This window comes from Tinamus guttatus, unplaced genomic scaffold (assembly GCF_059628265.1).
Source record: "Tinamus guttatus ecotype Peru unplaced genomic scaffold, ASM5962826v1 Tinamus_guttatus_pri_ptg000489l, whole genome shotgun sequence".
In the NCBI taxonomy this organism is placed as follows: domain Eukaryota; kingdom Metazoa; phylum Chordata; class Aves; order Tinamiformes; family Tinamidae; genus Tinamus; species Tinamus guttatus.
In genome coordinates, this window is record NW_028289023.1 from 4,329,387 (window position 1) to 4,617,744 (window position 288,358).

Sequence of the window (288,358 nt, forward strand, 5' to 3'; positions counted from 1 at the left end):
TCCCTGTTCGGAATCTTGTCCCTGTTCGGGCGCCACTTGTTGCAGCTTGGAGCGGGTCAGGAATGCCAGACAGCAACTTCCTAGAAGCTGGAACTGACTTCGTTTATTAGCTTTTCATGCAGTACATTTATATGATTCTTAACAATTAGTGATGTAATTACACAGGCTCCTAATTGGTAGACAATGATCTAACTCAGACCCTTACAGCCCCCCTTACTTGTTTAGCTCATCCTTTTAGTTCAACAGCTCTTTTATTCCCTCTGACCTTGGTCTACTTCCTTATCTCCTAGTTAGCACTCCCTTTGTTCTTTCACTGAAACCTGAAGGCTGGAATTGAGCAGGCCTGCTGGGCAGCCATGTACGCGGCTCTCTAGCCATCCCTCTACATTTCTGTCCTTAATTAAAGAAGCTCAGTATCCAGGTAGTGAGAGCTCGGCAGCTCTCTCAGCCAGTTGTGCCTGGAATTGTACAATAATTATAATAATAATAAAAAAAACCTCTTGGAATCTTTTTTTTTCCCCCTTTATTTTTTAAAAATCTTTTATGAAACACATCTGGCTGCTTACCCTCCTGAGCACCGAGCTGTTCAGAGGGAAAAGCAAGCATTTTTTTGCCGTTAGAGGACCATGTTTTGGAGAAGCAGGTAGGGGTCTATGATTTCCTGACACAGGAAGGTGCACCTGAGATTTTCAGCTGTTTCTGAACTGCTTGTGAAAATCCCGCACAGTTCTTGCCTACCCTTTCAGGGTCCTGAACTACCTGCATAGTAGTTTCCCCAGTTTTCCCCGTGAGTGCAGAATACGTTGCCTGCAGCCACAGCTCTGCTAAAAGCTTTTGCCAGGAGCCTTTCCAAGCCATCGCCTGCCTGCACAACCCACAGGACACCCACTTAACACCCCATTCCTCCTGGGTACCACCACCAGCTTCATGTGCCACCTACCCAGCTGGGAAGGAATCATCTCTCTAGTGCCAATTGTTGGTTTTAGCAAAATGTTTGTTCCAAATATATTAAAATATATGGCTACCTTCGTATGTGTTTGTCCTAAACCCATCCAACAAAGCGACACAGACCAAGAAATAACATTTTCCCCTCTTGTTAAGAGCCAGTAGAATTGCACTACGTTTTAAATTGCATTTCTGCGGAATAGCAGCGTAGTTAGAGCAGCCGTCGTCTCCGCTCTCTGTTTGCACCGTGCCCAGCACGATGGGGCTCTGCTTTCAGGTAGCCCCCAAGCACTTCTGGACTAAACAGGATAATAAGCAACTGCAACCTTTGCTTAGAAATATTTGTGAATAGCTCTGTAAGTGTCATAAAGCTGCACAGAGAGCCTGCTGCTGGCATGGAGGTAGATGGAGCTCTGAGCAATTTTGACATTCAGATTTACAGCTGACTTTTGGCATCCTTTCTCATTTGGAAATGAATAAACCTCCCTCGCCCGTTTGAATCAGGCTGTTGTTTCATTATCAGCTACCTCTGTCTCCTTTTCATGTTGTGTTCCCTTCAGGTGTGAAAAGTGATTACACAAAGGAAAGAAAATCTGGGGAAATACTAAATGCTATCACTTCTCAAGCACCCGCTTTCTTTCTCTGTCTAAATAAACTCTACAGGAAAGCGTGGGCTTTGGAACAGATGAGGAAGAAAATTGTGGTGATTGTAAATGACTGTAAAATATCTATGCGCCTTATTTATTAATAATTCCAGTGGCCAACAGCTGGGAACACACAGACAGATGTTTGCTCCAACACCGATCTGGCCCAGATGCCTGATTACTGCTTGTAATTAGAATTGCTAAAATATTATTGTTACCTATAAAATCAAGCAAACCAGCTTTTTCAGCAAGTGAATTTCTCCTCAATCTTTTGCTTTTCTGTTTTTCTCCCACCAGGAGGGAGCAGGTGGCTTTCAGGTCCTCCCACTCCTGTCAGGCACCATCCCTGAAGACCTGGTCAAGCATTTCTCAGCTCGGCCCATGCCAGAACTAAGCGCTCAGTGAAAGAAAAGCCATTTAACACAGCTAATTTAGTGACTCACCAATGTGCAGCAGCAGCTCAACAGCGCCCTTGACTGCAGCCAGCAATTCTACAAGCAGCAATGAGATGTCTCAGGGACAGCTAGAGCACTTTTATCTGGCAGATCAACCAACATGATGATTTTTCTACCATCTCTCATGTGCTCTGTCCCTGGCTAGGAGGACAGCTATTTTTGGGGGGGCTGTTGTGCTTTGGTGTGATTTCACCCTCAGATACCCCAGGTTGCCTCTCTTTACCTGGCCCCAACATCTGCATTACTTTCCATGTGTGAATGATGAATATGTGCTTTATCATAAACTAAAGGCAGAGAGTCTTCTCTTTGGATAGTTCCAGAGTGAAAAGAGCCCCCAGCTCAGGTGTCAAGAATCTAAAGTCAGAAAGTTGAAACTGCAAAATGAAGAGCATCTCCCCAAAGCGACGGTTGGTGGCGAGAAGGAGGACGATGGCGAGGAGGCTGCGTGGGCTGATGGCTGAGCAGGGCCAGGGCTTTCTGCTGCGTACCACGGGAAGGACGTGTCTGCCGTGCCTGGTAATTAATATCTACTGGTGTTGGGCTGGCAAAAAGCACTTGTATTGAAGAGGAGGATTTACTAATTCTGCCACTCTGTCAGCTATTTCTCTCTTAAAAATAGGATAAACCATTTCCCAAGTATAAAATTAATGTGTCTGAATGCTCTGAATCACTGTAGTCATCATGACATCCAGAATGCTGCTCTGTGTCTAAATACAAGTATTTAACAGTCTTCGAAGTACCCTTGGTCGTCCAGTTTAGACCACCCGTCTGCCCCTAGGGAAAGGGACAAATCTGTAAGGAGAAGGAACCTCTGGTCATCTCTGTGGGCCAAAAAGTTATGGAAACTAATTATATATATATATATATATAAAGAAAAGCAATTAATTACAGATTAAACTAAGGATATAAAAATAGTAAGATAGGACTTCGACTTTTCCTTGAAGAAATCTGCAAGGACGCTGAATTAATGGGCAAGCTTGTATCATCGACATTACTTGAACTTAAGACCACTCATGATTCGCTAGATTACACAACACCATCCTTTATATCCTTTCACTAACAAAATAATCAACAAATTCTGCCCATGCTTCAAAAAATATATGTTTCATCTCACTCAAAAATTACGATTTAATTTTGAAAGAGTAAAGAAAGAGTAAGCTTTCACCCTTTTCTTCCCTGCCATTGGAGAGCAGTGCTGTCTGAAAATCAAGTGCTCAGACTGAATGTTCAGAACTGATTTCGCAAGTCTCAAATTACTTTGCAAAAGTTAAAATGTGTTAGCGTGCTCTAGGTGATCCTGACTTCCCCTGCCCAGGACCCTTTAAGAGCAAAAGGCCTAATGAAAGAGGAATGAGCTCTGTAATTTTTCTGTAGGTTAAGTCATGAGCAGCTATCATGGTCAGCCCCAGTAATGTGTCCTTCTGCATTAGAAATAGAGTTACAAGTAATGATGGATTTGAGAAATGGTAACAGTTATCTGCCTTGATTTATTTGTTCTGACCTCAGTCAGGGACCAAAGTAGTAATTGCTGTTATTCCTCACAGAATGATGGAAGTTGCTCTGCTCTAATTCCTACCAGCATCATAATAGGCCAGAGATAATAATGATAGAGAATTACAGGCTTTGCTCAAGTGTTACCAGCCTGGGCTGAGGCATCACATAATTGCACTGTATATATAATACATGACGGAAATAATGGGGGAAAAAAAAGCAAGCATTCTAAATAAAATCAATTATTAATTGGCTGCCTCCATTTGCCCTTAATGTCTGAACTGATCTGAGCCAGTTCTATTCAAGTAACATAGTAGTGCACTTAACTGAGATGTTTTAGCAAAATATATGCTGTCAATGTTTGTCTAACCCGGTTCAGCACTTTCCAGAGAAAGGATTTAAGTTGCTATTTTTATTTTCTGTCTATTTATTTTGATCATAATATATTTTTAAATTATTAAATGGCAGAAATGGTATGGGTAAAACAGGTCGCCTAGTAGTATCTATAAAGGCTAAGAAATGTATAAAGTTTCCTGATAGAGCAGGATTTTTAGCAGAACATTTATAGCATTATAAAGGATTCCTTTCTTCTTTTTGGGGCTGTGTAATTGACTTGAGTCCTTATGGTCTCTGGCAAACATGCTATTAATTAAATTTAAAGATCATACTAAATTGTAAGGTGTTGCAAAATCTGGGATAGATGGCAAAATAAAAAAAGACCTGCAGAATTTAGAGATATAAGTAGGTAATAAAATGAGATTCAGTCTCAAAAAAAAAAAAAAAAAAAAAGCAGACAGGGAACAGTGAATTCCAACTAGACAAACTGTATAGAAATAAGCTACGTGGAAAGCAGGAGCAAAATTAAAGACTGTAAAAAGCTCAGTATGCTGGGTACGAGCTTATAAACTGCAGTTATCATCTCGCTGTCAACGCCAGCTCCATAAGCAGGCGCTTTGAGAGGAGAGCTGCATCCACCTCGAGATGCATCAGGTCTAAAATGAGTACAAATATGTTCACACTTGGGTAATTGGATTCAACCAGAGACCCATTTCCTCTGCTGCCCTATTCTTAATTGCCGCATGTGTTGCTGCAGTGCCTTAAATGCGCTAAGTATAATCCCCTCTTTTTCTGAAGGAGCTGGCTAATAAAACAGATGTGAGAAATGATAGCAAGGAACAGTGGAGGCCACTGCAAATGAAGAGCAGGGAAAAGGCAAGAAACACACAGCATCAGCATCAGCGGAAAACTAATATAAGCTTTTGCACCAGTGGTTTGTTTTGTTGCAAAAGAGAACGTGCAAAGCCAGAGGGTCAAGCCCAGAGCCTGTGCAGGTAAACAAGGGAGCTGAACCTCTGCAGGGCAGGAGGATGGTGCAGTACAGGACTTTGATAAGATAGATAATATTTGGTTGTCCCACATCTGTGCTGTGGTTATAACTCTGATATTCAGTAGGGGGTAGGGGTGATCCCTCTGTTGATTGATTTTTAAGATATTCCAGTTAAAGCTTCAATTAAAAAGAAGATGGCTTTTTACATGTGTTTTGAATTTTAAATTTTAAATCAGGCAGAACAACGTGATCTTTCTTATCCAGGGTATGATGAACACAAATCAGCAAAGAATATTTCCTTTATTCATTCCAAACACAACACCCAAGCAATTTCTAAGGATTATTCAAGTAATCTCAGATACCGTCTCAATACATATAGGAAAGCAGGACTCATTCAGATCAGTATATTTTGCTACTATGCCATTTTTTTCATACACAGATAACTATCAACCCTGTAACTGCCTGAAAGTAATTTTCTTTAAACCTGTGCATATCCTGTCTCACCAAGCAGTTCAGTCCTCTGATAAACTTTATCCAGGCTGCATTCCATTTTTATTAAGATTGCCGCATATCCATCTTTGGTGAAAAAAAAAAAAAAGATTTGTATGGGTTGCACTGCAATACACAGCGGGGTAAGTAAATGTCTCCCACCTCCACCTAACACCCTGACCATGACTGCATCACTAGAGGGTTTTTGCTCTGCATCTGACGAACTCTGTGCTTCAAGTGCAGCCCCACTGTGTTCGAGGAGATGGGAGGCGTCCAACCTCAACACACATTCACGCTGTCCTTCCTCTTGGTGCTGACAGGGACGGCCGTTTCTTGCGCAGTTTTGCAGGGACAGCTCTGCTCTGCAGCTCCCCGGAGGTTTTTCATCTCATGGTCCAGCTCTCTGGCTGCCTGTGGCTCCACACGCTGCCCAGGTAGCTCCCGTGCAGGAACCTCTGATGCTTCCACCCCTGCGGAGCACCGGCACTTCGGTAATGCCATTTATATAGTGTGCCATTTACTTCTCACTTTTCTTACTGCCCGACATTTTAAAAAGCAGGAACGAGCAGAGCTATAGAGTTTTATGGCATTAAGTAAATTGAAAGGCAGTGATTTACTGCCTCTACAATACAATGTTTTACTCTTTCCAAACCAGCATAAATTCTCCTCTTAGAAACCATTTTAAGGTGACAAGTAAAGCAGCGTAGCAGAGCCCTTTTTTTAGAAAATGTAATTATTGAAATGTTTATTCTCCTCATACTGTCTGATGTATATCATTAAATTGTTTATGGACAGTAGATGCATATAAGGAGACCTTATACTCAAGGGTCTTTGGATTGCCTCACAAAATATAACTCCAGGATTTACCAGAAGCTAAAGAGAGTTTGAAAATGAAGAGTGCAGCTAGATGTAAAGCCCTCAAAAAATGCCAGACACCCTCAGTACAGAAAGAGCTAAACATGCACAGTCACCCCTGCATTGACACTTACGCGGGATATCTTTTCTCCAGAAAAATGAAATTCATTGAATTTCCATTTCATTTAGAACAGAGGGAGAGTCTTCATTTGATTAAAAAGAAAAAAAAAAGTAACAAAACAGCAAAAAAGCCAGATTTCTTTTAAAATTTTCTCACTCAGTCACATCCTGTGGTGAGCCCTTCATGGCCCAGAGTGACTCATGTGCTTGTGCAAGGATGTTGCCACAAGGATCAGTTGGGAGAGCAGTGAAGAGTCCTGGTGGGAGGAATCTCCACTGCAGACTCAGCACTGCTGCAGGGGTTGGCAATCATCTTCATAGAGCAATGAAGATGATTAAGGGACTAGAACATTTATTTTATGAGGAAAGACTAAGTAAGCTGGGCCTGTTTAGCCTGGAGAAGAGAAGATTGAGAGGGGTGCTTACCAATATGTATAAATATCTGAGGGGAGAATGTCAAGAGGATGGGACTAAACTCTTTTCAGTAGTAGTCAGTGACAGGACAAGGGGTAATGGGTAATTAAAACACAGAAGTTCCATCTCCATGTGAGGAAGAACTTCTTTCCTGTGAGGGTGACAGAGCCCTGGAACAGGCTGCCCAGAGAGGTTGTGGAATCTCCTTCTCTGGAGATCTTCAAAACCCACCTGGATGCCACCCTGTGTCACGTGCTCTGGGTGTCTCTGCTGGATCAGGGGGGTTGGACTGGATGATCTCTACAGGTGCCTTCTAACCTCAACCATCCTGTGATTCTGTGATTCTATGGCCCTGGGCAGTGCTTTTGTTTATTCTGGAAGATTTATAATGTATTCTCAAGGAAAATAATCTCTAATCTCCCTCTGAAAAGAGACAGAGAAGGGGAAGCATACAGCACTCAGGAAGCTTCACATCCTACGGCAAACAAGGCAATGGGATTTAGCTGGGGGAAATCATCTCCACAGCTAGAAGCAGTTGCTGAAGGACATCCTGCCTCTCCAGGCAGCACTTTGCTCAGATGGAGACATCAAGCCTGGTCACACAGACCTCTCTTTGCCTGACTTCAATCTTCAAATGACCCTTCTGGGTTTTGCTCGTTCCCTGTTTCAGCAAATGAGACTCCTGCTAATGCAATTGAACCCAGTTGGGTGTCAGATTGTGTGGTTCATCTCTGCAGCAGGAGCAGAAGTGCCAGAAGAAAAAAATCCTTAAGTTTTTGTGGAAATTATGCATCCACATCATCCATATACTGGGGGAGAAAACCCCTTATCTTCTTGCTTCCTGCAATCAGTTATACTAATGCTTCCTGAGGCTGATGCTCATTGTCAATTATTATTAAGGCATCGCCAACATGAGAACAATTGAAAAGTGGGCAAAACTCTTCATATAAAGACAAGTATGAGATATGGCAGCATATCATGCTACTAATTTTCAAAGAATGAAAAAAAAAAACTAATATTTTTTTTCTGCAACACCGAACAGTGCCACAACATAAATCACTTCTTTTGTGGAATAGTGTAGAGCAAAATAGCGCATTGGACAAAGTGTGGATCTATTCCATCTTTTGGTATATCACTGAACTGTAATCACTTTGCAAAGGTTGCTGAAGCCAGTCCTGCAGATTGTCAAACCTGCGAGCGGAGATTAGATCAGCATTATTAGCAGATAATTTTGTTTTTCAGAATTGGATTCTACATGGGTGAACAGAGACTAGCAGGAGGGGAAGGCAGTCATTTTTGTATATGTCATTTTTGGAATATACCTGCTGACACTTCAATGGAGTTTTGAGGCAATATAGGCTTAATTTAAAGAAACAGCAAGTTGAACACCCCTTTGAGGCTCGAAGCGGATTTGTTCACTTCATTAAGCAGCAGAGCTTGTTTGACAAGTAAGTGAAGTCTATCCACAGTATCAACTAATCAGAATTACAGTGTCCTAGGGAGAAGGCTCTGGTTGAGTTCCAAGCTATTTTTGTTGGTGCCTGTGTCCTTGTGAACTTAAAGACATATGTTATGTAATAGGCTGGACCTCTGAGACAACTCAGAGACAATTTATGACAATAATGAGAAGCACTTTATTGCTTTGCCACATGTCAGACCCAGTGCAGGAATTATGGTTTTCTAAATCACAGTAGTTACCCTACAGGGCAAAGTATAACCGGAGTCGTGGTGTGAGCCTGTTAAACATCCCTGTGGCACATGACAGCTCAGTGCGGAGCGACGCAAAAGGCGCGAGGACAAGAGCTCAGTGGCAGCAACACGCACACACTGTAGCAGAAACCAACCCCAGTTTCACCAGGCCTGGCTCCTGCAGCTCTTTCTCAGCAGGTCAGAAGGCAGTAAGGAAAGGCGTAAGCATGTGCAAGGAGGAAAGTGATTGACCCTTCTCTACGTGAACGGCAAACTTCCAAGCGCCTTCACAGAATCACCGAATCATTGAAGTTGAAAGGGACCTCAAGAGATCTTCTAGTCCAACCCCCCTGCTCCAGCAGGGACACCCAGAGCACGTGGCACAGGGTGGCATCCAGGTGGGTTTGGAGGATCTCCAGAGAAGGAGACTCCACAACCTCTCTGGGCAGCCTGTTCCAGGGCTGTCACCCTCACAGGAAAGAAGTTTTTCCTCAAATTCAGGTGCAACTTCCCACAGTTCAGTTGGTGCCTGGTGGCTCTTGTCCTGTCACTGATCACCATCAAAAAGATTCTGGCCCCATCCTCTGGACACCATCCCTTAAGGTATTTACACACATTGTCAAGATCCCCTCTCAGCCTTCTTTCAAGAGATAGATGACTTCCTCAGTCTTGGTTCATTTTGGCTGCCATGCAGCACTTGGCTGGTTTAACCACCACAAAGAATCAGTAGGTTGACTATGCAGGCTTCATTGCAAGCTCACTGACACTAAGGTGGAGGTGGTCCTTGGCACTCCGCTCTCCCTGCTCAGAGCAACCTGCTCGCTAGCAGTCACGGCAGTACAGGCCAAGTGCTTCTGATTGCTCCCTCAAGAACCGGTAAGCGAATAAATTTACATTGAAATACATAGCCCTACACCACCCGCGGATGTTTATTCCTTCCAGCAACTTTGCACGCTGCATGGATTTAGAGCAGATAATGTGTTTGATGAAGACTGCACTTGCTCCCCGTTAACAACACCAGCCTTTCACAGACTGCTATAGAAACTGCATCAGACCTGAGGATTAAGAGCAGCATGTGGGCCACGGGAAGCAGCATGCCCAGTCAGACACTAATGATGGTAACATTTCTCCTCACTTGTGTTTGAGGACGGCTGCTACCTGTAGGGCTCCCAGAGCTCGCCAAATCCTGCAAATGGGTCCCTGCCAGGAGACATGGAGAGCACGAGGCCCTCCTGCTCCTGGCCCTGCAATTCCTTGGCCTTGTGGCAGTGCTAAACACTGTGGCTTAATCACAGAATATTTCTGATGAATGTTAAACGTGACTTAGCCAAATTTAATACAAAATGTATCCTAATGTAACAAAGGAAACGTGGTTTGGAAATCTTTTTTTTTCTGGTTTTTTTTTTTTTTTTTGGTCTCCTTTCTGTAAAAACATGCAAGGCGGCCACCTCTCACAAGCAGAGGGAGAGAAGTCAAGCACTCAAATTAAAACGCACAGTTGCAGTAGCGGAGCTAATTAAGGAAGAGCTCCTGGCAATTCCTAGTTATATGAGGAGTCCCATATGTAAAACATCCACTTTACTAAACAGAACCTGAAGGTTTTGAAGGGAAATGAAAATGACTTTAATGCAAATGAGAAAAAAAAAGGGAGAGGGATTGAGAGCACAGAGCCCTGTTAACCAGCTATAGTTGAGAAGTTATCAGGAATTATAGGTTAATTTATTCCTTGAATTAATGGTTATTATTTTCTAAATGTCCAGCTCAGTGGATTATGAGACTTTTCTCTGATGCCTAATTTTTCTGTGGTAAAGCTTAGGATGTAAGCAGTACTGGAAAGAATTTAAATTGCCTTTTAGACAAAATCTGTAAATCAGAATAGTTTTATTTGAGTTCTCCCTTATTGATTCTCTACCACAGTTGTTCGGTATGACAGTATTTTCTTCTCTGTTTAGTAAAAAAAGTTTTAAAGCTGATAGAGGAAAGTTGTCCTATAAGTGGGATATTAAAATTTTGTTTCCCATTTTATTTGTTAGCCAATTCCCTATTGTATATACTACTACCTGCAGCTTTTCCTCAGGATTTCCTGATGCAATGGGGTCAAGCATGTGCTTGTCCACATTTGCAGCACAAAACCAGAGCTGCTGAGGAGTGAAGTTGCTGTGTGTAGTAAGAGTGGTGCCAGTGGAATTAGGATACAGGTTCCTTTAATTTCAACCCAAGTGCTAAATCTGAGGGTGAAACCCACACACTTCTTCAGACGAGAGCATTTCCTTCTAAGTATTTGAATATTTTAGATGTTTGTTTCAGACAGGTTTTATTTGCAACCCATGCACCACTGTGGATGAGTTCTCCATCAGTGACTGCGATGCTAGTTCTGGTCCATCCCACATAGAAGTCTGTTCGTGAAAACACTAGTGGGAGCTGGTAGATTCAGCAAAATTTGGCTTCCTTCTGGGATGCAGAACTGGAACCAGTGCTGAGGCACTGGCAGATGGTCTCCTGCTCCCAAAAGATAGGGAGCAGAGATGTGTTCCTGTCCCCAGTGCCTTCTCCAGCATTTGTCACTGTCAGCCACAACACACCCCGTCAACAGGCATGGATCTGTTTGTGCAAGCGGGTGTTTTACACCCTGCACAGCAAATTTATTTCTTTGGAGAAAGATGGTCAGAGCAAATGTGACAGGTAGTAATCAAATTCCTTCATGTGCTGTGGGAAGGCTTTTGGGTTTTACCCTGCTGAGTGAGATATAAGACCTTATAGATAAGAGCATAGGTGCTGAAATGCACTCTCTGTGAACATTCATGTCAGATTTAATAACTGGAAAGTTTACAGAAAGCCAGCTCAAAAAGGCTGGAATCTTGCCAACATAAAGTCACTCAAATATTCCAAAAAGGTGTTTCCATAGGAAAAAAAAAAAAAAAAACTTCAATATTCTTCATTCATTGACATTTTGACCCTATTCATATTAGTCAGCCCAGGTGTCAAGGAACACCAGATCCTGCCAGAGAATCAGTCTTGCTGTGTGTCATGTAGGAAAAACAGTTGTTTTATTGCTGTTACTTCCAACACTACTCCAGGAACTGTCTACAGTCTGCTAGAGATGATTGTTTCAAACTGAAGTTTCTTCTCTTCTGTGAATTTCTTTTGGTATTGAGAAATAGTCACATAAATACCTTTCAGAAGGGGCCTATATTGGATCATTCAAATATTTTTCTTCGCAGGTACAGGCTGTGTTTTTTGTAAGAAAGGGTGATGCATTCATGATAGCCATGAAAAGGTAGGAGTTCTAACCTGACTGTTTTATAACTTACCTTGAAGACTGGCCTCCATGAATCGCTTTTAGACTTATGAATTACGATCCCATTTCAATATTTTGCCTTCTCTCCAGGAAAGAAAATAATTCTTTTTTTCACCCTCCATTTAAAAGATGGGGAAAAAAATCCTCATTTTTTCCTCCAAACTCATCGTTATCTTACACTGTAATGATGCTTGGGATCTTTCTGTTCAGAAGACTTCCATATCAGTCAGGTACATGGCAATCTAAAAGAAAGTATTTAAATGGAGATGAAAGGCTCATCTGCTTTAATCAGACCATTTCCTGAAGCTGCCTTCTCTGTCTTTGCATAGAAGCAGTATAGATCACAGTGAGCTCTATAGCCAGATCTGATGGTGTAGCACATGGTTAATTTAAGGAACTGCTGAAGACAGTCACAGTTTTTGGACTGGCTGGTGTTCCTCTGTGACCTGCTTTGTTTGGATTAAAGAGAGTTTGAGAGAATGGAGGAAGGTTACTGCGTTAACCAGATGAGCAGTTCTAAGTGAGCTGGAATTTTCAGACACTGTTTTAGATTTTGGTCCATCAATCAACAGCAGACACTCAACGAGATGGAAACCAAACACCACGAAATTAATATTGAGGACACTAAGATTTGCTGAAAAGGTCAGAGGTTGAAATATTCTCAAGTAAACGTACAGTAGGAAGAGGTGATAAAGAGATATATTTTCAAAAGTCTGATTCTAGCGTGCTATTCATAAAAGATATCATCTGTGGTTTTCAAATATCTTTTCTTACATGCTTGTTCATATTTTTATCTCACTGTACTGAATGAGAGGAGAAGATGGATATGATACCAACTGTGTTTAGAGCACTTCACATACACTACTCACCAAAAGGGAAAAAAAACCCCAAACAACTATCTTTCTGCTAATAGTTTAGAGATCACCTTAGAATCCAGGTGGTCCCAGGATCAGCGTATGATGATGATTTTGTATTTCTAAAGCACAGTGGAGCACCAGTCCTAACTTGAGTTTCTAAATAACATTACTCTGATTACTAATATTATTATTACCATTATTATCATTGCAGTCATAATCACTATTATTAACAATTACACAGAATCATTGCAGGTTATTTTCATCCTAATCGCTCATAAAATATCTTGAAGTCCATTAGGTATTTGTGTGGTTCATTTTTAACACAATTAGGTTCACTTCCAAAATCTGGAACAACATTTCCTTTTTTTTTTAACATAATTTCTCACAGGAAACAGAGAAAAAAAATAGAATAAATTATTGTTACCAATTTATGCATATATATTCTTTCAGTTAAAAGATGTCACTTATGGATTTCCAGACAGAATATGATAACAAGTGGCAGCTATACTCTCTTTATGCACGTTGTTATGCAGAAAAAGCTCCTACTATGCAGCGACACCTAACATTAGGAATATCAACAGATAATATTTTGCATATGACATGTGACTGTCATGCTGTCATGAAGAATATCTGCATTTTACTTTGAATATGTTTGCGCATAGTTTATTTTAGGAGCAAGGATGACAATCCTATATTCCTATTTTACACTGTAAAATGAACAATTCTGCACTTTGACAAAACAAAGAGAGGAAAAAAAAATTAATATCTCATACATTGTTGCTTTTGTTTTATGAGGAGAATATGTTTATTTTTCTTTGCACTTCTGTGGACCCCAGAAAATTCTAACCTTGCAGTTCTTTATAGCACTACACATTAAAGCTGTCAGAAACCAAACTAATTAAACAGAAAAGACGCTCACTTATTTTTCTGTATGAGATATAAAGATAAAGATACAATTACTGGTAAATTAGGACATGGAGCAGAATATAAAATTTTGTGCAGTCTGTAAACATTATGAATATGAATCTTTGTTGTACACATTACAGCTTGTGCATGGTCCTGGGCACCCACCAGCCTAGAAAGATGACGACAAATTATAAGGAACTTTAAGGAGAACAAAAAAGCTAACATAAAGGCCTTAGGAAATGATTAATGGAGAAAATTTGTAAGAGGGTGAAGGTTTTAAGATGCCTCACATAGTTTTTGAAAATGCAACAGCTTTTTGCATGTACTTGAAGCATCTAATAAACAGTGAAGCATTAGGGAGATAGTGCTGAGCAGTTCTAAGGAGTATAATTACATATAAAGGTAGGAAGCTGAGCAAAGGGAGATCTGAGCTGACTACCCAGATAAAGTTGTAATGGGGAGGGCTAATAGACTGTGAAATAACTTCCCAAGAAAAGTGTTAGAAGTCACATCTCTAAAATGATTTAAAAGCAGACTGGACAGACCACATGATAATATTCTGAAGAGAGAACACAAAAATGACTCTCAGCATATTTCCTAGCTCTAGCTTATGCAATTACTCCATTTCTGATTGATTCACCTCCCTTCCCATCTGTCATAATATGCGGCTAGGAACCCACTATGGCAATGTGTAGCCCTTGTGCAACCAGCAGGCAAGAAGCAAGATGGGAAGTATGCACCAGGGCCCATGTTTTCTCTAGTTATCCAAGCCCACTGAGGTCTCCTGAAAAAAAAAAAAAAAAAAAAAACAAGCTGCTCACTTGCTGTCTACTGTCATTGGTATCCCACTTCTTGCTGTCTGCTGAGCTGGTGCTACCCCATGGCCAGTAGCTGTTTGGTTCTGGGGTCCAACTCCTTGAAATCCAAGAGGGAGTCTCAAAGTAGACTCTGCTGTTCAGCTCACATGTGCATTCAGATGATGAACCTGCATAGGGCAGGAAAGTGTATATATCAGATAAGACAGACTTCCCATTCTGACTCATCTAGATCATGAAAAGCCCTTGAAAATCCTTTCCACATCAGTGTACCTAATCATGAGGCCACTGAGGACTCCACAGCGGTCATTCTAGGGCTGGGTCTACTCCACTTTATATAAATAATTAATAATCAAACATTTGCTGGCCAAATAGGTTTATTTTACTGTTCAAGGTTTAGACAGTGAAATGGAATATGAGAAATAAAGCGATCATAGGAGAAGCCTGTGCACCGCAGGCAAGGACAGCAGAGCCTGAAGGCCTCTGAGGAGCTGGACCCAACTGGACCAGTTCCTCTGGCAGTTAGTGGACGCCACTTACAGAATCACAGAACCACAGAATGTTTAGGGTTGGAAGGGACCTCTAGAGATCATCTAGTCCAACTCCCCTGCTCCAGTAGGGACACCTAGAGCACGTGGCACAGGGTGGCATCCAGGTGGGTTTGGAAGATCTCCAGAGAAGGAGACTCCACAGCCTCTCTGGGCAGCCTGTTCCAGGGCTCTGTCACTCTCATAGGAAAGTTCTTCCTCATATGGAGGTGGAACTGCCTGTGTTTCAACTTACACCCGTTATCCCTCGTCTTGTCACCGGCGCCACAGAGAAGAGCCTGGCTCCATGCTCCCTACAATCATCCCTGAGGTACTTGAACATGTTAATCAAATCTCCTCTCAGCCTTCTTTTCTCCAGACTAAACAGGCCCAGTTCGCTTAGTCTTTCCTCATATGACGAATGCTCCAGGCCCTTAATCATCTTCGTGGCTCTCTGCTGGACACTCTCTAGAAGCTCAATGTCCTTCTTGTACTGGGGAGCCCAGAACTGCACCTGATACTCCAGGTGCAGCCTTACCAGAGCAGAGAAGGGCGGGAGGATCACCTCCCTTGACCTTCTGGTATTGCTCCTCCTGATGCAGGCCAGGATCCCATTGGCCTTCTTGGCCATGAGGGCACACTGTTGCCTCCAGGGGTTATTCCTCCCCAGGTGCAGGACCCTGCACTTGCCCCTGTTGAACCTCATGAGGTTCCTCTCTGCCCAACTCTCCATTCTGCCTAGGGCTCTCTGAATGGCAGTGCAGTCCTCGGGACTGTCGGCCACTCCTCCCAGTTTGGTGTCATCTGCAAACTTGCTGAGAGTGCACTCTGTGCCCTCGTCCTGGTCGTTGATGAGCAAGTTGAAGAGCACTGGGCCCAGTACTGACCCCTGGATTCAAAAATATCAATTTAAACTTCCCAGAAATTCTCTGTGTTCACACCTTTTTTATTCAATTTCTGCAAATATTCCGCTATATATAAAGTTTTTCAATGGAAATTTTTGGTGGCCTATCACATGGATTACATCTTGCAGAAATGAAATTTTATCCTTGCAAATGTCTCAAGGATTTGGTTATGCATATACTTAGATAGCAGGCTACTTTTTTTTTCTTTGCCCGAGTTTTTTCCATTGTAATATGCATGAGAGGAAAAGATTGGGGATAGAACACCTGCTGACATGCAGCCAAAAAGAAAAAAGCAACAACTTAAAACATGCTTAGTCTTAAAAACTTAAGATAATCTTTGTGACATGAAGGATTTCTCTCATTTCATACTGGCTGTGTGGATCTAAGCACAACGAAAGCACGATGCACCAAATTTGAAAATGAACAAACTAATCAATCAATGGCAGCAGTTGTAAAAAGCAGGCCAATATTCTTATTTTTTGCTGTGAGCCTGCAGCCAAAAGTTCTGATGAGCCTGGATGAAAAAGGAGAACACAAAACGCACCTTTACTCCACCAATAAACATGAAAGCCCCCTGTAAGCTAAACAGTCTGAAAGAATGCTTAGACTTTCTTTACAGGTAATCAATATTTGGAATCCATTTGATAAATATGCCCAAACATTAGAAATAATTGCCTAAACTATACAGTGTCGTTATGTATTTGAAAAACTAGCTATAGGAAATGTAAACCAGTGGGAGAACAAATGAGGGAGCACAATAGCATTAAACCTAGTTTACTTTTATAGAAAAAGTAAAGACAGTAAATGTTGGGCTAGATTTACACATACAGAAAAGTCAGGAGAACTGACACTCCAATATTGTTTATTTGTATTCTATATGCTTACTTATTTAATATCAAAACATCTTGATAATTTAATTACGTATAGCTAAAAATTTAGACAAATTATATATACTGCTTACCAAAAAAGGTGGCACAAAAATGAATTCTTCCATTCCATCTTATTATCAATAAACTGCAATAGCCAAAAACTAAGATATATCATATATATGTGTTATGTTCCTCATCCTCCTATGGAAAGTACATACTAGGAGGGTAAACAAATAACCAAATGCTCAAATGAAAGTTCAAAATGAGCTTTCTTGTGTGTAATTTCTTTGGGATAGGGACTACGTCATCCAGCATCAAGAACTCCATACTCAAAGCAACCCTTTAAGTGTTGCTGTAATATCACCCACTCACAGAATGGTTGAGATTGGAAGGCACCTCTAGAGATCAGCTAGTCCAATTCCCCTGCTCCAGCAGGGACACCCAGAGCACGTGGCACAGGGTGGCATCCAGGTGGGTTTGGAAGATCTCCAGAGAAGGAGACTCCACAACCTCTCTGGGCAGCCTGTTCCAGGGCTCTGTCACCCTCACAGGAAAGAAGTTCTTCCTCACATGGAGATGGAACTTCCTGTGTTTTAATTACCCATTATCCCTTGTCCTGTCACCAGCCACTACTGAAAAGAGTTTGGCCCGATCCTCTTTACATTCTCCTCTCAGGTATTTGTACATGCTGATCAGATCCCCTGCCAATCTTCTCTTCTTGTTGCTTAACAGGTCCCACTCTCGTATTCTTTCCTCATAAGATAGATGTTCCAGGCCCTTAATCATCTTTGTGGCTCTCTGCTGGACACTCTCTGGAAGCTCAATGTCCTTCTTGTACTGGGGAGCCCAAAACTGCACCCGATACTCCAGGTGCTGCCTCACCAGAGCTGAGCAAAGCGGGAGGATCACCTCCCTTGACTTTCTAGTAACACTCCTCTTGATGCAGGCCAGGATCCCATTGGGCTTCTTGGCCATGAGGGCACATTGCTGCCTCATGGTTAACCTGTTGTCAACCAGGACTCCCAAATCCCTCTCCACAGAGCTGCTTTCCAGCAGGTCAACCCCTAATCTGTACTGGTGCCTGGGGTTATTCCTCCCCAGGTGCAGGATCCTGCACTAGTCCTTGCTGAACCTCATGAGGTTCCTCTCTGCCCAACTCTCCATCCTGTCTAGGTCCCTCTGAATGGCAGTGCAGCCCTCGGGAGTCAACTTGGGCCACTCCTCCCAGTTCGGTATCATCTGAAAACTTGCTGAGAGTGCGCTCTGTGCCCTCGTGCTAGTCATTGATCAGCAAGCTGAAGAGCACCAGGCCCAGTACTGACTCCTGCAGGACACCACTGACCACAGGACTCCAACTAGACTTGGCCTTATTTATCATAGCTCTGCCATCCAGCCTGTTCCCAATCTATCTCGCTGTCCACTCATCTAACCCACACTTCCTGAGGTTACCCATGAGGATGTTAGGGGAGATTGTGTCGAAAACCTTGCTGAAGTCAAAGTAGACAACACCCACAGCTCTCCCCTCATCCATCCAGCCAGTCATCTCGCCATAGAAGGCTATTAGGTTCGTCACACATGACTTGCCCTTGGTGAATCCATGCTGACTACCCCTGATCACCTTCTTTACCTTGACACACCTAGAGTTGGCCTCTAAGATGAGCTGCTCCATCACCTTTCCAGGTATGGAGGTGAGGCTGGCCAGCCTGCAGTTCCCTGGCTCCTCCCTCTTGCTCTTTTGTAGACCTTCCTCACTCTTCATGACCTCTCGAAGATGATGGAGAGCAGCTGAGCAATAACCCCTGCCAGTTCCCTCAGCACTCTTGGGCGCATCCCATCTAGGCCCATAGATTTATATCTAACAGATAGTCCTTCCTCCTTGTGCTCTACCTGGCCACCAGAGCTGAGAGGAAAATTATCAAAAAGACAGTCTGGCTGAAAGACGGTCAGACTGGCTGAAAGACAGTAATTGCAAATGCCAGCATTTTTTTTTTCCTTTAGGCTTGTGGGGACTAGTGTGCGAAGGGAGAATTGAGTCCCAATGACCCTCTTTCTTTTCCTGGTATGTTAAACATCACAGAGAGCAAGATCCCAGAAAACTTGTCTGCTTCCTAAGAGAGGGATGTGGAGCAGTCTACCTGGTAGCATAAGACAGAAAAGCAAGGTTGAAAAACAAATAGGGAATGGAAACACTCTTTTGAGAGCTGGGAGTAGCCTTGTAAATTACCTGTGTCTCAAAAGAAAGTCAAGAGTGGCTGGAGGGCAAATAGGATGAGCAAGTCCCTACATGAAGTGATTCAAGGCACCACCCCAACAGGAACTGGCCTGGTTTGAGATTTGGCTACTAGACGAGGTTTAAGGTGCACCATGATCTTGATTCCCTAGCTGAGATCTACCTATTGGCAATTTTCCTCTGCTAACTTCTTCCTTAACCTTTCCCAAGGGGAAATACCTCTGCCTCTGGATTGGCTGTTTTTCAGGCTCTCTGTACAGCCATGTCACACCAATATGGGAATCTGTCCCATGGGAATTAGTTCTACCTATGACAGCCATAATTACAGCTTCTGTCCTTTGGTCAACTGTGTGCTGGCATCTCTTCCAGTTGTTCAAGAATAAATCAACAGGCCTCACAAACTAACATGTGATACACAGTGGCACATTTTGAGATGGGGTATCAAACTACAGCTGTATGTTAGGTTTGAATTTATCACACACCTTTGACCACTTTATCTGCCTCTCAAACCCTATCACCTAGGATTTATTTCAACAATTGCCAATTGGGAACAGATTCCTAGGACTAATATTTCCTCTTTTTCATTTTAGACATGGAATTTCTCCTAAAATGATGCCTGCGTGAGCTATTGGAAAGGTAAAAATCAGTGCTACTATAGTGACAAATTTTCTTTACCTAGAAATGTCATAGCTTTAATATCCCATATATACTGTATTGAGTACGACTAGAAAAGGGAAACCTTTATGCCAATGGAAAGAAAAAATCTAGAAGGCCTTGAGATATCTGAGTATTAAAACATGAATTATTTTTAAGCATGTAAAACCTATTTTTGAAAAGTTATGACTACTTCTGGGCTCAGAATATACAGACTAGTAATCGTGAAAGCTCTAGGCTCTTGGGATAGAAAGATATGAAAAATATATTTTGCTAAATATCAAATTCTCTCCCAAAGTTTCTAAGAGGTTTCACTTACTTAGTTGTTATTTGTTCTTTTCTTTGTAACAAGCTCACAGCCTGCCTTGGTTGCTATAACCATAGGAATAAAATAAGAAAGATTTTTACCTGCAGCATATAAACCAGAGATGATGTAACAGTGATTTTGCTTCCCCTAGACAGCAGGAAATCACTGATCTGCCCTCTAGACTTCCCAAATCCTCAGTCCATATAAAGTGGAAGAAATAGCAGACCATAACGCTCTAAAAGTTTTTATCCTTCTATTGTGAGTATGATGTGGTGCTGATTGGTTAGGAAGAAAAGGGACGTTTGCCTCCCCATCAGTGCCAGCACACAGGCTTCTGCTTTTATTAGATTGAGATGGACTCCAACTAGAATTGGTATTCCAATTCCATTATTTGTGATACGTTCCCATTGGAATATAACACAACAGTTCCCTGTTATTTTCTTGGGCAAACTTGGTCTGCAGATCTGCCTCAGTCTTTACTGGAATTCATTAGTGAGCATTACTAACAGAGAGCAGTTGGGGGAAGCGCAAAATTTTGCTTGCTGATGTGTATTAGTCAGAATTACAGATGCATCAATCAACTGGCAAGCTACTACTTGTTTTTTTTTTTTTTTGCAATAATGTGACATTTTAAGTTAGCATCTTGCTAGTAAACATACCGGCGTATGCCTGTTTCTTATGATGTTGCTCTTTGCATCGAGAAGATTCTTCCATAATCTTTGAAATACAGTGAGGGGATTTCCTGCCCAGGGCACCTTTATTGCCCTCCCTTCCTTGAGCCAGACAGCAAAAATTAGGTCAGTTCCTTCTATACATTGAAGGCAAACTAATGTGATGCTAAAATGAAAATTCCTACACCAAACAAACATGGAAAAAAATGCATCTGTGTGTGCTGACAGATTGTTATGTTGTGATTTATCTGGAATAGGAAACATGGAGTCAGTGTACCTTGAAGTATCATCACAGCAGTCATTAGATCATCCTGTCTGCCTTGGCTACTTAATCAAGCATGAGTCTATGAAACCACTTGGGTGGCTAAGACGCATAATGACTGTGTGGAGATTAAAGGAGCACATCAGCACTAAAGCAGTTGGACAGTGATGCACCCTGATACCTTTTTGGATGCGACCCCTGGGTGCCAGCGTAGCAGAACCCATCACGTCACCTCGGTGACAAGTGTCTACCTTGCGTAATTTCTCACTTTTGAAGGTAGTCTTCTGTGACAGAAAGAGGCTGTCTGCTTTGGCGCTTCTGCTGCATGCTGTTACACTTTACATGTCTTGCCACATATTTGTGATGTCCCAGATGACAGGTGCGTGTCTTAATAAGTTCTACCAGGGGCAAGAATTAGTAGATGCGAGAGCCTGCAGCAGTGGAAGCATCTGGTAGGAAGGAAAAACAATGTCTTGTATTCTGTCAAGTGTAATTAGAGTTGCCAGTTGTCATTGCTGCTAGCATTTAGTTAAGTAAGTTTCTCTGATGAGAAACTGTCTGACAAAAGTCAAAGCCATGTAAACATATGAGCAACGTAATTGCAAAATATCTTTTATAGTCTTATTATTTAACAGCTAACATCAAAACTCATGTATATGTAAAGATTTCAGTAAGCTGCAAAAGAAGTTACCTTGAAAGTGTTCTCGAAACAATTTGCTTCCATAGCAGGCATTTTGGGAGGTTGGTGATGTTCTGCAGTTGAACTAAGAAGGATAAATACTTTTTTTGTTTTTAATTGCACCTGGCAAAATATTCGATTTCCCTTCTCAAAGAATGCAGTACAGAGGTGTACTCATAGTCCATAGCCTCAGGATCACCTGAAGATCTGTTTTTGCCAAAATTTTCCTTCAAATGAGGAAGCTTTCTGTTTTGAAGGATGTTTCTTTTCTAGGCCCTCTGTTCAGGAGGGAAAGGAAGGGATCCTGATGTCAAAGCATTGTAATCTCCCAGAGTCAACAAACATCCTGCTAACTGCAGTGTACAAGGGCTGTTTGTGGTGATCACCGGCCGTGGTCAATCAACCTTTAAACTTGACTTCCGGGTACCTGTGACTAAGGCAAACAGAGCCTGCCCACATCTGCCCAGGCACAGCTGTATCCCATAACCAAGCTGCCCATGCTGGGAGAGGGAGAAGAGCACTGCATGTACCTGCTGGCAAGAGAATTTCAGCTCCTATTTCAGCAGTGCCCTGTAGGATAATCCTTACTTTGTTATTTTTAATTCTTTGTAAACAACTATTTGTTGCCTATTATATCAGTGAATTATTTTATAATTATTGGTTCGTTCTGTGATCTGATGTCCTAAACAGGAATGTGTCTTCAATATTGTTCAAAGCAGAGAGTCTGGTGAAAACTTAAGTTCAATGCTTGCTTGATGAAACAACTTCTAATGAAGTCAGCAGACTCAGCATGATTTTAATATGGCTGAATCTTTCTCCTCCATTAATTTGTGAACTGGGCTTTTTCCTGTCACTAAGTGTACATGCATACATATGTGTGTCTTTGTTAATTACCTGCTAATAGGCTCTCTGCTGCATCTGCACAATAGGTACTAGTACATACAACAGGTAGGCTTAAAGTTTCATCTGGGAAATATTACAGAAACAAATAAATATCTATTTGCACTGACCTTTTTTTTTCTCTCATGTGGAGCGTCTGACATATTCTATCTGCTATAAATGACATGAATCTCCAAGCTTACAAGATAAAAAAGAAATCAAGGATTTAGAATTTGTAGAAATGTAAATGTCAAGTCAAAGTTGTATTTTGTTAGATGTTACAGTACAGTGTTCAATAACCTTGCATTAGCAAAATATGTATAGATATTATAAGACATATAAGATACAGAGATTTTGCCTATGTATAGTCTGGTATGAAGAAATGAGAGAATTTATACTGGATAGGTTGCAAACAACTGCATAGTTCAAAAAGATACTGTATATAAAATACAAGCTGTGTGGGGCTACAGTCAGATATATTCATATAATCGAATCTGTGCTGTTTAAAAAGTTGCCATCCTCTGGGTAAATCTGTAGAAATTCTGACAAGTACATTTGGTTATATCATCTCTGAAGGTAATAACTTCCCACAGGTTCTTGAACTCAGCAAACCCAAGCTCAGGCAGGGCAGAGTGGCAGCAGCCGCAGTGTCCTAGTCATGGGGTGGAGGTCAGGCTCTTCCCAGCTGCCAACTTCCTTGTCCTACAGATATCACTCTCACTCCTCTTGTGTTCCTCAAATATGGAGATTCCAGAAAGGAGTCTTTGGAAGCCTGATCCTGACGGAAGTCTTAGCACCTTCAGCCAAGTACCGAGAAAAGCCAAGCATCACCACTGCAGAAGAGGAGAAAGGGAAGGAGGAGTGAAGCTGGGAGGCTGGTTGATTCCAGGAGGCTACATGCCCTAAAATGTTCTTGGTTACAAGCAAGTTAGACCAGTACAACTCAGGTAGGCAAAGGAGGGCCAGAAATCCTTAAAAGTGATTAGAAAAAATGCATAGAAAAGAAATGATACAATTTTCCTGTTATCTTTTCTAATTTACATGACTGCTTGCTTATATGCAATATGGCCCACAGCTGGCCACTTATACGTCCAGTAGAACCTATGTCTAAAAGGTACTTACCTTCGTTATGAGACCTGGCCTGAATATCAGGTGGGAGACAGTAAACATAAAGAGAAAACTTCGAACACAGTGTTTAGGGAAAGGGAACACTGTCAAATTAAAAAGATGCTTTCAAAGTAATGGCTGGGGAGAAGCCAGAGATGGCCGTGTTAGCCAGACATGAACTGTACTAAAGTAATAACTCCCATAATGATCACAGAAAGCAGCTCTTTTCCATTCCCAATGAAGCCGCCAGGAGTAATAGAGACCTCTGTTTTGTGAGGTCAAAACAGCCACATGAAACATTTTTTAAGAACAGGAACAAAGTAGTGAAAATAAATGGGGTGAAATGACACAATATTCCCCAAAACAAGGAGTAAAATCCTGACCCTCTTGCCTTCAAATGGCCAAGGCCCCTCAAGACATCATAGATTGTAATAGAAATTGAATTATTTGCCAGATTTTAAGAACTCGCAGAATCAATAAAAGCCTGTGATATCCGTAATATTTTCAAGAGAATATAATTCTGCTGTGTTTCTCCTAAGGGCAGACTTTGGCCCCGGGCTGGCTACGTGCTAGGCTGATCCAAGCACCTTCCTACAGCACAGGGGAGGAAAGCAGCACTGTCAGCTGCATCATTCAGGTTCATGTTGCTCCTTGAAGCTATGGAGTAGCTTTCATAACAGTTTCATCAAGCCTCAATGATCAGTGAAAAAATATCACAAGCAATCTATCTGTACATGCAGTACTCTTGTAAGTATGTAAGAAAATGAATCTAGGAGTGAAAAATGTCTATTTTGTAATAAAAGACGGAAAAAAGAATGACTTGAATGTATTGAGAGTATTACTCATTGTATATAGACTCAGTGATTAAGTTTCTTGTGCCCCAGTTTAGGCTTCCAAAGTAGGGTAAAATTCTCTCTCTAGGTGTCAGCGTCTACATGTAGGCGCAATGAAATTCCCGCAGACCACAGACTAATTTTAGTGGATTCCTAACACCTCCTCAGAAGTCTGGGCATTCATTCCTAGCAGTTACACCCCATTTAGTCTCATTTACACTCTCATGCCTGGAAAATGATCGCAAGACATGCAAGTTCATCACACTGTACTATGATGCTCTGCTTTGCCCCAGCTCTGCACACATTTCTTCCATTTCTTCCTCACAGCTGTTACTTCTTTTTGAAAAAAAAAAAAAAAAGGAAAAAAAAAAACAGGCTTAGAGACACACAATTTCTTGCTGGCAGAAAGTCTTCCCATTGCACAAGTGTCCAGAGGCAGTAAGGATGCACAGGTGCACATCATGGAAGAAAAAAAGGACTTGCCACAGAGCTGAAAGCAGAGTCACAGCTCTCCGTGGAAATCCTGAGCAAGGACAGTGTTCCTTGTCAAGCTTAATTTTCTTTCCCCACAACTTTTCTTCTAGCACCTAGTATCCAAAAAGACAGGTTGTCACCATTGCACATGTTCCAGTTTTGCTTAGCAAGTCCCTTGTTCTTAGCTCATGTTGTAATTTCCACATTGTCAGTCTACCAGTGGAAAAATAGAGAAATCTGCTCAAACCATGCTCAGCAACTCTCCTGGAGTACGATAGGGCCAGGGAAAGGAAATCTGAGCGAAAGTAAAGGGTTTTCCCTAGTCAACTATACTTTTTTTTTTTTTTTTTACCACTACTGAACACCAAGAGTTTGAAATAATTTGCCAAATATATGCAAATATGTCAAATATATTAAGTGCAGGTGGTCATTGGAGGTGGCCACTGCAGTCATGGTGTCAGGCAGTGGATATAAGCATTGTGGGGAAGGGTTGCAGTCAGCTGTCTTCCATCCTTCATTTTTGGTTTAGTGGGATGGACAGTGAAGGAATTCTAATTTTGGTCTAATCTGGGAGTCTTCTATTAGGAGCAGGCTAACAAATTAATTGCTTCATGTACTTGAAGAGTGTGTTCACAGATTTCCTTGGAGACCGTGGGCTAGCTGATACTGATTGTTACTCTGGTCACACAACTAAAAAGAGACAGTGATGAGAATGCTTAAGGTAAGTTCACATCTCAGACCTTTCAGGAAAGGTGATAATAATTCTGCTGAGAGGCTGTCTAAAGACTATGGCAAAAATACTGCATAATATACATGCCATGTTTGACCTGAACTATTTGATGCAGACCTTATCTGTGAGACCTGGAAGATGGATTGAGAATGAAAATCAAAGTGTTTAGCAAACAGGCAGTCTCCTGGTTGTGCACCAGGTCAACTGTGGCAGCTTGCATGCAAGTCCTGTTCTCTGCCTTTCACTGCTTGAATCCCCATGCACAATACCGTTTCTACATGCTTTTCTTTCCATTATATTTTCTATTCCTTTTGCTGCCTAACCCAGAAACTCTAAGCCCATATGGTCCATCCTTTCCTGTCCAGTTACATGTAGAGTATACCCCATGTCCTGCAGCCTTACTGCTGTCCCCAGACAGATGAATACTCTCAAAATATGCAGCCAGGCTGTTTATGCAAGTTCAATGGATTTTGAATTAATATCAATGAAGTTTGGTATCTCTGGGCCTGAGTAACTAGGCATGGGAAGCTTACACTGAAATGTTATACTACAAAAGAACAGGAAGACGCTGCAACAAATTACAGCAGAATACAAGCCCCTAATGTTGTCTCTTTAGATGAAGACCATGTGCTTTGTGTGAATTTTGAACCACTTAAGAACCTAAGAATGACCCTGATTGTTAGTATTATTATTTTTCCTTTGTACTTGTTTTTGATTTTTCTTTCTTTTTTTTTTTTAAGTATTGACATGGGAAGATGGCAATGGCATTTAATACCATTTCTTTTGCATCATATATTTCATACAAATTTTTTCCTTCTAGCACAAAGAATATATTAATTATTTGATATGCAAGAATAAGGTGTCAAAATACCTCTGGTATGTATGAGTTGTAGATTGACCTGGTTACACAGAACTTTTGTTCTTACGAGTCATGCTTTCAGACTTTTTCTCAACATATTGCTAGTCAGTATGTTCCTGATTCATGTCAGCAATAAGGTAATAGTGCAGGTACAAGCTTTCTCATTGACAGGGCATGTTCTCTGTCTTCCTGCTCCCTTCCTTTCAGCCGCAAGGATTATTCCTGTTCAGGAATGCAGGTAGTACCTGTAGTGCTGCTATGGTCACTTACAGAGTGACTGCTGCATTGCTCATCTCTTCACTTGGGTCAGTGCATCCCTAAACCTCATGCTTAGTGCATGAGCAGGCTACTAACAGGGGAAATGGTGCCATGACAGCTCTACCTGTAAGTTCAGAGGCACTTCATCTTGGGGTAAGGATGAGTACAGAGCCTGGAAATGCTCCTTCTTCTTGGTCATTTGCAGCAGGACACGGGTCAACTACAGAGGAATGGGTTTAAGACAGTGTTAGAGACCAGTAAGCAAGTGTGTGCCTGTGCTGCTGACTTGTGTGACCCCGAATATATGTCTACTTCGTTTATCTCTACTTGTGGGGCAGTAGGAAATACACTGTGTGGTCATTTCCATGTAGCCAACATACGGGATTTGCAAGAAGACTGAGCTTGGAAGGCCTTTGCGGCAGGATGGGCACCTACACCCAAACTGCAGGCATCCTTTGGGCTGCAGCGTGGATTCAATAGATTCACCAAGCTAGAGGAAGCTGCATGTGGGTTTCAAGGCACCACAAGGCCCAACCTTATGGAGTAAATAAATGTTCAGTCTTTCAGAACTGCTAGAGTCCTGCCAATGCAGCATGGCCTGGTGCTGCTGGCAGTCTTCAAAGTGCAGGCTAAGGTGGCCAGGAGAAGTCCAACAGAGTTGACTGCTGTTTCCCCTCAGAGAGGTAAGATGCCATCGCCTCTATGAAAGGAAAAAATTCCTCAGAAACTACTAAATGTGTGGTATTTTTGGCTGATCCTCAGGACTCCCTGACTCCCCTGCTCCCTCACTGCAGCAGCTTTGCTGTGTGCTGTATTGCCTTTACTGGAGTATACAGCTTGTGATTGCCTTAATGTGCCTATTCCAAAGATCACAAGATATTCAGAGTCCTGATTATGCCCTTGCATGTCTGCACAAGGGAAACCTGATCTAGATGGGCATAATACTTGCTGCAGCATTGAGAAAGATAGTCCTTTCTATTGCTTCCAAGTGGTTAATTTTCTGCTGCGAAAAAAAAGAGGTGACAGACCAAATCAATAGAACAGTGCTAATTACAAAGCTGTTCATGGATGAGTATCATATCAAAGAATGAGTTGTGAGTAAATGTTGTATTGGTCAAGTTAGAAATGGGAAAAGCTTAGTTCAACAGTTACCAACCAGGCCAATAAAGGACTAGATACCCAGTATCAATCATTGCTCTGTGCAAGAACAGCTGTTCCGGACAACGTTCTCCCTTCTAAATTATGGTGTTATAGCCATCTAAGTTCAACACTGCCTCAATTTTGATTATAATCATCTTCTAGTTTATATATAGTTCCTTTTCTCATAAATGGTGAATGACAATGGAGGATTGGCCAGATGATGGGTGATGTATTTAGCTACTTCTGAAACAGTGGGAGTGCTCAGAACCACCAAGAAGCCAAGCCAGGAGTCCCAAGGTGAAGGACACTTCTTGAATCTATGAAACCATACAGACTTTTAAACATCTGCTTGATACAGCTGAAGGTAATTGCTCCGGTGCTGAAAAAACATTATTCTCAGGGGATGTTAGCATTCTTTAGTTAAAATTCCAGGAAAATAACTTTTTTTTTTTCCTAAAGAAAAGAAGGAAGTCATTTAGAGCTGAACAATCATTCTTCAAAGATAACACTTGTCTAACACAGCTACAGAAACAGCATTCTTCTCAGGAAGGAGCTTGCAGTGTTATTATCATAATTCCTGCAGGTCCAGTTGCCTTGCCAGCAGAATGCAGAGTGGCTTTAATCACAGTTTAAAAAAATGTGGCAGATATTTATGGTAAGAACAACAGCAGTGTCAGCTATGTCAGATGCTATAAAAGTACTCCAGTCAGCCATCAGATCCACTGATAAAAAAAGAAGTATTTTCCTCTCAGAGCGTTGAGATAATTTAAAAAATATATATATAAAGAGAAGAATTAAGTTTGAATCAAACATTTTCAATGATAAATTGCAGCTAAGGGAGTCTCCTGGGACTTTAATGAACATGTTTGTATTGCCAAGTGCGTCCAAAGGAAGATTAGACAGAAAAGACGAGAAGGTAACTTTCCCTCTCTCCTCTGCCATTACAGCATCCCAGAAGTATGATTTCCAAATCGATATGTCCAAATTATGTCCCCTGCCTGCTTTCTGTCATCCTCAGAGTTGCACTGATGAGAATAGCTGACCCTGCAGCAAGGAATAATAGTCAGAAACAGCAAAAAGGCATCTGATATCTTACTTTTATGAATCTGCTCTGAAAATGACTTTTCTCTGTATAATTAAATAACATCAACCAGCACTGGCTGTCTTACTGCAGGGTTCACAAGACAGTGGCAACACGTATCTGCATCTTGCTGTTACCTACATGGATGTCGCTCCTTCTCTCACTGCTTCCTAGCGAGGGGCTGAGCTCATCTCAGCAGAATATCTTCCTGATCAGGGTCAGAGACAGCTGGCATTGGAGGGGCTGGTTTTGCAGAGGACATATTCTGCTGGATAGAGCTCTCACAGGGAAATATCTTCTGTCCCTGTGTGTTTTCTCTTCAGAAGGCTAAGGATAACGTGTATCCATCTTGTGAAGATGGGGCTAACCAGTTTCTTATATATGTGGTAATCATCCATTATAAAGAGTTCACACGTTAAAAAGGAGAGGTAGGGAAATGATCTGACAGCCCTCTAGAATAACTTTGATATTAAAAAAGTCTCCTTTGTAATTTCTGCCTTTTTAATCACAAAATTAATATGGGAAACAGAAAAATGAAATAATATAATCACTTATTACCATACATTGGATATTATCATTCTAGAAGAACTGTAAGCAGAGAGTAGCATATGTTTTAGACATTTCAGAAAAGATTCAGTGTAACTGGAATGACTAGAATGGAAGTTCTCCTTTACTCCTTATAGAAAGGCTATAAGAGTTTGATTCAGTTCATGTTTCAGTACTGTGTCCCTCTGCTCCCTAAGCCTGTACTTTTTCTGTTTCAAGACCTGTTAACACCTCAATTCAACCTTACAATTGGGAATTCAGATAAGGCAGCCCTTCACTTCTGATCTTAGCTGAATACCAGTGCCATAATTTTATGCTTCCTTGCTTTCTGTACACCCTGACCTTTCATGTTTCTTGAGGGACATCTCATTTCCTCTAGCTTTTAAACAGCCCGACGTTTATTTCTTTGTATTGGTGATACAATTAAGTACACATACTTAATTGAGTTACGAGCAAATACATAGAATAATAACAGTGTGTTTATCTTTGCCAACCTTAGACAGGTAATTAAATAGTCTCCTTCACTCTCTTCTTAGCAAACAGAACCCTTTAAACTGATATGCCTCCTTTACATAATGTCAATAGACTGTCTTTTCCTCTCCTCTGTTTAGATGAGCTTGTGTATTCACTAGAAAATGCAAATTTGCCTTACTCAGGACTCATTTGGAAATGAACCTAACACTTCTATTAGACTAGCACTTCTGATTCGGAGTCTATTAAAGCAGGATAACATGTGAGCTTGTTGCTAGAGCTGACAGAAAACAATTCTGGGGGTAATATCATGGATACAAAGACTATTCACAGTTTTGGTGAAATACAATCTGATACGTGCTTGGATTAAACATACATATTGACTAAACAGAGAGGCAGATCTTTACCTCTGGTAAACTGATATGACTCTATCAAAAATCAAAGCAGCTATGCTGATTTATATCAACTGAGGATTTAGATGATTTACTGCTTGTGTCTCGAGAGGGGAAGGAAATCCAGTTGCTCTCAGAATTGCCTCTGCTTTGCTTAGCTTTGAAGGCTCTCTTAAGGACTGGCTGATTTTCAGAACATTTTTATAAGACTGTTCAAGTGGAATGGTCACATGCCAAAGGCTTCAAAGTGTAGTCAGCTTGGATTTTGTAATCAATATGCCACTGGCTGAGGCTTGAATACAAACCGGGTTATGCTTGAGAGGCCTGGCTTTGATTTGTGCTTTCCTCTGTTACGCGTGTTCCGCCGCTGCTCCCCCAAGGGCAGAAGGATCCGAGCTTCTCCTTCTACCTTTTTGATAGCGCTGTGTCCTCTCTCATTGCTTTCCACTATGGGCCCCAGGGATTTTATTACTGCTGAATTTTAAAAATGTTCATGTTCAGCACAGCATACACAGCCCTTATGGCAGTAGAAACAGCCATTTTCCTTCTAGAGTATATGGTTTCTGAAGAAATCCAGTTACAAACATTAGGATGCACTTCAATCAAATGTTGTGTGGGTTTGGGATGCCATTGTAAACAAGGCAGCTCATAGCAGTACAAGTTAGGGACATTTACACTGAAATCACACTATCCTATTTTCTGCAAAGTTGCTTTTGTACATATATCATTGCTCTACTATATGGAGAAAATACCTAGAGCATGAATATTGACATTTATATTGTCCATACTTGCACATGCTAAAGAAAGCATTATTTTTTAAAGGCTTTCAATAAAGAATGGCTGTTGGACGGTTAAGAGTAGGAACAAATATCTCAGTGGCACCACAGTGTACTTCAGTTTCCTTGGAGATTCCTTTTAATGTAGCAATAAGAAAGGAAAACTCACCATTCAGTGTGATGTGCTTTTTTTAACTCACATTTTTAAACAGAAAAGAAATATGAATATGCCAATGTCTTTTCCCAATGGTGATGTTATGCAACCTCAGGTTAGTGATGATCAGTTTTAAATACTTCCTTTGAGAATATACACTTATTCTTACACTGAATCCCATATAATATTTCATATTGCTATTATCATTAATTTATTATATACTCAATATTTCCTTTCTATGAAAGTAGTTTTGAAGAATTCTCAAGCTTGCTGACAAAATACATTCACAAACCTATAAAAGCTGGTCAGTGTGGCCTGGATAAACTGTAACATAAACATTTTTGTGCTCAGGGATGTGTCCAGATGCCAAAAAATTTTCTCTCCTCTTGCCAGTGATATACAAGTAGGCTCCTTGTCTCAGATTTAGGTCTGCATCCCAAAATCCAGGAGAAAAGTTCCAGACAGAGAGAATGCCAAGAAGAAACGCTGTTTGCTGGAGCAGGAGGCAGCTAGACCAAAGGAGCATCAAAGATGGGTCAAAAGAGATTAAAGGATGAGAGAAATGTAATCAAATGGGTACTACAAGAATCATAGTTTTACATAAAAAGGGACCAATAAAAGAAGGCCGTGGAAACAGTAAAAGGTCAGGATAACAATGAGGAGGAGGTCTGTGAAAAAGTGGGAAGTTAAGAGCATGTGTGTCAGGGTAGGCTGGGTCAGCAATAGGCAAAGCTGGGGGAAAACAGTGGCACTCAGAAATGATGCTAAAGCTTGAAGAAGTAAATGGTGCTGAGCATAGACCCAGGAATTATTATAAAGAGCAACACCAAATCTAGTAACATTTGCTTCAGCTTTCCAGTGCCTCATGGCCCTGAGTGGAAATAATAAATGAAATAATGAGGGAATGATTTCCTAGATGTGATCTTGCAGAATATTGGCTTATTTTCTGTATTTATGCTGCATTATGATTTTTTTTCTCTGTCTTAGTGCAGAGCATAGTGAAACCTTCATTAACCATTAACTACATCTACATAAGACCTGATGGACATTGGAGATGCCTTTACCGATATGTCAAACACACAATGCAGGTAAATTCTCCAGGAGCTCAGATGTGTGGTACCTGAATAAGAGTTTAAGGATCCCAGACAGTAATATTTTCCCTGATTTGAGCTATGCTTCTACCATATTTTAATGATGATGATGATGTTCAAATCTTTTAGTTGTATGGGACAAAAAAACAACAGTGCAATTTTATCATTGTTTGGATGCAGTGAATTTTGTGAAGAAAATTAAAAATTGAAAATCTCAGTTTGAAATAGATATATAATTCGAACTGAAGCATATGACATCACATTTGATCAGGAGGGAACCTATAAGAGATGGATTTGCCAGACTACCTTAAAAACAAATGCTCTATTTTTGAAATGTGGAGTTATTTTCCAGAGAAATAATTTGCAGTAGAGGGAGCTGCAGGACTAACTCAGACTTAAATACAGAAGAAAACAGTCATTGCAGCAAGGCAGAAAAAATAAGTATTTACATTAGCATGTAAAAATTATTAAACCGTGTACTAGATTTTATTATCATAAAATGATTTAACTCTAGAACTCTCCAATTCTATTTAAGATATGGAGATAACAAAGGAGTTTCTGAAATGAAAAAAAGGCAAACTCTTTTGAAAGATGATAACAATATTTGCAATAGGTAACTTTTGACTGTAGGTTCAGGGATTCAAATAACGTGCATATCAGAGAACAATAAGTACAATTATCTATCCTATCTTCCATCCTGTTATATTTCTGCGCAAAATAATCTGCTTCTATGTAAAAGCTATTTTTTTTGTACGTGCAATTTTCCATAGATATGCCATTTCCAAACTTGATCTTTTAGACTCAGGATTCAGTAAACACTTTTTCTCTGTAGAGAGCTCTGCCAACATAGGCCAGTTAGCAGCACTTGAAACACCGTGCCATATAACAGCCCTCTGCGTTATTCTTCTCCATAAAGAACCGTAGGGACACCACAGGGAGTGAAAAACACGGCCTTGGCAGAAGAAGATAGGTTTAGCTGAAGCCCTGAAATTATTTACAGGTCTCAGAACTTATCCAAGAATGAATCTAGAGTTAGACAACATTCATTTCCTTAGCATCCAGCCTTGTCAAGCAGAGAATAAGGCTTTGATACCTCAGAGGCCTTTGCTAGGACCTTGGAGGAACACAGCACAAGGAACTGCAGTCTCCTCCTCCCCTCCCGTGGGTAAGGTGCACTGTGTCAGAGGCTTTCGTAAGGAATTGGGCTAGCCAGCAAACCCTTCTTCATCCTTTTTTCTCTGTGACTTCCCATGGGAAAAAAAAAAATGAGCACAGTCTACTTTTTGCTAACAAATCTCTGCTGTACTTTTCCCAAGCAGTGTTACAGAACAGATTTATCCCAGACCAGTGAGGTTTCTGCCAAAAAACAAGGCAGGGTAGACTGCAATGGCTTTCAGTCCCAAAATTCAAGTAATTTAGAGGTACAGTGCACATTTTGGACTGCTGAGTCGGCATAGCCACAGATCTTTTGATATTCCAGCCCATCTCATCCCTCTTCTGCACCAGTCTGTTCAGGAAGCATTAAAATGAGGCATCGCCTCTGCCTGCTGTCTCCACAGGAACAGCCTCAGGCTGGAATCCTCCGAGGACAGACAGCAGCAGTTCTGTGCTTCTCCCTGGGCTCACCTCTCCTCCAAAGAGTCTGTAAAAGCTTTTATCTAGGAAAACTTGCATTAACTGAGACTCAAATTTGGTTGTTAGCCTACAGCTTTGCCTCCAAACAGAGGAGAGCAAACAGTGAAACCTGCCCATTCTGGTGAGGGAATAAGCCTGTGTTTGTTGTTTCCTTATCCCGCTATCAGCATGTTTCTCAGAAACTACTACCTCAGGTTTCTCAGAAAATCCTGAAAAACTTTAGTAGGAACTTGTAACTAAAGCAACACCAGGGTGTTCAGGCTTTGCCCATTTTCCTCCAAGATTACAGCATTGTGAGAAATGGCATTCAGAAGATGACCCCTCCAACCATCTGAGAACTACTTGTTTTACTGGGTTGATGCTTCCTCAGATGGGGTATGACAGTCTCTACCAAAACTGTAACTTTTAGTAGTGGCTTGTTTGACAGGTATCGCTAACATGAGGCACCTGTGCTCAACAGACCATGAGAGTTTCTGTCACCAAAATGTGATACCTGATCTGATTGAAGACCTTATGCAGATATGCCTACCTTTTATCTGAAGCAACCTCGTCAATACCAGCTTTCTGTCTAGAGTCACTTCTTTGGTGGCAAATGGAAATCAGCTTTGAATAATCTTTCTTGATATCAATATCCTGTTTTTTTTTCCTTGCCTGTCTGAATACAAATGTTGGACAGGCTAACAAACAATGGAGAGGGAACACAGCAGCATGGGCAAGGGAATTGCTCTGAGGGAGCTCTTCTCAGTGCCCACTGTGAATAGAACAAGAAGCTTAAACACAAGATGGGAGATTCAGTTGATAGAGTAATGCAGTAACTCTACAGATCTTAAAACTATCTGTTCTAGTAGCTAAACTTCTCCACAGCATCCACATCTCTGAAAGTTCACCAACATTAACCAGGAATGGCATAGGTATGTATGTATGTATATATGTAAAGGGGAAGGATGGTCTACGTGACTTTAGATCCCTCATCCCGGGAGCTACAGGGGCAGATCCTTAGCTGGGGTGAGCTGCTGTCACGCAGCCTTAACTTCAGCATTGACTTACTAACCTTCCTTCTTCTTGCCGATCAGTCGCTCCTTCCTGAAATAAAGTTGCTAAATGCAAGCATGAAAAGTAAGTATTTGGCAGATAAACAGCCATTTCAGAATACTGCACATCACTACCAGAAGGTCTCAGAACTTAGGCTTCTACCATTCTCCTTTAATACCCATGCTAGTGATGCTGCCTCTTTTCTAAAGTCTGTGAGCAGAAGTATAAAGCATGACTATTATTACTTTTAGCAATAAAACTTCAAAACAGATGTAAAACTTTTATTCTGTCTACAAGTTGTAACAGCCAAACTTCTGGCTATCAACTCAAACCTTTAGTGCCAGCTTTCACGTGCTTTTAAAGTGCATGTGCCCATGTAATGTGCTCCAGCAAAAACTAAGAAACAAAAACCAAAACGTTTTGTATATTTTTTTTAATTGTGTATTTTTTTTAATTTCCTCTTTTGAAATTTTACTTTGCACTTCTTCACATTCTTCCCAGGGTTTGGTTATTGGTCTTTGGGTTTTTGTGTGCACATGCATGTGTGTATTTGAATGTGTGTGACTGGCTATTCTTCCACTATTTTCCATTATGATTTTCTTTTTCCCTTTTTCTTTCTACACTGAAAAATTCTTTCTGCAAAGTAGAGAATAAAAAGTATTAGCCATGTCATTTGAGAACATCTGAAAGGCATAACTGTAGAAAAAAAGGCCCATGCTCTCTAAATCAATTGGACCTGCCATACACTAATTAAGAACAGGTATAAGCCTTTGCAGGGTGCATGCCGCATGTGTTTCAGAGGATAAGGCAGAAGCTGGGGGTGACTGTCACTTCACTATGGACAGAATTCATTTACTGCAACTTAAATGTCAGTTAAAAACTGTTCAATGGATTTAACTATCCTGCTGCAAATATGGAATAATAGCTATCTGACTAATGAGGAAAGACTGAGCTAGCTGGGCCTGTTTAGCCTGGAGAAGATTGACAGGGGATCTGATCAATGTGTACAAGTACCTGAGGGGTAAAGAGCATGGGGCCAAACTCTTCCTGGTGGTGGCCAGTGACAGGAGAAAGGGTAATGGGTACAAGCTGAAACACAGGAACTTCCATCTCCATGTGAGGAAGAACTTTCCTGTGAGGGTGACAGAGCCCTGGAACAGGCTGCCCAGGGAGGTGGTGGAGTCTCCTTCTCTGGAGATCTTCCAAACCCACCTGGATGCCACCCTGTGCCACGTGCTCTGGGTGTCCCTGCTGGAGCAGGGGGGTTGGGCTAGATGATCTCTAGAGGTCCCTTCCAATCTCAGCCATTCTGTGAGTCTGTGGTTTTGTGCTTCCTATCACTTTTACTTCATATGGTTAAAGGCACAAGTTCTAAGAAAATAATACTTGATCTTGAAGTTCATATTTTAATTGCAAGACAGAAGAGCTCAGAGATTTCTGATTCTACATATATTTTCCAGTTGATGAATAAACTTGAGTTTCTTATAAAACTGTGTGACATTCCTGCAAATGTTGGCTTGTTACATAACTTCAGAAGGAGAATAAATATATTGAGTGTTGAAAAACATATACCCATCTTGTGCCCACTGCTCATCCAAAAGAACGTTTCACTTCTTTCACTTCTTGATAGTAAATGTGCTGTAATAATAATAATTATTAGAGTGACATTTTAAAAATACATAATTTTGACATACAGCAGGTCCCATTTATATTCTTCATGCTCCTTGGAAAGGTAGTGTTACTTTTTATAGAGTTTTACATAACCAATAAATCTAAATACTTGCATTATAACTGAATTTATTTTTCCCTTTCCATTTTTATCTTACATAACTAGTTACTTAACCTTTTGGCTAATTCTAGTAGAAGTCTATAACTTCACTAGTTGCTTTACTTCATGCTTGGTATTAATTCACATTCACATTCACTCTTGCTACAAAGTTCTAGCCCATACAAAAGGAAGCTTAAAAATTTCTTTTCTGCCCGGTTTTATCTGCCTGTTTTGCTGATACTGAGACTGGTATCTTTATCAGGAAGATATCTGGTGATCTGTATTTTTTCAAAACAATTTGTAAAAAGACGAAAACCACAGAATTACTGTACAACATAATTTTATTTTTTCAGTGAATTCATTTAGCCTCATAAAACATATTTTTCTAATCTTGAAGCCAGCAAGATTGGGGGGAAAAAAAAAATCAAACCTGGTGTTCCCATCCATAGTTTCCATACTGAGACTACACCCAGAGAACAAACCAAGACTTAAAACACAAGCAGACATTATTTATGCAACTCCCTTAAAAATAAACTGGATATGTCATACATCTTGCATATAGTGCTTTGAGATTATAATATGCTATAGATAGTATTATTCAAATGCAACTACGTAGCTTGTCTACTTTCTAAGACATTTTATTCTTATGTTGCAACATCCTTATTTACTTAACACTTCACTGCCATGCTACAGTTAGAATTATCCAAATGCAACTACGTACCTTGTCTACTAAGACATTTCTTACGTTGTATCACGCCTATTATTTTCTTTACACTTCACTGTCATACTACAGAAGCCCTTTTTTCTTCTCTCCTGGTGGCTTGTTTCTCAGGAGAGGACCTTCACTGTGGGTTTCTTTAGAAAGGCCACGCTCAGCTTCAGGTAGTAAAGGTCTGCAAAGCTCTCCAGCCTACCCTCCCAAATAGATGAATCTTCCCATTTTCCAAATAGGAGCCCCAGAATTTGGTAGTAAGCTAATGAGGACAGCTGTTAGTAGTTATTTCTGATCTCAGAAATGAGAAAATGCCCTGGACAGCTGCAGTACTTCATAAATGTCATCTGTTGGTGAGCTAAGCAAACACCTAATGTGTTGTATATATCCTATCCAAGAATTAAAATAACTTGAAATCTGGCTTCTTTCCCAAAACTCACTGATAGTCCAAGCTAACTGTAGAACTTTTTAAACAGATGACAGTTTTGCAAAATATTGCCTTTTCAGAACTGCATAATTTATTTTTCAGTAGGGTTCTTAGTTCAAATAACTGTTTAATTTACTAAACAAGGCTTTAAAAATACACCATAATTAACATCTTTATGTTGTCTGAAAAACACTGGATTCATCAACATTTCAACTCATAGCATTAAAGAAGAGAGTAAACAACACTACTTTTGGAAAAGTACTCAAGTATTTTCCTGAAATACTATATGTAATAAAAAACAGATCCTAAACTTTGTACTATTGTATTTTAAGCAAAAAACATTTCTATGTGTTTTATCATATACAGCAGTATGATATCTTGTAGCAATGATATAACACATCATGTTGATATTATACAAGACTGGAATGGAAATCTTTTCAGTGGAAAAAAAGTCTTTTATACCAACAGCTCTTTTAAGTGCTTTAGTAAAGAACTGGCCAATCATCATGGCTTACACAGAGAGAGATACAGGAGACATGAAACAAAGACAAACTGAATGACAGGAGTGTCAATAAATATACATGAATATACATGATTAGCTGTTCAGATGCAAAAAGTCAGATGTAGTGATTTTTAGAGAGATGTACATACTTAAAAAAAAAAAAAAAAAATGTTAGGAGAGAGCAGGGGCTGACTTTTGATCTTCACCGAGCAGGCATAAATGTGTGCAAGCAGAGCAAAATTTAGCCCTGAGCACATACACAGAACACACGTTACAATGCACAAACTAATATACAATTTAAATAATCACTTCATAGATGTGAAGTTTTGTTATTAAAAAAAATCAGCAAAGTAAACGTGATTTATCAGATTCCAGGTTCTTCCCTTGACTTTACAATGCATATTGTTTTCTTCATAATTAGTTAAAAAAAAATTACTTAAAAAGCTTTGAATCATCAAATCATTTTTTTAACTTAACAATCCAACATTATATTTTACAAAGACATTTTAAACTATGTCAAATAACTACCGAAGAGGGTGACTTTTCATATGCTAAATATAAGAGTTTTTTAAAATGTAAATCTTGTTGGTGTTTTAAAGTACATTTATTTTTTTTCCCTTGCCTATTCCTTCCAGTACTGTAGGTATTCCCATAAGCTTCTTGCAAGATATTTCAGTTGCAGTGTGTCATATTTGGTATCATCCAAACCCTTTAAACCCCCAAAGTAGCATGCAAGGAAGCATTTATAAATAGGGTATATAAGGTATGATGTATATTCTCATGTGCTTTTTTTTTCAAAATTTTTCTAACCTGTTATAGTTATTTCTTACTTAAAGCCAGGAATGCATCTCTGAATTGCATTGATAAGTTGCAAAGTGTAGACAGAATTACAAAATGAAAAACTTGACTCAAAGGAAAAAAGGAGAGAATAAAATGATTTAAATGACAATAGTAACTTCCAGCATTTAAGTCATATGCAACTATGGAATCCAGCAGAGAACACTCTCATGGGCACAGATAATATCTTGTATGATGTCAATGGGAAATCCTGTATTTTATAGCATCTAGGTATTATTGCAATGCAACTGCTAAATTAGCTTTCTAGAAAAGCATACAGCATTACTGTGAATATATACATATGCCAATCCTCTCTTCTCTAACATACGTAACCTAGATTACATTACTCCATGATGCATTTCAATGACTTATTTTTTTAAATAGTATACAGATGAAATAAAATGTCTAAAATTATACTGAATCCATCAAAACTCAAATTTTAAAATACTTGTCAATTTGACTAAAATGCATATTTACTCAATTTCCTTGAGCTTTTATTTTTTCTTCTCCCCATTCGAGGAACAGTATCTATAGTAATTGTTCAACTCTACTCAGGTTGCTAGTAGCTTCTTTACAGTTTTCCTCGATACCCCTTGCAAACAGCTTCATTAGCTGACAGTGAACTCTGAAAAACAAGGAAATCAAATAATCAGAGTATGTTTTAATTAAGAAGTAAATGTAATACTATATATGTACTATATACATAATTCAAGTAATCCATGCATTTCTAGCAGTTGGGCAAGCTCTTTGCTTTGTAATCCAAAAACATTTTCTTATCCTTGACACAATCCTCCCCTGTAAAGAAGGGGGCCATATTTTTATTTATATATATTTATTTTATTTATATACATGTTCATGCATATTTATGTATATAAGTGCGTATGCACCTGTATGCCTGTATATGTATAAATAGTATCTCAGGATGATCATTTTCAATATATGGCTGAAACATTCTTTCAGAAAGGTTAAAAAAGGTAGTTTTACAGTAGACTCAAATTTGCTATGCAGGGACATATTTACCCCTAAATCAAAAAAGGCTTAATATCTTTTCTGGTACACACGGATAAAAACAGGTGCTCACCTCACTTCAATTGCTGAACTATTCAGAGTTTCTCCATCACAATTCCAGGTGCTATTAGCAATACTGCAGCAACAGGCTGGATGATCTCTGCAGAACTGGCCAAAATGTTTCTTTCCTATGTCCGTGACAGCACTTTCATTGTCTTCCAAAAGCTTCGATGTAAATTGAAAACTCTTCACCCGATAAACATCTACAAATGAGAAGTCAAACTACAAGGAAAAAGCAAAGAATCAACACAAGCAGTTACAATTTAGCTGGATATATTTGATGTGTAGAAGAACTCAGTAAGCAGCATCTTGTATTCAAGAAAGTCTGTCCCCTCCAATTTTCTGGAGAAGTTCGGATACGTTGTGATTTTTGTTTTAAAAGACTACACAAGTCAAAGAAAAATCATGTCTAACTACAACTTGACTTTTCAATGATGCTTTCTAAGCAGCTACCGCACTACCACTTTATACGTATTCAGGTAACTGAAACTATGAATAAACAGGTACATTATTGTATGACAAAGATCAAAAGGCTTAGATTGGTCTTTTGGTATCTTCCTCCAGATCTGTTCAACTTCACTTCTTAAGGCACACTGGCTTTTCTGCAAGCCCTTAATGCCCTTGGAATAATTTTTGGAATTATGCCCTTAAAATGGGGAAACACTGCCCTTATCAAAGGCTTCTCTGGCAGTATAATCACATTAGAGAGCTGGGTTGTGTAGAAAAGCAAGAGTACTATTACACTCCAACAAAATAAAATCACTTTAACTAGCTAATTCAGGTAGAAATAAGTAGGGCAATTAAAAGATTGCCCTTATTAACAGAGGTTTGCAGGATTACATTACATATGCTTTAAAATGGGCTTTATAAATTAAAGGAACAATCAAATTGGCAGTGGCTCAAATAGTAAGGCTCACTAAGCATCCCCAGGCAAACAGCTTAGTTGCAATTTTGGTAAAAATGAAAAAGATAGGAAGGGTAGCTGCAGAAGGCTTCAAATAACAAAAAATATTGAGGATACAGGAAGATAAAGTGGGAAGGATTGAAAGGAAGAAGAGAAGATGAAGATTAAATCTGGGAGGAGATATGCCAGCACACACAAAGTCCTAGGGTATGGTATGAGGAAATACGGGAAGGAGAAGCTATAGCAACTCTTCTATAGAGCAGGTGTAATAACATGAACAACAGGTGAATTTAATTATCACTTTTGTAACTAGATATGCCATAATTTTACCGTTCAGACAATCACCAGAAGATTTTAATAATATCAAGCTGTGAGAAATGTTTAATAAGTGCATCCCCCTACATATCACTGATAACCATAGCTATGGCTTCAACAGATACTAAACTCAAACCCACCGGTGAATCTCTTCTTATTGCTTATCCTGACAGCTCTAGTAACATATGTGAGGAAGAATTTTGAAGCTGAATGTGTAAAGCTCATGTCACGGTCACCTATATGTATTAGATACTGCTGAAAGCCTTCAGTTCATGACAAAATTACAGTTCTTGTAACTATATTCTAATCCACATATTTTATACATTTTACAAAGACTGAAATATCATTCTCACGGCCTCAAGCACATCATTTTGCTGTGTTCTCACTGTCAAATACAAGTGCACATTATGTATTAAACTCATTTTAAGCAGCATCCAAACAACAACACTTGGAAAATGTTGTAAGATCGAATTCATTTAGCAAAGGTGGGATTTGGCTATGACACTGGGATTTTTTTTTTTAATGATACACATGGTAAGACTATCACACACAAAATATATGAGTATTTTTTAAAATCTGTATTGCAGTTATTTTTGCGTCATACAAAAAGTCAGTATTTACAACTCACATAGCCTGAAGAATTCATAGCCAAAGGGAAAACACACCTGATCATCCTGGTTTGTATGTCTGATAAGATACCGTAGAAAATCAAATCTGGAGCATTTACGAACTAGAATGAGGTCGGATGAACCATCTGCCAAATGAGCTGCTGGTGAAAGACCTTTTGGACTTCGTGGGCATGCACAGCTCATAGTTACTGCATTGATAGCTAGAAATTTTCCTTTAATAACCTTCCATTCTTCTTCATCTTCTAAAAAACATAAATGAAAGCATGCATATAGTTCAATCGATCTACTCACAAAAAAGTATGAAGCATTAATTCTTGGCAAGTTTTTACTGGACGTTTTCCTACATTGTCAATACATAGCTAAGGTAAAAAAAAAAATAAACCCCCCTATTTTTTATATGTTGGCAGAAGAAGATGCTTCCTCCTCTCAAAGACTATGCTTATCTGCTAAAACTTCTGACCATTTCTGCCAAATGCATGTCAAGTTCAGGATCAGTGCTGTTTGAATAAACCTACAGAGCTTCGGACAGGGACAAGACAGAGACAGGCCATGACTTTTGTAAATAAAAGTTGAGGAAATTTAAATTTTAATCTTCCCCTTCAACATGCTATTAAATAAATAATGATTTGGACATAGTGGCTTATTGATTGCTTTTTAAACCAGTATCCATACTTTTTCCTCAATGCCGCAAGCTACACTTAAAGAAAGAGTGACAGAATGGCAGGATAAGACTCAGGGTTCACCGAGGACCAGAATGTAGCAGACCAGGAGTCCATTTTTGCTTTTTGTTTTTTTTTTCTTTTTTCACCCTAATTTCTGCAGACTAAAAGTACTAAAGTGTTGAACCTGCATGTAAATCCTCAAGGATTCCTGGAAAACAATACAGAAGACTATTTTCACCACATTTACACTATGCAATTGGAGATTCCATCAAGCCTGAGCTTAAATGTGTGATGATATAAATACTACCAAGAAGCTGAGGTAATTTCTGGAACCTGACAGACCCTGCACAGATTTAACTACTAAAATTTCTTTTCTTGTATCAGGTAAAAACAGATGAAAAGAAGCCTTTGCATTTCTACATTACAAACATTTGCCTTTCTCATTACAATAAAAAAATCAAAAAGCAACTCTAACACTCTTTCTCTCTTCCATATGTAAGTGGACTCAGATATTTAAAATGAACAAGTCCATTGAACTAAATATTTCAGTATAGTCTATGGTGATGCACATAGTTCTAAGTAGCAGTAAGACCACTGCTACAGAGAGGGGTTCCTTTACAGATGATAAGAGTAAAATTAATAAACAAACAAACAAGACAATGTTCATTTACATACACTTAACAAGTCTGATCAAACTATGAAGAATATTTACTATCAGGGCCTTAAAAATTCAGTGTTACATTTTCAAAGAGATTCTTTGATGAGACTGTAGATGATATATAAACTATAAGTCATATACCTTGAAATTCTAATAATCTTTACTGTCTTAGTTCTGCAATTTCACTTTTACTTTAGAGAATCATTTTTAAAATCTCCTAGAAAACTTTAAGGTTGGATATAAACTCTGTGGATTCATTTTGAATGATCTTTTCCATGATACACATCGGGGGAAAAAAAGCCTGGAAAATATTCTGTAGCTCTTCTTCGCTCTTTGAACTTTTCTAGCATCCTTGATTTCTTTATTTATTGCTGCCTCTTACTACCCACTTACTCTTCAGCAAAAGAATTAAGAACAATGGAATTCAAGAAACCATAGCATAGTATTAAAACATGATAGAAAACTTAAAGGAGATTAGAATAAAGTTTTCTTTTTCCATCAAGAGATAATGCTTTTCTATCTTTTGGAAAAAAAAAAAAAAGAGAGATCAGTAATAAATCAAAGGAAATGCAGTTTTGCTAAATTCAGATTTTGGCATCATTTACCAAAGTGGTTTTAATATGAATTATATTTGCTTCAATGCTGATCTTTAATGTTGCTTTTGAACAGGACATTACAGAAAGAAAAAAATGCTCAAATTAGCAGATTAAAACATGTGTTATAAGAGACCAGAAAACAGATTTGTATGTCAGTCTAGAAAATGCTTTGCTCAGGCTGCAGGCAAATGCAGGGCCCTGCTCTGAGATTTAGTTAATCACACAGAACATGATAAACCACTGGATGTAACATGGGAATAACAGTTAGATAATAGTTAGAGGAGCTGGCAGAAACTACGTGAGCGTGGATTTCATGGGTGTGATTGGACAGCCAAACTGTGCAGAGAAACAAAGGAAAGCACTGAGGAAATCCTGGGGAGCTGAACCTTGCAAGACTAACAGCTCCCATGTAGCTCCCATCAGTAGTATCACATAAGGTTGGGATTACCTACATAATGGTATCAGAAATATCAAATTTGGGTATAGATGTAGCAAAACTGAAGCTAATGACGAAACTGTAGTTAGAGGCAGTTGTTTATGTTGGAAGGGACAAAGGTGGATCAAGGAAGGACAAGAACGTAAAATGCAGTGGTAAAAGGGGCTGTTGGAACGTAAGCTGCTGGCTAGTATGCATGTCCAGCCAAGCCTTGCGCCTCACCACTGCAGTTTATTATCAAACTTATTCCTTTGCTGTCTACTCAATGTGTGTGGTCTGCTAGTGCTGGAATAGCCAGCAGTTAGACCAGAATCTGCAAAGCTCAAAGGTTGGATGCTGGAGACTGGCTAACAGGGCCCAGGGTCTGCGCATTTACCTCTAGCCCAGGCCAGAGTAGGAAGGACCCAAACATGTGAGGAGAAAAAAAAGAATGTGTGTTCTGCCAGCAAAGTTCAAATTAGACAGCAAAAAACACACCCAAAAGGATCTAAGCTGGAAACTGGGCAAGGGGCCCATAGATATGGGCATGGATACTGGACAGATTTTAAATCCTTGCTAATATCTGGAAGTGAGACACCCTGAAAACGAGTGTTCTTCTGCAGCAAGATGAGCATGATGCATGTTCCACCAGCAAATTTCAATCCTGATGAGGATCGTAGGAAGAGCAAGATGGGGTTAGCTAGAGTGTGGATAGCTTTATGTGGATCCTCTTTGTGTTTATGGGGATGCTTGTAAAGGGATTGATCTGTCTGTACTGTGTCTATACTGTTTATCTGTGACTCCCTACTGCAAAACCATACTCAGCCTTGCCACTGTCAGGCGAGTAAAAAGTTTAGCAAAGGCAGTGATTTTAAATCTGTTTTGTTGCAAATAAACAGTACTGGATTACTATTGTTCTCCTTCTAGTGCTGCATGGAGATGAGGTTGGAAAGCGAGTTTATTACTGAAAGAAAAATGGACTTAAGTAAACGGTGTCCAACACAATCATCTTCTTGATGTCCTGTGATATGCTGAGCGGAGTAGTCCCAATTGCTCACTAACCCACATCTCTCTCTTCAGACTTTGCTCTTTTACTTGATTAAAAGCAACACAATGCAGATTTCCTAATAAAAATATAAATCAGGAAAACACACACGCAAAAAGGCTAGCTATTTCTAACTAGTTATTTCTCAAAAGACAGTACAATTTCTTTCTTACGAAAATCCTACTATTAGATCTAGCTTCCGAGGAAGTATTATTAAAAGTAATTTCTTTGGCTGTATCTGGGCATAAATTTAATACAAACCAAAAAACATTCTAATTAGCCATCTGTTAGTATATCAAAGAACTGAAAATACTAGCTGAATGAAATATAAAAAGCCTGTGTAACAGGAATTAAAGCTAATAAAGAAATCTATATACAGGCTTTATGCTACCAAAGAGTATCTATGGAATGATGGTACTTTTTTTTCTTCTCTAGAAATGGTTAGCGCAGACACAGATGCTGTATAAAAAAACTGCAATTACCAAGCAATCTAAATCATTAGGGCAATGCTTGAATCATGAAAATTAGGGTTTATGTATTGAGCTCTAAAAGAAAAAAAAAAAAAAAAACAAAAAAAAAAACCTGCTGCCTAAGAAGGTTTATCCAAGAAGCCAAACTGAAACAAGAAGCCAAACTCTGCCAACTGAGGCAGCACATTTAACCTGTGGGCCTCAAGTGTACCAAGACTTGTGCTTTAAATCAGGAAGCAGTAGTAAGACAGGTAGAGACACAGCTAAAAGAACGAAGGTGCAGAATCCACTGCATAAAACAGTGGTTTAGCATAAAAGCTAGATCCATACAAAAAAAAATCATAGAAGCATAAGGGTTGGAATGGGGGAAGAAGGATAGTGTAACTAGAAAAGGAGAGAAGGAAAAAAATCTAATTTGCTATTTATACTGAGTAATGGAAGGCTGTGGCACAGAAACATTGAAATCACTAAACAGAATATTACTTGTTCAAGTTTAATACCTCATTTATTTACAGTTTAACAACTTTACTGGGTGACTTTTGTGCTAACATATACAAATCTTAGTCCCCATCTGTTTCAAAAGCTACTACTTTTTAAGACTAAAAAGTCATTGCTCACAGAACATGTTTGTCTGCAAGGAAAGAACCACTGAACTTACACATACCTAGTAGAATATTACTAGAATTTTCTGGGATTTGGTGGAAACAATGATATTACTATTGTTTTTAGTTACATATTTTTCTTAAAAGAAATGTTAAATTACCTTTATAAAGTTTGGAAAAAAAAAACAACTCACACTTAAACCAATATGTATTAAAAAGCTGTAAAACAAATAATAATAAAAAAGTTGTACAACAAATAGGTCGTATAAAACTGGAGGTGTAAAACACCCTGTACACCTCTACATCCCCTACTTTTTGTCATAAATTACCTTCATGTTTTAATCCACATTTCTTGTGCTGTTCTGTCAGCTGTTGCTCACTTTGCCTGCAAATGTGACATCTGAAAACAAACATACTCAGTTTAAATCTGCCATGTCTTACTCAAATTATTGCAAGACAGTCCCACATCACAAGCAGGGCACTGGTGACCCTGACATGACACTAATCATGATACCCCTGGAAACAGTGCATGTGCTCAAGATCTCTGGAGGTGATGTGCTCAAGATCTCTGGAGGTGAGAAAAAACATTTCAGAGGCACAAAATTATACGATTTGGAGGTCCAAAACTGTTCAAAGCAGGTCCAAATAGATGAAGTTCTTCCATGCCTTGATAGGTCAAGTTTTGAGTACCTCCAAGGATGGAGATTGTCATCAACGCTCTGCAGAAATCTCCTAGATCGCTTGTGCCTAGTCCTATTGCACTTCTAGCAATTATCAGAGTGGATAAAATTCCTCTATAACTACTACAGCCTGCACTCATGAAACTTCCTCTAGCTGCCTGAAGGCATTTTCATTTAGTTTTCCTGTTGATGTGGTGTCAGTAGCAGAGGCAACCACTGACATCTGTGTTGGTTGCTCTCTAACCCTTCCCCATGAGCAGCTAGCAAGCTCTTCCCCATTCCAAGGCAAAGCTGTGGGCATTGGTGCTGTCTCTCTGGGCAAGGTGCAACCTTCTTTCTCCTCTGAAAAAGCTGTATCCATGCAGCACTGATGAGACCAATCCTGTCACACCATGCGATGTCAGTGGGACTACAGTTCTGCAACTGTATGTGGACTGTTAATCCTTCTTTTTCATTCCCTGTGTTGCATGTGTTCAGACATCTGAGATGGACCCTCAGTCATAATGCTTTCAGAAGGGGAGCCTTTTTGCTCCTAGATACCTTCTCAGGGCTCTCTACCATTTTCTTCTCATGGTATGGTAATCCTCCCTTAACATACCCAATCTGAAGCCTTCCTCATGAGGTTAGAAAGCCTGCTCGCAAAGGTTGTCCTACTTTGTCAGATGGATCCCATTGCTCCCCAGCAGTCCTTGTTCCCCTGACAGTATGCCATGGTCATAAAAGCAAAAGCCCTGCCTTTGACATCAGATGTTGAGAGCCACATGCTGATCAGCAGGATTAGGCTCTCACCTCTGCAGGGTCTCTGCAAAGACCCTTTCACTTTACTCTTCCTTCTCTCTCATGCTAGGCTGCCTGCTCACCTCCTTTCTTCACCTGACAACTCTGTTTCTTGACCAAAACACACCTTCCAGAGGTAAGGCTACCATTGCCCTCAGGCCTGGAGCCCAGGCAGGCACTCCCTCCTTCTGGGCTGTTAGCTTTGTTCATATAAAGGAGGAGAATAAATACTAGTGCACAACTCCAAGGAATTAACAGCAAAGAGAATCAAAAAAGGCGAGGAGATTTAAGGACACCTCATTGGAGAAACAAGTAAAGATCATTAGACATGATTTGCATAGGATATTGATAGTCCATAAGAATGATTAAATAGGAAGTGATTCCTGAAAGGATCTATCCTCAAGAAAACAATCTGTTGTCTTAACACTAAAACAATTACTGAAATTGCTGACCCAACTAAAATGTCAACATTTGGGTAGTTTTAAATAGTTATTTTATTTGCTGAGCTATGAGGCATCCAGACTTCTCATTCATTAGCAGTAACACAGTATCAGCCCCTCGCATCTTGCAATTGAGCGCTGTGCTGTTATACTCAGTGACAGGGCCTGGGGGAAGAGATTTTTTTTTATTTTATTGACCTGCTAAAATAAGGTATTCTCCCTAATCAGTCAAGAAACTCCATTTTTTTTAAAAAAAGCAAGCTTGTCTCTTCTACAGCAAGTGTTTTGATATTAGAAAAACAAAACTGCTCTAACCTCCTATTTATTGGCCTTTTCCAGGCATTTTTTGTCAAATATCCAAAAATAAACATTAGCTTACCCTGCTCTGCAGCTATCTTTATCTCGTGGAGATCCCGGTGTGTGTTTTGCTGGTTGAAAATAAATTGTTCCTTCATAGCAATGATGAGAAAGAAAAGTCTTGAAGCCTACAGAAAAAGGTATTAAGTAGCATCAGGTTATTATAAATCCAAATCTCTGCATACATCAATCTATTGTTCCTCCCTTTCCTTTTCCAAGGACTGAAGAACAAGAGTGGCTGTCCTCAAGGTTACAGTTTTCTGATGTTTAGATTGGAGAGGAAAAGTAAGTAAAACTTCCCAAATTCAAGACATTTTAAAACTCTTTGCTTTTTAGGCAGCTATTATTAGGCAAATTCTATCAACACATTTCTTTTAGCAATATAGAACAGTGCTAGCAATAATATTCATTAATAATAATCAAATTTGGATTAGGTTTGCTACCAACAACTTCAAGGATTAAAACAAAGGTTCTTTTCACAACAATATGAAAATTGCAGTAGCAGTTTATTACAGTTCAACTTAAACTTTTTCATGTAATGGCTCATGTAACCGTGAGAATATTAATTAATTAGTTAAATAATTAATATTCCTAAACAGTCAATTTCAACATAACTTTAATGAGAGCATCCCCAGGATAGAGAGTCTTATGTGATCCAATGTACTTGATACAAAGAGAAGTGTAAAACCATGTTCTGTCTGGCTTTTATGTTTAAAAGCTTCAGAGAAACATGATTTAGATAGAAAGTATTAACTGTTCAACTATCAACTAAGCATCAACTAGTATGCTTAAATACAGATAAAAGGTTATAATAAACACACAAGTTACCTGAATAATCATATCTCATCGGACCCATCCACCGCTTTTTTTCGCTGTCTTTCAAAACATCTCCGTAAAAACCATAACCCAACAATGACACTGTGTACTTCAAAAATGTGTTGTTATGATGTACAGAGGAGACATCCAGAGGCTGAGAGTCACCTATAAAGAATATAAGTTCAAGGTTCTATTACAATTAATTTTGTTTTAAACAGGACAAACAGGACATGATAACTCCAACATTATATGCTTCTTTTCCCCAACTGTTTCCTTATTACATACATATAGAAATGGGAAAAATATTTTTGAAGACTAGTAACACTTAATACTTAAAAATGATTAAATAATAAGTGAAAAAGATTGTTATTCTAAAAATATATATAACACTTGTTATAATGTTGATCATTATAATAAAAATATTTATTTTGTACTTGTTTACCGTGAAGTAGTGGTAGGGAATTTCATAGGAGAAGAGATCATAACCACATCAGCCCAACTTTTGAGTATTAATGAATCCTATATTTCATTGAATCAGAGAAAAACTCAAGATGGAAGGGGCATTAGTCTCTAGTCCAATGACATGCTCAGAGCATGGTCATCTCTCTGATGAGATCAGGTTACTCAGGGGTTTATTCAGCCAAATCTTGAAAACCTCCAAGGACAGAGACTGCCCAGCCTCCTGTGGACAGTCCCCTGCTTGGCACTACTGTCAAACCACTGCTTGACAGCCTCTGGTGAAAGGCTTTTCTTTATAGTTGAATCAGTTTGACTATCTCTTGATTCATCTCACTGTCTCTCATCCTCCCATGATGAAAAGGCTCCCCCTTGGAAGAGGTTGGCTCCATCCTCTTGAAAACCTCCTCATAGTTATTACAAACATTAAATATCTTTAGTCTTTTTTCATAAGTGGAGAGACCAGTTCCTTTCAGCTGAGCTATTCAGCTAACTCCAGTCAAGCAGAAGACACATTTCTAAATTGGTGTAGAAACATGAAAATGCACGGGACAACTGGATAATTAGTACAGAATACTCCTACTCAAAAGTAAACGCATGTATGATAACATGATAACATGATGCATTCTCTAAGAGGAGACACATTCCAGTAACTTACCCTGGTTACTTTGTTTTACTGTTACATTTTATGCACACCAGAGGCCATGAATATTTAAGCAGCAGATATCAAGTTTTATAAAGTTATGATCCCCTGAAAACAGTGAATTTCAGTAGAAAAAGCAATTTATTTTTAACCATCCTGTATGTCATATCATAAAGATTCCTAATCCCAAACAAAGAGATCTTATTTTAATGTATTCATTATTTTAACATGTAAAAAGAGAGAAGTGAATAAAATTATTATTTTAGGATATTTTAATTGTTTTCATAACAGAACAGTGAACTGTGGCTACTTACCTATAATAATATGCAGAGCTGATGTTACTGGATCAGAAATGCCAACTGTAGAATAGCATATGCAATCTGTTGACCCTGAAAAATGAACAACTAGAAATGAATTTATATCTTTCAAAACAAGTATTCTTAACACACTCCCTCCAAATAAAAGCATTATGTTCTCTCAGCCTGCTCCTTTATTTTACAGAACACTATGTGGATTATATAGATACAAATATTATGATCCAAATTCAAACAATAACTTTTTTCCAACGAGTAAAATTTACTTCATTCCATACAAAGTACAAAGACTTTCATTTTGTGCAATAAATGTATAGCAGTTGGTGAGGGGAAATAAGTTCCTGGTTCAAAGGAAAGATTTCAGGATTACATTACAGCTTTTGTATCAGTTATAAGGGGAAGAAATGCATGCACTCATTCTCATCTGCTTAAGATTTCTTACTTAATGAAATCTCATAAAAAGAGACATTACAACCTCTCTCACTTTCTGGGAAAGTGCTGTTAAGTTCCAGGCTGTCAACATACCCAGCTTCTCCATCTGAATTTTAAAACACAGACTGCTTAATTCTGTGATTTGAAAGTTAGTAGATACTTGCTTTCAGGAGCTAATTCCTAGGTATGGAAGCAAAGTGGATAGAGCCATCTCTTTACAGCCTTGAGCAAAACATGCCAAAGCTGACAGTGGGAAGACCTAGGTTTCACCTGTATTCTCAGGCATCACTAGTAACTGCCTTTAGGTGGCTCTACACTCAGCACGCTGCAGCTCTTAGATGCTGCTGGAGATAGTCACGCAACTGTCAGAACAACCACAAACGGAATTCTTCTTAGTCTGGTACCATTTAGTATTTTGAAATTCCACATTGCATCTTTTTTGGGAAGCAATTGTCAACTGAGGCATTCAAAAGTAAGGATACTAAATTATTTTTGGTGATATAATATATAGTTGTGCTTCTACTCAAAGTTTTACACACCTTCCTGTTAGAATCCAGAAACGTAGAAAGCAGTTCATCATGTGTAGAATGATGACTTGCTTGACAGTTCAGAAGGACTTTGGGCTGTTTATTTTACTTTCCTTTCTAAAAGTATAATTGACTTAAGTGCTGAAGGAGAAACAAAATATTGGATCTAGAAACCAAAATTGGGCATACATCGGACAATCTTGAAACTCTAATCACAATATAGAAATCATTAAATATTACAAGCTTTGTGACAAGAAAGGTTGTGGAAACACCATTTGGTCTTAAAAAACAGCTGTTTATAGTATGCTTTAACATATTTTCCAAAGGAAATTCTACAGCCTAGACAAAGCTAGAATAGGAGGTAAGGCATGCTTCATAATCCAATTTCTTTCAGGTTTTGAAACATGCTAACAAATCCCCAACCATTTTTCTATCTAGTCTTCACATATCAAGTGGATGGTGTCATCTTCACTATTCTCAGCTTCTACAAACATGTCAACATCTTGATTATAAATCATAATGCATGTTTCAATACTTCATATTACAGAGATCAGATCCACGACTGCAACAAAAGATTATGGTGTGAGAGGGTGCTGGAAACACTGGAAGTCTAAATTATTGTAGCAATTAACACTTCTTTTCTGCTTTTTCTTCAATCTTCCCTAGTGCTTGGAAGATTTTTCCCTTATTCTCCAGGGAAACTGGCAGAGTTGGGTTTTGGAAAGAGAATGACTGTTAATATTACTTCATAGCACAGAGCACTGTGGTATTTAGGGGGTTTCGTGGAGGGGCTAAGCTAGAGTGAGCTCAGCAAGGAAAAAAGACTAGAGGAAAGTGTCAGTGATATTAGGGTGGCAAGCGGGAAAAAAGGAAAAATAACACAAAAGACTGACCTCAGGTAGGCAGACATTTCAACTCAGCCAGCAAGATGCAGTTTAATCACAGCAATAAAAGTACAGCAATTTGCTGTTTTTAGCTAGCACAGCTTGAAGTTAGGGACTAAATAATAAAAAGGATGAAGCCCCTGAGACTGAGGTGTTACCTGACCCCAGGCTCATGTCCTCACCAAATTAACTGTCTGCATCTATCAGAAGACACGACTACACAGAGAGCTTTAGAACTAAACCTCTGAAGCCTGGGTAATGCTTACTTATAGTTCCCATCAGTGTGTTTTTAGGATTTTAATACAACTTTTTTTGCTGAACTAAAGAGTTATGCATGATTTATATTGCATTATTCTTTATTACTTGCTGTGTAACACTTGCTGTGTTTTTCAGATTGGCAGTAAAAAGCTCAGGAAAAATTCAATTCTTTTAAAGAATTTCATTTTTGGAATAAACCGCTTGTTCCAAAAGCCCCCTGTTCTGGCAACCGGAGTATCCCTTGGGGTTAATATATGCTCTGAACTCAATTAAATCACATAAAACACAGAATGACACAAAAGGCAATGATCATATGGCAGTCAGATAAGCACTAGCAGCTGGAGAAAAAGTCATGTTGCCTTCCCCACCACCCTCCAATATATGAGTTTGGTCATTTCATACATGACTCCAGGTCCAAGTGACAGACAGATATGAGATATATAAAAAAAAAAGCATAAGAATTATTCAGTGAGTAAATTCTCTTTTCTTATAAACACACGAAAATCATATTCCTAGGAGAGTCTTCCTATACTTTTAAAACAGGACCATTTTAAATATTGTGCAGCAAAGATGTGTACCATCCTCCAAAATTTTGTAACAGCTTAGTTAGAAGAGCTTCAAGGTCAGTTTCCTTAGATGCTGCTATAAAGATTTTTTAAAGGATTTGAATGACCTGAAGAAAAATATTTATATCATAGCACCAATTACTAGGTTGTACCTCACAGTAGCTCAGGCATACAACAAGCAGCACACATTCAAGCAGCAACTCAATACAATGAATGCAACACTAAAGAGCAAAACATTGTAAAGTACACAAGAGAGCAACTTGATACATGTTAAAAATATTAAAATATTGGTGAAGCTCATACTTTTTGGTTGCAATTGGAAAAAATGCATTAAGAAATTGTTAAAAAGATAAATCTTTTATGATGCTAATAATTTGTTTCTTGGGGCAAAGAAATAGCTCTTACTATTGAGATTATGGTATTTTAATTGTGTCTATGGTCATGAATATCACCTGCAGACAAGTATTTCTGAAAGCAAATTATGTAAACAAAAGCCCTTATTTGAAGAAATCTGCCCGAGAAAGGAAAAGGAAGGGCAGAACATTTCAGTTTTATTTTTGCAAGTTTAATACACAAATTGATTTTAGATAACGCTTTAACAAATAAACTCAGATAATATTTCAATATAGTAATTATATACTAGCTAACCACAAAAATGAAAGAGACAATTAGAAAATAGAAAAATGTATTCAGAACACAACTTTTACCTGTCTAACCTTCCATATAATGGAAAGAGTTAAGCTTATTTCAAGCAGCAAATCAGATGATTTAGGTGTGGATATATTCTTCTCAAAGATATAAGGAAATATAAAATCAATCATCTAAGGCATAAGGCTACCAATATTTTACATTAAATTTATTCTTGTAATCTATGTCAAATGCTCTCAAATCTGTCAAATGGTGTTTTAGTCAGCAAGTCACAATGGTTATTTCACATCACAGGTTGAGGTTATTCAAATGTCAACCATCCTCAAAAGGAAAAACACAAAACAGCATAAGAGACACTGACTAGTCCATTTGTCTTTTCATCTGGACATCAAAACAGTAGACATGATTAAAAAGCTGCATCTTTGAATTCAATTCTGAGACAGGAACTCATCTCATAAACACACTTTTAAAAGAATGGCAGGGATCAAGCCTTTTACTTGGGTGAGGTAGCACTTGGGCCATTCAACTTAACTGCAAGGCTGATCCAAAGACCGTGGGGCCTGACAAGCTGTGTGCACTGTGGTGTGCATTTTTAACACTGAATTCTGAGAGTCTCATCCATGCTTCTCTACAGCAGTAGTGAGGACTGCCTGAAAAAGTGGCCATCATTTTAAAGTGAGAAGGTGCAGCACCTCTGAAAGCAACAGTGTCAGCTCTGCAACCTGAGGACTCTTCCTCACTTGTAGTTGCTCTGTGCTTCTTGCAATGACAACTGGGGGTTAGGGGAAGGAATTGTAGCATTCATATGGGTTTAGAGGTTTTGGGGAGCCTCTCATTGCCATTCTAACTGAATTTGCAGAGAACTTTAAACTAGAAAAATGTTTATCAGCTAAGCATCCATACCATTAACATTTTCAGGTATGCTGAAGTTTTACTGTTAATATCTTACCATTCATTTATATAAAATAAGACATAAAAACAAGAAAGAACCAATCAACTACATTATTAAAAAATCTAAAATTGCATTCTAAATTGCTTCTTTCTAGCATCCTTTCCAAATAGGATTGCATGTGTTCAATAACTACACTGGGTTACCAATAGCTTTAATCAGGCAGCTTATGGACTAATAATGCTCACATTTTATATTTAGGCCTACTATCAAAAAGTTAAAGAAATTAATAAAGTAACTCAAAAGTCAACCCTTTCTTACCAGCAGGAATTATGCCAATCCTTATATTGCACTGGACTAACGGTGCTTTGGGATTATTTTGGTCTATGCCAGAGTCCTTCTGCATTCTTCCAATGAGACCATGCATCACTTCACTGAACATGCCGTCCCCACCAACACAGACAACACTGCCAGGAAACACAAATTAGATTGCACGCAAACAGTCAATAAACAGCACAGCAAAGTTCTGCATGGGGCAGGCACTGCACACTGAGGAAAGCTGTTCTAGCCTCCTCCAACTTCATAGATTATAACGACACACAGTCAACTCAGAACTAAACAAAACGGGGAAAAAACATATTCAAGCTACTCAACTACAAATGTACCTAGACACTTCTGTAATGTTAGAATGGAAACTGCTGGAATGGAAAAAAAAAAAAGTATCTGTATACTCTCTTGCTATGTGCAGATGACAAATATCAGTGGAAACTCACTATACAAGGAAAACACAGAACAGGACTGTACAGATGGCTTTGTAAATATATACTGTACATGAAAATGTAAATATGGTATGGAAAAGGAAAGCTAACCTAACACTTGTGGCTTCAGGCAGAAGCGTGATACTTGGCGCTAAGCATTTAATAGGGATGTAAGCCGTGGAAAAACCCAAACTGGACAAGCGCATGCCTTCATGCTCTTTTGAACTTCAGCAGCCCATAAAGCAGACGGAAGCCATGGGCCTTACACAGCCATTCAAAATGAAACACTCAGTTCTACATGTTACCAAAAGCAAAAACTTTGTTTAGCCAAATTAGAGTCAAAGCTGGTGCAGCAGCTACATAGATCCTCAATATGTTAAAGCTCAGCAGATAGTCCACCGCCAACCAAATACTAAGAAGTAAAAGACTATTTTACAGCACAATGTAAAGACTATTTTAACATGGAACATCTTTAACTGAAAAAACCTGTAGTTCAAATACAATCTGAAGGAATACATGACAAATCTGAAGTTAGGCCTACAGACCCAGCATACGTGATTAGGAAAATTTATTATTTGGCGATCTTTTCCAATACATTATCTAACACCTACTCTTTCACACAGTCAGCAGGATATATTGCTGAATGAGCACTTTTTCCATAGGACAAGTCAGTTGATTTAATCTTTTAAGTACTGCTAATTTAAATTTAGCTATCTTTTATATTCAGCATAGCTATCTTTTATATTCAGTATAAAGGAATCCTGAAAAAAGAACAGCTGTTTGTTTAATGAATGGAGAGGATAGTCTTACAATATACACTGCTCATCCCTCAGTCAAGGGCTAAGAGAATGGGAGAGAAGAGGGGGTTTGCTCTTCGTTTTTATGATGAAGTTCCTTTTTCAAAGCTCTGGCTACATTATTCCTCAACTTGAGCAGCCTATGTCATCTTTCTGAACAGACTCTAAGAAAGATGTTAAATGAGCATAAACTTCTGCCTCAATTTAAGAGCAATCTTGTATTAATCTGGTTTGAAATTCAAAAATCAATACTATTCTCTTCTTAACAAATAGTTAAGATTCACAGATGACAGATGAAATGGATATCTATGCCTACCAAGGGTAAGTGCTGACAGATATTCCCATATACAGTATTAGTATGTCCAAATCAATTGCAAATATCAGATGGTCAATGGGCAAGGCTTCAAGTGAAGTGAAGAAATACCATAAGAGAGGTTTTACTAAGGTGCTTTTTGCCTTTTTTTTTCAAGCAGACTAGCATCCCACTTTTTAGGCAGATAGTAACAGTAAATTGTACACGCTGAAAGACTTCCAGTATGTGAAATGAATGTTTGTTCTGTTTTTTCTTAAAGAGGCAAGGATTCTCTCTTTTCCTCCACCTGCTTTTATGCTATAACATTTCCTATATATTATAGCTCTTCCCTAAAATGATGTATCTTAAAAAGCCAAAAGTTTATTTAATGATTTGTTTTTCTGTACTTCCTAAAAAATATTCATTTTTAGCTCTGAGTAAACAGTATGTAGACTTAATGAGAAAACAGATATGCACAGGTTATGATGAAACATATAATTTACATCAATATAAAGTTTTAGAAACTACATGCTGAACTGCTAACTGAATGCTTCAGTTTTATAGTTTTAGCCCAGTAAGTGCTGAAATATTACAGTCGAGTTAAAATCCTCTCACCTATATTAAAGTGTTCAGCTACATATTCCTCCTGTATTTCACATGACAGCCCCTTGTTTTGATAGTCCCTGATGAACCTTGCAGGCCAGATTCATTACCAGACTATTCTGGACATTGACTTGCTTTCTTCCTTCTTCTGTATTAGGATTTCATCAAGTTTCAGTGTTATCCTAACATTTATAGCATTGAAACACATAAGTTGCGTTAGAAGAAAATACATAAATAATTAAGTCTTTCAGGACTCCAGTTTCCTTTCCTTGCATTTATGTAAAACTAAAATAATCCCAGTATAGCCAAAACTATTTACATAAGTCAACTCATTTTAAAGCAGGTGAAGTCTAGGGACTCAGTCTACGAGTGCAATTACTTCCTAGCACCATTTGCCAGCATCATGCCCCCACTTGATTAAGATCATACATATAGATATGCAAGTCTAGCATAAGCACTTGTAAAACATATGAAACATTTTATTTTTGCAGCTTTCTGATATTAAAAATGTCTGTCTGCAAGTAAAGCAATACACTTCCTTAACATATTGTAGTTATGAGAGATTTTTTGCAAATATGTTTCTGGCTGTTACATAATATTAGAATGCTCAGCTTCTGAAAGAGCAAAAAAAACCCTTGCATCAGATTTGTGTGAAGAAACAAAAAAACAATGTAAATTCATTATATTACACTTCAGTATATTGTACGTTAAGCTGGTTTACTAAAACAGTCAAGTTTTCCTGATTCTCCTAAACGAGCTGCTCTTCCTACAGAAAGGAACACATCCCAAAACGAATGGACTATTCAATAAAGGTGACAAGGAAGACAGAGTAGAATGGGCCACAATATATCAGCTAGAAGACAAAAAGGAAAAAAAAAAGCAAAATAAATTACTTACCCATCATATTTATTAATATTAACTTCTAATAAGTTGTCCTTTGCATGGTTAGCACGTTCAGTTACTATGAAGAAATACAAAGTAAATATGAAATATGAAGTAAAAGTTTTACGTAAATAGTTCACAGAGAACAGCATTCATTAATAACCATGGTTCTATTACAGTGTGTTCTTATCAGCTTACCTGTAAGATTGTTTCAAATTATTTTATGCCAAAGAGAGAACTGAATGAGGCAAATACCACCACATACATGGTAGAAAGATTTCATTTTAAAAAATGCAAGTGAAAAAAATGATTTTAATTTTTTAAGGTATATGCTATCTTTATATTTAAACAGCATATTTTACAATATGAGAAAATGAGTGTCTTGTAAATAAGTACCTCAAATAACTCAGAAATAACCACTTATAAAATTTAATATAGAAACAATTGATGCATAATTAATTCTCCTGATTCCCCATGTTTTAATTAAAAGTCATTCTCCCTCTCCCCCATCTTTCATCCACTTGGTAATACAGCTAAATAACAGCAACAACTTAAGCCATGTGGAGATATTTTGAAGAATTCATATAATATTTATTAAGAAACTAAAACACTCATTACTCACTAAAAACATCAGTGGAGATAGAAGCCAGACTGAATAGTGGAGCAACTTTCTGTTCATAAATCCTCTTCCCTTGTCGTTTCCCTCCATATGGATTAATGTATACAAGCAAGTGCTTTGGTCTAGCTGCTGCCAAAGGGAAAACAAACACAATAGATTGCTTCTCTACATAAGGAAAAAAGGTTAAAAAGCTATACAAAAAAGAAAGGTGAAAAAGACCAAAATGAACAGAGTGCACAAAATTGTCATATTCTTTAACTCTTTTGAAGCATCACTGCAGGCTTTCCCTGATCTTTTCTAAGCTGCCATTGGCCATCAGGCACAAGGTATATGCCAATATGCACCTTTGGTGTGACTTCATGTGGCTGTTCTCACACAGTGCTCTTCCCTAGACAAAAATGGTATCACTCATACAAGATAAAAGACAAAACAAGGCCAGCAAAGGCACTTGGGATTGAGGCACACTTGTCAATAAGTTTACTTAATCCTGCTTCTGCTACGCAAGTTAAACACAGTTCCCTCAAATGATAAAGCAGCAATAAAAATACCTCACAGAACTACAAGCTAACAGCAACAGCTTGCCCTGTGCCTCTCATCTCCTGCTCTCCCCCATTCTGAGAAAAGACCTTTGATATTATTATCAGCTTTGTTCAAACAGCTATGGATCTGCATCAGCAGTGTCAATCAAAACAGTTGTATTCCCATACTGACAAGCAGGTAATGCTTGCTAGAATTAAAGACTCTCCCTTTTTTGTGCAGTACATAAACATGTCTATAAGATTTGTATCTTGTCAGATAGCATTCTGTATCATTAAAAAAATAAAAAATAAACAGTTTAGATCAGCACACTTGTACAAGAAATTCACCCATGCCAGGCTGTCACATACCCAAACAACATCTTTTTCCAAAAGCAAATGATATACCTTTTCCAAAATAGTTTACTACCAAGAGAATGAACATTTGCACTCAAACTGAGTTTGCTGTTATTTTATTTTAAGCTTATGAAGACATGTAAAGTACATTAGGAATAATCAGCTTCCTGCCTCAAGCTGCTCCTGAGAGGCCTCCCTGGACTCAATTACTTTACCTTGTTTGGGCTTCCAGCTTGCCCTTTTGCTGCCCACATGACTGCTCTGCACCTTGAACGGCAGGAGCTGGTGCTGTCCTTACCCGCAGCCTGCCTTTTTCCCTGCAGCTGGCTTGTTCCCACTCTCCCCTAATACATCAGGGTGTTTCCTTCAGGAAAAACTCCTACAAAACTCCTTTTAGCCTTCTCAGATGCAGATGAAAGCCCAAACGTAGATAATTTATTACATAAGTTATACTATTATCTGAACTGGACAATGGATGCAGACACACAAAAAAGCCACGCACTTGTCTTACAAACTGTACAATCCTTTGATCTCTAGAGGACCTCAAATCTCTGAGCTTGCAGCTGCTCTTTACTTCCTCCAAAGCTAAAATCCATTAAAACCTCTGCTAAATTTCCAGTGTGTTCTTATTTTCCAAGAATAATTTACCTCTAAGAAAAAGGTACAGGAAACTTACAGCACTGATTGAAGCAAAACACTCACTTATAAAAGTGCAAAATAGTGGCAACAAGAATAAGATACTTCAATTCCCAGTTTCCTTACCTTTTGAGCATTAGCTGCTCTTAAGAGTTCAAAGAAGCATATATATTGAAACAATTTTAATTGATGTACATGCCTGGGAAATTATGCTGTAAATTTTAGTAACTTAGTCAAACTTACTCTGCAATTCAAGTAGTTCTTTCAGTGCCTGTATCCACTGGTTACACAACTGCTCATCAGCACAGCAGAACGTCACATTGCTACACCGCCAGCGGTGATTTCGGGCTTTTTTCACATAATACACTATTTAAAAAAAAAAAAAGAAAAGAGCAGGAGATTGAGAACGCTATGACTTCCTGTGAATACTAAGCATTCCTGAAAATGACAGAAAAATTTATACTGTCAACAGGACAACATCTGTAAATAACAGGAGTTAAAATAGAAATGAAAGCACTGGCTTCATCTTTCTTAACCTTATAGCAAGTGCATAAGCATTTCATTTTAAACAAAATAAGATTCATCATCCTTAAAATTACCATACACATAGAGATACGCAAAAGCTGAGCTTATGTATTCATTTAACTATACTAAATAAAATCTACAATGTCTACATAATATGGAAGACCGTGAGCTTAAAGAGGACAAACCAAGCCCTTCTGCATCGGCTCCCATGTAACATACAGACTTGAGGGGATTTAACTTCATGAGGCTGAAATTTGAGAATGCAAAAGAAAATACTAAATCTCTCTTAAGTAGGGTAATGAGACAAGAACAGCTCTTGCTTTCCCATCTGAGTATCACTAGTCATTGTAACTGCAAAGCCCAAATGTGAAGAAAGTACTCTACAGTATAAATCTTTGGCACGAGAGCATTTGTTTTCTCCCTGCTCTGCACAATAGAAGGCCACCACTTTTTCACAAAAGCAACCAGAACAATGTTTTTTGGCACTTTTTTTTTTTTTTTTTGGTAAGAATGCAGTCAACATATTCTGATGGATAGGGAACAAAGGGACTCATTTTTTCCAGTCTCTCTTTGCTGATTTTCCAGTTAAGTAGTAGGAAACAGTTATCCTACTCTACATTCATTTACCAGGACAAATGTAGATGGGCTAGCACTTACTAAATAATCAAACACAGTGTGTGTACTCAAAGCAAGCCTTTCTTTCCTTTTTTTTTTTTTTTTTTTTTTAACTAAAGAGCTTTAAATAGTAAAGTAATATTTTCCTTATCTGTTCTCTAAAAAAACCCCCAAATTTTCCTTTTGCATATAAGTCCCTAAAAGATATCTCCAACAAAGTAATTAACACAAGCTGAAACTGTCACTCCTTACCTGTGAAAGCGTGGGGCTTTGCCATTTTTTGCCATTTGCCACTATTACGCTGTTTCTTGTTAAGATCAGTTTCTTCAACTGCAATTATCTCAGATGTTGGTACAAAACAGTTTTCTGTATGAACACAAGATCCTACACATTAATATCTTAAAACAGCATCAAAATGCTACCTATCAAATAGATGTTAGAGCCATTGTTTATTACGCACAACCAAGATCACAAAGAAATCTGCTGAATAGTTCTGATTTTCTTTTGCCTTTCCTCAAAACACCTTATTCACAGCCACCTACAAACTACTTTGATTACTGTTTAAAATGTCTGAGAAAGCTACATATTATATGAGAACTTTTTCACATGAAGCCAGAATACATGAACCCTGATTCCAGACTAAGATTGCCCCTTCAGTCCCAAGCTTTTTCAAGTAAGGTGCGACTAAATCTAGTTGCAGTGACTACAGAAGCTAATTGTTATACTCAAGTATGCAGTCAGCTTATGAAAGAAAGGCATTCATATAAATTCCTAAGTCTTACTAAGCTTTTAAACCAAATTCTAGACAATTACGATAATGTACTGTTAGAAGTACTTCCCTCTGACAACTTAAGAACTACTGTTTTCCAGAATTAAAGGCCTCTTGCTCTTACATTATGAAAGAACTTCCTTCATCCTTCTTTCCTTCATGATCCCTCAATGCACTGTCCTCTCAACCCTTTTCAAATTGAGCTTTTTCTCTCTCTCCTCATTTTCACTGCTAATTTCAAAATTTCTCTCTTCTTTTCACCCTTTAAGTACCCTGGTCACCTTATCTCAAAAAAAGGAAGTGAAACACATTCACTTAAATGTCACATAAAAACACATGCTATGTATTTAAATACAGGTTAGCACGTGTGTACACACAGTATGTTTGAGATACATTAAAATCAAACAGTAATACTTTTGTTACTGAGTTCTGTCCTATATTTCATCTTTCTCATCATTACAGAACTATCATTGCAATGGTGAGAAATGTTAAATAAGCATGATTTTTTCATGAGCTTTTCACAGTGATGAATACAATTAAATTGCTGCTAGTTCAACTAGTTTTTCCCCTTTCAATTTATTAGTTTTAGTCATCAACCATGCTTAGTTGTTACATAACCGCATATTACAGGACAGTCAGCACACTAAACGAGCACGTCTTTTTCCTTTGCAGGTGTTTAATTATTTTACTCAACACATATTACATCAGGGATTTTATCCTCCAAGACTTAAGCTTCTTTCTGAAGAGATGCTTAGCAATCTCCTAGCTTTACACTGACCTCATATATGACTACCTTCTTTTATGAATCTGGCTGTATTCAAATGCTACAGACTACTCATGAAACAAATTTCAGCTTACAATAGTTGCATTTACAATATTTAAAGCATGATGAACAGTTGCAGCAGTTCCAGCATCTCTTGATAAAGATCCAAGAGAAGGGACTGGCTCACTGAGTTTTACGTACATGCGCATTTTACACATGCACCTGTGCATGACCACACCAAGTCTTCAATACTGGAGAGCAACAATTAAGTGGCCTTCCCAACATAGAGATCTGCTTATTTTATGGGATCTCAGCATGCTTATCCAAGGATCCAAGGAAAAAATGCAGAGAATTAATGTAAAACTAATAGAAGGGAGCAGTTTGTTTAACCTTTCTTTTTTAGAATTGCCTTTAGTTCTTAATTTTCTATCGACTATGCCACCTACCCAAATGCCCATATGTTGCATTTATACAGATTGCACTTTAATGATAAATCATTTTGATATTGCCCACAGATATGCTACAAAAGAAATCACATTTAGATTAAATTTAAGTGACAGTGTTGTAATGAACATTTGGGGAAGCAGTTTTATGTGTTGGATACTTACTAGCATACTTTCTAGGAGCAGCAATAGAACTCTCTGTTATATTATGCATTTTCTATATAATAAAGATTATTGTCCAAGCCCACAAATAAATTTAAAAAAATCTGTATCACTGAAAACATTTATTTGGTGTATATATATGGTGAAAACATTTATTTAGTGTTTATTTGGTGTATAGAACTTATACTAAAAACTCTACCCCTTGAAGCCAGCAACAGTTACTAAGTTCTCCTAGCTCTTCAGGTATGTTCTCTCTCTCAGAGACACATCATTACGAAATCCCTATTCTTCCAGCTAATCTCTTCACAGATACATGAAAAGAAAAAAAAAAGAAAAAAATAGTTAATACATGCATTTTGTTTTTTAATCTTAAACCATGAGAGTTACATGGAGGCTCTGAGGGGAAAGGGTACGACAACACATCACAGAAATACAAGTAAGCACACTATCAAAAGATCGTCCTTGGACACTGGAAGGTGCAAGTGTTTTTTTATGTGTAACAGATACTTTTTGGTGCATCATTTCTGCATGCAGTTCCCACAGAGCATTTCCCAAGTTTACAAGCAAACTTATTCAGTATCAAAGCCAAGAATTGTTCAGCCTTATCTATACTTCACTGCCAGCCACTAATCCCCTACTGCACTACTTTAATGTGCAGTAGCGTAAAAACACCTCTGATCATGGTAGGTGGAGAAGTTCAGTTCATTTTCAGCCCCACGGGCACACAAGTCAAATCTTGCGACTTAAAAATATGAATGATTTGAAAGCTTGGGTGCAGATGTAAATAAATAAATAAATAAATAAATAAAATTATTTTAAAAAACAAATACCAGTGCCAGGTGAAATCTTCAGGAATACTAAGTTATCTTAAGTTTAAGCTTTCCCTTCATCTAAGAGGGGGAAAAAAAAAAAAAAAAGTAGAAGTGTCCCACCACAAGGTACATTCCATTATACTGAGTACACCTTAGAGGGAGACATGTTTAAAAAAAAAAAAACAGAATGCAAAATGATGGTGTATAATAAAACAAAGTACAAATCCACAGACTTTTAGAAGTTACATCCCCCTCAAAAACAGAAGGGGAAGGGGAAAATTAAAAAAAAAGAAAAAGAGGCATTGCAGCGAAATGATATCACTCAAAACTGGAGAAAGAGGGAGGGAACACACAGAAACATGGCTGAAAGCCAGTTCATATCTCATTCTTTTCTGTATTTTGTGAGATCATGGCTTTTTCTTTGTTTTTTAAATGAAACTTCAAATACTTCCTGAGCCAGATCAGACACACACCTGCTAGTGCATTTCACATATTAGCCATTAAATATTTTCCTGCTTAAAAAAAAAACAAAAAAATTCAACTCAACTATGAATATTTCAGTAGTAGAGGAGTTACTTCACAAGATGCGTGTGCTCACCATAATGAAAGAGTATATGTAGAAAACCAAGTGTTTGCTAAAGTTGTATGCATCCCTGTATAAATAATATATTTTCCAGTGAAAAAAACAATGAACTCTAGAGCTATCATCTTCCACATCCTACCAGCTTAGTGTAATAATCAGAACTGCCTCAAGGAAAATTTAGTTCAGATTTCTGTACAAGCTTGTCTACTGCGAACAACCGATGCGAGATACTCTTGGACTAAGGAGAGGCCAACACACTCCGCCTGCTGCGTGGACCTTGTTCCCTACATATGCTGTTTCAAGCCAGGCATTGTTTAGAATCGATTGCCTCTGCCAAAACTTCTAAGTACACATAAATACATATCTACAATACACAATCTTCTAGCAAATTTGGCAACTTTCGAGGGGTTACACCAGAAAAACTGATTGTAGCATCAATGGGATGCTACATAGAACTGATATTAGCCCATATTAGCTAATAGAACTGATTAGCCCAGCTTTGCATAAGCTATTTATGATTAACAACTAAATCTTGTGATCTGTGTTTCAAGGCTGAAGAAAAATGTTCTTTAAGATATTCGAACATGAAGATATAAGGCAAAATTTTCCTGAAGGTTCAGAGAAGTCTAACAGAGAAGTCTCTCAAATAAGTGGGAGTCTCATTACACTGAAGAGAGCACATGAAAATACAATTGCTAAACACACTCCTGCAGGAGGAAGGGAAATAAAAAATGCTTAGGATTTAAGGTTTTATAAACATGCCATGACTTCAAACAAACTTGTCAAGAATTGGTTATTGCTGGCTTTCTCCCAATTATTGTTGGTTATTGTTTGCATTAAAAATAATTCTGATGAATTAATGCTTTTCTTCACAGAAAGTATTTTCACATATTTTCAAAAAACTATTCTAATATTTTTGTGCAAAAATGAGAAACCATAGAATTCTCCCCATATTCTACAAAACTACCGTTTTCCTGGACAGCAAAGTCCCTATTTTTTTCCTGTCCGTTCTTGAACCTGGATGCAACAGGGAAAGCCAGATATTTCAGCACTTACAACAATCCACTATATCTCCAGTTTCTTATCTGTGTATGTCTGAAAACCTTGACAATATACACACACCAAAACATCTTTAACGATGTGCTTAAATCCCAGGCAGTAATGAATATATAAATAAACAACTCTCAGCAAGTTTTTTTAGTTTAAAAAGACTGTTTCACTCTAATAACTACATATTAAGTAAAAAAATAGAATTTTTATGCTGCATAATTAAGTGTATTTAGGCATATTGCACAGCAGTCACACAGCCAAAGGCTAAATGGTAGAAAGATATAAATCTTGGTCAAGCTACACCTCTTAAATTATATGTTTCTAACTTACCATTTTCTATATTATAAGGTTTATTTATATCACGTATATAACATACCATCATGTATGTTGCTCATATTTCCAAAATATTTGTAGAGCACACAATGTAATGTTCCAGGTCTCAAAAAAAAAAAAAAAAAAGACAGACAATAGGGTAGTAACAATATAAAACTGAGAGGATATTAAATCACCAGTGTAGGAAACACATACATGAAACCAGAGAGTTAAGGAGAAAGACAGGTATCATCATATTTCTTCTCTAGATAAACTGTATTTTGCCACCAGAATACTCAACTATTTCTTTCTTCTCCCATCATCTCACTTCTCTACCAATTCTGCTTCCTGTTTTCTAAAGATTTGTAACCAGCCACATTACAGGAGAGTGGCCACACTCAGCAACCAGGCTTGTCACCTCCGGAAGCTCCAGCCTGGTGGGTTTTGCTCCAGAACGTGCCCTCTTCTACCATCATCACCAGGCACATCCACTTTGGAACAGCCACCAGGTCAGACTCCTATTCAGTCTGTCCCATCGGGAATAAATAAGAAATTCTATTTCTAAGCAGTTTCAGCACTAGCAATAGGGCAAGTAGGATTTTGTGGCAGCATTTCAGGGTCTGAAGAACTATTTTACATTAGAAAGGAGCTGCCACTGAGCTTGGTGTGGCCCGTGTGCCAGCTGATTAGTAACTCTGCAAAGCCATTTTTAGAAAGACTTTCCATAATTCAACAGTACTCTCTCCAAAGTAAGGATTATTTTACCTAATGACAGTAACTCTTGCAAAAAAGGCCTTGAAAATTTTGAAAAATTGTATTTTGAATTCAACATTCAGGTAGCTTTCCCTAGACTTATTCACTTACAGAAGTGTACAGGTTATTCTTCAGAACAGTATATTAAGCAAAGCAGAATTAAAAAGCCAGCTTTTTGCAGTCTTAAAATTGTTTAATTAAAGTTTGGAACTTTAAAATAATTTTCAATATTTACTGATGAAGAATATTGGAGTACAGAGCATACAGACACAATAGCAGGGGAAGCATGATAAAATGTGCTTTTTATGTTATCAAGAATTAGAAGAGAATTAGTTAAAAATTATTTTAAATGTGATTTTTTAGCTGGGAAACTGCAACATTAAATTCTTATATGTGTTCTGGGAATTTATTTTTCTCTTTCATTCTCTCTCCTTTTTTAAAATGCTTCAGTCATTAAGATTTTCTAATAACAAAAAGAAAATATTTAAAATAAGTGAGTGTTAAGAAAGAAAGGGCTATTTAACTGCCTGGGAACTTGCTTGGGACTGGAGATATCTACATTCAGTCTTTCTCAGACAAGCTTCTAGCCAACCTTTTTATCATTCACTTAGTTTTTCTTTGTCTGCCTCAGCTCCTCAACCTCTAAAAATGGAGATGAGAGCAGTTTTCAGTCTACAGCAGCTGCTGTGAAAAGAAGGACATAAGACATTTTCAGATGCTCATACATCATGCCGATAAGGCTATATAAATAGTGGAAAGAATGACTGTGTAAAAATCCACCCATTCAGGAATCGGGTAACACTCAAAAACCAGCAGAAAGCTTGTATGCTTTGTGTACACAAGTTCCTAGAAGCTACTTGAAAATTTGGTCAGGTACTTTCCTGTCAACAGCCCCCGCACATCTGCATTTTCTTTTTTTAAATGAGCACTTTTCAGATTGCTCACATGGGAAACTATAAACAATCTTGTTATCACATAATAAAGCATTAGCCACTGTTTAACATTCCTCGGATAAAATCTAACAAAGGTTAAACTTCCTTTGGAAAGTCATACAGGGTCTTTCAGTAAGCAAAGAGCTTCAAAAAAACAGATTATTTTAAAAGATAATAAATGTTTGAAACACTAGCTCGGTATGAAAGTTTTTGTAAGCGTAATTCAACCACGTAACTAAAAAAGGCGCTTCTAAAGTTCCAAAAGTGCATCATGTCCTGCTGAAGTTAAGCTAACCAAGCGAGAAAGGCTCAGCGCTTCCCCGTACCGACACGGCAGGAAACAAAGCGGGTTGAATTACACGAACGGCTGCTTTTGTGCTGCAGCTGCGCGGACAGCTTTCCTGCCTTTGTCAGGAGCACGTTCTGAGCCTGGATGCTTAAGCTGCGACCTCCGAAAAACGAGGCAGCTACAGGGGCAGTAAAACGGGCCCGCGGACACGCTCGAGGGGGGCGGCTGCCGTTTCGTTCGTAGTTTGGCCCCCGCTCCGCGCGGGCTCCGCGCTCTGCCGCTGCCCAGGGGCCTCGGCCGGCGCCGCGCGGAGCCTTTGCCCGTGCCGGAGCGAGCCCCGGCGCGGAGCTGCGCGTAGCGCCCGCGCACGGGGCCGCCGCCGGTGGGACAGGACAGGACAGGACAGGACAGGACAGGACCGGGCGCGCCCCTCCCCCGGCGCGGCAGGTGCCACAACAGCCTCGCGCCAACGGCCAACGCGCCAACGGCCGCCCGCCCGCCCGCCCCTCCCCCGGCGCCACTCACTGCCGCCGCGGCGCGGCGGGCGCGGGTCGCGCCAGGCCAGCAGCGCCCGCTCCTCGTCCAGGGTGACCTCGCAGCAGCGCTGCCCCAGCGCCAGCGAGGAGACGAGGCGGCGGCGCCGCCGGCCGCCCGGCGGCTGCTCCATGGGCGCCGCCGCCGCCTCCAGCCCGGCCCCGGTGCGGCCGCTACCGCATGGCCCGCGGGGAGCGGCCGCCCGCGTCGCGGCGAGCCCGGCCGCTCACGGCGCCCCGCGGCCGCCGCCCGCCGCCCTGCGCGGCGCCCGCGTCAGCGCGTACGCAGCCGGCCCGGCCTCCGCGAGCCGGCGGGCGGGGCCTGCGGGGCCCCAGGGCGGCGGGTGGAACGCGCCGCGGGGCGCCGCGGCCGCGCGCGGCTCTGCTGTCGGCGGCGGGGCCCTCTCGGGGGCGAGAGCGGCGTCCGGAGGGGACTCGCTGCCGAGGACATTAGTGTCACACGAACACTTCGGTTCCCAGATTCTTTTCGTGCGCGTGGCCCCAGCTATTGAGCCTGGCAAGGCAGTGAACATCATGTGACCATGTTTGTCTGTACCCGATAAACCCGAGGGTACCCACAGGCTGCTTGGTCTGATCTTGCCTTATTGCTCCTAAAGAAGCCCAAGTTTTGGGTTTGCCTTAAGTGTGCTGACATATGATTAAGCTCTTAATTTACTGCTTCTCCTCAAGTGCTCTTAGACCTCATCATCTTAAACATCACCACCATCCTGGCGAAAATACTGTCTGAGGGAGACAACTGCTCTCTGCCTTACTTACCCTAAATGTACTGCCTCCCAATATTTCCTACAGAGATGTTTTCTTTGAGGGGAAAAAAAAAAGTCAATGATCTTGCTGCTGAGACTGGCTGCTGCTTTCTGCGAGGACCAGGTTCAATCCTGCCCCAGGCCGTCGCTCTGTGGCGCGCTGCCGACACACGAGCTGCCTCCCCGAGAGCCTGCCCAGCTCTGAAAAGGCCCTCTGCACTTGAGCTCTGCTCTGAACCTTGTCCTCTCATTCCATTTTCTGAAGTGAGCGAGGCACTACCACCCAATTATCTGGTAAAGATGGTCTTTTCTGCTTCTTATGTGCTTGTCACCTCATACTTTGTTATCACAGCATCCTATCCTTTGGCCCTGAAAAACATGGTGTTATCTCCTTTATTTTTCAGATGCCTTTCACATTTTCAGGGCAGTCAGCTATGTTGCCCTTTACATTTTGGGATTCCTCTCTATCCTCAAACAGCTGCAAAGTTCTTAGTCCTAAAAGTTCTTTGTACAGAGGCTCAAGTTAGTCTTTTATTAATAAAACCCACTGCTAACCCCACTTGCTGGTGGGATTACGTTTGGATTGATAATCTTGAAGGTCTTTTCCAACCATTATGATTCTATGATCACTGCTTACCAGTCATTAATGATTTCTTGTTGGTTCTTTGTACTTTGCCATATTTTTTCATATTGTTATCATATCACATAACATTTGTATTGTAAAATCCTTGGTCCAGGAATAGTTTAGGTTGTACCACACCTAGCACGTTTAATTTCCCCTATTTGCAACCCGGCAAGACAGCTGCTTGAAAATCACAGTCTAATGTCAATGCCTCGAATGCAACAGCAAACCAGGTTATATATAGCAAATGTCTTTATTACTTGCTTGCAAGGCATTTTAGCATAGTAGGGTTTTGCTTTGGGCTCCTGGGCATTGCTGCAGGAATGTCTTGCAGGAATTCTTAGCAGCGTGTTGATCTGCTCTGGCACTCTCTTACAGTCCCCTGGCTATAAAAAAAAATGCCTCTGTCCGGAAAAAGCAAAGGTTGACTTTGAGCCAACACTTCTTTTTTTCTTTTTTTTTTTTTCCTCAGTTATGGCATTTGATGATTCTCTTTCCTGACTGTAAGAGAGAGAGAATTTCTACAGACTGACTGACTACCTGGTATACTGAGGCATGTGTGTGCCAATTACTGTTTTATTGCTTATTACATAAGCCTGCAGCTACCACTGCGGGGACAGAACTGCAGATGCAGAGATCCTAGTAATCTGCAGGATTTATAGGTTAAATGCTTGGGCTGAAGACAGCTCATCACAGGGTTCCACCCCAAGAAATGAGATGGTTTCAGGTGCACATCACCTTGTTCACAGGTCTAAAAGAGGCCACAAGAATGGTTATAATTGTAGTTAACTTGGCAACAATAATGTATTGTATAACAAGTATAATTTACAATGTCAAATGAAAACAAAAGTCCAGGAAAGTATCACAATTTACTAGGTTTATAACATTGTTATGACCCATTTATTTTATATATAGCAAACAACATAACTTTTAAAGCCACCTTTCTCTCCCCAGTGTCTGATTTTAGAATAGGTCATTCATCTCTATAAAAGTAGTTACTCTGAGAAAGTTTATGTTGTACTGAACAGGTTCATTACATGAAAATGTGTGCAGTCAATTAAGGAGTACCACTAAGCAGGTACATCTTTATAATCAAGAGAGGTGGACAGATGTTCTTCAGTATGACCTACATCAACAAAATACTGATTTAAATCATCATGAACTTGCACCAAAATGCAAAGTAGTCCTCTGTTTATCTTGAGAAAGATCAAATGAGGTCAAAACAATAATCTGGCTCTCTTCCAACTCTTCTGGAGGTTCACTTCTTCATTAGGACCTTGCAAGTATTTTTTCCACAGTGAAAATCAAATATGCCCTTGGCAGAAACAGAAATCATTGTGTACTCCAAATTATCTAGGAGAATGGAAAGTTTAAAGTGAAAATATATGAAATGTTTTTAAACAAAATGAAATCTGGATAATAACCACAAAATTGCATCAGGGATCAAAGAGGAATCACAATGCACTGTATTTTGTTTTCCCCAAGTTCTATTCAGGGTTGCAAATAAGAGAGAATCACAGACTTTTGTATCGAGAACTTTAGAAAACACATCTACTTGCAAGCGTGTTACGGAGCCCTTCAGCTCTAGGACTGAGACAGGACCCCACGTGCTCCCCGAAGAGCCAGGCCCTGAGGCACAGCGGGAGGGCTGCAAGCCCTGCAGCTCCTCGCAGTAGTGTAAAATATCTGCAGCAGCTCTCTGTCCCTCTGAGGGAAGAGAAGGACGTTCATGATCTGTAAAGGTGGTCCTTGTATTTCCCCCTGGACACTCATTTGAGAACTGACTCAGTGTTATCCAAATGGGAGCTAGAAAGATGGTTGGTGTGGAATTGAAATTCTGATCTAATCACTTGGGAATTTTAAACTAGAACCAACATCAAGATCAGCTTTTTGCTTTGTGTATTTTTCACTTTTCACTTACAACTGAGAAATACTTATTCTCTTTCACAGATAGAACAGCTTTAGAAAGTTTCTACATAACTGTTTGGGAATTTTCAAAGATTTCAATCTCTGTTCATCTCAGGAAGATTGAAGTGCTTACCCTTGAAGCAAATTTTGTTCTTAAGTACACACATTCATCTCCCACTAGGACTGCGTGAATAAGGCTCAAGGTCACATTTGTCCACTGAAATAATTCTGGAAAATGGAAACTAAGAGAAAAAGAAAATATTCTTTCTACATATCATCCAACAAATACAAAATAGTGAGTGGAATATTATTGCAGCTTTATGGAAAGTATGACAACATTTTCTTTAGCAAAACACCTAAGCTATTTTACAGCACTTTTGTGCTTATAATAGTATCGATTACAGTTATTTTTGGAAATGGTCTAGAGAAAACAGTTCTAAAAGCTTGTCAACAAGCTTTTAGGTGAATGCAGCCTTTTTCCTTTGACCTAAAAGGCAATTGAGGCAAAATTATTGATATTCTGGAGGGTGTGGGAATGGATCCTGAGGGTTATTTATTTTCTTGAGAAGGGAAACATTTCATACTATTCCTGATCTGCAGAAATTTAGAGAACCAAGAGAGACGAGGTTGGAGGCCTCGTCTCCAGGAAGAACTTTATCTTGTTCTCTTCAAGGGATGGGTTCTCTCCACATTCTCTGCATAAAATATTGTTATTGTGAAAAATTCTAAACATGATTTCTTTCAAGCTTGTTATAGCTTGAAACCTGCAGTCCATGGAAGCTGCAGAAGCACTGCTTTTTACTAGGCCCTTGGCTGGAGCATGTCCATGCAAAACCATATAGAGAGTCCAGTTCTTAGGAAGAGCTCTAGGAGGCAGTAACCCTGGGCAGCAGACTATTTTTGGTAGTTCAGGTATGAAACTATCATCAAATTAAGTATCAACTTCAACAGTAAACTCTAATGTATATACTGTTATCCTAACTCTTGTACTCTTGAGTTTAAGTAAGACTTTTTACAGCTTTGTAACTCTGCCTGGAGTCATAGGCAGTTTAGACAATTACAGGGCATGCTCTTGTCACCAGGGTGACATTATTAACAAATTTCAAGTGCAAGCACCAATCCATAAAAGTAAAAAAAAAATAAAATAAAAAAATAAATTAAAGTATTTTTAAAATACTTTTACATTTTTGTGATCCTCTTCTTTCCAGGTAGGGCAGGGCTCTGATCCATACTAGTCTTGCACTAAGTTAAGGAAGCAGTGGGCACATCCGCTTGCTGAAGAGAATGTAAACCAGGCAAGAAGCAACGGTCACTGAAACAGAAGAGGACAGAGCTTTGTCAGACTTATAGGAATCTACTAATGAAATGATGTAAAAAATAAAGCAATCTCAATATAAAAAGCATTGTGCTGCAAAATATAATTTACTTCCATCAATAAATTTACTTTCATCAGTTCTGGATATCCTTAATAACAACACAGGAACAAAATAATGATGCTCCAGAGGACCTGTTATTTAAGATATGCTTAGTTGGACTAATTAACTTAGCACATAAAACAGATATATTACTGACTCAGACAAACACGTGAGCATCTGTGTAGGCAGCAGCCGATGTCTTTATCATCTTCAGTATAAAAAAAACAGAAGTTACCTGACCAACATCATCATCCAAGGAACTCAAATCACCTAATTTTATAATGAATTAGTGAACATATCTGTGGTCTTCACTAATAACTCAGAAAACATAACCAGCACAAAAATATACAGAGTGTAAATGTAAAAATTATACATCCTTTAAAAAAACTTTGAGCTTTGCATAGCTGCGGGGATGAAGCTCTAGCTGATACACATAAACATAATTTATATTTTAAGTAATTTGCAGGTGTTTTCTTCTAGTCACTGGATTGACAGTAATGCTGTAAATGTGCTTCTCACTAAAAAACCATTCACACCTCGTATCACAGCTACACTGAGCTCATCCAGAAGTGACTGAAATGTTTAATCACCAATTACCAACAAATCTTCCTATTCTCTTCTGGATATTATGTTTTCAAGGGACTTTGATGCTACAGTCATTTTGTTGTTGTTGCTGTTGTTCTTGGCAGTCTATCATCTAAATGTGATTTATTACCTTTATGTGATATATCACCTATATGTGATATCTATGGTATCATATGTCCCACAAAATGTAATATTGCCACCAGTCTCGCAATACTTCAGAAGAGATTCTCTGCTTTTGACGTTATTTTTGCAAGCTCATGCTTAGTTCAGTACATCCCTGGGCTGTGACTTTTCAGCTGAGGATGGATCTTGAGGTCCATCCTTCTAAAAGTGCAAGGTATGTGTTAAGATGTATCCAATATTTAACAAATAGCGCAGTTATTATGTGAGGAGAAAGGATGTTCAGAAGGGTAAAGACATTTGTCTAAACTGAAAAAAAAACCCACATTAAACTCCATCTTCGTGAACACTGTCATTTTGAAGTAAAGTGGCATTAGATCATTCAGACTCTACTTTCCTGAAAGTTCCTCTGTTGAAAAATTCATGATTTATACTCAAGAAATTCATAGTTTCACATTTCCATTCAATCTATTTCACCTTCTCAGTTTCACTGTAAGAAGAAAGAATTTTATACAAAACAGTGATGTGAAAAAAATAATTCAGAAAAGATAATAGAATATATGAAATACAAAATATTTAGGCTTTCCAAGTGTCATCAGTCTTTGGACACAACTTCATCAGTCTCCTTACTGACTATTTAATTCAAAAGATTATAGGTGCATAAGCATATATTTCAAGAAAGCTTATCCTTTTTAAAAACAAACAAAGATCCTGGGCATAGATTCTTTTGAAGTTGTGCTTATGGATTTAAGGTAGAAGAAAGAAGGTTTTATTTTTTCTTTAAATGTTACTCAATTGTCTCCTTGAAACTGTTTTGAATGAATTCATGTGAATTAGTTAATAATATAATTTTCTCTGGTTAGTACTATACTTATTTCTTTTAAATATTTAGTTATTAATTAAATAAGTATTTTATTTTAGCTATTTAATTAAACTACTTAGTTATTAAACTAATAGTTTAATTATTTATTTAACTATCTACTAAATATTTAAATATTTTTTCTTTTAAAAGAAAGTGCTCAGAAATGCAAGAGAAATTCTCCCTCAAAGCCTAAGAACCTGAAAAATCAGATCAAAGATGAAGTAATTTGAACAGAGTAATTTTACTCTGATTGTTTTTCACCTAAATACTGTTATAAAGATGATGACAGATGTTATGAAGTTGCCTGAATTAGTGAGACTGGGATGCAAATATGTGTCAATATTTTGCATAAGACCTGCAAAGTAGAGCTGTTTCTGTCCCTTGCATTTTGACATCTCAGCGTCCATGTTGACTTGAATTGGCTTCTTCTCTTTGTAATTATCTGATGTCAGAATTAGAAGGAAAACTAAGAACAGACTGTAAATTCAGATAGACTTATCCAAAACAAGAGAGCAAGAGGAATGAAAATTGAAGAGGATCTTTTTGAATCAAAAGTAGCTATTTATTTGTAGCAAACATATATTTGAGAAACTTTGCTGTACCTGACTCATAACTGCTCAAAGGGAAGCCTGTCATCCTGGGACTAGTTCTTACTATGTTGAAAAGAAAACTAGAAGATTGAGGTGTACTGCATAAACATTTGTAATCTTTTTGTCTAGCAATGTGGCTGACAAATTATTTGGGAACGCACCATCCTACAGTCATTCTAAATGTTAGTTATAGAAATTGTAGATTTTGATGAAAGGGATTCATTTTGAAAAGATTGCCCAGGGTTTAGTTAACCAACTCATTCAATCAAAACTATGAACCAAACTCCAATGCAATGCTTTGAAAATCAGTCATGTCCAAACTATCTCTAGATTGCTTAATGTGAATAATTTTGCCAAAATCATGACTCTGAAAGACACAAATTGCTGTAGCTAAAAGATGACAATTAGGCATAATCAATGTTTTGAAAAAGAACCTGAGTGCAAGCCATTCAAACCAATCTTATGATTGAATCCAAAATAACAAGTCATCAGGAAAAAAAAGACATTGTTAATGGCAGATTTGTTTCCTCAACTAGAAAAGGAAATGCTTTAATGAGACTTGAGCTAGTAACACATTCATAACAGGATTAGCTAGGAGGAACCTCCTCTTCTGTCTCTGTAGAATGGCTATAAAATAAACCTATGAAGGGCAGAAACAGCAAATCCAATAAAAATCAGTGGAGAAGTACTGAGATGAACTAATTATTCAATCTAAAATGGACTTGTACAAAATTGTATTTACCTTGCTCTTTCAAGTAAATTTTGAGGCTATTATTGGAATTTTTAGGTCAGCAACTGATGCAGTGCTATGTCTCACAGCCAGAAACCCCTGGCTACTGAGAAAACATGTGTGCATTACCCATTATACCATATGCTTGATAATCTCAACATCACAAATCAATTTGGCTTTGGAAGGAAGCATTTTGAAACGCTGTGGGATAGAACATGAAGTGGGGAGAGAGAAACAGAGAAGTGCTCTGTGGACTTGCTCAGTAAACTGACAAACCCCAATCACAGGCTGAAGACAGAATAACACTGAACTACAAACAGAACATTACTGGAAAGGACAAAAACTTATCATTTTCCTCTTTCCTAAGCACAAAGAACACCCCGTACAATGCACTGTTTCAGAAGACAGGCAATGTGGGGTCTGGTTCTGCTAGCATCCAAGAAAAATATGAATTGCAGGGTCAACAACAATACAGAGTGAAGCTGGGTTAGAAAACACAAGCTGTTATTACATAACTCTGACAATGCCAAGATGACTCTCTTAATATTGCTGTATAAAAAATAACATGAATAATGCCAAATAAAACTGAACAAAAACATGAATTCCTTTATTTCTGTGAGGACATAATGACCACAAAGTCATACGTGCACACATGCATCTAAAGCCAGGAGAAGGACTGAATCTCCAAATTCACTGTGTGATAATGACGTTAACACCTCACGTTTTTGCACATTGGAGGGCAATGAAAGCATAACACAGTTAGACCTCCCTACTTTCGAAATCTCACTTATGAATATTAAAAAAATGCAAAAGTTTCTCCTTTCCAGAGATTGTTGTCTGTGGAATAGCCGTACAATGATCCTAAGATGCAATCTCACTTGTTACTCTTCCTTGATGGGAAATGGTTGGCTTGGAATTCCAGTGGCCTTTACTGAGTAGGGGGGAAGCCTCCTCACTTATATCCTTCCGTGATGATTCAATGATATTTCAGTCAACATTTTCAGTCAATATTTCAGAATGAGCTTATGGCTATGGCCAAAGCATTCATGAAAACAACGAAAGTTCAATGGATAATGTTTCTCTTGGATGCAAAAAGATGCAAATTTAAAAATAGTTCTACAGTTTGTCAGAACACGTTTGAACTACAGAAGCTTCCTACCTTTTATTCCAATGTTCTAAGACCTTTCCAGTGTGACAAGTCCTAAGAAAAAGCTGATTAAACCTTTGCCCAGGAACTGGTAAACCACTTTGATGATTCAGCACAAATGTTATGTAATGATTATACTTTGTTCCATCCTTCATTGACTTTGGCCTTTATATATGGCTGGACACTAGTTTGAACTGCAGCAGTTGCCATGAGAAGTGTGTGTAGAGGATGCTACCTTTGGCATCCATGTTAATTTTGAACATACGTTGTTAAAAGTATTGGGTCTGCCAATGCTTTACAACTTTGTAATCTACAGTCAATGTTTTACCCTTTACTGGCAATATCATGTGTTACAGCTTAACATGCCCTGAGCTTAGAATAAACATATACATATTTCTACAAATACTAAGTTTATGAAAAATGATCAAGAGGAAAAGCAGTTTTTACTCACATTTTACAAACACCTTTATATGTGTTACTTAATATGCAGCAAGTGTTTAAACAGTTAAAATTTTCCTTTTACATAATGACACATTTTTCAACCTATTTGTTTTCAGCCCACCTCAAAAATGAGAAGACATTATACTTTGAAAAATTCCAAAGAAAAAAAAAATCAGCACTTTAATATTAAAAAAGTACAACCCTCCCATCCCTCCTCCCCCCAAAAAACAACCAAAAAGAAGTGTTCCACATCGCTCTGCAGATTATTTTTCTATTGAAGTCATGGGAAGAAATTAATCAATGCTCTAAGTGGGCAGAACTCATCTGGGAAGGGCTGAATTGGGTTTACAACCAAGCAAAACTGAACAGCACTTTGTGAAGCAGCTCAGCTGGATTCCTGAGCATTGAGAGACTGCAAACCATAAGCTTTTAAAAACACCACAGAAGTAAAAGCCCACAAAATGGTTCCAAAAAAAAAAAAAAAAGTGCTTTGGTTTCAGGCCCAGTGGGAATTTCCTCACATTCCAAAGGCTGGAAGCCATCTGCCAATATCCTTGAGCACTGCATATCTCAAAAGTAAACAGCTGAATATATTTGGTACAGTTTTTACTACTGTTGCACAAGCAGCTGCTGTGTTGGTTTGTATGGGTACAACTTTCATAGTGCTGGGATTAGGATGAATCCTTTTTAAGTCGGTATTTCTTTTGTTGAGTTTCCAGGAAGCAAATATAGAAAAAGACATGAATTGATTAAAAATCTTTAAAAATAGGTTAAAAAGCATGCAGAAATTTCCATAATTGTCTCAAGCAGAAATCATTCCTCTCATCATCCACCTACACATAAGGGCTGCACTTCTGAGTATGGGGCAGAGTAGAATGGACTTTTCAAACTTCATGAACTTCTTCTCGTTTCCCAGATTATCACTTTTCAACTATAATCTTAACATTGTTCAATGCCGCAGTGACTTTAAAAACAGGCTGTGCTTCCTAATACACCAATGCTACTATCAAAGTGGGTAGCTTCCAAGAATCCGGCCTCACAGTAATTGCTCACTACTCACTGCTGACACACAAAAAGCCTAGTTCAAACATCATGCTGGATCTCTTTGCTCTTCAACTGGCTGATGCCTGGACATGCTGAAAAGGATAATCTTCAAGAATGAGATTATCAGAACATGACAGAGTTGAGCAGCAGCAACCCATCCACTCTAACAGCTGTCTTGCTGGCAGACTCCACGGAGACCTCTCGTTATAATCTCATAATGAGCTAATAACAGCAACCTCAGGGGAAACTGCTTGCTCTCTTTCTTCTTCTTCTTTTTTTTTTTTTTTCTTTTTTCTTGAGGAGGCTTTAACAGGATCTGCAATCCCTGTTTAGTGTTTTGGATAGGAGTACTGGTGATGAGGAAGGCCCTGTGTCCTCCTCTGCAAGGGGGCCTCTCCCGACCCGTGCCTTCATTCTGGTAAGGGGAAGTGAATAGTTGGGTTGCTCTTGCATTCCAGATGTGAACACCACCATTTACATATTAAAAGCAGGTGCATTGTTTAGATATGAAGAAAATTAGGTAAAGCAACATTTTTGCCAGTCATTCTAGACCTTTTACAATCCAAATGTTTTAACTGATCTGGCGAGAGTGGTACCGGATATGCAGTGTACAGCTGTAAAACTAAGCCAGTATGAACATGAATTCTTCTGGATTTTGATCAACCCAGAATTCAAGAGAAAACAGGGAACATTTTTGACAAATTTGATCTGAATAAATATGATAGAAGTGCTAACTGATTTGATATTACTAAGATTGCCTCCTGTCAAGGCAAATATCTGTTTCCTATGATATCACCATTGAACAACTTCTAGTTATTAAAACAGTTCAAAATTGCACTAATACCACCTGGAATATAAACAAACAATTAAAATCAAAAGAGGTAAGTACATTTGTAAATTGTGGGGGAAAAAAAAATGAGCTCTGCCTTTTTCTTATTATTTTTATAATTATTTTCCCCTTTCCTTAAAAATGAAAAAGCTTTCAAAAATAATTATTTTTGGACATCTAAATTCCCAATTTGGCTACTTTAGACTTTCACCAACAGCAAGTTAAATCAAGCTGCAATGTTTAGCAATGCAGATTTTTCCCACTGGATGACAGGCTGTTTATAAGGAGCCACATGACTTCTCTGTCTGCTAGCCCTGTCTGCTAAAACCATCCCCGACTGCATAGGGAGGATAGAAAGACTGAATGGTTTGGCCAGCTCTTGTTTTAACACGTTTTACTCACTGATGACCTAATCCTGGAGCATTGTAGGCCAGTTATGATATTATCTAGAACAACAGCTCTAATCTCTTCTTCGGCTTGTAGCTCCGTTCAACGGCGAGCGCTTCAGCTCTACTTCTCACGCCTTTCTCGAAACACTGATCCAGAGCCTGTCCTGGCTGGCCAGAGCTGCAGACACTGAGGCGAGCACAGCTGAGAGCTGCAGACACTGAGGCGAGCACAGCTGACAGCACTGGCACCGAGACCTGGCGTGGGAGCTGACTGGGATGAATGGATTAGAGCCCAGACAAAATACACAAGGGCAGTCAAGCCCTTGTGAGGCTGCAAGCCCTCGCACTCTGAGCAGTACAGGGTTTCCAGGGATGTGCCATCATATGGAACAGGTCTAAATGCTAGATTTGTCTTGTCACAGCAAGGAAAAGGCTAGAACCTTTCCTCCCTTCCCCTGTGAACTTAACTGTTGGTACCTGAAGTAATTCTTTCACAGACAGTGTATACTCTTAAAGTCATTGAAAGGCTGAAGTCTAACCTGGGCAGAGACTGCAGTGCTTCCTTTCAGCTGAGGTTGACAAACACATTTTCAGTGATGAGTCAACTCAGTTCCCTCCACAGAGAGAGAGAGATCAGATCCCTTAAGTATCACACCATGAAAAATGCTTTGCAAAATGTTCAAAGTAGTTATCAAGTATCATCTTGGCTTTGAGCCAGCAGCTACTCATCAACGTACAGATTTTTTTTCTTGGCATTACAACGCCCTGTTGGAATTACTATGTAATGTTTTTTAGTGGAGCCAAAGGCATTTCAGTCCTCTCCAAATGTGCTTGGCCTTCCTGAAAAGAAATAACAGGATGCACAATGCTGACTAACAATTCTTCATGTTTCATAAAGGAGAAACTGAATGCCAGCAATGATTTATCCATACAAATACTTGTTTTACATTTTGAAAGGAGTGAAGACAAAAGCACAGAAGTTTCAGTCTTTATCTCGAGTTATAAAACACAACAGATTTTCCTAAATAAACTTTGATACTAAAAGACTACTGAAACTACGAAAGACCAGGGTGGTATGAAAAATACTATGGCCTAAACTACAGCCTACTGCAGTCAGTTTTAACCTAGATCCATCATTTCTAAATACAAGATGGAAACTGACTGCTATTTCTCTACCCTAATTGTCTTCTCATTAATCTTACTGGTTTTGTGCATTCTACCAACTATTAGCATTCAAGTAAAGTAGACGTTTTCTAGCACTGCGCAGTCTGTAATGGACAGAAAATTAGGATACTATAAAGAACTTATATAGCAGCTGCTTGGTGATTTATTCCTTCACTGCTCACATATGTTCACACTTCAACTGCCTAATTATTTAAGAGCTATAAAGAAAGTGTCTGGGCACACAAATTACATTTTCCCTAGGAAGAAGCCCAGATTCATCCCACGTAACGTGAGGTGTGTTACAGGAGCCTGGCCTCCCCACTCCCCAGGGAAAGAGGCAAGAGCACATTTCTAGAGATCAACTGAGATCTTAGATGGCTAAAACACATGTAGCGGTAGACTTCTTTCTTCATGTGTGCAAACATGCTAAAGCTTATTTTTAGACACAGCAATTTAAATATTTTTTCCATTAAATTTCCATTAAATTTCCTCCTGCCACTGTTCTTGGTGATATGCCAACAAAACCATATTTCAGATTGATTTCTGTGTCTATGTCTAATATGTACATATATATATGTAATATATAAGACAATGTAATGTAACTATTTCTCTGCTGTAGAGACTTTGAGTAACAAAGGCAAAAGAAAAATGAATAATTTGGAGAAATTCAGAAAGAAATAGATTTTTTGGCAGCAGTTCAAAGGTTTTGTCATCTGAGAAACTCTTCTCCTCTGATTTTCTGCATAAAGAACATGCATTTTCACACCGTAAGACCCCGTACCAAGCCCAGCCAATTGTGTATAGGTGAACTACAGCTTATCTTTCGGCAAGACATTCTGCCTTGATTTAAAGAACTCAGCATATGGAGAAGTTGCTGCATCCCCTCCTGCATGCTGCAATTTCTTTTCTTTACCCTTTAGATGGCATTTCACTTTGACTTTTTATACTATCAATTTCCAACCATTAAATTTTGTTATGATTCTGCTATTTTCTTTTGTAGTGATTGGCATCATCATTACTTACTGCTCTAAACTTCTGCCACCTTCAAATGTACATCATCTGTGATTTTGAGTATTATCAAAAACGCTGCCCAGCATTATCTAGGAATTGATGCAGGCAGAAGCCTGCTACATACAAATTAATTGTAAAAGTTAATTTTATCATAGAGTTGGTATTGATATTAGTAACAGTAATAAATCTAGCACTATTATAATTGTGGGAACAAATATTTCATTGTTGTGACATACAGTGTTTGTCATATGATATTTATAATACTTTTTTTCCTGTTTAAAAAAAGTCTCAATTCTTATTCCTAAAGAGTGCGCAAAAAATAGACCCCCTCCCTCTAAACATCTTTTCTCTCTCAAAACAAAATCTAGAAGGAAGAAACACAGAAGTTTTCAAGATTGATTAGTGTGTCATATTGCTCCTACTCTGCAGCCGATGGCTGATTTTCAGTGTTAGAGGGATTTCAAAAAAATCATGTGTATTTATTTCACCATCTGCTTTTAAAGTCTTATTTTAATAACTATACATACCAGAATTACTGGTGTAATGCATACCAGTACTTCAGAATACATATGCTGTACTTCAGAACTTTACTGTAAGAGATTAATCCTTTATATGTTTTCTTTTTAGAATGATTTTGACTTCTGAGAAGCTGTCTGAGATTGCCCTATCACCCTCTCTCCAAAAGTCAGGGAATCTCTGGTGACCTTATATCAGTATTCTTAGCTTGTTTCTTGCACTAAGATTGCCAGACTGGAAACAACTGTCAAGATAACTCAAGTGAAATTGCAAATTTTCATTTCAAGGTTAGAAGCTAAGCTGATCTTTCTTTTATTACTTTATAACATGATGGGCATGTTGTGTTACACAAGAAACTCATATGAACAGTGAAACATTTCATTCTTGCTCTTACTTTCATCCTGAGCTGCTTGTTTTTTTCCCTTAGCAGAAAAAACAGTATTATTTTCCACTCCTTTCTAAAAAGTAGCAACATTGAACTTCGAGCAAAAAGTACAAAATTATACAGGTCTTGATTTTCTTCCACTTCCAGAAAAGTACCTAAAATTGGAAAAACATTTATCATCTTCAGCCAGTGAGTGCTTTGTAAAACCCATTCATTAACTGAGTGTTAATGGTATGCTAATCCTCCCACACAGCAGCAGCCAAACTTAAAAACAAATGTATAATAAATTACTTTGTTAGTTTATCCAATAAGTCTACATTAAATTTCAAAATGTTTTTCATCTAAATATTCTGACGTTACTGTTAGTTACTTTGCACTATAGTTTTCTTAAGTCTCTTTCACCAAGTTCTGTCTCTTTCACCAAGTTCTCAGCTGCTCTGTTAATAAATTATCATCCTTTCCAATACTTCTACTAATAAAATGAGTAACTCAGCCAACAATATAACTGAAGCAGCACTCAGTCTTTTCTGTTGAAGAGCCTGCTGGATCCTACTGCCTTATGTTCATTACACTCATCACTCTTATTTACATTTGTTTCTAAACAAAAACATACAACACAAACAGTAATGAAAAATTCAAGGAACAAGGAGCAATTAAGGAGAGCTAACATAAACTTACCTCTAAACTAACAAAATTCTGTTCCTTTTCAAGAACAACAGAAACAAAAAACATGATATAGACGTAATTCACTTGAATAATAACTATACTGAAGACATTTTTGGAAATGACGACTCTAACATACTGCAAGGCCAACTGCGAGCCTAGGTGCTACCTGTATTTATCTCTCACCTTAAACTATGTGAACACACTATATCCACTAATCATTTTCTCAATCAATTATTTTGACACAATTTCAGTTCTGAAAGTGTGTGGAAAAAAAGAAAGGCAATTATTTTCAGCTTAAGGTTTCATTTCAATTGTTATACAGAGAAACTCAGAAATGGATTAAAAAGCAAACAATAAGACTTAATAACCTTTTAATATACAATTGGTTCAACAAGAAATTAATTGAGAAGGAAATGTGGTTGAATAGCATAGTAAAGTCTTTGCTGTCCAGGGATCAGCAACAAGAACTAATCCTACACACAGACATGAAAGGCACGAAAAAGGCTGTGTTTGAGGGATAAAAAAGAAAAGTCTCTGCTAGATTTAAATTAGGCATAGATGTCCAAGGAGGAAATACTAAAGGAATTTCAAAAGTGTTTATGCATTCTAAAATATGAAAAGATCTGCTGAAGATCAAAACAAAAAAAATCCCTGTGGTCGCATGTCTCCATTCCCCTTCGATACGTGCGAAGACAAGGAGGAGCAAAACAAAGTACTTAAAAGTACTTTAAAGTACTTAAAATTATAGGTTTCCAACACTGAAGAAGGGTCAAAGGAGAAAGTCTATATGCAAATTCATCAGAGGTTTTCTACACCAGAGGCCTAGGTCTGTATCAGCAGTTACAATAACAGAATGATAGTCAAAAAGTAAATAATGATGATAAAACTCCTTTCATGCCTGGCACATTTCCTGAGAGCAAGAGCTTAAACCAAAGCATGTATATCAGCTGTTTGATTTTCAGAATAATTAGATCTTTGCTTTGTATCAGGTGCTTCCTCAGAAAAATGTCCTGCAACAAATTTTGAGAAGAAAAAAAATCTGAGGTAGATTTATGGGATCTGAGAGCCCTATTTCCTGTCATATTACATGCCCAAATCTGGTTTTGTATTCCTATTAATCACAGGTGGGATTTAAAAAAAAAAAAACCATTTATAGATGTAGCAAAAATAATGCTGCCATATTTATTTTATTTTATTTTATTTTATTTTATTTTATTTTATTTTATTTTATTTTATTTTATTTTATGATTTACATGTTAATAGACAGTTTTTCTATTCTTTTAGGCTGTGGAAGAAAGTGGTTCTGTCTGTTCAAGTATACAGCTTACTCTCATTGACCTCACAGAAAAGCTATTGACTCTTTCCTAATCAAGTCACAATATTAAGCAGGTCTTCTGGCACCTTTTGAGCTCTGTGAAGAACTTGATAATAACTTTTAGCTTAAAAAAATCAACTAATGGTACAACAATTGTTTTAGCTCTGTACCTTGTACTGATAGAAAAGTAAATTTGCAGTTTTGAAACTGATCTGAATTGTATAATAATAACAGTAATAATAAACCTAGCACTAATGAACAAAAGGTGACTATCACTTGTAACAGAGCAGGTCACCTGTAGAGCAAAGTTACAAAATACTCTGATGACTTTTGTCTCCAGTGATGGCTTCTGATGGCCATTAGCTCTTTCATGTCAGCTCTTCCCCGACCTTCTTCCTCTCTACTTTCTTCCACCTTGCAGCACTGTCCTTCTGATTGACCTTTTTTTGCTCATCTCCCAGATCAAGTTAAATATTATATTTCACCTGGAATGCTTACATACTAGAGATTTGAAGGGCTCATGCTGACCTTATCCAAGTACCAGGTCTTGTTTCATGTTCAATCTATCTTCCTCCTTTTATTCAGGCTACTACCTCTTACTATACATACATACCCTAGCACCCTCCTTCATAATAAGGAAAAAAAATCTTGTCAACTGTCTTTTTTCCTCATATATACCTAGCTTTTTTTTTCATTTCAGGATACCCAATTCTGCTCCTCAAAAGTATCTCATAGATGTCTTTAATGATCATTTTTATTGTTACATAAGAAGGCCTCTGCTTGAAATTCAGCCGCCTTAAAAAGACAAAAAGCAGCATTACTCAGACTTTATTTATAAAGTATGTTCTTTATGACTCTCTGCAGCTTTCCTTTATCATTGGCTATGCTTTCGGTATTCCTTTTGCCGTATTCTCCTTTTAACTTTTCTACTTTTCCTGCGTGCCAGCTTTCCTCACAGCCCCTCACCAAGAAGTGTATCTACAGGCCACAGTCTGCTGCAGTAATTAGATCCTCGGCATGGTCAGATCACAACCTCTTCTCTTGGGTGCCTACTCTGCATATTAGCATTCCTCAGAACAACTCCACCTTAGAAAGTTGTCCTGCGATGCCTTCCAGCTCTTTCACATCCTTTGCTTCCCTTTCTCACTCCAACCTCTTTACTCCTAGGAGCTGGGTCCCATTTGATCTGCACCCTGTCACCTGGCTCATTGCAGCGGGGCTCATGCTGCACAGACAAGTCAATACATCAATACATCAAAGCACTTCCCAGTACAGTGCCTTTAGTCTTATCTTTTAGGTAAGGCCACCTTTTGGCAATAGATAACCATATGTTTCCATCTCTCCTCAAATAATAGAAAACCTAATTTGGGCCAAACCTACATGTCAGCTGCTCTTACGAATCCCTTTCTACCTGTCCAGCTATCAGGTGAAGCAATTGGGAGTAATGTTGAAAAGACTCTTGCTTCCAAACCTCTTCACTTATTTTCTAGTCTGTCTTTTACTTCTTGAAATTTACATCTACCTGTCATTTTTGGACTACCTTTCTTATTCAGATTTGTTCAAAAATGACGTTTCTCCCTCTAGTACACCAGAGAAGTGACTTTTTCTCTCCCTCCCTTGCACCAATATGCTCCTCCCGCATGTTGCCTGCATGTCGTGCACACCTCCCTTCTTCACTGCACAGAAAGTGCTGGTGTGAGTATGTGATTTACTGGACTGTATCTAACCTCTTTCAATCTACCTAGTGACTATCCCTCTCTTAAAACATCCCTTTGTTCTTTCATTTATGGTTCTACATGACTACTTTTCCCATTTATCTTGCCTTGCCCTTGTGTCCTTTTGTAACAAGGTACTGTGCCCTCCGAGATTGTTGTCTTCTCTAGTATAACTGGCTCTGTTTCTACTTTCCTTTTTGCACAGAATGCTGTTCTTGGGCTTGTTTGCTCAGCAACCTCACTCCCTTTTTCAATTTCCTCTTAAAGAGCTAATTCTCCCCTGATAGTTACAATAAAGAAGGTATCTAATAATGGTCAAGTAGAAGGGCATTTACACTGATAAACGGTAATGCTTCAGTATGGAAGTGACTCATTTCAATTCTTTTTTTTTCTTTTCTTACTGGTCGAAGCAATCAAATACACACAGCGTGTTGTTATCTCTTGGAATAAGTCACTTGAAACCACACCTTACAGTTTGGTCTGCGTTATACAGAGTTGCTGACGTAGTGATATAAGCATGAGAAAACACACTCCCTCGCTTACACAGCTTTATCAGTAAATCTTTCTGGCATGAACATAGTTAAGTTATCATGGTAGTGCTTTGTCAGCTTAATTTTATTCAGAATCACTCTATGCTTTCCCATATGTCATCAGGAAAGCTTCTTTTTCAACATACACTGCACCTCCACAGAAAAGTCTCCTTGTATATGTAAATATATCAGCTATACCAGCTCCTAAACATTGACAGATCTCACCCTGAAATATAATAAAGAGCTTAACTGCACATTTTACTCCTGAGGTGGGGCCAAAAATTTAAAAAGGAACACTGCTTAAATACAAGTTCAGACTTCTGGGTAATGTATAGTTGTGAGCTTGCCTTCTTACAGTTCTTATATTCTTTTCAAGGACATATTCTTTGCGGTCATATCACCTTAAGTGATAGACAATAACGGTAAATACACTGCCTGATGGGGTCTTGAAAGGTTTCTCCTCCATATTTTCTCCATCTCCAGAGCTGTGACAACACATGTCAGAGATAAAAACACAGGATAAGAAAAAGAAATATAAAAGTGAATGAAAACCAAATAAAAACAGTGTCCTTTTCTTTTTGAAAGTCAGTGACAGAGAGGGCACAGTCCAACTCTGAAGTACTTCAGTCCCAGGAAGGGTCTAGACTGGCAGAAACTCTTCACAGCAACCCTGACAAAGAATTTGTCAAGATGTACTTCCCAATCTTCACTGTACCATTGTAGCTGCACTTAAAGGTTGGTATTACCTGGACTACTCACTAAAAAAAAAAAAAAAAATCCGTGCAACAGTTCCGAGTTTCCAGTGTAAAATTCTGTACCATACTGAAAATTTAGGTTCATCTAAAGATAGACTCGATATAATGAAAATTAAACAATAGTGTGAACATTGTGCTGACTTGACTATGTAATTCAATAAATCCTCTGCTTTTAAAACAGGAAGGTCCACGTGGCTGCACTGGATTTACGCAAAAGTTAAGTGGCTTTGTCTCAGAATTCACGTCAAGTTTTACAATGAGCACAGATGGCCAAGGCTTAAATCAAAGGACAAAAATATAGTCTCTACAATGATATTATAGTTAATGATAGAACGTGTCTTTTATGTATTCATCACTGTTTTTATTTGACTGACACAATCAAAAGTAGTTCTTTGTACATTGACAGCAATAGGTCTAATTTAAATTTAACAAGCCAAGACCAAACAACAATTCATTTGTGAGTGTACAGGTTTAATTTTTACCTTACCTAATGGGTGTACTTCAGACTTCATTACACTTGAGGCCCCAATGTGTTATGAAATGTTAATATTTTCATAATCTGTAAAAGTGATCCTAGTTAAAGGACACAAATAGAGAAGTGGATACTACCCATAAGATATCCATATACAGGGAGCATTGAAATTCCTGGGATGTAAAACCTTCACTCGTGGAACACGATATTAAAGATGTCCTCAAGAAACAGGCTTCAGTTTTGTCAGTTCTTAGACTCTAATTGCCAAGTCCCAAAAGAGCCTGAAAACTTCACTCACTATTTTTTATTCTTAGTAAGAGACTTGGTATTGAAAATACAGCAAAATGGGCAAGAATTGTGTTACAAAACTGGTGTCACCCCACACACCAACCTGGGGTTAACTGCGCCAGACTATCCACGGGCACTGCCACACAAACTGAGGCTAGCATTAGGGTGCAACAAAAAATCCCTCTGCAAAACAACATTTAGTCTCTTATAAACCCTACTCCAAAGCGTAACGTAGAGAGGGGTCTGCTCAGTTTGCAGAGACGTGGATGCCTACGGACCAGTATTGCCGAGATAATTAAAGAGCTCTTCCATCTTGCGCCACATCAAACAAGCAAAGAGCAGGGACACAACCCCAAGCCGATATATGGAGCACTTCACGGCCGCTAAGGTCGGCAGCGCCGCCGGATGCAACAAGGGGCGGAGCCGCCGCCGCCTTTACGGGAAAGGCGGTCCCCGCCCCGCCCCGCCTCCCTCCGCGGCGGCCGCTAACCGCCAGTGGGCGGGCACAACGCACCCGGCAGTACGAGCACTTCTGGTTGGCTGGCTTCGCGTGGCCGCGTCGCTGGGCGAATGAGGAGCGCGGTTGTTGCCTAGCCCCAAGATGGCGGCGCGCTGTGGCGTCGCGGTGTACGGCGGTGGCGGGGAGTGAGCGCGGGTGCCGCGGGCCGCGCTGCGCCGCCGGGCGCGGGGATGAGGTGACGGCCGCCATGGCGAGCGACACGGGCAGGAAGCAGTTCTGGAAGCGGAGCGGCGCGAAGGTGCCGGGCAGGTGAGCGGGGGTCGCGCGCCGGGGACGCGGCGCTCCTGCGCGTAGCCGGGAGGCGCGGGGGGCCTTGCCCTGCCAGCTCCGGCGTCTCGGAAACTGCGGGGACAGCAGCTTGCGCAGGTGGAAAAGTTGTCGGGGTCAATGGGCGCTGCTGAGTGAGGCCTTCAGGAGGCTCCGGAAAGTCCTGCGCGAGGGATGGCGGAGCGGCCGGGGAACGACGTGCCGCGCTGGAGCCCAGGCCGGAGCGAAAGAGTAACCAGAAACTGGTCTCCTAACGGAAGAGCAAAAACCGCAGCTGCTCTGCTGTGCTGTCCCCCGGCTTCTCCGTGTAGTCAGGGTTCCACATGTGCACTGTTTTGCAAGTGAGTTATGTGCCGGTGCTATTAGGCAAAGCTTGAGAAAACTGAGGAGTTTCCAAGTGACAGATGGAGAGTGATGGCCCTTGAGTGGCTCCACTGCCGCTTTTCCGTGCAGAGCGACCAAAGCCTCTTCCCTGGTTCGTACTTAGTCATGAGCAAAAACAGCTCCGTTACAGCAAACTGTGCACAAACTTGGAAAAATGTTTCAAGATGGTGGGGATAATTAGTAACTTAAAGAAATAAGAAGTGTTGTTTCTAAGAGGCTCTGAAAAATGCCCAAAGACACTTGACAGCGGAGGCCGTTCAGTCCCATGGGCAGACTGGCAGCGGATGGACTCCTTGGCTTGTATGGGATTGCGTGCTGGCAAAGGGACCACAAACCTCAGTCACCTCTGTGGTTAGTTTGGAACTGTCAGTAATGCCACTTTAATGTAAATCTCTTTTTAAGATTTATTGTGGCTGCAATTTTTGGGCTTGGTTCCATCTCAGTTTGCAAAGATTGGATTAGTTTATTTTAGGCTCTTGAGATTGGTTTTGCATTATCGCCAAGGTCATGCTTGTTTATTTATGTTTGGTTTTAGTACAGGTTTTAGTGGACCTTATAGAATTGCACGTGACTTGCTTCTGTTGCAATAAGAGAGACTTATGCCAATGAATTGTATTGTTGTTTTGTTTCCAACATAACATGTGTTTTTATAATGCTGAGATTGTAGTAAATTAATCTGTAATTACAAGCTTAGTTATTTCAAAGTGCTTTTTGAGATATTCCTGTGACTTATGTTCTCTAAAACACCATGTTTTGTATACTGTGTCTCTTTTTGTTATTATTATTATTATTATTTAATTTCCTAGCCTTATGCTTTAATAACTGATAGGAACTGAACTATTAGATTGAGCCAAAAGGTTAAATATTTACAGTTAGGTATTTGAGTTTTATTTCTCCAAGTGATAAGTGAAGAAGTGATAAATCAGAAACAGGAAAAGGTTCAAAAGCAGTGTGGATTCTTATTGTGGAGTTAACTATGTTCTTGTTGTAATTATTTTTGTGATAACTTGCTTTCTTTTCCCTTTAGTATCCAACATGTGTATGGAGCTCAACATCCACCTTTTGATCCATTGTTACATGGAAGGTAAGTTACCATAATATTCAAATAACCATGGTAATTTGTATATCCTCTCTCTATCCTTCTCTCCTCCTTTTCTTCCCTGTTGCCTAAAAAGCTATTGTTAATCTTCCCTTTCCAGTGGTTGTGAGGAGCTTGACTTCTCTGTTCCAACTTCTGGTTTGTGACTTCCTGATTCTTATTTATTGAGGGTAGCAAATCAGCTGTTCAGTGTTTTTGCTGACAGAGTTTTTTGAATGTTTGTTGTCTGCTTGCAGTGCCCTATACATTAAAATTAACATTTACCATACAAATTTAATTTAGCAGATAAAGTGTACGCTTTAGGCGTAAGATGTTTTTTTCAATGCATCTCCCTGCTGATGGGCTCCTTATTTCTTTTTCTATTCTTAAAAGAAAGCCATTAAGAATCAGTCCTGAAGTGATTCTGATTATGTATCATTTTGAGGCAAATATAAGCATTTTGTTGGCAAGCGAGAAGGTTATAGGTTATAAGAGAGATTTTGAAGTAAGTTAAGAGCGTATTGTCTCAAATTATGATTATTGGATATCAAAACATATGTGAAAATATCAAAATTACACTGAAAATCATTAATAGCGAAATTATTTTTCATGCTAAAAACATACAATTAATACAACTGAACAATTTTAATCTCCTTACTGCTGTGATATCTAGCAAAATGAAGTACAGCATTCTGACAGCTTCTCCTTTTTAAAGTTTTGCTTTTTTTTTTTTTTTTTCTCCTTTTGAAAAACGTTTGGTATAACTTTGTAAAGAATAAAGTTGTTTCTGACTTGCTGGTACATTTCATAGCTCACACTACTGTTAAAACGACGCTGAAAGAGAATTTGGGGAAAATTGTACAGCTGGCAAGTAAATAAAGACAGTGAGGAAAAGCAAAGTTAGAAGGAAAAGTATTAGCTTGGAGGTGGTAATTCCGGTAGAGTTTTTTAGGGCCTGATTTGCAAAGTTGCAGGAAACGTGAAATGTCCAATTAAACTGAGAGACCCAGTAACAAAAACTGGAGCCTCATTGCTTGAAATGATGGCAGGAGAAAAGCTTACTGTTTTTATGATAATGACAGCTTAGGGAAAGAGGTGGCTGTTGTAGGACCCCTTGAGAAAGCAAGTCTCAGGAACATGCAACAGTAACATTTCTAACTTTGTATCAGGACCTTGTAAAAACTTTGTTTCTGAGGTCTCTGCCAATGATGTTTCCTGCTCTCTTATTTTAACGGAAAAAGATAGTGGGAGAAAAGAAGGGCTAACCATAAAGGATGATTGAGTGAATGGCAGTTTGTTGTGTTTTATTTTTATTTATTTATAATGGAGGCTGATTCAGCTTGTTGCCTTATTTAGCTGAAGACTGAAAGGAGATGTGAGAGCTTTGTATTACTGTAAAAGAGGATGAGTGCCAAACTAAGGAGGATTGCTTGGTTCATCTATTCATACACTGCATCTTGTTAGAGGGACACAAAGTTCTGAGCTTGTCAGAGTACATTTAACCTAGTAACTGGGAGAAATATGCTGATTCTAAGAAGAATAAAGTTCTGAAGCAGATTCTTGATAGGATGTCTGAGTGGGGAGAAATGGTAGATTTAATGAGTTATGAAATGGAACTCAGAGTGTGACAGCAACTGTATTACGTAATTTCTTGTAGCGACTTGGGGCTAGGCTTGATGATTTACACACCAATTGCTCTGAAAGACCTGGAACGTTTATAGGAGTTCATGAAATAAAAAAACAAAAATGTGTGTTTTTTATCTTAAATTATTCAAATAATATTATTTTATTTGACTTTTTTCATTTTCTACTATATGCTATTTTTGTTGTGGTTGGAAGCAGGAGCAATATGCATGGAAAGAGCTGAGTAGTTGCTGCTTACCGAGTGTTAAACCCAGATTTCTGGTTATTTAGCGTATCCTCATATGTCTCTTGCTCCATTACCAGTTCTTTCTTTCTTTCTTTTTGAATAGCTTGATAAAAACAGGTTCAAAACCACCTACTACTCCAGTGAAACTAAAGAAAGTCAGCACCTTCCAAGAATTTGAAAGTAATACAAGTGATGCTTGGGATCTTGGGGATGATGATGATGAACTCTTAGCAATAGCTGCTGAAAACTTAAATACTGAAGTGGTCATGGAAACAGCTCACAAAGTAATTCAGAATCACAGCAAATTACAAGAACAGCATAAGTTGCAGGAGGAACAGCTACAGGAAGAAAAACAAGTAGAATCTTCAGAAGTGTCTTCAGTTGCCTATGTTGATAACAGGCTTGTTAAATCAGTCAGTGAAGGCCATACATCAAGTTCATCAGGTATGTTAAAAATGAAAGAGATGTTGAAAATCCAATTAGGATTATATTTTCCTTTAGGGGATTAACCCATTCCTAACATTTTCTTAATACCAGAAGAAAATATTGATCATAAAAATAATTTGAGGGAGATGCTGCATGTAATACTGAGTTTTGAATTATCTCAGTGAAAAATGCCTGGGGAAAAAAAAAACATTCTCAGTTTTAACATATCTTTGTTTTAGGAATTAAGTTGTACTATTGAACATATTTTAATCAAAATATATGCAGTTTAGAGTAGTTTTAAAATATTTGTACAGTTGTGGGAAACTTGCAATGCTTCTCAAACAAATATTGCAAATGTTAGTCAAATACACATGTTGCTCCTGCTATTCCTTTGTCATTTGAAGTTCAAAATGTGAGATTTTTTTTTCTCCAAAATGTAATTATATGTAACTTCACTGAATCAGAATAAACTCAAGTTATTAGTAGCCTCCTTACTGCCCGTGGCTAACCTGTGCTGCTTTTTCCCTTCAGATAATGCTAGTGAAAATTCTTCCATGCAGAGATCACAGTCCTTTCCACAAACTTCCACACCTCCCTTGGCAAGTGGAGTGGATCACAGCACCTCAGTTACTTCTGCATTAACTGAAAGAGAAGCATCCCGATTAGACAAATTTAAGCAGCTACTGGCTGGCCCTAACACAAATCTTGGTGAGTATCTATGAATCATCTAAGGCCTGAGTTGCACCCACATAAGTCTGTTGTCTCTTTCAAAACTTGTTTGAAATACTGTTTTGCCTGAAGATTTGGTTAAAATATAATTCCTTTGACATTTAGTTTACTTTGTAAAAGAAGGGCAAAATATACCTGATTGCTTTATTTATGCTTGCAGTATGCAATTTGCATATTATTAATGCAAATGCATCTTATTAATGAGTGCTTTGTTTGACCTAGCCATTGCATGTTCTGTCATTTCTCACATTAGTTCTTTCTATTGGTCTAACCGGTGGAGAAAAAACAAAGCAGAATTAGCTGAGTTCAGTGTTATTGTCTGGGAATGGAACAGTGTGCAGTGGAAGTTTTATGCTTATAAAAATGAATGCAAAAATGATTAGGCATTGGAGTATTACTGCCTGTCTGCACAGTGATTAGTCTTCATGTTCAGGAACTCTTACAGGAGTTAGGTGTAATCTGAATGCTGACAGTATGTTTGTGTGAAAGCAACTTTATTGTCAGAAAGCAGACTGTTCCTTTTGTAGATATGTTTTAACTGCTGAAAGCTAAATATAAGTATTGAGCTGATAATTTATGGATTAAAATGGCTCCCGGAGTATGAAAAATGAGCCCTGCACTGTTTGGCTGCTCTTAGGGCTCAGTGCTGAAGTTACAGCTGCTTCTTTTGAGAGGCTATCACAGCATCAAGTGGTTTTGCAGCCCAAGTGTGAATCTGGAGAGCCTAGGAATAGCAACTGAATTTGGATAAATCATTCGCTCACTTAAAAGTAGGAATTTATGTCAAGATAATTAATAAACAAGATGGCTTCGAGTTACACCGTTCTGAAAGATATCTACAGGAAACGCCTGTGGAAGGAAGTAGAAACCTGCGTGTGTGTAGTTCTTGAAGTGATTGACACTTCTTCCTGGTAGTTGTCATGGAACTTCTTCAATGCAATGACACTGGTGACTTTTTTTTTTTTTGTGTGTGTGTGTGTTTTCTTTGGAAACACTACTTCTATATAGCTACACCAGATTTAGTGTGAATTATAGGACATTCTGATAAAATGGAATTCTGAATAAAATGAGTTGTTAAAAACTCCGTGTTTCATATAGGCTTTATTATAAACAAAGATCACTTTTGCTTTCTTTGTGATCTGACAGATGTTATCAGCTGATGTTAAAATTCAAAATTAAAGCTAGTTTTTTTTAATTATTTTTTGAGCAAGGTGTTCTCATAGTAGAAGCTTTCTTACAAAAATTCAGAGCTAAAATAAGTTTAAACCTGTCCATTTGACTTTTAATACCTTATTAGATAGAAATACTTTACTACCCAGTAAATTTAAAGAAAAAGGTATAATGTTTTGTAATGGAGAAAAGGAAAAATAGCACTGTTCTTAGAACTCCAACTTCTTGTTGAAGTACTTGCCACAAAGTAATGCCTTTTCTATAACTACTCAGTGATTCTCTTGCTATCTAATCTTAAATTAGGGCAGGATTTGAGGCCTTCTGTGAATAATAATTTTAAGTCTATTTTTAAATTTTTGATGCATGTGCTTTGACTTTTGGCCTTAGCTAGGATATTTCTAAAAGCATTTCCTAGCAAGGATATAATGATATATCCTTGGCATATTTTATATGATCTTTCTTAGTTTAAAATGAACTATTTTTGGCCCACAAATGCTCTATGATCAGATCATCATAAAGCTATGCTTGATGGTTATGCATGGGCAAGATATTGATGTGTGTGAAGGTGAGATACAAGTGTGAATGTATGTTTATGGGCATATTTGCACACACAGACATTCATATGCACATAGTTACATACATATGTATATATGCATATGACCATATATACAGCTCCTTTGTGATCTTTTATAAAGGGCTTTTCATTTTAAATAATATTAACAGTCTGGGAAATAATAATTTTTTGTTCTGGAAAATGCTGAAAATGAGTTAAGGTGTAGCTAGATACCAGGCTCCAAGACAAGATATGTAGTGAGTAGGAAGGTAACAGGCAGCTGTTCCTTTTTGTGTGCGTATGTGTCTTGTGCTCTGGTGTGTGGGGGCGTCTCTGTTTTGTGGTGCCTCCATGGATGGTTGGGTTCTGTTTGTCACAATGGTCAGAATCAGCGGGCAGTCAGCTTGAAGCAAAAATTTCTGATCATTTCTGGATCTTATATAGTCATGTTGGCTGTGCTTGTCAAGTCATAGAAGTACCAGCATCAGAGCATTTCTGTTCACTTTGTTTTCTTGAGATACATTTCCATATTATAGAAAGAGACTATGCGACAGGTCCTTCCAGAGCAATATAAAAAATAATAAGCTGTGAAACTGAAAGAATGACATGCATATTTTTAACTCGAAGCTTTTCTCAAATCGGGAAAAATCATCGTAGACTAAGAACACAGAGTAGTACAACTGACCTTGAAATCCTTCCAGTCACACTTGAATAATTGCCAGACAATATGTTGTAAAATGCAGTTTCATTTTTTATGTCAGCTAGAAAGGCTGAAAGAGTATGTTCTCTTTCATCAGGAAGCTTAGGAGTTTTCAAAGAGATGGACTATGCACATAAACTGAGAGGTGCAGATCGTTAGCAGACTTCAATGGCAAAAACAGATTTTTGGGTCTGACTTTGGTCCGCAGGTTGGATATTGTGATGCTGTAGAAAAAAGTGGATTCCATTACGCCCACTAATTACACAGTGAATGAAATAATATACAAAAATAGATTGTGGTTAGGATTTGAACCCTCTGGTAGTTATTAGGTAAGTGTGCAGTAACAGCACCATTCAAGTTTCTGTGTATAGTTTTATCTAGTAGATGCTTATGCACACAAATGGTTATGAGCATGGGACACACTTTGAGGTGTGAAAAAAGAAAGAACATGAGCTAGAAAAGGAAGAAGAAAGCCTAGGACTGTCAGTGATTGATACATCCTTTTCTGTGCTCATCTGAATGTAACTGTTAGAAATAAAAGAAATTAATTTGTTTACTTATTTCTTGCCTGTTAATAAAGTGCCTATGTCTGTGGCTCAAAAGTGCCTGTGACTGATTTTTTTAATATATATTTTGTACAGTTGAACTAATAAACTCACTCTTGTAATTTCTAATTGCTTTTGTAGTTGTTTTGATTCCTCCCCTAAGTCTTCCTAATCCACTTTTCGACTCTGTCCTGCAGGCATCTTGTTGTTTGCATGCTAAGTAGATGCAAATAATATGTCTTATTTCCTGTTAGCACTTTGTATTTGTCTATTGCTATGCAGTTATTGCCTCTTGTGTAAATGGGAAAGGGCAATGTAGTGTGGGTATAAAGAGTAGGTAGCTCTATGGAAAAAACAAGCAAAGAAGGAAAACAAATTCCCAATTTCAATAGATATGATACTTCTGGATATGATTCATGCTGCAGGAGAGAAGTGTTCAAAAACCCTACCAATAAACCTCCAAGTATTAGTATAAAGCGAAGAATGGGAAGATAATCTCGTAAAATTATAAAAAGAAATTTGCTGTGCGAGTTGAATCTTGTTGTAGCAGGAAATGTGCCCTGGTAGAAAAGACCTGATACAAGAAGCAGCGTTAGTTAGAGAGAGATTTGCGGCCAGTCCACGTCGAGCAGGTCGTATTGAAGTGCATTGGATGCAGATTCAGGAAGAAGGATCTCTGTGGAGACTGCGAAACAGGGCTGGTTGGTGGAGAGCTCCCGAGGAGGTTGTAGGGCCTGCGTCGCGAGGCTGCCGAGCGTGGCCACGCGCTGGCGGCTTCGGGCTTGTTCTTGCCGTGCAGTGACTTCCGTGTAGCTGTGCAGCAGCGTTGCAGGCCGTGGCTCTCCTGGCGTTACTGACCAGAGAGGGGCTCTTGCTTGGTTGTTTTCCAGGATTTTTTGCAAGGTTGCTCTAAAGTGGGGAACAAGACTTCAACAAAAGAGCATTGGGAAGCTAAGTCTTTTTTTTTTAAGTTATGATTATTATTAACAGGTTTACATATAGAGGAGACTCTACGCCTGTCTTATTTCCAATTTTGGAAAGTTTGGTTCTATAAAATTTGTTGGATGTGTGTCTTTAAGTAGTCTTATACTAGGTTTTAGAGTGGTGTTTGCAACATGTCTTTTAATATATTCTGTTGTTTTAAATCTCAAAATGACTTTTCTTTCACAATGTATTCCTGTCTGAAAAAGGAAATAGTTTTTTTTTTTTAGAATACTACCTCGCTATAAGTAATAGTGCTATAAACACAGACATGAAAATGGTTAATTGTACTAATTTTAAGTTACTAATATTGATGTATCCTATATTCACTGTAAGGAGTTCTGTCTCTAGCTTTTTTCAAACTGTAATGCATTTTTACTAATTCAAACAAAACCGCTGAAATGAAAACTTCTCTTTATACAGAGCACCATGACCCTCTGACTGTGATCCTCTTCCAGCCAGTCATTTATTGTTGCAGTAGCTGACAGTGTGAAGATTTGCAGAACATATAAAGAATAGCTGAATCTTTGATTAATCTGATGAAGAATTAATGCCTTATTTCATGGGAATTTTGTCAAAGGGTGTAATCTCAGATTATGTTATAACAGTAGCTAGTTGCTTCCTTATACTGTAGTAAAAGAATTTGAATGGCTGTCTAGATGGGAGGAAAATTAGTAGATATATCTTCTTTACACCACAGTGGTCATCTCTTATTGAAGCCATTTCAAAAGCAGGTATTCCACTTGTTTACACGTTCTAAGATCTATATTAAACCTGAGTGAACACAGTAATTATTCCTTTATTTTATGGATCATAATCGATAAGAGCTCTCTGTTATGTCCTTTAAAACTTTTTGTCAAACTGAGGTTATTGAGAAGTTTCAGTAACTTTGCAAAATATATTAATTGAAATGAGTTTGATTAATTTTGTTCCTAGTCTTATTATCTTTAATTTCTCTGCGCTGAACTCGCAGCCATTTATCTCTCTCCGTTCGTGGTCCTTCCATGTCATTTAGCATTTTATTGCCCCCTGCAGTTTTGAATCATCTGTAATTGATCACCTTAGTGCTTTTTCTTCCTCCAGTTTTTTTGATATATAGTATATAGTGAACAAAATGTGTCCTAGCACTGCTGCTTGTGACAGGTCACTAATCATATCTATCTTTTCAAACTGTTATCAGCCAGAGTTGTATCCTCTGATTCCTGTTCTAGTCAGTTTATCTGCAAAACATGCTTGCATGTGCTATTAATGCTCAAGACTAATAAAAGTCAGTAGTTTATCAATAGACTTTAGACCATCTTTCTTCTTTTTCTAATTAAAAATCTTTCAAAAGAAATTTGTTAAATATCCTTAAACACTTTGTTATGTTGATTGCTTTTTGCAGGATTCGTGTTTCGTCTTCCTGTTTTCCACAGTTTGGTCTCCGAACTTGTAGATTTAAACAATATTCTGATTTATTCTGATTGTGGCTTTTCAGGGATATATCACTTTATAAATAATGTTTTTTCGTTGTTTTAATTGGATAATGTATTGAAATAATTATTGAAAGGTATTTTTACATAGTTAATCTCAAAATATTTCTCTTTTGTCAAGATATTTGTATAGTTATCATAATCATCATTGTATTACATGATACGTGTTGACATAGTAAGACGTTATGTTCCCATTCTGATGAGCTCGTCAGATTGTCATTGCTTTTTACTGACAATTTCATTTTGACCACTAGTGATCCCTTTTCCTTTACTATGGAAAGAGTCCTTAACTTTCTTACCTTTTCCTGTCCTATTGCACTCTATCGTCATTGTACCAAAACTGAACCAAAACCAGAACACAAAAACCAACCAAAAAAAATCCTAAACTTCTCCATTTTCCCCCCACTTCTTTTACCAAGTCTGCTGTCTTGCCCGTGTTTACGCTGAGTGGCAGCTGAGTGTCTTGGACTACCTGTTGCTACTTTCTGTGCGCCTTGATTTGATTGCGTCTGTGTGTGTTGGCAATGCTGCTTTACTGAACAGGTACCATTTTGGGGCTATAGTGATTTAGCTTGAAAAGCTAAAAGCTATTTTAACTCATAGTTCAGGACTCCCAACCATGATAACCTACTCAAAATATATTTGATTGTTGCAAGACTGCTTTCTTTGGTCTCATAGTCTTGCTTTAAGTAAATGGCCGAATTCATGGCCGAATATAGTGCCACTTATATAGACAGTTTCTGTATCTCTTTATTTTTAACTTCTTTTCTAAGTGGTAGATAGTTTATAGGAAAGCCATTAAAACAAAATGGAAAATAGACTGTGTTGTCTCAGCAAATTACAGTTGGTTGTTTTCCTCTTTGTCTCTATAATTAAAATATCCCTTTTCTTACATTTTCTTGCAATTTAAGATTTATTATTTATTTACTTTTTACTTTTTTTATTTATACTTTTTATTTATGGGGTTTATTTACTTATTTATTAATTTCACTTTCATAAGCCTAGCTTTGAATTCATAGGGAGGTGGTGATCCAAGAGGGTAATTTCAGCTTGTTAAGAAGATTCCATGGGAAATTCTCTGCCTAATTTTGATTTTCTGTATTCTTTACAGCTGTGGAGTTTACTAACAACTTTCCTCTTACATAGCAGAAGATATCGAGGGATGTCATAAAAAGGAAGGATCACTATGTTTGTTAAATGGAAAATAGTGCTGATTTGCATTTTTTTTTTTTTTTTTTTTTTAGTAGGGGAAGTTCTCTAGAGCTATGTCTTGTGAATTAAATAACTGCATGAATTTTGTAGCTTGGTTGTGCATCCAGACATCTATTTATAAATCTTGACTATTTCATTTATGTCTGTCTTTTACTATAATTTAGCTATGAAAAACAAAAAATAATTTAATAAGAAACAAATCCAACAGTAATGGTATGTTCCCTTCATCTAGTAGAATGATAAATCTTAGTTGTATAAAAGTCAAAGAAAAACATTAAAAAAACCCCAAACATGTTTCATGTTGCCATTCACAACACATGAATGTCAAAAGTGTTTTTGAATAGGATATTAGATAGCTCACTAGGCATGCTGAGTTACTTTAAGGAATATTTCAAGATTAAAAAGTTACCAAAACATAACTATGTTATGTTTTGAAAACTACTAGCAGTTAGATTGTATTTTTGAATGTAGATATTGCAACAATGTTTCTTAAATCTGTTTGTTTAATTTGTAAGATTATTTTCTTGGTAGTACAAAGCTTTAATAATACAATAAATAACTTTATGCCACAGTTACCTGTTCTGAATCCATATGTTACATTTTATAATTAAAAGGAGGTTAAAACAAAAGAGAATGACATATACAGGTCCAGATTTAGCTGTATTACCTATCTGTTCATTTAAAAAAAAAAAAAAAAGAAAACAAAAGCAAAACAAAACAAAAAAACCTGTCTTATTCATGATTCCATGATAGCACAGATCTCCATATTTTGTTCTCTAAACAGATCAAGAAGTTCTTAGGCTTGGGTAGAGAGATAGAGAAATGGACCTTTTTTTTAAAAAAAAAATTGTGTCTACCATAATAATTGTCCTATTCACTATTTTGATAACGAACATTACTGCCCTTACTTGTTGCAATTCTTTCCTAGTGGTTTTATTAATCTTACTTTGGATTTTATTTTCCTGATCTTCTATTCACATGCTATTTCTTACCTTCTAATATCACCCTCATCTGCTTCTGCTTAGCCTGTTGTTGTGTGACAGAGCAGACCAGGCCCACTTGCCTGTTCATTCCTAAAGAAGGTCCTGAAAAGGGTCTTACCCTTTCTTTACAACACGATAGTGGACTTTATTTTCTGCTTTCTGCATGCATTCAGAATAACTCTTTGTTCCATGGAAAAGATTAAGGGCAGTGTTTGCTTGGAAAAAAAATTAATGAAGCACCTAACAGTGCTATTATTCATTTTGGAAACCAGTTGCTGTGGTTGCCATAGTAATAACAAGCCCCTTATTAAAGCTATTTTCTATAAGTGCTGCCTGCAATATAACAAGCTGTTGGGGGAGCTGCAGTTCTGTGAATCTGTGCTCTTGGTAGAATTTTTCATCTATGTGTAGTTAAATTATCCGAGGATTTTATGTTATAGAAGTATAAAACGTAAATCTAGTTTATCTGATCTATTGTGTAGTTGTTCATGCAGACCATCACTTCACATGGTGATTTACAGTAATCTCAATGAAATAACAGCTGTAATGAAAATGAGTAATGCATATAGAGAAATTTTGAACTCCTTCAATGTTTCTAGCATAATGATTTTATACTTTATTTGTAACTGAAGAATGATGAGCTTGTAGTTCCGAGAAAAATACTTGTAGGCTTGATGGTTTCCTCTAGTTGGTTTAGGTATAATGGGTAACAGCTCTTGGGGTTAGGAAGCTGGTGAATTAATGGCGTGTTTCCTTGGCGGAATCCTTTGTGAAACATTTCTAGAATGTAATGAATCTTTACATCCATTGCAATTAAAGGATAGGGTTTTCAAATTTCTTTTAGAGTAATTGCTTTAAACATTTTCTTCTTCAGAGAAGAAAGATATAACTCAATGTATTGCAGTAAGCCAAATAAAATTATTTTTCTTCCCAAATTAAATGAATTATCTCAATATGAGGAAATTACATACAACTTTGTCCTTTCAGAGTTAGACATACGAACCTGTCAGTGCTTTCTGCAAAAATTAAATATTTTTTCCTAAGGAGAATTAGCAACTGGCTAGTGTTAGCAAATAGCGATTTTTTTTGACCTAAAATTCACAGGGGGAGATAAATATTTTGATACTTCCTGGTCACAGAATTATGTAAAAACAGAACAACTTAAAGAAAGAGTAATAACTGGGTTTTGTAGTGTTGCTTCTGAAAATATCCTGTCAAACAGAGGCAGAGTTTAGAGGCAGGGTTTTACAGCTACTGCTCTAAGATCTGGCTTATTCCATAACTGAGCTAGTAGGATGAACTTACTTCTGAACCTATTATTTTGGCAAATAAAAAGATCTGTTTATAATATTTTATAACTTCTTATTTTCAAATAATTTATAATAGGATACTTTTTTATTCTGCAATTTTGAGAAAGTATTAGTTATATTGAAGCAATGGCAAAATTTTAATTGAAAACCTGTGCCTGATTTCTAGGTGGCATTAAAACTGCTCTGTAGAAATCCATGCAGGGTGGCCTGTTCTCCAGCTCATAACTAGGACAGCTGATTCCTTGGGAAATCTACCAAGGAAGAGACTTAGTGTAATGACAGTAAATTGAAATTATTCTTCGACTAGGGAAAATGTAACATTTCAACTAATAACAAATAGGTTCAGTGCTTAATTAGGTATTAAATTGAGGACAAGCTACAAATGAAAGTGCAAGTACTTGGTTAAGGATGGGTTTCTTTTATTGCTTTGATTTAAAGGATTGACAATTATGAGGTACATGTCTATAGACAAAAAAAAAATTGGCATGACAGCAGTTTCCAAGTTTGAGAGCTCCATCTTCACATCAGTATTTCTATATTGCTGCATCCTAAGCAGTTAGAAAATAATAAACATACTGTGTGGTTGGAGGCTGTTTGTCTCCTGTACAGTGGAATTAGGGTAACTTCAGATTTGTTTAGTATTTGTTCCCACTTCCAGAGTTCCAGTCCAGTGAGTGCAACAAAAACCAAGAGTGAAGAGAGAATGATTACTTCAAGAGAAGTTCATGTTTGTTTGGAAGAACAAATAAAATTAAGTGTATTTGTAAAACATTAGCCATTCCCACAGCTGTAGTAAAAACTATAGAAATTATAGAGGAAGCCTTTAGTTAACTGAAGTTCTTGTCTTCCCTCTTTCCCTCCTACCATCCTGTTGCACTGCATCCCATTTTTCTGGACAAAATTGGTAGTATTACTAACTAGATTTTTTTTTTCCTTTTAAGAAACTGCTCAAGGGAAAAAGAATCTAGTTGTATTTGACCAGGAGTTACAGAACAGTTGTTCCTTTCAAACGGGTTTTACTGAATAAAACTGGACGTTTGTATTCATTCTTTGCTTAATCATTAGGGATGATGGAAGAGTAGAAAATCCAGAATTTGAACACACCCTGCACCCAGACTCTTTGCTTTGACTCCTGGGAGCTTTTCTGCATTTGATGCTATATAGACAATTTTTGTGGCTGTTTCCTTTTGTATTCTATTGGTTTTCTTGCTTAAGATGGCTTGGAATCAGTCTAGGTTGCTTGCTGAGACTAGGCTGTGGTTGGAGAAAGACTCCAACATTTTGTCTTGTTGGAAATTGTTTGATCAGAAGAAGTTTGTACACTGAACATTAATGTAAGTAATGTATGTTTTACATTAAGGACTATATAATAGTTCTCTTGTATGTTGTTGAAGCCTTTCTCTGTGTCAATATTCTTAATTCTTTTAAAATACCATAGAAAAGCTTACTCATTTGCACTGATGTAAACACAATTGCATTTTTAGTCATAGTATTACATAGGTCTGTTACATACTGCAAACCTTTAAGACTGGATTTTTTTTTTAAAGTACTTTAATAGTGATGCGTCATGTTCACCTAAACACTTTGAGCTTTTAGTTTGGTTACAGCAGTCTAACGTGAATGACCCACAGAAGGGAACACTGATGTAATGCTCTGTGAGACTAGATTCCCTCTTTGATGAGGGACATTAGGGCTTAAAATTGCTACCAATTATCAGTTTCATTTGCCAGTGCATACTTGTTTTTATCACTTTTTTTTTTTTAAAAAAAACTTTGTTAAAACTTTCAAAACAGTGGACAAAAATCTTGTATTTTAGCAACAACAAAATTCAGATCTGGGAACCTCAGTCTATTACAAATTTGATTTCTTGCATTCAATGTTAACTTCTACAATAAGGATTTTATAGTAGGGGCCATTTTTTGTTAGTGGGCCGTTGTCAACGTGCATTTTGCAGTTTGTACCTGGTAATTTTTTGCCTGAATTTCTGTTCACAGAATGCAAAATATACGGTACTGAGTGTCCTTTGAGGCTTTATGTATAGCTGTCTTATGTCTAAGGAACTTCCTTGTGGCCTCCCTCTCTGATCTTTGTCAGTACTTGTGTCCTGAAATGGCTGGATGGCAAGCTGGTTAAATAATAGAGTGTCAGAGTGTCTCCAAAGTAATTAAATTGAGGGGAAAAATAGAAAAAGTGAAAACATTTTAGGATGAAGAACTCTTGAATTCTATTTTCATCGCTTTTGGAAAGTGATCCAAAACTGGATTTATGGGATCGGATGGCAACTAATGTTGCTTGCGTGTAAATTCACAGAGAATTTCCTTTGAGAGCAGGAGAAACCCTTTTAACTTCCTCAACCTCCACAGTGACAAGTTGGACTGGTGGGTAACTTGGCTACTTAAGAGCTTTTTAGTTGCTGTATTTGAAAATTTTATCTTCTTTTATGAAAAGAATTAATTTCAGGTCTTTCACATGAAATCCAGGGGGAAGAAATGTAGATACTGGCATGCCATGTGATCTTTCAAGCTATTCATTTGTATGTTAGAGAAATTCTGCCTTTTCACCCCTTTTCTTAGTGATGTTAACAGTCATGTATTGCACCTTTCTTAAAAATCGAAGGAACGGCACCAAAAAAAGCTTCTCTCTTCATTTGTATGTATAAGTCTAAGCAATTCTTGTTATTAGTAGCAATGCTTTTGAGTTTAATACCACATTTTGTTTGAAGAGTTGTAGAAAGTATCTAATAGTTCCATTGAAGTTCAGTATGAAGTGGATATTTAAACCTCCACACGCACAAAGCCTAACAAGAATCAAAGTCAATCTAATCATCACTACAGGCACTTTCCTCAGGTTCTTTTGAATCTTCAGGTTTACCATTGTGTGAGAGGCTCCAGACTGCCTTATTTAAGATGAGTTGATAGAAAGTATGACTTACTGAGGAAAACTGTGCCAGTAAAAGGCTCTAAATACATTGCTGTTTAAGTGATGCCTATGGTATTAAAGGACTTAAAGCAAAGTAAGGCTGATCTTTTAGCTATAACTCCACTACTCTCCTGTGTTTTGTGCTAAAAGTTGTGTTTGTGTGAGTGTTCTGGTACAAGACAAGCTGCTATTTTAGAAATTTTAATAATGGAGTTTTGCCCTTTTCCTGTGAGGCATTTTTTCCTTTGCCATGTTTTTTTTTTTTTTTTTTTTTTTTATGGCATGTTTCTGCGATGCCTGGTCTATTCCAGCTGAGTAGACTCCAGCTCTATTCTGGCAATCTCTAGCTCTAGATAAATGTTTGAGGAGTAAAGGAGAAGTTGAATGGAAATAACTAATAAGATGATTCATTTTTTTCAACTAGGGAAGTTCAGATGTTGCATCAGAGTAGCGAGTCTTCACATCAGTGTCTTCATGTAGAAGTGCAGCGCACCTCAGGGAGCCGCGGGGTGCGGGAGCCTTGGAAGCTGTTGGCAGGGGTGGCGTAACTGGCTGCGCTATCGCAAGTCATGGAGCTGAGACCCAGGGCCACCAGGGAGCATTAACGGGGCTGCGGGAGCCTGGTTTTCCTCTCCGTCAGGATTCGGATTAACGGGCAGTTCCCATGGAACTGCCTGGCTGCTGGTATACGATGTACAGCCGACTTCAGGCACGCTTGGGCCGTTCAAAAGCTGTGTCACAAATTGAAGGCTGATTTTATTATTATAATTTTTTCTCCCTAGTATGGCTTTGTTATCATTTGGTATTACTAAGTGTTCTTAGCATCAACAATAAATCCCATCTGAAAAGCACTGTTGTGCTTGCATGTATCTTTGATAAGATACAGATGTAATGCATGTATTTTGTGAGTGTTATTAGAGCCTTGCTTCACTAGAAGATTTACATGCCCATTTAAAATGGTGCTGTACACACATGCTTCGTTTGTTCTTGCCTCTCGTGTCCCTGGAAGCACCTTGAGTGTGTGTGAGGGACAGCCTGGAGCTCTCCTGCTTTGCCATCCTTGCTGGCAGGGAAGGGCAGGTTCTTGGCAGCCGTTCTGGTGGAGTCGCAGCAGCAGAGCGTGCTGTGCAGGACAGCCACCCTGGGCAAAGCTCGAGCAGTCTCCTTTGGGGACAACAGTCACGGAGACTTGCTACTACACCTGATAGAAATTACTGGCCTCTTTCAGTTATCACTTGTGCTATTTGTCACTGGCAAATGCTTGTTGAACCCACTGTAGTGGAAAATTAAGACCAAATTATATATGATTTTCAGTGTAGTCCGAGTTTCTGGAATTATGGAGGATATAGGGCAGCAGTCAATGTCTGTGGAAAAAGTGTAATTATCAGGTACTCGGTGCTAATGGCTGTGTGTGACTTAACTCTCAAATGTGCAATCATCTGCCTGTCCAACTGTTTCCATACTGAAAGCACATACAATATGACTTATAAAAGCAAAGCAAAAGGAAAGCCTTGAGAAAATCCAAAGAATCTTACATGACCTAAAAATAAAGGAGGTATTAAATGCAAGAAGACATCCTCCAAAAAGTAAAGGTCTGTGTTTTTGTTCGTTTGTTTGTTTGTTTTTTAGAGAAAGCATTTGAGAGAGAGTTTACAAAAGATATGAAAACTAGAGTAATTATTTCTCTCAAATTATCAGGAGTGGGAGCATCGCCAAAGATTCTGTAGGGCCAACATACAATGCAGATATAAAAAGTGCATCAAAGAAGATAAGGCTGTGGGAGACAAACTTTTTAAATTTGTGTTCGGTAGTTCAGTATGGAAGAATGCGAGGAGCCCAGAATCCTCATGCGTTAGGATGGGGAACGTTATGGAGAACCGGTCAGAGGGTCTGTGTCAAACGAAAGTTTTTTATTGTGAAACTTGGGGACAAGGAATGCAATTACTAGGGCTACATTCAGCTGGATTTCAGCTAGAAATTATTAGAGGGGAAAAAGGCAGCACAAAACTGCTGTGCTGCTCCAAGTCATTGATCAACCTTCATCTTGAATATTGTGCACAATTCTCACCCCTGTTTCAGAAAGACTATAGAGAAAAAAAGTTAGAAAAAGATGAAGATGTGGAAAAATTTCTCTACAGGACTGGCTAAGTAGTCTAGGATTCTTAAGCACGGCAGAGAGAGAACAAACTCACAAATGGACTTACAAATAGTGAATGATTTGCAGAGAGTAGGGGGCAGTTTTTCAGTCTTTCTTTCAATTCAAGAAGCAGAAATATATAGGTAATATGACTGGCTTCAAAAGGTTTTCTTCATACAGTATCAAATATTTATTATGTAGTTCCTTTTTCACAGGATGAAGTGGCTGCTAAAAGTTTATATGGATTCAAAGGCTGAGGTATGTGAGGAAAATCCTATGAGGAGCTGTTAAATACGAAAATGCTTCTTCTGCCTGTTTGACAAATGGCTGGAGGCTGGGAGTTACCAGCATCTTCTCTATTTTTCTGCATTTTTTTCACCTATTTCTGAGAAAAGACAAAAATTACAAATTCCTGCTGTTTTAGATATCAGGGAAAACAAAAGATCTGTATAACACCGCATATCAACAACCTTTTCTTAATTAAATCTCATAAAATATTGGCTGTGATATCAATGATATTGAAAAAAATGGGGGTGTAATTATGCCTTTTTGATGCATTCTTTTAAAAATTGACTGCAAATCAGATGCCCTTCCTCAGAGAAAGGGAGCAATGTAAATGGAAGACACTTCATTAAATTTTGTTTACTTGCAGCAAATCAGTGAGCGTGAAGTCAAAGGTGAATGAATAGTCTGTTTCCTCTTCACGTAATGTTTTGTGTATTCTGTTTTTTCTGACTCGATCCTTACCCTTTTTCCACTTGAGATGGAAATAAGCAGTGTTTTAAACACCTTATTTTGAAGCTGTATGTAAACAGGTTTATTTTTGAAGTTCAGACTTATTTACTCTACAATGAAAATCAGTTGAGGATGATTCCTTGGAAATCATTTCAGTAATACTTTGTTCTTGATGTAGATTTTTTTACTCTCCTGTGCTTAAGTTTTCTTTTATAAAGAGCAAGCCTTTGAAACCCAGCTTTGTGGAATGTGCATCGTATTTGGAACTGCACAACAATTGAGACTATACCCAATTAAAGGAAATCTATCTTAAGTGCAGAATATTGTAAAAAAATGTAAACTTGCCTAAAGCCAATATTATTTATTTTTAATGTCAAGAAACCTTAGTTCATTGATGCCTGTAAATAGCTGTTTAGTTTTAGCCTAGAGGTGAAGGTTTCATTTGATCTACACTCTTTGATGTCAAAACTGTCCTTGCTGCCTCCTGCACGCAGGAGGAAAGTCCATCTGCATCAGAGTGTTGGAAAGTTTTGCTAGAACAAGCTATATTCACATTCGTTTGCCTGGTGACTATATTCAGTACTGAGTGAACTACTGAAGAATAGTCTCTGTTCTGGATAATTTGTCCCTGACTTCATAATCTATTCTGGTAGTAAACTTGCCTTTTTTTTTTCCCCCCCTTTACACATATGGATACTTTTGAGAGGTTTATACTGAAGATATGTTTGTGCATGGATTCCTATTTAGGTGGAAGTCACGGAGGGGGCAATGTCAGTAATGTGACTGAAAACAGTATTCAAGGGAATATAGAGCAAGAATGAAGCCACAAGCAAAAATGTTATTGCTTAAAGTAACAAAAGTACTTTGAGTTGCAGCTTATTTTCTCTTTGCTGTATATACTCTCCTTATTGCATAGTTTGTAAATGATGTGCTTTTGTCCTAGTAGTAAGGACTTTTAACTTTAGCAAAACATTTGTAGTTAAAAAGTCATAAATAAATGCATAAGATCTGTTTCCTCTCAGCTAGACAACCAGTGGCACAAACAGATTAAAAAGGTAATTCATAAGGTAGCATAAATACAGTGTCATGGCTAGTGGAATAGTAGGATGCACAGCTAGGATGTCTATTAGGGAACTAGCTGTTTCGCTTCTCAAAATGTAAAGAATTTGGTTTTAAGTTTCTTCTCTAGGCCAAATATCATGACTCTGGTGATGATAAAGCTAATGTTTTAATACCACTTTAAAATATCTTACTTCTGGTATTTTTCTGTACTTTATTCTGTTGACCACTACCTTCATAACCTGTACAAAGTCCTGGAATGCAAACCCCTTGCCAGTAAAGAGCAATTTCTCAAGGACAAGTAGTTCACTCTAAGCAATCATGCTTTTTTTTTTTCTTTATTTTTTTTAAGAAATCATTTTATTTTGTTTGAAGCTATCCTTGGTGCAGCCTGTTCCTGGCCAGCTGTGGTCAGCACCTCAGACTTGCCGTGTGCCCTCATGCCAGATTTGTTGCACACTTTCTTGGATCTTGCATATTCTTGGTTTTTTACAGAATCCACTGGTGTGTTTTTCACTGTTCCAGAAATTCCTTACTGCTTTAATTTTAGAAATGCTTTTCACTCCTCAGTATATCACAAACCAATCTCCCTGGCTTTACTGTCAATATATCTCTGTGCCCAAACCTAAATTTTGATCTTGAACAGGCAACTTTCAATGATGTTTCCTATTTAGTGATAGTGAAATTCAGATGCTGCTTCTTACAAAATTCCTTTGCCCTTTCCTGTTGAATCTCTCATGTTTTCAGTGATAGCGTGCTGATAGTGAAATTGTACAAATGTGTGATATGGAGTTCAATTTAAAGTTCATCTTGTCTCTTAGTGTTTATAGTCTCTACAAGTTCTGCTTTCGCTGTTTCTTTAATGTGTTGGTTCACACCAATTCCTAGAATATCCTCTACTGCTGTAATTGTTCGTTTACCCGTGCTGTGTTCTTCCAATGCACATAAAATACTTGAGGAAAGAAGATTTCTGCTTAGGCAAAAGTAGATTCCTTGGAGCTGTGTATATGAGCACGCTTCCTCCAGCAGGCATATTTACTGTTCAGAACTACCATAAACCTTGTAACTGTTTCTTGGAGGCTAATGAGGATTCTTTATTTTTTGTATACTTGTTATGGTAATAATGTGTAGTTTAAATAAAACAGGGAAGTAGAGAGATGTCTTTTTTGGACTGTCCTTGAATAGAGTCAGATTATACCCTAATAAGTGTAAACCTATTCATGTTTTGATTTCAGTGTTTTGAAATCATTATTTTGCATTAACTTTTGCTTTAAATTAAAGCTTCAGTACACTTACTGGCACTTGAATTTGAAATCATTCCTCATTGTCAGGTTAATAGAAATTAATCTGTTTGTTTTGGACACATTGCATGGAAGTGATTTAAAGTGGCTCCTTGGCCAGTTTCAACAGTTTTGTGAAAAGTAATGTAACACTTGTAGTAACTACTGAAATGCAAAAAACATACAGACTATCTGCTCTGCTAGTCATATTGCTGTCTTAATAAAGTCAATGTTTATCAAATACCGATCTGATAAGTATGATAACAATGCTGAAAATTAAACTTTTTATTCATCACCCAAAGATTTAATGAGCAGAGAAGTATATGTAACTATAAAGATATCTTCTGTTCAGAAATTCAGAGAAACCGCTCCCATGAATTTCCTCTTGTGAAATATATCGCAATTATTAAGTGCAAACTTTGAGGAAGTTGCATAGTCAATTTTTTCTGCCAAATTGTAATTGTACAATGTTATTTTTTTCTTTAAAATCTTGTATAGAGTGGTTTTTTTCCATACTAATTCAAGCTAAATCAGTTTTAAGTAGGCATCTCCACTATTTATGGAGTGTTTCAAAGTTTGATGCTGTAGATATGTGGGGAAAATGAGCTTTTTAGATTCATTTAAAAACTTGTGGATTTCCACAGAAATAAACTAATCATGAGCATTTCACTCTGAAGTGCAAGCAGTGGGTTGCACAGAGCAAAGGGAAGTTACAGCTGGGAGATGACGGAGCCATTTGCCACCAACATGTGATTTCCTCTTTCAGAAAACTTTGGAAATTAAACTTTTGACCTTTGTGAATGAACTAACGATTCAAAATAGTATATACAAGTGTATTTTGGATGGAAGTGTGTGTGATGGGATGAGTTTATTCTTTAGCAATTGCTATGCATCATTATTTAAATAAAAAAAAACTCTGAAAGGATTTTTTTTTTTTTTTTTTAATCTAAGACAAGACCTAAGGAAACTTTTTGCAGAATAGATGAGGGAAGAGCAGGGATGTTTGAATTAGCAGCTGATGATTCAGCTATCTGTGAATCCTGAATAGATTCTGTTGATTAGTAAGATTAAACGTCTGGATAAAGACTCAGTTTCCAGTGTGACACAGAGAAATCTGATGTACCTGTGTCCTCAAGTGAGAAAGTGACCTCTTTGATGAGGGGCCTGCACAGGACACCCAAGCGAGGTGAGCAGAGCGAGTCCCTTGGTGGCTGCCAGGTTTAGCCAAGAGTTGCTTGAGTATTTAATGTTTTATACAGGTGTAGGCTTAAAAATTGTAGGCTTTATTAAGCCTTTTTAATTGCTTTTTGTAATTTAAGGGTTAATCATCAGATCTTTATTGTGAGGTCAGGAGTCTGATGAAGTAAAGATAGTAAGGACACACTTCAATGACACACTCTTTCCAAATATTAATAGTATGTTCTTTAATTTGATTGTCCCGTATTGAAGCAAGAATGCTTTAAAATTTTTGTAATACTAGACTTCATTGGTAAATCTGCCTTCCGAAAGACTGAGCTTTGTTAGTTTAATTTTTAAGTTACATATGTAGTAAAAACCTAATCATTTGCTATTTTGTATGATTTGTTTCTAGATACTAGATATCTCAAGTATCAAGATAGTTGATTTGCAATATTTGTTAACTGGTATATATTATTTAAACATTAATTCATTTTATTACACTTAAGGAGTTGAATGGTTGTCTTTAATCTTTTTCTGGTGTTTATTTGATGTCAAATGTACATTGTACATTTGACCTAAGAATGACTGAGTTGAAAGCATAATTTTTATATTTTGACTATTTTGGTTTCATATAGGAAGTATGGATTTTTAAAGTCTAGAATTTGATTAGGAAACTTGTCTTTTTTTTTTTTTTGGTATAATCTTTCCAGAAGATCCAGTTAGATTTTTCATATGTAAAGTTCTAATAGACCTGTAGCTATGCCTAGTTTCTAACGTTTTTGGAGACCTTTAGGTGTAAATGTGTATTTTACAGTAGATCTAAGAGAGGTGCAAGAAGGGAGCTAAAAATCACCAGAAATACGCAGTGGTTGTAAAAAGATGTTAAGTAGGTGAGTGCTTTTTAGCTTGGAGATGAGATAACTGAGAAGAGAAATGAGAGATGTATAAAATGATGAATGATGTGAGAAGTGTGAAAAGGGATTTCTTGCAGTGAATAAATAGTAGGAAATAAGTCAGACTTCCCTGCCAGTCTGACATTAAAAGGAAGGATTTTTGCTTAACACATAATAAAGTTGTGGAGTTCTTTGCCATGAGATGTTGTGAATGTCACAAATGTGAATGGGTTCAAACACCATTAGACAAGTTCAGGAAAGATGAGTCTCTTAGTGACCATTAAATTCAGTAGTGCAGATACTATTCTGTGTCTAAGGAATCTTTAAATTTTAGGTTACCAGAAATCAAATAAGTCACTTCATACTTGACCTATTCTTCCCATTAGTATTTGGTATTCTAGTAAGAATTCTCTTTTTTTTTTTTTTTTTTGTTTCAATTTTTCCTTCATGTCAATGTGTTCTAACTTTCAAGGGTCTCAGATGAGGAGAAAAAAAGAAAGACTACCATTAATGAAAATCTTAAACTGTAAAGACTGTATCTTAAACTGTATAGAATGAAGACAGTTTCACTGGAATCAGAAGAAAGTAACCTTTCTTGTCAGACCTTACTCAGAACTCACGGTTGACATTTTCAGATTAAAAAAAAAAAATCCCTCAAAATGAATATATCACATCTGTTGTTAAATGCAGATGTAATTTAAGACCTTTATGTTTTTGAAAACTTTTGGAGCCTTGCATATCTGCCATGTTTATTGATGGAACACTTGACAGAGATACCAAAAATACTTTTATAGGAGGCTTTTAAAATTTTACTTCTTGATTTCTGATTTTTTTTTTCTGCTTTTCTCATTTTCTGCTGTGTTTTCAGTCTGTTGGTGGGCAGTGTCATGTCACTGTGTCACTTGGGTTTAGGTGATGTGGCCTGGCTGTTGGAAATGAGAACTCTCTAAGGTGCAGCTGCTCTTGACTTGGATGATCCTGCTGCTGAAAGTGAAAAGACACCATAATTGGTTGAAAAAAAAAAAAAAACTATATATGTATATAGAACTGTAATGCTTTTCTTACTTCAGTACTTGTTGCTAACTTCATGTCCGTTTGGGATAGTCCTGCGTTGATTGAAATCCTAAAATCAATCATCTACTTATGACCACAATAGTCTTTGTTTTCTGCCTCTTGCTCATGTTATACCCTGCTGAGTATAGAATAAGTAGCTCTGCAAGAAGGAGCCAGAGAGGAGGGCTCCCAGATTTTTTCAAACACTTTGTATTTGAAAGGAGAACGCTTTGAGGAAAGAGAAGAATATAAAGAATGAAAATGTAATATCAGTTAAATTCCAGCATTCAAACATGAAATATCATTGTTTATGTAACTACTTCCTGCATTTTTGATTAGTATCCATATAGGTTTACTATACAATAGGGCTGAGTATCACTTGCATATTAATAAGGCATGTATATTGAAAACAATGCTGGGAAACACTCCAGAAAGCCACCGTGTTGCACTCGGTACCTATTCTCACTGCTATCCCTATGGATCCTGTATCTTCCAATTCCTTAGAAATTCTGTATAATTGATTTCATTTGACTTCAGGCATGATAATCATTGTAAATAATAGTGAGCAATATTTTTCTTCTTTCTCATGATATATTTTTCTTTTAATAGAAGAATTACGGAAACTGAGTTGGTCTGGAATTCCTAAACAAGTTCGTCCGATTGCGTGGAAGCTTCTTTCGGTAAGTGGGCTGGTTTTTTTTTTTTTTTTTTTTTTTTTTGCATGTAGCAGTAATAGCTTTTTAGTCACTGCAGATGATTTTCCTTGACTTGTAACTCATCAGCTATACTTCAAAACATTTTGTTTTGTTCTTGAACTCTAATGAAAGTTTGATTCTTTGCTCAATTTCAAGCTTAATTTATCAAATCTTAAGTAGGGGAATGAGAGGTAAGTAAATCATGTCAGTTACGTATCTTTGTTTTTCATCCTGGCTTTCTGTGAAGGCAAGGCTTTTATGATAATGATGGCCTGTTTCAATAAGATTTGCCAGTGTGGTGGAGTGTTCAAAGATAGGTACATTCCTACAGGTTTCTTGAAAATAGACAGACAGCAGAGGAAGAAGAAAAATCTCAGTGTCCCAGCAAAGACTTCATTCTAACTACTCATTTAAGCAACTGCCAGGGACTCATCATAGAAAAGATAAATACTGTATTGAAGAAAAGCTATGATAGAAGCTTGTGTTTCTTTGGACTGTTTTTCTACAGCAGTTCAAGATGAACAAATCTGAACTGCCATGATTCTAACCTTTACCTTGTGACATTGGTTCAGCTGCTGTCATTTCAGGGAGATTCAAGCTGATAAAAAAAGTGATTAAGTTCTTAATAGAGTGAGTTTTTGTTTGCCTTAGCTCTCTGAACCTAAGCCAGAGGTAGGAGGAGGTTGGAACTGTAATAGCTCTGAAATAGATTGATTGAAGTATCATAGAACAGTGCACTAAGATATTTAAGTCAAGCAATCATGAAGCACAAATTTGTGGGAATTGAGGCTTTGCTGGGTTGGTGTCAGAGCTGCATTTTTTTCTCAATATTTGCCTTATATTTCAATAATTTATATTTAATATCTTTTGCAAAAATAGAGTGTATGCCTGATAGGAGTATTTTATATGTCACTTTTTGAACTTGTCATAGCAAATGGGTTGTGAGTTTTAGCTGTTGTTTGTCTCTACATGGTTGGGAGAAAAAGTTGTGAAGATGTTTTTATCAAAAAGAAGCAAATATCTTATGCAGCCTGCTCTCTAGAGATTGCAGAAGACACTTTATCAGCAAATCTTCACCCATTTAAGAACTACTTAAAATTCTGAGTTATACACACAACAGTTTAGTACTATTGAATTTTTCAGAGTGTAGGCTTAAATAGCTTTCCTTTTTTTAGAATAATTCAACAGGGAATGCAAAGTACTTCAGACTGAGTCTGATTTCCAGTGACTGAAAGAGTCTCTCTTGCTAATGAATTCCAGTAAATTTGCAGCTTAGTTCCTTCTAATACAAATGCAGGTGCAGCTTCTTAATGGTGAATATTAAAATATTCTGTTGCAGTGGAAATTAAAAAATGGAAATTAAATCTGTTTTCAGATTTGTGTGAGATTTCCTTTTTGTTTTGTTTTTGAGCAGCTTCCTTTTTGAAAGTTGCTGATCTCTTATCTACAAGCATTGTAGTCAGGATTTTCCTGTATATTTCCTACAGTGATTTCTCATCTACTAAGTGGTCCTCAGTGAATATGTTTTGGAAACCTGAAGACTAGTCACTTAGTAACCATCAGTTTTCTGTGCTGTAAGGCAGGAGCTTATTTGATATTCTTTCAATATTGGTGGAAGAACTGGTGCTCTTACCATTTGTGGATTAAAAAAATAAGTCTCTGATTATTAGGTTTTACCCTAGTAGTTTATGGTTACGTAAGGTGGTTAAGCATGTGCTTCCTGCTAATAATGTACCTGATAGTATGGGTGGTGTTGTAACTTACAGTGTTACAAGCTGCAGTGGGAGCTGTAGATGAAATAAATGAACAAAAGCAAAGTAGCTTTAGTTAAACATAATTGGGGAAAAAAAAAAAAACCCTATCATACTACCTAAAGCATAGTTTAGAGCTAAGTTGAGAGGAGCTATTTGTCTTGGAGTTGCTCAGAAGTCTCAAAAGTCCAAGCTGTGATTTATTTGGAGGATTGAGCATGATTGAGATATTGGAGACAAAATGTGATTGACTGATTTGTTACATCAGTATTGAAGATGAAATTTCTAAAATGTGGTTTTAAAAATGATCAATTAAAATATTTATTACATATTAAGAAGTTTAATAGCATTAACATATGTATTTGATCAAACAGCTTTTCCACAGTGGAAAATGTTTGAAAATCAATTGCTGCTATTATCCTGTCTACTTGTAACACTGAAACAATAATTTATAAAATTTATTTATAAAGCAAGTGATTTATTCTTAAAACACAACAAAGCTAGAAATTTTGTACCTAAAAAAAAAAAAAAGCAGAACTATTCAGGTTTACTTCTCTTTTCAATAGCAAAGCTACATACATTGTTGCCAAAACCTTTGAAAGGAAATTAATGAATAAACGAAATTTACTCTCCACAGATTCGTGCCCTGATGATATGTTGCAAGCCCTTTCAACTTTTCAAAATAAAATCTAATTTATAAAATGAACAGGAAACAAGACATGTCCAACTGAGAGATTACTTCAATCTCTCAAACTGAATCATAGCAAAAAGACTCTTGCTGAGGAAAAAGTCGGTATCCTTGGGACAATCACATCGGATCTCACAAATGAGTTCTTTTTCTAATGGAACTAACATACCCTACAGGAAAAAAATCTAATGATTGTGAATAATTAGGGGGCAGAATTAAATATTTAAGTTGATACTAAGTACTGGGACGGGATATTAAATGTCACACTGTCTTGAGAGAAAGGTTCTTAACAGTGAGGGTGACAGAGCCCTGGAACAGGCTGCCCAGAGAGGTGGTGGAGTCTCCTTCTCTGGAGATCTTCAAAACCCTCCTGGATGCCCCCCTGTGCCACGTGCTCTAGGTGACCCTGCTGGAGCAGGGGGGTTGGACTGGATGATCTCTAGAGGTCCCTTCCAACCTTAAGCGTTCTGTGATCCAATTTAAGACACCTGAAACCACGTGCAAATGAGTACATCTTCAAAGAGATGATCTTACCCAAACAAAGTATCTGATTTGTAATTTGGTTTGTACTCGTTTTGATGGTTTCTTAGAATATGGAGGAAATTAAAATGACAGTTTTTAATGATTTTACTACAGACATCCTTAGAAAAAGGCAGTTGATGTAAACAGAATAGATTACTATTGTAGTTCTCCAAATGTTGAGCGAAGTGGAAGTTTAAAAAAAAAAAAAAAAAAAAAAAAAAAAGTGGGAGATAATGTTGGATTGTCGTGGAAACAACAATCCCACGTGGAACTAGTGTATTCTTAGAATGTTTAATTTTATTGCACCAACTAACAGTTCTGGCATTAGACTAACTCCGTCTTCCCCTTCAAAAAGCCAGAGTACTGCTTCACTTCTCATAAAATGAAGCAGTTAACAGTTTTCGCCACTCTTTGTGCGTGCAGTGTGTTTAGGACTGAACAAACAAGTTGCTTTCATAGGAAAATGCAGAGCTTATTATTTGCTTGCATGGGCTATGGCTCTTTGTGTAAAGGAAAATATGTACTGTACTTCTAGTATCAAAATTGGTGATTTTATGAGGATTCTTCCATTTTTTTTTCCTTTTTTTAAGGATACTGACCCCCCCCCCCCCCAGTTACATTATTTCCCATTAGTGTGACACTAGCCAGTTTTGTGGAAGGAAAGCTGAATGGTGAATAATGTGAATCTTAAATTTTTAGATTGTTTTCTGGCCAGATTTGATTTTAAAGCCACCTATGTTTAGGCTATTTATTCTAAGTAATTTCTCAAGCCCTTCCTATATGTAAAATATGGATCTTTTTATTTTTGTGATGTTATGGAGTATTGATGTTGATTGAAATCAGTCTGCTAGTGAGAAAGCATTAGGTGTTTCTGGATATTTAGGGAACTACTGTAGCCAGAGTTTAATACTGTTTAAACGGTGATCATGGTTTTTAGTAGATTCCTCATATGTAATCCTTCATGTAATATCTGGACATCTAGTAGCATTCATGATGCTTACTTTCATAAAATGTTAAAATGAAACTCGAATTTGTTGGGGAGTAGAAGAGGGAGATCCCAGAGATAGGGTTCGTATTAGACATAGGAAGAAAATGGGAATGGATTTTTGCAGAACAGGATTTGGTGTTATGTGTGGATATGAATCCCGTAAAGAATAAGCAAGGTGCCTTTTGTACTTTTTGTACTTAGAGAACAATGCATAACCCTGTTTATCTGAAGTTTGATTTCCTTACGCCTTCTATACCTGGTGGAAAATATAATATAATTTGCACTTGAGAAGTAATTAAAAGGAATTATAGCTACTACTACATTTAAGCTCTGTCACTGATTCTTTTGAGACCTTTCTATGATGAACTCTGTAATAATTCATTGAGGTGAAATGAAAGCTTATTTTTTATTTTTTTTTCTCTCCTTTGACAGTGAAATGGAATAACTAGAATCTTTTGATTTTTTTTTTTGAGGAAATTCTTCATTCCATTATGTTTTTAACCATAACTTAAACATAAGTACGTATTCAAATGTATATCATTCCTACTTGAAGGCAACTAAATTTTTTGTTTAAAATAGACAGAAATGCCTTAAAGAAGAGCCATAGGGGACAGTAGAATTAATGAACTCTTTTATACTGTCATAGTTTCTTGTACTTATTTTGATTATTTTTTGGGAGGGGGGAAGCCAGGGGAAAGGCAAACATCATAGCATTTTTGATCATAAATTTCTTTTTTAAAGTGAAAAAGCAAGCAAATTAAAACATTTTCTTTAAAAACTGTTGATTTTTAGTAAGGTATTGCTATCTGAATTTTGTATTCAGATTGAATGATAGCTGATTTGTTAAGGGATTGCTGAGTTCCATGTAGGACTGTATGGTACTGAATCAGTTCATTAGCTTTCCTGTCCCATATACTGACTGATAACTGTGCTTCTTGTAAGGTAGAGTAATATCTGCTTTTATTTGGTTGTTTTTCAGGGTTATCTTCCTGCAAATGTAGACCGAAGAGAAAGCACTTTACAAAGGAAACGGAAAGAATATTTTGCATTTGTTGAACAGTACTATGATTCCAGAAATGATGAAAGTCACCAGGATACTTATAGACAGGTAAGACACCTAATAAAAAGCTACATTAAATGTGTTAAAGAACTTCAACCCTGCCCGTCTCTCTGCTCTCCTTTCCTCCTCCTCCCATCCCTCCCCCCCAACAAAAAAAGAGAGAAAAGGTTAGAAAAAGTGGAGGACTATCTTCTTAAAGCTTCATCTTTAGTGTTACAGGGTCAATGGAAAATTGTTTTACATGCAGCTAGTAATACATTTTTAGATGTTACCTTGAAGTAATGGAGGAACCTTGCCAGAAGGAGTATCATTTGTAAACCCTCAAAATGTGATACAAGCATCTTTCTGTGAAAGAAAATTGTATTTTTTTATTTTTATTTTGTTGTGGATTAATGGTTTTGAGATTTGGCCTTATGTTTCGAACTAATATAAATCAATATTATTCCTAAAGCAAGAATACAATAGGATTGTAACCATCAACCTAAAAGACAACAGTGCTTAAACTGTTTATTTAAAAGCTGTGTTGTGCTTCTTTTGACAGTATCTTCTTTCTGTTTGGTTAGATTCATATAGATATCCCACGCATGAGTCCTGAAGTTTTAAGACTTCAGCCCAAAGTAACAGAGGTAAGAATAATATGATTTCTTTAGATTGCTCACTTTAATAATGAGCTTGATATCACAATCTTGATTACTAATTAATTTGACAACAGTCACCAATTTCAATTGAGAACCAGTCTAAAAAAGACCAGAAAATGAGAAAATAGGGGTCCCATCACTTTGCTGTTCAAAGTAATTGCAAAATGTTTAGGAAATGGGGTTCAAATGTGAAGTGATTCACCTACTATGACAGGTTACTGGAGTCATTCAAAGTTAAGATTGACTGTGATTAGTCACAGGAAGAGTTCATGAAACTCAGGGACAGGGTGACAATTTTGGAAGAAATTCGGTGTGAATAGGGGTGGAGTGATATGAATAACAAAGGAAAGAAAACTTTGAACTGATACAGGAATAGGCACTGCTGCATTAGCTGGTATTGTCCAGAAGAGAGCTCTTGAGCAGATAATACTGTCCTGCTTGGTAGCAATTGGAAAACAAACAATATTAAAATGATTAACTTGCAATGGAGAGCAAATCAGAAAACACAGATATGCTACTTTACAAATCTGCATTTTGCATGCTGTGTACTATTGTGGATTCTCCATGTCCAAGGACAAAGTAGAATTATAAAGACAAGGAGAGGAGTGGCCTGGCTTGGATTCAAGGAACAATTAAAATTTTTGATATAAAAACAAAAAAAAATCAAAAAATTCTAAAGAAAGTTTTTGAAGAACGTGTTACTTAATAAAAGAATGAGATGTCCTCCACTTCTGTGACTTGAGTCCATCCTCCTTTGGGTAATGTAAGTATCCTGATGTCAGATAGAAATGGAAACTTGTAGGAGATGAGACTAGTTTTATTTTCGTTTGCCTGTGCATGCATGAAGATGTTTTTATATGACTGATTGCTCTTAGGAGATAATATTTTTATTAAACTTATGGAAAAAGTAGCAAGTGCTTTAGATGTAGATTTGAGCATAGATAGTAGGAATACAGCAGTTATGTTTAACAGGGATATTTAATAACACACTTAGTCTATCAGTTGTGTTAAAGAATCATTATAGTCCATTTTTGGTTGATTGATTGAAGGCTAAGGGAAATTATATGTGAATTTTGAAAATATTTTAATGCAAAAAAGAGTAATTCTGGCACTATTTTTATTAGCAGTCACAGTCAAGAGGGGATTTTTATGGCTGAGTTGTATCTGGAAATAGGCTGGTTTAATGAGACTGCTGACAGCTAACTTCATTAGGAGACACAGAATAAAACATTATTCGTACTATTGCCTAGGAGTAATTAAAATAAACAGGAAATACTATTTGTTGGTAGCTATGTAGGTAAATTACTGTGAAGTAAAGTTCTGTATGTCAATAGACATTCAATATGTAATATTAGTCAGTAAAGATTGAGTCTAGAATGCAATTGCAGTTCATTTTATAAGATCATTAAATGCATGGAATTATTCAGTTTTTTTTTTTTTTTTTCCTTTTATTGTCTTTGGCAGGTAACAACATTGCTTAGGTAGCATGTTTATTTAAATGTGGGTTATATAGGTCTTATTTGCATTTTTTTAATAAAACCAGAGTTGTTTTTATTTCAAGTCATTTGTTAAGGTTGCCCAGGCATTTCTAGCATCTAAATGCTTATGTGTATCTTAAAAGAAGTGTATATGTGCTTCACATATATGGCATCATGTATTTGAAATCCCACTTTCTAGAAACTGATAATTCTTGCAATATCGTTAAATTAGTAAAGTCTGAAGATGATTCAGTTTCATGTATAGAGCTTATTAAATTCATTTATTGGGAGTAACATACAGAGTGATATCCCTGCTTCACTGAGTTTGCTCATGTTTTCTTAGCTTGAAAGAAAAGCTTGAAAGCTCTTGTTTACTTGAGTACTCGGTAAAATGAGCCAAATATTAGCTTTGTCTTTTTACATGGCAGAATTTACAGAACAAGTAATGTAGGTGTTTCCAGGAGTTGTGATCTTTTTCTCAATTCCTAAAAAGAGATGGGGAAGGAGGAAAGTAGAGAATGAGTGGTTTGGGGTGGATAATCCTCAAGTTCCACAGCAAGTAGGTAGCTGTGGTATAAGTACATGGATCTCTTCAGGTGGAATCAAGGCACACTGCAACTAGAGTGTTTCTGCTGTGTCCTTTAAAATAGGAAAAATGAAACAAAAAACCCCCCAAAAACTCCACTCAATTAATCCCCTATCCATCTCCTATCCTATCAGTCTTGCCAACTACATCTACCTCTTTTCTTCTCTTGGTGAGTTGATAGAAAGTAAAAAGAGGAGAAAACCCGAAGGAGTAAGAGGTGACAGCAGGGGGCTGGACCTGCTATCTCCTTCCAAGCTCAACTATTCTGTGCTTCTGTGCTAAAAGAGGAAAGTAGAACTGTATTTTACTAACATCCTGTGAGTTGGGAATGGGCATACTCGAGGTGCAGGAGAATGTGAAAAGGATATATAGCAGTAGCCAGAGGAATAGTGTGAAATAAAGGAATTGCTTAAGTTAGGAAGATGTGATAGAGATATAATTTATTTCTTAATGATCCATGAGTGCCCTGCACTTTAAAGTATCATAGTACCCTCATATGTTATGATGATGTTATTAAAACCCCATTAATTACTTGATCAGAAGGTTGGAGTACAGTGTGATGCCTGTATCTGTTTCTCCCTTTCCTCTTTCTCTGAGCTTGCTGGGAAGCCAAGATATGATCTTGTCTCATAGCATCTTATGATGAAGATCTTATGCCAGAAGAATCATAACACCCACTTTTTCTGTGCCCCTTCATCTCCCCGCTGTGGGTTTTTGAGCCCCTGCCCTAGCACAGCCTAATCCCCCCAGGATCACCGTGCTCCTCATGGCTCCACAGGGACCTTGCTCTGTTTCACTCCGGGCTGTTGCCCTTCTAAGGACGTGGACATGCTTCCACATGAGGAAGGGTCGCGCTTCCTTTTCTAGGGACAGATGGAAATAGCTAAAGAAGATGAGAAGACTTTAGAGCAAGTCCAGGCTGGTTCAAAAGCTGGCATAGGTGGACATTGTGGCAAGTTTTGTACTTACTGTTTTTTTGGAAGTGTAGAGATTTGGAATAATAATACTGCTGCAGAATTAGTATTATGCAGGGCCACTAGAAAGCATATAGGAAGAAGTGAGGAGACAGGAGGTGATGGAACTGGAAATAAATGCTAGTTGAGAGAACAGAAAACATAGTAGGTTTTTAAATCTTAACAATATCATTTTGTTTTCAAATGTTACCTTTTCAGATGTTGCAGGACTTTTATGCCAGTTCTTAGTGGCGTCTGTCTTGGCTCCCAAAAGGCTTTCCATTAGTATTAATAAAAATATTTTCTTTTCTGGGAATTTAACTTATTATAACTTATAATAAAGTTGTAAGCATAGACTAAAAAAATTTAATCGGTCAAGTTGGAGTAGTCTGCCAAGCAGGCATTTAACATGTATCTTCGGCTTACATGAGAGAAGTTATTTCAAGAAAACAACACCTAATTGAAAAATAAGTTAATAAGCTTTGGGGATTTTGGATTTCTCTTGAGATGACAAAACCTACAGGTATTCAAAATCCATATTTAAACTCATTAATTCATCTTTTTATGCATATGAATATAGTTCTAACTCATGAAAGTGAGTTGAATTCAAAGGAGAATAATTGATTGGTAATGACATCTCATGAGATATAGCAGTTCATATCAGAAAAGTAATTCTAGTTTTTGTTGCTAGTTTAGAAATCAAGACAGAAGCCTCTTGGGAAAGTGACCCTTTTACTGATTACTATTTGAGCACAGTGTTGAGTGCTGTATAGAAACTTAACTCGGTCTGCCTTTCAGGTATTCAGTGTTTGGTTTCTGATACACATCAGTAAATTAAACTTTATGAGAATGGGTAGGAAATTGAAAATGCTATTTCAGTGAAAATTTGTTGAATTTCTGGTTTAGAAGCATTGAAGCATTTGGGTTTATTAAATCTGGTATGCCAATTACAGACTGATATGCCACTAAAAAAAAAAAGTGACTCTTTAGAAAGTTATTTTAAATGTAGCTGTAGTGGAGCAGACACAAGCTGTGCGACAGCCTCTGTTTCAGGGCTCATCAAAACTTTGCATCTCTTGGTGTTCACCTTCTTGTTGCTCCATGTGTTTTCAGCAGTCTGCCCTTGGACATGACAGAGAACCAGAAGATTAAGGAAAATTGATTTTCCTAATTATCTCTAGAGTTGGAGAAGAGATACTGATGTTTAAGACTTGTCTTTGAGGTTAAAAAGTGCAAATGTGTTCCAGCCTCAGCCAGTTCACATGCAATACCACATGTGGTGGGACTCACACACCTGGATTGATGAATCTCATCTGTCTAGAAATTTCCTTAAAATAAATAAATAAAAGTAAATAAAGGGTGTCACAAATTTGTGTTGGGGATAAGTTCAGTGACTTCCCTGCCCTGTGTTCTTCTCATGCTATGCAGATTGTGTGGGTTGTGGCCTCAGGAGGTCTGGCAAGTCGTGTTCAAAGGGTTCACGGAGTAAAGATTTCTGTGATTATCTGATACCTTATCGCTACATTTCCTGATTTTCTGATGTTTTATTAATCACACATGCTTCTGAAGTATAAAACCTCACACTGTAGCATTAGTAAAGCTTGCTTACTTATTTTTTTTTTCCTGACACTATTAAAAAAATCTGGGCTATCTTAAACCCTTTCTTCTTTTATCTAGGTAGAAACAGGTACCATGTTATAAAATATTTCTTTCAAAGAGGTAAACAGCCATGGAAAGATCATTTAAGCCTCCTCTGTCTTGAGAAAAGAGGAATTTTATCATATTGAAAAAACTCTGGTGAATAAACTGCTACTTCGTTGTAGCTAATGTAATTGAATTATATACATGGTTGCTTTTAATGGCTGCTAATACTCTGAAAATACTTTCTTTTAAATAACTGAGAAACGTAATTAACGTTGGCAGTTCATTATGAAAAACAGTGTTCATTTAGGCTTCTGTATCCATATTTTTATACTACTAACTGTATATTAAATTTGTCCTTGTATACTTTTCAAGTGCCTTTTGTAAAATGTGCTCACTGCTTGATAAATTGCCTGATAGTTTCTTTAACTCTTTTTCAGATCTTTGAACGCATTTTGTTTATCTGGGCTATACGTCATCCAGCCAGCGGATATGTTCAGGGCATAAATGATCTTGTTACTCCTTTTTTTGTAGTCTTCGTTTGTGAATATATGGGTAAGATTTGTTACAACACTGATTTTTGAATTGTTAATGGCTTTGGAACAGTACCTTCATTTTAATATAAGTAATAATTTGGATTAGCTAATCAAAGCATAATGCAATATATGAATTTTATAATACATTTTTGTAACTGCAAATCTGCGTAGCTCTCTTAAGTAGCTCTCAAAAACATACTGACAAGTAATCAGGCTTTGTGTGAACAGTGAGTAGAGTTCAGGAATATTTCAGATGTATGTTCAAAAAAACCAAAACTGTAGAAGCTGCAGACAGAATTTTATTCCTGTCAGATTTTAAAGCTGGGAAAGATGATCTAGCTTCTGCTTTCATTTTGGTTTTTAACTGCATGTCTAGTTTACATTCCTGATGCTTTCTTCTTCATAGGTGGTTTCATTCTCCCTTCCTTTCTGTCCTCCAATTTATCTGTTTGTATGATGAGGTAAAATTGCATATATGGAATGACCTCACGAATAAGAAAGGATTAAAAAATATACCACAACCCCAAAAACTACCACCTCTGGAACAAAGAAAGAAACAAAACAAATAAATGTTTAAAATAACATGGGGGGAAATTAAGGAAGAGAGAACCTGATTACAACCTGAAATCAAGGTTTGAACTTCAAAGCAACAGTAACTATAATGGTTAATTTTTATAACTTTTGAAGCTCACATTACTAATATGAAACAGTCATATTTCTGTTGAGCTGTGGACTTTTTTTAATTATCTACTTTTGCAGTCCTTTATTTGGGAAACTTTACTGCTTATGTGCTCCTCCCACATATCATATTTTATAATTTATAATTTAATGTCTCAGTCTTAATGGACATTAAGAGTAGGACTGATCTGAGGACTGAACTCTGCAAATGCAGTGTGTCCAAATATTTTCTTAGCACTTTGTTTTAATGTGCTGTAAGTGCATGTTACATTCCTTAAGGGCAGATACTAAAAATGCTAACTAATTCTAAACCAGTTTTTCACTACTGGTGTAAAACAAGGCTGTGAGGCAAAACACGTATGATGAAAATTGTCATATACACATATTTTTGTCACATACGATATAATGAAAATTAACAATGCTCATAGGTAAACTTAGGTGGTATGTTGTCTTGCTCCTTCTGTGGGGTAATGTATAGTAGGTTCTTATTTTCCCACCTTCTATATGCAAGACACCCATTGGTGACTTAATCCAGATTCATGAAAGGAGGATAGATTATCCTTCACTGACTGAAAGCCTATTCATTTACTAATATGCATGGCAACACCTCTGTTGCTCTATTCATTTCTTGTTTCATAGGAGGACATTTTATTGCTAAGCAACTAATGAGAACTACTGCTGCTTACTCCCTAATCATCTCCTAAGCAGGGTAGAGGCCCACTCCTGAGAGTACTTGCAGTTTCTGCCTTTTACTCCCTCCTTTGACAGATAATGAAAATGTTCTTAATGATCCTAGAACAGTAGGATCTCTAGTAGACTTTAGGGTTGTTAATTGAAATAAGAAGTTCAAATGAGATGTGATTAGAGAATTGATATTCCATGTTAAATAGACCATTTAATTAATATGGTAAATAAGTTTGTCTTTACCACCAACTTACATTTGGAGACTGTGGTGATTGCTGATGTATTTGTCAGCTTGTCAATATTTTCGTATTGGAGAACTTAGCTATTTCCTTAATGCCCAGGGAAGAAACCTAAACTTAAAAGGTAAGAGTAAGAAATGATATTTGCCAGTGAAAATATATGAATTTCAAGAAACTGTATTCTAAAAGCTCATGCAAGAGCCAAAATGTGTAATGTATATAATGAAAATACTGGACTGAAAATATTTTCTTGAATGTAGTAGTAATTCTGACTAAATGCTAATGGACCAGTCACTTCCCACAGTGACATATAAAAACATTCAAGGTTTTGTCTTTTGTCAAAAGACAAAATATCATTTTGATTTGAATCTTTCTAGCATATTGAAGTTACGTGAGTGATGCGTTCAAGTTGCTATGAATGACAGCATGTATTTTACTTATTTCAAATGATAACCTTTAAAATTCATGGAGTGCATTGAACACCCCAAGGACTGTAATAAGATTGTAAAAGTCTTGAAAACCGAGAGCAAAATTGTGCTTAAATAATGCCGCATTGCTTGTTTCCCAGCAAAATTATTTAAACTATAAAATATATTTAATATTCACCCAGTAATACCTAGTAAAGAGATGTTCCAAAGAATTAGTTGAGACTTTGTATGTTCATAATTAACAGATGTGTGCTGACTAGATTGTCTCATGGTGTACCCTGATAATGTTTGCAGGCAACTGCTGTTTTTGGTCAATTGACTAATAAGAGGTTTTTATTTATTTATTTTTGGCTTTATGTCAACAGTGACAGAGTTCACAATCCTTGATCTAGCCTAATAATTTTGTGACATTTATGGAGATCTTTCTGCTTTTCTAAAGACATCCATCTAGAACACTAAGAGTGTCACAGAAGAATTTTTGGACATGGAGATTCTGTGTTTGGAAGGGATAACTTTCATGAGCCTAATTTCTGAAATTGACAAGAATCTTTTTTTATAAAGATTCTTGATTAAATAGAGATTCAGTTCTCAAATTGTAGTTGTTTTTATGGTTAGTCTGGATTGAGGTGCCTAATTTTAGCGTGTAGGTTTGTACATTTTGAATAGTTTGAGTGACTGAATGTGGGAGTTGAACGTTTTTAGTTTTCAGTCTTCCAAGCCATGTAGGTATGATAGAAAATATAATTTGTTAGTGTATAATTAGTTCTCTATTCTTTAATAAATGCAAGAATACTGGAATATTTTGTTGTCAAAACCAAGCTGAGAAGCACAACTGAGATAAAGACTAGTTCAGAGAGGAACCTATTGGTCCTACTGGTCCCTCCTGGAATACAGTAGATTAAGCTGCTGTGTTTAAATTGGGAAAAGAAGGAAACTAAACCTATCATTTTAGTCTAAGACTTATATGTTTAAATGGTTTATAAGGTTTAAATGTTGCTGTGATATTTATTTATTTATCTCTCTCTTTTATGAGTAAAGAATAATGAAAACTTGTCTAAAACTCTCTTAAATTGAAATCTTTAAAATACTGGAAACTCAATCCCTTCTTGAAGGGGAGACTAGGAAGTGCTCCATGCTTGGGAATTTTGTGGATCTTTTACTATCAGCTCAGTGTTCTCAAACTCGTACCTTGTCTGCTAGCTCTCTGTAAAGCACCCTCCCCATGTGAAACCCAGTGTTTCACATGTTATGAAACACTTTAAATATGCATCTGTGCACGTGTATAACATGAGACAGAAATTGTTTGGTGTTGAGCTTGCTGTGAAATAACATCATTCTTCTTTTCAGTTTTTAAGTACATTTTCCCCTATTCTTATCTTGCTGATGCTCTAATATACAGACCAGTAGAAATGTTTGAGAGTGGTGTTGGAATAGCTGGGGAAAAGAAAAAGCCAAGGTCAAATTTGGATGTTGGTGGTGCCTCCTTCTGACTATGCTAACTACACTAAGTGCTTAGTGTAGACATGTGGCTGTGGCAGCACTGATTTTGACTGCAAGTGGAAGCAGCAATGATAGTGTCCTAACAGGGTGTTTCCTAGCCCATTGTTAAAATAGATTTGGTGGAGTTAAATCATCATTTGTTATTTTATCTTTTTTTTTTTTTCTTTCCTTATGGTTTGGCTTGTTTAGGAGCTTCCTGAGACTCTCTTATAGTTCTTGTTTCTTCCTATATCTTTTGTTATATGCCACCTATCTGAGTCCTCAGTTGGAACCAACCTTTCTTTTGAGCAGAAAGGACTAACTGCCCCATTTGAAAGTCACTGCCGATTCCAGACTGCTGGTTGTAGCTGTGTTGGAATTGGTGCTTGTAAGAAGCAGCGTATTCCGGGCAACTGTTATTTTTTCTAGGCTTTTTTTTGTGTAATGCAAGGAATGGCAACATTAAACATGTTCTGTCACTATCATAGAGTGCGTTATTTGTTACATAATCTATAAGCTTTATTTTATTTTGTTTTTCAAGTTCCTAACCAGGTTCGCAGAGCTTTGCAGTACAGATCCATTATGATTTTCCTTCACGTGCACCTTACATAGAAAACTTGGCAGCCACTGGCATCTGTTGCGCTAACTGGTGTACTTGGAGTTTGCTTTGTTATGCTCCTTCCCTTTTCGCCATGGATTATGAGGGAGCTGGGATGTGGGTATGGGGTAGCAGCAGTCACTAACATCATGTTCCGGCAGGAACAGAGAGGTGAGAATGGCAAATTTCTGAGAAGTGCTGTCAGTCTGCAGGATTGATTTCTCGTGGGCCTGTCTGAGGCTGTTTTGACATAGGTTCATGAAGGACTGAAGATTAGTTGAAAATTCCTTGATTTTGAATTTGTGCAATTACATAATGAATTACTCTCATAATTGTTCAAAATCATTTACTTATCTCATGAAAGGTCATGCTGTGATTGGACCTCTACCTGTAGTAAATTTTATCCTGGACTTCTCACATTATTCAGTAGATGCTTCACATAAAATTAATTCAGGCATGTTCATCTTATTCTATATTATGAAGTAAAAACATATTCTTTCCAGCTAAAATAAATTCCATCAAAGAGATGACCACTTTAGGTCTATATTTTTGAAAGAAAAAGTGTTTTGAAGTGATTGCCTAGATTATATTTTAAAATTGTTCATTTGTTTTTATGTATGTCTCACTTGAGAAAAATGATCTATGCATACAACTTCTGAGCAATTTTCTTTATTGGTATATAATGTAGTTTTCAGGGTTCATTGGGCAAAGAATCTTATACTTTTACAGTATTTTTACAGTATTACTTTTATTCGCTTTAGCCATCCAGGAGAATCCTTGTGAAAATAGCTAGCAGTGAACTTTTTGTCAGGTGGTAATAATGCTTGCTCTAATATGCTGTTTTGTTAAGGGTCAGGTAATAAAGCAGTATCTGTTGCAGACTTTACAAAGAGAAGGTAGGAGGGTAATTTGAGTAGTCCTGAGAGGACAGCTCTTGTTTAGCCTGTAAAAGGTTAGGGAGCAAGAGGCATGTGAAAAAGGGTAGATTTACCTGCAAGACTTGGGAGAGGACTGATTAATGGGTGCACTAATTGACAGTAAAAGTGTTTTTTATTTCTTTTTTATTATTATTTATTTATTCCTTTGAGTGTTGCACTAGGCTATTTTGTAATTATTTGCATGGAAAATTTCATCGTTGTAGCTTTTGGCAAGACTTGTTAGAATATTAATCTCTTTTCGTTGCGATTTGATCTTGTAGTTGAATCCTTGGTTCTAGCTTATAGTTGTATAACTCTATTAAGAACACACTAATTTTTTACTGCAGTTATATAGGTTCAGGCCCTAGTGTGAATGCAGTAGAGTTTTACCTGGGTTTGCACTTCTGCCCGTGGCTTTCTTGTGGCAGTTTATTCCCTACTGCCTTTTCTCAAGTTATTTAATCTACTGCAAGTCAGTGATGTTGGCCTGTGTCAAATATGAGTTGAATGTGTCTGCATAAACTCCCTATTAGTCTGCTTCAGTCAAAATGAGGTTATTTAATTTAATGCATGAAAGTGGTAGATTTTTTAGTTAATTCTACCAACTCAGTGCTGCTGGCAGTTCTTGGAGTATAGTACCTTGAAAGGGTGTTAGGTGTTACAGTGGGCAGCAGAGCACAAGTCTGCTCATATGTAGCAGTTTTGGTGTAGTAGGTAATCGTCTATTTATATGTGTATGTATATGTATTTTATCCAATAAGGTATCTGGGTTCCAGTAGAGGTTTGGTGCTCCCTACGCTGTGAATTCTGTGATATGGGCCATCCTCTCCAGATCTCATTTGTGGGTGAAAGAGGCCAACGTACCCACCTTCATTCCACTACTCCCTCAACTTAGCATTATTAATACTGTATAAAGTATACTTGAGTATTTCCAAGTCGAATTTTGGGTAGACTGAAATGAGAAGGCTAACTGCTGTCAAAATGGATAGTTTTGCTTCCTTTATTTATTTATTTTAGTCCAGCCCCATACATGCATTCCTCTACTCTCTCTTTGGACAGCCTTTCTGTGGAACGGTGTATTAGTTCATGGAGATAAACTGGTAGGAAACTTAGCTGCAGTTTGAGTTTCTGCTGTCACTTCAGAATCAGTTGTGCATCAATGCCCGTGTGGACATATGAACATTTCAGGGAAGAAGGGAGAAGCAGGATCTCTATTTAATACCAGGTAGCTCTTTGACTCTCTAAGCTGTGTTGTTAAGTCAGCCTTGTGATAAGTCTTTGGCAATTCAGCTTATTTTTCACTTAGTGAGTTAGCAGTTGTAAAAGCAGCTCAACAAGCAGATGTAGGCTAAGGGAAAAATATCCAACTTTCCAGCTTATTTACTCCCTGTTTACTGTCTTTTGGGTCATGATTGTTATCACAGTACTGTTCTTACACTGTTCTTATAAAATCAGTTCTTCCATTTTTTTTCTTTCAATTTTGTTCTTTCTGTCTTCGATATACTGTCAGACTTCCAAGCTAATTATAACAGTTCATCTGAAATGCTGGAATCACGGAGGAAGATTTGAAACTGAGAAAGTTTTAATAGATATTTTTGCTAATCAAAGAATGTAAATATAAGGGTTTTTTTCTTTTCTTTTCTTTTTCTAATTACTAGTTGCCGTTTCAAGAATATTTGGAAAAAAGATTGAAATACAAACTTCTTTTTTTTTGTAGTCGCTTTCAAGGTCTGTGTCTTCGTTTAGATATTCTACACACGTAGAGATTTCTGTTTGGAGTTATTTGCATAGTTTAGGTAAGTCTTGTAGGTGATTCTGCCGTTTAACAACTTGAGATGATATTCTGTATAACCTTAAGATCTTGAGAATTGTTCAGTTTTTGAGAATTCATCAGTTTTTGAGCTCAACTTCTGGACAAAATGAATAAAGATTGAAGCTTTCCAAGGCAAGGCATTCTTTGCTGTTCTTATGAGATAGAGAGTTGTTATAGCTTCTAGCTTGTTTCCTATACTTAGTTTTCTTGAAGTAGTTTGGTAGATCTTTATATCCAAATGTCCAAAATGTCTATTGTCTATTACGTTCATAGTGATGAGACGGAGAAAATAATTACAATTGCCTTAATAACCTCTCTTGAAACAAAATCAAGCCTGTGTGAATCTATTTGCTTAACTACACAAACTACAAAATCAGAATTTTTATTTTCATAAACCAGCAAGTCTTGCAAGTTGCCAGTGCCTGTAGTAAAATAAAATCCTTAGTGTGATTACAGAAGTATAGCAGTAATAGTGTGGACTATCTCTGCACTATTGTGAGGAGGGAGACTGAGGAAATCCGATGTTGCTGGCAGCTCTCTCTAATGTAGAATTTCTCATTGAAAAATTAGCTCATTTTAATCATAACTTTTGATACCTTTAGAAAAGGTTCCTACCTATCTGAAACAGAATAAGCCTATGTATAGTTAAAGTTATATTTCTCTGGTTACAGTTAATAGATGCTGTCAAAAATGGAATAAAAAAGACATCAAAGTTATTCTGAGAAGTTTGCCCAACTGTTGAATTGCTTGATATTTTTATTTTTTTGTCAGAGAAAATTAATTGTTTGAATAGTGTGAATAAGTGTTCACAGTGCCTTATGAGGCTCTCACTTTAGAAACTTCAAATCATTTTTTTTTTCTTAGGATGAATGGCTTAGTCTTTTGAACTTTCAAATAAACTTTTGAACTTTTGAACTTCAAATAAAAATCCACATAATTAAAGCACTGATTCTTAAAATTTAATATTCATACAAGAAAAATGCTGTGCAAAGTAAATAAAAGAACTTTTCAGAGGAAAAGTATGGCAAAATAATTATTAACAGAAAGTCTTTGTATGTCACTAGAGTTTCCAGGACAAGTCAAACTTCAGCTCATGAAGCTAAAACACTGTGTGTTCCAATTCATCCAACATACCCAAGGAAAATAAATTACATGTAACCTGTATAAAAAGAGTACTGCTGATTCATGGCTACTATTAAATTAATTTTATCCTTGCATTCTTTCTTTCACACTCCAGTTATCAATATGAATTCAAGTCTAGGTGACAATGAGGAAATAAAAACCACTACAGTTGTATTCACCTATTGGAGCTTTTGAAGCTCCTATAAGTATTTTTTTTAATCTAATTTGAACTTGATTTTTTAATATAATTTCTGAATTGTGCAGTAGACTTTATGCTAAACCTTTAAAATATGGTAATAGATGTGACAGCTATAGTAGCTGAAGTAAGCAAACACATATGTTACTTGAAAGATTTAAGTGCGCAAGTGAGGGTTTATCCAACTTACATTTTCTGTTGACTCCTAGAAGTTGTAGTTGTAGGTACCAGGATTTGAAATCGTAATTTTTGTCTTAAAGATGCTACTGTGCGTGACTGACCTCTTCTTAAAAAGAGTGTTAAGTGAAAATTAGTCATGGTTTAATATTTGTTTACATAAGATAGTAATTGAAAAATTAGTAATTGCATTTCAGTATTTATCTACATATTTCTGGCTGGAGGCAAAAGATTCCTTTCACCTCCCTGCTCTTTCTTACGTAATATCTTGTTCTCGAAAGAAAATTTCTCATGATTATTGGAGCAAACGTAACTGGCTTGTGCTTCCTTCTACTTACAGCTTCCTGCTACCTGTTCTCTGTGTTATTATGGGGGAAGGCATCAGAGTGGCCTTTGAGTTATTTTTGTTTTTCAGTTGTATTGGAAAACTTACTCTTTTATTTATTTATGCTTAATTATTGGGGTTCTTAAACTAATTCTGATTTTGTATGTTTAAACACAGTCTGCTTCACACATATACAAAATTATTCTACTAGTTAAAGGGGTTTTTTTTAGTAAGATTCATCTCCTTTTTACGTAGATACAATGTGCATTTAAATTTTCTTTAAAAAAAAAAAAAAACTTGCTTCACTTTTCTAAATTCAGATAGGATTTTCTGGGGAAAATGTGCTCAAAATATACTCCCAGTTTTTAAAACATGAAAAGAAATTGATAATATGCAAGTGCCGTATAAGGCAAGGAGAATCAAAATATCTTTCATAAATAATATCGTATCATTTCTGAAAGAAATTAAAAACTAATAGACTGTTGCACTCTGAGGAAGCCATGAGAGTTTACTGAGAGATATTTTAATTGAAACTGCAAATTGGAAATGTTGGATCATGAGAACAAACAACGACTTGAGTAATGGTGGAAGCAGTAAAATGAAATTGAAATGAAGCCAAAGGACTTCTGCAGGTGTGAAAATAAAAGAATTGTGGAGAAAGAAGCTAATTGCAATTAACGTGACTACAGGGAGAGAAATGTATTCCAGAGGGAGCTGCATATTTTAGTCCTGGCATGTGCGTTTGATTGACTCTCCCCCAGTCTCTGCATAGTTATAATTAATGATTATCTTTCTATAGTGAAGAAGCACTGAGGTGGTTATACTTTCAGATCTAAATCTTCTCAAGCATGTTTGCTGACAGATTAGGAAATGACTTTAATGGCTTTTGGCATCTAAATATCACAACTTTGTGCCTTTATTATAAAGGAACTTGTAGGGAAGAATAGTAAAGACAAAAGAATTATTTAAGCAATGATAATAGGCTATATACATTCTCAGAAATATGAAACTCAAATACCGTTGATAAACATTGGTAGTGTGTTTCAAGATCTAAAAGAAGGCTTTTAAATCCAGATTTATCAGTACTTTTAATTTTGTTTTAAATGCCCTTTTTGTCATATTGTTAATAATACTTCAGAACATTCAGACCATTTCAAATACAGTTTTCAAAAGTCTGTAAGATTAAGTTTTAATTTGAATAGGCTTTGCTTGTAGCTTAAATCCAACATTACAAATGAAGAGAGCATAAAAAGAAAAAGAAAATAAAGGCAGGGGAGAAATTTTGCAGATGACTTGCACACCTGAAATTTACTTTCTTTGCAATTTTGCCATTATCTCATGGGAATGGGTAGTATAAAATGTAAAGCTGTATTGCATAGCTATTGTGTACTGTGTTCTCCCTCTCTACAATCAGATGTAGTCTGTTGTATGATTTATAGGTAGTCTTTTTTTTAATCAGCTGAAACCTCCTTGACTCTATTTAGTCAGGTTTTTTACCGTGATAGTAAAGATGGACATGGAAGCTGCATATGGTCCTGTATACCTTGTTGGAAAGGAGTAGTGTGTTGAATACTGAATATGTGTATATAATTATGCCTGCATATATGTGCACCTTTGTATGTGGATGAGTCAGATAATTAGAGATTGCTGTAATAGGAACATTTAAAAAACTGAGAAATCAGGCCAGTTTCCAACTACAGAGCAACACTTTTATCTGCTGGACATGTTAATGAATGTCAATTCCTAATTATTATCAATACCTGCTCCAGTAGTCATTAACAAACTTATCCCAGATGAGTTGTGACTATTCAGTACCATAGACCAGCTGCTGTGCAGTTGCTTTTGATGGCTTTGGTCCTTGGTGGTCTCGGTCACTACAGTCAAGATAAATTGGGCTTGATTTGATAAGGGAAACTGCAGTGGAGTGGGGTGTCTTTTCCTTAATTTTTTCCCCCTTCATTGTTAGCATCTCTTGCCTCTCTCTCCCCCAAAGAAAGGGGATGATCTCGTCTGCTCCTAACGTCATTCATGGCATTTATGAGACCTCCTGTGTTCTGACTTTGCACTCTTGCAGTGCAAGCCTGGCCTGTCTGCTAGGTCTTGCACGTTCTGCAGGTTCCATCAGATATCTCTTCTGCTGGTTCTGCAGGATAGTTTTGGTTTTGCCACTCATCTTTCCTTCCTGCTCTGCATCCTTAGTTCTTGGTAGCTTGCAGATTTTGCTGTTTGTGCGTGTTGTCCTGTCCTGGTTGATGCAGCTGTACCACAAGTTTGTTTTGCCCTTTGAAGTTAGTTATTTTTATACATCTATGCTTAGCTGTGTTGCAAAATTCTTGTTGCTAGTTATGTTATTAGTGATGTTGCAACAACACAAAATACTTGGGTACTGTTGCCGGTTTGTGCTATTTTAGTGTATTTCAGGGGATTTAAGACAAGCTAATATTAAATGGTTTGGTGTATGTGTGCAGCAGGTCTCTCCTTTAGTTACATGGTAACAAATCTCATCTCTCACTAGATGCAGACCCTGTGTGTGAGATCGTGTTGCTTTTGAAAAGATTCCAATGCTCCAATTTGATTTGCATGTACTTAGAGTGACTTCAAATATTTATAATCAATGGGATGCCTAGACCCCAGAGTGGGATCCTGTTCCTTCAGTTAGCACAAGAGGGATGTTTGCCTTTGCCTATACCCCATTGAGAGAAAAGAAGAATGGGCAGTGATCCAGCTGCAGAGTGCAGATAAGACAGGTAAAAGCAAAAGGGTAAAATAGAGAGAAAATATATATATAACTGTATGCAAGAAGCTTGCAGAGCTGAGTTTTTCTTGGTCCTTAAAGCACAATGGCAAAGTGGAGACAGATGTTAGGTTATGTTTGATAACCAAATATGGTTCTTTAAACTGCTGGGGCTGGTGCAGAATAGGAATAGGAATCTAGGTATGACAACAACATTGAGTATATGTGTCAAATCTTACCTGAGGTAAGATAAAGTGTGCAAGTTGCAAGCTGCTGCAGTGGGACTGTTTCAGGCATTATGGTTGAAATATTTAAAGCAAGATCAGTTGCTCTGATCACTTCTGTATAAGTGCTGGAGAGCTATCTGCATGTTGCAATTTTGCAGTCAGGTGAACTGAGCATAAGATGGTGTTTCTGGTGAGTAAACAATCCTGGCTTCATTCTGCCTGCTCACCTGCTCTGATACCTGAACTCTGTTCTGCTTGGACTCACTCCCCCGTCGAGCTCATCGCGCAGCTCTCTGAAAGGTCCTGCCTGCCTGGGCTGCCAGAACTCGTAGCAGAAAGGCAGGGGCTGCTTTCCTGGAGTGAATTTGGTGTACAGGTATGGAGCAAAGCTATCATGGTGCAGGTCAGCTGCATTAAGCTGACACTTTGTATGTGAACTGTATGTCCACAGATGGCTGATAATATGGGAATGATTTAAATGCACTAAAGGCATGTTTGCTAGAGCCTGGACTGACTAGGTGTTTAAATTTCATTTATTTATTTAATTTTATCGTTGTGACTGCAGTGTACAATGGAAGGGCAGCTTTTACTTTAGCAATTAGTCCTTAGCAGCTCAAATGCTCTGTCACTCTGATAAATGTACAATTAAGTCCCTTTTAAGGGGAGATATTGACATAGTTATGTAAATTTGTAATTATCTAATTATTACTGTAAGAATTTACACTCAAATCTTCTATTATATCCTGATCTCTTTAGAGAGAAGATTGCAGTAATGCAACAATAACTGAATAGCTGTTTATTAAACCTTTGAAAACTGGACTTCAAAGTAGACCGTATAAGATTTTCTAGGTATGGGAATATTACTGTTCACTTCGACATTCACATGTTTTTGTAGTTTGTTTCCTTAGCTGGTAACTGTAAATCTGATGATATACTGATGATATACTATGGTAGTTGACAATACCAATAATACTTTAATTCTACAAACTTTATAGTGACAAGTGTCCATGTGTTTTATAGATTTTCCCACACCTCTGCAAGAGCTATGTAGGTTCTATAGAAGTTTCATTGCTCTTGAAGTCTATTGTATTTTTTCATACTTCAGACAAGAAATATATTTAAGCAATAAATGCTATAACAAAGAAAAAGATTTTAGAATGTTCAGATAATTAGTGTTTCTCATATTAAAGTATATATTAAATTATAAATTATATATAAAAATAGAAAACTAAGAATAACTTAATAGACACCTTATAGGGATGTTAGTGGCTTCTCTATTTGATTTGTTCTTATATAACCCAGCGTTTTGGCTCCCACTTCTTGCTCTAGTGAACTCCTCTGAGTTTTACATGAATTTTAGTGTTGGAAAAGCATTTCAAGATGCAGGGCTAAGATTATGACATTAACATGACAATGAAATGTCCGCTTGCATGGAAAATGTGTTATAGTAATTTCTTTTCCTCTTTATAAAGACCGAGCATTGGTGTATGTAGTAGGTGTGGATAGAATAAGAATTACAGCCCTCCGTTTGTTTGCTGCATTTGGACAGGGATTATTAGATGCAGCTGACTATGGGGATGCATTGGGATTGCTACTAGTTACTAAAGCAGTACTATTATTCATCCTCATGTCATGTGTTTTCAGTATTTAGTCTTCAAACTGAGACATCTTTTTTTCATAAATAAGATTCCCTCCAGAGTTAGAATTTCCTAACTCTTTAGCGTAAAAATTCCTATAGTATGTGATTTCCATCTGTCTCTAATGGCAGATGTATGCTCCTAATCTACTCCTGATATGTATAGAAAAGGGGTAATTCAGATATTTCAGGAACTTCATTTTTACATTTTGATCACCTTCTACCAAAAGTCTTGACTAGTTCTAATCTTGTGTTAAAAGCTGTTTTTTCTTTCTAATGGAGGCAGATGAGTATGTCTGTCTAACGTTATGCATTCATTTCTCCAACTACTGTAAAGAGAGGAAAAAAAAAGTTGTAAACAAGTAAATATTCGATTTTATTCTTATGCCGCTGCCTTTTGAGGGGATCCAGTTAGAGCTGCTCAGAACAAGTTAGTGATTCTTTTCACACCGTGGAAGGCTTCAGAAGGATATTCTGGTAATGAGTAAAAAGGAGCTAATGCCATGCTTACAGCAAAACGCGCATTCAGATCAACGTGGCATTGACTCCACGCAACAGCAATTTTCCTCTAGGCAGCTATTTACTGTCTTCAACATTTACATAGATAACACGATAAAAATCTCCACGGGAAACTCAAGAAAATGAGAAATGTTGCTGTGAGACTTTGTAATTGAGAATTTTTATGAAGTGATTCTTTTTCTTAGATATTGATACATATACACATTTGCCTGCTGCTTTTCCCCGTTCTCTTGTTATTTAATCTTTATATTACTGTCTGTTCGGATTTAAGTCATGGGAAAAAAAAATTGGTCATCTAAAACTGCAATTTGCAATTCTGTTTTCCAACACAATTCTTACATTAGATGAAGTATTATTTCAATTTACTTTTTAGATAGTTATTTCTGCTTCTTCTGTTGTTTGTCCCGAAACCCTTTCCAGTCTTTCTTTTTTAATATATCCAGTGTGTTTATTTCTTCCTACAAGTAAGCAAAAAGAAAATCCATGTAACAATCAGTTTGATTTTTTTTTCCTTAAAATTGCATGAAAAAAGCACTTTGCAGTATGTCTCTAAAGAAATAAAAGATAAATGTGAACCGTGGGATTTTGCATGTCATTATGCCAATCAGACATTCCTTATTTTGAAGAAATTTTCTTTAAAATGAATGTTCACTGTTCCTTTCAGTTACAGTGTGGAAAAAGGATGTCTGAAATAATTATAATCAATTTTGAAATTCCTCAAAAAATGCTGTGAATTAGGCTATATGGATGCAGCAGAAACTATTGCAGATCATGAGTGCTTATTTGCTTTGTAGCTTTAATGAGGCTTTGTCATCTTTAAGCTTAGTATATGGATGACATCCAAGGTGTAGCTCTGTGTGAATCCACAATATCTTAATCAAGAAGTACTGTTTAAATTGTATATATTCTAGCATATAGAAAAATTACGCTTCATAGCAGATGCAATGGAAAATAGATTTTGATATACCTTTCTGTAGCTGCATTTTACTCTGAAATGTTTCAAAGTATAGTTTCTAAGCTAAGTTTGAGGCAATTGTCTTTCACAAAGTAGATACTGTTAGTGTCTAACCAGAATATACTGTGTTACCTTGCACGTTAGGTGTCTCTTTTTGTATTTCAAAACTTCAAATTCTGATGTTAGAATAGACCCTCTTACTATAGATGTCTGTGAAGCACAATAGAAATGACGATTGGGCTACAAGTAATGTCTATATTTAAAGAAAATATCATTAATTTTTTTTGAACACTTTTTGGTTAAGATGCTTATGAAAAAAGCTAGAAATCAATCAATGTGTGTTACAGAAAAGCACAATGTTCTTGGACATCTTTGCCAAACAGGCTTGTGACAACAGAAAAAGTGAATAAGAACTTCCTAAAAGCGGTCTTTTTGTTTCCATATGGATACGTATGAAAGTCTGTGCCATTATAGTTAGGGACTTTCTTTTACTGTTTTGTATATATATGTATATATATTTGTATATATACATACATATATATCTATATATATAACAGTAAAAGTAAAAAGAATTAGGTGGTTTTCTTGAATGCTGTATGTTTTATGTTTTACAAGATCATCCAAAGTAGAGCAAAAACAACTCGATAATACAAATTCCACATTATTTCTCAAGCTGCCTTTCTTTTCTCTCATTCTGTCGTTTTTGTTTGCTGCAGGTAGTTTGACATTCACAGAGTGAGAGGTCTTTTCACAGGCACTCAGCCTTATGGCAGCTAATTTTGGCTTTCTGCAGTTTAGTGGTCTGCGTTCTGAAGTAGTGCCTGTAAGCTCGGGTGATACCAATATCCAGCAGCTCTCCTCGTTTACTGCCAGTGCGCCCAAAGAGTGGTGCTTTCAAGGGCAATAATGCTCAGTGTTTCTTGCATTCTACATAAATAAGAGGAATACTGATTCATATATTTTACTTCAGGCACTGCAAGACAGAAAGAGAACGTGCCATTTCTTTTTTGCTTTATCTTTTCCCTTAGTCTTTTTGATTTGATTTTCTCATCATCCTGTTATTGCCAAGTATATTTTAGAATGAAAATTAAATTAAAAATATTAAACTATTTTTTCCACTGTAGAACCGGTATATAAATGTGCAATAAATATGGTATAATTTATAAAAACTTAATGTGAGAAAAGATTGGAAACACCAAATATTTTTGTTCCTGCTGGATGGATGCATTTTGTTGTTGTTGTCTGTTTTTCTCTTCTAAATTAATGAGAATATTCATCCTTAGTTTTCATTTTTCAACTGTTATTTTCAACTATTATCATTCAGCTAAGGCTACATTGCTGTGTTTTTTACATGGCAGATCTAATTGGAGTTAGATGCTTAGTGACAGTTTTGCAACGGTTCACATGAAGCCTCTTCTCCTCTTAAATAGATTTAAAAAATAGTATTTTATGCTAAATCCAGTCATTTTCACTACTTTCGAGTAAGTCGCTGGAAAACTCCCGTATATCTTGTTATACTGGAGTCACTAAAGAAAGTTTTGATGTTGATGACAAATAACTGCCTCTCCTGGACGTGGAAGGAGCTTTCTCCGTGGCTCATGTTCTTCCCAGAGACCTGCAGAATTTTCCTGGGTGCGATGCAGACACAGTCATGTTGTGCAGATTGTTCATATGGAGCTCGAGACCTTTTACAGAGCTTCTTATAATCCTTTCAGGTGTGAAATGTCTAGAATGAAGTAATTTATTATATACTAATTCTGATTAACCAGACATGGCATGAGATTTTCACACTCTGCAACAAATTAAGCATTCATTAACACTTAATGTCTTTAAATGACACAGTTGAACAATAAATGATTCATTTAATTCCTCTTACAGGAAATGTGTGTTAAAGTTACTGACTAGAAGATGACTGATAATTGTTTTTATTCTCAGTTATTTTCCTCATCTTTTATTTATTCTGACTCTTCATTGACTTGTCTTTCTCTCACTTTTTCTGAAGCAGAAGACGATGAAGTGGAAAATTTTGATGTTTCCAGTCTGCCTGAAGAAGTGCTGCAGAACATAGAAGCTGACAGTTATTGGTGCATGAGCAAGTTGCTTGATGGCATTCAGGTAAATGCATTTTTTTTTTTCTTGCCTTTAATTACTGGAGATAACTAATTAATGTCAAAGCCTTGAATTACTTTAACAGTGCTGAAACACAGTACCCCTATGAAAAATAGAGGAGAAGTCGATTTTTTTTCTGCCTGATTATGGGCTCCTAAGCATCTGTGCATGTGTCCCATCATTCTGGTTTCAGACCAGAAAATTTACTGATTTGAAATCTCTATAAATCGTGGGGTTTTTTGTTTGTTTTTAATATAAATTTATATATCTGCTGTGTCAATTAACCTTGTATTCTGTAGTTATATATGATGTTTTATAGCAGTCAGTTCTGGATGATTATACACTATACTGGTTTTCTTCCTCAGTGCTTCAAGAGCATGTACAGCTAGAGGAAAAACTTTTGTTCCAGAAACATTAAACCTCACTTAAGCTTTTCTTCCTTATTTCAGAAAAACACAAAAAAAACCCTTCTAAAATCATAAGATCAAAGGATAATTCAAGTTGGAAGGGACCTCTGGAGGTCATCTACTCCAGCCTCCTCCTCAAAGCAGGCGCAGCTATGAATTCACTTCAGACTGTTCAGGGCTTTATTCAGTCAGGTTTTGGAAGTCTCCAAGACTGAAGAGTGCAAAATCTCTGTGGGCAACTTGTTCCAATGCCTGACTCTCCTAGCAACGAAAAAGCTGCTGCTTATACTAAGACAGAACCTCTTGTTTCAATGTGTTGTCCCTTATCCTCTCGCCATGCACCACTGCTAAAAGCCTGTCTCTGTCATCTTGGTGACGTGGGGGTGTTCTGTGGGGTCCCTTTGAAGACTTTACTTCTTCGGGCTGAATGTCCCCAGTTTCCTCAGCCTCTCTGCAGCCCTTGAGATCTTAATAACTCTTCGCCCTTGCTCCAATTTATTGATATATTTATTATAGCAGGAAGCCCAAACTATTCTAGATGTGGTTTTCAAATAGAAGCAACTCTGTTTAAACGTAAGAAACGTTTTTATTTATTTATTTGTTTTTTAAGTGCAAGGGTGTTCAAGCAGTGGAATAGGTTGTGCAGAGGGGCTGCGGAGTCTCTGTTCTGGGAGACTTGCCAAACCAGACTGGACACCAGCAACCTGCTGCAGCTGACCCTGCTTTGAGCAGGGGGGTGGCTCGGCGATCTCCAGAGGAGCTGCTAAACCTCAGTGATGCTGTGAATCTGTAACAAGTGTGGAGAGGGGGGTAACGTCTTCCCTTGGTCTGCTGCTGCAGGAGGCAGTTGGCTGCCTTTGCTGCCAGGGCACGCTGCTGGCTTGTGTTTGACTTGCCCTCTACCAAGGCCCCCAGGTCCTCTTCAGCCAAACTGCTCTCTAGTTCGGGTCCAGCCTCTACAGATGCAAAATGCTCTAATGGAGATTTGTAAAATCTGTTTCCAAAAGTGTGTGTAACCACATACCATAGTGTGTCTAAATATCACTTGTTTTTGGTGGTTTTCAACACATTACTTCACAGTTTCACATCTGTAATCTATGTAACAGTATTTTAATATATTCATATATCAAATAAGAATAAGGTGATTCTGGTTTTGTACTTGGTTTATTACCAAAATTGCATCATCTTGCCTTTTCAATTCAAACACTCAAAAGATAAACTCTTTCAGAGGTCAATCCATCATGCTTCTTCAGAACAGTTCAGAACTGCAGATGATGTATTTATACTATTGCATTTTTTTTACCCAGAAAAATACGGGCTGTGAGCAAGAGAAGAATAGAACTTATCCCACCAGTGTTGTTTTTTTCTCCAGTTAGTTAAGTAGACATTCCCGTACATCTATCTTAATTTTTTTATTACTAAATCATCCTTTATAACATTTTCCTCAACTGGGTTCCATTAACATTCAAATAAAAAGTTCACGCTGATCTGTGCCTCCTACAAACGTAACATTCAAACATAAAATTGCGTATAAGTTTTCATTTTAAGTTCACTTGTAATAAAATAACCAAAAGGGAAAACATATGCATTTTGTAATGGTCTAACCACATGTGTTAAAAATAGCAATATCATTATTATTTATATCATTAATATCATTATTTATCAGGACCTGGGAATTTTTAGAATAAAAGGGAGATAGTTCATTTTTGAGGATTGAACTGAGATGTATATTAGCTATTTCTATAGCTGAGGAAATAGCAGAATTTAGGGGTTGCAAAGACAATCCAGTAGAGTTCTCTCTCCCTGCTTAGTTATGAAAAGTTTTTGCTATCATGTGCCTCGAATGTGAATTGTAAGTGGAAGAATGGAATGACTACGTTCTGTTTGGAAAATCTTTCAAAGGTCCATAGTTTTCTTTTAGGAAAAACAGTGCTGCTTTCTTTGTAACTTTTTCTTGTTAGTCTCTTGCAAGTTTCTTGGTTATGTCTGCATTTCGTCTATGTAGATAGGCTAAGTTCTGCTAGCCTGGGTTATGATAAATGACAGATTTGTTTTGTAGAAATAAGGCTTCCCTAACCAAGAAGACAGACCTGTGTAAGTGATATGGGCTGTGAGTCCCTGAGTCTGTCTGATCGTGCGAGCTTGTGCGTGTTGCGTGTTTGTGCCTTCACGCCCAGCTCGTGTTCCTGTATCACAGGGACTGCAGAGTCCCCCTGCGTGGGTGCAGGGCTAGCTGGGCTAGTGTTCCTAGCATGTACCAGCCCAGTCCTTGTGCACTGCCTACAGAAATGGGTAAAACACCCTTTCCTCCCACCTTCCTCAGGTAAATAGAGTTTGAAGAATGTCCTGTGTTGTAGGAAACTGTGGACATGAGATATTACTGATAAGTCAGTCTCCAGAGAAAAGTATTCAGGGTCCTCCCTGACAGTAGCTGATACTGAAAGAGTATGCGGCGGTCCCGCTCCTCTTGCTGCATAAACAGATGCTAATGCCAGCGAGGTTTGGAAATTCAGAGACCCTGTCAGGATTGCTGAGCAGTACTAGCATTCAGTTATCTAATTAGTTCTGTAATGTTTGAGTTATATACTCATGCTAAGTGACAGCTCGTGGCCACTGTCACTGTAGTTGCAAGTGAGATGCCAGTTCTTGGATAATTCCCCTTTACTAATTTCTAGAAATGCAAACTGTTCTCTGTGTCAGCATCCTGTCCAAGTTGCATCCTGGGAATGACAAATAAGATCTTTTCTTTTTTTCTGTAAGCTGCAGCTACACTATGGAAAATAAAAGCTTCAGAAATGGTTTGTTTGATCAGAAATTGTTTGATCAGCCCTGGTGAGGCCGCATCTGGAGTATTGTGTCCAGTTCTGGGCTCCACAGTACGAGAGGGATGTGGAGCTGCTGGAGAGAGTCCAGCGCAGGGCCACAAGGATGATCAGGGGCCTGGAATATCTGCTCTATGAGGAGAGGCTGAGGGAGCTGGGCCTGTTCAGCCTGGAGAAGAGAAGGCTGAGAGGGGATCTAATCAGTGTATATAAATACCTCAAGGGAGGGAGTGCAGAGGACGGGGATGGTCTCTCTTCACTGGTGGCCACTGATAGGACTAGAGGAAATGGCCGGAAACTGAAACACCAAAAATTCCATAGGAACTTAAGGAAAAATTTCTTAACAGTGAGGGTGACAGAGCACTGGAACAGGCTGCCCAGAGAGGTTGTGGAGTCTCCTTCTCTGGAGATCTTCCAAACCCGCTTGGACGCAGTCCTGTGCCATGTGCTCTAGGTGACCCTGCGTATGCAGGGGGGTTGGACTAGATGATCTCTAGAGGTCCCTTCCAACCCTAAGCATTCTATGATTCTATGAAATATCTTTTAAAATGCTTATAAAAGCAACATTTGTGTATCTTAGAATGGAAATGCAACTTGTGTTGTAGTAATCTGATGGATGTTATTAGGTGTAATGGTAGAGATGACTGCTGATGAGTGCTGTCTGCTCTCTCCTCGCAAAGGGAGCTTATTATGGAGCAACTCATTCTATTCTCATGTAGCCAGGGTTTACTCTTACTCTTTTCAATATCAATGGTTCCATAAAGGTGCTTCTGGTTTTTAATTAATTCTAATTTTAATCTTCTATGTTTTTGTTACTTCAATTATAATTACATTTTAAATTCTAATTTTGTTTATATTTTTATAATTTTCTATTCTTTTCTTTGTTATTTATTTTTCCAATTTGTTAACCAGCAAGTTGTACCCATTCTTGAAGCTGTACTGTTGGAGCTCTGTAAAGACTGAGGAAAAGAAAATGCATTTTATTGAACATTATTACCGTGTTAGGAAGTTAATTCACCGACTCTGGCAGTAGAATCACTGCGACTACAAAGGATTAAAAGGCAATTAACATAATCATTGTGTTAGTTCTGTTGTTTTGATGTAACATTGGTTAAAACATGTCTGGTATTGTCTGTTCAAAACTTAGAAAAATTTAGATGTGAAAAAGTGTGGACTGTGGACCATCAGTTTGTGATCAGAGTAGATTTAACTTGAGCAGTCAAGATCTTTATTTTGGATGTTGGTGACAAAATAGTACATTATTTCAGCGTAGCTCCTGAAGCTCTTGATGCAACAAAGACTGAGAATTAACAATGTCATCATCTTAGATTTTTGAGACAAGTGATCCTTCAAACTTGTCATCACCGAGACTGTCATTAACAATGAACCCAGAATATAGCACCAGAATCTACTTTGCAAAGTGTAAATAGTGCTTTGAGCCTGAAGCATTTGTGAAGCCACTGAGCTTTTTAGGAGGAGGAAGCCTCGACAAGAAGCTTCACAAGAAAATTATTGGTCTTGGCACCAGCTCCAGAGAAGGAGAGATCTTTTAGGACCCTCTTGAAATTCCTAAGTGCCAGCAGAGCATCCATATTCTGCCCCTTCAATCTGAGAGAATCAAATGCATCACCAAGATACTGTCAATCAGCATCTCCCATAAGAATTTCAAGTGCAGTAGTTAACTCTACTCAGTTTAAAATATATTGGTGCTGGTCTACCGTGAAGATCTTTACTAATGGCTATAGTCTTAGGAAGCCTCTAAACAGGAAGATTAAGGCCCAAAAATGCTTTGGGAGGAATGACAGGGAGTGAATACGACATTAGTTTTACAAAAAAATGGTTTCAAGGGAATTCATAACAAAAAACAAACAAACAAACAACCCCTCTTCTCCCCCCGCCCCCCCCAAAAAAAAGAACCCACAAACCAAGCAATTAAATGTGCATTTCAGTGAAGTTTGTAGAAAATATGATAAGAAATGGAGTTAATGGTTAAAGGCTAATACCATATTCTGGAACATTTTACATAAATGTTGTAATGGGTGATAGATCTGGTGATTTTTCTGAAGGAGTCAGTGAACAAATTAAAAGTATAGTTATGCATTTTAATGAAGACCTTTACCAACAGTTCTTAAACTAAGCTGCTATGGTAGAAACATTGTCTGTCATTCTGGGAGAAGGATTATTTAAGTAGCTCAAAGATAAAGCATCATTTTGGCATTTTTTGAAACCAAAGATGAGCTTGTGCTTGGTGTGCTCTGTGCTATTCTTATCTCTTCTGTCCATCTCCCTTCAAAATGATGGATTGGATGTTTAAAAAAAAAATGGAGCAAAACAAAGACATGAAATCAAAGATAAGGAGCCGGCTGTATTAAGTTCTTTAGCTTGGATAACTTGTCAGAGGAATATATAAAAGTCTCTAAAATGCTGAGTTGCATTAAGAAGGTGAATAGGGAATAGTTGCTTTTTCTACTGATTAAACATAGAACTGCTGAGTGATAGGCTTAAAAAGGAGGAGGAAAAAAAGGTAACTAAGCCATGGAGCCACTTGTCAAAGGATGCATAACTTCACTTAAGTTTAAGATCTGGATGGTTTGAAGTTTGATTGAGGAAAAATCGTCGAATAGCTTTAATTGCAAAGTTACCACCTTAGAATCATAGAATCATAGAATGCTTAGGGTTGGAAGGGAGCTCTAGAGATCATCTAATCCAACCCTCCTGCACACGCAGGGTCACCTAGAGCACGTGGCACAGGGTGGCATCCAAGCGGGTTTTGAAGATCTTCAGAGAAGGGGACTCCACAACCTCTCTGGGCAGCCTGTCCCAGTGCTCTGTCACCCTCACTGTTAAGAAATTTTTCCTTAAGTTTATGTGGAACTTTTGGTGCTTCAGTTTCCGGCCATTTCCTCTAGTTCTATCAGTGGCCACCACTGAAAAATGTGACCTTTGTCAACCTTGTGTTGGGGAAGCCCCAGCCCTGGAGATGGAAGCTGGAAAAATGTTGCCAATGTATCACTGCACTTACGCTCTTATGGAGCAGTTTGCTTTTGCTGCTCTTAAGAGATGAAAGGATTGAACCCAATATAGCCAGTTTTCAGATGGTTTTCAACAATAAGTCACATCCTTTGCCAGGCTTGTGATAAATACAGAACTGAGGGATTTATCCTGTGGACCATAGCTTGTGTTCAGCAGAAGAGTTTTCAGAAGTTCGTACAGAACCTGTATATCTTTGGAAACTGCTGATGCAATTTTCTAGTTTTTCCTCAAAAATGACTTTTTTTTTCAAGAAGACAATGAGTATATTTGTAATCAGGTGTGAATACTTATCTAGAAAACATTGTTTTCTATGCAATATGCAGTGCTACCACAGTGCTTTGCAATGAAAATGTTTTATCTTCGTGTAAAACATACAGCATCAACTTTTGGGTACTTGAGTGCCCATTTTAGGATTTCTGTCTTTTGTGTATCTTCCTAAGTTTTATCCATATTTGAGCTGTCATCTGGCCTTGCCCATAATCCAAAAAAAAAAAAAAAATTAGTTCTTGACCACTTCTTTAATTGCGGTTTTGACAGTTTCTGTAACGATTAATAACCCACTTACATAAAACTGACTTTTGATTGTGTAGCTGAAGAGAAGATGAGGTCTCTGGTTAGGAGATCTGTGGATAATGTCATAATGCAATGTGAGAATCGGTGCCTAGTTTGTAATATAAGAATCAGTACCTAGTTTTTAATAATTATAGTTATATAGTTATAGTTATATAGTTATATTTTCCATCACCTTATGTGACCTGGAAGGAGGAGAAGCAGCATGCCAGTATTTTTGCCTAGCTGAAGGCAATATTGTCAAATTATTGTCAGGCTTTTTGTTTTCAATTTGGCTTTTTTTTTTTTTCCTCCTCTGATGGCATAAAAGGTTGTTTTCTTTCCCTCTTTCCTTCATCTCTATAAAATTATGCCATCATCACCTATCTAAGGAAAAAGATGCAGGCTATATTTAACCACAGCCTGTAAAGAGTCGGAATGTTCTTCCTAGTGAAAACTGTAGTAAAGGTCATATATTCGGTAGTGCAGCAAAGGCTGCTGTGTCATTCACAGGGCACTCTTTCCCCAAGACCCTGAGCTTAGAGTTCCAAATTCCCTTCATTTTCTGATCCTGGAAAATAATATTCAGAAATTCTTTGTGTATTTTTAACTAACATAAATCAGTGTTGAAGGACAAAGAATATAAAATGTCAACATTTCTGATGTGGAGGATAATAAGAAATGTTGCTCTTTGTTTGAAAATCTTTCCTGAAGGAGTAGAAAAAGTAATATAGATGAGATGTGTGTATGTGTGCATACATTTGAACAAGTGTTTTGTGCATACAAGCACACACATGTGATAGTCAGCAACACTTTTTTACATTCATTTTTCATATGTATTTTCCTCTCAAAAAGCTGAGAAGAAAAAAATGCTCAAACTCATGCATATCAAATCTCTGTAGATACGTATTTTGGAAAAGGCTTAAAGTTAAAATAACATGGAGATCGTAGAACTTTAACAGTTGCTTTGGAAGTACCTTTCATGTGCATTTAAAAAGCGTCTTCATCCGTTCTTGCATTCCATCATAAGTTAGTAGCATTTTGTACAGCTAGCTGTCAGCACCGTAGCATATATGGTGACAAGAAAGTAGAAGATATTTATTATGGTATGCATGTCATGCTAATGAATTGCAAAGCATTGCTTAATCAGAGTGGTTCATAAGAATCTCGTTGATTTATTGCGTTTAAAATCTACTTCAATATACTGTTTGCTATAGACAATTACGCAGCATTCGTATGCTGCGGGAGCTGCAACGCTTGGTGGCTGTTGAGAACGGCACTAGAATTGTCCTCAGTTTATCCAGTATCACTGGCTCCGTCTATCCAGCCTTCGCTGAAAATGCTACGCTAGGCCTTTCTTTTTAAGGTGCACCCCTTTCCAAGCTATAGCTTACATTAGGATTAGAACTGACTAAATGAACAGGATTTGATTCCCGTGGTTTTTAGAATCTTGATCTTAGAAACTTTGATATCTCTGCCCTCTCCCTTCCTCATTTTTTTTGTGAGTGAGTCTCATTCTTTATAGGAAGGTGATTCAGTCAATTTTTTTAAATTTTCATTTTAAGCAAATTTCTTCCATTTAGAATTCTGTAACCTTTAAGAAAATACTATGTTATTTTCCTCTTTTATAGGCTGGTGGGGCCTTACAAAGCCTTTGTTTGTTTTGAGAATATAACTTTAGTTGAAGTGTTTAAAAAATTCAAATCCTACAATAAAGAATACAGTAAAGAATTATGTAATGTACTTTATCATGTCTAACGAGGCCTACACTTGGAATAGTCTATTTTAAATTACAAAGATTTTTTTTCCCTTTTTTTTACTGAGAACAGATTGAAAGTATGTGTCTTAAAAAATTAAAGAAATAAAAAGTTGTCAGACCTGCTTGTATACAGGGATACTGGGCTATACAGAGTAAGCACAGACTGCCCTCACAGGGAGATGTGAGAGTGTAGCAAGTTCTGAGTCCTCATGACACTGTGAAGACTTAAGCTTCCATCATGTAAAGTGAATTTAATGCTGGAGTCTGAACTAGAAATCAGCCATTCAGCTGTGAAATGGGTTAGCATAGTTCACTTGAAGTGTGTTGCAGGCTCTATGAATTGAACATCAAGGAATTTAGGTATTGCACGTTGATGCATAAATATTTTATAATATTCCCTTGTCTACTCATGCATGCCTTATCATATGTGAACACTTACTGGAAAGCACCCATAAGTGTTTAGAGGTGTGGGGCTCTATGAGCATTTTACCCATTTGCTGAGGTTGCATTAAGACAATCCTGTCTTCTGTGACTTTTTCAGAGGAAAAAGGGAATAAATGAGGAAATATAACAAAAATTTGAAAGATATGATATGCAGTAAAAGATTACCTCACACAAGTGTGAAAGGAAATAAGTAGGAGAGCTTAATGTTGAAGCATTCTTTTTCCTGCAAAATTTAGTGAAAAAAACTGTATTGAAGACAAAATATGTTGAAAAAATACAAACTTCTGAAGAACTGTTATACTAAATTTGGGAACTGATAACACCTCTTAAGAATCTTAATTCTCTATTGCCCTGAGAATTCACTCATATGTTTTGTGAGTTTATTGTAATTTTAAAAATCTGTGTTACTAGCTTCTTCTTCTACCTATAAGCATGAAAAGAGCAAGAATGATAACTAATATTATAGGGGTGTTTTTTTTTCTTTTTTTTTTCTTTTTTTTTTTTTTTTACATTTACAAAATCCTCCTCTGTTTCACAGACTCTGGAAAGTCAATCAATTACAAGCAAAATGTATCTTTTTAGACTATTGAATTAGCACTAATGAGAGTGGCTCCAGACTCTGTTCATTTGCAGCTTAAATAGTGGACAGAATAGGAAAAATAGTTAGGAGGTAAAAGATACTGTGAAGAGCAAACTAATTGTGTTTTCCAATCCAAGATGACAGTTTTGGGTTGCATTTTTAGGGGTTTCGAGAAATGTCGTTTTGAGAAAACGAACAGTTACACACTGGTGTATCAGTCAGGAGTTGCACTGTTTGATTAAAGTGGCAGTGCGTTTAGCTCTGGGTTTGTTTATGCTGTTAAATGTGTGAAGATGCTTTTAAATCGTTAAAAATGAATGATTAAATCATTCAATGCATTTTTAATCTCCTATGAGTACTATGTTACTTCTGGAAATAACTACTTAAATCAGTATAGAAAAATTACCCCAAATCCTTCTAACAATGAAAAAAAAAGTTGTTTCTGTGACTAACATGAATGTATGGATGTAATGTTTCCTAAAGATTGTGCATCCTTGATATGACTTTTGACTTTAATATAGAATGTGCAAGACTCCCGAAAGTCCCAGATAATTTCCCTGTTACCAAAATGAGAAGATGATCAGATTAGATTCTCTGAGAGACTTCTCAGTCTTTTACTTTTGACATTTTGCTGCAGTGTAGATGATGCTCAGCTTCTGTTTGGGATACAGTGCCAGCAGGATGTGAGGGCTGCCAGTTTCTAGAGGAAAAGTCCAGAGTTCGCTGATTTGTCTTGCTTTTTCTGGCCAGCACTGCCTTAGTTACTACACTTATTTCTCTTATCAAACTGTAAAAGTGCTACTGTTAGTCCAATAGAGATCTTTACTGTGGTAATTTAAAGACAGTAGTCAGCGAAGAAGTGATCACAACGCTTTAGAATTTCTTCTGGAAAAACAAAGTATTTCGTAGCCTATATTAGGTTGATGTGGCAGCCTTTGCTTAGGAGGCATGATTATGTGGAAAGGTATTCAATTACAGAAGAATAAGGGATGACCCGTTACTGTGCTGCTGAATAGAAAGCAACAAAGTAGGATTGGAAATTTATCCTTAATTTATAGGCATCTTTCTCAATTCTCAGATAAAAAGAAGGAAAACAGGAGTTTGGCATCCTTCTCCTTGTGCAGACACAATCTTTTGAGGAGAGTCTTGGGCAAAAGAACAGAGGGAAAACACTTAGTCTCTGTAAGAAAGATGCTTCCTCTGTGGTGAGAACGGCCTGATCGTGACCTAATCCAAAGCTCAAGATCAAACTCTTTTTTTTTCTATTCTCTTATCAGTCTCTTCACATTGCTGTATGGAAAGTTTATTATACTTTTCTATGTTTTGTTCTCTTTGTCCAATGAGAAAGACTCCCCTTAATGCAGACTCCCCTTGGTGTCTTGAAGTGCTCCCTAGCAGCCTTCCCATTCACTTCAGACAAATCGTTTTATCTGTCAAGCTCGTGTTTGGTCCATTCTGCGTGGACTTAGCTATTTTCTAGAGAAAAAAAAAAATCTAAACTCTGCCCATACTGTACTTGGAACTGTCAGTTATATCTCAAGGAGATATCGGAGTTTCATCTCAGAGAAAATATTAGAGTAATTCCTTTAAAATCATTGGCTCACTATGTAACAGGAGCCCAAAAAACAACAAAACACCAGGCATCAACGAAAAGGAAATTGAGAACAAAATGAGAGTATAATTTTGATGTTATGTAAAATATTGTTTTCCATATACCTTGAGTGCTTTGTACGGTTTTTCTAATCAAGAAGGATGTAGCAGAATAAAAAAAGATACAGAGAAGAAAAAAAAAAATGGTTAGAAGGATGGAACAGAGTATTTGTCACAGGGGAAACTGCAGTGACTCTAGTTAGGAGTAGAAAAAGTTAGAGAAGGATATCATGCAGGTCTAAATGTGATGAAAGTTGATAAACTTCATGTAAAATTCTTATTCAACACTTTGTAAAGACAAGAAATGGAAGACGCTTGACAAAATTAGCATGAGATTAGATAAAACATACAGATTCTTTATTTAGTAAGTGAACTGGAACTTGCTGCCATGGGAAGCTGAGACAGATAGGAGCTCAGCTGACTTGTGATGTCTAATGCTCTCAATAAATGAAATTATGTTCCTGTAATAAAAAAGGATAAAGCTAAATTTCATACCTCTGTGTTAATTTTCTGATTAATTGCACGATAACCTACTTAAGTTAAAATTTGAAGTCACAAAGAAATGTATTTTCCAATATCAGTGAAGATTTTTGTTACTATGATTTTAGGGATAGTTCCCCAACTCACCACTTGAATTTTGTAGGGGAATTGCTAAAATTGCAGTGTGGGTCTTCTGTATAGGTAGTGTGTATGTGAAAATAGTTATAAATAGTAATTTTCTTATAGGAAAAATGTTATTCTTGTAATAAAAATGTTGATGTGTATTTAAAGAATAATTTTTTTACATTTATATTTCTCTAAAAATTCTCTAAAAAATTCATGTCTGTGGATAAAGTGGAGATCTCTTTGCTGAACATTTTTTAAATTATGAGTTCCAATTTTGTAGCTCCATAATATAACAATATTATCTGACACTCTAACTTAAAAAATGTTCAGTTGGAATTCATGCATTCAAACAAATATGTGCAATTACCCTGTCATTATAGCTGTGTCACATATGTATTCATTTTTTGTAAATGATATTAGTTGTGACCTTGGTTTTACAATAGTCATGATTCCATTGAATTAGAGTTTTGATTTCTTATGCCATTGGAAACTATTATTATGAAGCTTTAAAGATCAAATTCTGGTCCTGTTGCTGATTACAGCCTAATTTTTCATGCTTCCCATATTATTTATGATAAAATTGTAAAACCTTACAAATCTCTAGTATGGCAAATTTTATCATTTAAGCATACAACCTTTTAATCTCTTTTTACTTCTATAATATAGGATATAACTTCAGTGGCACAGCAAATAGAGAGCAACAGAGACAGCAACAGCTCTGAGTTATTCTCTTAGAGACAGAGACTCCAAGCAGGACTGTAGAATGTGAGAATTTACTATTAAATGGGTGGAAACAGGCCTGGACAATGTAAAACCAGAATACAGCTTAAGCAAACATATTAAAATATATGGGTTTAGCTAAGTAATTGAGGGAAAAGAAATTTCAGTTTTTCACAAACTTATCCTTGCATATGGTCTCTTCTTTAGGATAATTACACATTTGCTCAGCCAGGAATTCAAAAGAAAGTGAAAATGTTGGAAGAACTTGTTAGACGGATTGATGGTAAGTCTTAAAAGCTGACGTGATTTCCAAATGGTGTTTCACTGAAAGTGTTTAGTTAAAACGTTTGCAAGAAGTCAAGCCAACATCATCACAGTTACCTATCTTGGTAGTGTAACGCAGCCTTCCTCAGATGAGTTGTAACACTCAGTCCATTTGTGGCACACTGGCCTTTGTGAGATCACTGTCGTGTATCATTTAAAAGAAAGCCACTAGAGCATGAGCCACTTTCATTACTTTTTATTAAGGCAATATAATCAAAATTCAATGGCAATTTCTTTTCAGCAGAGTAATGGCCACATACAAAAGGCAGCTAGTATTCATTTCGCATTAAGCTCAACGATTGTTGTAATTCGAGAGAGTCACAGTGGTTGTTTATGGTTGTCCTTCGACACTATGTTTTGTGCCTTTGTGCATCATTTTGCTCTCTGGAAAGCCTGAATAATTTCTCTGTGGAATCCAATTAATTATGAACTCTGGAAATAACATCTTTAATATTATAGATAAATTACAGTGTGTGCAGGGGTAATTTTAGATTATACTTTCATGTTTTAGCAGGGCACTTTGAAATATTTTTACCTTCATCTTTAAAATAATTCCCTTCATGAAATGCTGACTGTCATATTGCTAGAGCAAAGTTTAATTAAATGAAATGCAAGAGATAATGCTTGCCCATTCTAAACATACTCTCTTGATAGTTTGTTAAATTAATGAACAGAGTATTAACAAAATGTTGCCAAGCAGTACCAAGCATATATTTGTGACACTAGCCTGTCAGTGATGAGGTAGAAAAAATATTTCTTCCATAGCTTAATACTCTATAATCTTCTTGAAAAGATTAATTCTATCTTTTCATTATACATACTGTGAGCTTTCCTTGCGCCAGTGCTTACTGTAGCATATTTTGGCTTGACCTGCACGTATTTACATACTGAATATTTGATATAGCACTTCTTCTGTGCCCTTTTAAGGTGGTAAAATATTTAATGTTCAAAATAAAATAAGAGGGGAAAACAATGTTTATATAGTAATATTATAATATAAAAGTACATTGTATAAAACTCCGTTGTGTAAATATATATTTATTTTAAATGTAAATTAATATAAAAAAAATCTAAGAAGCTGCTTTTGTAATTTATAATCCATAGGGAAAGAAAAGTTATATTAAAATATGTCCAACGTAGTGTAATGGGGTACTTCAGAAAAAAATCTAACATCTTATAGTGTGGCTTTTTATATGTGTTATTTTATGCTTTTATTGATATTAGAATTTTCGTATCAGTTATATATAGAAGCACACATTTGTATATTAAAGTAAGCAGTTATAATACCTACAAAATAGACTTCCTAAACTCTTATGAAGCGAAAATATTATTCCGATGATCAAACACTTTTTTTTTTTTTTTTATTAAAAATAGCCTGCAAGAAAGGACAAAATCCTAAAGGCTTGTTTGTGCCTCTAGTGCTTCAATGTATACTTAGCTAACTTTTGTCAAATAGGTATGGTTTGGAAAGAATTATATTTAAGACTTTAACATGTAAAGGAAAAATAAGTTATAGCAAATAAATATTTCTTCTTCAACTCTCCTTTGCCAGACTCTGAAATTGAAAGTAAGTAAAGAGACTTTTCCATTTTTAAAATCTAATTTATACCAATTTGATAAGGTCTTTAAAAGTGCTGTATTTAAGAGGACATTGTTAAAATAGTCCTACATCAAAAGTTTACCTTGCTAAATGTGAACACAATTTCTCCTTCAATAATTACATTGACCTAAAGTGTATAATAGTCAGTAAAGGAAGCAACCAGGAATTTCTAAATACAGTGTGTTGATATCTTTTCTTTTTTTTTTTAAACTGAGCTACAATTTTTAGCAGACTGTATCAGTATCTATGAATATGGGTACCATCCAAAGATTTTTAAAAATACATAATGAACAATACGTTTTCTATGCTAGAATTGTTAATTTTCTTATGCTTAGAAATCAGGAATGTTTACTAGTTAATGTTGATTCTTTGTACTATCGTTCAGAGTTAGGAAGTAATGTCTTAAAGTAACTTGTAACTCTAAACTGTTTATGCAGTTGAGTAGTTTAAAACTGCCTTTTTGTTTTGAGTGGTGCTGCTGAAGAAAGCAAAACAAAATCCTAACTTCAAGAAACTGTTTTATACTAGATATATTTTACAGTGCGTGTAATCTGTATGACATGTCCGGAGCATATAATAGATCTTGGAAATTCTTTGAAATATTATATTCTCCATTTGTTTTTAAAGTGAGTGAAATTTCATTCTTTTGTAAACATGTATGGAAAATATAAAGCATTTTTAAAACAATGACTTTTGAAAAATGGAACTGCAAGCGTTGGAGGATGGACTTGGCATTACAGATCTCAGAACAATTTAGGTTGGATTGGGTCTCTGGAAGTCAAGTGGTCTAAACTCTCTCATCAGCCCCCTTGCTCAGCGGGCAGGGATGCTTAGGTTGGGCTCCTCCAAACCCAATCGGGCCGGGGGTTCTGAGTAACTTCAAGGATGGAGTTTGCATAGCTTCTCGGGGCACTGTCAAAGAGTTTGACTACCCTGATTGTATTTTTTTTTTTCTAGTACCAGTGAAGAGAAGCTTAACATAAAAAGTAGCTGTTTGAGTGTATGAGGCTTGTGCAGCTTGTTTCTTAATCGTGGTGGCTTAGTGGCATTTGAAAAGTGATACTTGCCTGTTGGAGTGTGTTAATGCATTACATGAGTGATCCAAGCAACCTTCATTGCCACAGTTTTGTGGATCACAACAACTCTCAAAGTAACTAACCTTGTGTGCTCAGTGCAGTAGTCCTTAAACAGCCTCTGCTAACCTGAAGAAACGTCTAGCTGTTTGAACTCCAGAAGATACATGTATTCAATGCAAGTTTTATAAGTTTATTAACAGAACTTTGTTATATTTGAAGGTAGAACATTTTGAAGGTAGAAGGAATTTGAAAGAAGAAACATCATTCAATCATCTCACTTATCTCCTTGTCGTTGCAATTTAGTTTGTTCTATGAATTATTAAAAAAAAAAAAAGTAGAGAGGGAGAATTAATAGATAACTCAATAATACCAAGTATCTGCTATAACTAATTTGCTATCTTGTCTATTTCCTGTGATAAGGCAGTGGAGATTTTCTATGGTAAATCATGAACTATCTCATGGTTTGTTAAAGGTCACACTGATATTGGATGATATGTTCTAGTATTGCTTCATTTAGACTGCAAATCAAATAAATTTGTAGCATAGGAGTGTTGAAATTAATTCAAGACTTTTAGTATTTACTGATGTTTAACATTTGGCTAGCTTCATGCTTGGGAGTCTCAGCTTCGCTTTAGTGAAAGACATCTGATAATTACATTAGAGCTTCACATTGTGATTTGGTTGAACATTTATTTAAATAAAAAGAATCATCGAAAGGTGTTCTCACACATGATATTTTAATTGAGATCATTTCTGGTTACTTGAAAAATAAAAAATATTGGAAATATGATACTTAAGGTCATGCAAAAGAAATTTTACAAATTGTGCAAGAGTAAGGTTGTTTTTAGGGCTGATTGAAGTGATTCAAAAAGTTATTTTATTTCAATTATTTCAAAAGGTAGATTAATAATCATTCCATCATTTTACTCTTTGGGAAAGTATTTTTGTTGTTGTCTAGTTGAAGTAAAATGTTCTTCGCTGTCCTTTTAAAAGCATAGTACACTAAAGATTTTACAACTCCTATTTTTTTATTGCTGCCATATTGTAAATAGTTTCTTTTGTTTACTTTGAATGGAATGCAAATTTGATAATGCATTTTCTTTTAGTATTCTGGACAAATCAGTCTTTGCATCACTAATTGCAAGATATTTATTTATTAGTGGCTTGTGATAGAAGTCTCCTGGTTGGTCAGGTGTTTGCATTTCTGTGAATAATGGCACAAATCATGACTTTCAATGAAGCAGATTTTTATAAAGCACTTACCTTTAATGGCTTTTAATTTATATTTTGCATATGTTTTTGTTATACAGGATATAGAAAATATTAATATAGAAATATAATCTGTTGCATACATGGGCAAGATGAGCAGTATGAAATCCAGCCAATTTAAAATATTTCATTTTTCATGTATTGTTACTTCTGCAATGAAAGTGCTTATTTGATTGCACGATTCTGTATGCTTATACCTTTGCGACTATACTAGTTGCATCTAAAAGATTATCTGATATAATATTCGATATTTTTGTGTCATGTTAAGGTTTCCATTAGCATATGATTAGCATATGTGGAATTATCCTTTGTAACATCTGAGTAATTGGAGCATTGGAGCTAAAAAAGTTGTGTGGGTTTTTCTTTGGAGTTTTAGGTGTTCAGAAATCACTTGGGATTTTTTCAAAACTTGTACTTAATCCATAGTATTCAGCAGCATATACAATTCTGCATCATGTAACAGAAGGAATCTACATGAAAGATTTAAAAATTATACCTTGCCCCAGAATTAGTTTGCTTTTCACATCTGGGAAAATTAATCCCTTGTAAGCATTATAATAAAAATATTAAAGAAAAGAAAAAAAAAAAAGGGCCTTATAAAATGAAAAGAAGCCTGGCACAAGACCAAAAATATTACTAAATTACGTTCTCCTCGATGTATTCCAAGGTACAAGTGATACTTTGATTCTTACAAAGCCAACAGGCTCCAAAGCAAAATCTCTAAATAAGTGTCAGAAGGGGACAAAAGAGAGAGCCAGTTGCCTCAGTTTGTAAGTGAAAGCAACAGTTCTGGGACGCCCAGAACAAGGAGATGAAAGCGTTCATAATAAGCAAGAAAAAGTATTTATTTCACAAACATGGGAGAATTCTAGACAATCCCATGTTGTTTGTTATTAGTGTTGCTCACATCTAATATCTGAGCACAGGAGGTCAAAAGCTAAAAATACAGTCAATTTCCAAGTGGAAGTGGAACTTGGGTATTAGCATTCCAAGTGCAATAAATAGCAGTGAGAAAGATACTTGAATGTAAACTTCTACTTTATAATATAAATCATTGCAATTCTATAGACTATTCTCCTCAGTCATCACTATGAACATTAATAATATTAGTTTTTCTTAATACTTCTTAAATTTTGCATTTTTTTTTTCCATGGACGTAGTATGTCTAACTATTTAAAAGCTGAAGTGTTTATACAGGTCAGTAAGTTGCAATTGGTTTTACAGTCTTAAATCTTGCTAAGATCTCTGAACTTTGTAAGAGTACACAAATATAATCTTTATGGCAAAACATAAAAATATACTTGGAAAGAAGTATTAAGTGAATCATGTTGCTTACAATGCCACTGAGCAACATTTAAGAGTGGTTTAAAGTATAGTACAGTTGTTATCACAAAATCAGATTAAAGTAAATACTGAAGAACTAAATAAGATAGTTTTGCTACAATGAAAAACTGCAACTCTCATATTGCACAAATTAATTAAACAATTATGGAATACTTACAAGATTTTTAATCACCTCAGCACCAAGCAAGTGCATAAAGATGGGCAGAGAAAGACCTTACTAATCTTTATAATTTTCAACAGCAGCACCAATTTCTAAATAAATTTAGTTTCATGTCCAATGCATAAAGTATGATATAAAGAAAGCAAGTCTTTTTTAGTATTACAATTAAAAACTTTTTCATGTACTTGGAAACAATTTTAGTTCCAAATTGTTGGTGTCAGTACAATGCTATTCAGTATAATTAAACATGAATATAATTTTGCACACACAATTAAGTATTCTGTAACTGTACTTTAGAAATTATTAGCATGACTGAATGCATAACCAAGACTGATCAAATGTCACTTACTACCATAGCTTCATCATCAGTTTGTAGTAGATTGCTAATAAGGTTTTCAATAGAAAATATACTTGTCTGGGTTGATATTTTGCCCTTTTGAGTGATTTCAGATTGTCATAAACAACAAAAAAAGATTTTTCTCTTCCATTTAAAAAGTTCAGTTGGAACACAAGCTGAATCTCTTTTAGAGATTATCAGAGTATCAAAACTACTTTAACTGCTTAGCAAAAATGTGCAACAGTTGTGTATTAACCATTGGAAATTTCTGCAGGAATTACAGTGTTTATTACCCAAGATCCTTCCTTGTGTCTTGTTCAGTCATCAGGAATTGATTTGCTTCTTGCTGTATGTTAATAATAGTTAGTTCAGGTAACTAATTCCTAGGTTGTGGTATTCCTGATAGAATTTTTCAGAGTTCCTTTTCTCAGACTCCCAGTCTGCCATTCGTATGAGTTAGGAGAGATTTCTCTCTGGTTGGAAAGCTGAATCTGCATCTGCCAGCATCTGGTGTTCAGGTTTTACTCCAAACCCTTACCTCCGTCTCCCATCAGCGTATTAGCTTTGAACAATATAGAAATGTTTGGGAAAGTCATAATGATTTTCAGAATTGCCTTGGGTAGGTAGGGAATTCCAAAGGAAAGCCAGCAGTTGCTGCTGATAAAGTTCACTATTTCAGTTGGCAAGATTCACTATGTCCAAACAGGAATTTTGAGGAATTTACAATCTTTAAATAAACTAGTTGCAGCAGAAGGTCAAGTTAGATTTTTACTTTTTACTATTATATTACTGAAACTTTTCAGGGACTTTATATCAGAGCTTCTGTTTGGTGGTAGGTAGTTGGAGTGGAGTCCCAGCCTGAGCGTGTGCGGGTGTGTGCAGTGCTTGCCTGCTACTCACCTGGCTAGGAAAAGAGCGTGTCTGCACTCGAGCAAAATGTTGTGTTTTGGAGTTACAGAAGAGAAATATGGATGACCAGTAGAATGTCTGCCGACTAAAGTGACTAAAGATATGTTTTTTCCCTACAGATATCTGGTAAGCTCACAAGCCATGCTTATGGTAATGAGTTTTATCAACTGTTTGCGCTAAGTGAGAAGTCAGCCTTAAGTCCCTGCTTTGCAGGAGATTCTCATTTAACAAATGCAAGTGTGCAGGGACAGCACCTGTGCATAATACCACGCAAAATAAGCAAGGTTTAGAGTAGGCAGTTTGCTGTTTGTGTGGCCTAGTTTTAATAGCTCGCCACACTTTTGGAAAGTTCAACTAGATGGAAATAAACCCTAGATATAATATTACATTAATTAGAAAACAATGAAGTTAGTTTGTGCAGTTAAAGGAGTGTTTAGTAGGCCTTGGAATGTATACATAGCACAAGATAAATGGAAGTGGTGTATGTATTTTCAGATCAGCTGAGGTTTAAGCTTAATCTTAAGTGTTCCACAGATAGTAGATTAGACTTCAGATTAAATTGGACTTAAAGAAATACCTTTTTTTCCTTTTATTTTTTTCTGCATTTACACAAGGCAAAAGTCAGAATTTTCCTTTTTTTTTTTTTAGTCTGGGAATATGCATCCTTACTTGATTTCTTAAAACAATTTTGATTGGCTTGATTGTCTTATTCCATTGCCCAAGTTTGTTTCTTCTTTTATTTTCGTTAAAGGAAGAATCAAATATTTTTCCTCAATATATTGATGTAGAACAGTGACTTCAAACATTTTGGTGGTAAAGTCGCAAAGTGACACTGGACGTCACTAATACATACAAATGAAAATGTCATTTTCATCTGAAATCAGTGTTTATTCTAATAAGATTTATGTCTTTACACTTTCCACAAGTCCTTCGTATTTATACACCACACTTTTAGAGATTCTTTGTTATTTCTGTTTAAGACTAAGTGTTATGTAAATAGTGCAGTGCATATGTGTAGCACCTTATTAGTAGTTTACCATATTTTCCCATCCTCCCGATAGTTACTCGTGCTTTGCCAGTATCTGTAGGTACATAATATTACTTATGGGCAGTTATTAAATCTAAGATTTTCCTCATTTTTCTTGAAAGCAGTTGATGGAAGGCAAGAAGATTATGTCTGCTTTTCTCTTTGTAAAATCAGAGGCTCATGCTGAAGTGCAAAGTTTTGCAAAAAAGCTTTTATCCATTGTGATTTATACGTATCTGACTGTGGAAATGAGTGCGATCCTATTTACATAATAATAAAAGTAATAATATTAATCCTAGGCAGTGTGTAGCAGGTTTTCATTTTTCTTTTTGGATTTATCATTTGACACACAGAACAATATAGTATTGTGATTTTTTGGTCTCCCCCTTCTTTCTTGGTTTACTTAAAATGTATTTTTAATTATTCAGAATTTATATAGTACATGAGATATTTAACTTTTTTGGATGGTATGCCACTTCAGAATTCATGTATTTTATTTTAATCAGAAGATCTGTTTCACCGGAATTTGCTTTGTGAAGGGTTTATTTAAACTGTTTAGAAATGAATTAAACTTAGTTCTTTTCCGTTCTTTTGCAGTTTTAAGGACTATCATTTTAAAAATTGTAGCATAATTTTATTATCAGAAACTGCAGTAGAAGTATTTAAAAAAAAAACTTAAGTCTGAAAGTTGACAGTAATTATCTCTTGCTTGCTCATTCCATATACATACTTTCCAGCGAAATGGAAAATTTAAATGTAGAATTATGACTCTCCAAATTACCTTTATCAGTAAAATAACTTCTACTGACAGTTACTTACAAAGCAGAAAGAATGAGCCTTTTCAGTCAATGCATTTTCTATTCCAGTCTTATATCAGTTGTATATAATGCGTGGAGTTTAGTAGCCTATTCTCAACACAGAGTAGAGAGCAACTTTCAAAAAATTCATTAAGGCTATTAAGAGCTGTAGTTGAAATATCACAGTTGACACCATTTATAGTTCTTTGTTACTTACTTTAAATAGCTGTGAATAATCAAGTGATATTTCCTTCTGCTATGTGAAGAACAAAAATGGTAGGTAGTATTTGGGAATTAAAGCTTCAGTTAAAAATAAAGCTGAGTCTTTGTATCCTGCTTGATGTAGTGGAATATCTAATTAGTAGTCTGCAGTATAGAAATATAAATGTGATATTTTTAAGATAACATTAACATTGTATCTCATTTCAGCTTATTAAACTTTTCGGTAAATTTGCCTGAGAAAATGCAGGTACCTGGTAGTAACTCTGCATTTTGCTTGAATAGCTATTGATGGCTTTCAGCCATCCATGCATCTAACCATGTGGCAAGTGAAAATACAAGAGCTTCTGAGGCTGGTACTGTCTTCAAAATGTGGACTTCTAAGTATAAACTGCCTTGGTCTATTTTTAAATCCATTTCTCTAAGACAGGGCCTATGCATTTGCCATGTCCTTCTCTCCTTCCAGGAATGTTTCAAGGTAAAAATTAGTTTCACCAGCATTTTACAGAGGGACAGCAGCCTCCAACCATGCAGAATTCCACAACTATCATCAGCTCAATTCTTCCAGCTTCCCAAATTAGTACTGCAGCTGAGGACAGGCTGTGGAGAGGCTCCAGCAGGTAGTTGTTGCTTTTGGAGGGCTCATTATGGCTGGATCCTTGGAGTGCGTAAGCTCAGCAGCCTACGGAGAGCCCAGGAAGGAAGGGCTGAAGGTGATGTGAGGAGCTTGGGTTCCTAGAGAAAGGATGAAAGTTAGTCACTGGGTCTTAGGACTGGACAGTGGAAATTTTTAGGGATAGTGGAACATGGATAGCACCATTCTTTCTTTTGAAAGTATGAAATGCAAGTTGATGGTAACACAATCGTGCTTTTCAAGTACACTGAGGGACTCAGGGGAGAAGAATTATCCTTTGATGATATGACCAAAGTGAACAGTCGTTGCCTTCCTACCCTTGTTCTCTACCTCTTCACATCCCATATTAATATTTCAGTCCATTATATAACAGCAATTTCTAATTACTTTGATTAGGGTGCATATAAGAGAATCATTTAAAGATGGATTGCACATCCTTAATTACAATTTTTAAAACATTTCACAGATGTAACAGACAGTACATAAACAATTTTATTTAGTTGTCTATGTTTGTATAGTAGTTTAGAAAGATAGTACTTTAAAGAAAAAATATAGAGAGTCTGACTGGGAAGGACCTGAGCCACAGATAACTAGAGGCTGAGCGTGCATGGAGAAATGTCTTTGCTTTACACACTTTGGCATCTGGATTTGTCCACCTTCAGAGACAGGATGATGCCCTCGAGGGACTTTGGTGTGACCTATTGTTGCTGTTCTCATATATGTGCGTGTGTATATATGTGTATGGAGAAATATATATATATATATTTAAAAAGCTCGTTGTTATTGTTAATATCAGAAAGGTTTTTACTACTTCCTTCCATATTGGAACCGTATTGGCTGAAGTTTTCTTATATCTGTATAAACTGTCTTGAGAAAAAAAGTCGAATGAATAACTTCAGTATAGACACTTAACATCTGATATATTTTAAATAAATAAAAATAGTGTTTTGTTAGGCTTTATTGGACCCACCTACAATTTGTAAATACAGACCAAAATTTAATTGTAGTTAACTTGAATGAAATTTTTTTCCCTAGGTTGGTGCATGTTCACATCTCTGTAATTCTCTGTTGCAGCTCTTTCAACATAGCAGTCTAGGAAGCAAACTTGGTTGTGTAGACCTGCTACTGATGTGTCTGTTCAGAAAGACTTAGATGTTTCAGATGTTTTCCAAAAGCCTTTGACCAGCTGCTGTAATAAATAGTTTAACTTCTGCTATCTTAATCTTTAGGCAGTATTTCCACATGATAGTTCTGCTGTGCTCTTGGGACTCTTCTGTTTGTTTGTTGGTGCCTTTTAAGTTCTCCCTGAGCTATGTAAAATGAGAGCTTTTAGCAGCAAATTTTCTGTGAACATAGATGAAGGATGATGCGAGGAACAGAATCTGCAAAGAATGTGTTACGTAAAGAAATTCTGTAAAGGAATAAAGCCTTCTTTAGACCTTAATTTAGAGTGCTGCTCATATGTTCATCCAAAATAGCGGCTAACATTTTCTATGTCAGCTGCAACTGTAATTTATATCATGCTGTTACAATACCTAAGCATCTTATCCAAAACTTATTAACGGGCTGTCTTTGATCCTTTTTGGGGAGAAATTCTGCTTGACACAAAAGCCACACTGATATATTAATTCTGTTAGCTATAGAAATGTGTATGCATGTGATTAGCCCAGCTTCCAAATAGTAAACATGATATAGTAAATAAAATGTTTATGGGTATTACTTTAAAGATCACCGATTTGTACAGATTTTTTTTTTACTAAAATTTTTTTCAAAGTACAAGCTAGTGAAATCACCTTACTCTATTTCTTAAACATTAATCTTAAACATTTGTTTCAGTGGACCAGAATCCTTCCTCTTTTTAGGAAAACGTAACTATTTCTCTGCGTTTTGTATTACTTATTGTCTCCTCCTTATCAATTGTTTTTGAAAAAAAATGATATATGCAAATCTTGTTGGTTGTAGTCCTGCCATAAATAAATTGTAGTCCAAGGATATGTGCAATTAATCATTTCACTTTATAGCCTTGTATATTTTGTTTTGTGGTATGCTGTAAGGTAGTGACCTCAATCTGAATGTAAAATAGCACAACTTTAGTTGCTTGCAGCATCTAAAGACAAAACTGAATCCAGTGTAATGTTCTTCGTAAGTCATTTCCCCTTTTTGGATTTTCATTTAGTTGTAAGATTGCGTAAACACCACCAATTTTATGTGCTTGGATGGGAAAAGTGTTTTTCAAAAAGCATTTGATAAATATTGACTGCAGAAAAGTTGCACTAAAATAGCTGTTCATTGTGTCTTCAGAACAAGTTCATAGACACTTGGATCAGCATGAGGTGAAATACTTGCAATTTGCTTTCCGTTGGATGAATAACTTACTGATGAGAGAGGTCCCTTTACGGTGTACCATCAGGCTGTGGGACACATACCAAGTAAGTACTACTTTTATACCTTCATAACTCTGAATGTTTTATATTTTGTATATGTAGGTATTTTTGCTTATTAACTTTCCTGAATGTTTTGTGTCTAAGAACTGTAGCAGTAAGGGGAAAAAATAACAGTGATCATTACCACTTTGAAAACGCTTCATGCCTTTGGTTATATTGTGCTTTAAAAACAAGCAAAACTTGATATCATCACAATTTATGGTACTGAAGTAAACACCTACTCAGGTCATGGTTTAACATCAGTACCCTCTCCTAGCTCTTTGGCAAAAAGCAAGATATTAAGTTTGACTTAATGCCCTCCATTGGTTTTTAAGTTCTAGACTTCTTCTTGTCCTAGTTAGCTGCTCATTCCAGTATTCGTTTCTAGTCTTGAATTCCCAGTGCTCATCCTTCAGTCATATTTTCTGCCTTATTATTTCTGTGGACTAGACACCTTATGCTATTGAACTCTTGGTGAGATTTTTTTTTCTCAATAGTTTCATACCATCTGCTCAGTGGTAAGTGAAAAAACTCAGAGAAAAAAAAGATTTTCCTGTTCTTAATTCTGTTTCTTAATATTTCAGTGACTTCTGGCTGCAATTTTTAAATACAGATTTAAGCAATGCACTCCTATTAAGTGGGTCTAGTGTGTTAAAATTAGCTTAAAAAGGTTAAGAGCTTAAAAATAATTTATGGGAAATTTCAACTGCATTAATTTAGTAGACATGGCGGTGACCGGAGTAAATCATAATAATATCTCATAAAGAGACATAAAATATTTTAATATCTATGTCATTACAAGTGCTTGTTATGTAGCAGTTAGTACTTAGTAGTCAGTTAGACCTTAGTGGCAGAAAGTGCCTTTAGACCATCTATCCAGAGAATTCTGAATTCAGGTAATTGAACCTATGGCAGAGAATTTGAATTGCTTGTTATTTCTTTAAAGAATCCAGTAAGTTTTTTCAATAGAGTGTGTTTTCTAGAAAGACGTCCACAATCTGATAGGAAAATGTGAAGATTTGAGGAAGCTGTCACTTCTCCTGCTAGTCTGTCAGTACAAGTTTTATTTGGTTGTTTATTTTCAAAAATTTGTTGGATTAAACTAATTATTGCCTTCCTCTGGGGTCTCTTTTTGTATTACTGCTTCTCTTTGGGCTGTCTCAGTATTGCCTACTTTGATAATAATCTGTTGTTTTCTGAGATTGATCTATTATTCACTCTAGCTTCTGCTAGTACATGGAAATTTCTTTTGGTGGGTAGTAGTGATGCTTCACAAGATCTTTCTGATAAACTAACATTTTTGAGCTTTTCAAGGGTTTCAATGTAGCTAATTTCTCTGGTCTTGAATATTTTTTGTAGCCATTGCTTCAGAATTTGAAACTTCTGAGGCTTTTTTTTTTTTTTTTTTAGTCATGTTGACTCTAGCACTGTGTTCCATACTTGAACACTGGTCTCGTCAATATGCTGTGTGTAGAGATGTAAAATTTCTTCCTTGTTCCAGATCACTACACAGGTACATCCAAGGATTAGCTGTTTTGCCAAAATTTCCCTTCGAGCTTATGATGTGTGAACTATGATTCCTCAGTAGGTTTTCTTTTTTTGTGAAAGTAAGATTATATCTTACTCTCTTAAACTGTTGCCGTGCTGAACATGATCATCTCTTATCCATAGGCATGCTAGTGCATAGGCAACTGTCATATTCCAGTTCGGTGGGATCTTTAAAAAAAATACCAAAAAATACCTAAATTTGATAATTCTGAGGTTCTGATAGTTTAATTTCTGCTTGATGCAAATATTGTTTTCTTATAGTAGTCATCTACAGTATTTTAAAACTAAACTTGGGATTTCCAAGTGCATCTTAAAATTAAAATTTATAATTCCATATAACTTTTTTATGTATAGACTAATGTATAAGGAGTATTTTTTTCTATTTTGACTCTACGTGTATCAAATCTATATTGTTTCTTAGATTTTGTTATTTAGTACACTGTTCCATATACCCTTTCTTTTTAATTGTGTATTTAAGCCCAATAAGGATATCTTCTGAAAAAAACCTAAAACAATGTTATAAATTGCTTAATAGATTTCATTTGTGCTTATATCAAATTTCTTCTCATCCAGTACCAACAATAAGACTAATAAATGCAGTATAACTACCAGAGCTGCTAAAGTTTGTGCTGACGTGTTAAGCAGTAACATTATAGATTTCTGCACAAATAACTTGTCATTAAGCCATTTCAATTGCATATAATTTTTAACTTAATCTTTAACATTTTATGGAAGTTTTCAGACTGCCACTTTGTAAAAGATTTGAAGATGGAATTCGTTCAATTAGCTTCATCTTCTGATTCGTGATTTTAACAGTAAATCCAAGTAGACCATTTTAGAGCTATGTTGGTAAAGAAGTTTTGCTGAGTCTAGCTATAGACCTGTGAGGGTGGATTTGAAAGAGTATTCAAAATTAGTAGAAGCAGATACGTCATAGGCAATCATATTTTTGAAAGAAACTTTAGCTGTCTAAGCATAGATGGAAACACAAATGCTACCAAAAACTGCAAGAGCCTGAATACTACTGAGCATTTAATTGTTTTCCTGAATGTGCTCAAGAGGTAATGATACCAATTATCGGGCTTGGTTTTGTGTCCTAAGGCGAGACAATAAGCAGAGCTGGGATTTTGCCTTGGACTTCCAAAGCAGTGCCTTGTGCTAAAAGCAGAGCTCATTTTCTCGTGACCAGGGGTAGGGCGGTTCAGGGGCAGGACGGCACACTTAGTATTTGGGTGTCAAATACTGCTTACTGTGATAGATAGCTGCTGCTCTTCGAAATTGTTTGAAAAGTTGCTTGATATTTTTTGAAGTTCTTGGATGAACTTCAGTGCGATCAGGATTGGACACCTAGATGATGTCCAGTTATTTCTTAAGAAAGGTATTTTGGCCCATATCTCATCTTCTGTAAAGTTTAATTCTGAATTCATTGGTCACATGTTATGCTATGTTAAATAAGTCATTGCACTTCATATAATCAAAATTATTTGTACTTGAACTAATAGTTGAGCGAAAATACTTTGCAAAGGTTCATAAATCTTTCCTTTTACTGAAGTTAACATTCTGGTATTCTAAAACTTTATCTCCAAAATACATTAAAATATATCACTGTCTTTTACAGCAGAGCTCTACGGAGTAGATAAAAATAATTATGTATCTTGCTTGCTTACTTAGGAGATGTTCCAAAACCTTCTAAACCACAAATATTTAGTTGAATTTATTCTTTGCCCTGAATTGCATTTTAACAAAAGTGAATAACCACATTTTCACTTTTTTTCCCCTTATTTTTCTAAAAGTAATTGTTATAAGTATCTTGTATGTTCTTTTAAAAGTGAAATTGCTTGGTAAAGTTCCCTCAGGACACTCGCATTCTAAGTCTATGAAAGTGAATTATGTGAATGTTCATAGACTTTGTCATAGGTAATAGGCTCTGCAAGCTAAAATAGTGCAAAACAAGACCTCAGTTTTATCTTTTTATTATTTCCTGCCTTTTTATCCTGCATGTTGTCACCTTTTTAACATAAAGGATGGGTAATATGATGACTAAATTATTCAGAATATATCAGTGTTTAACATTTTTCTGCATTTATGAAATGGAAAGTTGTATATTTGTTCCTTTCCAGAGGGGGTCCCTGACTCGGATTTAAAGATTTCATGGCATATTTAAAACAATAGCTTTGTTGGCTTTTATCGCTAACTTAAAAGACACAGTATATTGTATTTGAAAATTCTAGAGATAGCTGTTTGCTCCGATTTGTCTAGTCATATAGTCTTTAGTTTTAATTATCAGGAAAAAAGACTGCCATTATTTTGTTTTCTTGAACCATGTGTAAGTATTGACTTCTAAACAGTATCTGACTGCTGGGTGTTTGGAAGCTGGAAGGCAGCATCTCCCACACTGTCAAAGTCAGGTAGTCATCCTGGTAAGAGATATTATGTGGATGACTTTTAAAATATGATAAGAATTTTCATTTGCATTTTCATACTTTCTTTTTTTTATAAGTTACTTTTCCTGAAGAATGCAGTGGCTGTATTTTTTGCTACGCTGTTTCCCTTCTACAGTGATGTACTTGAATGCCTTTTTGTGCTGTCTTTTCATCCATCAGCTCTTCTGTGTACATAAATCTAAAGAAGCACCTAATATGCTGAGGAAACCCTGACAGAAGTTCCATAGTTAAATGTTTGCTCAGACTTTCGCTTTTGTTAAGATATTAACAAGAGGGATGTGGAGCTGCTGGAGAGAGTCCAGCGCAGGGCCACAAGGATCATCAGGGGCCTGGAACATCTGCCCTACGAGGAGAGGCTGAGGGAGCTGGGCCTGTTCAGCCTGGAGATGAGAAGGCTGAGAGGGGACCTGATCAGTGTCTATAAGTACCTCAAGGGAGGCAGCGAGGAGGATGGTGCTGGCCTCTTTTCACTGGTGGCCACCGACAGAACTAGAGGAAGTGGCCACAAACTAAAGCACCAAAAGTTCCACAGGAACTTTCTTAACAGTGAGGGTGCCAGAGCACCAGAACAGGCTGCCCAGAGAGGTTGTGGAGTCTCCTTCTCTGGAGATCTTCAAAACCCGCCTGGATGCCACCCTGTGCCACGTGCTCTAGGTGACCCTGCGTGTGCAGGGGGGTTGGACTAGATGACCTCTAGAGGACCCTTCCAACCTTAAGCATTCTATGATTCTATGATTAACATTTTTCTGGATCTGAAACTGGTTTCTTTAATAAAAAAAAAATGCGGAGTATGTATGTATTTTATAGAAATTCATGGAAAACTGCATCTGCCCTGTGTTTTCTCTTTACACAAATTAAGTTACAAGCTTAACTCTGTAGACATGTTAAAAGTATTTTGGCTATGTTATGAGTACAGGAGCACACACACGTGAGCCAAAGCTATGTGTATGAATGTTACTTGCCAGGCAAAGTCAGTCACTGGAATTTAAGGAATGTTCCAACAAGAATATTTTATTTTTTTTATGTGTTTCCAGGCAATATGTAGAAGTAATCAAGGATTCTAATTCCCTGAACGTGAGATAATTTAAGTCTCGTTTCCAGTAGAGTTGCCCTGTGGTTACTGTTGATTTAAAAAAAAAAATCACAATTCCAACAGGAATTTGTTTCTCAACAGACATTTGAGAACCTGCACAGGAAGGCTATTATTGCTACCATAGTTTCTGTCAAAGTGTAAGCCAGCAGAGATGTCAGAGATTTAAAAGATACTGCTAAAGCTGGATTTTATTTTAATTGCCAGGACCGCTGAATATTTAACATAGTTAGCATTTTTAACATCTTTTTTGAAGAAAACTCAAGAAATGTCCAACAAACATTATTAAATATTTATATTTTAAAAATATATTTTACTATTTTTAAAACATTCTGTGGTACAGATTTTTGCAATTTCTTTATGCAGTGTGAAGGAAACTATCTTTGAGTTCATTTCCCCTTATTTGATTATGAGAATTAGTGTCAAAGCACTCCATTCACGTTTTCCACACCATTTATTTCAAAACTGTTTTATCTCTTTCTATGCCATCCTCCCTGTTTCAAGCTGAAAATTTCTGCACGTGTAATAGCTTTTCCATGACCTTTCTGTGACTATCCTTCTTCTCTGCGAAAGACTGTATTGTGTAATGTTTTTGTCATCTGCTAAATGGAAACCTCATCAAGTTGCGAGCACACTATGCAGTCATACTGCCAGACGAGGCTGTTTTCTTCTTCATATCTGCGTATATAACTTTTTTGCTTTTTTGGGTATTAAACACTTTCAGGTAACGATTTATAGCAAGTGGTTGATGTAAAATACAGCATCAGGTATGTCATTGTTGCGTTGTTATCTCTGTGTCCGTGTCTGCAACTATCCAGATTGAATTTCATTTGCCATTTTATTATTCAGTAATGTAAGTGCTCTCTGCAACATCATGGGAACCAGTTTTATTTTCCACCAGTAAAAGCTATCCTGATATCTTACATTGCTACCAAACTACTATTCCTCAAGATCATTAAGTAATGTGTGCAAATACCTCTCTGATATTTTTCTCCTTTGTTTCTTATATTTTAGTAATACTTTAATTCATGAACACTTCCAATCTGGTCTGAAAGAGCTTAACTCTATAGAGAGTATTGCTTAGCAACCTTGGTAAAAGGATTTGGCCATCTGAATGTTTAATATCCAATTACTAAGACACAGGTAGGATTGTATCCTTGGATTTTCTAGGCATTCATCAGTTTGTCTGAAACAGGTCAGTGAGTTAAGCATTTCTGAAGTGGAGGAGAGAGACACAGAGAGACATAACCTTTCGTAGGCAGACATAAAGTGTGTTTGCAAAATATTATTTTTCTTAGGAAATAAAGCTAAACAATATTAGGGGATTAGGTAGTGACTTTTCTGGCTGAGTACCATGAAAGCAAACCAGTGACTGGGTACCGAAGAGTCAGAGGCCTCTGGGGTGTGTGCCCATGGCCTCCACTTTGTTCCTGGCGCCTTTTGTTTTCTTTTGGAGATATTTTTTCTACATTCCTTCTTGACAGCTCGAGTTCACTGCCCTCCGGTCTGCCCAGCTCTCGTCTTCCCACTTCCACTAGAATTCAAAAGTATCTTTTCACACTGTATGCTTCAAAAGTAAACTTAAAGAATGACTTAAATCAAACTTAATCCTTGGACACAGAAGGAAGAGCTTCTGACTGGCTACCTGTATCTTTTTCTTAAAAATCTAAACCTTTTTCTTAAAAATCTGAACGTGTTTCGGTTTAAACAAAACCTTTTTCTAGCTCGGCATTTCTTTAGAAATTACTAGATCCGTTTGTATTCAGCAAGGCAGTATTTTCCCTTATCTTTCTAGACTCCTGATATGTAGAGCTTTGAATTGAAAAGTTTTGATACTTTTCCAATCTGTCAATCAGACAACTGACTCTCTTCACCTTCTATCACAGGAAAAAGTTATCTTGCTGGATAACCTTATTGCCAAGACAACCAGCTCTTGACAAGAGTGATCCTCATTAGGACTTACTTTATTATTGCAGGTGATTGTATTGTACTGGTAAAGCACTTAAGTCAGTGACCTTTTACCCTTTATTTTGTGCTAACTGCCATCCGAAATAACAGAAAACTAAAGGAAAAGAAGGTGAAATGTTTGCCCAAAAAAGGCTGCTTTTTCTTGAACTGTTTGTACAACTTTGCCTACAGTCTTTAATGTGTGTAAGGATGTTGTGCAGAATAGAGAGAGAGAGAGAGGGAGAAAAAAAAAAAGTTTCTTGAACAGTGATTCAGCTGTTGAATAGCTGATTTTGTGACCCACAGAAACCCTATTTGTATATAAGCTCTCAGTTTCCTTGTAGGAAAGGAGAAAGCTGGATGCTCTTTGCAGAATTATAATAATAATTCTGGTCCAGCTCATTAGCTGTTCCTATATAAAGAATATTTTTTCAATTTCCTGATGAGAAATACAAGAGATAGAGTTTCCAAATTCCAGTGCTTTGCATGCTACTGTCGAAAGCAAGGTAAGCAGGGCTCGATCCAGAGCTGGGCTGCACAACAGATGTAAAACGGATCCAACTAATCTTTAGTTATATATCCTCACCTTCCCTCATTTTATCCTGTATGCTTTGCCTCAACACAATAGGATGAAGAAAGAAAAGCAAACAACAGAAAAATCCTTAAACACCATCTGCTTAGCCCAGTCTTCGTTTTCATGTTCTTTCTAGACTTTGATAGAAGAAATGATCTTAGCAACTGCTGTGTCCCTGCTAGATTCGCGAGGTGCGGCAGGGCAGCTCTGGACAGCAAAGCCTGGGCTGCAGTGTCAGGTGGCCTCGAGGGAGGGAGGGACTGCCCGTTTGGTGGTGTCTGCCCGGACTGTGGGACATGCGTTCACCCTAGCGTCATCAAACTGGCAGGAGCTGTCAATGAGATGCTTAAATCTGTTGCCACATAAGAACTGATATTTGCCTGTCACAAAGGCAGTTTTGAATGTTTTTGTCCCTCGCACACGGTGCTTGAGAATTTCTAGTTTTAAAGGTCTGTGAGATCTGGAACTCAGGTGTTAAGCCTCCAGTCTTTCTACTTATGGGCTTACTGTCAATAGCGACAGTGGAGTTCAACTTGAGTTCAGCTTGAGATCTAAGATCCAAAAGGGGCCTTAATAGGACTCTGTGTGGTACATGTGTTAAGTATTTAAGTTTTTATTACAGTTGATGGAGACCGTGTCAATAAAGAAATCTTAATACTAGAACTGAAGATCTGAGTTTCTTCAAAAAATTAGTTAAAATTTCTTTCTGAAAATTAAAAAGGAGTTTTTATAATGTGCAATTCCAAGCCATCTAGATTTGTTCAACTCTTTCTTTAATGTTACCAGCTTCTATTCTAGGTGAACATCTTATAATTTAAGTCAGTGTGAATTAGAAAGGCAGGTGTGTATGACCAACTTTTAACCAACTTGTTTTGATAGCTGTCACTGACCTGGGGTATTTGATGTGCAAAATTAAAGCAGGCAAATAAGTATATTCCAGAGTAGTCACACTGTTTATGAGGAAAATGTTTAGACTTCGTGTTGATGCACAGAACAATGAAACTGATACAGAGAAGGAAGCTTTTAGGTTTTCTAGGTTCAACTTCCAAAGGCAGCCTCCAGAGCTGTTGAAGTAAATGGCAGTGTTCTGTGGATAAGAAGTTGATTGAGAATGTAGAGAGCATCACATAAAGCATTTTTTCTTATGCTTAATCTTAAAAATGTGAGTAATCTCATTGACTTCAGTAGAACAACTCATGAATTTAGTTAATTAAGCGTGTACGTAAAGTGCTGTATTGATCAGGATCTTAATGCATTACTCTAGTGGGATGCTAATCCAGTGTCATGCACAGTCTAGGGAATAGTTTGTTCTGCTTTGTTACTAATTTGAAGTACTCTCTGTGATGGTTTCTAAAGGCAGATTTTATTAGAATTAATATAATTCTCCCTCAAAGAAGAAATTCTGAAATAGAATCATGCTACTGTCCAAGAAAAGAGAAAGGAAAATTGCTTTTCTTGTGTCTGTGTGCCATTAAATGTTGTGCTTCTCTTCGATTTTCTGCATGTCACACTTTTGTAACACCTTTCTGCAGTTTCTAAGCTAGATTTAAAATTAGTATCTTTAGTCTCTGAGTATACCTTTAGCCTTTGAATCACTTGCTTTTGACTTCGTAAAATTTTGTAAGAGGACTTTATTCTTAAAGCTAACTGTGTACAAATATTGCTTTCATAGTATTCTGTGGCACACTGCTTTATTATAAAGCACACTGCTTTCCTCTATTGTAAACTTTCCTCTGATTATTATCTAATGTTTGCATAGCCAATTATCTTTTTAGTGTATTGATTTATATAAATGAATACAGAGTACAGAATTTCAGTCTATTCAATCTAATTTTACCCAGTTCTTTTTCCCAAGCCTAAAAACTTTTAGGTAAATTTGGGAATGAGAGAATTTTAAATGTCTTCCATGAACAAAATAACAGCTAGGACTAAAAGATTTTTGAATGTTTACATATTAAAAGTCAGTATTTCAGAATGGGAAATATTTGGGGAAAGACAAGCTACTGGCTGTCTTAGTTCCATAAGATTTATAGCTCGATAACCCTATTTTATTTCTTTTAACAGTATGAGTTTCATATTAGAGATCTCTTAACCAGGTATGTAGTAAGAGTAGCTGCTTCATATTGCTTCTGCCTGTGTAGATTGGGAAGTCAGGGACTTGGAATTTATTGTGTGGCTTCAAAAGGCAGTTTCCGTGCTCCTGACTTGAAGAAAGGTAGTTCTGTTTGCTACTTAAATGAGGCACCTTAATGTAGCAGCCACTAATATATATTCCTGCCTCTGCTTCTACATTTACCATCGTCAATTCTTGCAGTTTATTTCTGCTGATCTGATGCTCTCCTGCCCCACAGTGAGCTGAAGCATCTGAGCCACCACAGGTGGTAAGTGATCTGCAAGAGGCTTCCTGAACCGTTCATTCAAACCTTGGTTTCACTGTTTCTTTAAGTTGGTATAACTTTTTCCTTTTCTGTTGGGTAGGTTTTCACCTGGTTCAGTTTAATGATCTGGCTCTCTGCATGGCTACATAAGCCTTCTTATTGCCTTAAAACAAGTCACAAAGTGGTGAGGGCTACATGAAAACACCTTTTCATCGAGAGCCTATTTCTATATTGCCTTGAAGCAGTTGTAGAACTGGATGTATCAATTTTTTCACCAGATGCTGCATGGATTTATATTATTTTCTCCTCTGTCTGCATGTCTGGGGCAGACTGTTTAGCCCATCTGCCCTGCAGAGAAAACAGGTAGTTGTTAGAGCAAGGATGGCTCAAGAGCAAGCCTGGAGTTAACATTTTGTCAAAGGGTAAACTCTTTTGTTACCATTATTTATGCGAGTAGTCCAGCAGTATATCCTCAATATTTAATATTGCATAGTACGGATACATGGAGAAATATGCTTGGCCAAAGGAAAAATAAATCAGAATCTCGTACAAAATGCCTAGTATGAGATCATTATGTGTACAAAGGTGGGTCATTCTCTACATAAGCTCTTGTTAAGTTTTGCAACCTGTTTTAGTTGTTATTTCTGATTTATCCCAATGACACTGTTTCTATGACTCTAACATGCTCTTTATTTTTGATTATTAAATTTCTTTTTTTTTAATTGCCAGCACAGCAAACTAAAGCTAGCATGTGGAATTCGGACTTCTTCGTTTTTGCTACCCATAATGAGAAATCTTGAAGTCAAATAATGGCTTCAGAAATACATAGCTAGGTAGGTATGTCTTCAGGGGATTTGTTCAGGATGAGCTGACTTGTAGTTGGTGAAAAGTACCTTTTGATGCATGAGGAAGCACAGATCCAAGCTGATAAGTCTTGTCAGCTGCCTGGTTTTACATCTTCATGGATTTTACTTGTGGGTAGAATGAGAGAAAAAGGCCTGACAGTTAAGCCCCCTTCATTACTTTAAAAACAGATTGTTATCATTAGACATGAAACATATTTGAAAACTTCACCCAAAGTCATTTTTTTCAAAGCCATTCTGAACTTCATTTTGTGCAACATAGAAAAATAATTGCCACTTTTTTTGCAGATTTTAATTAAAAGTGATTCCTCTTACATTATACTGTATGTTTCATCTTTTTTTTTAACCATTGTTTACTATTTTAGAAAGAAAGAAATGAGAGAAATCCTCCATTTCAAGCATTTTTGTCTGAAATTTCTTTGAGCTTAATGACTCGGGATTTTCTTCTCATACTCCTAATATTCTTTAAATGAGAGGTATTAGGCCAGATACCCTGCGTATGCAGGGGGGTTGGACTAGATGATCTCTAGAGGGCCCTTCCAACCTTAAGCATTCTATGATTCTATTCCTGATTTCCTTCTTTTGTACTTTTGTGGTAGCTTGACTATTTGCAGCATGGATGCAGGGAGTCCCTTACCTGGGTTCTGTCCAGACATGCAGTGCTGGTGCATGATCCTGAACTTCCAGGAGAAGAAGCCAGAGGGAAATAGGAACTTTGCATGGAAGCTCTCCCATGCAGGGCCGAGCTGCTTGCCTTTTATTCAGAACCTTTCCTTGCTAACCATGGGTCATGTCATATGAGACAACACTGCAAGTTTGGGACACACCATGCAGTATGTGTACATAGAATATATGCACAGCAATCCCCTATAATTTACCTGCCTGCAGTATGGGCAGTTTCCAGCTGAAGTAGAAAGCATTGTTTGCATACAATTCCAGATCATTTAAATTGCTTGGTAAATGGAACTTCCCAACAGATTGCAAATCCTGTAGACCTAGACTGAATGCTTTTGGTTATTTTATTTAGTATTGTAAGGACAGAATTTAATTAGTTTCTGAAGTTGCTGCTGTATTATAATAGTTATACTAGTTATTGGCATTCCTGGAAGTGCGCACTGGCAATTAAACCACCATTCCCTGCTCCCCCTTTTCTTGTGTGTGTTGTAGTTGTCAGGACCTGAACAAATGTGAAATGATAATCTAAACAAGTTGCACAGTTCTCCAGTCCCTTATTTCAAATTTACCGAAACATTTATAGCTAGCACATTTGATGTAGATTACCTTAATGTGAGAATGCATACTGCTTCCAAATTACACATAACTTTGAGCAGCCAACATTTTAAATCAGATCAGAAGTGTTTATAGCTGTAAGATGAACTGCTGAATAAAAATATAAGCATACATTTGAAAATGAACAACAAAATTGGAAATAATATTGAATATATGCTTTGTATTATTGAGCATAATAAACTTATAGCAGAACACCAACCAAACAAGGAACAAAATAAATTGCTATAAAACAGACTTGTGAAGCTGAGAAATCTAAGATTGATACCACTTTATAAGACTAAGAAACCTCAAAGCCATGGGTAAAATAATTAGTCTATACATATTTGTGACAATTTTTATAGTATAAAGGATTCTGCTAAACTGAAAGTTAATACATTAAGGTGTGTAGATTAGGCTGATCTTTTTCAATGCAGAATATTTTAATGAGCAATCTGCTCAGAAAATTCATTAAGCTGTCAAAATATTTTTTTTGACTCTTCCGCTGTGTAAGACAGTCCCTGTATCCAAAAGTAACCTTTATAGAAATAGATATGGCAAATTTGTATTCAGCAGATCTGTTACATATTCAATAAGAATAGCTGCTTTTTAGTAGTCACCATAGATACTTGTGGGCATATCATGGAAGGAATATAATTTATGTTTGTTTCTTGAGTGCACAACATCATTTGTATTGTTTGTACATTTAAGAACCTTGCCTTCCTTTGTCTGTCTTGTACTTTTTGTCCCAGTGTTCTTAGTATCAGAATATTAAGAAAGAATAGGAATGCCTCTCTTGGATTCGTGACACATGACAGTCCTGTGCTTTCTTCTGGTATTTGGGTTGCTCTTGACTGTTGCGGAACTATTTTACCCTTCCAGTCTCCCAGGGACTCTTGGTGATTTTTTGTTTCCTCACCATCCTATTCATGGGTGATCAGAACCTTTGCTACAAAATAACTGTCAGCTTTATGCTCGTGATCTGCATATCTACTTTTTTTAAAAAATTATATCTCACCCATAATTAAAGTATCCATTTCATCTAGTCTATATGACAATTTTCCCTAGAAAGATGATTAAATTAGCAATATATTGATACCAATAATCCTTTTTTTTTTTTCCTCACCTGAGATCTTAGTTCTCTTACTTTAGGAACCTGCTCAGAATTTCCAACATATTTTTTGTATATCTGCACTGTACTTCCCCTCACAGAATTTCAAAAACAACAACTTTAATTCTTGTTTTGAACTCTTTGTGCAATATGAAGTATATGAATCTCTTAAGGCACAAATAATATGTAATTTCCTTCCTGTGTCATTTTTTAAGTCATCCATCCTTCAGTTCCTTTATTTGCTTGCCATTTTTCTCCATAAACTGTTCTTGTGCTATACTATACAAATTTCAGGGTTTCTTCTCAAAAAGTTCTTAAAAGTTGAGGATTAACTGTCAAAAAAAAGAAAGCTTTCGAAGTGCATATAAAAATTTTGGCTGTTCAAAAATGTATGCTTATTTTCTTTAGCAAAAAGAAAAAAAAGAAGTAACACTAAATATGTTACAATGTGTCAGTGACAATGCAGAGGTTCTAGAGTGATGTTAAAGATCAGATATGGATAGTGATTTTCAAATTAAATCTGATTTTGGCCGTCCTTTTAACTGTTTTATGTATTATTCCAGTAGACTTTTTTCCTTCTTTGACAGTTTAGATTAATTTCAAAACAAAAATCAATCTAGAGAGCTTAAGTTTTGCAATGGTTTGGAAAGTGTTTTTTTCTCCTGATTATTCAGATCTCTGAACAGAACAATGTAGGACGTGCAAGAGAAAATAAAATCTGTGAAATATTTTATTATTGCAGTGGTTATTCTTTTTAAATCTATAAATCAGCTATTTATTTTTTGTCTAGTTTATTCCCCTATTTTAAAGGGTATCTTTAAAAGAATTTTCACTTCTGTATTCAGTATGTTTGGCTACCCTCTAATCTGTTTTCAACGTGCAGGAAATAAAACAGTTGGCTACCTTGTACTTTAAGTCAGTTGTTTATAATCATTCCAGGTAACTTTATTGTTTTAGCAATGTTGTACAGTTTCTGTGAAGCTAAAAAAATTTCTAAAATCTAAATAAGCCCATTTAAAACATTCACTCAAGATCATAGTGTGTGAATTAAGATTTAACTTTAGCATCATTACCTTGCTGTGATATTGTTTTCATGACTTTGTAAACTATCAAATAGTTTACAAATGAAATGAAAATTGCTGTTGTGGGAACCATATCTTTCAGAGATTCAGTGATTCAACATCTGCTATTGCTGTTTTTGAAAGGCACAGCTGTGACGATAATTGAAAGAAGATAAACCTTGAATTGAGCTGGAGGTACATGGGTTAAAATCTGCAAGTATATTTTCCCACCATATAGAAGGAGAAATAAGGATCTCTCTATATAGTGTTCATATTAACTGTGATATTTAAGAAATACTTTAGAGGTCATGCAATGAGATGGATGTAGAAATGTGTGTTGCCAGTAGCAAAATGCTGTCGCTCATGTATGCTGATTTTCAGAAATGCTTTGGGGATCTTAATTTGAAAGTGGCTTATGAAATTAGTTTTGAAAATCGGACCATTTAAATTATCTCAAGCTGAGAACTCCAAAGCAGGTGACTCATGTACTTTATCAGAGTGGTAAAGAACACTTGCATTTAGTTGATTACTGAGGTTTCTGTTCTTGTTGCAGTATTCGTAATGCTTAAATTTCTGTCCTGCTTAGCTTTTATTTATTAACTGGGACCAACAGTCCCAGTTAATTATTTCTTAATTAAGGACCGACAATTTCCCCAAGCTTTTCAAATCTGTTTCCAAGTCCTTTTAATAGTAGCTCTCTCCTCTCCTCCTTTCTCCCTCTCTTAGTTAAATTAAAGATATTTTCGAATTTCAGAACCAGCGGTTGCTTAAAAGACACAGTTATCCACCCCAGATGCTCTTTTCCAAATACATGCTAGAGAGAAACCAAATAATAGCATATAGAGACACCAAATAATAGAGACCTTCACATCTAAGATAAAGAGTCATCCTCTGGACAACTTTGAATCTTGTGAATGGTGGGGATGCTCCATTGAAGGCGGCAAGACTAAATCTAATTTGAAGTAAAATCCATACTCCAGCTGCATTTACTGTAGCTGTAGAAGCCTCAGAGCTAATGGCTTTGTTCTCACCTGCCCTTATCGCACTGAATTACTTCCTAGACACAAACTTTCAGATATCTGATTTACTCCAGTTTATCCAGTCCTGGATTAAGTGGGCATTACATCTAACTTGAGTGCATCTTATTACGGCATGATCGCTGCATTCTATCAGACGGCCCTAAGTCTTTACCTCATGTTAATCGGAGCATCTCAATTTCTGTTGAAAAGATTGGAAAGTTCAGCACATTTGGTCTGTAGTCATTCCTGACTATTTGTGCTTTGCGAGTGGAACTCCAAATATGTCTACTTTTGCTCTTATTGCTGTATCATGATAAAATCTTTGTGCAATGTTATACATGATAAAATATATCATGTTTTTTGCAAACGTAAATCAGAACCTAGCCCATTATTTATTATCATTATTAATGAATGTTTATTATCATTATTAATGAAAATAGTAGTTGTATGGAGAAACTTCATGCTGCATTAACATATAGGACAGGATGCACAGGAAAATAAAGGTATGCTGATTTTTTTTAAAATGACCTATTTTACTTGTTTTGTTTACAAGCAGAATATGTCCTATTCCAAATTGATTCAGTTGCCAAGTTCTGACAGCTTGAGTAACTAGCCTTCTGCAAGGCCAGCTTAATGGAATGGAATCCTGCTTACATTAATCTTCACTGTCCATCCCCACATTCACTGCAGCAGCATCCTCTTTTAGAAGAAAATATGCTGGTGTAGGTAAGACTTTTAATGCTGTATCTGACCAAAAGACCTCTTCAACTATTCTTGATCCTGTGTCAGTTTAGCTCATAAATTGGAATTCTAGACATTTTTTCCTGAAACACCTGCTAGTAAAAAGGGCAAAAAATGCTTATTTATAACATCATGCTATTCCTCATGTTGTTATTATGGTGCCTTCCAATGTCCAAGATACCACAAGGAATCTGTGTGGTGAAAATAAAAAGTTGATGTACAGCAGAATTAATGAAATTTGGCTTGCTTCGCACTTCTGGCCTAGGACTTCCTCCCATGTTGCAACAATCCTCTTTATCTCCTGGATCTCTTGCAAATCTTCCACTTCTCACTGGCAGAATACAGCCTGGGCTGTGGTTGAGAGTTAACTGAACACTCATCTCCAGGGCACTGCTACCAGAGAGTGCATCTTATCTTTGTGTCTGTCTCTAAGAGCTCCATCTTGGTCTTTTGCCTATTCACCAATTTTTCTAAAATTTCTTGTCATTTGTATTTGAGACGTTTGTTTCTCCTTCGAATGTGGTTGGAATTGGCTGCTGATTTAAAGTTACTGCAATGTGTTGTAGATGAAAGAAGAGATGCAGAGCATGATTGTGGAAGTTTGCTAGACTTCTTGATAAAGGAAGGAGAAAGAGGAGTTTTCTGATGCCTAGGAGATGTCTGGACACATCACCACAATCTTGTAAAACCACATCCCTAAGATCCTATAGAGATGAGTCAGCAAGATTAAAATGCTAACACCTTATACCCAAAGGCTTACATGATGCAAGAAAAGAATGACAACTTGTCTAATTGTTTGCTCCTTCTGAACGTTTCCACTGGGATGTGGGACACAGACACTATTTAAAAATAGTGTCTGAAAATGAGGAAGACCTATTTTTATTCCAGTTTAAGGACTACATAAAATGTTTATCCGGCTACTAATCTCATATTTTACACTTTCCTGTACCAAGGGTTTGCTTAGTCCAGGATGGTTTTAAATGTGTAAGCTTTCGTGGTGTGTTTGTGCTATAGCTACCACCAGTATGCATGTTTGTTTATGAATGGAAAGTAGGTGATCTTTTAAACTAGAAGAGTTAATAAAATCGTCAAGTTGAGGGGAATAAAACAGTGTTTAGATAATCTTATGACTTCAAGAACAACAACAACAAGGCAAGATAGTAATAGAGATGAGATAGCATTTCCTTTTCTGCAATTCTTTGAATCAGAATTATTATCAATTGCCAGATAAGTTGGTCGCTTGCTTGGTCATTCAAACTTTCTGGGTGTTTCTAATTGGAGACAGAGCTGCAACGTTGTGTATCCTCATTTACAGCTTAATATGTGGCCATGAAGCATACTGTATGCTTTATTTATGAAGTACTTTGTAAATATTTTGATTTGCAACCAAGTCATACGTGCATCTTCATTTACAAGCATACACATGTTCTTAAAGCATAACTTACTCTTTGGAGGAGGGAAGGGTGTTTATAAATGCCATAATTCCATGTGCTTCCTTTCATTTTCCACGTAAAGTTGCATTTGAAAGATGTGCTGGAGTTTTTCCATTTTAATACAGTAGCATCCACTAAGGAAGTTACAGTATGAATATTTCTAACGGCAACATGTTTTGGTGAAACTGATTGATTGTGTTAATCTTATCAAACTGGCAAAGCAATCCCTCTTACAACTTTCTTCTTCATAAGCCCATTAAACATCTGAACTTGTAAGCCTTTTATGCCTTTTCCGCAGCAGAAAGTAAGCCTGGATCACTGTCAAAAGTGAAAAGGGTGTAGGAATGAGAATATTCAGGAAGATTTGACTGGCAAAATAAATAAATAAATATGAGAAACAAACAGAAAAGCCTATATTTTACCAGTTACTCATCAGCAGTAGCATAATCATAAATTTACATGTGATGTATTAAAAAGAACCAATATGCATAATTTTGTAGACTTTTCTTAATGCAGTATTTTAATCAAAGTTATTCCATTGCTTTCTCTCTTTAGGGGTCAGATTGTTTTATTGGCAGTGATTGATACAAAGTTCGCATTATATCTGTCAGCCTGAAGATTAAAACATATTTAAAAATATCTTCTTTATAAGCTTTCTAATTTTGATGTGAAGGTTGTTGATTTTTTTTTTATGAGTGAAATTGAGATATTTTCTTTATTCCATATTTTTTTTTTATCAACTAAAGATAAGTAGAAAAGAGCCACAGCAAGCTGGGGAACAGTGTTGTGGTCGGTCCTCTTTAATTGATGATCTGGATTAGGGGACTGAGTTCACCCTCAGCAAATTTGCAGACAGCACCAAGATGGGAGGAAGAGTGGATCTGCTTGAGGGTAGGAAAGCTCTACAGAGGGGTCTGGATAGGCTGGATTGATGGGCTGAGACCAACTGTATGAGGTTCAGCAAGGCCAGGTGTTGGGTCCTGCCCTTTGGTCACAACCACCCCATGCAGTGCTACAGGCTTGGGGCAGAGCGGCTGGAGAGCTGTGTGGCAGAAAAGGATCTGGGGGCGTTGGTCGACAGCCGGATGAACATGAGCCAGCAGTGTGCCGAGGTGGCCAAGATGGCCAACAGTATCCTGGCTTGTGTCAGGAACAGTGTAGCCAGCAGGGCCGGGGGAAGTGATTGTTCCCCTGTACTGGGTGTTGGTGAGGCCGCACCTCGAGTACGGTGTTCAGATTTGGGCCCCTCGCTCTAAGAAAGACACTAAGGTGCTGGAACATGTTCAAGGAAGGGCAGTGAAGCTGGTGAAAGGGCTGGAGCAAAGACCTTACAAGGAGCAGCTGAGGGAGCTGGGATTGTTTAGTCTGGAGACAAGGAGACTCAGGAGAGACCTTATCGCTCTCTACAACTACCCAAAAGGAGTTTGTAGTGAGGCAGGGGTTGATCTCTTCTCCAAAATAACTGCACATAGAACAAGAGGAAATGGTCTCATGTTGCCCTAGGGCAGGTTCAGGTTAGACACTAGGAAGAATTCCTACATGGCAAGAAGCATTGGTGAAGCATTGGAACAGGCTGCCTGGGGAAGTGGTGGAGTCACCATCTCATGTTCTAGTAACGTGTAGATGAGGCACTTCCTTACGCATGCTTGTAATTTTTTTTTTTTTTTTAAGAAATGCCTATATAATTAGTTTTTGTTGCTCAGCTATGATAAGAAAAGAACCGCTTTCTGTTGATGTATTCTTTCCCTTGGCTGAGAGTTCTCTCCATGCCTTACTTAGAAGTGTCACCAAAATACTATGTACCAAAATCTAGAAGCACTTCAGATGCAGTGCACCATTTTAGCTGTGTGCTTGCTGTGCTTCGGAGATCACAAAATATAGGACTTCAGGAATTACTGAACTGACAGTCCAGTGCTGACAAAGTCTTAAAAAAGAGGGTTGTTCCCAGGATAGCTGCTGTGTCCTATTTGCCTTATGTGCCTATGCCTTTCCTTCATTCAGCAATCTTCTATATTACTGAATGTTCCTCATGAAGGATTGTCATGTTTAATAATTTTAAGTCTTATTGTGAAAATAAATTAGATTAATTTTTAAAAAATTATTTAGTAAAAAGAGTCTGAGTAGACGAAAAATACTATTTTGTAGCTGATCAGAAAATGGTTTTGTTATAACAGACTGTTGAAATTGATTTTTTCATAGAATATCTTATAATGCATTTATTACTAAAAGTCTATCAATGTATTTGAGCTGGAAAGGAGTACTTTGTTTTTCTGCTTGTTTTCTCACTTAAATCACAATTTACCTTTTCTGACTGGGTGTATTTAGTAGATTTAAAAACAACAACAACAACAAACTTGGTCATTCCTAGCAATGTTGTTGTTAACAAAAATTCAGTTTTCTGCCCAAGTTGCCCAATAACTGTATAGCTGCAGAAGTCTACATTCTGGGGATATGTTAATAAGGATTTCCTAAAGGCTGAATAAAACTCCTTATCTTGTCAAAAACAATGTGGATGTCAGTAAACAGTATAAGAAGGGGGTAGACTGAACCACCAGAATATGCTACTTATTATAAATAGAATATCAAAAAGCATTCATTTTGGGATCTGCATCCTTTTTTTTCCTTTCTTTTTAGTATAATGAGCAAGTACTATGTTTAGATCCTTCAATCAATCAGCAAAAATAAAAATAGCTTAAGGACAGTAGTGTGTTAATAGTTGAGACATTCTGTACTGAAATTCCAAATATCTTTCTCACTAAACTAATAATTATTCAGCCTCTCCTTTTCTTCTGACAAGCACATTGCCTGTCAGTCTGGCTGTATTATTAATTGCATCACTGACATCAGCTATAAACTCCATGAATGCAGCCGCTACGTGCTGTACTTAGTATATTAATCTATAGTTTCCTGGCATTTTCACCTGGTGGGTGTTTGTTTTTGCCATGCACGCGTTCCTCTGCAAGAGGGGCAGTGAGGAAGGCGCTGGGCAGCCATGGCTCATTGCTATTCCCGCAGCGCGGCCTGCTCCGTGGGGAGGGCGCCGGCTCCTTGGCATTCATTCCCTCGCGCTGCTGCGATAACAGAATAAAGGAGCTTTACAGCTGATTGAAGTCAAGTAGCAGGGCCATGGGAAAGGCTCGCAAGAAGATTACTGATGAATGCTGTAACTGCTGGAGGTTGGGCTAGCAATTGTGCCTGTCCAGGCTTCCTCATAGAGGATGAATAATAAAGGAGAGGGCGGGCTGGCAATTACACCTTACTGCGCTGCTGCTTCTAGAGCAAGATGGTGGTGGCCATTTGGGCTTCAGGTTGTTAATGATTGTATAATAAATACTTAGTAATATCTCTGAAACCTTCAATTTGCTTTTAGAGGGTAAGAAGAGCTGTGGCTGCATTATTTCGCCAGTTCTGAGTGCTAGAGCTCACTCCAAAAGGTGATTGACTGTCCCATAAATTAATGGAAATTCTCCTTTTTTGTGTTTCTCTTGTGACAGGAGTCAGATTGAAGGCTTTGAAATTATTCCATTGTATGGAACCGTCTTTGCTTATAAACTGAGCAGATGGCTGAGATAAAACTGCAGACTCTTCTGCAGTGCAGTTTGGCTGAATGTTTTTGAAACTAAAATATTTTATTTGTGTGAGATTGTCTATTCTTGTAGAGGGGGAATGTACAGGAAGTATTATGTCAGATTCCCATTCGGGATCTCATATATATGTATATCTTTTTTTTATATTGCTTTCAAAAAGTGATGGAAATAGAAGATGTAAAGACTTTGTAGGAAGTCTGTCATGTGCAAGAGAATAGCTCTTACTAGCTGTACAGTCTCTCACAGGTTCTTGCATATGTACTAAGCCTCATGTTTTTTAGGGTTTTGAGGTGGGCTGACACAGCCTCTCCTTTCCTACTTGCAAGCATTCTAGAAAGGCTTCCAAATTCACCTAAATACAGGGTTTTCTTAAAGATTAGCTAGAATACTTAGTTTCTTAAGTAGGAATAATTTTATGAATAGTTAAGATAGAATCAGGAGTATAAGGAGCTTATATGCAGTTCTTCCCCTCTTGACTAGGTAACTTTTTAGGGTAGGTTTGCTTCCAGGTTTGATTTCTACCTTTGGCTGTCTGTGTTAGTAAATAGTGCAGTGCAGTAGGAGTGGATCTGCAATGCAAACTGCAATTCAATATGTGATGGTACACTGGAAGGATTGTGAGATATGTTAAAAACAACGCTTCTGAGCCAAAACAAAACCCTGTTGTGTCTCTGTGATGAGTTTCCAAATCATAGCAAGGCCCTTGGAGTCCTCTCTGGCCTGTATCAGAGGTCAGTCTGCACTTCTGACTCCTCTGCTCTTCCTGTTCCTGTTATCATTCTTTCTGTTTCTGGTTGGGGTGTGGCCATATATATGTATATATGTATTTATGTGTGTTTATATATATGTATATATGTATTTTAATATATATCTTATTTTATATTTTTTAATTTTTATTTATTTATTTTTCTGCTGCTTTTTGCCTATGATCATAGAAACTTTTCTTTCCCAAGTGCCCTCAGTTGCCCCTAAGGGGGAATCCACCTTTCCCTTCAGAGGATTCCATCTGGCATACCTGTTTGGAAAGACAAATAGCTCCCGCAAACTGAGAACAGATCAGTAAAACCTACAGTCTCAAAATAGTCTTAAATTGGATCTTCATAAATATTCATCTGATTACTGTGCACAGGATTGTGTAACCTTAATATATCTTCTGTTGTTGATAGATGACAATAATTAAAGTTTATGCTGTAATTTCTTTGCCCTTCATCTATCTTTGGAAAGCAACAACAATAATTCTGTAGATCATGTTGATACCTCTGAATAAAAAAGGTATTATGAAAAGTAATAAATGAAAGTCATATCTCCAACTTATATTTGCCCTGAATTTGTTTTTAATGGTATTTTTATGAAACACAATAAATATTTAGTATCATAGTATCGAAGGTTTTATTTAGTGACTTAGGAAACAGAAATAATGTCTTGACTAAGGTAAATAGATCTAAAAAATATACAGCTGCTTTCTTGCATTCTAAGCAAAATAGATAGTTTATTTCAGGATGGAAATATGGTCTAGCAGGTTAGAGCAATAGATATTACAACTGAAAGGTCTAGATTTTCTTGCTTCTGCACTTAAATATGGTCACGTCACTTAAATATGGTGATGTCAATTCTTTGTTTTGTCTTTTGCAGAAGTTATGGATAACAATGGCCAGAACCTACCATTTTCCTTTCTTTTTGTAAATGGAGTTTTTGTGTTTTTTTTTTTTAAAGGTGTTATGTATAAATATAACTTATTAAATATTGGACAGCTCAATAGAAACTGTATTTTTCTGAGTATCCTTGAATAAATTTTCTTATAGAAAATTTTTCATATACATTGTGCTGAAATGTCCTCTGACAAAATTAAAATCAGTGTTTTCATAGTTATTAATGTTTTAAATTTAAATTCTAATTGTCTTAATGTTTGTTAATAAACTTTTTTTTTTTTCTTCTTCCTAAAATGGATTTTTCTTTTGTCCATAGTACTTTATCAAACCTGTGGAAAACCCATTGTGTTAGTGGAAAACAAATCAATCTGTCCTTTCTGGAAGGTATAAACAACTTTCATTAATGATACTTTTCAAAGCTTAGATTGCAAGTGCGGAAAAATACGTCTTAAGTAGGTTTTAACTTCAGGTTCGTGTTTCAGAGAAAAATCCTTTTCTGCTCTTGATGATAGCTTGTGTTTTATCTTAAAACAACCAAGCACACCCACTTTTTATATGACATTTTCATAATTATAAGCCTTTATGTGATTCGGGGGGAAATTTTTATAAAAGAAATTTTCAAATACTTTATTGCATGCTCATCACGTTTTTGAAGCTAAGCATTTGCTTTAGACTTGTATTTGGGCAGTTGTAAGATACTTTGATGTCTTGAAGATTTATGGTGATTATCGTGTTTGAATGCCTTTCTTGTGAATGTGTTAAAGAGCTTTTCCAACTTGTGGATTCCCTTCAATGCACTGTGGTACGGAGGGCTGATTCATAGAATCATAGAATCCTTAAGGTTGGAAGGGACCTCTAGAGGTCACCTAGTCCGACCCCCCCGCACACCCAGAGCACGTGGCACAGGGTGGCATCCAAACGGGTTTTGAAGCTCTCCAGAGAAGGAGACTCCACAGCCTCTCTTGGCAACCTGTTCCAGGGCTCTTTCCCCCTCACAGTTTTGCACCCTATTATGGCCACCAAACCTGCTGTTCAGATACCTACAGACTCTCAGTGAGCTGAGCCTGAAAAACTCCTGCTTCCTTCTTCTTTCCATAGCAGCAACATCTTGCCATTTTTCAGCAGTGAGTGTGTTTGGAAATTAGATCCTTGGAAGGAATAATGTTGTTGGCTTTACAGTTGCTTTTGTCACAAACCCTTTGGAAAAGGCTGCTGTTTTGCAGAAACACAGCTATGGAGTGATGATACCTGAGTGCTGGACATGGTTAAAGAGCAGCTGACTAATGTTCATGAATTTTATTTACTTTTTCTGCTACTTAATCATTGAAGATAATACTAGCTACTTTCTGCCTCTGCTTATTTTGATTTTTGTGGCATTATTGGTATGTTTGTTGTAACAGAAGCTGAATGAAATGCAAAATGCACAAGCCAAGGAACGTTGATACATCACGTGGCCTCAAAAAAGCCTGGTGTGATTAGATCATCAGCAAGGTTGAACATGCAGCCAAATTGCCATCTGGGTAGACACTAATCAGATTGTTTTGTCTTAAATTAGAGTGTGCTGGTTTGCAAGAAAACAGTGTCTTTTTGAGGAACTGGTAGAGTTATGCAGGACAGCAAGTTGAGGAAAACGTTGGTTCCAACTACTTGCTCATCTCTGGTTGATCCTGGGCAATCAGGACCTATGCATTTTAGCACTGCTTTGGAGGATGTAGCATAGTTCAGTGAGGGAGAGAAAGGGGATAAAAAGCAGATGTCCTTCTGAGAAGCAGCCTATCTTGAGTAGCTTTATTATAGTTGCCTTGAAACCTGTGTGTTGTTCTTGGCTCTTGTGTCCTGATTGCATCTCTGTTAGCTTGGAAAGCAGTTCCAGAAAGCCATAACTCCTGCCTAATTACTTTCTTGGTATTTCTGTGTACCCTATACAAGCTGCTTTGCTTCTTATTCAAGAAAACCAGAAGATTTGCCAGAAAATATCTGGTTGGATATGAGGGGGATATTTGTTCTCAGCTGATATGGTTTATTTCTTAAAAACTCAGGGCAATAATTCCCCTAATAACTTGTTATTATTTTTAAGAAATTAAGAGTTTTAGTATTCCCTCTTAGACCATGCAAGAGATTTTTGTGTAAATGCCAGTTCCTGTAAAATAGTAGAATGTAATAGTAAATTTTCCACAAAGTATTTCTATATACATTGATATTTCTGTATTCATCTCTGTTTTACAGATGTGGGAATCTCATGACCATGGATAAGATTTTAGTAATATATTCATTGGGTTACTTAATAAGCTTTCCTCAGATGACCTGTTAGCTTTCATTTTAATGTTCATTGTAATCAAAATGTTAATTTTTGTTCAAAGAGTTTAACAGATAAGCCTCCAAATCTGGATTTCTCATGTAATGCCGACAAAATTCTCCATGAGAGTGTGTCTTTGAATTCAATTTTGGCAAAGTACAATACATGCTATTTTCTGAGAATTTGAAATAATAGACTATAAGGTTTTAATATTGTTCATTTGTTTTAGTCTTTCAGCAAAAGTGGGTTATTTGTACAGTTAGGCAATATTTATTTTTGATTGCAATCTTCAAGGTAACCGTACTTTTTATAGATCTGCTTTGAGTAGATAGTTTACTATCCTATATTATAACTGTAATCAATCAAATAATTATATAAATAAAATTATAAAGTAATAAAACTATTAGGCATGTATTTCAGAATCTCTGAAATCCTGGGGCTGAAAACTCTGGTGGTTTTCCTGTGCTTGGTTTGTGTATGTCAGCAAAATGTGATAACTGATGAGTATCTGCAGAATAGAATATGATCATGTTCTTGTTAATGAACCAGCAATTTAATGCAAAAAAAATATCAGCAATCCTATTGTTTAGTATAAAGGAAGACATGTAAATGAGGCTGGTGCTGAAATTGTGTTTAAACAAAGCTGATGGTTTCTGTATTGTACCCATTAATTAATTTCCCAACATCAAGGTTCTCTGGGAATGAACTGGAAAAATAATTAAAATGATACATGAGGTAAATAGTTTAGAAATTCAAAAGGTGAAATAGGGAATTAGTTTAGTAAATATTAGTTATGCTGTTTATTTGTGCTCATTTGCCTTTTAAAGGCAGGATATTGAATAAGTAGGATCCAGTTTTGATTTTGATGATGATCTTTCAAAGTTTTTCTCTTTGAAACCGAAGCTGAAATACTCTTGCCTGCCCATGTGTACTTTCAAACCTATAGTCATCTTAAAACAGTTAACATTTATATAAAAACATATAACTATTTTGATTTTCCAAAGTGTTTCATGAACTGGTCTCAAGTAATATACCTGTTGGTGTAACCAAATTACTGATTTAAGTTAGAAAGTCAATATTCTTTTAATACATAAGCTACAAGTGTTTTATTAATAAAACTTTAATACACTTTATATTATATTATGATATTGCTACCAATTAGCTTACAGAGCTTTTCCTTGTAAACAAAAGCAATGATAGAAGACAATCCACAGCATGCTAATGCAACAAAAGTGTGTCTTTTATGTAAGCACTTCTATGTATAGAAGTAAAATTCTTTTTTAAAAAGTGTCATCACAAAAAATTCATCACCTCAGGATGATTATAGTTTTTATATGACTGATTGTAAAGCTGAGAAGTGGGAGAAGACTACCCTTAATGTGTAGTGATCTCTAAAATTAATTTTAATATTCTTTTACCATGAGTAAATATCACATGGCACGACTACTGTAAGAGAAATCATTCCTCTCAAATATATTGGAATTCTTTAGGAGCCAGTGAGCTTATGCAAAAGGTTGATGTAGTCTACCCCAATTTCTGAAAACAATGGACAGGATGCACAAAAGTGTATTAAGGAAAAAATACTGCTGTGGGATTAAAGAGAGTGCCCTTGTGTGGATAATAACGTCTGAAACATAGAAAACAGGTGGTGGGAGTAAGCAGGCAGGTCTCAGAATTAAGGGAAATCACAAGTGATATCCTGCTGGAATTTGTGATTAGACTTTTTGTTGTTTCCTCTGTAATGACTTGGAAAGGGATACAGAAAGAAAACAAAGTTTGCGGGCAGTACTGTGTCATTCAGGGTGGTGAAGGTTGACAGCAAGGGTTGCGGAAGGACGGGGTGCTGCTGTCCAGCCAGGCACTGAATGGCAGGTGGATTTCCATGTAGACAAATACAAAGTGAGACTGTACAGGGTGGAGGGGACAATCCTGATTTTACCTATACAACAATGTACTTCAAAGTAACTTTTTACACTCAAGAGCAAGAGGAAAATGTCAGCTCTGAAGCAATCGGGAAAGAACAGAAAGAAAAAAAGAATCAAAGGCTAGGAATTATTAGGAAAGGAAAGGAGAACAAACATCACTGTGCAACTATATGCATAGATGCCGTGTCTGCATCTTAAATGCCGTACATAGTTTTGAGCCTATTTCAAAAGTGGAATAATATAGGAAAGGATGCATAAGAAAATGAGCAAACATGGCAGCACCTGTTTATGTGTAATAAACGTTCTAGTCTGCAAAAGAGACAGGGGAAAATAGTAAGACATATAAAAGGGGATAAAGGCTGCATGAATAAGATGAATAGAGAATGGTTGTTTATACTCTCTTTCAATGCAGTAAGTGAACTGCTTTCATTAAGACTACTATGTGTGAGGCTCAAAACAGACATGCTATATAGCACATACTTGCATTTTGGAATTCTTTGCCACAGGGCTTTGGGCAGATCAGTGAAGCCAACCCCATCGTTGGCTATTAAATACAAATACTGTACAGCATGTCTTAAAGAGATGACTGAGCAGGAGATCGCTGAAAGGCAGACTAGTGTTCTGGGGAGGTACTGAGATATATAGATGTATATCCACACACACACACACACATATATATATGTATGTATATATGCTATATATGTATATTTATGTATGCTTGCACTGTTTTTACACAGTCATCTTTTAATAGACGTATCACTGCCGGAGATAAGACAGTTAGGTAGGTGGACTTCTCAGCAATGTGCTATTGCTGTGTTGACCATCAGACTGTTTGAAAATTTGAGTTTTGATAGCTAATCATGTTGCTGCGTTGGAGGTCAAAGTTGTAAATGATAGAAAAAGCAAATTTTGGAGGATAAGCCAACATGCTGTGCATGCTCTCCATGATGATCCTGTGATATTTGCTCTTTCTGCCATAGATACTTTGGAAAAAAAGATGCTTAAAAAATGTTTACAGCTATGGTGCTTACTCTTTGTAATAGCATAATAATTATGAACAATATAATTTGCCTTCTTCATCTGTAACTGTAAAATGCTTGGCAGTCCTTGAGTGTGGAATGCAGTATGTTCCGTACTTCAGTGTATTCAATATCTCTAGCACATAGCATTAATCATATTGGGAACTTCAGAAATAACCAAGTATTGCACCTAGTCCGTTGACAAATATACTAACACGAGATATTATCCTTTTCAAATGCTGAAGTATCCAGGGCATAGAAGGTAGGTTAGACTAATCATTGACTAGACAATAATCAGGCTGGTCTTACTGCAAATTTTGCACGCGTGTTCTCTCAGTGATTGTCTAATTCAAGAAGTTTGGGGAGTGCAGTATAACGCATGCCTCTCATTTCAGCCGCCGAGGAAATCCAGCTTTTGTATGGCAACGCAATATTGGTGATGTTAACAATCTAACTGATTTTTATTGATAATGACAGATAGTTCTTAGATAATGTGCTCTGAGTTGTTGGTAATATGTTCAGAGTAAGTCTGTAAGGCTGTACATCTGTCTTGAGATCTCTTTCTAAAATATTTAAATCAAGGTCATTGTTTATATTTGATTTTAAATAGCTTTTAGCTTGTAGTCTGCATTTTTGTACACTTAGACATCAAACTATTTGCAGCTTCAAATGCTACAAATGGAAAAGTATAATAGGTAGCAGGTGTTAGAAAAGGCAATTATGCATTAGCTGTTTTACTCAATTTTCAAAACTGTCTGAAACTATCCATTGAAAATACTTTGTAGCCTCGTCTTATCTCTGAAGCATGATGAATTTTTAAGTCTATAGGGAATATGCATTTTTTCTCTAATGAATTGCATATTTAAACCTATTTGCTTCCATTTAAAAGAGCTAAAGAAAATTGTATTGCAAAGAAAGGCTGCAGAGAAAAATTGCAAGAGAAAGCAAAGGTTTTTATATATTTCCAGATGTTGTCTCTGTATTTCTTCATAAACATTTTCAAATTTTTATAATTAAAATTTTGAGTGTATTTGCTTTTATATTTTTAAGCTATTTCTTTTGACCTTCTGTCTGTGGAAGTTAAGTCTGTTATAATAGACTAAATTCTTGGACTTATAAGCAGAATTTTAGATTATTGTCACAAAAGAAATATTATGATTATCTAATTTGACTGTTTTATAATATAGTTTTGTGAGTCACTGTAACAGGGAGCAAAATAAATAATTTTGAGGCAATTACTGTAAATTGACTTTGAAAGCACCATTGCAATGTCCTTTGGTCACCACCTGTGCTTTTGAATAATTGAGAGGGATGGAAAATGGAGGATTAGTGTGTGTTAATGCTGGCATTGGAGGAAAATAAATGTTCCTTTCAGATCCATCTTTCTTGCTCATATGATGTAATAAAAGAAATTTAAACCTTCTTATTTTGTGCAAGGATAACAAATAATCCATTATATAAAATATCCTAAATATTAATCTTTTCTTAATGAACACAGCAAGGATGACTTACAGAATGAGGAAAAATGACAAAACATGCTGAACTGACTTACTTAAGGGTGTTGTGAAGTGTCATTCTTTTGGACAACTTCTTTAAAATATGCTTTTAAAATTGTTAAGAAGTTGTTTGTATTCATTTTGAGTTGAGCGCGACAGGATGGATTGTGCCCCATTTCATGTATTATTTTTATTTATTTTGGTTACTGTTTTATAGCTCCTTACAACTTTTACCTTACTGCAAGAAATTCTGTTTGTTAGCTGTTGCCTTTATTTCTTCTTTCTTTTTTTTTGCTTGACTCTTACTCTACCATCATCCCATCATCTTGAAAGGCCTATTCTCTTTTTTTTTTCTGCTTACAGAATATTCAACTTCCTAATTCTTTGTCTACAAAGATAGTTTTATTCTTTATCTGTACAAAGATAGTTTTATTCTTTCCCTTCTGTCATCTGCATTTCTGTTCATTTATTTTTCTGTTCAACAGTCTAAATCCACTTGTATTTGCTGCCTCTGTCCAGGCCTCCACCCCATAACCATCATAGTCCCTCTTTAATTACAAATGCTTGAGCTGATCCTCTCCTCTTCCCTAAAGTAGATCTTTAAAGTAGAACTTTAGGTGAACATAGAGCATAGTCCGCCAAATGATGCTACCTTTTCCTATATTTTCAGTGACTAATCTAGTTCCAGAAATTCTTCACCAACAACAGCGTATACTTCTGGGACAGGCTTGAAGGCAGTCTATTACATTGGTCATTATCATCCTGTTTGTCTTCCAGTCTTGAAGAAGGTGTCATTTTTACAAGACCATATTCTGTATTGCACAGTAATATAAACATATAATGTATGCCTAAAAGCTACTGCTAAAGACATTTTTTTAATTTATAGAAAATGTGAGAAATTAATTGTAACTCAGTGCTGAGTAAAACTAGAAGACAAGAATTTTTAGTGTTTCCAGACTTAATTTAAGGAAATTTTTAATATTTTATTGATTTATCCTTTTTTTTTTTTTTTTTTAGAAAATGTTATATAAATATCAAGGATTTAATTTAAAACTGAAAATATTGCTACCTCTGCAAATTTTGTTTGCCAAATAGTTGTTTTCTTTGTATAGACATTCTACACTTTTAGACTTCAGTAAATTTCTTATATACTGCCAGAGTAATGTTTGATGTAATAGGTGGTAACACCAATTTTTCTTCAACTATGTCTTCTTGAGGTAACATTTTTATGTTTTTACGTAAATTAACTTTACATTCCGAGGAGAATGTCAATACTAAAGTAAAAAATGTGGATATTTCAGGAGAATGGCAGTGAATACATGATACTTAATTCTGTAAAATTTAGTTTTGATTTTACTGATTAAAACAAGCTCCAAAAGAAGTCTTATTAAAACTACTGTTTTAATACTGTTTTAATACTATCTGTCTCAGGATTTTTTAATATGCTATCATGTAACATATTAAATGTATATTCAAGTATATAACATGTATATTCAAGTACAGTTTTCCTGGAAAAGGAAAAATATCAAGGGGTCTTACAATCAAAATATTCTTTTTCTGTTTCCCAGTGTAACTCATTTCTATTTTCAGTTCAAAGTACACTTCAAAACTTAAAACTTACCTGAAAATGGGCATTTCATCTTCACTCTTATCAATTTGGACAGGATGATCTTTAGTTTCTGTAGGTGCCACCATGGTGTTTGTACCAACCTCCTGTATTGCAGAAACGTAATGGCACTTTAATCAGTCAAAGGTGGGAGAGAAGGAAAGATACAGCAGGAAGAAATTCTTTCCTTCACCTCCTTCCATTGCAGTGGAGTTTGCTGTACAGTTTTACGAACTTTATGAAGTAATATGTTGTTTTAGTTCAACACTATTTTTCCCAATAAACTGCAATTCTGAAATGACTTAGAATATGATAAAAATTCTGCCGTGTTTTAAGAAGATATATTTAGGAGGTATTATGGATGTTTAGACATAAGGATTTAAATATCTCATTTAAATATCCCTGCATTTGTCAGATTCTGTGGTTAATTTCTTAATTGTTTTTAAATGGTATTTTAATTAGATTTATGAGAGATGAGAATTATGTAGCATTAGTTCACAGCGATAACACTGATAATTTAGTGTCATAATGATTTTGCAATTCCAAGTGGATGGCTAGAAAAAGTCCAAAAGCTTAATCAATGAAGTCTCTTAAAGGTAGAATCCCAAATTTGACTAAATTCTTTGGAATGATCATGAAAAAATAATTTCTAGTAAGAGTTTTTTTTAAGTGACTATATCTGATGATTGGAATTAAAGTCAAATGTATATAGAAATCTTAGTTGCTAAAGGTTTTATTTATGCCACAAGGGATAGAACTGGAGCTTTTGTTTGTTAGGGGGGTGTTTTTTAGTAGGAAACTTTCAGTTAGTCAACTATTGACTAAGTTGTGTATTTAGAAAGTGTGAATAACCTGGCATAGCAGAATTTATAATCAAAAAGCTATTAGAATAAAATAGAGCTACCACACTTGATGGAATACACATTCACACCTTAATGTTGAACTACATAATACAGTGTTTAAGGATGGATACAATCTAAGGACAAAAACAGAAATGGAAGAAACACATTTGTAAAGAATGAATCAAAGTTTAAGAATGGATGCATACCTTACCTTGGGATAAGAACGTATGTACAATAAAAAAAAAAAAAATAGCCAACATTTTTAGCTGGTATTATATGGCATAAAGATACAGAGAATTGTAACTATGTAATGAAAACTGTGACTTTTTACATTCAAATATTTTCCTTTCAGTCTGAACCAGAGGGTTTTTCGCACTTCCACTTGTACGTCTGTGCTGCCTTCCTTGTCAGGTGGAGGAAAGAGATACTGGAAGAGAAAGACTTTCAAGTAAGTTAAGACATTTTTGTCATGCAAATAATGGGGATATTTTTCAAGCACAAGGTGGTATTTATTAAATGTAGGGTCGTATTTTTAAATGGGGATTAAATGATGCAGAGCAGTAGTAGTTGCACTGACTGATGATGTCTAACTGAGAGAATTGTTCCAAAACTATTAAACCTGAAGTGATTGACTGTAAGCAATATGAGATGAGTTTTCTTTGTTCGCTCTGGAAAAATTGCTGCTCAAACTGAGGAGATAATTTCTGGATACCCCATAATAAGAAAAGCTTTGATATTTTTATAGAGGCAATATCTTAAAAGGTGTCTTGAGGGCTTTTCCTTTTCTTATTAAATTTTCTTTATTAAATGTTGCATTGGAGTTATATATTTGTAATTTCACATCTGTAAAATGCTACAGCACCCTGTCAAAATGATGTTCTTTCAAAAATGCTAGGCAGGCAGCCTCTTAAAATAAGAAGCCTGTTTTCAATGATAAATAAAAGACCTGTAAGAGCCTTCTGGCCTCTGTGTTTAAGAACTTTTCTTACATTTGTTCAGCAAAGAGCATTTAAGATAGTAATTTGGAATGGGAGTTGAATGGAGTGAAAAGGCAACTGATTTGCCTACTCATGTAGTTCGGTTATGTCTGTGAACTGGAGATGATGTACTTTCACGGAGGTGCTTTAGATTGACTTTGATACACATGCAATACCCAGAAGGAATTAAAGGCCCAAAAGAAGCCAACTGTGAGCAAACCGTGCTGCAGACTCTGCACCTTTTCCTGCTCCTGGAAATGACCTTAGCCTATTTTCTCTACAGCTGTCTGAGCTCGTATAGCCTTGTACAAATGTACCACTGTGTCAATCTGTGCCTCGGTTCAATCTACTTTATATTTCTTCATAAAATGATTTGTTTAGAGCACTTTAAGTGCTCAATTTCACAATAAATTAACACCTAAGAGTACAGCACAACATATGAAACTGATACTAAATCCTAACACTATTGTCTTAGTTTGTCAAAAAAACAACCTTAAGGTCGGTAGTCTTGCCTCTCACTACAATGGTACATTTTTGAGGTGATTCCCTGTACCAAAGCTCATAATACTTTTCCCCATTCCGCCAAATACAGGACAACTATGTTAAACATAAATAGTAATCCTGTGGTAAAGTACTATAAAGGTTTGCTTTATTTTGCTTAAATATGTTCAGATTTGGTCATTCATGTTAGTTATTTCTTTCTGGTTTAAATGGTGAAATAAAATAAAAAGCTACTAAAATAGAGTGTAAATTATGCAAATAAAGAACACACTAGAAGACATTTATTTACTAGACAACTTCCAATTGCTTATCACATAAAAATGCAGTTAGTCATTTTGAGCATTCTACTTTTATCACTATCTTATTGTTATCACTAAAAGGTCTGGCCTTCTTTCTTGTGTAACATGACCTTTTAAAATTATTGAAGTGTTATTTGTTCTCCAGATGATACTTGTCTCCCACAGGCCAAAATAAAATCTGGTATTCTTCCACTTTGTTAAGAATAGCTGTAGAGCCTATCGCCTCTCTACAAAGTAGCTAGCTCAAATAATAGGGGTTTAAATACTGGAAAACTAGAACATTCCAAATGTGCTGCTGGAGTGCTCAGCTTGTGCATTATTCACTTTATTCAGAAGTCTTGGTAGTTTTTGCACTTTGGTCCATAATTTTGTGATCTGTAAATTATTTTGTGATCGTCCAGCTGTCTCTGGCACACACAGGGTTGTATTCCTTTTTCAGCCTAGCACACAGATGATGCAAGTCTCTACTAAATGTCAGCCTGAGGGCCTGGAGTTTTAGTACAAACTTTTGTTCCTTTTACACATCTGTTTGATCTTTTCAGCAGAATTTAAAATCTCATAGGCTTTTAAGGTAGAGTGATTTCCTCAGTGAGACATCAAGTGTGATAATCTTCCAGATGGGGCAGCGAGCATGGTTTGAATCACAGATTTATACTGAAGAACTTGATTATGTAATATTTTATTATTATTTGATGAAATATGTGTTATCAGTATGAGAGGCAGAAAGGGGATGAAAAATAATTTTTACTGTTAACATATTATTTCTCTTTAAGGTTTTAGATAAGTCAACAATGTCTTGTAGCCTAAGCTATCTGTGAAAATATTTGATACTTATTTCTCTTCATATGAACGTAGTAATTGTAGACTTATATACCAAATGTTCAGCTGTTCATGATAATTCCTTAATACAGAAAGCTTGTATGTGTGTGTGCATGTGTGTGTGTGTGTACATTTTTTTTTTTCCTCACACGCTTGTTTAATGGAGAAAGAAATTTTGCAGTCAGAGGCATCATTTTGGCTGGGGTAATACAACAACAAAATTGTTTTGTACTTGGTTTACGCCTGTAGAACAAAGTATAAATATATTGACTAAATTAAGTCACGGTGAGGAATATAGGCAAATAGGTAGAGGGAAAAAACAATGATGTGCAAGAACTACTGATTTTCTTAATTTTAACATTTTAAGAACAATTTTTTAAAAAGTAATGAAAATAGGTGTATTAGTAATTATAGTTAGTCTTTGAACACTATTGAATGTATTAACTCTGACTCTGATACTGCAGTTCAGTTGTGTTCTTAATTTGATTTGCTTTCAATTCTCCTTAAGTGGAACTATTTGCAGTGTATGAAGTTAAACAATTAGTAAACCCTTGCTGACTCAAGGCAAGGGTTTTTATTAGAAAAAATTCTAATTCTAAAAATTCTAATAAAATTTCTTTTTATTAGAAAAGAAATATTCTATGCTAATATCTTGCATATAGATTCGTTGTCTGATGTACTTCATACTGTCAATGAAATATGACTGTAAAAGCACTGAAGCATGTTTCATGTTGATATTATAAATATATAATGGTTTTATGTTGAATTTGTAGATATATGTCTGATTTTGACGAAGATTTTGCCTCCTTACATTTTAAATTAAAATCTATTTACATTTTTGTTGATGGTTCAAGTAGAAATTTGAGGAAGTAATTTGTTAAAGGATTAAAAAATGGGCAGTATTAGCTACTAAATTCCAAATACTCATTTGAAACCAATTATACAGAGAGGTTTATACATTTCTATAGTTTTGATTAAATGTTTCAGTACAGCTAAGTTGTGTATTTTAATTTGTAATTTGACTTCTGCTTTTTATTAGATGAAACACTGAGCAATAAAAGTAACAATTTCTCTAAATAAAGATCATTCATAAATGATAACAGAAAATGAATTAAGATGTGAAGAAATATTTTCACCTTTAAAACAGCATCTGATGATTTGATGTCATATAATCTGTTGAATTTAGAAGTTTGATTGGAAAACAGCTCAGTAGTGACAAAACGGTTAATGAAGTTGGTTTGAAGGAGTCTGTGTCTTGAGCAAGACTGATGAAAGATTTCTGCCCAGTAGCACTGTGCTATCTGCACCTCCAGTGAGAATTTTGTGTCTCAGCAGATGGAGAGGGATGACTGCAAAGCATGCTGCAGTAATTAGTTATTGCAGCATGGCATTCAGTTCTTCTTGAACATCAGTTTTAATGAGAACTAGTTAAAAAAAAAAAGTCATTTCACCTGTTTGTTTTTTGTAAGCTTGAATTTTCCATCAAGTCAGGTTGATGTTTCACCAGGAAATATATGTCATCTTCTAGAGTAATTTGGCTATTTCCAGTAACTTTTTCATGGCACTTAATCCGATTTGACCATCAATCCGCAGTTACTAGTGGTAGGCAAGAGAAAAAGGCTACCAATATATCTGTTTACTCTTAACTTCTTCCTTCTGCTCAGTCATTGCCACACAGATATGCAAGCAGTTGTGGTTGCCTTTGACGAGGTCCTCAAGAAAAACTTATAAAATATGGCAGAAATAACTTTCTGTATAGGTTCTTTCATCTACAAGGCTGTATCTATAAATTCCAGTTCTGGCTTTCTGTATGTGATAGTGTACGTAATTGCACACTGTATATGTAATTTGTGTTCTTCTTGGAAAGGATTTCCTGTAACTTTACAGTGGCTTGATACCTTGAATTCTTAAACCTAGGCACTTGTTCCTTTGCAAAATGACTGTTGTGGCTATTGTTATTTGTGATAGACACAGTACGTCCATCTCATACAAAGCATTTTAACTGAATTGCAGTACCAGTCCTGTCCACTAGCCCAAAACCTTGGTATTTTGTGGTTTAAAAAAAAAAAAAAAAAAAAAAAAAAGTATCTTTAACATTCTGTAATTGCAAGAATTTTCAAGGACAGGCTTTCACAAATTGTAGCCACGTGTCTTCCAGAGGACTTCCAAAAGCTGATTTGCTTACATTTGCCTTTGGTGAAGATCAAAAGTGCCAAACTGCTTTCTGGTTTTTGATAAGTAAGGTGATTGCAATGAGAAATGGTAAAGAAAACTTTTCAAATTTGGATTTATAAGGGTAAATAAGTTTAAATGAGAAGACGGGAAGATATCTCCTTCAGGGCAAGCCAGCAGTCTGCTAACCCCTTCTGCTGTTCATACTAATGGAAAAGTAGGAGTACAACTCTTCTGATGAATTCTGTATTGGGTAAAATGTATTCAGGTCATTTATATTTCTCTAGCAAAGTGAACTAATTTGTATGCAGACACAGGACACTAATTTTATGCCCTACGTTCTTTCATTCATTCAATGTCTTATTTATCCTGGGGAAAACAGCAGCCAAGAATACAATCCATTATATTTTTGTAGTTAAAAACTCTTTCTGCATTTTGTTGGTAAATTTAGATGTTATATGATAGAAGTAGTCCAGGTGCAGATACCCTGGAAGAAAAATGTCTTTTTGTTTTAAATTAGTAGGATCATCTGAAGTCTATAAGTAGGTGAAGGCTGACTAAGGTTCTAATTAAATAAAAATCAAGAGGATGAGATTAGGAAAGTCTACTTGCTTGAATCTAGAATTACCCCATGAATTCTTATGGGCTATTTCATACTTCATTTTGTGAGGCATAGCAATTCCTTCTCTATGAAGGCTTTTTTTTATTTGAGATAAATACATTTTTAGTTCTCCTTGTCACTGAGCTTTAATTAGCAAATTATGCCATGTAAGCCAAACTGTATCTTTAACATGTTTGTCCATTTCTTTGTGTTCTTGATATAGTAATGTGTGAGGCTTAGGTCTTCAAATTATATCATCTTCATGCATGAAAATATTTGGTGCTTATAAAGAACTTAATAAAGTTGAAACCAATTTTAGATGGGGCGTTCTTGGTCCCATGTTCTATATGTGTATAGTAATATAAAAGTGAACTTTAGTTGGCCTTAAGCCTGTAAAATCTGAAACAAATGAATTTAAGTTTCCACAAAGCTCTGTACCACTGAGTTGCAGGCAGAAAGGAGAGATGGTGGAAAGATGAGGTGCATTTGCATGACACTTTCTCTTTTACTGCAAGAGGCAATATCAGAAATTCTATAATAGCATCCTTTCGTATATACACTTTAGCATGACTATTTTTGACATTTAGATAAGGGTACGTTTGGATAAGCATTCCTTGAAATGGGGTTCACAATGAATATTAAAAACTTTCTTTTTTTTCTAAATTTCAAATACTATATTTTGCACTTACCAGATTGCATGCACATTAGCTAACAAAAATAAGAGAGAGAGAGAATTCAGTCTAATCATATCAAACTACTTCCAAAGCTTTTCAAGTCTGCTCATCAGTAATCATTAATCATTCCACATTGTTCTACCATGCATACATAGTATTTCTCCTTGAGGCAGATGAGAAGTGGTACAGTCTGGATGACATCAGTACAGCTGAATATTGAATTGTTCTCCTAAATATGTCTTGACCTTTATTGATATGAAGTATTCTCCATTACCATTTTACTGAATTGAAATGTGATTAATGCTTTTGAATTGCTTTGAATGTTCAAGCTCATAAAGGGTAAGTTTTGTCAGTGCCAGTAACAGAAATACATTGTAGGGACAGGCTGCTGCTTAGGTATTTCTCATTAACAAGGAAAGAATACCTAGAATAAAAAAGAGATAAATAAAGATTGGTTTGTCAGAGCTTTTCTGTGTGATTAGAGTTGCTCAAAATTGTGGATAAATAAGTTAAATAGAACAGATCATAGTCCATAAACAAATCCTATATTCCTTTTGGCAACATATATGAAAAAAGCCTGCTTATTTATCATCATGAAATTTAAAGGTGAGACATTTGGAGACAGCCACGAAGCCTGCCCATCACGTTCCTCTCTGCAGGAGAGCAGCAAGAGCAGCATTTGTAGTGTCACTTACTTATAAGTAGTGATCGATATGAGTAGTAAATCAGCCAGATGCAGACATGCTTTATAGCTTTTCAGAGACTTTAATCCAGTTCTTCCATTTTCTGCATTGTGTTTACAGTTGTGCAAAACTGTGCAGCAGTGAACTTTGATCTTGTGATATCTTCAACCAAATATAACAGAAAAGATGAGACTTTTAGGAGACTGATTGCCTATAATGTATTCTGAATTTGTGTATGTGTATTTTTGTCTCAAAACAGGCAACTTAGTGGATCTCCTACGTTTAAGTTTCCCACAATCATCGCAGTGTGCCATTAGCTGTGACACTTGTTTAACAGTCATTAGTGTTACAGTTTTATTGCTCATCACGTTTTCAAATCTGTCCATTTTTGAGTTCCGAATAAATAAAAATGTGGCAAAGTATGTGCATTTTTATTCTGAAAATGCTAACTATTTGACAAATAGGAAAATACCTATAAGCTGTTTCTGAATTCTTCATCTCTGATAATATTGTTGGAGGAACATCACTTTTAAACTGAAAACTCCTGGCAGAAAACTTAAAAGTTTTAATTTGGAAAAATACCGTCCCAATGCCTCAAATATATATAAGTATCTTTATTTTCATACAGATTTTGTTTGTGTATGAAAATTCTCTTATGTACCTCCACTAGTGACTTTTATTATACCTTGCTCTGATTCAAGATGATGGAAAAGGCTCCACTTGCTTACCGAGCAGAGGCCTTAGCAAGGGCACCCAGCCCAATGTAGACATAAACAAATATAGTTCCACAAGACAGTTTTCCTTGACAAAAACTTCGTTTTCTAGCAAAGTGTTGGCCTTTTCCCCAGGATAGACTTTTGCATTCCTGCTTCATTTTGATTTGCTACGATTTACCCTGCTGTGTAGAAAATCCCTATAGCTAAGGCTCACAAATGTTCAAATAATCATGTATTTACAATCAGATAAAATTTGGATGCTATTCCCATATATTTAATGCTTGAAAGAATTTAACAGATTAACTTTCTCACTATGAGGTGATCATCAACTCATAGTAGAAGCTGCTTCTGTTCATTTTAATCTTTTTGAGCCAGATTTTGTTCTTCCTGCTGTCTGTTTGGTCAAGTATAAGAAATCAATGTCGGGCTTCTGTGAAACATGATATTTGCAGGTGAGCATAATTTTTGGCAATAGACTTGTGAACAGATGTTTTATGTGAAATCTTGAGCAATTTGCAACAGAGTACACTATTTTTAGACATTGTCCCGAGCATCTGCCTTGTAAAGTTGAAGCCTTTTGATTTATTTCATGCCACCTGCCCATGTCCTGTTAAGTTGTTCTTGTTTTATTATGATAAAATTCAATACACTAGACAATGAAGGACAACTCTGTCAAACTGCAGTGTCCCAAGTGAAAGCATTTGATTTTAATAACTTAAAGGGGAGGAGGGAATCATCAGGCTTTGTTTTGATGAGACTTTATGGTTGCTTATCTTCTACCCTGCTAAATAGAGGCATTAGAATAAGAAGAAATGACCTCAAGTTGCACTGAGGGAGGTTCAAGTTAGCTAGTAGGAAGAATTTCTACGAGGAAAGAGGGGTGAAGCGTTGGAATGGTCTAACCAGGGAAGTGGTGGAGTTCAAGAAACATGTAGATGAGGCACTGAGGGACATGGTTTAACAGGTATGGTGTTGGTGGGTTTATGTTTGGGTTGATGATCTTGAAGGTCTTTTCCAACCATTATGATTCTGTGATCATAACTATTTTTAGTAAGTTTGATCCCAGTTTGAAATTTGTTATGCAATGCCTGAACACAAAAAATAGCGATTTAGAAATTTTTCAGTTGTGACTTTTGATAACAGTGAGAATATCTTAAATTATTGAAGGTATTTCATGATTTCAGGTAGATACCTGTGGTATTTTCAAGTCACTTATAATATAAAGGTTGGTATTGTGGAAAAGAATAGTGCTATTTTAATTATAGTTAGAAATTTTTTTGGTACTTTTACTTAAAACTATGGAAATGGTGGGCTTCTGTGGCCTTAACCACAGTATATTTATACTGCATAAACACAACTCTGTTCACCCCTTATATTAGCTGCTTTTATTTCACATATGGGGAGAATGGAGAGGACAATATACAAGACAGACAGTAAATGGGCTCAGTCTTGACTCATGACTCAATTTTTTCCATTGTTCACCAATAAGATGTTCTTTGGGACTGAACTGCAAGATATCAAGGTCATTCTTGGCTTGCAATATTTCTCTTGATGGTATAAAATGTTCTGTGCTGCAGAATCCAAAACTGATATCATCTTGAAAAAGAGAAAAAGTGTTAAATTTAATACAGATAAAAATACAATATTTCTTAAATGTGGTTAAGTTCAGTTTATAATATGAATGCAAAATGTGAAATTTATTTAATTCATACTATCTAAGCTTCAGTAATCAAAGATACAAGTAATGAGGACCTTCTTATTCATCGACATGTCTTAGACTTTGACTTATTGTTAGTAATTTTCCCAACTATGGCTATAATTCCCAAATTTTGCTGGATTCATGAGAGAGATGTGAATGATTGATGTTCTTAAGTGATAAAACATTCAAGCATGATTTTGAGCATATTTAGAATTAAAATATTAATAGAAACTATAGCTACTGAATTTAATAGTGCAATGTACAAGACATTTAAGAGATTGATAAAGAAATAAAACATTAGGGACCAGGTTCAATTGTCATACTGAACATAAGCTGATAGTAATTTTGGACTTCATTGATTTAACTGTTAGACATTAGAGATTTAGTTCAAACTTTCAGTTTGAGTAAGTTGTTATTTCATTGACATAGCTAATCTATAAAAATATATTCAACATGTTATAGTATAAGAAATCTGTCTTGCAGATTTTTTTCTTCATGATTCTAAGATACAGGCATTCTTGTCTCTCTAACAGACATTTTTACCCATGCTGTCATCATCCAATGTCTTTATTACTGCAATGTCCTTTTCTTTGGCTTTGACAAATGCATTTTTGCTTCATTTATATTCATTCAGACCGCATAGAAGCTGTAAAGATCATTTTTCAGCCCATCATTCTTTATTGCTTTGCACCTTTTTTGGTTCACTTTTCTCTATGGCATCAAGGAAAGCTTTGCTTTCAAGCAAGCCTTTGCTTTCAAGGCCTTTGATGGACTACTATCAACACCTTAAATGTCCCCCCATATTCTGTATTGAGATGTTGACTGCCAGTTTGTCAGGCAGTGATGACAGCTTCATCACACACTTAAGTTCTCCAGAAAGTATCTGCGCTATTTCCTGTGTCGACCATTTTACTTGAATGAAACACCTAATACAGATCTTCAAAGTTACTTTTTTCCTTAATCCTTGGGCAGGTTCCCTTTATTTTATTTTTTATTTTTTTGATCATGCCTGGAATAGGTTTGACAAATAGGCTTCTGATCTGTTAATACCACTTATTACAAAACTGATTAGTTTTGTGTTGTTTCTTTCTTTTATTTTATATGAATGTGTTGTCTCTTGGGTCCATCACTTTTTGATCAAGGTCTTTCTAGATGTTTAGATATTTTTTAGATGTGTGGAGGGGTTAATGTTAATACAAAATTTGCTAACTGGAAGTTATATGTAATTAATTGCTTTGGATTTTGATTTAGCAGAGTGATACAGCAACGTATTTGCATCACAAATTATGCTTAGCAGAGTACAGCAATTGTACTCTACATTTGAATCAAAACGTAAGCATGAGTCTCGTGGCCAGTGCACAGGATTTGTTGCCCATTGTGATGCCAGGTGTCCCCAGTTGCCAAGGAGGAAGAGGGAAGTTGAAGGACCTCAAACCTGTAGCTCTCTTCAAACTTTTGTTTGTTATTTGTTTTTTATCTTTTATTGCACTGAGCCAGACATACTCCCTATGCTAATCTTCCAGCTGTGGAGTCTCCATTTTCTGGCATCCCAGGCCTGTATTCCTCTATACTGCATCCAGTGTATTTACTTCACAAGGCTGCCGCTATCATAAGAAGTTTGTACTTCTCTGTGCAACATCAGGTAGAGTCGTAAACATCTCATTCCACATAGAGCAACTGCTTGTTACTGCTATCTATGTAAAACTGTGGTTGTATTATGCAGAGACAAAACTAACCAAATTGGCATTAGACAGAAGAAAAGTTCAGACAGGACAAGCCCCACAAGTCTCAGTCCTCTGAGGCCTTGCAAATTCAGTACCAAGCTTATGGCTCATCACTGTTAATGGCTATATCATTTTATTGCTAAATTGCTATTATAAAGTGCAGCACTAGGTTCTGAATTCTTGCAGGTAAAGAAAACTATGCAATAGACTCCATGATGGGCCTCTCCATCCTACAGTGAGCAGGACCCACCTGGAGCTTGAGGCCAGCAACCAGTGCCCAGTGGCCTTCTCAGGGCTCTGTGTCCTGCTCAGGCCCCTGGGCCGCCCTGAGAGCCCGAGTTTCTGCATTATGGCTTCATCAGCCACTGGCACTACAGAAAAGTGCAGAACAATAAACTAAGCACCTGTTATATGAGTAGAAATATCGCTAGGTAACATCGTAGATTCACAGAATAGAGGTAAATCTAATAAGCGTGCTATTTCACTTCAACAAAAATTATATCTCTAAAACCAGTTTTGTCCAGCTGTAGGCTTGCATTTCTTTAATTCAGGGACAGATACACAAGGAGTTGTTACACTTAACTGGTACAGGCAGTTTATTTAGAACAAAACTACCCTCCAGTTTCCTTCAGTTTCCTTTACTAGTGAGATAAATTCTTTCTTTCTTTTTTTTTTTTTTGTCCTCCTTTCCTCCTTGCAACAAGCATGGGCAATGCAGTGGTTAATCACTCTATTCTTCCCTGAGATGTAACCTCAGCTCCTCCTGAGAGCCTCAGAGCCTTCTTCCACTGCAGGGACTGACTGATGGTACCAGCCACCCTACTGGTCTGTTTCATACTTGGCAGAATTTCTTGTTAAATATAAGTTGTATTTGGCCATGAATATCTAATCAATCTAGCCATCTATCCAATCATGTCCCTTTAGGACATGACTTGCGAAGCTTTACACTATTGGAGGCTCTTGGACCGTTAGGATGTTGGTGGATGTCTATCTGCTGCAAGCAGTTTTATCAGTCTCTGGAGTGACTGTCTATTCTAATTTTTTTTTTCAGTCAAGCAAAGGTTTACGGTTATCAACAGCTGGAGTACACTTAGGAGAACAGTTATACAGAGCTGTGTAACTTGTATTCTAGTTGTGAAGCCCCACAAATTCCACTGTTTATTTGAAGGTAATAACAACCCATTTTGGATAAATAGAATTCATCTTTTTATTGAGGAGCCTTCAGTGCGATCCTTTCTGGCAGCAGTATATTCTTGTGTGTATTTGTGCCTTGCCTTGTTTCTGTTTCCCTGTGCCCAGCAGCTCCTTCCCTTCTGGCCTGTCTCTCCTATTCCACCAAACTCTTTTCCTTCAGAAACTTTGCAGCTGCACCAGGAACTTCCTGATCACATCTTCTGTCTGCTCTTTCTGGCTTACATTAATCATGTTGTCGCTAACGTCCCAGTCACTCACTAGCCTTAAAATGAAAGAGATATGACAGTGGCATACCACCTGGCTACTCCAATATTTCACATTTTCCTACATTCAATTAAGTGACTCTATTTAAGTATATTTATCCAAGTATCTTGTTGCTTCTCAGTAATTTCAGGCAAATATGATTTGAGCAGTCATTCTGTGCTAAGAGCATTGCCAACTCAGTTGTATCCATTTAACTTGCACTTATGTTTTCTTGAGTTCTTTCTTTGCTATAGAGCCTACCTCCCCCATTAAGCCAACCTGACCATACCTTCTAATGTTTATGTGTATATTGCATTCAAAAAGAAGCTCTCAAAAAATAAAATGGTCTAAAATCTCTGCTCCTTACAATTTTTATGTTTATTATTAAGGATTATAAATTTACAGACACTGCAGAGAATTTACATCAATTTTCTATTAATTCATAGATTTCTGAGGAACAAGCACTGTTTTTCACTAGTGTTTTCAACAGGGCAAAAATTATTTTTAGCAGAATTATTTGTCTCCTTTCTGAAGTCATCTGTAGATGACCTTTTAACATTTGTTCAGAAAAGTTCCTAGGATAATTCAGGCTGGACAGAATTTCAGGAGGTTTCTGGTCCCTCGAAGCAGGGTCAGCTCTGAGGTCAGGCTGGGTTACTCAGGACTTCCTTCAGTCGGGTCTTGAAAGCCTCCGAGGACAGAGACGTCATGACCTGGATCCGCCCTCCCAGGTTGTGTGGTGTGTGCTGTTGCTGGGAATCACAAATGTCTCGAGTTCTGACTCAGTGCTGGGTCAAAGTCAAACAGCGCTAGACTGAAATGCTTTGAGTACCAGGCTAAAAGCCCTGAAGCTGACAATCAAAGCAAGCTGAGATCTGATAGGATTTGACTTCAGCTTAGTGCTTTTAGACCAACCTGATCTTTTGAACAGAGTAGCCTTTGAGGAGAGGGTTTCTTGCTCCTCATCTCTCTGAGCGCTGTGATTAGGCTGTGTAGATGCCGGTCCTACACTCTCACTCCTCCAGGCGTGGAGGCTACCAGTGCTTTTCCTGTGACCACATCAAAACAGGTAAAGACAAAGTACTGTGTGCATGGAAAACTGTCTAGCCATGAAGAACTTGATTTCTAGCATTACTGGGATTTTATTCCCTGCTGCTTTTTGAAGTCATTCAATGTATTGTAGGAACCTGGAAAGCATTTTGTCCTACAGTCTTGGAAACACCAATTTAGCCCCACAGATTATTTTCTCAAAATTTTAGTATTGAAATAGAATATAAGGGATAGACTGCATGCCATTTGTCTTTTAAATTCAAGCAAACTATTAGTACTTGAGTACTACCAGAGCAGGAGCTGTCTTTTTAGAAATATTTAGCGTATAAGGCATGTTGTGCTTTAACCCAAAGAAAAAATAAGACAGCTACTTCGACTCTAAACTTGATTTCTTTCTTCTTCCTCTGAGTTTAAGGAATACTGAGTTTTTAGTGGAATATATATGCATTTTAGTCATAGGAAGATGATTTTTCAAATCTATAAGAAATAATCAGATGCCTAATTTCTACTTCTGAGCATATTAGTTTTAACTTTTCAAAGTTAAATTAATAAAAGGTTAATTCTATTCCTCTACTAAAACTGAGTGATCGCTATAGGGATTTTTCTTTGAGTGCATTCTTATTTTATTTATGGTTATTTTGCTAGATCAAATAATGTGCTTTGTATACTGTAGCCAGGAATTGATTTAATAAATTTTACTGATTTGTTTGTAATTCTGCCATTACTAATCAGTTTGTGTAGTGGCCGATTAAATAATCATTGTAAAAGCACAACCTAGAAAAGGTATTACCAGCATACCACTTTATCCCTGAATAATTGCCTTAATAGCTTCTTCAGAAACAGAATTTATTGAGGAAGGGAATATAAAGAATTACAAAAGACATAATATATGAACTATGAACATATAGCTATATGAATTTAAGAACCTTCTGAGGTCATTCCAGTAAAAATTGTTTACTAATATTTTATTTCGCAAACCCTCTGTACCATGCCTAACAGTTTAATGCTAAGAAAGCTAACTAAAGCTGACTCTCTAGTGTTACATATATCTGTAAAGTTCAGCTCTTTGACAGTATTTTATTCCATGATACTCCCAGAAACATGCATATTTTGGAGTGTGATTAGATTGATCCTATTAACCTTGCAGCATCATTGGTCAACTTCTCCTATTTGCCCCAGGAATTCATTCTCAATTTTTAAATGGAAATTGCTTAATGAAATTTGCGCCAGATAAACTGTTTTTTCTCTATTGTCTTCATTACTGTTGTTATTTTAATTGCTAAAACATGCTTAATATCGCTTAATGTCCTCTACTTGATTATTTTTGTCTAAAGCCATCCTTGCCAAATGAATTGATGCACAATAAATAGATGTAGCAATAAAAATGAATAGCAAATGCAACTTGTGAAGTGCATGAGGCTGACCTAGACCCGAATAAAGTCTAATCATTTTGGTTTTAGAGGACATTTCTTTACGGACTGTGTTTTAGGTTTCATTTTTGAGGTCTGTATATTCTGATGAGTTCCTAAGGCATTAAGCTGTATGATCTTTAAGGATCAATGTTTTGGTTTGGTGAATAACAGTACTTTGGTTCTTTTTTATTCTTTTTAAAACTGCATGTTTTGAAACTCTCAAAAGGACAAAATGTTTCAGTGGTTACTGGTGCCGTATTTTATAGCACTGTTGTTTTGATGTTGAAATACGCTACAAACCAGAAATTATGCAAGTATCCCTCTCTGTACTTGTGGCATCAAGTAAATATCTGCTGTTACAGTATTTCGGCAGATGCTAGATGTTTCTATCTTGTCTACAATGTCTTATTTTTTTTTCTGGATCTTACTACACATAAACATTAAAAATAAATGCACAGATTAACATGAAATAGAATATTTTTTCAAACAATTCAGGTTGAATGTGTAATAAGGATTACAAGTGGGCTACTTGTACTGTCATCTATTTAAGGTCAGAAACTTTTTATAAGTTGGCTATTTGAAATATGCAAGTACAACTCAGGCCATTAAGAAAGGAAAAAAAAAAAAAAAAAAAAAAAAAAAAAAACGAGAGAGGTTTCCTTAAAGCCGATACAATTGTAAAATGTTGCTTTGAATATGGACTACAAGTTTGGGGATTTTTGTTGTTGTTGTTGCTCTAAAAAAACCAAACTGGTAGTCATATTGTTGTAGCTGATATTACCCGTGTATAATGTGTTGTTTTCCCACATTATCAGGATGATACTATCAAGGTATCAAAATATTCCAGGGTGATGATATGTTTTAAAAAAATCAAAAAACCTTGTGCAGAAAACTGACAGTTTTGTTGTGTTCTACTGCAGACCGTGCAGGGGCAACTGGTACTATCAAGTCCGTACTGTTCACAAAACATGGCATTTAGTGTGCAAGCAGCACAGTGAATCTTAATTTATGGAAATGTCATATGGTACTAGAATTCATAAATCAGAAGCTTAAAATTAATTTGGTTGGAAGATATATTTTTCATCTCTTTTGAAGAATACTGCACAAAGAAGAAAAAAGCTATTCAAGGATAGAGTGCTCTTGACAGTCTCTAACAAATCTAGGCATTGTATCCATGATTTTATTTAAATAACTTTTGCTAAACTTTAAAAAATGTTTTTGGCACAGTTTTGTAATTACATTTAGGTGCAGTGTTGGAGTGATTAAATAGTTCAGATTACATCTGAAAGTCATCTTTATATTATACTAGAAATAGAATTCTAGTTCACTTATTCCAGAAGAAATAATGAGTTGAAAAATATTTGCATAAAATACAATGTGGATGAAGATATTATTTGTGTGATAAGCTGTTGGGGCACATACAATAACGACTCATTTATGTTCATTCATCCATACAGAACATTTTTTGGTAATTCTCTGGGTCTTTGGATTACTTTAAGTGAGCAAGAATAATATTTCATTTTTGACTTAGCTATTTGATAAATGTTTGACTCTGTTTTTAGTAGATGCAGCTGTCTACAGTTAAATTGTACATGGAGAGAATTTTTATTAAAAGCATATTTACTTGGGCTTAGCAAGAATGGGTGAAATATAAATTCAAGGCCTCCAAAGCAAAAATGTTTGCACATATACAGAGCTATTCAAGTATAATTTGCAAAAAATTTTAGCAAGATTTCAAAATTTTATTCTTCCCATACATACCATTACTACCATTCTTCCCATACATACCATTACCATTACTAATACTGAATAAAAAGTTGTTGGCAGAAAATTAAATGAAAAAAAATAGAACTAGGGATTTTACATCTATATTCTACTACAATCCCTATTTTTTAAAAAACATGTTTTTAAATATGTTTTATACATTGGTTTCTGTAATAGTTTCTACCTTCTGAGCCCCTCTTGAGTGGGAGCAGAGCTGCATAAAACTTTCTACCAATAGAAAAAAGAAATAACAAGCAGAAATTTTAAGACTGAGAAGCTTTAAAGGTTCTTATCTCCCTTCATGTAAAAATAAATTGGCAAATAAGTCAGAGCAGAAAAGACTGTCTATGTTATCTGTTTTGGTAAAGACCAGTGCTTTTTTAATATATCAATTCTCTTACCTGTCTGTATTCCCTTCCAACTATGATTTGCATATTGAAGCAGAACATAATGTTATAATTTACTATGACATTTCAATTGGCACCCATTAAAAAAACAACAAACTGTATGCTGCTTGGAACTACTTTCTGTTTGGGGGGATAGAGATGGTTGAATCCTTACAAATTCCACTGAAATTCCATTTAAAGTCTAGACTTCATCCCTACTACAGTACTTTCATGTTGTATCTTGAATGATTTCATCAGAATTATTTCATATTCAGAGTAAATATTGAGTTTTTCTTAATTGCAGAATTATCACACTTTGTCTTTGCTAAAGTTGCGTGTCTTAACAAATTGAGCCTAACGATAAAAATACTTTTATGACTGAAGACACTGTGGAAAAGCAATGCCAGAGTATCAATTTGTCAACAAATTAGACTGAAACTAATTCAGCTGAAAGTGATGTGATGAATACAAACCACAATGACAGAGTTGACTAAGAGAAAGTGACAAGTGACTTTAGAAAGTGCTTTTTATTTATTTCGTAGTGTCAATTTCTACAGACTTAATGGGGAGAATGCTAGACACAGATTAAATATAGATTAACTTAAGGAATAATGATCTAAGAATATATTAAGTATTTTTACAGATGTTATAAATTTAAACAGATTGGAAAAGATCCCAATCTATTTCACAGTAACTAAGTCTAGACATTCAGCAAGAGTTATTCAGCATACAAAATTATACGCTGTGACATGACTAACTGAATGTATTTCAAGATTTGGTCAAAATTAGAAATCTAAATATAGCACTTCAGGAGGAGTTTTCCTAAGCCCCAGCTGATCAGCTGGGGCCAAGGCACAGTACCGGAACAAGGAGAAACTGGAAAATGATACCTGAGTTCTTATTTCTTATTCTAATTCATGGTATTTTTGTGGACAAATCTGTAATTTTTAGTTCCGTGTTGAGAAGTTACTGCATATTAATTTACATTTTTGTTAAGATGATAATAAGTAGTCATCTATTATTTTCACAGAGGATAAAAAAAGAAGTTTATCTCTCTAAACACAAACTCAGTTGAATTCTCCGCCTTCTCATTGCTGATCTTACTTACTCTTTTATAAACCTACTAAACAGCAAAAGGTTTTCACAGAGACTTAGAAATACGTACCGGAGACCGTGGATTTTCCACCTCCTAGTTAGCTTATATCTGTGAAGGGAAAAGGTCAAGGAGAATTTAAAACCAATCAGTCCAGTAGTGTTCGTGCTTCACAGTCCTTAATATGAAGTGGTGGACTTAGTGCACACACAGCATTTACCCTAACTGGGTGAACATCCTGCATCTCCCTGCCTCAAGGACACGTGTGTCAGCCTGTTTTGTGCAAGAGCGATGATGCGGTGACACAGCATTCACATTACTGCTGTGTTTACTTGTGTGTGTAGGTAGTATTACTGGAAGCTAATACTAAATGCTATAGTAATTATTTTATTGTAATATAAGAAATTGCTTAGCATGAATTAAGGAAGGAGGATGCAAGGGAGAGGGGGCAAACACTGAAAGGAGAGATGCAGTTGCAGCATTAGCTAGAAGGAGCTGTAGATAAAGTGTCCCTGCTGCGAAAGGGTCATGTCTGCAGCAGCTGCTCCAGCAAGCTTTATCTGTCTTTTACTATGGTCCACTCATTCCGAATTAAAAGCACGATCTTACTCAAGTTAATGCTTCTGACACATTGTTAGAAATCAAACTAGAGGCAGCATACTAAGATTTAGCAGTTTATACGTTTAAAAACGTATATACTGCTAATGTAGCTAATAAAGTGCAGAGATGCTATGCTGTGATTGATAGATTGCATTTTCTTTAGAAATGTTTTAGCCTGCTAATTTGACATCACATCAGACATGAAAATCTAAAGCCTTCAAAGTTTTGACTATGCAGATAAAATCTTTTTTTATCTCCTTTTATGATTTTTGGTTCCCTTAATATGTGAGAAGGGCTTTGCCCATAGTCCAGAGGGTGAAATTATAAAAGGGAATGATTAATTATTCTTCCCTGCTGTTCGGGTTCCTGGCAATCATTTTCAAGTCATTTGATGTTTGATAACTGCTAGATTGAATTGCTGAAAAGGCACCATAAGAACCACAAGAAAAAAATCCATGCCACATATATCCTGGAGATACAAACAACACAGATAAATATTAACTCTTTGGATTAAAAAAAACAACAACAACTAAAAAACCCTGCTACAATCTTAAATATCGTCTTCATGCTGAATCTTTCTTTTGGCAAAAACACCTGTATACAGATTTTTTTGTCAGTGGTTATTCTTTATATAATCACTGAAATAGAATTGTGTGAAACTGTGTCTGAAATGCTAAACTTTTTTTTACTGCTGGAACTGATTTAATTCCCAAAGAGTAGACTTTATAGAGTTGGATATAGGCAAGAAAATGTTGTTTCTTCTTGTCACAGTTTATCTGTGCTGGCTCTGACCGTAATAACTCCCCTAATAAAGTAGTGTCATAGCAGCATTAATACAGTGTAATAGCAGCATGATTTAACAGCTTGAATCAGCAGCGGGCTGTTTTAGCTTTCCAAACCTGCACAAATCTTTCCAACTTTGCTATCTGGACAGAATGCTAGAAAGTAAATGAGGTAGCTTTGGGGTTGGAGTGATTCCAGTCGGCACAAGCAGCCTGAGTTCATCCTTTACTGATGCTGCAGGGATGCTGTCTTGTCCTACTGCAGTCTTGCTGAGAGGGCTATCGTTTCTCTGGCTGTAGCATGATCACTTACCAGTAACTGATATATTGTAGGCCATAAATATAAAACTGTAATGAAAGAATTTGACATTTACTACCTTTATTGATGTTTTCTTTAATTTTCAGAAAGAAATATACGTGCATGTTCTTTTCAAAATATCATCTTAAAAATTTTTAGATGTAGATCTTATTCTTGTGAAGACTTCCAATACTCATCTACTTTTTACTAATGCTTGTATATCTCTTGTAGCTTATCAGAACTCTTTTTTAGTGTTGAGTTTATTCTTTTAATGATAGGCATTATTGTACGCAGATGTTTTATTGTCAACAAAAAAAGCTTTATCTTCATTTTCTATTATGGATTTTTAACGATAAGCTCTTAACATGTAAGTTGTTCATATCTCAAGATTTTTATTTAGCTATTGTGGACTAGTATGTGGGAAGAAAATAGTATTGTTCTGTTTGTGAAAATGAAAAATATATACTTTTAATTATAGATATTAAATATTTTCTATTAGGTTTAACTAACCAGTATTTTTCTAATTATTATTATTTATCTGGTTAGTTGCCTAATTATTGCTTCAGTCAAGAAGAATGTATGCAACTTTTTCTTTTCTAATTCATTCCAAAAAGGTTTATTTCTATATTTACTCCTGAAAAGTTAAATTATATTTGATAACAGAGAAGGGAACAAAACTGAATTTTGTTCTTTGATGTTTATATGTTCTTTGATGTTGTACAACAAAATACATATAAACATCAAATATTGTAAATGTGCAAGGTCATGATTTCATACTCTGGTCTCAGCAAGCTGCATTTTGATACAGCCAGATGGAGAAGTTTCACGTAAAGGACAGGTAGAGCAGGAAATACCTCTGCAGCAAGAGACTCTCCCCTGGGATGCGCCGCCTCAGAGAAGGTCTTAGGGGGATCGCTATGATGGGCACTGCTGAGACATATCTTGACATGGGAGTGATGTGATCCTAAGATCGATGAATAGAAAAGTTTATTTTGCCTTTGTGGAGTGATTTTGCATCTGGCTCTGATGTCCCTACTTCTTTAAATTTGGATGGCTTGGAAAAGATGATTTTCTGTGTTCAATGTATTTAATCTGACAAAAAGAAATCAGTAGGCAAATTGATTAATATATGAGAAATTAGATGGGAAAAAGATATGACACTGCATTAATTTAGCAGAGAGAAGGATAACAAACTGAAGTCTGACTAATTGAAGAGAAACAGACTCATATAGTAAAGGGCAGTTAATCTTAACACAGCAGCAAAATAAGTCAAGACTTTCTACATTTCTTAGATTTCAAATCAATGCCTTTCTAAAAAATGTGCCTTCTGCAACCAGAATCTGTCTAATGTATATACGATCAAATGGATTTAGATTTTGTTCCTCCAATCTGCAGAAGAGGTCAAACCTTGATAAGTAATTATTTTTCCTGGCTTTAACATCTATAACTCTAGGAAATCAGCTGCAAATTTCTGTCACATATCTCACAGATAATATTGCTACTAGCTGCTATCGTGTTAGATATAAAAGGTCTCTGAAATAATTATAATTGCCTAAGCAATTAGACAGTGGCCTTAAGCTCCAACTTTGCAATGATGGTCATCTTATCTAAAATCTGTAAGATGTTTTCGTGTTCACACAGTTAGCTCTGAAACATTTTTCTATCTAGTCATCACCTATCAAATACCTTTGTTATCTTTACTGGATCCTCGGCACAATGAGTTTTCATAATTCTTACCACTTCATTTCTGAAATGATGCTGTCTTCTCAAGCTCCTGATCATAACACAAGCATCCCAGCAAAGGAAAGTAGTAATTCCTGTCTGTGCCTATCTGCGTCCTGACTGGCCCCTGGTCAGGGCCACTCTTCACAATTTGGTGATGTTCAGCTGACTTCTTTTGTGTTACTTAGTGTTTTCCTTAAGTCTGTCAGTAAGTCATATTCCCTTTGTAAAATATAAATCTAAAATGTTGTATCTCTATAAAGCCATGTTGCAGAGAAAAAAGTACTCTTTTTTCTAAAAATGACATTCAAAAATGACATCATTTTTGTCACCGTGTATGGTAACATAACGATTCAGAGCTTCGTGGGTCTGAAACCAAATCCCATGCAGGGCTGGCAATGTCCTTCCCAGACTGCGAGGACCAGCACTTGCAACTCAGGTCCGCTGCACCTTGGTGTCAGGAGTTTTGTTTGGTCCAACTCCTGCTAAACGGACTGGAGGAATATATATGATCCCTGGTGTGGGTGATCTGGTGAGACTTCCTCTACACCTTGGTTTATGGGTTGCATCTCCCAGAGGTGCTGTGGTTGTCAAAGTTTTAAATCAAATCTTTCACGTGATGAAAATCTGATTTTCCTGGCCTGTAGGTTTCCAGGAAAAAAAAAAAAAAAGCTCTTTCTGATTAATAATGGTATTTTTCTTTCATCGAACAATGTTTGTATGTATTTTCAGTAAATACCACAAAGGTGTCTGTGCGCTTTCTCCATTTCAATATGAACAGCATTTTCATGAACAAAGAAAAACTGTTCTTCCTGAGCAATTTAAGTGACCTGCTAAACTAAATGCACCGGCAGAGCTTCCATTTAGTTAGTAATTCCCAGCTGTCACTGGAGACATCTCTCTACAAAGAAAACTGTTTTCTTTCCATGTTTATTTCTTCAGCAGAAACTGCTGCATAACAATGTCAATTATTGGCCTTATCAGTGTATGACCCTGGAGAAGACTAAAATCACAGGAGCCTGTACACTTGACTACCAAACTCAATCAAAACTACTGATAAGAGAACAAAAAGAAACTAAAAGCTTTTGGAGAATGAGCTGAATAATAGGATGAAGTGACACATGCCTTTCTTTGAGACAAGCAGATGGAGGAGGATTAATTTTATTTCTTTCGCTAGTCTGTACTCTCTTATGGTTTGCTAAATGCTGGTGCATGTAGATTTTGTTATCTTACAACAAAATTGTCACATTGCAACAGCAAGACAGTAAAAATAACAAGAATTAAAATGCCCAGTTTTGTCTCTACTTGTAAACAAATTGGATTGAAAATCCTTCCAGAAATGTCATTATAACAGATTGACTATTGTTATAACCTCCTGGTTAGAGCTCTCAGCTGCCATAAAGAGGAAGATCTTAGCACAAGACAGCTCTTTCCCTCCATATAGTCGATTTTTTTTCATTAGAATTCAAAAATATATAATCTCTGGCAAATATATTACGAGGTGCAGTTTATGCTCTCCTAATTCATTTTTTTGCACAGTTGTATTTGCTTGTTGTAAGCTGAGTAAATAGCAGTACTTGCCTTCTGTCCTTAGGCAATGGTTCACCAAAGCTCTGTGTTAATTTTTATTCATCACAGGTGTTACACTTATGTTTGGTTTCAGGTCCTGATTTGCATGGGACAGCAGATTAAACAAGGATGTCTGAAACCGCTAATAGCTTTTGCTGTTTATCGTGTCCTTCCTAAAAGATTGCCACCCCCTAGGAAAAGATGACAGAACATAGGATGTAGCAACCTCTGAATTGGGAGCTTGCAGGGAAGCCTATTAAAGTAAACCAAAATTGGCAACAATAATACACCTCTGAAAGTTGTGTTTCGTATATTTATATCTTTATTCTCCTCTGTAACAAAAGGCTACTTCTTCCAATATGTGCTCTGGTTCCATCTCTTGCAGATTACTGTGATAGAGGAAGTCCTCCTCTCATCTGCCTCCTGAGGAGCAGATAAGAGTCACTGTGGGCATAGCAACCCATCACACACACAGATTATACCACATTATAAACCACTGAAGTAGTTTCCACTAGAAATGTTATCATTGTTTTGGTCAAACCCTCAAACACCTTTTGGTCATGTTCATTGACTTAAACAAAATGACATTTTATGTGCGAGATGTGGTTTTCCGAAAAGATTTAATTTTGTCAAAAGCCCAGTTCTCCATAGAAAATCCATTCTGATATATTATTTTTCTTAAATATGATTTTTTTATTACTTGTAGTTTTGAGTCTCTTAGTTTCACTTTTTTCACATTTTTCAAGGCTTTTCTCTGTGCCCTTTTTTAATGTTATTTGAATTTTTACCAAACCACAGGGGCTTGAGAACTCTAGACTTAGGAAAAATACTTAGAACTGCTATTAAAATTTAGTTTATATAGCACTAGTGACTGTCACATACTAAAATAATTATTAAGGAGTATTTCTTTTTTTCATATTGATTTTCTGTGTTTTTCTAAGATTCATCTTTGCACAGTGGAAAATTAAGCATTTTCCCTTGCCTGATCTTTGATACAAGATCAGGAGTTGCTTTATAAATGCCTGATGAACTAAACCATTCTAAGGATTGATGCGGTGACAGGGCCAACTGCTTTTGTTGTGTAGATTTTTATAAAGCATTAAAATATAACCTTGATTTACTTCTTTAAATGTATGGAGTAGATTTTACCAAAAGAAAGGTACTCCTGGGTAAGCTCTTTTAGGACTTTAATCATGGAAGTCTTAAAATCAGCAGTAGGGCAGGATTATTGTAGCACATTGTTATGCATGAAACTGAAAAAAAATGTGCTTTTATTTTTTTTTATTCTCTTATTTATGTCTACAGACTGTTTCTTTGCAGATAAGGGAAGAATAAATTCTGCATTCAGCTGTTGATTTGCAAACTCATATTTTACAGTGAAAGGGGAGGTGTTTTTTGTCTTGTATTGAAATTTGATACCAGTTTCTAGCTAGACCAAAGCTGAATATTCAGATTTCTGTTTTACAAGTACAATGGCATGTAAGAAAGGCATGTAAATATTATGCAAGTAAAATGTGCTAGTGTTTTAATTAGCTAAGAATGCTAGGATTTAAGATGTTTGTATGCTTCTTCGGTCCTTAATATAGTTGCATTTGAATTATTGTTTTTATGTTATCCCGATAATACATTTCTTTTGTTCATATGATTTTGAAAATTTGAAGCACTGTGGACCTTGGATGAGAGTAATTTGTTTGGCAAAGGAAGGATGCTTTTCTTTAAACCCTTCTCTATTATATTTTTAAAAAGCAGCAGTAGCTTGGGGGTAATGAAGAACATGCCCTAGCAGAGAGAGGATTAAGATCAATAAATAATGGGGGTAGAGATTTAAGTTTTAATGTAATTTTGGTGCAAGATCAAATGGATGCAAATTGTTCCACTTTAATTTATGAAACATTAGCTAAAGTAAAGTCTGGGAGCACCTTCCACAGACTATCAAGAGGTAAAGGACAGTAAATATTTTAAGAGAAACCTTAATACGTTTATGTGAGGTATTGTATGATATAACGGGAGTAATGGGTTTGGCGTTCTTGTTTGTCTCTAGAGTTTGAAAGACATCTTGAGGAAAGTTGAGAATAATACTTTTTTGCATAATATTTTTACTGTTTTAGATGAATTTTATTATTTAGCTTACATTTTACAAGTATATTATATTGTGTTATTAGAATTAATGCTTCCATCAGGTTGCTTGTGGAAGCGGATCTGGTATTTTTCTCCAGTGATGCACTGTTCATTCTAGCAGCTACAAAGGAAAGGCATTTTGAAGTATTTTTCTCTAAAGTATCAAGAAACAGAAAGGACATTTTTGTTTATTATTTGTTTGGTTTTGTACACTGAGAAAACCTGTGCAGTTTGGATGAGCCCCTGCCTGGTCCTCTTGTGCTTTGCATTTGCAGTGTGCAGCAGGGAAGCTTACTCTCACTGTGAACCCTTATTGATTTCTGTGAGGCTTCCCAGGTTTGTTGGGAATTTTTCAGCAGTCAGGTTCCCTGCCAGTGTAAAGACGTAGGACTTGGGTCACGTTCTTTACCTGTCCTTTGCTTTTGATATGGTACTTTCATGAAGGTGGTTTCTTCTCTATTAATGCCCTTAAGTTTGCAACAACTGTACAAATGTTTTGTGTGTTTTGCCATGGCAGGTGTGGAATGATTATTTATTATCCAGGACAAAACAGCTATTATGTGGCTTCCTGAGGTCTGGATGCTTGAACAACATGATGGAGATAGGCTGTTTCAGCTCTGTATTCTCAGGTTCATGACTATCGTCTGTTGAATTTACTTAGGGCATTTTATTAGTTCTAAAAAATATACTAGTTTGTGTCCACTGTGCTTTGTGAAATACTTGTTAAGCTGCATATACAGGCAATTTTGCATCAGCAATCCATAACATATGTTTTCTCTTAAAGCAAGATGAGATTTTACTCAAGCCAATTTACAGTGTGAAATACCTATTTGTTAAAACCTACTAGTTGCTTTAAGTCCAAAATATGCAGTATTTTTGATATTCTTTTCCCCATGTGGTTCATTACAGTCAGTTAGTATCCTGTGGTTTTCTTTTTTCTTTTTGCTGTCCATTTAATTCTTCAGACTGTGACACTTAGATTTAAAAATAGTCATGGAGGGGAATGTACGTAAGCAAGAAGCCATGCAAACTGTTCTATTTAAAATGTATTGGCAAATTATGATCTGGAAAACCAACCTCAGAGGAGTGGTTAATGTGAACTTTATGGAGAGTAAGAATTGTAAATTTTCCATTTGAAGCTGCTATACATTTTTTTTTTTCTCGTTAGACTGTAGGACAATCAGTAGAATGTAGTAGCTTACTTGTGGCAATTCATTTCAGAAATAGAAAGCTCTGTTGTGACTGTTGCAGTTTTGATGTGTACAACAGGTCCTATGCTTCAGAGATTTTTTTTTTGTCTTTTTAGCAGGTAGGCTTCTGATCTTCACGACTTTGCCTGCTCTGCATAATTACATCTGTTTACTTGATTTGCTGCTTTTTGCATGGGCCTACTGACACATGATAAACTTAGGCTTTCTCTTTTCAACACTTGCTATATTTTATATTTTGCTATATAAGAAATACACATCTCCAAATATCACCAATATTTCATAAAACAATGTGGTCTAGTGAGAGTGATTCAGGACCATCTTGCTTTTTGCTGGAGCCAGTTGTGATGTCCTTGAAATCAGTGAAATCTTCAGGAATCAATATTTAAGTTTCATATGAGATTTTTTTTTAATTATAGGTAATCAATAAGGAAAAAAGCAGTTCTGTTTTTGTTTGATTGACTGATTGAGGTGTGGATATATATCACACCTCGTTGCGTGATATACCTGATTGAGGCTTGATTAAGATAACTTCCTGTTCTTCGCTGAGTCCTGAGTATGCTGTATCTGTGCCTGGACTTCTATTTTGCATGTATATAATTTTGAAGCATTTTGAGACAACTTGAGAGAGAATAAAAAATAAAATTTTTGTTGATGGAGTTAAATATCTTTAACTTTTGTGGCAAAGTTTGCTTTGTGTGTAAGTCCATATCCTTAACCTTCCCCATAACCTTGCAGATAGTAACTCTTCTAACAGATCTAGCATGCAGATTTATGTTTTTATGTTTTAGGAGTGGGGGAATTACTTATGTTTCTGGTTTTGTTTTATTTTGTTAAAAAGAGCATAAGGCTACCTACTATATCAGATGAGATGCAATTCTTTAATGTGCTTTTGCAGCATGTGAGTGTATTTATTTTCGTATGAATCAAGTTAGCTGCAAACCCTTATAAAAGATTATGTAAATCTTCCGTTCTGCTAATGTAAGGACAATTTCTCTAACAGTTTTTTAAAACCACATATTTTATGATTAACAATTAAAGATGCTAATGACTTTCCTAAGCCATCCATATAGGATGAAACAGGACTTTAATTGCTGTTTTAGGGTTTTTAATATGCTGAGTCCAAGAATCTTTGTCAGCAGTCATGAAAAGAAAAACATGAAAGGGAAATGATCAGACCCATCCACTTTTCATAAGCTTTCATTTCAGTATGTTTAGATGCATTGCTGTGAAGTTCTTTCTTCTTAAAATAAGAGTTCCTGAAAATATGAAGTTAATTATAACAATAGGATATTTCCATATATTATCAGAATATTAACAGGAGATTGTTCTGTTAAAGCTTCACCTTCTATTTTTCACCTTTTTGAGAGCTGTCAGGCCTGCTTGACCAATTTCAGAATGTGGTAGCTGAGCCTTATCTAGCTACTGCTATTTCTCTATTTTTAGCAGGGATTTCTGCTTGAAACTTGAGAAGATTTTTGAACTAATAACAGTAATGTCAAGGAAATCTGCTGCAGAATTCTGGATGAGCTAATGCATTTCAGCAGTGCATTGGGGGTGTTTGTGGCTGTGTGTCTTGGACCACCAGTAATTTTAAAGATGAGGAACAGATTAAATTGCACAAATCCCAGTTCAGACTGGAGAAGAACAGAAGACTTGATTACACTGAAAGGCTAAAATAAGTGCTTGAAGAATGAAAAAAATATATATTTTTTGAGAATCACTATGCATTTGAGTTGCTGACTGTAAGCTGATGACAGGAGAAATTGACTTTTAGCCTGTTCTTTTTCTTTTTTTTTTTTTTTTTTAGTATCCATTTTAAGATCCAACAGGACTAGTTAGAGCAGTGAATAATCTGTTTGTCTATAGTTTAAGAGGAAATTTAAGAGTCTTTTTAAGAATTTCTGGGTACATTAGTTTAGTTTAGCTAATATGCAGTACAGATAGGTATAAAACCAAATCAAATTTGGCATTGAATCTATAAGGTTCAGTATTTCAGCAAATATTGGTTCGTTTTTTCCTTTTTTTTTTTTTCTTTTTTTTTTTCCCCTAAACTGGGAAATGGGAGTTTGGCATGCCAAAAGTATAAATCTTGTGTAAATCATTCAAATTTACTGTGTCGTTGAAAGAATTATTTCAAGAATGGTGAAATGGGTCAATTTAGACAATGCATAATATGAACATATATTTAAGCATAAACATATATTTATTATTTTTAATAGTAAGATTGCTTTAGGCAGAGCATGAAACTAAGCTGGAAGACTGTGTGGTAGATTTTCATGAGCAAACTGCAACATTAGACACAGGCAAAGCATGGGCATTTAACCGTGTCCAGTGCAGGCTTAAATTCTAATACTATATAATATAGATAAACCATTGTTTCCTCATCTTCTTGTCAAAATTTAAGTTCCCCCACAAGTTTTAGAAGGTAATATTGCTTCCACAAATGTAACTAGATGGTTTTGTGCTATCTCGGCTGACCCTACCCGTAGCCTGTGTTGTAGCCTCCTGCACTCTGGAAGCAGCACAAATGATCCACACCAGCACAGGAGAACTGCAGCTCCAGTTAGGTCTCTTAACCTTTATCTGCAGGAAGTGGTTCTTAAACTGCAATAAATTACCTTTTTCTACTCTCTCTTTAATATCAGATTCCTAAATCTTAGTTTTCTCAACTCCAGCTGTGCCCAATAGGAAAGAAATGTTTTCTCTCACTACAAGACATAGGTAATTAATAAGATGCACAGCGGTCCAGAAATATAGCTCATTATATGCAACTCTGCCTAGTAGGTTAGGACAGCTGGAGAAACAAGAAGTGGCAAGAGCCCAGGGAATATTGCTGACTGCATTGAAAAAAAGGTAAACGCTGCTCAAGAAAGAAAAAAGAGCTCATGGCAGAGCGAGAGCTCTGCTTATTTGGAGTGTAACATGTCAACAGCAAGAGGCAGAGGGAAAGGAAATGTAGCTCTAAGGCAGCTAAACAAGGTCAGCTCTGCTCTGCAGTGCGCGCTGAGACCTGGACTTGCCTGCTACCAGTCAATGTATCTGTGGCTGCTTTGATAGTGGGCGGAAGGAGGGCGAGTTGGGCTGAGTCTAGCGGAGCCCCGGAGCGGTGGTGTCCTTCATCAGGAGCATCAGGGAAGATGATGGAAGGTCACTGCACAGCGCATTGCCAAGCCAGGAAGTGCAGCAGCTCGCAGGGTCTCAGCAGGGCAGGAGCTCTGGCACTTCTGGCTTCCTCTTTGCTCTCCAGCCCAGGCGAGGGACTGCCTTTCAGGGATGCCCCCTTGCCATCCATGTCACCTTTCCTTTCATTCTTCACAGTCTCAGAAACGAGAAAGTGAAAAAGACTTTTATGAGGAAATAGGAATTTAACCGTTCCTATACTCAGTATTTTTTTTTTCTATATAATAGTCAAACATGTTTGGAAAAAAAATTGAGGCATTAAGTCCCATCCTGGCTGTCTCTGGCATCACATTACACAATTCTCCTTAAAATCTCAGTAGCATTTCAAAAGTTTGAATGCGTGCATATGTGCATGTTTCTTTCTGTTTTCTGTCATTTAATAAGACAAAATGGTAATATTTCTAGCAATAATCAGTTTCTTCCTAAGCTTGTCTCCACATTTTCTGTAAATTTAGTAGTACTTATTAGCTCTTTAACAGTAAATGGCATGTTCTAAAAGTTCAAGCAGAACATTTGAAAGTACAAATAATTCCTGTAAAGAAGTAATTTAATCAAGTTGTCAGTATAAATGCTGTGGTGTTCTGTAGTATACCTTATATATGTGTGTAATGTGCAATAGATGCAGGAGTCATATTGCGTTGCAGATGCATTGTTAAAATTAGAGCTATTACGAATTCCTTATATGTAATCAAAGATTACATATAACATTAACTTACCTTTTATTTAGTTATTTGCACTCCTACACTATAATATTACAAGTTCACTATCATAAAATAATATAGTGCAAAATAGAGCTCCTGTAGACCAGAAGCATGATTACATTGCAGCTCGCAAAGGGAGGATTAACAATTTTTGTAGAAATGCTATAGTTTAGGACTGCCTTTTTATAAAATTAATACACCAGTTCTCAGATTACATTAAAAACCTAACTCTCTTGATTTTCCTCCATGTTTTCTAGTTTGATTTTAATTTTAGTTATTGTCATTTCTGTTAGCTAGATATATCAGAGACTGTTCTATTAGTGGCTTTATGTTCTGTTCTTTACATTCTGTTCTGAATGTTTCTTATTTTGTAAAAAAAAAAAATGCAATTAAACTCTATCAATAATTCACACAAACAAAAAGTCTGAACTGAATTTTCAGATATATAAATAGTTTTGATTATCACAGCAGAGTTCTTTATGTGCTCTGCTCATTAGAATAACTTATTTTACTTGTTATTAAATATCAGTCTGGTTTTCCTTCTGTAGTCGTATGCCTTCCTTCAGAATTGAAGGGTCAGAGATAAGAAGAGAAGATAAATAGTGTAGTAACTATAGATATGATGAAATATCCAATATTACTACCAAATCTTATGAAAAACTGTACTGATTAAAATATGGTAGGCCTTGAACTGTGGGGATTACAAGGAATGGAGCTTGACCAATTGATTTTGATGGAAACCACGCGAGTCCAAAGAATAAGGGTTTAGATTTTTATTATTTTTTTATTATTTTTTTTGAGAGAGATATATTATCAGATAGTCTGGTATTGTCTTGTAGTTACTGGATCTTTCATGAAATATTTTCTTTTCAAGGATATTTTTTTATCCAACATCCAACACCAGCCATTGCTTAGGAGGCACTATTACTATTAGATCTTGTGTTATTACCATGTTGCTTAAAACGTAGACCTTGTGCATTTACTTTTCATCCTTCTGTATCACAGCATTTTTAGAAATTCTAATGCTCTCTTTTCTGTCTGGAGATTAGGGTAATTCTTGAAACTAAGCAAAAACCTAAGGAAAATGACTTTTTTGAAGTGCACTTTTGGCACTATCTAGCTGCTAATAAGTGCTTTAGCATACCTTAGCATATTTTACAGAAACATGTACAATAAGATTGCTGGGAAAGGAGTGCACAAGCTGTCATATGAGACTTTTCTTTTTGAGGAGAAGCATCAAACTTGTCTTTTTTTCATCATCATGAATCTTCTCCAGCAAATTGCCTTGACGTTTTAAAGATGATAGGGAACAGTTGTGCAATAACATTGGTCAGCTCACTTGACACCCTTGTCTTCATCCTATCCAGTCCTGTAGACCGTGCAAATCCAGCTTACCTGAGCAGAACCTAACTTGATCCTCCTCTACTGTTGGTGGTGTCTCTTTTCTCTGGATGTTGCTCCTAAGCAGAAAGTCTTACCAAATCTGAAAGCAGACCTGGGCAGTCAATACTGATGCTAAGAAGCAATCATATCTCCATTTCATTCACTACTGTGCTATGCTTTTTAATACTTGGGAAATACTCTTATTTTTCCTATAAATTTTAGAAAGAGGTGAAAACAAACAGGTATTTGTAGGTAATTTTTAGTTAATATATATATAAAATGAAGATATTCTAAGGATCAGGAATTATCTATTGTTTGGATATTCTTAAAATATATATGATTCTTCCCCGGCAGGAAAGAAGCCTGTCACTGCCTGAATGAAATGAAGAAAGTAAGGCTGGAAATTAGAGAGCAATGCTGCATACAGATTGAACTGAATTGGTGCTGGCAGGCTAGTTCATGCAGATAGACTTTAGTACAGGGCATGAATATGGATATTTAGCACAGTAAAAGTGCAGTGAAACTAGAATACTCAATTCTCAAAATAGGAAGGCTGTAATTTAGACTACTCTGTATCTATTGTAGATGCAGCCAAAGCATAAACAAACATTGGACTGTGATTTTGGAAACCACAGCTCTGCTAATGTTCTACTAACTGGCTTTGGGCAAGAAACTTCATACTGTCCTTAGTTCTACATGGGAGCAAAAAAAGAATACTGATCAACTTTCAAATACGTTTTAATTTCAAAAGGTTCTGTGTGAAGGGTAGGTGGCATTATTGTTACAGTTATTGTGACATTGCTAAGTTATATTGCAACCAGTATTTTCAGTGAACTCTCGTGGTTCGTTATTATTGGTGAACGTTACATCTCTGACATAGCAGAGGCTGCAGGTGTCACCCACCAACGAGCACATGCTACAGTTCTCCATCTGGGGCCTTTCATACGACCCAAGTAATCTCAACCTCATTCCATTAGCTCGTGTTTTTGTCTCTAGAGACTACCAGCTGACCTGTGTGTAAGCCATGAGAGATGGTCATTCTCATAATTCAGTTTTATGAAAGTTAAAGTCGTTAAAGTGTAATCTCCTAGACACTGCTGGAGAGCAAAGAGGTCCCACTTGAAAAGCGTTATGTTGATATTGGTTGTCCTGTATCATTTCACAGGTGTGAATATTGACTTTCTTAACACTAAAATGACTAAATTATGACTGCATTTTGGTAACTATAAAGGGGGTTTAAAATTACTTTGATATGCAATAGTATGAAATATATGAAAATGATAGATGGTGAAATAATTTGGAAAAGAATTTCTTTAAAGCCAACTTCATGCTACAGTGCCAAAAACTAAATCCCCAGCTTGATGGAAGTGCTTTGAAAAGAATGATAATTGTTATTATTTAATAGAAAGTTTACGTGTATTTATCTTTTAAGAAGTACCTTATTTTTAGACTGTGAAATTAAGAAATAGGCCCATCATTTTTTCTTACATAGTCTCCTAAGAAGATAGGGTAGGGATTTTTTTGTGTTTTACTCCCCTACTGGCTGTACTTAAACATTGCTTTAACAGTTAATCATTCCAGAAGTGCCACATAATGGGCTCTACAAGTCAGGATCAATGGGAACAGATGTGTGAGTAGAAAGTGGAATTGCGGCCATTTAAAAATCATTTTTTCAGAAAGAGGGAAGTGGTATTTATTCTGTATGCTTATCAGAGTCTAATTATGAAAAATGGAATCAAGCAGGCTGCTAAAATATGTAATATGATTTGTTCTAACTGTATTAAATGTATAAAGAATATCAAGATAGTTTTTTTTAGCCTTGATGCTTGGTGAACAATTTCAGTGAAACCAGGAAGTATTTGGCATATTCCCCATCCAGACAACATCACAGTATCATTTAAATTAAGCAGAAAATATTAATCTTGCAGAAAGGTTTTTAAAATACTGCTTTTTAAACTTTTCTTGTTCCAAAATATATTAAACTGTTTATCACCAATGAATGTTTTCTTAGTTCAAGTGCATAATTCATCTTACTCCAAAGATAGCCTCATATATTTTAATTCTGTATGTGGATAGGAAAATGAACTAAACCAGTTAGGAGGGATGCCTCATTTACATGTGTACTACTAGTTCCTACTGTATCTACTGACAAAAAAGGCAATAATAACTGTATATTTTTACTCTTTTGTCAATGTTCATGTAGTCATCTGTGCCCTTCCTTAAATTTTAAGTGTTAAATTAGACAGTTTTAGATTGACTGGTCATTTTTTCTTGTAAATATAGTTTAACGTATGTATGTTATGGTTCCTCCCATCAAAAGACTCTGGTTTTGTTTTTTGTTTTGTTTTCTTTCTAAGACTGCTGCATATTCAGACTGTGCAGCAGTAATATGTTCTGCAGTTAAAGAAAATAGAATTTTATTTTGGAAGGGTTTTTTTTTCAGTTCTACATTTTATTTTTATCAAACTCTAAGATTAATTTTTCTCTGACCAAGTTTTGAAGCTCTGTAAAGTAATAGATCACAAGAAGATAAGCTTCATCTTTACTAAATCACTGAAGCAATGTGTCTTGGGGCTGGCCTGTTATGTCACTTGTTTTTATAATGCATATTCACTACTCAGTTCCAGCTTTAGCAATTAAAGCATCATCCTTTCTCCTTGAAAACAGTGGGCAAGATGCCATTTCAATGAGAACAGGATTGGAAACTTGCTAAATAAATGGCAGAGTAATTCATATATCCAATTCTGGTGAAAATTATGAGTAAGTTTGAAAGTAATCATGGAGGTATTAAATTAATTCTTATGAAAAAATCCTATTATCTGTTTGAGCTGGTTGTTAAATTTCAGATAGTTGCGAATACTAAAGATGAACTACTGTGAGATAATGTACTTCATATGCCACAAAAAGCAAGATCTGAAAGTTTGAGCGGAACATCTGAATTCTTCCTCTCTTGCACTTTGTGTTCTGGAAGGAAAATCATGTATTTTTATCAAGTTCTGCGTAGGTCACGTGGTTTGTTCATTTGTAAGACAATGTACCTTCAGTGCTTTGAAAAGGTAAATATAGCAGCATGGATGACTGGTTTAATTTTTTTGAGCAGTCAGATGTTTGTAAAAGTGAAGAAGATTTTAAAAGATTAATCTATAATATGGCAATGATTTTCTGATAGGCGTAACCAATATGATCACCTTGCCTTCAAAACTGAATGCATAACCAGAAGTTTTTTATCTACAAGATTTTTATTATTATTATTTCAGGGAGCTGAAGCAACGTTTTTTAGCTTCAAAAACATGTACAATTCTCATAGAAACAATTTGACAAAGTGGACAAATATGTGACCAAAGTAGACTCTGGTACTGTAATCTCGTTCTGAAATGGTTTAGCTCTAATTCAATAGCAGCCGAGCAGAGTACCCTGTACACAGGTGTTTGTTGCAGCGTCTCATGAGGTGATGTTCTACAAAGTACAGATGCTGAGATGTGGTAGAAAGCTCAGAGTCTTCCGTTGGCTGGAGTACTGGTTAGGTCTGCATTTATTTGAATGAGAGCCCAAAAGAAAACCAAACGCTGCTCAGGTGATCCAAATGGGCTGTGCCAGCTTCCCCCAGCAACCTGGCCAAGCAAAGTGTGGGAACTGTAAACATTAGAACTGATAAATTCACAGAACTATGTAGTACTAACTGAATTTAGCTACCATGTTGTAGAACTGATAGCAAGTCTCTTTGTAACAATAAAAAAAATCAATTTAATAGAGGTAGGCATTTATTTTCCCTCTACTCAACCTTTCTATTCCTCATTACTAATATATTAATGACTGTTATCAGCATAACTGTCAAAGAAGCAGATAGAAATGAATTTGGCAGGTGTTTAACACTTCATTATAAATATGATCTCTCAAGTAGTAGAGATATTTTGATGCTATTGTATCGATAGTAATTATTTATTAATAAATGTACAGCACTGCTTAACTTCTATCCTTTCTTGCTTAACAAGGTTTAGTATAGTAATACTATGAAATAGGTGAAGCCAAAATAATTACATGAAAAAGAAAAAAAAATGTTTTCCTTTGTTGCTTTTACTCTGTTGTTACAGTTTCCTGTAATCACAGAGTCCTTATTAATCATTCCTACAGCTGTCTTCCGCCAAAACAACTGCAAATGGGGGAACTGGGGACAAGGCAAGGAACATGAGGTCCTTAAAAATAAGAATTCATGCAGTTTTATGTGATATCACAGGATTCTGATTTATAGCAGGATAGTAGTTGTGATTTTAATTAGATTCCTACTTGTTCATTCCTACTATTCAGAATAAATCTTAACCAAGCATATGAGTATTCATCGTAAAATTTACATTAGTATGCAGACATATGCTCACAAATCTTTCTGATTTTTTTCTACAATTACTGAGCATCTAAAATGTGGAAGCAGGCACATATTTCTAAGATTGTCTTACAAATCCTATCATAAATTTCTGTATTCAATTTGCTACGGTGATGCTGATCCAAAAATTTCCCTTTTGCTGTTATGCCAGAGCTTAAATTTTAAGGAAAGTTTTTGCCAAAACAGTTAAAAGCATAAGGCAAGGAATCCTTGGGTAATCTTTTCTTTGGAAAGTTTGAAGCATTAACTTGATGTTTGGCATAAAAGGTGGCTTTTGCATCTTGTTCGAACATTTATGGGCTTTTGAGGTGACCTATTAAAAAAAACTTCCAAGGTTTGTTCAATTAAAAGCTTTATTAAACTGTCTGTTGCATGAACTCAGGAGAAAATTTCTAGTAGTTAATCTTTCAAGATTCCATTCAAAAGGGGCATGTGTTACCCTACAGTTGAGGCCCTTCATCACCTCTGTCACTGGGCTTTAGGCTGCCTGGAAACAAATTTTGCCTAAGCAAAATGATGGAGGAAAAATTGGTCTGCCGGGAAATATTTTAGGACCAGAAAGCTGATGAGAGGGAAACCAGGGCTGGGAATTGAGTTGGGAATAGACCCATCCCATTCCCATTGGGAATTCATAATTTTATATATTTTCATGCATAAATAGAAAATCTTTTCATCAATGTCAGAGACTCCTCCAGAGAATATGAGGGAAGAAGAAAGTACCTGGAAAAATCCCAGACTTAGTGAGTAATCATGATTTTGAGCGTATATGCAGTTGTATAGCTTCCTCAAGTTTGGGTAATCATTTTGTATGTCTGCTCATATCATATTGCTGCAATAAAACATATGCCCTATGAAAGCACGAGTTCACATTTTAGCACCTTTTTAAAGTTCAAATCATCATCTGCAATTGCTTTTAGTAATGAAATTTAATCTATATTACTACATAATTAATGTTGAAATAAATTGAATTAATTTGAACTGCTAATAACCCATGGTTACGTGGCATCCCTAGGAAGTAGCAGCCCTAGAAAGTTAGATCTTCATGTTTGCATATGAAAAGACTAATTAGAGGAAAAAAATGCAACACTCCCATTCATGCAGTGGTCTAACCTGGGCTACTTAATATCGAATTTTGATATTGAAATGCAGTGTAGTTAGCAACTTTATCTGTAGCTCTCTGCTTATCATCCATCCAATAAAAAGGTTATAGAAACATGTAAGGAATTAAAAATAAAATGAATATTTTACCGCTTCTTTAGGAAGAGATCTAGTATGATGTGCCTTATGTTCATAGCTGACAGAGGAATATTGAAGTAATCTGAGTTATGGATTTTACAGAGTGAAAGTAGGTTAAAGATGTTAAATGTAGGAGATACCTGTGGAGTCTTGAAAGAACAACACATAAAACAGTAGGTATGTGATTGGACTGTGGTGGGATAGGAAGTCAATCCTGTGACAAAACTAGAAGAGTCTGGCCTGTGTCAAAGCAATGAATTGGACTTACGGAGCTCAGAGTTCAATTTCTGGCAGAGTTCTGCATGACTCAGTACTCAATCACCAGGTATAAAACTGTGTGGGAAGTCTATTTTCCTTTTAAAACCCTGATATGTGTATGGTTCTGTGCTGTGGCTGTGTGTGTCGCATGAGAGGACCTGTGTGTCTGACTGCCATCCACGGGCAGAGGCAGGAAAATGAATAATTATACAGAGGCAAATACAGCTAAATAAAATGTACCCCCTTTGGAGGCAATATAGCTTTCTTTTACTCGTAATATGTACCAAATAAGTGAATTCACATACTTTTTAATTTTTTCTAGGCACTAGAAAATAACTGTAGTTCAGGTACAATTAATAGCTTTAATGGTAATTACTTCTGTAAAAGATGCAAGAAAATCCTAATCAAACCTAATGGGATCTCAGATGTCTTTGGAATAGTGAGGTACTGCATGAGTGATTGCTTATGGTGTATTACTTTGATGTTACACAGATATTTGAAAAAAAATAATTTTTCTTTTTTTTTTTTTTCTTCCAACTAGGAATTGCTGATATTTTTACAGAATTTGCCCACAATGCACTGGGGAAATGAAGAAATTAGTGTACTCCTGGCAGAGGCATACAGACTTAAGTTTGCATTTGCGGATGCCCCCAACCATTACAAGAAATGAACATAAAGAACCAGAAATTGTTAAGACCAGCATGTTCTGCAGTATTATGGCATCAGTTACTCTGGTTGTGCTTTTGGTTCATTCTTCTTTCATTTGAATTAAGATGGCCATTAAAGTTCTGTTAAATTTTACAGAATGAGAACGGGATACCAAAGAAATGGACATAGCAGGGTATCAAACATTGAATGAACAAACTTAAAAGTGAATTTTCTTGCTCAACATAAAAAAGGAGTTCAGTTGTCTACTACATAATTTATTGGTTTTTTTTCTCCTTCTGTAATTAAGAGAATTACAGTCTGTAAATTTTGTCCAACAATTGCTATATGTGCTTGAGACTTAAATTTTCTTACAGAATGAATAGATGATTATTTTGGTGTCATCTGTAATAATTTTATCAGCTAGTATTGGCCAGTAGTAAGAATTATTAATTTTGAAGAGAAAAAAAGAAATTTCTCAGTCATAAATGGCATTTGAGACAGTAAGGCCTGTGTTTTGAGATCTGATTATTTCTCAGAAGACTTTTATATTGTCATGCCATCTTTTCTTTTTCTATGGAATGAAGTTAGAATACTTCTGTGGTTTAAGAAAATAGAAGATTGCAATAGAAGGTGGACAAAAATAGAACATATTCTGAGTATCACGAAGTCTTGTAGGGTGCCTCAGGAGCTTTGTTGCCATACAAAGGAGTTACTTAAAGCTTAAGTTTCATCTCTATTGCTAAAAGAAATCCCTCTATATGAATTTTGGAGTTTGAGGTTTTTTTAATATATTGAATGAAATAAAAGATGAGGTCTTGTTAAAATAATTAAAGCCTTTACTGAAAGACTTTATAATTTTTCAGTGTGAAGGTTCACTTTTAAGAGACTTAAGAAGCTTGGTTTACCAAGCAGGATGCATTTTGATCTCAGTTGTTGCCTTATTCTCCATTTCTAGCATTTTAGAAAAGGAAAATTAATACATCTGTCCTAAGCGTATTTGTTTAAGTAAGTTTAAGTTTTTTTCTCATATTATTCAGAGGAAACAAGAAGATAGTTTCAAATAACAATAGCAGTTAACTGTAAACTCAGATCACTTGTGTCATTACCAGAATAAAACTCCTCTGTGACTTTACAGAGTAAAATTAGTGTTTCTTCAATAATCATGGGATTCTGCATAACTTCTTAAAACTTACTTAATTTAAGTGCACTATTTATTTCAGGAAATCTTTTCATATGCGGATTCTGTTGTTGCTCTATTGGATGTAAATAAACTCATGTTAATTTGTGCCTACCCTATATATAGTTTATTAAGCGTGAGAGTTGCCATAGGTAGTATACTGCGAGCTCAGAACTGTTATTCCTCAGTTCAATTCTAGAGTTGCACAGTGTTGCACCAAAAATGTGTACACTTTTAAGTTTAGAAAATAAAAGGTCTTCAAGAGGTTTTCTCTTATGGTATGTTATTGGAAGATTATTTTCAAGTCCTTAAAAATATATATTTGCATATTTTTTTTAAAAAAAAAGGCTTTCTAGATATGTTAGTTACATTACTTGTTTTAGGGGCATATAAGTTCCTGACACCCATTTTTAAAGTTACTAAGGTGTTTCAGGGTAAATAGAATACATTTTTACCAACATGTGATTATACAGGATCTGTATTTTAAAATTATGTAAAAACAGTAGTGGGCTGGAAAATACCAACTTAATTCAGAAGTAGGAGGGTTTGGTAACTAGGGTGTTTTTTGGTATTGCTGAATTCACCTAGAGTCCTTAGTTGCAGTGTATAAAAATTCAGGCCTCCTAGATTATTGCATTTGTGCCTGGCGTGTAGTGGCTCTGTGTTTCTTAAATGTCAGTATACTCTTTTCTGTACTTCCATTTATGGTCTAATGTACCAAGATTTATTTTTATGTTTACAAAGAATGTCATACTGTGCCTAATAGAGTATCTACCAATAACAGAATAAAAGAAATTTATGACCATTTGCTTTAGATAAACTTAGTATCTTCAAACATTTGTTAATATAAATGCATATTATTGTGACTAAAGAGAAGACACATAGCATTAAATGTAAAATGTTGTAAGGGTTTTCTGTAATTTTTTTTTATTAAGATGTTATTTAGGTAATTACATGTAACATAAAAAGCTGGCCCAGAGTCATCTGCTGTGTCAGATGCTTCTGCATAACATTTGTGAGACTGGATACATAAAATTTCCTTCACCGGGTCCATGTAAGTTGACTGCCATGTCTTCCAAATTCAACAGGTACCTCTTACTTTCCTTGGAAGAAAGTATTACCATGTTACCAAGAGAGGTCACATTTACTACTGTGTCTGTGTCAGAAGTTGAATATTGTACTTGAGCACATTGCTTTTTAAAAGATAGTGGGACTTTTCCTAAAGTAATACCAATGTTTATTAATATGTAGAGAGAGAATTCTCTGGAAAATATGATATAGGTACATAAATGATGTTTATATATCCATACAAATAGAAATAGTTTTCAGTATATAGAAGGCCAACATTTATGTAAAATTTCAAATTTTCTATACTTTAAAATTTACATAAAGTCATTTCATTTTGTTAAAAAATATAACAATTCTACATCTCAGGTAAAATGTTATTCAAAAGAAAAAACAGAGAAAAGTATATAACTTTATCATTCTTAAATCCCATGTGGCTATTTTGTCAGAACTCAAGATTCTGAGTGCTATACAGTTCATTTACAAAATGTATTTTCTTATGAAGGAGGCATCTGTACACATCACTAGTGAATCCAGACAGCAATTTCATAGAACTGATGTGAAATACTGAAAATTATTGTGTCTCAAATCTATGTTGAAAATTTTCTGTAATAAAAATTAAAATAACAATGTACATTATAAACAGATTTATGAAAACAGTGTTTGAAAAGTGTAAATAAATTAGTCAAATATGTAAATACAATACATGGGATAGAATAGAAATGTAAGTTTGAAATCTTATGTAAGTCTGTTAATTCATTACAAGAAATTAGTTACCTTATTTTTTGGCTCAGTTCCATAAGGCCCATAAATTTGTTTTTAACTTCATAACTATAGAATAAAAGTATGCAAAATTCAGTTGTATGCTTCTGACAAACATTAACACTGAGACACTGGCTAAAACTGTAAAAGTGATGAAAGATGAGGAAATAAATGCATATTTATAAAGTGCTATATAGAGTGGAAACTTCTTTTTATTATTATTTATTTATTGTTTTCATGAAACACATTCCATAGCACATCAAAATGTGTTTTTAGGTCTGCTTATTTTTTTGGCAGTCTTCATATCCTATATCACAAGAGCAAAAGCAGTGGGAAAGCTCTGTTCTCAGTTACGTTTCTGCAGCTCCCTGTCCTTCTATCTTGTAGCTTTTGCAGGTCAGTAAGGCAGCCAACCTGCAGAGGTGTCTCTGCGGGCACCATGTGCCCAGAGGGTACTGAGCTTTTTCCATGAGAAGCAAATTAGGATAAATTTGACTAAACAGCAGATTTAAACTGGGAGGAAGCCTATGAAATAAGGAAAAAGGAAACAAACAAGGAAGTCCAGAGTTTTGTGGGCTTGGGAGGTAAGGAGAAGAAAATTCAGTTCAATGTGGGGAAAGGAGATGACGCTTTATGTGTCCAGAGAGGATTGAGTTGCCTGCTTCAAGGAAGCTGGAGGAGGAGTTCCAACAACTGAGATGGGGTTGATGAAGAATATAACAAGCTTTGATATGTGAAAGGCAAAGTTAATTAGTTAATTACTGTTAGTACTCCAAATGCAGAACTGTTAAACAACACGCATGGCTTTCGGGGATGGGGTGTAGGGGGGAAGAAGAGAAAAGGATGCCAAGAGCCATCTTTTTGTTACACGCCTGAGTGAGAACAAATTGTAATCATGCTGGTTTCTCACCCCGAATGGAATTTGTGTTTCTCCATCTTCAGATCCTGCATAAAATCAACAAAGAAAGAGATTTCAGATTACTTTCTGAAAAGCTGCAGAAATCAAGGATGGAATAAAGGTCCCAAGGGTTTCACAAGGGATGTGCTGGGAGACATAGCTGAAAGCTATTTGTTTCCTCATCTGCACAGAAAAAAGTATAGCAGTTATGGATATCTCATATTCTGGGCAAGCATCCCAGAGATTTAAATGTAAAGTGTAATGAAAAGACTTTCCAGAAAGCTGACCCACATGTCAGATTTCCTCCATGAAAACAAGGGAAAGGAGGGAAAAAAGTGCCTTATAGATACCTAGAACAATAATCTGCCTAATTTCATTGGAGACAGGAAAAGCAGAGCGAGGCAGCAATGCTCCCAGTCCAGCAGTCACTCACACAGAGTGCTCTGCCATCAGCTTCTACTCGTATATGTAAAAGAACTTCAACTCAAGTGCCTCTAATCAGTGTATGATGGAAAGTGAAGTCCCCGAACAATTTAATTCCAGATTAGTAGCATTTTTGTAAATTAAAACTAAGATCTCGCATCCCATATGATTCCTTAACCTGAGTATAGTTGAGGCAGCAATAGAATAAATAATTAAATCACTATGGCACCACGTCAAAGAATCTCCTAATGCTTCACAAGATTTTATATGCAGCCTGCGTTCAAGTCAAGACACATGCACGATACAAGAGACTAAGAGAGATACTGTGGAAATCCTCTCAAAGACAAGTGCTCTGAAACTTAGATTTATTTGACCAGAAGAATTGCCTGCAAGTGTCTGAATGAGAATTAATGTGTCAGTAAAGCATGGTCATGTGAACTGGGATTCCAGATGTATGCTTGTTACAAGGTTCTCGACACAGAATTTTAATGTCCAAGTTTGCCACTTGAGCTTGAACCGCAATGCAGACAGTCATTCTGTTCATAATACAGAATTAGCTGGAAACATCCAGTATTTCATTTCTCACCTATTGTACTTCTGTGACACCCTAATTTTGGAGATCACCAATATTTCAGATGTTTCTCACCATACCATCATTTATCTATGCCTATTCAGAGATCCCTCATGTGGGAATGAAGACCCTTCTGAATTCAGAGCACTAAACAAATAAATAACCCATAGGGAGAATAGAAGAGTTTCATTGCTGTTAATTTCCTACTTACAGAAAGGATACAGGTTTCCTGACAGTGCACCTCTCGAGTATTTGGACAAATTAATCCTCAAATTCAGGCTGCTGGCTCTGACACACAGCTTTTGAAATTCAGAATATTTTTACATATTTCCATCTCCTTACAGAAGGAACTGAGATTTGCAGTGAACCATTGCTGGTGCCAGTACAAAGGACTTCCATACAGCCAATTCCCTTCACTGTTGTAGCAGCATCAAAAACACTCACAAAATATGTAGCTGTCACGAGAGCTCATGTGTGGTAACAGGGTGCCCAGGATTACAGATAGTTAAATGGCTATCTTGCTCATAAAATGTCATTTTAACAAGTAAGACAACTCAGCAGACTTGGGAATTTTTCAAGTCTCTTGGTCTAGAAACAAAGTCAGTGACTCCAGATCAAAGTAATACTTGTTGAAGCACTTGTAAGCTCAGCTTATGCATATGGAGCAAAATCATTGTCCTACACCTGCCCGGTCATGTTCAAATTCCTGCTAAGACATCAGTGAGGATTTGCTGCTGCCTTACAGAATATATGATCTCGAGCAAATATATAACTGCTTCTGCATTTAGGAATGAATGAAACAGACATGTCAATAAAGAAAACATGTTGCTAATATGTTTTCCCGATATATTTTACCATTATTGCATAAGTGGGAAAATTTCTGCAATTTTGGAAAAGGGGGACATTTCTCTGTCACTGAAAGGCATACGTGCCTTTGTGACCATTTTGCTGTCACCGGATGCTGGGTGGCAGGCATGCTCACATTTGGGTAGGAACACTAAGACAGCCTTTATATTCGGAGTAAGGAGACAACTAAAGAAACTTTAAATGTTTCAAAGGTAAAGGATATGCATGGTAATTCTCTGTGATATAAAAGTTTACTAATTTAAATCATGCTGTCTAATACTACATCTGTTTTCTCAGAGAGAATAAGATCAAAGACCATCTTTCCCCATCAAACATCTGCATGTTTGTGATAACTTGTTTTCTTAATGGAAATACTCTAAAAGTAAAATATGGAATAGGCAATAAGAGCAATTCATCTGACAGGTAACTGTAGCCAGCAAAGGATACTCAAATCCAAAAAGTATTCCACAAGAAAAGAGGCAAGTGCCAAAAATTGACCCAACAGGAGGATGTACGTGAACAAGATGAGCTACTACTGCTCATCTTGTTAAGTAATGGCTTTGTCATCTTTATGCAAGTTATCTTTCTAGTCCTACAACCTGTCAGAAATGTAGACATTACATCTGAGCATGTCACTCACATTTCTTTTATAGTCAATGGAGAAGAACATGTACCTGGGGGGGTGCAAGTCTCCCTCCCCCAAGAAGACTTCTGAACTATGTCAGTGAGTTGCAGAGTAAAGTTTCCCTGTCCTCTGCTCACATTAATGGAGTCAGGAGTGAGGAGCTCATATTTAGGTGTTGACATTGTCAATATCCAGATGATTTGAATCTCTCCCAAATTTGAAAGAAATACTTAGACTAAGCTTTCCATAATAAATGGAAATAAATAAATAAATAATAAATAAAGTGGAATAATAGACCATCATGAGAAAAAGCAAGATTTCACATCATCAAAAATCTTACACAGATTTAGACTGTTCTGAAATTGCTCCTAAGGGTAACAAAAACACTGAACTAAAAATCTCCCCCAGTATTGTCTGTCTACTGCAGGTAAACTAAAGAAAAATTGTTAATTTTAAGTCTATGAAACTGAACATTTTATAGAGTATTACTTAAATCACACTTTTGTATTTTGAAGTCTAGCAGCTAACAATTTTAATTTGAAGCAGCATTTCTGTACATACAATTGGAAAGAATCAGACATTAATTCTGTCAAATGCCTTTGAAAAAGGGACACCTGAAGTTAAATTTTATAGTACACAATGACCAAATAAGCTATAAACTGAAGAACACATATTGACTTGTTTGTTGCAGCTGCTGTACTGTAACATCAACCTCACTTAGCCAGGCTTTAGCTCCAGCTAGATAGTGGTTCAGCCCATTAGCTTGCTGCTTATATTTGCTATCATTCATGCTGTGAATAAACTATAGCCCTGTAGCACAGCCAGAGATAAAACTTAGTACCCCTGCATGCAAATTAAAGTGAGTGAAAAAAAAAATGTTGATAAATTGCTTCTTATTTTTAAATGGGATCTTTACACTGGGATCCTAATACTTGTATTGTGAATAAACACTATAGGCTGCTAAGTAAAATTTAAAAGAGACAATTTGCCATTCTGTCTAACTAAAAGTAATAGTAATGGTAGTGTTTACTCTTCCTATTTAAGTAGCATCCAAATGATATAATGTGTTCTGCAGACAGGAAGATGAAGATCCTGCCTCACAGAACAGCCCGTGCATGTCCAGATGTCCTGGAAGAAACTGCTGAACACAGCAGGGAATTTAGGGAGGATAGGGTGGTGTTATCCACTTGGAGATCTGCAAAGGAGATTTTGCTCCTCTGCTGAGAGTCGCAGACCACAGACTAGTGTGAAACTGTGTTCACTTCATATATATGTATGGTAGCCCTGAAGATGGAAACAATAGATCTGATTATTTCTTTCAAAAATGCAATCTTTCAAAAAAAAAAAAAAAGACCACACAAACAAACAAAAAGAAATGAGCAACCCCCAGCAACGTGTTATTAATCCACCAGAGAAACAGCTATACGAGTTACTCCGTTGTGAAACTAGACAGTTCGCTGCTGGCCTGGGCTCTGTAATCATTCATGTGCAAGGCTGGGTTGGATCTCCCTAATTCTTTACCACTTACATTTTGTCACGGATTAAGAGACTTCTGGGGCCAAGGATTCTGCTTCATAATCACCCCACAAAGTGAATCAGTATGTACTTCCTCTGGTCCATCTTTTTTTCAGTGCTGATCCTGTCAATGTGCTGGTGGTTTACTGGCACAAAGCACAACTTACCATATATCACTGGAATGGCCTCATTATTATTCCCACTGACTGGAATACTGCAATAATGAAACCAAAAAGTCCTCAAAAATCTCTACAAGATTTGTGCAGAGGTAATGTGAGTTAAACATGCTGGTGATGTCTGCCACAAGGGGAAATTTCCTAGCAGCAACCCCCTGAGAAGTCCTCAATATGTGCTAGAGCCCTGGTTGTAAAAGTATAAGTGTTTTCATCCATTTTTACCTTTGTTTTCCTTATGACAGAGTTGTAGACCAGGCCAGCTGCTGGAGAGTCAGTGGCAATTTTGTTGTGGGAGGTTAGTAAGATGGTCCATATGATCCATAGGTGTAGACAGAGATAGGTAATAGCCTTTCTACATCACATATTGCCATGCCTTTCCCTGCAGCACTAGCCCAAAGACAGCTTCTTGGCCAATGTTATTTCAGCTGTGGGGGTGCTGGATTTCTGCCAGCCCCACCTCCTGCTTGCCTGGGAGCTTCTCGGGTCTCTCCAGTCCTGTGGGGAAGTTGGAGCCGGTTTTGTGGGAAAGTTCTGGTGCTGGCGTTGCTTGGCAGCATGGTGTAGAAACTCCTCTCCACTTTCTCCCCTGCTTCACTCTCAGCTTGGAAACTTCTATGCAAATATTAAATTTTTATGCCAAGCCACACCGCTTCCCCAGCAGCTGTTCTGCAGCAATCATCTCCTCAGTGATGTGGACTTTATCCTCATCAGGACTCACTTTCTGAAGTTCTTCAGGATAAAAGATTGCTTCATGACCAGATTGTTCCAGATTTCTTCATGACCATAGTCCATTAAGACATACACGGATTCCTGTCCCCTTCTGACAGTTTCAGAAAAACGTATCTCAGAGCAGCTGCTCATAACACTCCTCAGATCTCTCTTTTATTCTGAACATCAGCTGGTTGTGAGCAGGTGACTCCTGCCCATCTCCACATACAGGTTTCCAGCAGGGGCAGAGCTGACAGGGCTCACTCCAGCAGCAGCGGTGAAGCTCTCACAGCCCCATGGCGGTGATGGCCTTAGGTCTCCCTGAGCTCTGAGAGCAGCACCTCAAGGCAGAAAAATGTCCTCCCACATAAGAAGGGAAGCTGGGCTCCCAGCACCTCCTGCTGGGGTCAAGGTTGACCAAGTGACCAGGCCTCCTGGTGGGACATGTAGAAGGTGCTTATAGGGAAACACAAGTCATCTTCCAATTTCAAATTACCATGGAGACCTGAGGGAAACTGCGCCCCAAGCGACAGAGCAGGGTTACTGTTGAGAGATGTGCTTTCATCCTACACCACTGCCTTTTACTTAGCTAAGCTGCTTTGAGCGTTTCACGTAGTTCATTTAGATCCCCTTCTGACAGGTGGGACAATCCGAGGTTCATCCAGGCTTTGGAGATGAATGCTTGGAAGAAAATGAAGATTCAGAGGGAACACGTGCTGTAATGGTGTGATGCACTGTGAAACTTGGCCTGGGGATCTGGCCAGTACCCACAGAGAATGGGATAATGCAGTTATAATAAATAGAAGTTTGGTTTCAAACTGTGCTGTTTTGGGATCCTGAGGCCCATTTCATACGGGTACAAGCATCTTGGACAATTTATAATTATTATATTATTATAATATTTAATTATAAGATATATAATATTTTATAAAATTTAATTATAATTATTATTATTATAATAATAATTATATAAATTATAATATCCATAATAAATATCTATAACTAGAATAAATACTTCCAGATGTTTTAAAATCAGTTCAAAAATCTGGGAAATATATCTATGCTCTTTTGGAAATTCTGTAGCATCCAGCATTGGACTTTAAATGTTAGAACTATAAAAGCATCTTTCAAGATCTTTATGTTATGTGGTAATTTCATATTGTATTCAGTAAATGTATATGAGTGTTTACTAATAGCACAAACTTCAGCCTCTGCTTGTATAGAGTCTTCTTTATATGCTTTTGTTTCCTTATTTTTTTTTAAGGCCAAACATACTAACAGGAGCTGCAGAAGGAGGAAGTGATACAGCATCAGCTTCTGGCTTATTGAAAACCAAGTGATTTTAACTTCAGAAGTAATTGGTAGGTTTCTTTCATGTAGGACTGAGTGAAAGGGAGTATAATTTGAGGAATCTGAAATCCAGTTTAAATACTGAGATTGTTTCTTATTAAAGGATAGTAAGAAACTGGGGTAAAAGGAAAAATACTGATAGATCTGAGGCAGCCCACAGCAGGAGAGCTGCCAGTTTCTGAATGGGAACTAAGTGTTGCTTTTGTTTAAAGTGCAAATTAATTTCCTCTCTAGAGAAATGAAGTAGCTGAAAGCTATGAAAATCTTTCCATGAACAAGGAATAATAGAGAAACTACCAGTTAAGACAACATGAAGGGAATAAATGCAGAAGGAAGCATGGGAATATGATTGGTGACTAGGCAGAATAGATCAATGGAAGCAAAATACATCCGGAATCTACAATAAGATAGTAGAATCCCACCTACAATAAGAGACGAAGAAAACTAGCCTAAAAAACAGCTAAAGACAAAAATACAGTTCTTTTTCCAAAAGCAGGAAAAAAAAGAGTAGTAAAGAAGAATAAAAATAAAAGAAAATGTAGCAAAAGGAAATAAAATACATAAATGCATAAGACTGGATAATACAGGAAAGCAGTGCACTTCTAACCACACCTCCAAAATGGCGTCATTTGCCTCTCTCTGACAGCAGTACAAAAAAGAGACAAAAGTATTTATATCTGTTTTGTCACCTCCCAAAATATTATTTACTCCACCCAATTTTAAGCAACCAGCTTACTGTGTAAATGAATCATCACCTCTCCAGAGCCCATGAAGAGACAAAAACACATAGACAAATGGACAGTATTCAATCCACTTCCTGCTCTAAATCACTGTGGGAAAGAGATTTTCTAAGAGTGGAAACAGACTAGTTGGCTAAATGAAAATCTTCAATATGAATACATTCCCCTCCTACTCCATCCCATTTCTGAGGTAAAATGTAAAGAAAAAGCTGGCAAAATCTTCTGCCATTTGAACCAGAATTATTTTCAGGAGCTTTTACTTATCAACAAAAACAGTCTTTCTCAATATATGCCAATATTTCAGGAAGATGCAAAAACTGTAGAAAAATGCAGTATATTACATTGTCAGACAAAGATACTGGTGGTCACTATCCAATATTCCATGGTAAATTCATGAGGAGATGATGGTGCTGAAATCATAAAATAAAAGATTTCACAGCGATACTAGCTAAAATGTACTGGTTCCCTGAAATTATGCATGTACTTTTGGTGCTACACTTCTTCAAAGGAGTATATGTGAAGTGACTGTTACTTCAAAATATTTCTATCTGTTCTCTTTGAGAGATATTTACTGCCTTTATGAAAGGTGAATGTACAAAATCTTATCAGACTGTCCTTGGGGGAAGAAAAAGCTGCCGGGGAATGTACTCATTTGTTTCTTTTGACTTGGGTTCACTGAATAAGCAGAAAAGCCACGTGGGGGGAGCCAGCCTTGCTATATTTATTGCTATCTGTTTTGCAAATCTAAGCATCCGCCTTTCTTCCAGATTAAAATTTTTATAGATAAATTCGGGATGATTGAAATAGTTTTGGCAGGCTTGCTGTCTGCCAAAATGTTGTTTTAAAATAAATCACTGAATCTCCAAAGGGGTGTCTCTGGTCTCCAGATGCTATCTCTGTAAAAACACTTCGGAGCTGGTACACGGGAGGGCGCATTTATCCTACATTTGCAGAGGCAGAAGCAGCACTCTTACCAGTCACTTCCCTGATCAGGCACTCTCTGTTTCTGAGCATACAAAAGCAGATTTAGCGATCAAATCTCTAGCTCAAACATACTGATGGTAAAAATAACCGCAATCCCCAATCTTATGCCATACAGGGAGAGTTGTTACATTACAAGTCATTCTTCAGAAAATATTTCTTCAGTGTCACAGTCAGTTAGAAGAAAATTGGTTAACCTGCCATGATGCTGTTTGCAGAACCAGGACAATCTATCATGCCAGTTATGCTCCTGTTAAGGGTCTGGTCAGATCTTACAAGACAGTACTCAAAGCTCACAAAAAATGTCCTGCAGTGTACATCATGCTATGCTGTGGCATATGGGCTGAAACTCTTTATGGGAAAATTGCATACCGAAAGCATCCGCCATATGGTAAAAATAGTGAAATTATAGCAGCAGCAAGACCTGAATGACATAATTCTGCATATATTGCTATTAGTACTGTGTTTCATTTAAGACTTATATTACTAGATATCCCAGTTAGAAGTAGGGTCCTCTTGTGTGAGGTATTTGACAGCCACTTTGCCTTGAGCAAACAAAGCTGGGAAAACAACGAAGACTGGGATTTGAAAATCCCAGCCTGAAGCAACAAACAGCACAAAGCAGAGTTCCATAGCATGTTGCAAATGCCTCTGATCATGGGATTTATCGCTTTCCCACCTATACTTTTCTAATCTGGCTACTTAGCCTCTGTAAGCATTCAGAGAGTGGCTATCAGAACCCTTCAGCTGTTCACCTTGAATAATGCCACAGGGCCAGATTTTGTGCCTGAAACTTGATTCAATATTGAAATAGAAAGAGACAAAAAGAGCAAGTGCCTCTTGTAGGAATGAGTCCCAGTTAAAGTATCTGTGGTTCCTAGAGTACCGAGTCTGGTACTCTGGGAGGTGGTTCCTAGAGTGCTGGCCAATGGTGCTATGAAGAAGAAGAGTAAGAGTCATGCTCCTGTCTTGTTTGCACGAGGTGATGGTATCTCCCTGCTGCAGACATGCAGAGACACAGCTCAGCCCTGCAGCGCAGTGCTTGTGTCACTTCTTACGGTTGGAGCTTGCATGTTCTTCTCAAGCAAACTACCTCCCATAGCAGAAGTTTCCAACATGTTTTCTGACAGTCTCTAAAATCAGGGGAACCCTGAAATTGTGCTCTTTACTGTGTAGCAGCACAGTGAGGTCGAGAAGGTGAGCATTGCTCCTAGGGAGTACAGCAGTGCTTTGTCTAGTAAACCAGAGCAATCAGTTAAAATGGCAGCAAAGACAAGAAAAAACACCCGAAAAAAGCAGACAGCTGGAGAAATGCAGCCTGATGCCAGTAAGTCTCCAGATATGTTACAATGTACAGACTAATTGTTTTCTTAATGGCATAATGCTTCTGAAGACCGCTGTTTGGAAGTGCAATGGCTTGGAAAATGGAGGTCAATAAAATAACAAAAGGACAACCAGTATTGCTGAAAGAGGAAAGCAGTTGATGGAAATAATTTAATCACCAAACTAATTCCTAATCTGTTAAATAGGGGAATACTGGTTGAGAATGCAGTGGGGCATGGTAAGTCTTACAGCTGAAGTCCTAACAGTGTAGTTAATCATGTCTTTGTGAAGCAGTGGAAATCCTTTGGGGAAGATGGCACTGGCCCAGTGTTGTTTTCCCCTAAAAACTGTCAAAATGACCAGAAACAATAGCAATATCCGATCAAAAATCCTGTTGATTGGGCAAGAATTATTGCCCCCTTGTGGTACACTAACTTCTTATTTTCCTTTCTTACTAAGTTACCCTGTATGGTGTCTACTCATTGCAGATCTAGTGTATTGATTTTGCTGTGAAAGATGATGGCAGCCCCTCTGGCCTGTCATTTTGCAGATGTCTGGGGCTCCTAGGCCTTGGGGCTCCTAGGCCTAGAGTGTGCTGCATCCATGTGTGGCTTTTCTGCATGAATCTATGAAGCCCTGCATCTTGCTACTGAATTGCCCAAGCCACAGTTGATCCCAGCCTGGACCTGTGTAATGGTAGCAGAGTTTTGCTACACCTTACCATCTCTATGTAATACTGCTGAATGTAGTGTAATTCAGAACACTCTTTCCAGAAAATCCACATAATGTCATGAAATACAGTCCGCTTTATGAAATGTCTCAGGTAAATTCAAGATAAAGGTTGTGGGACTGTTTAGAAGAAAACTATGCTGCTCATGTTTCCCCCTCTACAGGTACAATCAGTAAGATGGAGATGCTAATGGTACTTGTGATTTTTGAGCTACAGCCTTTCCTAGTGTTATTTCTTCTAAGCTTTTAAATGTTTTTAATTGTTATTTTTCAAAGCATTTACTTTAAATGTGTATATGGCACTTAATCTTTCAGAAATGTACGGTTAGAATTGAGCTAAGAAGAACAACCAGCTGTCTCTCCTAGATAAGGACTATAGGATAAGCATTTTTTTTAGCAGCAGAGCAAGACTGGAGACCAGCCAGTGTGGAGCTGTAGCAGCACAGTAAGATAGACTCTGAGGGTACCAACAAGAATTATAAGTTTGGGTAAACAGGGTCAGGCAAAACAACCTGCATAGTCTAAGCCAAAGGATGTTAGGAAATCAAAACATACCCATCATATATGTAGCTATATATCAGCTTGTGAGATAGGAGGAGTCCAGAGAGACAAGAATAAATAGTCAATAAATAATAAGATGTCATGCTTCAGAATTAAGAATGTTGCTGATTTAATATGATATGATTTAACTGAACGTGTTTTCTGTCAACAGACCTACTGTGCTACGAAAGGCAGCACAAACTAGAAAGTTTGATCATCATATAGGTTTTCATGTTCTCTGCCAAATGATGAAAATACTATATATCTGGAGAAATGCATTCAGATGTGTAATGCAAGAGTAAGAGCTATACCAAATTTTAAGCTGAATAACAGAAATGCAAGGTAAAGTCAAACTGTAATGGAAATATTTTCATTTTCTTACTAATATATATATATTTTTAATCTTTGAGGTAGCAAATCCCCCTCAGTTGCAGGATGAATTTTAAGAGCTTGAGTTCTGAATTCTGGGTTCTGAAAGTTCTTGAATCTTGAGTTCTGAAACTCTGTCAGAACTGATGCTGTTCACCAATGATTTTCAAGTCCTGTCTATGGAATAGTATTCTCATTAAGCCTAGTCTTTGGACTAGTTTCACAGTGCAGTCAGATGGGTGCCTGTGCCATGGAATCATTTCTGGCATGAATAGCTGGAAATGGGGAGGATGGTAAGCCCAGACCAATCCTCGTTTAGAACAGCTTTAAACTCATGCTGAGGCTCAGATTTCAATTCGGAGAGACCACAGAAGTTTGATCTTCTATCAGCTAAACAACATTCACATTTTCAGGGAGCGTTTGGGTTTTTTATTGTTTTTTTCTCTACTGCATTGTTCAAGAAAAGTGTTATTTTGTTCTAGGCAGGCTGCCTCTATCTGCTCATACTTGCCACCTAGCCTTTATCCTACCCAGATAGCCAGCACACTAATATTCATTTGATCGATAGAACCGTATCAACTTGGCTTAAGAGGACAGCAAAGATTATTAACGAACACTGGAAAGGTGCTTTAAGGATTTTCATCTCTCCTCCACCCTTCCCATCTTGGCCTTTACAGTGACTTTTCTCTGTTTGTTCCCCTTGGTCCTTTTATTAAGCTTCCCTCTATTTATTGTTGCTTCATTTTTCCAATTAAAGCGATACTTGCATACTCACTCATTTTAATAGCTTCTAAACATTTTTGGTTTTAATCTTTCAAAGACTGCCCCAAATCAATCTTTTGTGAGTCTTGGCTAGTGTGATCATTTAAATGAGCCTGTTATGTAAAAGTTCCTTAGATATCAGTCTCCTCTCATCAGTTCACATATGTTGTATTAAAAATCCTGTTTAAAAATTCACCATTGTTATTTTTCCTTGCTGCAAAAGCCATTGGACAAATTCTGCCACAAACACAGAATCTGTTATATGACAGCATATTCATTATGTATAATTACAAAGCATATGAGATGTTATTCAGTGTTGTTAGCTTGGCTACCCTGGAATTCCAGCACACATCTGTACACAGTTTATAGTTGCTTATAGCATATGCCAGCACAGAGTGTGAGAACAGCTAGAATGTAAGCTCAGATCCTGCATTAGGCTCTTACTAGCCTCCTCACAGCTGTTTCCAGCAGTGCTCAGTCTCAAGATGCAGGAATAGTGAAATTCTGCTCAAGGAAAAGTAAAGACTGAGTACGCAGTCTTTCCTGACTGCAGAGAATGTAGAAAAGGGAGAGAGGTGCAGCTGAATTCTCTTTGGCTGCAAATACAAATATGGAGAACTGTGGGTAGCTTTTATTCCTGAACACTTTTTTTTTTTTTTTTTTAATAGAAGAGTTTAATGATTGCCTTACAAAACAGGAAATCAACTCTCAAAGCATAAGAGAAATCAGTAATTAGACTGCAGGTTAAATTTGGAGTGCGTATATATTGGACTGACACGGAGCCTCTCAGAATATATTCAGGGTCTTATATTAACATTAAGCAGCTGTTGAGATCTTGTCTTTAATAATGTACAATGTTATTACTCTGAAGAGTACCAGCACTGACATCTCCAAGCTCATATTAGAAGAAGAGCAGACTAGTTTCATTGTATTATCACCATTACATATGTCAGCACTGCCACTTAGCTTTCAGGCTCTGGAGACAGGATACATTTACTTCTATGCCTTATGTTCTGCAGTAAAAACTTTCAGCCAACAGAGAATGCTGTTTTAAAAGTAACCTTTCAACTCCTCTAAACTTCATGAATTGAAGTACATTACTTCCCCTAAACAATCTGTAAATATAAATTTTCAGTGGCAAAAAATGCAGGGATCTCTCTACCTTCTGAAAAGACAAAGACCATAATTTTGTATAGTGTAGATGACTAAAAGGTTTCTTCTTTCAGCCAGTTCATACAGTGTGGCCACCAAATTGCTGCCCTCCATGCTTTGAACTACCTGCATCACTTACACCTGTGTGTAATTTGAGAGGCACCTCCTAAAAACGAAACAACTTTTGAGTGTTTACCTTCACTGTGAAGGATACTTAATTGACATCCTGAAATTAGTTTTGATATTTAAAAAATATATGTTTTCAGAACTACAATAAAAACTTAGAAAGTAAAAAATATGCCTTTGAAATATTGCAATATTTCATTCCAGCAATTTGAAAGCATGCTGTTTTCAAAGCAAAAAGCTTTCCTTTATCTTCAGCAATTTCTACCTGATTGTTGTGTTACTCTTCAAAGACAAGTCAGATAGGAGGGAATGGTAAAAAAATCCCCAAATTCATTGCTGTCTCAGAGGTGCTTACTGTCATTTCTAAGCTGATGGTAATAAACTGTATGTATCAATCCTGCTCATTACATTCTGTTAAGTGTGATTAACAATTTGTATATGTATGTGGAACATGAGGCTTGCTTATGAAAAAGCATATTCTGGTCTTTGTATACCATCCATGGAAAAGCCCTAAAATGAACATTAGCTAAACATGGTTGCTTCTGTTAAGAATGTCTACCTGAGAACCTGTCCAGACTTCACATTTCCAACGTGGCTGTAACAGGCAATGGTTTTGTGTAGGGAACGTGCTTTGCACTTGAACAATAAATGTGTGAGGGTTCTGAATCTGAGTAACTCTCAAAAACGGAGCTGTGTTATAAAGGAAAACAGCACTAGGTCCCCATCTTCTTCCGAGAGTAAGAGTACAAACTGAGGACATGAGGTTGGATGCAAGTGTCCTCAGCAGAAGGCCTGGGAGCGTCTGGCAACTTCTTATCTGGGCCATGCGAGCAGAATAGCCACGTGTGAGGCATGCATCAATTCCTTTCATTTCTGCCCAACTGTTTGCTCAGACAGCTGAGCTGCTTTCTTTGGATTTGACTCAGGGATTTGCTTTTGCCTTTCCCTGTTTTTTGCTGTGAGTAGTTTCAGAGTTACTGGCAAAAATGTAGGACACCATCGTTTGCAGGACTGGAGGACTGGCTCCTCCTCAGTTGACCCAGATCTCTGTGCTTATTCTTAGCAATGACAGTGCAGAGGTCCAAGAGAAAGAAGTGACCTTCACTGGCCAGCACTAGCTCCGTGCCCTGCAGTGCAAATGATAAAGGAATGAGAATACTGATACCGAGGGATGTTTGGCATTGCATCCCGCAGCACATCCTCCTCCCTGGGCTGCGTTATTCAAACTGTGTGTTAGGACAAGTGGCTGGGGTGCACAGCCCTTCCTGCTGGGGCTGGGTAGGTAAAGTAGCTGAAAAACACAAAAACAAAGTGCAGTGGAAACAGCCCAACAGATAAGGGCCCACTGGGTTCTTGCTTCTTATCACTGAGAAGAGCCACAGATGTCGACTTGTTTCCATGGTGGATTTTGCTTTCATTTTATGAACGTTTTCTGACACAAATTCTTGTAACAGAAAAATATCAGCTATTCAGAGACCCAATGTTCTGCTAGACCATTGGTCTACTGTTCAGGGATGTTACGGAGAGAGCAGATCAATATGACTTTCTTTTTTGATCTGCTTTAAATAGAGCTCTCTAGCCCCTCTTCAAAAGCCTTTACAACTTTCTCATAAACTCTGTCTAGGCAAAAGTTAAAATTCAAATGTTTCAAATAATGAAGAATGAGTTTTCATTTTTTTTCCTTTGTTCTTTTCTATTGTCCAGGCAATCAGAAGTATGTTCTAAAAATTTTTATTGCCCTGTTTGTCATGCATCAGCAAGAACCTAGCTCATTGATCTTAGGACTGTGAAATGGATTTAGTTTTATAGCTGATGTGCCTGGGAAACAGCTATTTGTGACATTATGTTGATAGCTGTAGAAATTGCTGGAATAGTGAACTCTTTTGTTAATGTACTGACCTTTGCAAACCAGAATTATGTATTTTTATTCCCACCACTTTAGGAATCATATCCGCTGGTTAGTAACAGCTGTCATCAATAAATGCTCCAGAATGCGTATGTTAAAAAAGTGCCACTCCTGGAAGGACAAAAGTAGTTACCTCCAGCTTAACAAATTCACTGCCTGCTTTTTCCAGCTGTGCTGAAAACTCTTCTACCGTATGAGCTAGCACTTAAACTGGTGTTGTCTGATGAGAAGGACTCATTTGGACGTAACACACCTTCTTTCTGAAAGATTTCCTAGGTTAATTTTCAGAACTGCTATGCCTTCTTGGTTTCTGGTGATCTTAATGTGGGCTGCATTTTTTCTGACAGTCGGAATACCCAAATGTCCTGAATGAAAGCGCTTGTACTGAGTGACAGTATTATGGCCATTATCCAAATCTCTTCAAAATCAATGGCAGCCTTTCCACAGACCTCCAGGAGAGTTTGACTCGATGTGTTTGTGGCTATATTTTATCTTCAGTGCAGGGTTTCTCCCAGTGTGTATGTTTATTCATAGTCAAAGTGATTACAGGTCAAGATGGCTCCACATAAAACCTGACCCTGCATTTGAAAGGAATTAGTTTCTCTTTGGATGGTACTTAAGGTGAATTACAGGCTTTCTTCCTTCAGAGTGGACTAGCTTATCTCCCCCAAAAATGTTTCTTTTTCTTTTTTTTTATTTTTTTTTATCTCATCTTACAAGTCACTCCTATCTCTTTCTTGTACAGATGCAGTAAATCTTAGCAGGATTATCAGAGTTTTACAGGATGCTGTAAGCTTTGGATTTGCCTTCATGCTGTTCAGCAGTACAGGCATGAGAGGATAAATCTGCATCACACCTAAACATCAGTCATTTCAAATCCAGCAGTGACAGTGAGGGTGTCCCAACAGAATCACCCAGTTAGTGCAGCCAGCAAAACACACATTTTTTTCCCACAGCCCCCCAAAAAATAAATTCCTCTTTCGTCATGGACTTGCTACACTAGACTGTGCTGCAGACAACATGTGAAAGTTGGCGAATATGACAATAAAAAATGGATTTGCTATGAAATAGAATAATACCATAATAGGAAAGAATGATCATTTCAATTAGTATGGTTTTCAAGAGAGAGGATAATGTATTATTCCATTTGAGTAGGTATACCTTTGGCAGACAATTTTTAGGACTCTGGGTGTGTATTGATATAGGCATGTACACTTTTACTAGTAAAGAAGCGGTAAAACAATAACTTGGTTATTCATAGGCTTTAAAGTTCCAGGGCTGCAGATTCTAACTGTGCTGTTATTCCAAACAAATTGCTTCTTTTGCTGTGCTGCAGATGAATAAGTGGATGGCTGGGAATCTGCAATGACACCAGTTAAGAGGAGTGAAATGTCATCTACAGCTTTGCATTATTTTCCAGATCTATAAGTAGGCAACAAGTAAACACAGGTGCAACAATTCAGTGACAATTTGTATTGCTATTTATTTTGATGAATTTGTACTATTTAAATAAAAAGCTGTTATAGGTTTAATTAAGAGGCATGAAGAAGTCATTTGTTAAAAGGTCCAATTACATAAAAAAAAAAAAAAAAAAAAAAAAACACAGCAAGGCACCAATTTCCAGCAAAGGCTCCACAGGATAAAAAGAGGCAAGGCTTTTTATTATAAAGCTATTTGATTGATCACTGTATATGGATATGTTGTATTGAAAATGGTCTTAAAGAAGTATTTTACTGTCAAACTTTAAGAATATACTCATATTTAATGTTATCAACCATAAAAGAGAAGTGGGCTTATCAGAGGTGCTTTGCCTTTATAACAAATCATTTTCAGCCAGTAGATAAATTCTTGAAATCAATACCCAAATATTTTGACCATATTGAATATTACCTTGAATGACCTCCACCATTCATCCCATTGAAAACAGCTGGAGGACATCTATTGAAAAGAACATGATTTTAGATAGCCTGTATATGTTTTCATGAAGTGTCATGAGCCATCCCATGAGTCAATTTAATGAGAAATTTAATTGGATAGTGTCCTATCCTTCCACCATCACTTTCTCCCCTGGTTCCTACATATGCACTATCACGGCTTTTTTATGTGTGCTGTTTTTAGCACTCATCAAATGTCCTGTGATTCAATTTAATTTGCTCTTACACTTCTCCTCACCCCCTTCCCTCAAAAAAATTGCTGAATTAGAGAATTTAAAAGATCTCAGAAAAGTTTATGATGAACACTAGACTGGGCAAAATGTACAGAGCAGAAACAAATGATTAGGATCAGGGGAAAAGGAAAGGGGAAGCCAGATGAAAGGTTAAAACAGGAGTAAAGCATCTCTGTGTTGGTGAGTGGTGCACATACCACAGCTTCAGATATTGATTGCATCTGGAATATAGAGCCCAAGTGCTTTATCCTTTTAGCTTGCTGCTTTGCTGTCAATTTCTTGAGATAAAAAGCCTGAAATAACAGCTACAAGTTGTGTCTACCTTTTCCAGTGACTTCCTAATTCCATTTTTCTCTTATTGTTTTTCTCTCTCTTCAACCTCTAATTCCTATGTGCAAACACCACACTTTGCAGCAATAATTTCCATAGGTTAGATCACTTAATAAAGATTCTGCTTTTCCCAAGTGTGAACCCGACGTTTCCCTAGTCCATCAGTATACTTCTGGCATTCTAATTTATACTATAGTGATTTTCTCCAGCTTTTTATAGCTGAACAAGGTGAAAGAGAGGATAGGCTGCTGAGCACTCCAGGAATGAGGGCTCTGGATGCACAGAGGACGCTCATCACATGTTTTTTCAGGATATATTTCCACGTAGACTTTCTCTTATGGGGTCTTTTCACACCCAATCTTCCTTGTAAGGTTACAGCGTAAATGCACCAATGCAGCTCTTTGTTGACTAAGGTATAACCACGTCCGCAAAAAAAAAGGATCAAGGTTAATTTATTTTGAATGATTGTTATTGATTTTTTTTCAAGGTCATGTCATTTGTCTTGTCCAGTTTAGAGTGTATCCCCTACAGGGAGTACAACGGAGGGGTGCAGTGATCTTCAGTGAGCCAGAGGAATTAATGCACAAGACAGGAACTTCTTATACTGACTTTGCTATGGAAGAACCAGACTGAGACTGGATGACCAAGGTGGTTGACTAAAGCAATGTCAGTCCAGCTCTCCCATCAGTTTTCTCTCTTTGGGGTGGAACCACAGTGGTTGCTGGTCACACACTTCCATGTGGATAAGAAATCTTCTATCAATATTGCTGCCATGATATCTCCTTCTTATCCTGGATGTGAAGAGGGGGACAGTTGGAAATGACCTGTAAGGCATTTCCCATATAACTTGCTCAGTGGGAGTTTAACTAATTGGCTGCAGTTGAGGAAGATGCTCTGAGCGAACCTTTCTGTAGCTGTGGTATCTCTGATGCCAGGGTACTAGAACAACAGCTTTTTCACAGTAAGCTGCCTTTCTGAACTACTAGCAGATATGATTGGCTTAGCTCGGGATGGCATTACTACAATATTTGGTTTCGGGTTCTGATGCCATGCCACCTCCTTATTTAGGATGTCATGTAGAGAGAAGACCACTATTTACCAGTTATCAGGAATATCTTTACTTTCCACACAAAATACACAGGTATAGAAAACACTGCAAAAATCTGTCACAAGCATGTCACATAAGGCTGTCTCACTGTTTTGTTCTCAATGGACTTACGTTAGCACTTTGTTAAATACTCCATTGATTTTGGAATTGCTTTAATGGGCTATCAGAATTGCACAGTTCTGGATCTGTGTATTGATCTCAGCTGCTGGTTTTGCTCTGAGTCTAGATGTTACACAGTAGGGATCCTTTCAGAGTCATATTATAGGATATTTGAAAATATAGGTTCAAGGGCATGCCCTTTTGCTTGCTGAGAATGACACTTGGAGCATTAATTTGGAGCAGGTGTCAAAATATAAAGTCATATAAGATTTCATCTTCCATTTCTTTAATGAGATTATTTTCTGTCAGTCCTTCAGAACATGTTAGTTTACCGTTAATAGATAGGGAAGCATTCAGTTCAGACATGAGTTTATTGTATTTAGTATATTTTCTTTGTCTAGAAGAGGAGAGTCAACGGAAGTAGCAAAACAATGTCTTCTTGCCCCTCCCTTTTCTTTGGCAGGACTTTAAATTTTGCTCCAATAAAATACCGTGGAACTCAGCATTCTTTTTAATGGCTGATGCTCTTATTGTTTGTGTAAGTAGCTACTAGTCAGTTAAATGCAGCGAGGCCAAAAGCCAAATTGATTCCTTAATGTGTGCACGCCGGGAAGTCACACTAAATGATCTCAACTCTGCACCACTGATGCTTGAGCGTGCCCCTACTGGTGACACACACATTTCAAAATGACCTTGACTATCCAGCAACGGCATCCCAGAGCACTAATTCCATGAATAACAAGCAGACTGCCTCAGATGCAGAGGGCTGGGGGAAAAAAAAAAAAAAAAAAAAAAAAAAAAGGTTGCCAGGTTGCTGCAAGGAATAAACAACTTGCATGTTTTTTGGTCTTTTTGGCTGCTACTTTTCATTACCTGGGTGTAGGTGTGGATCTCTGAGGAGGAGGATTCCTTGTGTCTGGGCAGACTGTGAGGCTCAAATTTTTAGACTTCTGAGGTGACCCACAGTTCAGTCCTTGAGCAAATTATTCTATTTCTCAGTGAATTAGCTGGAGCTACACAGCAAGAATTCATGTTTTCTAAAAGAAAGAATAAATGTGACTGTTGGGTATCTTTTTTGAAGGTAGGGATGTGTTTCTGCTTAGCTATAGTTGACAGTTGAAATGGGAATTCTTAAATCCCTGCAGAACCCTATTCTGTCCCATTAATTCTCTAGTATATCAGTTAGAAGTGCCAGCATGGCGTGCTGGCACATACAGCCTGCTTGGATTGCTAGTTATCGCCGGATACCAGGTAGCAGATATGGACAACAAGGGAATGACTGAAAAAGACATTCTAAAGACAGAAGGAACACTGTAGAGTTCAGACTGGGAAAAGATATGTGATCCAGATGCACAAATTGAACAGCTTTTGAAAAAAAAAAAAAAGACTTCCTAGGCAATCAGAAATAAAAATGTGATTTCCCCCATTGTGTTGGGGGAAAGAGAAAGAGGTTTGTGTGTATTTCTAGTCATTCCTGTCCAGAAAAAAAAAAAAAAAAAGACACTTCAGGATTGAATAGATGCAGAAAAGAAGATAAAAGCTCAGCTTCTTTAGTCTAACAAAAGTGAAACTGAGAAGCAGATTCTCTTTGTAAATTCCTCAAATGTGTGGGAATAGGGCTAGGGCATTGACAGGACAAATAATGGAATACTTCTGATGCTCTTGTTTTACAACAAATATTGAAAAATTGAAATGGCTCCTTCAAATGTGATTAGAGGCTGAAGAACATGCCTAATAATATCAAGTTGTAAGAGCTCGCTATGGCTATCTCATCAGAGAGGACAGTGAATTGGCTTGCTTAGAGTGCCCAAATTCCTCCTAGGGAAAATAAAGAGCTCTCTGAAACAGCACCAAAAGGGCCACCGAAAGGAACTAAAGCTAGATAAATTCAGCTAGGAATTATTGCTCAGATCCTTGACTGTAGGAGTGATTAGTTCTTTCAACAAATTCTCAGACTGCTGAATTTTTCATCTCTTGCAGTTTACCTAGAAGACACAGTTTTAGTCAAAAGCAGTTATTGTTCCATCCAGCAGGATTTTAGGTGAAATAGTAATGCCCATTCTGACTTAGAGGTGTTACGATATATCTTGTTACAAAATACAAAAGATGTAGCTTTACAGGAAGAAAAATGCAAGTAAAAATCAAAGGCTCATAGGCAGACAGAGATCTTTCCCATCTTGTTCTGAATATATTTGAGTCATTGATTCTGGCTATTTGTTTCACCTGTGCAGACAATCCTGTTCCTGGACTGGCATGACTAACTCATTCCCTTCCTTGCTTATTAGTCACAGCTTACCCTGACAGCGCTGGGATTCAGCCCGCCTGGTGTATTAATGATAAAAAGCTGAATAAATACAAAATATTTTACAGGAAAAGGAAAACAAGCCCAGCTATTTATTATGAATCTTTGATGCAGTTGATCCGTTGTTATTGGCAAGCTTATAAATTCAATGACTGTGTGATATGGCACAAGATGGATTTGCCAGACTGACTTTCCTGTGAAGAAAAACATCATCCAGGGCTATTCCCCAGTGCTACATGGAGTGTTGATCCGTTATTGCTGTAGAGCCCGTGCACAAGCGCTAATCTCAGTTTGTGAGCTGTCTCAGTGGCATGATCCTTCTGTGTGGGGTCCTGTCGGATTTGAACGGCGCTCGGTGATCGCTAACAATTTTCGAGTTGTCAAGGAAATCTGAGTGGCCTCTGGCACTGCTCTTCCCTCACGTCCACCAGTACCCATCCAAAGCTCTTATAGAAATGCTCCTGGCAGTCTACAGACCACGACTGGATCCTGTGCTTTATGTTTCAGCTCATTCTTCTCAGTTTTCCTGCTCCCTGTAGGCGTAACAGCCATCAGCTTCAGAAGTAGACTCTGATATGGGCCAGTAAATTATCTCTACAGCTCCGTGAAAGCTCGCTGAAGAAAGTTACTGCCAAAATGGACACTTCTAGTCCTTCGTTGTGAGGGCATCACCATGAGATTGCCGCAGGAGAAAGAGGAAGGCTCTAGTTCACAATATAATTTATTTTCTGCTAATAGTGAGATCAACTGAAGTAACTTTAAAGAAGTTCAGTTAGCATTGTAGCTAATAAAAATGATTGTTATGATAGAAAAAAAAAATTCATAACTGCAGAATGTGCTTCTGCATGTTCTTCATTACTTAAACGGCACTAACTTGTAATCTAATATATCACTGCATTTTTGAACTCCACACAGCTTCTTGTTTGTGTGACAACTGTCTACAGCATAGCACCTTTATGGATACTTCCCAGTGTCACCTTCTTCCACTGGAGGCACTAGCGGAACACAGCTTCAAGCACTCACTTTACACTGTGTTTAAGTACTTAGGTGCTTCAGCACACAGCAAGGCCTGTATGATATGCCACTTTATAACCAGTTAAAACTTATCTACAGACATGCTTCCTACAGACTTTGCTAAACGAACAGTAGCAATGGTGAGATCTTTTTGCTCATTATGCTTTCAGAGAATCACGGCTGTCAGCTGCTGCATACTTAATATTGCCAGTTTCATCCTAAAGTTTTATTTTGCTAGGTAGCTTATAACTTATCTTAGAGCTAACGAGAGCTGCTGAAATATCTTAATGAGGGGATGTTCACACAAGGACTGATAGTGTTCAGCAGTGACCAATTCCAAGAGAGTTTAGTGTGTAATTGCCACTTGTGAGTCTGGAAGGCTCTTCCTCTCCTAGCGTCTTTTACAAATACTTTACTCTGGCAGTAATTACCTTCCACCTCTGCTGTCATTTTTTTTTTTTCAAATTGCTCTTCATATTTCTATTTCTGTAACTGAAAAACCTAATTTATTTTTAAGTTTAATACTAAATAATCAGAAATCAACTCAATATTTTCCAGTATACAGATGAAAAGGAAAAGGAAGCAGATAATACCAAAGATAATACCAATATTTTTTTCCTCTAAGTTTGCTTGAAATTATGCTGCTGACTTTATTGGGCTAGATGGAGTCCTACTGGGTTCATTAAGTTGAAAGATGAAGTATCTGATTCTGTAATTCGGAGTGGGTTTTTAGCTTCACAAAATGTGAAGCTGAGCAGATATTAGCTGATGAAACAAAATCTGTACAGTAAATACATGAAAACTATTATTTTTCTCTATGCTGTAGAATTACAAGTGCTTTCAGGCCATTTACAATGGCAAGAAAGACAAGTACCTGCAAACGGATTATGAACTCAGAGTAATGAGCTAGAACTACCACTGAACACTAAGATACTGCCCTAAAATTATTTGATTATTTTTGCATATACAATTTAATTAATACAAAGAAGATAGATAGCAAAAAAAGAAAAATGTTAATCTCTGGTAGCTCATCCCTTGTGTAACTAACTCCACTGATATCAGCAGGAACAAACAACTAAAAGGGGGCACAGAGACACAATGACAGTGGGGGCACCCGCGTATATATCCCGTCAGAAAGAGAATGCCCTGCTGTGGCCTCAGAGCTGTCCCAGGAGAGACCCAGTGTGTGATGCCAATCACTCATTGTTTTAAGCCAACTGGAGCAGCTACCCTGGGGTATGGGGCATGGGACTCTCTACAGGATATGGTGAAGAACATTTTGGTCCTGCACAAGACTTATTATGACATTCGTTGGAGACGAGCAAAAAGTGGGAAAGAGATGAATACAGGTGGTTTTGGCTTGAAGAAGAATGGGAAAGTAGAGCAATGTGGGAATAAAAAGGAGCTTGTCCTGGTCAGGATGTCTGTCTAGCTAAGCCCTAATCTGATCACTGCTGTTTGTCCTGTCTCCTTATAAACTCCATTTCTAACTTTTTACCTGGTTAAGGGACTGCAGCAACTGGAGTGGGACCGTGGGTCATAGGACCTTGTGTCTGTGGTATCGGGAACTGGAGGGACCGGAGTACACGCACTTTGTGTGGGTGCATTTGTCTGTGTATAATCACTAGTGAATGTCAAGCCAGACCAGCTGTGGTGAAGGGTAAGAGTCTCGTGGGCCAAGTATTGAAGTGAAAGTCTGGATGCACCAGAGGTTTGAGAGTCAGCTACTGGAGGAGACTTGAGACCCAGGTCAGCCAGGTCAGGAGAGACTTGAGGATCCCGTGACTGGATAGACTGAGTGCCTAAACACAAGGAGCATGTCCCCTTCCCCTGGGAAGCACCGGCCGGAGTCACAGAGCCGTGCCCGGGGCTCTGGTCCCCACAGCAGCCTGGGGTGCTCTAGTGGTGGCATCACCTCAAGGAAGAACCATTGCCTTTCTGCAGCTTGCAGGATTTTGAGCATGGGTGGCATAAAGGTGCTAGAGATATCACTGTGTTTGAATATGCTGCAAAACCCAAGCCCTTGCTCCCTCCAGGGAACACCTGGCTATTTTCAAAGCCTGCTGCACACTGAACCAGGAAACTAATGTAGCTTCACAGAAAGAAGGACTAAGCCATCTAGTCTGTCTGATCTCTGTTTATATAATTATTTCAGCTAATTTTTGTTTTCCAAAAAAAGGGCAAAATATTCCCTGAACTGCCCTCAAGTGTAAGCAACTTATTGCCCGCTTTTGTGCTGCGCATGGAAGCCGAAGGGAGGATCTGTGGCAAGGGAGGGCTGTTGGGCAGCAGTCCCATGCTCATCCCTGCATTGCTGCAGCCATAGGGACCGCTGCTCCCAAGAAGAGACCTGGCCTGACCTGGGAAATGGAGCAGTTTTCCCTCAGTTTTGATGTGTTTCTCCTGTGTGAGACTCCAAAGGCATCTCTTGCCTTGTTTTGCACATTGAAATACTCGATGCTCTTTATTTCATATTATGGTATTTTCAGGTATTTTCACTGAGAGCGCAGCCAGTGCTTATTTGCAGAATAATCCTTTTAGGCTGTGTTTGAAGTGTTCCCCTTTTCTCCTTACAATGACTTTCTCTGTTTTGTTTCGCTTGAAGTATTTCATACCGAGCTTCCTCAGTTTCCCTTGCAAGCTCTGAGGCTGTGTGGGATGGCAGGACCACAGCTCCTTCTGGATTGAATAGTCTTAACTCTTTCCACAAGATAGCTGCAGGACCTGGCCCACCAATTTGTCATCCTGGGTTTAGCTGTAAACTTGAGAGCCTTACTGAAGTCATGTGTATTTGGAGCATGGGGCCTAAGTCCACAGAGGAGACGTTTCGGTCATTATCACCCCTAACTCAGCTGTGAGCTCTGTGCTGAAGCTCTCAATATAATTCTAAGAAATTAAAAAAAAAAAAAATCCAGCCCTAGCATGATAAAGGGGGATCTTAAGCACCTCCACACTTTCTGCAACACTGCATGTGCCTTTGGACCCTGAGCCCACTGGAGCTCATGAAATTTGGAAGTCACAGATGCAAATATGTTACTGGAGTTCAATACGCATGTCGGATTTCTAACTTTCTTATATAAAAAAAACCCACCAGGTTCTTAGGACATTTTACTTACGGAGACTTAAGAGATGCAGATGTCTTCTCTAATTCCAGGTCAGTGACAACTGCATGTTTGTAGAATTATATTTTAACTTCGTCACATTTTAACCAATAACCAGTGGTTAGTACCAGTGTCTTAGTCTGTTTGTAGCCTAGTTCTTTAAATCTACAAGATCTATTTTGCCTTCCATTCTGTTTAGAAACTTATAAAGGATTAAAATAATAGTCCAAATGTCATCTTAAACAATAATTTTCTAGAATATTATCTTTTATGTAAATGTATTATTCATCCTCTGTAGTCAGTTGCTTTGGTGTTTTGGAAGTGTTGCAAAACAGAGCACATATATATTTTCAAATATTAGATTTAGCTTTGTCACATAGTCTTTGCAAGATAGTGGATTATTTAAAAGATAGAATAGGTAATTCTGGAATCTCCATGGTTCTCTTTTTCATTTTACATTTTCAATACAGAAACATGTTTTAAAAATGAAATTTAATATCTTGATCAAGAATAAAAATATAAAGTACTCTTGAAATTTGCAGAGATATTTGAAATAGCAAATTCAATTAAACAAGATTAATGTGCAATAAGGCTTGGTTTAGGAATAACTTACTGCAGCTCAATCACTCCCTGTCAAGTCTGTACGTCAATTTGACATTCAAGGGGCACAACCACCTGCTTTTGTAAACAGAAAATGAGACCACATTGTGGGAGATACATAATTATGTTTATTTACTGATAAAATTCTCTTACCCATTTATCATGTGTGGTAGGACAACTTTGGAATTTGCTGGATATTCACATCAGTGAGTTTGATCCTTGCACTGTAACTTTCTATGCCCTTTAATGTCCTCCCTCAATCCTTCCAATTTCCAATTTACTCCAATTTCTCTGGTATGCTTTTCATAGCTATAATACATTCCTATATCATGTTTAATAATTACTAGGACTTTTTTTTTCCTTTCCAAAATTACATTTCAATCTGCATTTTCTCCTGTAAAAGAACAGAAGAGGATAGAGAACAAGGTTCCTCTCTGCAAGGAACAGACTACTGTCCTGAACAGCAAGCTGGGACGCAAGCTGGGACTGCAACGGCAGCATAGAAAGTCTAGTTTAATTTGAGAGTATTTGAGCTGGTACTTGATTAACATGATGGAATTGTCCTACGGAAGACAGGAAAGGTGGCTTGGTACGTCTATAGACTGCTGCTTTTTAAAGTACAGGAAGCATTTCTCTTCTGCTAGTATCATAACCCATTTTCCTGAAAGTTTCGCTGTATGCTAGAGGAAAACATAAGACCCAGTTCTGTGAAAGTCCGAGACCATTAACCCTGGTCCGCTTAAGAGCTTAATCTCTACTGAAATTTAAACATGCGAGCAGGTCATTACAGTTTGAATAGACTACACATGTACGAAGCAGTAAGTGGATGTTTAAGTGCTCCAAAGCAGCATTATGCTTAGTATCCCCCACAGCTAAGCTCTAAATGCTTTGCGACAGTGGTACAAAAATAAATTGTGTGTTGAAATGATGCTCAGTATCCTCAGTATGGAGATTAAATAACATACAAATAAGAGGAGTAATCACAATGAAGACATTTTTAAAGAGGGGAAACCATAAACTGTGTCCGAAGGTGAATGTAGCTGCGTGCAAGATTGCTTGTTTCTGCAGAGCCAAAAATCATGACATTTATGAATCTGAACATGAAACAAATTTCAATGTACTAATGTTCAGAAGGCAAAATGAATAGTTTCTCCAGAAATATGAGAGATAGCAACAACTTTGCTGTGTGTAAAAGTGGAACCTGCTTGGAATGGGCACTGAGTAGAAGAAAGATAAGAAAAATAAGACATACCTCTTCAGGGATTTTATTGAAGGAAGGGGAGATTGAAAATGTGATGGGAGTTGACAAGAGATACCAGCACTGATAAAAAGAGTTCTCAAGAAAAGGCACTGAAGTGGTAATTTTTGAATCAAAAAAGCCGTATACTTTGGAAAAGAAAAGGGTTTAACAATGACTTTTGCAGAGGGAATGAAATAAGAGGAAGTACAATGAGCACTGGAAGTGCTTCAAAAGAAAAAGTGATCTTTTCTTTTTCTTTTTTTCCTAAACAGAATGGTTATATTCATTCAGATCATAAACCAAACAGCATAAAGACAAGGGAGCGCTGCAAGGCGGGAACGGCTTGGTGAGTGCTGAGATGGAGGGAGGGCAGGGAGTGCTGAGAGCAGTCGGGAGTTCAACTTACCACCAAAATGGCATCAAAAGAGGAGGAAAAAAAATGAAATGAAGGAAAATTGCAAATCTTTCTTAGTTACCATTCTGGAAAGTTTTGCTGGGAAATAGGTCACAGAAGATGTGAAGAGACAAGCAGGACCTTTGTTTGCAAGTGCAGCATAGGAGAGGTTTTGCAGACAGAAATGCTGTGATCAGAGAGGAGACTTCGGAAGCAGGAATGGCCAGTCTTTTGCTTTCCAAAGCCCATTGTGTTCAGATCAAAGGATGGCCGGAGCATTGTGTTGCCGTAGCTTACAGACAAAAGTCAGACAGATTTTTGAGACAGGCGTTTTCATTATTAAAGGGAGGATTAACAGCTGTAGTAACATTACAGCAATTAACATGCTTAGGAAGTGATAAAGACAATTTCTTTGTTTGTTTTATATTGCTTTCCATCCCAGGAGAATCTGAATGCCTCCCATGTATAACAGAGCTGAAAACCCAAATCCAGAGGGTTCTGCAGATTATCCTGCATTCCTGCCTTTAAGGGAGTTCTGCAAAGTTCTGTTAACTGGGAAGTCATGGAGAAATTTTATTCAGTGTCACCTGCATGATTCCTGTACTTGTTGGCCCTTGGGGATGAGAAGGGTGAGGTGCTCTTAGGGGAGCACAGTTTCTGCCTTCTCCAGCTGCTGGCTGAAGGTGGAGGCCTCCAGCAGACAATGGAAGCAAAAGCGGGAGCTCCTCAAAAGTTGGGAGGGTTGGAAGTCACTTCTCCCCCTTCCCCTAGGTCCTCACACACAAGACGACCATGCAGAGGGCATCCGTCCACAACTGTGGACCAGGCTCTATGAATCTGTCACAGGTGGGCCATCCTCAACATCAACACGCTCTGGAGGACAGCTCATTAATTGCACAGGGGTTGCCTCAGAGTTACCAGGCATCCTCTGCCACAGGTGGACTGCTCTTGGTCTGAGCTGCTCTTTGGAGGCCACTAGGATGTCTAATGCTACTGGCAATAGAGACAGAGTCCAGCTCAGAGGTCCTGGATCAAGTGAACTGGGTCAAGCTGAGTATCTAAAAACTCTGTGTAGCTATGGCTGTTCCATAAGAAGCAGAGGTTGTCCTCTGTAAAGTAGAACTCGCAAAAACCTTTCTACAAAATTTTCTTTTGCTCATCACTTCAGCTCTTTGAAGAACACCCTCTTACTACCATGCTGCTGTGCAAGAAAGCAATTTGCATCATATAGTTTGGTCAGTAAGCTTGTTTATGTATTTATAATTAAGGTTACTCTAATACAGGAGTGGGGAAAGTTAATTACAAGTTCCTATGGGTCCACAAAGTCAACATTTCTTGCCTCTTAGCCTAATAGTCAACTAATGATCATCATCCTATTCTAAAAGTGCTTTCCCCACATCCCCAGTAGAGTAAATGTACAAACTATTCCCATTAGATGAGTTCCAGACTTTTCAGATATGTGTATGTGGCATTAATTTGTAATCCTGTCCTGTGCAATATTTCACCTAAACATTATCATTAAAACATTAAACATTATCCAGTAAGCTTTTCACTCTGGCCCAAAAGGATTATAACGGAATCATCTTCTCTAGAAAGAAAATAATCATTCATCTCCTGAAAATGAATGTAAGAAAGTAAACAAAATCATTAAGAAGTTATATGGAATCAGAACATGTTGTCATCTAAAAATACAAGTTTTGGCCTGCTATTATACAGGAAAAAAGAGATTTCCTGCATAAGGTTACATGTAAAGACTTTGATTTTTCTCAGATTGTGATATGATTTCATTACCTTTGCATGCCAGCATACACTGAGTTTAACTTTCATGTAGGGAAATCATATTCAGTGGTAGGAACATTTCTGTTTTGTTAAAACTTCAAAGAGAAAGTAAGAATTTTAGAAGGTAAGATCAGTAGTTGGAAAATTAATTTCATCTTAACAAGGAAACTTAAGGCTTAGAGCCATGTAAAACAGTCAGAAAAGCCATGACTTTCAAAACGGTACTGAATGAGAAGTAGTAAACCTCAACTATGTGAAATAGTTGTTCAAGTTCAAACAAACAAACAAAAAATGCATTGGGCAAAACAAAACTCCTTTCCTCTTTCCTGACTGAATGGCAGACAAAAATCATATATTTTATGATTGAATATTGGAGTTGGGATATTGGAGAAAATAGATGTAGAAGAGCTGCATCAAGACTTCTGTGCCCAATTTTGGGCTCCAAATGTAAGAAAGATATTGGTAAATTGGGACACGTTCAGTGGAGGGCCACCGTGAAGGTTGGGCTAAGGGAGTAGGGCTTGTGTAGCCTGGGGAAGAGGTGGCTTCAGGAGGACTAACAGCAGCCCCAGCACTATGGGACATCACCGGAGAGCTGCGATCGAGCTCCGGTATCAAACAGGCAAAGATGAAACAAGAGGTTCAGAATGCACGGAAAGAAAACCTTCTTCTTCATGAAGATAGTTAGGAAGGAAAACGGTCTGCCCAGGGATGATGTGCAGCCTGTGTTCTTGGAAGTTTTCAAGACCCTACTGAGAAAAGCCCAGAACTGCATGGTATGACCTTAGAGCTGACCCTGCTTTGAGCAGGTGGTCCCTTCTAAACGAAATGATCCTATTAAAAAAAACAACTAAGAAACCAGCCAACCAAAAAAAAAAAAAAAAAGAAGAAGAAAAAGAAAAGAAAAAACATATGTGAAACAATGACCTTTTCCTCAAGACAGATCTAAGTACCTATCCCTAGAAAAGTTTTCAGGCACTGAAACCCCTTTTAGCAGTGATAGCTCTATGACTGAAGAATCACTTCAACATTTCCTTTTGGCTAGCCAGCTCACCACAGGTGACAAGTCACTCAGGGTGAATTGCTGCGACTCAGGATGTCTCAGCAACTACAGACCCCAGTCTCCTTCCTTGCGCAGAGAAGGGGCCCGTGCCCCGTTGTGTACGACATGGCAGTACTGAGTGAAGCAATATCCAGATCCCTTCACAAACCTCGCCAAGGGTGAGCAGTAAATCAGATAAGCTAACAGATACTAATTAATTTCTCTATACTGCGGTTAGTTTATAGGCTTTTCTATTACTTTGAAAGCTGTGTTACACCTACCTGCTCCCCACAAACGGCTGTCTCATGCGACTGATTTCTAATCCTGTAAATTAACTGAGCTTAATACTTCTATAGTTCCATTTACACATGTTAAAAAATTGAGTTCCCAAAGGGAGTCATAATGGCAGGCTCCAGATGGGGAAGTGACAAAGTATCAAACAATAATTTTAGTTGCAGCTTTGAGGATGAAATCCTATATCCCTCCGAAGGATGTAAGAAGAATGTGATGCCTAAATCCCAAAGCATTTTGCTCAGCTGTTGCACAAGCCTATATACGATAGGAACATGAAAACTCACCTCTATGTGTGCTCCCAGATGCCTTATATTTGATAATATTGAGTATTTTTGGCATTTGTGTTACACCTGAGTCCTTTCAGGTTTCACAAAGTGGATGCTGTACCATCTGTCTCAGTGTGGACGTTTGATGCATTAGACATGCTCTCAGCATACGGCCTGGGTCAGAAATTGGGATCCGCACTTGAAAGAGGGGAAAAGAAAAGCCTGAATTTCAGTCCTGTTCTGAAAGCTGTTGATAATATTATGTAGTCTGTAGTATTTGAATAAAATGCTAACTGGGTTACAGTGGGATCTGAAATGCAAAACATCCCCACCGTGGCAAATTCCCTTGGCATGAAGATAGCAATCCAAGTGCGCTGCTGTGCTCTTGCTTCATGCCTGGATTAATTTTGCTGCCACGGCTGCAGTGACCCTTCTTCAGCAAAGGGGACAGGCTGAGGACAGGCTGTCCTCAGCTTGGGCTAGCGGTTTGGAGTATCCTCTGGGGAGGCAGTTCCAAAATCATAGTGTTTCAGAATATGCAGAGAGGAAGGGAATTAAATGGCACACATCCTAGGTGAGAGTTAAACACTAAACAGTTGCATAAAAGAACTGGCTGAAGCCCACATCTTCAAGGGAAGGAAGATTTATCCCTGGATAGCATTTCAGGCAGGTTCTTCCAGATGGGAGGAGATGGAAAGGAGGGAAGGGAGCGCAAAGGAAAAAGCAGTCCGGTCTGGTCTCTTCTTGGCTAGATAAATGACTTCCCCTTTAGCAGGTTTATTTGTGATCCTTTCCTGAGGCATCTCTTCAAATAGGGAGCCAAGTTGCTAAAAACTGGGTTGTGAGGCTGAGCACCTTGTCTCTTTGTGATCTGGGCTGAAGTATTTGCAATTCAAGAGCAGTCTATAGCTCATTCCTCTGGAGTACTTCACTTCAGGGTAGGCATAGATTACATATAGTGTTTGATCAGGTTTTATTTTAAATCGCGCCTTAGAGTCTCTGATGTTCTATAAAGAGCCAAGTGTGCTGACGGTGCTGTCTGAAGGACAGCCATTATGCAAACACAAGTGTGCTGCCCACAGCCACATCCTTTAATAGCTTTCTGCTGCTATTTTATTTTTCTCATTTTTACCTTTCGGGCACTTTAAAAGTGATCTTTTCCTTATCTCACATCTTTTTGCTACTCCATCAATCAAGGTAAGATGGACAAAGGAATATTCACTCCTTTCAACCTCTGTTGAGTTGGCTGTGCTGTCTCAAATATCCATTTCTACTATCTTTTACATTTACTAACAGAAGCATTAAGGGAATTCATTTGTTTAATGTCTATTTGCGGCTAATTTACAAAATACAAAGCAAATTTACAAAATACAAAGCAGTTGTCTTAAAAAAAAAAAACACAAAAAATGAAAACAAGAGAATACTTATAATTTGGAACAAAGACAGCTTTTTAATTGACTCCTTATAGTGCTTAAACAACCAGGATTTGTTTCCAGGCAACAAGTTGCCTAACTGTATGTGACCAGCAAGGATGCCTGTTCTCCCTAACAATGCACAAGAGCATCCAAGATGCCTGCAGCCTTTTTGAAAAGACCTGGAAGGTCGAGTAACCTCTTTCTTACCTGTTTAGGCAGAAGACTTGCTTGAACTATCCTATTCCATCTAAGTGGATCGCTGACCTGACATAATGAAGTCATTGTGCAGGTTTTCTATTTCACTGAAGATTTTTCCTCTCCCTTAACGAAACAAAAGCCAGATGCCACAACCTTCTTCCTCCTCAGGTAATGCACTCTTCAAAACAGGCATGCAATCAGCTTTTGATAAGTATTTCCTCCCTTTCTTATTTCATCTTGTATAAGAATGAGATATTCTTTTCTTAACTCATCTTCATCTAAAAATCATGTAGAAGAGAACATTTATCAACATAGTAATCAGATACCCTGCTTTGCCTCCTTAGATATACAAGTTCTTGACAGAGCTGTTGCTCTGAAGTGCAGGGATGGGAGACAATGTGATGAATATCGTTCACAGAATATTCACTTAACACATTTTCTGAAGAGACTGGAAGCTAGGATGTGATATTGCTTTAGTGGAGGAAGTGTAGGATGCAGTGCAGGCCCTGTTCATGCAGCATACACGTCTTCCACTGTAATTTCCCAGTTGCTCTTTCTAGAGAAGACAGAAAGACGGACTTATTTTCCATTGCATGTCAAAAAAAAAACCCCAATATTTTTCTTGGACATCTTTAAAGCAAATAAATAGGCTTGTTTTCACTGTGCAAGATAAAACTTTGAGGGGCATGTAGTTTCTCTGTGGTTTTGGTAAAATCCACAAATGCTTGAAGCCAACATTGCACCAAGGGCTGCAATCCTCTCACCTTCTGGGGGTTTCCCAGGGTGGAAGGAGGGTGCTCAACTTATCGTGGAGGGAACGGGTTGCTGCAAGCCCTAATGCCATGTACAAAGGTGTGAGCAGGCTCTTGTGCTTTAAGCACCCTCTTCCTCAGCACCCTCTTCCTCATCAGCTTGTGCCTGACTTTACTGCTCCTCACCTTCACCCTTGTGCTGTAAAACTGTTAGTGCAATAGCGCTTCTCCCTTGTTCCTGCTCAGTTCCTCTTTAGCTCATACCATTTGCCACTCAGCTGATCATTGCCTTGCTCTAGAGGAGGAGAGGCCCAGCAGCAGGAGGGAGAAGGGGAGGAAGCCACCAGGATGTTTTTCTTTGTGGCACTGCTGGCAAATGGCAGCTTAAAGACCTTGTGAACTTGTGGCCTGCACTGGGTAATTATGAAAAATATGTCTTGGAGCTCCAGCGATACTGCACATTTTAATGGTAGAAAGTTGTGAACAAAGTTTCTCTTTATATTTAAAGATAGTATCTTACATAATCTAACAGAAAAGACCATGTTGCGGCTTCTTGATAGATCCCTAGCTCTTAATGGGGCAAAACCATTCATTATAGTTTCCTTTAGTCCGTTCTCCAGCTGAAAAAGTCTTAGGTTCAAAGGAAAGTGTTTCCCTGGAAATTCAAACTGCAGTAGGGGATTTAGAGTAGCTTTCAGACAAAATACTCTGGCTGCATCAACCCAAACTCCACTTGAAGAAACACATTTCTTTAATTTTACCTTAAAATCATGTCACAGGTTGGATACAGCTTTCATGAGAGAAAGATTATTATTATAAATAGAAAACCATAGCTCCAGGCTGCACCATTTGTTACCTCAGTCTCAGGTAGGTCCATAATAATGTTTATGCTCAGAAAATCCTCAAGAGCATGAGAGTGCATTTGTATGGCCTGTTAGGTACAAAATTGTCTGTTTTATTGGTGTAATACAGGTGCACCTTTTTAAATTTTACTCCCTCTGTTTATAACCGCTCATCTAAAAAAAAAAATCACCAAGCAGATATGGGAAGGCCTAATAATATGAAGACAGGCAGCTGCTGATGTAATGCACATGTAATTTAATGCACCACTTTTCCCAACATCCTGATCTGCGGCATATCTTCAATCTCCCGGTCACGATTCTTTAGTAAGCAGCATCCACCCTGAAAGAGAGCTGGAAACATCCAGTGTGAAGCTGGATGGCACCAATTGCAGCCTGCTATCCTTAAGTGGCTTTCCTCCTGGTCAGGCAGCGTCCTGCTGAGAGGGTGCAGTGCTGGCTAGCACGTCTCCACACTGCATTTTGACAGTACAACCTCCAGTTACATCGCTTGCACGGTTGGTGGGTTGCCCTATGATGCCTTTGCTTGACTCCATGCCTGGTAAACATCGGGTCTGTAAGCTTGGACATGCACACTGGTACTAACTCTCACTTAGAGGAGTGAGAAAGCCCTTTTTTATTGTTGTTTGTTTTGTTTTTCTGTTCTGTTTACAGTAATGGGATCCCCAGAAGACTTATAGCTCAGGGCAAAGATAAGCGGTCTTCTTTTGCAGGATCCTATAGAAAATTGCAGATTTTCTTCTGGAATTTCAGGCTGGGAAGGACCCATTGCCTTTGTTGCTTCAGGAACAACTCCTGCACCTCCCTTTTACTCGTGCAGGGACAGCGCGCCTGCAGGAACTGCCATTTCCAGCACTCAAAAACAACACCAGTGCAGCTGCCTTTCTGGTCTTGTCTCTCTGCACTGCTTGCTTCGCCTGTTTAGAACTAAATCCTACTCTCTGAGACATTTATGCTTCCAAGCATTCTTGCTGAAGTCAGTGGGACTACTTATCTGGATAAATCATGCAAAATTAGGCCATTTTTCTCTGAGGAAAGCATAGGTAAAGGCGCTGTTGCAAAGTGGCTCCTCTGTACCAGCAACTAACAAATAGTGTAAACTCAATATCTAGCTTGGGGCTAGGTCCCAGTTTTGTTTAGGGACAAAGACTTCTAATTGATCTAGAAATCATTACCATTAACCTTCTGTACTGGTTTGGGCAGGTTTTTTGACCACTATCCTCCATTTTGAATCATTTTGATTTCGACTCATCCCAGTCTTTTTTTTTCCAGAAGAGCCCTGCACCTGCTGGAGCACTGATTTCAGTGCTGTCCTCAAACACCAGACCAACAGACCAAATCAGAGGGACTAACTCGGCGTATGATTCCTTGATTCCCCCCTCTTTCTTTCTTTTTTTTTTTTTTTTAACATTTACATTCAGCCTTTTTAAAAATATGTCATGCCTGTTTCTGCCCTCTTTTTTTTTTTTTTCTCTTTCTCTGATGCTGACAAGTTATTGATTACTGTGTCCTTCAGGGCCTGGAGCTGTCTATTTCTACTTGCATTCCTAGTACTCACATGAATGTCCATTCTCAGACTCCTTATTTGCTTTTCCTTTTTAGACCCCAGAAGTTTTATCCGATCTGTCAAACTTCTTTTATAATTGTATTCATATTCTTGACCTTGTCATATGTTATTTTCTTTATAAGAACATGGGAATTGGCAAATCAGAAAACAAACAATGATTCATCAAGCGGACTAGCTTGTCAAAAAGGGCAGAAAAAGCTCACAGAATACCTAGACAGGAATACAGTATTGCATAAGGGAACATAAATCCTCCTTGGCTTCTAGCATTGATCGGTTTGAGCCCTCGGGCTTTAGATTACATAGTTTACAGTTCTTATTTCAGCTAATATGAACTGTCTATTGTCTCTTTATGAAGGTGCATTTAATCCTGGTTAAATTTCATCAACATTTTGGCTGGAAAATAGTGTGTAGGTAATTTGCATATTGTCTGAGGAAACTCTTTTCAATGATGAGAAAACATCTGTTTCCCTCCCACCCACCATTATTTACCTAAATAAAATCAAAACAGCTGAAATAAATAAAATCATTTTATGTTCTTTCCCTGAAATGAGGAACTTCTCCTTGATTTCATATTTTTTATGTCATACTCTTGTAACTAACCTCAAACTTTCACCCACTCCATCTGGTTTTTCAGCCTAACTTTAGCTCATAAATCTAAAATCAACCAACACCCCCAACCCTTGATTTGTACAGTGATTTTAACACTGATTGGTACCGATTCCACTTATCCTTGTGTAACACTATTTGTTGCTTGTAGACATTTTATAATGAAGGAAAATCTCTTGTATTTCTAAAATTAAAAGAACAGTTTCTTGGATAGATAAGAAAGTTATTTCTTTAAACATGCACCAGGAGAATACACAGGACAGCATTTCAGGGACAGTTCTGGTGAAGCTCCACCATGGGACAGGTAATGAGACAGTAGCAATAGAGAGTTTTAGAAAGCTTTCTTTAGGGAGATAGCTTCGGATGGGAAGCTTTAGATGGCTTTTAGGCAGACAAAAGCTTCATCTCCTTAAAATTCCTGCCTCAGGGGTGAGAGAATTAACAAGATGTAAAGAATTTTTCTTAAATGAATACCATGTATAGATCCAGCACTGCTCCCAGACATGTGTCTCTCAGATTTTAGAAACCTTCAAGTTAGCACATCGTCTCATAGCTCCTTCTTTCCTCCCCCGGTCTAAACAAACCCTGGAGAATAGGTTGTCTGTGTCTTCTTTTTGGGTAAAACACATAGACCACATACTCTTGCTTCTAAACAGAAGAGTAAATCTCTGTCATGGCATCAAACAGAGCCGTACTGCTCCAGCTCCTACCTGGCCACCTCGTGTAGAGCAGCGGTCCCATTCCTTTTAAAGCTTCACTCATGAGTCCAAGCTAAGTGACACTATGCTCACATCAAGAGCTTCCAGAGCTGATCTGCGGTGGCAGAGCTCTCTGTGGAGAGCTGGTCTGCGGTGGCAGAGCTCAGGCCCGTCCGCTCAGCAGACCGTCCCTCCCAACAACCCCACCAACACAGTGCTCTGATGTCAAGTTGGAAGCTTTAAGGAGCTCATCTCAAGGTCCTCAAAATCTCATCCCCATCTTAGCCCTGGGTAAGCCCCCTGTCAGCTTCTGACTGCCCACACTTTGCGCTGTCCCATGAGCAGTTAAATAATTTGAATCATTAAGTTCTTATTATTTGTAAGAATCAAAATATAAAGAAAGATCTCTCAAAATTTTTGTGCTGCACATTGTGTTACATGTTAAGTAAATAAAACCACCTTACTTGGCCAGAAACTAGATTTTTAGTCTTTTCCTTTTAGAGAACATATAGTTACCTTTTTTGTCTCCACCTATGAGACTCAAAGGAAGTGACTATCTTGTCAAATAAATCATCTCTGCTAGAGCTAGTCAAATTTTTCAGCCATCTCATTTTCCTCTCGTGTGCTCAGCCTGAACAAGTGATGCATGTAGAGTTCATTGTATGCAGCAGTGCAGGGTGCTCTCTGGTTTTCCTTTAAACCACTGAAAGACTGCCTAGAGCTGCTTCTTTCTGCAGTTTACTTGCATGAACTTTGACAATTTTCATGTACAAAGGAAGGTGCTTAAACATTGCCCTCCTTTTTTCTTTTTTCTTTTTTTCTCTTCTTTCTCTCTCTTTTTTTTTTTTTCCTACCAATCAGAGCCCTGGAGGAGGTTGTAGTAATTCAGTTTTACTGATTGCAAATGAGCAGGAACTTCAGATGCCATGTGTTATTTTATAACAAAACCTTGTTAATCAGAGGCACCCAGAGAGACCAGCTGCATTCAGCTGAACCTTGGCGATCTTGTTAGTGAGCTCCTGCTTGCATTCGGCAGCTTCTCGGGCCCTGTGTATCTCCTACGTGTTGAGTGGAAATCCAGCACAAGGAATATTTGCTTTCCAGGGTTAGTGAGAAAAAGGGTGCCAACGGGCACGCACTGATGCTGATTTCCTTGATCGTAAGGGTCAGCTCATCTCTGTATTTTAAGCATGTTTTCCACACCTATCTGAAAAAGCATTGGCTTATAATTTGGTATCATTACACTATTGATACATGGGTATTTAAAAGTGAAAGGAACATTGGATCTTTAGGGGAACAATAACACATTTGGTCTGAATGATAGCTCATAGGGACTTTTAGTGTTTACGAGACTGAAGAAACCATTTATTCTTGAGTGCTTAGTCATTGATTCAGCTCAGGTTGATTAGATAAAGCAAAGAGAATGGAAGGATAATAAATAAAGGAGTGTGGTGGTGAGGATTTGAAGGAAATGAAAAACAGTTTATTGATAATCAATCTGTGGTAGATTTTGGTAATGAACTCCTGCATAATAAGCAGCCCTTGTGTTCACCCTGCCAGTGGAATTCTAATGAGGACGATAATAGATCCAAATTAGAAGTTTGTCAGGGAGCCTGTTATTAAAACAATTAAACATTTTTAATGCAAGTAAACAGAAGTTGCTTGCAGTCTGTGTTTTGCCATTAGGATATATGCCATCTTCATTTTATTTCCTTCCTAACAAAGGGCCTAAGATAGCCTTTTGATATATACTTTTACGAGTTTTGTGATTAAAGTCTCTTAGACAAGGCGAGAAAATCATAGATCAAATAACTGGGTTAACCATAAGATCGAGCATGGTATTATATTCCTTATTTGGGAGGGAAAAAAAAAAGTTTTCACATCACACCACTGACAGATATAGAGGGGTTCTATGTATCATTTGCCTAAGTCACTGCTAGCTTCCACAGTGCTGTCCTCACGTTTGCAAACACAGATTAAGCAGTTGAGCTGTTAACTGAAAGTGGAAGTGGCTTTGATCTAAATGTTAATGCCTCAGGTAGCTTCATGAATTTTGCTTCTCCCAGGAAGTGACCAGGAAAGAAAATCCTTTACGACAGAAGGTGATTCAAGTACATAGAGGAAGCTCCATGTACATACTTGTGGCAGGTCAATATGGTGTTTCTGCGGAAAGCAAAACCTTTGAAATTAGTGTCAGGGCCCAGAGTGCCCAAACAGGCCCGAGTGTCCCACCAGTAAGATTCCCTGCCCATGACCCAGGGCTCTATTTCAGCTCAGCCCTGACCCCAGCCCCTGCCCCATAGATACTGCAGGGGTGCCATTCTCCAGCCCTATGTCTGGATCAGTCCGAGGGCAGACCTCAGCCCTTTGCTGTAGGTATCTTGTCTGCTGGATGGGCTCCAGGGCTGGTTCATTGCTTGCTGTGTCTGTACCCCATAATCAGCCCCAGAACCCCAAGACCAGACCCCATGGGACTGCACTGGAGCTGGGGCTGCCCTTGGCTCTCAGCTTGCCTGCCCATCAGGAGCAGACAGTCCTCGCTGTGCCAGCAGGATTTCTTGGGCACAACTGAACAAACCTAGCTCAGAAGATTGCAGCATGGTCACAGTGTAAGGATAGTTCTGCTTGCTCTGGGATCATGAAAAATACCTGTGCAACTGGTAAATGAAATGTTCACAAATCAGGATCAAGGGAGAAGATTTAAAATTCTGCTATAGAACAGATTGAAATATTGAACTGAAATATAAGATAGATAGATGCTTCAGTCTTTTCTGTATGTTAGCTTTCAGTTTTATTGACACAAATGCTCAAACATATCTTGCAAATTCTCTTTGCTCTGGTGAAGACATTTCAGCTAACATTTAAAGCATATAAAAGGCCTAAAAAGCTGTGGTGGAATTAGTCATGCTTCACTCTCAGAGAAAGACTACTATGTAGTGGTCAAGAGTGTTTAATGCAAAAAATAGTTATGTAAGAAGAAAGTTAAATATGATCATTTACATCACATGTAGCAGCTCTACATGCCAGACATATGGGACCAATAAAGATCTGTGCTGGTTTTATACAGACTGCCATATTTACTAAAGCTAATGTTATCTGAGAGGATTTTGAGGAACCTTGGGAGTGGGTGAAGTTGACTCTTGTATGATTCATGTAGCAGAGTTCAAATCTCTTTGAGCTATCTGCCAAAGCAAACCGATTTCACTGCATTAATTTCTCAGGAACTTGTACATTTTTATTTCCCTAACTACAAAACTAGAAACTTGACAAGGAGACTGTGTGTCAGTTTTTCTCTTTTAAAGAAAAAATTAAGCTTGTAATGTCAGCATCCATAAAACTGACCCTTCAACCCTGCTCATGTATTTCCCTGGTGCTTGTCCTGAATGTTTTTTTTTCAACACTTCTGCAGACAATGGTGCTCTTTATTTCATGCCATCAAGCCTACATAAAATCACTTATCTATTACCCTTATCTCACATCTCTTCTCTACAAATACCACATTTTGTAATGTTCATAGTCTAAGATAATAACTAGAGAATTTCCTCTAATCTTCCGACTCCATCCCTTTTCGCTGTGTACATTTTGTGTTAATTGGACTGTAATTCATGGAGGCTTTTATCCTGCAGTTTATACAGTATCTGACAAAATGAATTCTTAGTAGAGGAAGACCGGGTGAAGGGGAAGGGAAAATTCTAGATTTTCCTAAATAGTGCAATTGGCAATACAGAGCTGTTCTCTAAAGCAAGGAGGGCTGAAATGGTGCTTTGCAGTAAGTCCTCTCAGCTGATTTACTTACATTTTAGTATCCCTAAAACAAAACTCAGAGAGATGAAAATGTTTCCTACCTGGGGCCAGTGCATTAAGATACACTGCTATCAGGAAGGACATTCATGTTCATGACATTCACGTAAGACTTTTTCCCACCTAATTGAGATATCATGACCAATCTGTGCGTTTTTTATGCAAACCATAAAATTGGCCTTCATCAAAGCAATTTGCTTTCTACAGAAAGATGAGACCAACAGGTGACCCTTGAATCATAAAATGAAAAAAGAATGACAAATCATATGTGACAAATGAAGTTCCAGGAAAGTTTTGGGTAATATTCACCACTGCTTCCAAGTAAATTCAATTTATTGTTCCCTCAGGGACAGATACTGTAGCTCATGCAGTTAGTATTGATTTTGCAAATTATCAGCATCTAATAAAATATATTTTTCAGACCTGTTGGGTTCAAGAACAAGCTTCTTATATATGATTCTTTAAAAATAGATCATGATGACTATATAAAATTCTCTCAATTTATTATTGACAGAATTTATGCTCTATTCATATATGATTTTTTAAAGATTTTTTTTCACAGCTCCATTCCAGCAACATGCTTCTTCCAATTACCTAACTTGATAAGTTGACTCTCAGGAACTGGACTAGTTTTCTTAAACTGAAATGTCAAGTTCAGAAGGAACAAAGTACTCTTTAACCAAAAATGCTGAGCAGAGCAGGAGAGGTAGACCAGGGCTGATTTCCAGTCATAGGTCTGGCCTTGGCTCTCTGTGCAATCTCTGGCTACCCTGTCTACTCCTGTGATGAGATGAGGGACTTGTGTCCAGATGGCTGGGATAGCTCAGGGCTTTTATTCCCAATAGCCGAGAAGGGCTCTGGTGCTGTCTGCTGCAAGGGTGATGGGGAGGTGTTGGGAGCCTCACCGGAGACTGAGTGCTGCTTACATGAAAGAAACAACCTGTATAGCCATATGCCAGATCCTGATGGCCCAATGAGCTCCTTAGTGCAGGGGGGCTGCCTGTCTGCAAAGTCCTCCTGGTCAATGTGTACATGCATGACGGGATGCTTGCATGCATATGAAGGGAGATCTCTGGCACAAAACTTGTTCTGAAAAGTTAAGGAGCAGCCTCTCATTCTACACACTAGTCAGATTTGCTCCTCTCTGCAGTTCTCGAGGAAAAACTCCCTTTACAGATTTTTATTTTCATTCCTCTCTTTCGCTCTTCCAAGGTTCACTGGACAAGTTTAAAGTAATTTCAGTATATGGTAATCTAGAACCTTAGGAGCAGGATAGAAAATCAGTCCATTATGGAGGATTTTAGATGATTTGCCAAATTAATGTTTTAGATCACCATGCAGCAGTAGATATAATTAAGTGTCAGTGAGAGAGGGCTAAATGCATGAATAAAATATCTCTTATTGTATCATTACACTTTTATAATAAGATTTACTTGTCAACTTAAAATGTAATAATGTAACTAACAAGATAATTAATTTCTCAATATAATGAAGATGTACAGAAGGCAGAGGTGGGGCCTTGTAAAATGCCAGCTTCACTCTAAGGCTGAGTCTGCCTGGTAGCACACACACTTAATGAAGGAAAAAATCGTACTGAGCTAAAGGAGAGAGCATAGCCTGATAAGAAGATGGTTGGGGGATGAGAGAAGAGTGGGAGTAGGTATGAAGTTAGGAGGTAGTGGGTGGGAAGAAAGAAAAGCAGACAGAAAAATGAGGATGACAGGAAGCAAAAAGTCCACTGGATAAGACTCTACTGTATTAATTTCTCCAGCTGATAGTGCAAGATGTTTCTTCCAGAATGTTAACATTCAGAGAAAGAAGGTTAAATAACTAATTGCCTGAGTGTGGGCTGAGAAGACACGTATGAAAAGCCACTCTAGACTAACTGGGGTGTTTAAGGCTTAATCATGGCTTAGCAAAAACAAGCTGTATGGGAACTCAACCAGGGGAAAAGAGAAACCTGCAAGAGTTTCTACCCAAGCTAGCTATGACAGGATCAAGTCCTGGAAAGCTCCTGGGCACCATCAGTTCTAGCCTAGGAACAATGCCCTGTGCTTCTCTCCTACCAATAGCAGCGGCTAAGACCAGACTTGTATTTGCAGAGGAATGCTGGGCAGCGTTGCTATTTGTGCTGATTTCAACAGCAACCAGAGAGTTCCACACATGTGGCCACAGTTGCTCTTTACACGGCTCATTTCCGGTGCTTCCAACGACCAGCAAAACAACCGTAGAAACTCCCATCTCAGGGTCCAAGCAAAACATGGCACACCTGCAGATATACGGGAGCTTCCCTCTTCCCATTACAAATGGGGAAATTGTTCCATGTTTCTTGGGGTCTTTAGCTGCTTATCAGAGAAGTTTGGGATAGAGAGAAAGAGGGAGTCACATTTTTTTTCAGAAAGTGTTTTCTCATTCTGATTCATATTTGTGTTCCTGACTTTCCAGAGATTTAGAAATCTTTCTATATTTATAGTAGTTGGATCTCTGAGGCTCAAGAGCTTGGTCATATCTTTGCTCATTCATGCATTCCTTATGCAATGAGAGTTTTATCACAGCTTGTCTGTGCCTTTGTTTATTCTGCTATGCATTTCTTTTTCAAATCTCACAAATGAAAAATGCAAACCAATGCAGGGTATCATTATAAACACATCTACTATCATTTCAGCTTTTTCATCCATGATAAAAACTAAAATGTTTAAAATGGTGTGAGATAAAGATTTATATTTTCAAATTAAAGTTTTCAGATATATTTTTAATCCAGAATTTTGTTATATACAGTATTGTTTGCCATTGCCTGTGTTAGACTTGGCTGCTTTAGATGCCCAGAATACTTTATTACTAAGAACTGCCTATTGAACTGTTTAAGAAGGAATAATTCAGTTTTTGAAAATTAAATAACAGCACAAACATTTCTCTTGGATCTATGAATTATGCAGATTTAGCAGTTAAATATTCTCTAAGGAAATGAGAAAAGGAGAGAAATTTTTTAGGAGGTTTTTAATATTTTTTTCTAACCTGTCTAGAACTCAGAATGATGGCAGAGGCTGACAAAAGATACACGTTGGGTGAGAAGAAAACAATCTTGTTGATAGATGAAAGCAGGTGGCTGAACTAATGTGAAATTTAAAGTAATGACAATTAAAACAAAGTATGTGTGTGCCTTACAGAAAACTTGAAGAAAATTATCAGTCTCTCACAACACCATCATTAAAGGCTATGGTAAGCAAAAAAAAAAAAAAAAAAAAAAATCAGAATCAGATCTTACATAGTATAAAGCCACTGTAACTGCACCCAAGTTGGTGGAAGTGCTCTGATTAATACTACTGAGGAACTTCAGCCAGAGTGGTTTTCATTCAATTCTTTGGTGCATGTTATCTGCCTGGGCATGCAGGGAGTGGGGAGACCTAGTCCAAAAACAATGGCTCAGAATACCTGTGGGCTGAGCAAAGAGACATGTCACGCTACCTAACAGGCAATCCTGAACACCCTTTCTGACTCTCATACTTCTGCAAACCTCAGGCGCTGGACTGAAGGCTGCACAGGAGGCTCTGAGCCTGGAGAGCGCTGAGGTGGGCTAGGAAGTGATGATCAGCCTGGTGGAGGAAGAGAGAGCTGCTGTGCTTACCACAGCACACTGCCAGTTGTGCAAGGTTGCACTGGGGAATCTATGGCACTTCGGTATAACCTACACCCTTTCTCATATCTGACATATAATTTACCCAGCTGAATATGAATTGTGCACAGTGTATGTGCATTCCTGAACTCTGTAACATGAAAATGAGTGAGAGGGAACATACTGCACTTCTAATTCTTCGTATATTGTACTGCATGTTATGACAATTAGTGCACGGTGGTACATTATTCAAAATTTGTGAAGTACAATACCTGCAACTGATATTTTGTTTTTCTCCTCATAGCTGCCAGACGGTGTGGAACCATTCACACAACCTCTGAGTGTTAGTGAATTTTAATCAGGCAAAGAAGGATCCTGCTTAGCATTCTGCGTTTTTTTTTAAGTTACCCAGCCAGCAAATTTGAAGATTTTTTTTGTTTGTTTATTTGTTTGGGTTTTATGCAGAACGAAAGAATAGTGTTTTTCTTATTTTGACTTTCCAACTCGTTTTTCAGGAACACTTACTCAAACAAAGGGGGAACATTTTTACTCATTTTTACTTGTTTAACATTGAAAACATAGCAAAAATTCTTTGTACCTTTTGTTTGTTTTGTTAATTCATAGAAGTCCTGTATGATGGGACAATGCTTGGAGAAGCAAGTAAAACTGTTGTTTCAGGACTTAGGTGATATCTTAGATGGGAATGGGCATATAAACAGCATGGTGTCTCATGAAAAAAGGACATGGTTATATTGGCCTTCTGTTCAAAGCCATGGACTTACAAGAGTAATTGCATACATATATGCAATTTGATAATTACTTGATAATTATATATCCTTCTCTTTACTACAATGAAAAATACGAAAGGATTGTAAAGCTTTCTAATACATGGTTTTCTTTCATACTTTAAAAATACTGCCGAATGCTGGAGAGAAGTGAAAGAGGGAAATATTTTCCCTCTACTGTATTCCTGACCATTCTACAGAGAACCTGGGGAGCAGGGGAAAATTCATCAATTACAAAGGTCCACACAGCCATAGCTATTCCATCTGCATTGCCTTGTGTAAAGCTAGCACGACTGTGTATACGTGGGCTACAATCCTTGCTGTATAAGCTTATTCCTTTTGGCATAGTAAATCTTTGATGTTGCTGAGGTCATATATTTGATTCACTGACTGGCATTTTTCCAGTCATCCTTTCCTATGTTCAAATAATTTCTGCTCTCTCTTACCTCTTAAAATCATGTCACTATATTGGGTTTAATGAGTGTGTCTTGACATTCAACTCCCACGCAATTGTTTGGTCACTTTTTCTTCTCAAATTAAAAGATCCAGTGTACTTTCATGGTCAACTTGGAGAAATTGCTGTTTTTAATTAAAAAAAAAAAAGAAAAAAAAAAGAAAAAAAACTCTTGGCAGAGTTTTGGAGCTGGCATACTGTATTCTTCATGTGAAACTGTAAGATCTGGGATGAGTAGTGACCTTTGCTGCACATGCAAAGCAAAATGGAGAGAAGTGTTGCTCACCTTCGGTTTCCAGTGTCCTCCCACCTGTTCACTCTGTAGGAAGCAGCTAACATTCAAAGTCAAATTTCTAAAGTACTTGAGCATCTGAAGACCACATTATAATGTTGGGCAGTGTAAGTAATTTCTATTCAGTCTTGGAGAGAAGGAGGATTAGGGGAAGGGAGGAGATACAGAATTACATTACTAGTTGATTAGGGTCATTCAACCTTATGGAATACATGCAAGTTGATATAATCTGATATATTGCGTCTTCAAGAAATTCAGTTTTCACAGTGGGTAGTGCTTGTGGGCAGGTAATAAAATCCCTACACTGACCAGAAACTGTTGTGCACATCTGTTCCCTGACTACTTAAATTATACTTGGACAGTTTGATGCATCTCTGGCATCCATCCCATGCTCTAGTAGAATGGAAGTGGAAGAAAAGAAGAATGTAACATCAGAGAATCCTGTTGGGTTGCAATCTTTCTTTCTGCTCTTCTATTTTCTTCTCCCTTCAGTAAATCTGTCACATCTTTGTTTAGGAACCCATGACATCCTTTCTTACTCTCAGTTTTATTTGCAGCTGCCTGCTTACTTATTTAGTGTACATTGATTACAGCCATGTAAGGCTTCAGACTTAATTAGAAGGTATGGCAAGAAAGAGAGAGAGATTTTTATAAAAATATCTTATTGTGGCATGCCCTGTTGAGTTAAATTCACCCCACAGCACTATAATTTCTGAAAGAAATGATTCTTCCATGAATCACAGCTCTCGGTATCATGTTCACCTGAATTCTGCAAGCTTGGTGTCACACCCAGGGGTTTGATACAACCTTGAAAAAAGGTTAGGAGGAGGATCATTAGTTCAGCTGAAACTATTATAGTGACACAGACATATGTGAATTGCCTTCAGCTTCCCTAGATAATATAGCAA

At 37.1% G+C, this 288,358-nt stretch overlaps 2 protein-coding genes across 3 annotated transcripts; one reads left to right on the plus strand and one right to left on the minus strand.

Moving 5' to 3' along the window:
• Positions 1 to 39,110: 39,110 nt before the first annotated feature.
• On the minus strand, positions 39,111 to 69,298 carry CERK (ceramide kinase). 2 transcript variants are annotated; one of them, XM_088533243.1, is made up of 13 exons: positions 69,157 to 69,298; positions 62,016 to 62,129; positions 60,867 to 60,989; positions 59,119 to 59,244; positions 58,512 to 58,575; positions 55,486 to 55,631; positions 50,961 to 51,035; positions 49,560 to 49,712; positions 48,754 to 48,859; positions 46,807 to 46,877; positions 42,066 to 42,268; positions 40,195 to 40,403; positions 39,111 to 39,738 (listed from the first exon to the last, which is right to left on the minus strand). In XM_088533243.1, the coding sequence occupies exons 1-13, from the start codon at positions 69,296 to 69,298 to the stop codon at positions 39,642 to 39,644; spliced, it is 1,629 nt and encodes a 542-aa protein (XP_088389369.1). In that variant the 3' UTR covers positions 39,111 to 39,641. The 2 variants fall into 2 exon arrangements, with proteins under 2 accessions (XP_088389369.1, XP_088389368.1); XM_088533242.1 differs by having other exon boundaries at positions 42,066 to 42,271.
• Positions 69,299 to 90,028: 20,730 nt separating this feature from the next.
• Positions 90,029 to 238,029, plus strand: TBC1D22A (TBC1 domain family member 22A). Its single transcript, XM_088533244.1, has 13 exons — positions 90,029 to 90,196; positions 91,626 to 91,682; positions 93,650 to 93,990; positions 94,504 to 94,680; positions 115,492 to 115,562; positions 120,506 to 120,634; positions 121,150 to 121,212; positions 126,323 to 126,437; positions 143,151 to 143,260; positions 156,032 to 156,107; positions 167,822 to 167,949; positions 200,191 to 200,286; positions 237,823 to 238,029. The coding sequence occupies exons 1-13, from the start codon at positions 90,135 to 90,137 to the stop codon at positions 237,949 to 237,951; spliced, it is 1,554 nt and encodes a 517-aa protein (XP_088389370.1). The 5' UTR covers positions 90,029 to 90,134; the 3' UTR covers positions 237,952 to 238,029.
• The last annotated feature ends 50,329 nt before the right edge of the window (positions 238,030 to 288,358 follow it).

Excerpts from the sequence above, each read along its gene's own strand:
- CERK (XM_088533242.1), bottom strand. The coding sequence starts at position 69,298 with ATGGAGCAGCCGCCGGGCGGCCGGCGGCGCCGCCGCCTCGTCTCCTCG. Across the intron at positions 62,130-69,156 it reads CCCGCCGCGCCGCGGCGGCA|AAAACTGTTTTGTACCAACA; the intron begins GTGAGTGGCGCC and ends GTGTTCATACAG. Across the intron at positions 49,713-50,960 it reads AGCTCTGCATATTATTATAG|GTGACTCTCAGCCTCTGGAT; the intron begins GTAAGTAGCCAC and ends TATTCTTTATAG.
- TBC1D22A (XM_088533244.1), top strand. The coding sequence starts at position 90,135 with ATGGCGAGCGACACGGGCAGGAAGCAGTTCTGGAAGCGGAGCGGCGCG. Across the intron at positions 91,683-93,649 it reads GATCCATTGTTACATGGAAG|CTTGATAAAAACAGGTTCAA; the intron begins GTAAGTTACCAT and ends CTTTTTGAATAG. Across the intron at positions 143,261-156,031 it reads AGTTGCTTGATGGCATTCAG|GATAATTACACATTTGCTCA; the intron begins GTAAATGCATTT and ends TCTCTTCTTTAG.